Raw genomic sequence first — 288,358 nt, forward strand, 5'->3', positions numbered from 1 at the left:
ACTTTTCTCCAAAAAGAAATGTAGAAAAACATGTTTACACTTCAGATACGTTATTTGTTATACTGATTCCTGAATTTTAGTCAGTTTGACATTGCATTATGATTTAACAGACTTGGTAGCTGTTAGTATGTTAATGTTTTAGTAAACTGAGAGTAGTTTAATTTTATAGTGTTGGATCTCTAATCATGTTAATGATTAATGTGCATGTAAAAGCATTGTGTGGGCAAGGCCATGATATATTAGTAGCAAAAATACCTGGACTACCATTGGCTGCCTTTTTTATACTACTCTAGTTTTTTGGTTACTTATGTGTATGGCTCACTGAGGTTCTGGGTTTGCTGTGAACTGTGACTAAAACCAGCCTATCCCTTTCTTTGTACTAGGTATAACTCATCATCTATAATGATATAAAACTGTAAAACCCATAAAATAACTGATGAAAGTCAAAGTCTTCTTTCAATTATTCCTGTACAACCCAAATGAAATCAGATTGGTCCAAAACATTTTAATTTTCTTAAATGCTCTATGGTGTGGGTTCATTTAACTCTGTGCTGTTTTAAAATTCAAATAAGATACAGGTTGTTCGACTTGGTGATGCAAAACTGCATTTTTATTTGGAGTATATTCTGACAGTTCAAACCATAGGGCAGATCCTCAGCTGCTGTAAATCAACATTGTTCCCTTGACTTCACTGGAACTATGACTGTTGACACCAGCTGAGAATCTGCACCATATGGATAATATTTGAGTGACCAAGCTATTCCATTAGAATATAATATTAGAATGCCAAGCTATTTGTTTTCTATTTTCTCTTTCATAATATTTAGCTTCTCGCAAAACAAAACCAAAAAAACTCTCAGACACTTAATTTGGGGCTAAATGTTTCCTACAAATCACTGTGGGGCAGCCAACATCTGAGAAAAAGTTCCCAGCAGGAGATGTAGCAAGTAGTGATGCAGCATGCCCTGTCTGCATCACTCACAGCCTCAGACAGTATAATGGGCAAACCATGCACTGAACCTGTGCAACTCGGTAAATTATCTGTCAGGAATAGGGGCCAACTGTCTAACCACAGAAACCCAACATCCTTGCCCCGCCCCTTCTCCAAGGCCCCGCCCCACTTACTCCATCCCCGCCTCCCTCCGTCACTCGCTCTCCCCTACCCTCACTCACTTTCAACGGGCTGGGGCATGACGGTTGGGTGCGGGATCTGGGCTGGGGCCAATGGCTTCAGCGTGTGTATGTGGGGGGCCTCTGGGCTGAATCTGGGGTAGGGGGTTGGGATGCAGGAGGGGGTGTGGGGTGCAAGCTTTGGGAGGGAGTTTGGATGCTGGAGGGGGCTCAGGGCTGGGGCAGGGGGTTGGGCTGAGGGAGGGGGTGCGGGCTCTGGGAGGGGGCTCAGGGATGGGGCAGGGGATTGGGGTACTGGAGGGGGTGAGGGGTGCAGGCTTTGGGAAGGAGTTTGGATGCAGGAGGGGCGGCAGGCTCTGGGAGGGAGTTTGGGTGCAGGAGGTGACTCAGGGCAGGGGCAGGGGTGCAGGAGAGGTTGCAGGGTGCAGGCTTTGGGAGGGAATTGGGTGAAGGAGGGGGCTCAGGGCTGGGGCAGGAGGTTAGAGTTCAGGAGGATGTTTGGGGTGCTGGCTCCAGGAGGGGGCTCAGGACTGGGGTAGGGGGTTGGGGTGCAGGATGGGGTGAGGGCTCTGGCCGGGCGGTGCTTACCTAGGACGGCTCCCAGCCTGCCCTGGCCTCGCACCGCCCCCAGAAGCAGCTGGCATGTCCCTGCGGCCCCTGGGCAGGGTCAGGGGGACTCCGTGCACTGCCCCTGCCTGCAGGCACCACCCCCACAACTCCCACTGGCAGTAGTTTTTTCAGTACAAGAAAACCATTTCCTGACCAGCTCTAGTCAAATCGATAATTTCTCCACTGTTGTAACTGAGACCAGATTCTGAGCCAAACACTTACATATTATTTGCTCAAGAAATTATTGTGATTGCATATACAATAGTGGTAACTGCATGCAATTTAAACTGGGATCTTTAAGATTGTTAGAGGTGGTGGGGAAATGAGAGGAGACTAATGTGGCTACAGCTCTGGAAGTTGAGCCTTTTAGACATGTTTTCAAAGAGAGAGTTCTCCAAATTGACAAAGGCCCAAATGACAATATCATAAGTAAAGTATTCTCGCTAGGCAAAAGGTTCTGAATGGAGGGCAGGTATCTAAAATATATATATAACAGAGAAGTTCAGTTTTAAACCAGTATTCCTTTTATCTGTAGATCTAAATTTCTCTGCTCTGAGACACAATAAGGTACTGCTCCAAATTAAATGGCCTGCTCTTGGGCTACACTAATGTAAATCTGATGTAACTCCACTGATATCAATAGAGTTACTCCAGATATACACAAATGTAACTGAGAGCAGGTTTTGGCTCAATATCTTTTTTTCTAGCCATCTGTCTTAATTCTGCCACTTGACCACATCCATCGCTTACTCCTTTGAATCCCCACTGCTAGAAGCATAACTATATGGATGATTAGCATATGTATTGGCTCTCATCCACTTCATCCTCAAAATAGCCAATAGCCACAGAGCCAGTTTTCATTGTCCTGTCTCTAGAAATGCACGCTGGACTGCTCTAATCACCTGTGCAATGGGAAGAGAGAGCCGTTTCTAAAGACCCCCAAGTTATTTTTAATGGAATATTATTCATTTATAAAAATGGAACTCTGCTCACTTTGCTTCAGGGCTTTTAAGTGGCCATGCTGAGATGAGGCTGGTCATCATTATTGACAGTGTTTGCCAGTTTGGGCTTAATCCTACAAGGTACTGAACATTCTGGCCATGATCCAGCAAAGCATTTTAGCACATGCTTTACTTTAAGCATGTGATTAATTGCCATGGCTTTGCTGGATCGCTCTTAGAATGTTCAGGCCCTTGCAGGGTCAAACACTTCTTTAGCATGCCAGTGCGCTCAGTCCTGGGGGGAAGATATGCTTCACAAGTTACAGAGGAAGCCCTACGTTGCTTACATTCTAAATCAGACAAATGGGTTTCATAAAAGAACTGCCCTTATTGCTAAATTATGATACTTTACAATGGAAAATTTCCAAGTTAGTAAAAATAAATAAATAAAATACTAATAATGCATGGCATTTTCATGCATAGATCACAAAGCACTTTACTAAGGAAGGTAAGTATCATTCTCATCTTATAGATGGGGAAACTGAGGAACAGAATGGTAAAATGACTTGCCTAACATCCCACAGCAGGTCAATGGCAGAGCCAGAAACAGAACACAGATCTCTTGAATTTTAGTCCAGTGCCCCATCCACTGTTTCTGAATTGTTTCTGTTTCTAAATTAGCATGGAAAATTTTCTTAGTATTAATCTGATGGAAAATCCTTGTGTTCACACAAGCTGTATGTGCTTTTCTGAGATATTTCTTCCCAGCTGCTATGTTTTAAAGATGCCATTATTTTATGTCCACCATTTAGAAAAGTGGGCATTTTTAATAACTGCGGCACTGAATTAGTTCTGGTCTTTGATGACAATTATTCACTTTTCCTTTCTGTGTGCTTTAAAGGGACACATAGTTATTGTAGCTAGTGAGAGATACAAGGTTTTGGGCCAGATCTTGAGCTGGTGTAAATCAGCATAGTTATAGCTCCACTGAAACCAATGGAACTCTGCTGATTTACACCAACTCAAGAGCTGGTCCCTTTGTATTAATATCTTGCAAATGTTTCTTTTAGTGTTTTTCATCACCTCCCTCAATGGATACCCGAATCATAATTTCAATTTTTCTCCTGGTCTTACTGCATTAAATTATTTTCCCCATCAAATCAAAATTAGTGTGAACCCTATTGTACAATAATGCTTTATCTTTTCTTAAAGCCATGTGAATAAAATATCAGATTTATTGGCTTCTGAAAACTTAAGTTCTATTTAGTAACTCCAGGATTAGAGATTTATATTCTGGAGCACTTGGTTTTTAAATCCCTATAATGGAAACCCATCTTGTGTCTTCTCTGTAATTCAAGAAATTGCCCTTGTTGGAGCACAGGAATCAGAAAGTACTTGTTGAAACTTATATTTGCTTTGGGCCCAGATTCCCTCAAGGTGCTGAGAACTGACATTGTGATGCAATTTTTTTTCTCTATATACTTTACCTTTGTTGTAACATAATTTATTGGCGTTAAATATTCTGATCCACATTCATCCCCAGTGTGGCTGCACTGAAACTGTACTAGGGATTAAACTGACCCCATGAGCATAATAGCTTTGGAAGCCAATATATACTCTTCACCAAAAGGACCTTATAGCAGACAGATTTGCAATGCAGGTTGAAGATACCATGAGTTAAGATCAGGTTTTCTCAAATTGTGAGTTTTGCAGGTGCAGTTTGTTAGTATCCATATGCATTGCATCTGAAGTAAATGGGGTAACAAACATAAAACTACGAAGTGTAGATAGGAAGCGCAGGGTGTCTCTTTGAAAGTCTCTTAGTTAATCATATGAATTAGAAACCCTGGAGATTTCTTTTGCAATACCTATTGAAAATCAAAACTCAGACGTGCAAAACATTTAATTCTGATTGTTAGTTGTTGCTTTTTGTTTGCTTAGGAAAAGAAATAAGGGAAGATAAACTCAAGTTTAATAGGAACTGGACCAGTCAGAAGATGACATTTCTTTGTGCTAAAAATAAACAAAACTCAGCCCACTTGTTGTTGATAACCAAGGTACAGATTCCTAAATGTTTTATACTTGAAGTAGAAAAGGATTTTTTAAATCCCGTAACAACTCCATGGTCTAGTTATATAAGACAGGCCCATGCTCTAGAAAATACAAAATCACTGTATGAATTAAAATCGAATAGGCTTGCCTTTAGAAAGTCACACATGCAATGTCAACTATAGAAGGATTACAGAGGACTTATTCTGTAGTAATCTTCAATTTATAATCACTTAGTTTCTTTTGGATTAGATCCAGTCCATTTCATTAACCTGTAGTAAGGTTTTTCCTTTCTTGCTTTTTAATCCACTCTATCCCGATTTATAAAGATTAACTTTAGATTGAAGTTCTTGAGAATATCCCCAATCCACAATATTCAACTTGGAAATGCATATATCATAAAAGATGTCTCAAACAATGCTCCACTTCAATTTTACTAATTAAAAAAAGATCAATTTGAAAATGATTGAATGCATGACAAGTTTCTTAGGGACACTGTAATTCCAAAAGCTGACATTTGGAGCTAAAACAAACGCCACATTTAAATATGCCTTACAGTAACCTTGAGGATAAAATGTTTCAATCTGATCTACAATAAATAAGAATGTAGTATATAAGTCAAGCAGAAACAGACAAAGAAAGAGACCCTATATGATAATAAAGCTCGAACAAACTGACATCAATTTGATTTGATAGCCATTCATAAGTTTGTGGAATGTATAATTGCAGGACCTAATTCTACCCCCAGTTTTCCTGGTGTAAATTTACAGTAATTCTCCAAAGCCAAGAGAGTTACATTGGATTTACAGTAGTATAAGTGATATAAGAATCAGGCCCAGTACATTCAAAATGTAAAAATAAATTGCACCTAGAAACAGAAGACTGGCAGGTATTCACTGGAAAATGTATGATGTATCTAAATATTTAACTAGAAAGAGAATTTTAGTATGAATAGATATTAGACCAATATACAATAAATGAACTTTGTGACACTGTTCCAGGATGTCCCATTAATTTAAGTTGTGATACCAAGCAAGCAACTAATTTGCGAAATAAGAAAATCAAAAGTTCAGGATGCTGTTGAGTTCAGATACAGTCTGAATATATTATCCTGTGCTGTATAAAATATAGTCGTGATATTTCAGCTTTTCTATTTTAAGTTTTAATGACAGACACTTCCTTCTAAAGCATTTCTATTTCATGGTAGTATTTGGATTTCTAAGTATTTTCATATAAAACAATAAAGAAAACCATAAGCCTTTAAGCCGTCCCCAAGTATGATTGACGTTTTTTTCAATCCAACCTGCACTTTTACACTGGAAGTCCTGTATTACAATTTAAATAGATTACTATTTTGCTTGGAATGTTTTTGTTAACTGAAATCACCTTTCATTGGAATTGCACAAGATCTGAACTCATGTATTTATCCTTACCTGTCTTATTTTTCAGTGCTGCCAATCACCTCACACATTAGCAGCCTCAAGTATATTTTGAACCAAAATAGTCAAATCCTCACCTGAAAAGGATGTTGAATGTGAAGAATAATTTAATCTTCACCTTAATAATAAACTCTGGTATAGGAAGAATTTAAGCTCCACATATTAGCTTAAAATTTTAACTACTGTATTGTGTTTATTAGACACAGGAAAATTAATTGAGAGAACAATTTGGCTTAATGTGTCTGGGTTTATATTTGCATAAAAATAGATCTCAGTTAGCTGTAGGCTTTGTACAGGATATTCCCAAATACAAAAATAAAAGTGTTAATGCTCACAGGTTAAGTTTTTCACATACATAATAAGGCTTTTCATAATGCAGAAGTTTTGCAGTGATCAAGACTTACGAGGGCAACTGCTCCCAGTTTCTTCTCATCCAGTTGTGGCTTCTTCCACCCACCTTTGGGGCAGTTGTGCAGTAGCAAAGTGCCAAGAGTACTGACTACACTGCACGCACACAGCAAGGGGCCTCTCCCAATTCAGTAAAACACAGGTGTTACATAAGGAGTCTATGACAGGATGGAGGCCTGGTGCTTACCTATCAAGTCACCGATGTGGTGATGAGGAAGAAGGAAATAGTTCTGACCATCGGGGTTCCCACTCAGGCCTGCCGACAGCAATTCCAAGCCCCAGGGAAGAACTGTCAACGGGCCCCCACAAGTCACGCCCGCACAGACGTGGTCTGCCTGACATTTGGGCAGTGATGCGCCTGCGCTGGCTGGTGCCCAGCAAGCTGCTGGCTGTGCTGCTGGGCGCACTCTTCTGGCATGGCCAGGGCTTTCACATGCCCGCCCGGTAGGGTTGCCACTGTCTAATTGCTTAAACCCAAAGATCCTTGCCCAGCCTCCTACCCCACCCCTTCTCCGAGGCCCTGCCTCCTGCTCGTTCCATCCCCCCTCCCTCCATCACTCACTCTCCCCCACACTCATTCACTTTCACCAGGCTGGGGCAGGGAGTTGGGGTGCGGGAGGGGGTGCAGGGTCTGAGAGGGAGTTTGGATGCAAGAGAGGGTGCAGGCTCTGCGAGGGAGTTTGGATGTGAGAGGGGGTGCAGGCTCTGGGAGCGAGTTCGGGTGCAGGAGGAGGTGTGGGTGCAGGCTCTGGCAAGGAGTTTGGGTGTGGGAGGGGGTGCAGAGTAGGGCTGTGGGAGGGAGTTTGGGTGCAGGCTGTAGGCTGGGGCAGGGGTACAGGAGGGGGTCAGGGAGCCGGCGCTTACCTTGGGCAGCTCCCGAAAGTGACTGGCACACCCCTCTGGCAGCAGCTCCTAGGAGGGGTCCCAGGGGTCTCCACACGCCACTGCCAGCAGGCACCACCCCTGCAGCTCCCATTGGCTGCAGTTCCTGGCCAATGGGAGCTGCAGAGTTGGTGCTGGGGGTGGGAGCAGCATGCAGAGACCCCCGCCTGCCCTCCCCCCACAGGGCTGTTCTGGCCGCTTCTGTGAGTGGCCCAGAGTGAGGGTGGGCAGGAAGCCTGCCTCAGCTGTGCTGTGGCCAGGGGCCCCTGGACCCTTTTAAATCACTGAGGCCCCTGGGCAATTGTCCTCTTTGTCCCCCCCGTCAGCAGGCCTGTTCCCATCAGTCTATTAGTAAGACAATCAAGCTGGCCAGCAATGGACTGGGCATCACATAACCCTAGTGGCTGGACACATAGCTTATGTCTTCACTGCAATTAGACACCCACAGCTGGCCTGCGCCTGCTGACTAGGGCTGGCATGGCTCGGGCTAAGGGGCTGTTTATTGCAGGGTAGACATTCAGGCTCAGGCTGCAGCCTGAAGTCTGGGATTCTTCTGCTTCGCAGAGTCCAAGAGCCTGGGCTCCAGCCCGAATGTTTACACCACAATTAAACAGCCCCTTAGCCTGAGCCCCACAAGCTTGAGTAAGCTGGCATAGACACCCACAGGGAAATTCCGCAGGCTTTTTTCTGCCCTCTCTGCTAGAGTGGAGCACCTTATTTTCCTACCTCTCCCTTCCCATGTCCTTACAACTAGTGAATTATCTTTATTCCATGACCACCATTGGGGAGGAGTGTTGTCATCCTGGGCAAAGGTGCTTTTCTGTGTGTCTTTTTAAATCTACTGGCATTCATAGCGTCAGGCCTCACCATTTATAACTGATCATGTTTGTGCTGGGAGGGGAGGTATGTCTACATCTCGACATGCTGTATAGGGCTGTTACTGAGGCATGAATTCCCAGCTTCTGATTGGTGTTTGTAACCAGCCACTCTAGTTATAGTGGTGCTGTGACCCCATGTACCAGGTCAGAGTGCCACTCATGCAAATTTGGCCCAGTCATCCTCCCAGGGGTTGCTGGGCCAAAGCGGAGTGACTTTGCGACTCTGCATGCCAGGTCACAATGCCACTCGCTCCAGTTTGGCTGGGTGAAAAAGTGATTGGGCCATAGTCCAGGTGGTGCCCCGGCTCTGTGGCCTATGGTAATGTGTGCAGTATAAAAACCTATAAAAAACTAATCCAAATCAGGCTGTCTTTGCCAAATGTGAACTGGGCCAATGTGCTTTGGAATCCCATGCCACAGTGGAGCCAGCTGCATGATCTACTGGTTACAAAGGCCAATCAGAAGCTGGGAATTCATGCCTCAGTAACAGCCCTATACAGCATGTCGACATGCAGAGATTCCTCCCCTCCCAGCACAAACATGATCTGTTATAAATGGTGAGGCCTGACCCTATGAATGCCAGTAGATTTAAAAAGACACCCAGAAAAGCACCTTTACCCAGGATGACAACACTCCTCCCCAATGGTGGTCATGGAATAAAGATAATTCACTAGTTGTAGGGACATGGGGAAGATTAACTAGAATGGCCCTTGCCTGCAGCATGCCTAGCGCCAGGCCCTCGCTTGCCAGCTGCCAAAACTGTGGTGGTTCTTCTCTGCGTTGGGGCTTGCCAGGAAGCGGAACAGACCCATAACCCAAGGGCGAGGCTCGCTAGCAGGGAGAGGTAAGATAAGGAGCAGGGTGGGGAAGGAAGGGGCTACTGGCAGGAGATGGTAGGGGGAGCTCTCTTGAGGTCTGAGTCTCCTGGGTGGGGTGTTATGGACTCATGGGCCAGTGGCTTCAGGCTGCTGGGAAGGGTACACCTGAAAGGGCAAAAGGAGGGTCTGGCAGGGGGTGGCGGCAGCAATATAGCCGTGGGGAGCGGCTCTATAGACCCCCCACTTTAAATGGTGCTCCACAGACCCCGCACATTACCCATTTACTGCAATGGGCTTTGGATCAGGCCTCAAGCAACAGCCACGGTAAGTGGTATTCGTGGGTTTGACTTCAGCTTCACATAGCACAACACCTCTGCCATTCAGGTTGAAATCCTGGCCCCACTGAAGTCAGTGGCAAGGCTCCCATTGACTTCAATGCGGCCAGGATTTCATCCTCAGTATTCAGGTACATCACATCCATGTATATCTAATAAAGGCTGTATCTATAAGAAATAAAAGCAACCCCCTCCTTCACTTCTACTTTTCAAAGCCTAATTATAGTGATTTATGCTAATACTCCGAATAAATACTGTGAAATGGGACTACTATGGCAGCGATCTTGCTGTGGATTGTATGAAAGACGGATGGAGGGGAGGGGTGTCTGATCACATTATCAGTACCTAGGCACAAAAACTGTGGGACTGGCCAGCATCAAATGGTTAATCAAATGCCAACCTCTGCATTAGTTGTAGTAGGGGTGACACACATGACCACTGGTAAAGTAGACTGCTCAGTAACAATGAGGCCTTTGTGTAAGTTGGCCGCAGTGCGACAGTCTCTTTTTGAGAGTGGTTCAAACCATTCCGCCTTGTTTTAGAGCTGACCCTTGACACTAGGTCAGATATGTCCAGATTGTGCCATTTAAATTCATCCTACACGGGGAATGTTACATGAAAAATTCACTGTGGAATACTGAATCTTTTTTCTGAATAATACAATTGATGGCACATTTCCGAGTCTCCTTTATACCGTGAAGCACTTATAACAAACAAATGATGCATATGTTATTAAATACTTCTCTAGCACTACCAATGAAAAAAAGGAAGTCAAATTCATACCTAATACATTCCAGTGACTTTGGCAGAGTATTATCAGGGTTGAATTTAGGCCAAAATACCACTAGCAGGAACTTTCATTTATTTTGGTGTTCATAAAACCAGACTAACTGTTGACTTGATCAAAGCCCTGGGTTTTGGGATCAGGCCCTGCATGGGCAAATCTCTGATGAATCACTGCTACAGCACTCACTGGATGACTGCAATAACCAGACATGGTTTTAAAAACTTATTGGACTAAACTCTACTAATCTAACCCAAGTAGTCCCGTTTAAATCACTGGGACTCTTCTAAAAAGTAAAGCGAGCAGGATTTGACCACAGCATGGCTCACAATTGGGCCATACTAAAATCCTGGATTTCCCTAGCTTCAGTTATACAGAACATTGCTTGGAAATAATACAGACTACAGTACTTCTTTTTTCTCATCTATAACTTTTGGAACAGAATTTTCTCTAGAGGAATTTTACCCATTCCTTAAAATGTAAGTTATAGGAGAGGGGGGATTGCCTGTCCACATGTTCCATCTGGTTTTACTTTTCTGTTAATTCTGTGTTTTCTAATAAGCATTATCCACGAAAAGCTGAACAACAATAAAAAAATCAAGGGAAAAAAGTATGGATCTAAACTATTACCACGTTTCAGTATTAAAAAGTGTAACTGTGGGTTACCTCTAAGTAGGCCACTGTCTAACCGAAAAGAGGAAAATTCTGTTTTTCAGTTCTATGATGAAGGACAAAAAGAGGCCTATTCAGATCATTCTCCTCTGAATACCCCTAAGGCAGAAAAGGAAAGAAACTTCTTGTCATAAAGATCAGCTGGAGACTAAGCTGGGAGACTAAGAACCAGATTGTGCCTGGGTCCTTGCAGAAGTGTACAAGGGAAGGAGACGGCACAAGGAAACCCTCTTCACCCAGGCAACCCCACTGCAGGGGTCAGGCACAATGGCAGTCCTTATGTTCAGGGAATGAAAGAACACAACGGGGCTAGTGCCTTGGTGTGGACAAAGAGGGGCCATGCTCTCTTACCCATATTGCTCAGCAGGCGGCTGGATGTGGAAAGGAAAATGCATTGGCTCCCTGAGCTCCTGCTGGGGTATTGCCTGTATTGAGGATACTCAGCTTAGCATTGTAAGGGTTGACTAGGTGCATTGTTGAAAGTGTCCCTAAACTGTACCTGGTGCACTCTTCAAAGTAGTTCGGCTTCTTCTCTGAAGTCCCCTGCTGGGAATGGGCACAGCGCACTATGCATTCTGAAGCCGCTTCAGCTGGAAGGGAAAACCTGCTACCTAACAGACTGCAGCTCAAGGAACATTAATTTTATTCTGATTTTATTTTCCATCTTCTTGGAGTGGGGCGGAACCCCAATTGCAGAACCCCTTCTGGTTACGGATCACCCATCTTCCCGGCCAGGCACTGGAATCCATTCTGTTTAGCTCATTCCTGCCATAGCATGGACAGTAATTTTTGAATATTGCACCAGCTGTACTTGTGAAACAGTGGAGTGACCAAAAATAACATTTTTATACCATCACAGAATATATAAAATATACAGAGTAAAGGATACATTACATGATGTGAGAAATAAACTTAAAACAAATGAATTGTGGTGAGGTTTCCTCTAAAATAGCATGGTGATTTTATTCAAAATTATATATATTTATAAAGTAATGCCCACTACATTTCCAAGTATGTGAGGTTGGTAACACAAGCAAGGCTGCCAAATGGACCATTATTTCCCAAAATTATGTGTCCCAAGACAACAGCAAACTTGTTTGCCAACCCATAGGCATCATATTATGTGCTATCCTGTGTGTCCCCCTTTTTTTTTTTTAATTTGTCCAGAATATGTTTGTCCAAGATGGCCTTTGAATCAGCGTGAACACTGAAACCACGATTTATGCTGTTATTTAACAACATTTTCATCAGTTAATTGTCACAGTACAAGTGTGAGGGGGGAACAGGAAAGTTGCAAGAAATGAAAAATGTGAAATTAAACACCATCTATTATAGTGTTTTCGGGTAAATCTAAGAAAATCAGTATATTAATCAGCAATAACATTTAACTGCGGCGTATATGTCATTGTCATTTTTTTCCACTATGGCTAGTACACGCACACATTTTTTTAACAGGCTTCGTATTTTTAAATAAATTATACTTGTGAGCATGTCAATGGGCTTATGCCTTCCTGACTCAGCTAAGCACTTACAATATGTGCATATTGCCTTAACAAACACATAGGGTAAATCGGGGCTTTTTCTGTTTAGTCCACTTTAAATAGTATTTTACCAGTGCCCCAGTCCCAGTGAGAGTTTTGGGTGCATGAGAAATCTAAGATCAGACCTTCAAACTTCTCCACCACCATCAGAATGAAATCGGGGTTTTCGGAGAGAAGAGCCAGCAGATGAAGTGATATGCTGGTCTTGGTACAATGAGATCTCCCTCCACACCCTGGGTAGCATCATGTGACTGACTCCTCATTCCCCTTTCCAAAGGCTTGACTGCTTTAGAAGGAAAGGAAAATAAGTTTGATATTTATACAAAAACAAGGTTGTAGTCTAAGGAGGGAGGCCATCGGTTCTACCCTTACCAGCGGAGCTGATAATAATCAGTCACTTATGTGCTATTTCACAGCTGATACCTCTTCCAAAAAAAAATTAATTGCAAAAGTTTCACAGATGTCTGCAGCAGTTGACCAGAGCTCTTGGGTTATTGCTTGTCAGACTATTAATGGGTTTGGCTAACCATGACAGTCATTACTTTCCCCCTCCTGTGAGCTACTTTCTGTGTAATTTATGCATAGGTTTTGCCAAGATTTGACAACTTTCAGGATATTAACATAAAATTAGACTGCAGAACTGAACAATGGGTGGCATTAAAATTAGCAGCAATGGAGACCAATCTAAGAGAATTGATTTATTTTGCTTTGCTCCTAAGTGTATGGTTTTGTTTTATTTTACTTCTTTTCTATGAATTCTGCAGGGAAAGGTGTAATGGGCAAATGCTAAAAATAATTTTGTTTTCTCCTGGTACCTCAGGAATCTTTGGAATGACAGGGAAATCTCAATCAGATAAAATGCTTGACAGCATCTTAACCAAACCTAAACAACAGCCATCCCTAAAAATCAATCACAGAAAAAGAAAAGTTGGAAGGGCTTTTTAGAGAGGTACTTTAAGCATACCAGAGTCTGCTCTACACAGATTGCTCAGTGAATGCCATTACAGAATGCAATGTGTGTGTTAATAAGCCAGGACATCTGGTAACCAGCTTTTTTCTGATTCATTAACTGACTCTGCTTCTGTGGCCAGAGGGTACAACAGGAAAAGCTTGGAGGCTTTTGCTTCTAGAAAATGGGACCTTGATGTATGCCTCACTTCCGTGACCCAACCTTAGCCTTTAAATTTCCTCTAATGTCTACATTATTAGTATTTAAATGTGAAACCTAGCTGCAAACACTCTGTCAGCCACAAAAGCTGAAAATAATAGGTATTAATATTTAATTCTTCATAGCAAGAAGCTACATATTAAAGGTTTCATCATTATTTTTAAACAGATAGCAAAAAACTGCCTGGTGTAATGTGTTCTATCCCTGTTAGAATTCACTGCGGCTGCATGTAACTGGAAAGTGGCTCTCTCCCTTTTTTAATTATGTTTATGCTGTTTTGATCATGATTCATGACAATGGACTGAATACTCAAAAAAAAAAAAAAAAGAGGAGTATTTAAACTTGATCTTTGCTTGGGTAATTATACGAGTTAATTTGAACCAAAACCAGTAAGTTTTTATTTTAAAATGCTCCATGAAATTAATGAGCTTGGATAGTGAAAATAAAAGCCTCATTCAGCTCATATCAAGTATTTTTTTTCATCACATAATACAACAGAAAAAGCTCCAAATGCTCCAGAGAGAATGATTGAGCAAAAGAAATGTGACTTGATAGTACATGTTGAGGGATGAAATGGACAATGAAGTTTCCATATGTTGTTTTTACGCAGTAATTAGAAACTGTCACACACCGTTTCATTTTTTAGTTTCCTTGGGCTTATTTGCATGTAGGAGGCTTTCCTTGGAGCAGAACTGCAAGCATCACACTGGCATCCAGTTGAAATCTGAAGCAGTGACACGTGGGCTTCTTCCACCTCATGGACAAGAAGCCAGCGGCAGGTACTGTAATGGCCCAGAGCACTGCGCAGCAGCAGCCAGCTGCAGCCACACTTAATCCTATTTGCATGGCCTAGTATTCTTGTCCAGGTTAAAGCAGTAGCCAGTCCTGGTGATATAAATCTATATTTCCTGTATACAAAGGCAAGGTTTCATTTTCAAAGGGAACTAGGTGAGTAGAACACCTATCTCCCATTGACTTTCAATAGGTCTTCGGCAAGTAGATCGATCTCTTAAGCGCTTTTGAAAATCCCAGCACAATTTATCAGAAGCAGGCCGACCTAGAAGTGCCATGGTTCCAGTTCATTATCCAGCTTTCCACTGAGTGATGGCCACACATTTGTTCTCATGATTTTCACACATTTTCCAACTTTATTTGGCCCTGTTTGCATTCTACATAGTGGTCTATGAATTGTCCATCCAGTTCATATACACTGGCTCTGCAAAATTCTCCTTGCCAAATCACCCTGGGTGAGTACATTGTTTTCTGATGAGTGAGTAAATAAACCATCATGATTATTATTATGGTAAGGATGGGTGAGTAGCTTTTATACTGACTGGTTAATTTTGAAAAAAAGTTAAGGCAAATATATATAATTTTGAATGTAAGATATCAAATTATCTTAATTCAGTTCATTTTGAGTGTTGTGTAAGTGGGTTTGTGTCTTTGTTCTTTGAACTGGTTTCCAGGCCCTGTGTAAGCTACCAAAAAGCTGAACCCTTAAATCTCTTGTCTACGCATGATAGATTATATGTCTGGATGGCTGTTCAATTAGAACGCTTAAGTGACCTGTAACCTCAACAAGAAGGCCTCTGAAAAACATCAAAGGACACTGATTACATTCCTGATTACATCTCAGAAGGTGGAGTTCAAAGATTTACCATTATACTACTTTACTGTTTGGTTTTTGTTCATTTTTTAAACATACAAAGAAAATCATTGGGTCAGATCCTTGCCAGTCTTCAGTTTTTACTCAGTATTTGCTCAGCCAAAATTCAGCTTCGCCTAAGTAAGGATTGAGTAAATATTGTTATTAATAATAATTACATTACAGTAGTGCCTAGAGGTTCCAACTGAGATCAATGTCCCATTGTGCTAGGCACTGTACATACATATAGTAAGAGATTATTACTTTGGGTTTTTGGCAATACAGAGGTTTCTTGCACAGTCCTAATTCATACTTGAAATTGAACCCCTCAAAAGAAAATATCAACTTGCCTTCTATTTACTATGCGTCCATTACAAAAGAAGAAAAAGAATTCAAATGTTCTCTCCTGTGTTTTTTACTGAATATTATTAGTTCTTATAAGTTTATTTTTATCCTTATTTTTAAAATGCACAGGGCCAATCTATTCCCTAATTGCAGACTATATTTAGAGCTTCATCCTAAATATGGGGCCAGATCCTCAGCTGGTATATATGGGCATAGCTCCACTGAAGTAAACATAGCTATGCTGCTAATTCACAGCAGCTGAGGATCTGGCCCATGATTTGTACATATAACCATTACAGAAACTTTTACATTAAGTGTGGTGACATCTCCGTTCATTTTTTGTGGATTGGGGAAATACTAATTAAAAGATGGAGGAAAATGACCCCTATGGAGAATGACGCCAAGTTAGCGGGGTGTTGGAGAGGTAGCGATGTTATGGGTCAGCACAGTGGAAGGCATGTCACTGGCTATGGCACAGCTGCTGGAGGTGACTGTGTTGGTATCTGTAGCATGCTGATGTATGAAGTACAAAAATGAATCTTATTCCTCAGGAGAGTCCTGCATATGTCAAGTATATTGTCTCATTAAGCCAATCCATTTATCAACCCACTGAATGCCAATTAAATTGCACAGGATGGTGCAGGTATATGGTGGGCTGTTGGTGCCAAACTTTATTACAGCTGAGCTTTTCTGGCTCAGTACATTCTTACATAGCAAAATGGCAGACATATCAAAACCAAAATTAAATGTTCTTGAAATAATGCCTTTAAAAAGGAGAAAATGCCACAGTCTGGCAGAATAGAGTATGAAATGTAATGTCACTTCTTAGAGTACTTTTAGTTCCAATGAAGACGTCAAGGCTTGGATCCTGCTAGTGCCAAATGTCTTCACAGCGTGCAAATTAGATCAGTGTAATTTCATCAGGATGATGATCAGACTCTATTGTAGTTATATGGCTGGATTCACGGCTTCTGCTGAATGCTACAGATGGAGTGGCACAGCTGAGCTAATGCTGCCATCCTCAGAAAGAGACAGAAGTGGATTTTATATTGTTCTCTTAATGCCAAAGTCCAAAGGACATTGCCAGTCCCAGCTAATATGAACACCACTGTATTAATGCCTTTAAAAACCACTGCTCTAGAGAATGCCCTCCCGCCCACCCCGCAACAGAAATAACATACATCCTTGCACTGGATATATTCTTGTCACACATTATCTGATTGTGCTAAATAGTCTTCTGAACTGGTAAAATGTGTTATTCATTACAAGTGTAGTAATTGTTAAAGTATACTAGAGAAATAAAAGGAAATTCAAACGAATCTAAATAAATAAAAATAACTCAGTTACAAAACTGTTGCCAAAGCCAAGAAGTCTTACTTTGATAACCAGATGATTTCATAATTATTCTACTACCGGCATATATAGCAAAGTCACTAGCCCGTTGAATGTCCACTAACCTTACCATATTCAGAAGTGAACAAAACCCCACCCTTTCACCAAATCTCTCCTTCAAAGCTCTTACGGTATGTCTACACAGCAAAACCGGGGCACCAGCTAGCCTACTTGAGCTGCCGTGAATCCAGCTAGTGCAGGCAGCAGGAGTAGTGGAGACGGCGCAACGTGATCTTCAGAGCAAGCTAATGAGCCGCGTACAACACACAGGGTCCATGCCAGGCTTGTACTGCCCTGTCTTAATTGTTATTGTTACCTGCGCTAGCTAATTCAAGCTAGCTCGAGTAGGCTAGCTCAGATTTTGCTGTATAGAGACATACCCTTACACACTCCCACACTTCCCATACATAAGATGGGCTTGATTAGATATACTGGTATAAATCAGAATTAACTCCAGTCAACTCAGTGGAGTTAAACTGCTGTAAGCAATATCAGAACCAGGACCACTGCATTTGTAACTAAGCCCCTCTGATTTTAATAATGTCTCAGGTCTCTCACCTACTGTTTCATATTATTTAAGGCTGTACATCTAGGGTTACAGTTTGCATAAAAGTGTTTTATAAAAACAAAAAAAATATTCTCTAGGGGTTTAGACAAGATAATGATAAACAAAACTGTAACTGTTGCTTTGCAGGCCCTGCTACAAAGTATCTTTAAGTTTGTTTTTGATAATATTTCTGAAAGGCCGTAGGATGGGGGAGATAATACCTCATAAGGTGGGAAAGTACTTCCGAATGACCAACTCTTGCCCATGCTAAACCATAACAACAAATGCAGAATGGCTGCCTACAAAACTATTTCACTAAAAGAGTTATCAACATTCCCCCTAAAACTCAGGACAGCTTTCTTACCCCCCTTGGCCTGATCTCTGTGACTGTGGCTTTTTTAAAAATGTGTTTGTCCTTGGTTTAGATTTTAAAAAATATTAGAAAAGAAGGAAGGGGGTGGGGGGAAGTAGGAAGAGGAGGGGAAAGGTGTGAGGGGGGGGCTGACTCCTTATCTCTGGGAAAAAAATAGCAAAGTGTTTTTACATACGCTAATTTTTTCTTGTGTTTTTTGTATAAATCCAAACTTTAAAAAACAGTCTTGTAAATTGTTGTTGTTGTTGTTGTTAATTGCCAGTTTTCATATTCTTACCCAATTGCTGTTCTGGTACTTTAAAAACACTATTTTTAAAAGGATAGGCTAGTATCTTAAGCCTTTTTAGTTCACTACATTTCTACAAAATATCCCTAAGAGTGGCCTTGCTTTGTTACAGCTCAGTCAATACTGCTTTTTCATGTAAAACTTTAAAAAAAATCGAACATAATGCTTCAAATAGGCCTCAGTGCATACAGAATATCCTTAAAAAAAGGTCATGTTATGTTACATCTCAGTCAATGCTGTATTTTCATGTTAAATGTTAAAAAAAACCTTTATATAATGAAACACTGCATATTTAGCAAGTGTTAAAAGTATGGGGGGAAAGTCCAGGGGTAAGGGTGTTCTTCAGATAGCCTATCTCTGAGCTTCATGCAGTCACAAAGCCATGGTTTTTGTCTTTTACAATCAGTAAATGAAATAAAATACTTGTTATAACTTTCACAAAGTCTCTTTCAATCACCATTTGTTAAAACTTTAACAGCGTTTAAAAAGTTAGGAAAGACGTCTCTGTGAAGGGTCTCTGTGAAAGACGTCTCTGAAGGGTTGACCCCCAGAGCATTGCTAAGGCAGATTATAGTGCATGGATCACTGGCTAGCCTAATTAGTCTTATCTGTTTTTAAAACGTAGAGAAAGTCACAGCTCCAGTCTGTGATGTATTATTTTAATAAAATCTATGGGCCCAAAACAAACACAGGAGCTTGTACCTCTGTCTCAGCACATGGTTTGCAAACATTTGAAAACAAAGACATTCTGATAATGCAACAGAAAAATTCATAGTTAAATCTAAAAGGCCTAAGAAAATGAAAGCTTAATATAACTTTTGGATGGATTTGTTAAAAAATGGGGAGGAAAATAAACTTCTCTCTGATCCACTGGATTACAGAATAAGGGGAATATAAACTAGCTGTTACTAAGGGGTTCTGTGGTTTTCACTCTAGGGTGTTTCTGCATGCTCTTTTTTTTTTAATTGAAACACACAAGTAAAAATGTTAAATAAAGAGCTTTGGTCTTCATATAGGCTTGTCTTTTGAAGTGTTTATTCCTTTACAAGACTTATAACTTTCACCTCTATTTGTGAAAAAGTGGGGGAAGAAACTAACTTCTTCTCTCGGATCCACTGGTTTACAGAATAAGGGGAATATAAACTGGCTGTTACTAAGGACCTGTGGTTTTAAACCTGGGGTGTTTCTGCATGCTCTACTTTATTGAAACACACCTGTAAATAAAGGGGTGGGTCTTCATATAGGTTTGTCTTTTAAAGTGTTTATTCCTTTACAAAACTTAATATAACTTTCACCTCTATTTGTTAAAAAGTAGGGAAAGAAGCAGCCTTCTTATCTCTGATCGACTGACTCACAGACGCGGTTTTTGCTAACAGGGGCTTTGCTGCAGCTTTAAATTGTCCTCACTAAAAAACAACCAACGTTAGTCTAAAACATAGGGGAAAACTTTTAAAATGGTTTGTTACTAAGGGCTTATGGTTTTATCCTTTATTAAAGCACCTATGTAAAAGGGCTACATGGCAAGAAAGATGCTTGGGGTCTGGTTTTTTTAGATAAGAATAAGGCAGTTAAATGGGAGGAAGGGAGATGGCTCTTGGTTAAAAATCTTGGGACTATAGGATTGGTTCAGGAAAATGTACTCTATGTAGAACAGCATCTGATTGGTTCAATCCAAACGTGGAGATAACTAGCCTGAGGGGCTGTGAACCTGGGAAGTTGACTCTTTCCCCAGGAACAGTTGGAAGGATAAGATCTCTCTCTTTCTGACTCAACTACGTGCTATCTATCTTTGCCCTTTGCAAAGAAGCTTTCTTTTCCCTTTCCTTGCCCTGTTCTCTCTTTTAACCTATCTTTATAGGTTTCTCTTTTTTTTTAAACTTTTTAAATGCTCTTTTCTTAACCTACCCTTGTATTTAATAGTTTAAATGCTCTTCTATTAACCTCCCTTTATACTTTTTACCATGTGCTTACTAAACAGTCTCTACTTTAGTAAATGCCCTTTTTTGCCATGTGTGTTCTTTTTTAACCTATTTTTCATTATTATTTAATGTTTTAAAATGCTCTTTTCTTAACCTACCCTTATATTTAATAGTTTAAATAATTCTTTCTTAACCAACCTTTATATTTTGACCATGTGTTTACTAAACAGTTTCTTTTATATGTTTCTCTCTCTTATTTAACTCTTTAAGTACTCTTTTATTAACATATCCTTATATTTAATACACCTTTTACATTAATCTCAGAAATGTTTGTTCTTTAATAACATACTAAACTAGTCCTTTAAGAACACCTCTTCTTACTCAACCTCACCAAAAAACTCTCTTTTCTTTAATAACTTGCCTCTATTCTTTCAAACTAACCCTTTACAAACAAAAATCTTTATTTTTCTTTAAGTTCTCTTTCTATTCTTTAATAACATGCCAAACTAGGCCTTTAAAATTCTCTCCTTACTAAACCTAATCAAACAACCTCTCTCTACTTTTTTCCTATAAACCTAACCAAAGCTTTCTTTTTTTAATCTTTAAGCTCTCTCTCTCTATTCTTTCAACCTCTCTCTCTGTTCTTTCAACCTTTTTCTCTAAACAATTAACCAAATGTATCAAAGCACAAGCACACAACATTTCCCCTATTCAAACATAAAAAATAATCAATTTTTTTTCAAAATGGCTGACGGCGCCAAACTTTTGACACCAATGGAAACGGGAGGCAGGACATAAGCCCTCAATGGGGTGTAGAAACCTGTCAAAAATACATGGTGATGAATACTATCAAGCAATATACTACTTCTGTGACAATTTTCTGTGGTGTCTAGAACCGTAGGTTACTATGTTACTCCCCTTACCCAGTGAGAGAGAGATTTGCTGGTGCCATAGCCCGGACAAACTTCTCAGGGCTCTGCCCGACTTTACTTTGCCTTGCAGATTAACACTTGGTGTACCCCAGTTCCCGAACTTCCTAGACACATCCCCCTGTGATGTCACGTCCTTGTCACTGGACACTTGTAATTACCAAGCCTGTGGCCTCCAAAGAGACAGTGTATGCACAGCTTACTTGAAGCCATTGAGAAGGCATACTCTATTATCTCAGCACTGAGACTAACAAAGAGAATCTTATTAACAAAGACAGAGTTTAAAGTGATACTGACTAAGGGTAGTGGAAACAGAACTGATTACAAATAAAACAAAAGTATAACGTGGGGACTAAGGCACTAAACATAACTTTAGCAAACTACAATCCTTTGGCTAAAGCAGTTTTCTTAAACTCAAAGTTTTTTCTGGAGAGCTTACTGATTTTCAATCAAATCAGGCTCCAGATTTTTTATGACTCCCTCATGTCCTACCAGTGGAGAACAAAATATCATTTTGCTTTTCATTAGCTCTCCCCTTAACTCATTGTTTTGATGCCAGAGACAAGAAAATTTCAAGTGCCGTCCCATGCTAATTTCATGTCTCTGCACCCCATCAATCTGGCTTTTCCTGTTGACTTAAACAAAAATGCATCTTCCTGTGTGCTAGTTTCCCAATGCTTAATTTACACTAGAGGCAGGAAAATAACTTCCTTCCCTCCTGTCTGGAGGAAGAAAACCTGTTTCTCCCTGTATTTGGTAATAGACTTAAAGTAGAATATCAGTTACTATCCATAATTCCTCATATAGTGTTAATACATACATTTCACAATTATATTAGTGACCAGTGTTTCACTGGCTTTCATTTGATACCTTACAAGACACTTGTTGGATAAACAGTATGACAGCAATGTGTTAGGTGTGAAAAGTCTGTCAGGCCTGACAAGAGTTGCTGACACAGAGTAGTGAACCAGCAATGGGCCTCTGTGTCATAGTCTCCCTAGTGTGTGGGTGAAATCCTGGCCCTGTTGAAGTTAAAGGTAAAACTCCCCTTGACTTTAATGGAGTTAGGATTTCCCCCTATATCTCAAGTGCAAAGACAGTTTTATTGAGACTAATGTCATGAGACTCAGTCAGGAAACTTCACAAATGTTCAAAACACATAAAAGTCACTTTTGTTACCAAAAGTTCAGCAAAAAGCAGGCACTGTTTGGTCTATACTTTACTACACCCATACTAGAATCTTGGAACAAGAATGTCTCCATTAACCTGAAAGGGAAACTATATTTAAAAATACATTTATGATAACAATGCACATTTGTCAAGAAATATTTACATTGAAGCACATCTGTTTTCCTAAAATATTTAACATTTATAGTTAAAAAATCAAAATTTGATTCATGCAGGTTGTATGTTACAGCTAGTCCAAGAATCTACTCAGTCTTCTGCCTCTGCCCTTTCCTTGTGCATCTATTCCAACAATGGGGCTGACACCCAGGGCCACTCTTGGGTCATGCCAGGACCCAGATGCCAAGTTTTTGAAGATTCCAGAAACAACATCTGGCTGCTTGGTGAGTTCTAAAGGCAGTTGTTCTAGCAGATATCAAATAGCCTCTGGGTCTGTCACATGGTCAAACTGTTCTTAGAGTATCTATGCTCTCTTGATATCCTAGGAAAAGATTTTCTTCTGCTTGCCTTGGATTTATCAAATGTGTATATTTTTTACCAATTAAATATTAAAACATGCAGAAAACCTTTATTTGTGGTACACAAGGATGCTTCCTTATATAATAACCAATAACTTTTTCCTATAACCCATGCAGCATTAATTACAACATACAAAAGTGCCATTTTAATCATGTCCGTTTCATTTTTAGCATAAAACTCTTTGTAAGAGTTGATCACTGAATTGACAAGTTTCAATTCAACACTCATTTTTGTTAAAAAAAATTAGTCTGATCAATAAAACTGAAAAAATATTAGACAAAACTGGAAGTTCCCATCTTTTAAATGCATTTTTGTACCTTTGTATTTTAGAAGTGGAATTAAGCAAGACTGTTAATCCAAAATTTGCTCTAATTGCTTCTGGTAATATAAAAATACAAAGTGGTGGGGATATTAAACTTTGAAAGTGGCTATTGTATTTGAGTAGTAAACCCTGATCCTAGCATTCTTATTTCAGTAGGATTTTTACTATGTGTATGCAGTAAATTCACTTGCCAAAATATGTACTTGCCTCACAAAAGTGGTAATGGAAAAGTTAAGGGCTTTTGAATTAATGGTAAACTTGGTCCTTTAAAGTGTTTGAAACATATTCACGATAGGCTGTAAAGATTTGTTCAAAGACAATGAATCTGTCATGTCATTGCTGCTGCATTCTATACTCACTCCAAGTGCAAGGCACACTGCTTGAGCTTGCTTTCCCTAATTTAAAAAAAACATAGTGTATCATACTTACAATAAAAAATTAATTAGTAAATATATATGGCCAGATGCAATTTTTCCCCTGGTCAGAGGAAGAGAGAAAGAAAGGAAGGACAAGATTTGACATATGCTAGTCATATTACTTAGTGTATCACTTAAAGGTGCTCAGCAAACATGGATGACAATAGACACTTTTCTCTTATAATTCTAAATCTCAATGGGTCAAATCCAAAAAAGCTATGGCAGGGGGAAAAGTATTCTAAGCACTCCATAGGCTTGAATGTGGAGAGCTGTGCTATATAGTTACCCCTGGCTTCCTGAGGATGAAGTAATGGTCAACAGTAATAATGTTGTGGAACCAAGCCAAAGCCAGTTGTTCACAAGGGTAAGAATAATACTTCTAAAAAAGGGCATATCCAGAAAATGTATTCAAAGAGAAATATAAAACATATGCTGACAATTACAGAAAGAAAAACGTAATCAGAAACCCAAAATGGTTATGAAAGCACGAACTGAATAAACCACAATAGATCATTTTATGTTATTATATTGGTTGGGGGCCTATTTGTGGGGCATGATCAGGATTGGGTATGGCACAAGTTCATGGATTCAGGAGAGGGTTCATTCTGGCACAGAGCCAGTATTGGGGCAGGCTTACGAGCCCAAGCTAGTTCATGCACAAGGATGAGGAAGACCAGGCTGGATATAACGTTAAGGTTGGATTGTGGATTTGGGACCAGCTTGTAGGCCTCGGCTAAGGTTGACATATTGCAAGTCATGGGCCTGAGCTAAGACTGAGTTTGAAACTGGTTTATGGGCCCCTCTTAAGGTCAGGATTTACATTATATCATTTACTCTGGTTAGCATTTAAGACTGTCCATGGGCCAGTGTTAGGGTTAATACTGAAGCTAACTCATACACTTGGAAAGCATAAAAAGAAGTTGTTGACAGTTTGTGAGCTAGGCTAAGATAGAGCTGGGTCCTGTTCATGGACAAGGTCAAGTCTGTGGAGCAGGGTTTGGGTTAGGAGGCATAGACTTGGGCTCTGGTTGAGTTTATAGCCAGTTCATAAGGCTATTTAAGGCCCATGCTGTAAAAAGAAGTGTAACATGTAACCCCCCTCTTCAAAGAGGACTATGTAGATCATGCACAAGGGAGGCACATGCCTAGACATAGCCTCAGCCTGGTTTGGACACATTCCCACTAGGGTTTGGAGCATCTCCAGAAGCCCTCCCAAGCGCTCGTGTGTAAACAGCTGCTTTATGGCAGCCTTCTATATAAGAATACAGGGGGAAGGGGCAGTCTGTGGCGTGGCTGATAGGGATATTCTGCTCCACAAAGAAGCTAGCAAGTGCAGTGAAAGGACTGGTGGCTTATCATACCCACTACCTGGTAGAGCATGCTCCTGTAAGGCTATAGAGCACCAGCAGCCATAACAGAGTGCCCCCCCTCACAGCAACCTCTTGAGCACTGGGTTGGAATCAACTTGTGCTGCTGCATAAGTGCACAAGTGTTTTGTGGGAAGAAGCTCACTAAACACTCTCTTCCCAGCCAGTGCAGGCCCAGATCACAGGGCAGGATATGGCCTGCAGTAAGAGGCTTTGAATACATCGGAGTTGTTGTTCTCTGTTTGTGTATTAGAAGCCATTTCTTCTAAATTAGTTCAAAATGACTGAGGTTAGCTTCCTAGACGAATAGACTGGGAAGAATTCTGGCACCAGAAGAATGGTTATATAAAATTGAAGACGTTTTTCTTTAATGTCAAAACAGAGCTGAAACTCTAATAGGATGAGCAATTCATTGTGATTAACAAGTGATGTCATTAATTTTCTTAGTATATAAGCAAAAATAGTACTCAAAGTAACTGGCTTCGTAAATAACTAAATGCAAGAGCCCATCTTGTCCCTCTTGTAGATAAGCCATTGGGATAGAACTCCTGGAATCTCGGACACGATCATACTCAAGGCTGCTAGCCCATCCCACCCCCACACCTACATTCTATTGTCGGTGGTCTGGCAGAATCAGAGGTAGCGCAAGTATGTCCCCTCAAACTGAGAGTAACACCCCCGGCTCGAAGTGTAGACCTATTCTAGGGACATCAATAATACGCTGCCCCTTCCTTGGGGCTCACAACAAAGCCACAGTTCTGGCTTTTGTTAAACTTCACCTTGTCAAAAGCAACAAGTACAGTAATTTATGATGGGGATTCCACACACCCCTCAGTAACCTATGCCAGAGCTTAACTAATTTTATAGTTAGTATTTTTTTCTTAATATCTAACCTAAATCTCCTTTGCTACAGACTAAGCTGATTACCTCTTGTCCTACCCTCAGTGGACATGGAAAAACAATTGATGACCACCATCTTTCTGAGAACCTGTTACATATTTAAAAACTGTTGTGTCTCCCCTCAGCCTTTGCTTTTCTATACTAAAACATATCCAATTCTTTCAACTTTTCCTCATAGGTCATATTTTCTAAACCTCTTTTAATTTTTGTTGCTCTCCTCTGGACTGTCTCCAATTTGTTCAGATCCTTGTTAAAACAGCCAGACATGGTACTCCAGCTGAGGCCTCACATGCACAGATCCAAAGTTGGTGGCTCAAGCACTTCCCAAATTGTACGGCTGATCTCTTGAAGGGCACAATAGGTAAACTTGCAATGCTGCTTCCCTTGTTATACTTGGTCTTTAGTTAACTAGGTCTTCAGTCTTTAAAATTAACATATTATCTGTCTAAATCTCATAGGCTGCTTCAAAATTCTCACAGTATATTATCTCTTTCTTGGCAATATTGTTTGAAATCTTGCTCTGGAATAAGGCAAAGCTTTGAAAAACAAGATGTTCACGTTAGCTAAAAGGTTGCTACACCTTCAAAAATTAGGCTTGTTTTCTTGAAAGAGAATATTATGAAGCTAAGTCCTCACATTCTGGTGCTTACTCAGGCAGGGTTTCTTCTCAACGCAGAGCCAACCTGTGAAATTTATTGCCAGGGGATGTTTTGAAGGCCAAAACTATAATGGAGTTCAAAAAAGAATTTAGATAAGTTCATGGAGGATAAGTCCATCAATGGTTATTAGCCAAGATGGTCAGGGATGCAACCACATGCTCTGGGTGTCCTAGCCTCTGACTACCAGAAGCTGGGAATGGGCAACAGGGGATGGATCACTTGATGACTGCCTGTTCTGTTCATTCCCTCAGAGGCACCTGGCATTGGCCACTGTCAGAAGACAGGATAGAAAAAATCCTTGTTGCAACAGAGATAAATCTTTCCAATCAATGTATATTATGAATTAAAAATGATAATAGTGTTTACAGTTAATATTTGAGATATGCAAACTTTAGACAGTGTTTAAGAAGTTTTACAAGACTGTGAGCTCTTTACTCACATTTGGTGAGCAGTTACTCACAAGAGTAGTCCCATTGACCCATTTATCCCTTGGTTATTTTATCTCGTATTTGTTAGCCAACTTGCAATTTACCAGTAGAAATAATGTAATTTTCCTCCTTTAGGCATTAACATGCTTTAAGGTGGCTCTGCAGTTAGTGAAAGGGATGTACAAAAAATACAATATTTTCCATTGTGTAGTATGAGCCAAATGCACTGTAATGAAGTGTTGGTCAAGATTTGGACTGGCAAATGTATGAAAATTCTTTGAAAAGTACTGTAGGTCTATATAAGTCATTTTCAGCGTTCTCTTGAATTCAACTTGACCTCTCTTGGAATTTTCTGCTTTTTAGAACTGGGTCATGATGACCTATTTCAAAATTATTTGATTAGTTCATATGGTGGTTTTCCTTCTGCATAGAGAAAACTCTTATTGTCTGTACACATATGAAATGTAGCATATTTCACAAAGGCCAGATAAAATTCTGTAGTATCACCAAATGACTGTAAATAACAGTATTAGATGTGATATTCATTAAGTATTTTAGATTTGTATTTTATAATAAAACACATAGTATGAACAGAGACATTTGAAAAAGAATTTCTTTGACAATGTGCATTATAACACACAACACAAATATGACTTAGCAGATTTTTTTTATATCTCTCTAAACCAAAATGTTTAAATTCAATGCGAAGTTTGAAGCTAACAGGAATTTTGCCTTAGTAAAAACTACAGGACAAGGCCATATTTTTCATCTAAGAAAATCACACCCACAAGAGACATTCTTGGTGTGGTCATTGGGTTCATTTGTATAGAGACAAAGGCTTTAAACTGCCTTTGCTTTCTCCTGATCCTGGGACTGATTTACAGGGTCTGACCCCCAGCATAAATTAGAATAGCTTGAAACCTGCTCTAGTTTATTCTGGCTGTCATAGGCTCCAGGGCTGTTCTGGTGAATCACAGGGATGCCATGCCCCTTTGATAGTGATCAGGAAGGAGAAGGGCCACTTCAATGGCCCTGTGTCACACAATGATTCTCTTAAGGCAGGGAGAATCTTCAGGTGGTCAATTAAGCTGGCTTTAGAGTTGTTTTACATTATCAACCAGAACACTCTGGGGTACTTTCAGAGGGGGCCCAGTGTTTATCCCACTTATGAAATATGATCGGCAACCTAAACAGGCATTGAATTATAATAATCTGAAATATCACTCCATGGCTCCAACTGGCTCTGATACAGGACACAGCCCTTTTACTGTATTATTCAGAGTAATCAAGTTTTCAACTGTTGTTTACAGAGACGCTGTCACATTAGATGATTCTAAATTTTCAGAGCAATATACAGGGTTTTACAATTGCTGCTCTCACTAGAGTTAACAAGAGTCTGCATAGTTAAATCCCAGTCATTGTTTTGACAGTGTATAATACCTTTAATTCTTCACACACAAATCAAATGCTGGTAGGGGAAAACACCTGCTTCTGCTCATATATTATGGAAAAAAAAGATTAGAAATGGGTCTGAGTTTCAGAATTCGGATGCAGACTTCGAACAACCCGAAGATCAGGGGCCTCTTACACACACACACACACACACCCTGGCATTGACGTGTTGTTTGATTCAGCTCGTTAAAAAGATCACGAGATCTTGCAAAATTGTAGATTTTGTTCAGATTCAACTTCTGGCACCAACCACATCAACGTGTAGCATAAAGATGGTTACTCACCTTTGTAACTGTTGTTCTTTGAGATATATTGCTCATATCCATTCCAATTAGGTATGCGTGCACGTCCATCGGAGAATTTTTACCCTAGCAACCCCTGGTGGGTCGGCTGTGGAGCCCCCTGGAGTGGCGCCTTCATGGTGCTGGATATATACCCCAGCCGACACAGAGCCCCCTCAGTTCGTTATTGCCGGCTACTCTGACAGAGGGGAAGGAGTGTGGGTTTAGAATGGATATGAGCAACACATCTCGAAGAACAACAGTTACAAAGGTGAGTAACCGTCTTTCCTTCTTCAAGTGCTTGCTCATATCGATTCCAGTTAGGTGACTCCCAAGCCTTACCTAGGCAGTGGGGTTGGAGTGAAGTACCATGGATTGTAGGACCGCTCTACCAAACACCACATTGTCTCTGGCTTGTTGGACAATGGCATAGTGCGAGGTAAAAGTATGTACTGAAGACCAAGTAGTGGCTCTGCAGTTCTCCTGGACTGGGACTTGGGCCAGGAAAGCTGACGACAATGCCTGGGCCCTTCTAGAGTGAGCGGTGAGGGGTGGGGTCGGAACACTGGCCAGATCATAGCAAACATGGATACAGGAAGTGATCCAAGAGGAGATCCGCTGGGAGGAGACCAGGAGGCCCTTCATCCGTTCTGCCACTGCATTGAAGAGCTGGGTCGTTTTCCTGAACGGCTTTGTACACTCAATGTAGAAGGCCAGGCCCCTACGAAAATCTAGGGAGTGTAGCCGTTGTTCCTGATGAGTAGCGTGCGGTTTTGGGTAAAAACCTAGGAGGAAAATGTCCTGCTTGAAATGAAAGGTCGATACCACATTGGGAAGAAAGGCTGGGTGAGGTCGTAGCTGCACCTTGTCCTTATGGAAGATCGTGTACGGCAGTTCTGAGGTAAGAGCCCCGAGCTCAGATACACACCTTGCCAACGTGATAGCAATGACGAAAGCCATTTTCCAAGAGAGGTATAGGAGGGAACGGGTGGCCAACGGCTTGAACGGGGCCCCCGCAAGCTTGGAGAGGATCAGGTTCAGGTCCCACGCAGGGAACGGTACCGAGGCTCAACCGACAGTGCCGGCAGGTGAATAAGAGTTGGCTTGCCCCTGGATGGTGCCACACGGATAGGTGGCGGTGCCTTGGTCTGTTGATGGGATGCTGATACGGTCAAGGCAATCAGATCCCTCGCTGCCGCAAAGGTATCTGGGGTAGATGGCAACTGGACCTCAACCATGCTGTGAGTTGCGGAGTCCAGTCGCACCGGACTCAATAGCTCCGTTCTTGGTGCTGGAGTCAACAGTGCCGAGGCAGTCACCTGTGTGCTTGGGTGCTCTGCTGCGGAACGAGGTTCTGCAGGCGCATCTGGAAAGGGTGGTGTCTGCTGAGGTGGGCCAGCCTTTTCCGGCTTCCGGTGCCGCTTCTGACCAGGCGAGTGCGAGCGGTGCCGGACTGAAGATGTTGGTTGCGGTGCCGGGGAACCTCGGTGCCACAGGTCTCTATTAGAGTCTGACCGCAGTACTGTTCCTGTAGCTGAAGCCGGGGCGCTGCGTACCGAAGCACTCGGCCCCGGGTCTTGCCGCGCCGCTGGAGGCTGAGGACTAAGAGCTGCCTCCATAAGGAGCTGTCTCAAACGACAGTCCCCCTCCTTCTTAGTCTGGGGACGAATGCTCTTGCAAATCCTGCATTTCTCTGGCTGGTGAGATTCCCTCATACACACTTCAGGCAAGAGTCGTGGGGGGTCGCTCATTGGCATAAGCTTGGAGCAGGATCCGCAGGGCTTAAAGCCTGGAGCTTTGGGCATGAGCCCATCAAGTACGGGGAGGAGGGGAAACCCCTTTCTCCCCCACTACTACAAATTACTATACTATAACTAGAACTACAACTATTAATCTATAACAACAACACTATAACAACAAACTATGAACAAACGGTAGGGTGAACGCTAGGGAGTGGAGAGTAGCAAAGCCAAGCTCCACAGTTCCAACGACCATCATGGGCGGTAAGAAGGAACTGAGGGGGCACTGGGTTGGCTGGGGTATATATCCAGCGCCATGAAGGGGCCACTCCAAGGGGCTCCATAGCCAAACCACTGGGTGTTGCTAGGGTAATAATGATCCGACAGTCGTGCAGGTGGAATGCGCACACCTAATTGGAATCGATCTGAGCAAGCACTCGAAGAAGAATATTTGTATCTGGGACCTGGTCCACACTACAAAGTTTGGTTGACATAAGTCAACTCATGATAACCTAGCTGTGCATGTGTCTACACCAAAACTTGTCTGCCATTGACGTAAGCACCCTGCTACAGCAACGCTATGACCCCAGCTCCCCAAGAAACGTAGAGCCATGGTTGACCTACTTAAGTCAAACACTACAAGTGTAGACACTGCAGTATGCGTGTCAACCCTAACAGTCCTCCAGCTGCTGTCCCACAATGCCCCTGTTCTCATGATAGTAACTACTCCAGTCACAGTTTTGAACTTCACTGCCCAGAGGTTCACAGAGACCAGAAGCACCCCTTCTCCTTTAAGCCCTTCTGCTTGTTTTTGAAATGCCTTTTCCTGATTGCGCAAAAACTGGGGATTGGTCCTGCTTTGACCAGGGGTTGGACTAGATGACCTCCTGAGGTCCCTTCCAACCCTGATATTATATGATTCTATGATTGCCCAGCTTGGTGAGCACCTTTGTTGTGTGCAGCTGATCATGTCAGTTCCCTGCACACAAAGCGCTACTTGATATGATCTGGGGCCTATGGGGAGAGTAGAAACATCAATATCTACGAGCAGATTGCACAGGGGATGGTGAAATGAGCGCATGACAGGGATGAGCTGTAGTGTTGAGAGTCAGCAAAGGAACTTCACCAGGGATACCTGAAGACAAGGGAGTGCACAGGAAATCTGGTGCTGCCCCATAGACCTGCCCCTTTTATAATGAACTGTATGCCATGCATGTCTGTGATGCAACCAGCACCCTGTGTACACCTGTGGACACTTCTCAGGGGCCAGAGGTTGAGACCCCTTCTGTAAACAGTGAGGAAGAGGAGGGGGGAGACATAACAGGGAACTCAAACCTTGCCATGAGCCAAGAGTCAAGCCAGTACCATCAGGCGAGTGCAGATGAGCCTGCTGCTGAAGGGGAAAGGAGCTTGGATAAGTATGTACATGCATTACTCCTTATAATATTTTTTCCCCTTTTTGTTGCCTAAAACCTCATTTCCCTCCCTGGGTTCCTCCACCCTCCAGCCTTTCTTCCCCATTTAAAAGTGGTGGCCATCTCATCTGAAAGTTTAGAAAACACAGGCATTGAGTTTTCATTGCTTACTTTACTCATATAATTAGAACCTAATAGAAAATAATTAAGGAAAATGTTAGGGAATAAATTAAAAAATAGCAGTCTGGCAGTCTGATTACACAATCCACATCAGATCAGTGACCTGTTGTAAAGAGGAAATTTCGTTAACCCAGTAACATGCCTAAACCACTGCCCGCAACTGGAATGCCAGTTGTTATGCTTATTGCTGGAAGCAGCTGTGAGGCCTTTGTAGCAGCCTTAGCACAACTAACAGACCAAGAGGGGAGAGGGAAGTGAGTGACCACAAGGAGTAAACAACGATCCTGTGCCCTCCTGACTTGAGTTTTTTCTGAAGCATGCGGTTTTGCAAGATAGCAATAATTAAATATCGCCAGACTTTCTATGTGAAATACAACTGATGGAAAACTATAAACTGGAAAACTCCACACGTCTGCTTAGCAGGTTGTTGGGTTTTGTTTCGTTTTTTTTGGATGAACAAGCTATGTAATACTAACAAATTGGGTATAAAAGAGGAAGAAATCTGAGCTTAGTGGACACTTGAACACCTCTCAGATTCCCCTGCAGATAGAAAGCTGGCCACTGGACATCTACAGTTATCCACTCAAGACCTCCAAGACCCTGGGTAAATATGAATCTGGGCATAATTTGGGGTGCTCTACTGACCAGTTGCGGATGTACGTAAGTGCTGGAGACTAAATAAAGTAGAAGCTTTGAGTGAAAGCACTTGTTTGCCTGCTTGCATCAACTATCTATTGACCGATGGCCATGTCCCCATTGATTTATTTCCTGCCACCACCTCACAGAGAGTAAGGTTACCAAGAGCTTTGGGTTCAGCAAAACCCTTGGTAACACTGTGCTCAGGTAGAGGTAGAACAAACAGAGGGCGAGTGTGTGTCCCAATTTCCATTCTTTGGTTTGTTGGGCTTGGTCGGGGGGATATGTGGAGTACTTTGTTTATTTCAGTAGGGATGTCCCTTTTAGTATCTTGACAGATCTCCATGAAGCTTTCATGGAGATACTCTGCAATCCCCCCCTGAAGATTTCTATGGACGGCAACCTTGTTTCTCCCACAGCTAAATGAGACTTTCCCATATTGCTCAGCGATAAAATTCGTCTGCCACCACTACAGTAAATGGCTAGAAGTAAATGGGCCCAGGTGGCTTCAGGACACCAGTAGCAGCTGGGTTCTCTGTGCCTCATTCCTGAGGGTGACACCCAAAATCACCACTGCCTGTGAAAATATTGCCAATATTCACTGCACTTTTCCTATACTCATATCTGGGGGGGGGCACCCAGCATTTAAAGCCACTCAGCAGATCACCCCCACTCCTCTCCTCCAGGCTAGGTTGGACTCACCATAGTTTAACCTGCAGAGCCGTGCTGTAATGAGGTGACCATTAGCATTTCTTATTCAAAGTATTTATGGGAACAATATAAGGGAGTTTTAACACTTATCTTTCACTTTCCGTTGTGACTATAAAGCTAATGGTGTATCTGTCTGTTTTAATCAGCAGCCTCTGGAAGGGCGGCTTTGAGAGATGACCCCTCCATGCCTGCTGAATGTCTCACTCTGAGCAGGAGGAGAAAGAAAAGGACTAGGGATAATATGTTCTTTGAGATCCTCCAATCCTCTATGCCTCAGGCTCCGAGCACAGGGCTTGGAGGGTCCATATGAACATGACCATGAAGAAAGACCAAGAATGGAGACAGCAGTTGCTGCAGGACTGAGAGGGACACTGGGAAATGCACTAGGACATCAGGGGTTTGCTCCAGCAAAAAACAAACAAAAAAAAAATCAGGTGTTGCAGAGCATTATTGACCCACATGCCCAAAGTCCCTGGACTCAGCAGCTTTTCCAGTCCTTGGAGAACTCCATGGTCAGGGCTCCCTACACCCTCAACATACCAGGTGGCAGCATGAGGTTCATCCTTACCCCTGCCACTCTATGCTGGGGGACAACAAGGAGAAACATAGCTACACATACACCAACCTGTGAAAACCAAACTGTGGTATATGTGTAGCCACAGCCTATTACGCTGTACTAGGTTTTAGATACATGAATATAAATGTTCACTGTTTACTTCCACTTTTACTTGGGGTTTTAAAGTCTGGTTCACCCTGTTACCATGCTGGTGAGAGGTTTTTAACCTTGTGTGTTTGTTTGCACTTTAATTTTGTTGCCTGTTTCTTTGCACACAATAAAATTCTATTTTGAAACTCAGAGTGTCTTTATTAGTTTACAACACCAAGCATTACAAAATTCATAGCAGGAGGCAAAGATCCACTCATATTTAATGTTTGTACACACAGGAGACGCTTTCATAAAAGCATTAGACAATACTACCGTGGCTGACTGGTAAAATGGTCTTTTAAAGCCTTCCTCAGCTTTATAGCTCTATGGCTGGTTCTTCTAACAGCCCTCGTGCCTGGCTATTCATGTTCAGCAGCCAGTCCACCTCACCCCTCTGCCTTGGAGTTTCCCCCTCTTTGCCTCACAGATATTATGTAATACACAACATGCAACTATAACCAGGGGAATGTTTGGATCTTAGCAAGGCAGTTTAGTGAGTAAACAGCACCAGCATCTCTTCAGTCTACCAAAAGCACATTCAACAGTCATTCTGCACCTGCTGAACCAGTAGCTGAATCTTTCTTTGGTGCTGTTTAGGAGGCCAGCAGAGCAAATGGTAGGCTGTGTCCCACAGAATCACTACTGGTGACTGACTAGGTTATAACGCTCCGGGTCCTCTTTGTTCCCCTTTTTAAAGATAGGTACTATATTTGCCTTTCTCCTGTCTTCTGGAACCTTATTCATCCTCCAGAACATCTCAAAGATAATTGCTAATAGTTTCGAGATTGCTTCAGCTAGTTCTTTAAGTACCCTAGGACAGTGGTTCTCAAACTTTTTTTTTCCATGGACCACTTGAAAATTGCTGAGGGTCTCGGCGGACCACTTAATGATTTTTCCAAATGTTGTTTGTACCGTTAGCTAACTATTGTAAAGCGCTTTGGATAAAAGTGCTACATAAAAAATACCTTAATAATAATTGGTTTTTTTTGTTCTACAAATAAAAGCACACAACTCATATTTTAATATCAGTAGTCTTACCTTTCTAATGCAATGGATGTGCCCTCTCTCCCCCGCCATGGTATCCTCCGAGCTGGGGCTGGGAAGGAAGGGGGGGTCTCTCCCGCTCTCCCCCACTGCAGCAGCCCCTGAGCTGGGGCTGGGAAGGAGGGGGGGTCTCTCCCCCGCCACAGCAGCCACAGAGCTGAGGCTGGGAAGGAGGGCCGTCTCTCCCTGGCAGCCACAGCCCTGGAGCTGGGGAAAGTCATCTCTTTCTCCGGCCGCTGCAGCCCTGCACATCCCAAATTCTCCCCGCCCCCTTTTCTCACCCCACTGCCCCCTCCCACCTACCCCTTATTTCCCCCGAGGCCACCACCTCACCGTGCGTCTTCTCCAGGTCCAGGCATCTAATTAGTGGAGCCAAGCCTGGGCAGCTCCACTAATTAGGTGGGTGGCCCTTCATTCTCTTGTGTTTGGCCGCCCAGGTGCACACCTTAGAGGGAACTATCCGCAGACCACCTGAATGGAGCTCACGGACCACTGGTGGTCCGCAGACCACAGTTTGAGAACCCCTGCCCTAGGATAAATTTAATCAGGCTCTGCTGATTTGACTCCATCTAACTTATCTAAATACTATTTAATTTGTTCTTCTACTATTTTGGCTTCATTCCTTCTTGTTGTTAATACTGTGTTGAGTACCTGCTCAGAACCAACAGTTTTAATGAGAACTGAAGCAAAGTGTTAAAAACTTCAGCTTTCTTGAAGTCATCAGTTATTAGCTCTCCTTCCCAATTTCTTCCCAACTAAGAAGAGGCCCTACACTTTCCTTCGTTTTTCTCTTGCTCCACGTGTATTTAAAGAACCTCTTCTTATTGCCTTTATGTCCCTTGCTAAGTTTTGTGCTTTACCCTCTCTGATTTTGTTCCTACATGCTTGCACGGTTCTTTTGTACTCCTCCTAAGAAATGTGTCCATGTTTCCACTTTTTGTAGGATTCCTTTTTGATTTTCAGGTCATTAAGGAGCTCCTGATGCATTCATCTTGTCCTCTTACTATTCCTCTTACCTTTTCTTTGTATTGTGATAATATTAAAGGCACAGCTGCAAATTGTTTCCTTAAGAAACTGCCAGGTCTCCTGAACAACTTTTTGCTCTCTCATCCCTTCCTTTTCTTAAAATCATAAAATCTATCACTATTCATGATTTCTTTCACCCAGATTGCCTTCCACCTTACGATTTCTTCCTGTTTGTCAGAATCAAGCTTAAAATGGCTATTCCCCTAGTTACTTCCTCCACTTTCTGTAACTAAGAGTTGTCCCCAATATATTCTAATAACCTATTGGAAATTGAGTGTTTTGCCATATTACTTTTCCAACAGATGTCTGGGTAGTTTTAAGTCCCGCATTACCACCATGTCTTGTGTTTTGGATATTTCTATTATTTGTTCTAGAAATGCATTCTTGAAGTCTAATGCAACACCTCCTCCCTTTTTACCCTACCTGTCCTTCCTGAACAAGATATACCCTGTCAAGGTTCCTTCCCCACTCTGAACTCTAGGGTACAGATGTGGGAACCTGCATAAAAGACCCCCTAAGCTTATTCTTACCAGCTTAGGTTAAAAACTTCCTCAAGGTACAAACTTTGCCTTATCCTTGAACAGTATGCTGCCACCACCAAGCGTTTTAAATAGAGAACAGGGAAGGAGACCACTTGGAGACATCTTCCCACAAAATATCCCCCCAAGCCCTACACCCCTTTTCCGGGGGAAGGCTTGATAATAATCCTCACCAATTGGTACAGGTGAACACAGACCTAAATCCTTGGATCTTAAGAAAAATGAAAAATCAATCAGGTTCTTAAAAGAAGAATTTTAATTAAAAAAAAAGTAAAAGAATCACCTCTGTAAAATCAGGATGGTAAATACCTTACAGGGTAATCAGATTCAAAAACATAAAGAATCCCACTAGGCAAAACCTTAAGTTACAAAAAGACAGAAAAACAGAAATATACATTCCATCCAGCACAGTTTATTTTAACAGCCATTAAACAAAAGAAAATCTAACACATTTTCTAGCTAGATTACTTACTAACTTAACAGGAGTTGGAAGGCTTGCATTCCTGATCTGTTCCCGGCAAAAGCATCCCACAGACAGCCAAAACCCTTTGTTCCCTCCCCCTGCCCTCCAGATTTGAAAGAATCTCGTCCCCTCATTGGTCATTTTGGGTCAGGTGCCAGTGAGGTTATCTTAGCTTCTTAACCTTTTACAGGTGAAAGGGTTTTGCCTCTGGCCAGGAGGGATTTTATAGCACTATATACAGAAAGGTGGTTTCCCTTTATATTTATGACAACCCCTCTATACCCATGTTCCAGTCTGGAGACTTATCCCACTTAGTCTCTGTAATGCCAATTAAGTCATAACTTAGCTTATGAACTAATACTTCCAGTTCTTTCTGTTTATTTCCCATACTCCTTGCATTTGTGTATAGACATCTAAGATGTTGAGCAGATGCACCTACTTATTTTCCTTGTTTTTGCTATGACTATTGCAATTTTCCATGTCTCCTCTGCCCCCCAATATCTAACCCTCTGTTAAGGTCATCTTTTTTAATACTTACTGTGGGCTTTTGTCACCTGCCTCTTTGAATCTAATTTAAACCCTCCTCACTGGGTTGGTGAGTCTGTGTGTGAAGATGCTCTTCCCCTTCTTGATCAGATGGACCCCATCTCTTCCTCAAAGACCTTCTTTCTGGAACAGCATCCCATGGTTGAGGAATCTGAAGCCCTCCCGTTGACATCTGCACAGCTATGCATTCATCTCTAGGGTGGGCATGTCCCTGCCTGGGCCCTTACCCTCAACCAGGAGGATGGACAACTGCACTGCTGATCCCTTCACCCTACCTCCTAGAGCCCTCTAGTCACTCAAGGGTCAGATCTAGCAGTATCATTAGTGCCCACATGGATGAGCATATAATGATCAGAGGGACAGATGAGTCTCGGCAACCTTTCTACAATTGTTCCGACTTGGGCTCCAGACAGACAGCACACCTTCTGGGACATCAAGCCAGGTCAGCAGATGGATGCCTCTGTTCCCCTAACAAGGGATTCCCTGACCACTAGCACTCTACGTCTCCTCCTCTCAGGTGTGGTGGCCATCAGCTTACCAGCCTTGGGGGGCAAATGGCTTCTCCTCCTCCTCCACCATTGGGATCTGCTCCTCACCTTCTGCTGCTAGCACAACATAGCAGTTCTTGTTCTCGATGGACGGGAGCCCTAAGCGGGTACATGCGGGGCCGACCAAGCACCTCAGAGTCCATGCACCTGAGCACTACACAAAAGTCAGCGGCTACACACCCAGGCAACTTGTGTCGACTGAACGTTGTAATGTAGACATAGCTTGGTTTGGATTTTGGGCCATCTCTCCTGATACTTCAGGCCTGTCCACACTAGACCTTTTTACATCAAGTTAACTGATTGCTAATTAACTCAAGGCAATGAACACATTTGTAAAGGTTAACGCGGACACTCCCCAAGCCTTTGTTCCAGGATAGCAGTATGTGTGGTTTATCAGGGTAAACTACCACACGCTATATGGCAATCAGTTAGCTCAAAATCAAAAAGACGTGTGGACAAACCCTTCACTTTGGGGAGATGTACGTATCTTTTCGTGGGTCACCATGGTAGAGGATTCCCAGCAAGGAGAGGGATAGATAGCGTGAGGCAGATCACTGGGAGGTCAGATGCTAGTGCCCAAACCTAGAATGAATCGAGAAGTCTTCCAATAATTCTTCTATAATGTCACCAATATTCAGACACAAACAAATGGATTTCACAAACTACAGTGTGGGATTACAGGGATCCCACCATCTAATCTGTGAATGGGGGTAATCCCTCTTCAGACTAACCTCTAGGACTCAACATATTTCTCAACCCTCTCTCCCTTCCCATAAACTTACATGGGGGTTAGAGGATACCAAGTCTCAAGAGACATCAGGTCTCCCCTTCTCCTTAACGGACAAAGGTCTCTCAGCCATATCCAGGGTCTCATTTACCTCTGGGAGCTGGCCCTTTTAGCCTTTATCCATATTGGATACTGGCTGCAAGCTGCAATTAAACTACACATTCCTATATTACCTCCTAGCATTAAGTTCCTATTCTTACTCCTTTTAGCCTAAAGCGTGTCTCCACTATATGGTGATGTCAAGGTTCCTCCCCCACTCTGAACTCTAGGGTACAGATGTGGGGACCTGCATGAAAATCTCCTAAGCTTACTTTTACCAGCTTAGGTTAAAACTTCCCCAAGGTACAAATTAATTTTATCCTTTGTCCTTGGAATATCTACTGCCACCACCAAACTCTAACTGGGTTTACTGGGAAACGTAGTTTGGACACGTCTTTCCCCCCAAAATCCTCCCAACCCTTGCACCCCACTTCCTGGGAAAGGTTTGGTAAAAATCCTCACCAATTTGCATAGGTGACCACAGACCCAAACCCTTGGATCTGAGAACAATGAAAAAGCATTCAGTTTTCTTACAAGAAGACTTTTAATAGAAATAGAAGTAGATAGAAGTAAAGGAATCACCTCTGTAAAATCAGGATGGTAGATACCTTACAGCGTAATTAGATGCAAAACATAGAGAATCCCTCTAGGCAAAACCTTAAGTTATAAAAAAGACACACAGACAGAAATAGTCATTCTATTCAGCACAGTTCTTTTCTCAGCCATTTAAAGAAATCATAATCTAACACATATCTAGCTAGATTACTTACTAAAAGTTCTAAGACTCCATTCCTGTTCTATCCCCGGCAAAAGCAGCGTACCGACAGCCACAGACCCTTTGTTTCTCTCCCTCCTCCCAGCTTTTGAAAGTATCTTGTCTCCTCATTGGTCATTTTGGTCAAGTGCCAGCGAGGTTACCTTTAGCTTCTTAACCCTTTACAGGTGAGAGGATTTTTCCTCTGGCCAGGAGGGATTTCAAAGGGGTTTACCCTTCCCTTTATATTTATGACAGGTGAGAAAGGTGAAAAACCCTCTGGGCTCCTACCAATATGGTCCAACGGGAAACAAATCCTTCCTGATACCAAAACTCCCATTGACTTCCATAGGATCAGAATTTCACCCTTGGTCTGGATTGTTTAAACACTTAAAGAACATATTTACCAAAAATATCGTACTTCCAAGAATTGGAAGTATGTCATTTAAAACTGCAACTATCCAGTTTATATGTCCAGTTTTCATATCAAAATCACCAAAAGTAACTTTAAATACTTAGGCATGCAATTTGTTTCCATGAATGTTTTGTCATTAGAAAACCGCTGATTAACATAAAACCATTGTTATAGCAAGCAAGAAAAGATACATATTACAAATGTTTTATATGATTAAATTATGCATTGTAGCCTATTGGTTTTTGGGATAATTTGCAAGTGAAGAACACTCTTAGTGTGTCCTTTGGTTATAACCTAATGCTACTACATCATAATAATAGAAACAGAAAATTAAGTTACAGATAATAGAGAAAGAGGGTCAGCATTCATGGAACAAAAATCCATAAGGAAAGGAGAAATTGTCCCTAATTCTGTAGTGTGTTTTTCAGAGATCAGCACACACCCTCAGGTCTTCTTGTACAGATGCAAAATGGTCTCGGCCATTCATTGATTGCATCTAAAATTACTTCCTACTAGTTACGGTCTAAAGGTCCCTTCACTTTTGCACACAGCAAGAATTTCTCTGAGAATTTTCTTACAAAATCATCTCACAGTCTTACTTCATGACCCAAGACCAATAAACAGCGTGTCAGATGCATGTCATCTTTTCCTTGCTCAATATAGTAAAGATAGAGACATAGCCCTTCAGAAATGCCCAGGCAGAACTTCCTTTAAAGCAACCTTTGTACACTATAATAAATACAGCTTTACTGACAAGGTTAATTTACACCAGAGAAAGTGCAAAAGAGTGTATTATTTAAGGGGAGGATTTTCAAAAGCACCCAAGGGCATGCATCTGCCATATAAAGTTAATAGGAGTAAAGGATCTACTCCTTTAGATGCTTTGGAAATTCCACTCTAAATATTTAGCCACCACACAAGGTACTTTGCTGAGTAGATGTAAGACAGAAGAATTCTGTCATTCATAAATAAGAAAATGGTGGTTTATTATTATTCGTGTGCATTACCCTGCTGAAATTCTCTGACCCTTTTAAGAGTCTCTCTTTGCCTATCATGCCCCATCCATGCATCTACAAATGGAGACCCTCCAAAGCCCTTTTTCATTTGTAGCTTGTTTACGTAAAGTTTCCTGTTATTAGAATTCTTGTGGGAAGCTCTTGCTATGCACTTTGTTGTTGGATTATGTGAGAAAACTCTGCCACTGAATTACAGTGATGTTGCAAACAAGTTGCATCTTGAACCGATTATCACGGATATGTCCCTATAATGAAAGTTTGCTCATGACTCCACTGACTTCCTGAGGAAACTTCAATCCATCGGTGATCTTCCTGATAACACCATCCTGGCCACTATGGATGTAGAAGCCCTCTACACCAACATTCCACACAAAGATGGACTACAAGCCGTCAGGAACACTATCCCCGATAATGTCACGGCTAACCTGGTGGCTGAACTTTGTGACTTTGTCCTTACCCATAACTATTTCACATTTGGGGACAATGTATACCTTCAGATCAGCGGCACTGCTATGGGTACCCGCATGGCCCCACAGTATGCCAACATTTTTATGGCTGATTTAGAACAACGCTTCCTCAGCTCTCGTCCCCTAAAGCCCCTACTCTACTTGCGCTATATTGATGACATCTTCATCATCTGGACCCATGGAAAAGAAGCCCTTGAGGAATTCCACCATGATTTCAACAATTTCCATCCCACCATCAACCTCAGCCTGGTCCAGTCCACACAAGAGATCCACTTCCTGGACACTACAGTGCTAATAAACAATGGTCACATAAACACCACCCTATACCGGAAACCTACTGACCGCTATTCCTACCTGCATGCCTCCAGCTTTCACCCTGACCACACCACACGATCCATCGTCTACAGCCAAGCTCTGCGATACAACCGCATTTGCTCCAACCCCTCAGACAGAGACAAACATCTACAAGATCTCTGTCAAGCTTTCTTACAACTACAATACCCACCTGCGGAAGTAAAGAAACAGATTGATAGAGCTAGAAGAGTTCCCAGAAGTTACCTACTACAGGACAGGCCTAACAAAGAAAATAACAGAACGCCACTAGCCGTCACCTTCAGCCCCCAACTAAAACCCCTCCAACGCATTATTAAGGATCTACAACCTATCCTAAAGGATGACCCAACACTCTCAGAAATCTTGGGAGACAGGCCAGTCCTTGCCTACAGACAGCCCCGCAACCTGAAGCAAATACTCACCAACAACCACATACCACACAACAGAACCACTAACCCAGGAACTTATCCTTGCAACAAAGCCCGTTGCCAATTGTGCCCACATATCTATTCAGGGGACACCATCACAGGGCCTAATAACATCAGCCACACTATCAGAGGCTCGTTCACCTGCACATCCACCAATGTGATTTATGCCATCATGTGCCAGCAATGCCCCTCTGCCATGTACATTGGTCAAACTGGACAGTCTCTACGTAAAAGAATAAATGGACACAAATCAGATGTCAAGAATTATAACATTCATAAACCAGTCGGAGAACACTTCAATCTCTCTGGTCACGCAATCACAGACATGAAGGTTGCTATCTTAAAACAAAAAAACTTCAAATCCAGACTCCAGCGAGAAACTGCTGAATTGGAATTCATTTGCAAATTGGATACTATTAATTTAGGCTTAAATAGAGACTGGGAGTGGCTAAGTCATTATGCAAGGTACCCTATTTCCTCTTGTTTTTTCCTCCCCCCCCCCCCCCCCCCCAGATGTTCTGGTTTAACTTGGATTTAAACTTGGAGAGTGGTCAGTTTGGACGAGCTATTACCAGCAGGAGAGTGAGTCTGTGTGTGTATGGGGGTGGGTTTTTGGAGGGGGGTGAGGGAGTGAGAGAACCTGGATTTGTGCAGGAAATGGCCTAACTTCATTATCATGCACATTGTGTAAAGAGTTGTCACCTTGGATGGGCTATCACCAGCAGGAGAGTGAATTTGTGTGGGGGGGTGGAGGGTGAGAAAACCTGGATTTGTGCTGGAAATGGCCTAACCTGACGATTACTTTAGATAAGCTATTACCAGCAGGACAGTGGGGTGGGAGGAGGTATTGTTTCATATTCTCTGTGTATATATAAAGTCTGCTGCAGTTTCCACGGTATGTATCTGATGAAGTGAGCTGTAGCTCACGAAAGCTCATGCTCAAATAAATTGGTTAGTCTCTAAGGTGCCACAAGTACTCCTTTTCTTTTTGCGAATACAGACTAACACGGCTGTTACTCTGACTCCAATAAAGGAATCTATTTTAAATACTGATGTATAACTGGAGTTTCTGGAATTTCAAGTTCATAAGAACTCAAAAACAAAGTAAAAGCTGGTGAAACCTGTTTCCTAGCAAATCATCTAGTTTTATCACAGTTTCCTTTTGCCAGCAAGCCCTGGGAGTCCGTTAGGTGCCTTCTGGGGGGGAACCCATGGCCTTTGACCTCATTGCTGAAATACTGGGGAAGTGGCTGCTATCACCCCCTCACTCTACCTCTCCTGACTCTCGTTTGTTCTGTCACATTGCATCTTCGAGGAGTACACCAAGTAGGAATGTTATCTATAAGTCAGCTCAGTCTGGGGTCTCTCAGGTCACAGTCTGAGTTAAGTCGAAGTGAAGGATTCATTCTGTGAGGTTGGGAAGTACTATTAGCCTCATTTTACAAGAGGAGAACTGAGCCACGGAGTGACTAAGGCTCAGATCCATGAAGGAACTTAGGTATGGCAATTCAGGGCACTCATCTGAGAGGTGGCAGATCCCTGCTCAAATCCCTTCTCCCCCTCAGGAGGAGGGGACATGTGAACCAGTGGTCTCTTTACACCCTGGGTGAGTACCCAGCCACTAGGCTAAGGGTTGTAAGGGAGAGCAGCCTCCTCCTCCCCGCAGCTGTTTTGTGTGAACTCACCTAAAAGGCTCAACCTGGTAGGCAGCCTTTGAGCACAGCCAGGCCCCTCTACACCACTTAAGGGGATGAATGCCTATCTTCCCCAGTTTCTGAATCGCTCTGAGGCTAAGGCAGGAGATAAGCATCTGGCTGCCTAGAGTGAGGCATCAGTGTATATGCTCAGAGGCAGAAACACAGGTCCCTACAGGGTTAGGTGGCAGCTAAGTGGTAACGTTGTGCATTGCAGTGGTGCCTAAAAACAGGACTTAGGTCCTCCTTGTTAGTTCATGGAATCACACCCTAAGGTCACACAGGAAGTCTCTAGCAGAGTTGGGAATTGAACCTACATTCCCACTTCCAAAGATAGCACCTTAGCCACTAGACCAGTGGTCCCCAAACTTTTTACCTTGCACTCCCTCTCACCCCTGTGCATTCCCGCCCCTCCCTGGAGCTGGGAGCAGGGGACGTGGACAGGGGTAAGGGAGCCAAGGCTGGGGCCACAGCTGGGGGCAAGGGCAAGAGTGGACTGTTGTCTGAGGCCTGCAGCCACAGCTGGGCACAGAGCCCTTGGTGCAGGGTAGCCAAACAGGACTCCGGGGCCGGCAGCCCTGGCTGGGAGCAGATCCCCTGGCATGGGGCTGGCAGCCAGGGCCAGGAGTGGAGCTCAGCCATGCCCCCCCCCAATGTTACTCCGCACCCCTTTTGGGGGGCACACCCCAGAGATTGAAGACCTCTGCACGAGACCATCCTTTCTCTCTTCCTTTTGAAGAGCCCACAAAATAAAATAGCTGTTTCTCTTAAACCTTTTCAGTGATACTAAAAAACCCCCAACAACCTATGAATGCTTTTGGATTATGTGCTCCGGATGGCTCTTGTTTTGTTGAAGTTAACAAATCAAAGTCAATTCAATAAATGTAAGATATTAGCTCTTTGGTTTTAAATACATTCTCTATAAAAATGGAGGAACTTTACACAGAAAATTATTGCCAGGAACTGAATACAAGATAAGTTTATCTTTACTTTTTCTGGCCCACCACACTGCAGCAGACCATAAGAAGATAGTAAATTCTTTCATATCCTCTGTATGCTTAAGAATTATTTACAGTTAATAAAAAGCTAGAATGTCTTACCCTCCTGCTGCTGATGTATTATATTATGTAGTGGGTGCATGAGTATAAAAGGAAAAGAGCATTAATCTGTGGCAAAACAAAATGCATGCATCACAAAATCTAGCCCACAGGAATAAGTTTTATTTGCTCTATCTAAACGTACTTTCAAATCAAGATTTTCCTTTTGAGGGTTGAAATCAGATGATAGGAAACTGAGGAACATTACAGTAGAGATCACTTACTTTGGGAAACCCATTAGTTTTTGCTTTTTAAAAAGTTCTCCAAGTTCACCATACTCAAAACTCATGATATTAAAGTGTAGTGAAGTCAGTGCAAAAGGAAATAAGCAGAGCTGTGTGAATAACTGATCTTTTGGTTTCGGGCAGATTCAAAACAAAAAAAATTGTCTTGGGTCAACCAAACCAGAACTACACGATTTCAAACGTCTGCCCAGTGACCGGACTGAATATCTGATCTCCATTTTACATTGCACTGTCATGCACAGTGTGGTTGATGAAGGATGCATTCATGTATCCTTGCTCATTGTTTTGTACTAAATATGTTAGTGCCAGTCTCTGGCTAGTTTTTCAGGGAACTCTTATTGCTGTATTAAGGGTATCATGCTACATACAACCACTTTCCTATCCTCTTCATCTTTCCTAACATTTCTACTCCCAAATATGCAAAGCCAGTACAGTACAATGAGGACACACAAACACCTTTTCACCTAACTTGTGAGTAGGAAATGATCTATAATAAAGATGAGATCATTAATGTCTAGAAAGGAGCTTTCCTATTTGCATGATATCAATGATCATATAATTGAAAAAGACAGTTTTAATCCCAAAGTAGGTTATCGGATTTCAACATCAACAAACTAATACCTCAAAACATGATTTGCTAATGAACATTTGAAGTATTTTTAATACCAAAACATATTTTCTTAAGGGCATTGTTTTAGTTCCTCACTGTGAAACACTGAAGATAAGAATTAGCAGAGACTAGGCCTGTCGAAACGAAAAAAAAATTATATATGTATTTTTTTCATTTTGAATTATAGATACTGTTACATGTATACAAAAAGGGATTTAAAATAATCACACTAGTGGTTATTCCCTACTATTTGGGGATGTTATGTTTATTATATTGGAATTAGAAGCAGCCCGGCACTTCATCCTACTCTACTTAACTTTAATCTATTCAGCACAAACTCCGATGGCAATTAATGGGAGTTTTGTGGAAGAACTGCAAGTTTGAGCCACAGAAATAGTTTGTTGACCAAAGACTTTCTTCCCCTATTTTACAACGGTGTATTTATACTGCAGCACATGGAAAGACACTTGTATCTCTTCTTAATATGATCAAATAGAAACAGACGTGTAATATTTCTTGAGGGACTTAAATGGAAAATAGCTAAGGTTGAATCTTAGTACAGCCCATTTAAATGAATGACTTGTCATTTACTTCACTTGTACTATTATTTGGTTTTAATCTCAAAACAATTTCAGCATGATCTAATTGGAGAGTACTCTGGGCACAAACAATTTCAGTAAACTTCTCCATATGCTTGGGACCTCTCTGTCTTTATTTCTATTCTAAATTAATATTCTTTTCCTTTACTTCCCAAAAAGCAGCATTAGTGACTGCACTACATGTATATTTAATCTCACTTGATAGTCAATGCTACTTCTAATGCTATATAATGGGTTTGTACAGCACCTAGCACATGGGGTTTCTGATACTCACTGGGGCCACAGGGCACAAGTGGAATACAAATAAATAACAAATTCTCCTATTCTTCAGACTTTCAGAGGAATCTGCATACTTCCTGGTTTGCTTCTTTTCTTTTATGTGCTACTACTAAGGTTGGGCCCAGCTGTCCCTGGTGACAGCAGTTTTGGTGTGCAAGGGCTACAAGTCACATAGAGCTTGTGTGTGCAAGAACTGGAGGACTGAGGATGAAATGTACTATATAAAAGCTACATATTATTAGTCATATGTCCAGAGGGAAAGACTGAATCCTCCTCTTGCTAATGTAAAGTTACTGGGTTCACAAAGGTTTATGGGTCAGCACCAAAACCCTAGGAAGTCAATGGATCAGGCCCTAAGCAGGAGTAGAATTGGCCCAAAGTACTCATTTGAAAAAAGGTAAAACATCTTTTGCTAAATTAGGGTGTGATAGTAACTCACTGAGCCAGATTCTCAGCTGGTGTAAATCAGTGTAAATACATTGATTTAAATGGAGCTATGCTGATTTACACCTGCTGATAATCTTGCCCTACACACGTATTCTTTATATGTTTTTCAGTTGCTTCAGCATTTATCCTAAGTGCACACTTATTATACTTAGCAGCTAGAAACTTTGTTCAAACTGCTATTGGAGCAATCTAATGCACTGCAAAAGCAAAAAAAAAAAAAAAAAAAAGATTGCTTTTCAAAAGTATTTTATAATACCCAGTGGATAATCATCTTCAGCAGGGATGATTTAGTAATTATCAGAAGAGAGGGAGAATCCAGCAGCAGAGATTCATATAAATCTTGCATCAATTTGGTGGTGGAATTTTTAACAAGGGTCTCCTGGGTACATTATCACTCATGTCCAAAACTGAAGCATAGCACAGAGGCCTACAGTTTACCTAAAAGACCTTATCACATTTTAGAAGTTTTGCAGACTGTATCTGAATAAGAGGTTGCTCCTGCTTACCAGTCTGAAAGGTTATTATAAGCTCTGCTAACTATTACAGGCCAGTACCTGCAAGAAGCTACTTACTCCCCAACATCAGTCTATTGAAATCAGATTCTAAGCTTCCTTCAAATTCAGAACTGATCAGATCCAGGGCTGCAATTTTGGATCTGTTTATCCTAACTATATGCTGCCCTTTTTCTTAACTCTTTTGAGTCTATACTTATATTTTTTCCTGTGGTTGAACTGACCCCTCTCCATTATTATATCATGCCACATTTTTGTTCATTTCATTTCATTTCAGGAAGTACAGCTATTGCTGAAGTATACATCTTTTCATATTGTTAAGGATTTTCACAGATAGAGGCATTTGTTTAATTCCCTCTTAAGACACTGTTCCCCTCAAAGAGATTGAGGGGTCATTCCTATACATATGTTCTCCTATATTTAGCCTGTACGTTAAAGCAACAAAGCCAAACACACTTTAATTAATGATTTAACAAAAAAAAAAAAAAACAAACACACCCCAACACATGTACAATTCATGTAAATAACCTCTCCTGTTCTATACTATGCAAACAATTACACCATATTTCTTCCCTGCCGTACGCAGCTGAATTCTGAGGGAGAAATCCTGAAGCCTCCCTCACTGAATGGTAAAACTATTTTTTCCCCTCTTCCCCTCCATCGAGATAGAAATTTACCCGTTTCTTTGAACAACCATGGATTGAATCTAAGGAGAGGTACTAAATAGTTTATCCATATTACAAAAGAGGAGGAGGTCATTGCCTCTTCCTACGTTTTCTTCTGCATATTATGCTGTCTGTTGACATCTCTCTCTCTCCAGTAAAATATTTGTTTATTGCTTTAATTTTTGTGAAGCCTGCAGATCTCACCCAGCTAGAACAGATATAGCAGAATTCTATTTCTCCTTGGGCAGCATCTACAGGCTTGTTAACTACAGTCAGTTACACTGTGCAAACTTACTGAAGACAATGTGTTTGCTGAGGTGTCACTGGGGGCATAAAATGGTTTGCAGAACCTTTATTACAAGTAACGTGTGAGAAAGAAAGAAACCGATCTGATTCCCACAGGACAAACTAAGGTTCCGAAAAATAATAAACATTTCACTTGTAGACTGGGCACATTTATTTACTGAACTCCGGGATGTCATTTTTAGAATCACTTTTCAGAGCAGATCTGTGTTGTCAGTTTGCCATGAGCAGCTCCCTTGCCTTCAACACACCAAGAAACAGGCAGATGCCTCCAGGCAACACATAAAATCACAGCCATTTGATTTCACACTCTTTGTTAATAGCACCTACCAAACTTTTCAAATGCTAAAAGCTAGAAGTGAAAGATGTGCAAGAAAACTAATAAAAGAGGTCTTCAAAGAGGTTCTGTGCAGGAGGTCATGGCAGATTTGGGTCCTATATAAATTATTTCTGATTTCAAAATGAGTGGTTGCCATTTCCATTTGACAAACTGAATATATGAGGGCCTTTCACACAGCTACCAGTGAGAAAAAAAGCATTAAATAAAATTGAAAATGTGATTGTAAAGCAGAGTCATCAGAAGCAGATTTAATTCCTGAAGCTACTTTAAGTTGTTATGTTTAGCTAGATTTCAAGTTGACGTGTATCCCTTTAGCTCCACATTTCCACGTTTTATGGCTTTAAAATGTTTAATCTTAGCTTTGAATTTTTTTTTATAAATATTGTTCTTTTCAATCTCGAGTAACTGCTACAGTACTTATAATTAAGAAGAAATAAGACGTTGAAGAATGTAACCAAAAGCTCTGTTTAAGCCCTAAAGAGCTGAAAAGGTCAACATAGAAAAATAGAGCCATTATGATATACTGTGCACTTTGTATTAGTAAAGTTTGAAAGGAATCTATTTAAAACAATCATCATCATCATCATTTTTTGAAACAAAGTGTATTTTAAGTTAATGACGACTTTCCATGCAGGTTTTTAATACAAGGTCAATTTTTATCAGGTACAAATCTAAAGACAAATATACGTTGCTAAACATATTAGCATTAGGTTGGTTGCATCTCTACACATTACCCCCTAAAAGTAATAATGCTGGATCATGTCCCGAGTCCATTGCAGTCAGTGATAAAGCTCCTTTTACCCCTTTCTCACCCTGAGCAGCTAGCCAAAAATTCTGGGCCTTACAGGTTGTTCCAGTTGGGAGAAGAAATTGATGGAGCCAGGTAGCTCTTGTACAATCTTGTACATTTACAAGAATGTAACAAGTCCTGTTTCCCTGAACACAGGAGGAGCCAATCAGGAGATGTCTTCCTTGCTCACATCCCCAAATCTCTTTTATCCAGTGCCAGATCCAAAAGCTTTTTCTCAAAGCCACACCCTGTGCTTGTCTAGGCTGTCTCTGAAGCTGTCTTCTCTTTATGTGCTTCTCTGATACTGGTAAACAATGAGATGGCAGTTTAAAGGGTCAGTTTTTTTAGTGTCAATCTTGTGCAGTACAACTCATAGCTTGCTGGACTGGTAGATCTGAACCCTGCACAACACTTTCAAAAAATGACTCAGGGAATGTAAATTCATAACTCTGCTGGACACTAAAAATCATGCACTGAACAGAGACACTGGATTTATGGCTTATTACAACAATCTATAACCCACTAACAACCTTCCTCCCAGCTGCTTTCCCCTCTGAAGAAGAGCTCTGTGTAGCTTGAAAGCTTGTCTCTCACCAACACAAGCTGGTCCAATAAAAGATGTTACCTCACCCACTTTCTCTCTCTGGTATTCAATGGCATTCTGGGCCCTGTGACAACTTTTTCTTTTTACAGGTTTCAGAGTAGCAGCCGTGTCAGTCTGTATTCGCAAAAAGAAAAGGAGCTGTAGCTCACGAAAGCTTATGCTCAAATAAATTTGTTAGTCTCTAAGGTGCCACAAGTACTCCTTTTCTTTCTTTTTAGTTTTTTAAACTTTCCAGACCCTCTCCACTGTCTTCTTCTAGAAGCTTGAGATAAAGGCTATCTACGCACCTACCCAGCCATCTTGATAGATTCTTTAAAATTTAGGATGGGAATATACACATTTATATAAAAGTACACATTGTAATATCTCACATCAAAGAGCAAACCTCTGTGGGAGGGGCTAAGTCAGGAAGGGAATTTTTGCTTCACTTTGTAATTTGCAAACTCAGTATTTTCCACACCCCTTCACCCCTCGAGTCCCATAAGGACTATGGGAGGTATTTCCCTCCAGATCACAGTATGAAACTTTTCTTTGGGAAAATAAAAATCCACTTTTTCATCTTCAAGGAATTTCAATCTGTCTAGTTCCCACAGGAAAAATTACTAAACAAAAGAAAAAAAAAGTTAATGTCCAGAACTCCATCGATTGATTTTTACCTGGGTGTACCAACTCTTACTATTTTCTTAGATCACTGGAGACTTTTATGTCCTGTCCTGTAACAAAACAGGCACAAATGCTGCATGGAATTTAAAATTATTAACAGGAATACTGTGTACATGCTTTTTTATTTCACAGCATATGTTCAACCTTTATTTTTATTTATTACAAACCTTTTTATTTATTACTGGTCTAGCTGAAAGTCATGCAAAGATGTTTCCTGTGAAAGGTGGAGATGGAGCAGAAAGAAATGCACTTGAGAACATGAACCCTTTCAGAAAGAATCTCTGTCAAGATATGCTCGTTCATATTTTTGTTCTTGCATAAATTAAGCTCCCACTCAGCAAGGTATTTAATTGCATGCCTAACTTTAAGCATATGATTATCCCACCAATGGGTGTCAAAGAAGAATCAGATCCTAAATGTATTGTTGTGCTAAAAGGTGTTAATGGCTGCCATTAATCACGGACCTTCTTTGTTTAAGATGATGGTTGTGCTCAGGAAATCTCTTTCAGGCTACATGGAAGTTACAATTCAGATTCTTTATATAATGATAGCTGGGAAAAACAGGAGGCTTCAGACTAAGCAACCGGGCCACATGGCAAAGCCTGAGGAGAGAGAACTTGTGTGGTCTGAAGGGCTTTGCCTGGAGCAGATTGCAAATGCAGGCGATTGACTAGGGATGCCAATTTTGGTTGGACATATTCCTGGAGGTTTCTTTGTATAGTCTTTAATTAAAGACTTATCTTTAATTCCTGGAGACTCCAGGCCAATCCTGGAGGGTTGGCAACCCTAGGATTGACTGTAGCAGTATGAGAAGCAGGAAGCCAGTGGACAGCATGGCCCTTTGAGGGAACAGAGACTGAACTCCTTGGGGCCACAGAAAGCACTGGAAGGGTAGACTTGGAAATGGTGAGAAAGGAAACTGACTGCTGTTGTTTGCTTCTACTGTATTCAAAGAAACAGGACTTGGTACAAAAAACAAGATTGCACCAAAGAAATACGCAACTCTAATCAACAGCTTTTCCCCCTAATAGAAACAACTCTGCGAGGCCCCAAACATTAGCTAACCCAGCAGTCCCCAAACTGTACAGTGTGCCCCTGAAGAGGTTGCGGAAGAATGGGGCATGGCAAGGTCCGAGCTAGCCTCCATAGGGGCGGGAAGGGAGTGCCACCCAACCCCGCTCTGCCCTCAGCTCTGCTCCAGCCCCAGCTTTGGCTCCCGGCCCTGCTCCAGGCCACGGTTCCCAGGCCCAGCTCTGACTCCCGCTCCTGACCCCACTCCCGGGGTGGGGGGGGGGAGGGGGAGGGAGGGTGTGTGTGTGTGTGTGTAGTGCAAAATCAGATTACATTACAAATAAGGGGTGGGCATGACATAAAAAGTTTGTGGAGCACTGAGCTAACCCTTCAGGCCAAAGAGGAAAAATTAGTAGTATTTCCTCCTAACGTTTAAGCGAGAGCTTGGGATAGCAACTTTGACCCACATTTATATTGCTAATAGTGTTCTCAGGAAGCTCTCCAAACAATGAAGAAATCTTCCTGGCTCATGAATGTCCAGTGGAGCTATGACAATTTACAGTAGCTGAGAATCTGCTTAAGTAGTTTTCCTATCCTTGGAACATTCACTATGAAATATTGCATATGAGCCAACAGTATTACCTTAAGATGTCACTGGGCAGTACTCTAGCTGCTATATAGATAATTATTTATGGTATAAAATATTACTGATAGACAAATAAGGGCCTGATCTTGCAAGGTGCTGAACAACAACTCCTGGAAGTGCTGAGTGTCTTCAACTCCCATTGGACTGAAGTCAATTGAAGGCACTCAGTACTTCCAGAATTCAGCACCTTGCAAAATGGGACACCAAGATGATGCACAAATACAGTACAACCCATGTTATGCCACTTTTCCATTACCTTCAGCTGTGTTGATTGTCTATACATGTGAAATAGCGAAAGCCTCCAGTAGTCAGAAGAGTGAGGAAAATGGATTACCAAGTGTAAACCGTAAAATCTTGTCACTAAGGAGGACAGAGTAATGACACCCAGCAATGTCAGACTCTCTCTGAAACCCAATGCTTTCATAGTATCTGTACAATAGCCCCATCCCCTTAAGTGTTTTTCTGCTTTTATGCAACTTAGCCATATAAATATAAGTGCTTTATTTCTTTGAATTCTATAATTGCTACAGCTGATGCACAGTCAGAGGCCATGAGATTTACTGCAATTCTAGTCTCCTAATCAAAACTTCCATGGAACATGTCAACATAATTGTGTGTCCATGCAGTACTACAATCAACCTTTCCTGGACATGTTTCAAACAACCAAAGCACTATAATGGTTGAAAAAATTGCTGTTTGCAAATTATAAAACAACATTTCAAACATTTCTGCAAAATGAAACAACTGTTCCAGAAAACACTCGAGAACAAAGCTAACACATAGAAAATAAGACCAACTGGCTCATCCCATAGGTATCACACACTTTTTTTTCAGTGCTGATTTTTACGCAACGGATAACATGGAGGACTGCAAGCTTCTGTCCATTAATGCACTGATATCATGCACAGGGTATGTGTGTAAAGCAAAACTAGCAGCTCTGGGACATGCTCCCTTCCTCCCTTTATAGCCCCTACCCAGTCAAGCCTCTGTGAATTGGGGGACGAAGATATATTGGGGCAGAAGGGTCCTGGTCTGGAGAGCAGTTACCCAGCATGATATTCCTCTTCCAAACCAGAATACTTGTAGCAGAAATTAATACAGTATTAACTTTGGCTGTGTGCTGTCCTATCTCTATAGTATGTTGCAAGCACTCAGGGAGGGAAGGGAACCTACCTTTCAACCAGCCAAAGTCCAAATGTGGGAAACATTTATTAATCAAAAAAACTTCAAATGCTATGCTATTCATTCCTTTAGAGTAAACATGTCTTTCTATAACCTCCCTTTGATTATTCGGTATTTCTGATACAAATAATTTTCAACAAGAGAAGTGAGGGGGGACATCAAACTTGCATAAAACAAGGATAATTTGGTACTAAACAGTGAACTTACCAAGCAGAGTTTTCTAGGTCCTCTTTCTCCTTTGTGTGTGGGGTTTTACCATGGGAGTGTAGGGAAAGGCCTACATGCACACACTCTGAACTCTAGTGACAGCCAGCTGAGTCTACTGGAATGAGGGAGATTGCAAGCATTTGTGGGTGTAATTAGCTCATTGAAACACAATAAGCAAGACTCTTCATAACAAGTTGTGGATACTTGGAGTGGTCTGCCAAGCGTCACATCTCTTGCATGACACTGCCGCATTTTACTTTAATGCCATACTGTCCTACATAGCAACTATGATTTCATGCACAGTTGTGGGGAGAACTTGGCAGCAAAAGGAATAGGGTTGGCTTTTTAAGGGGATAAGTTGGGAGGCCAGAGGAAAATAAGTGGCTGCTTCTCCCCACCTTCAGTGTCTCCTACTTGCTCCCCTTTCTTCTTGAAGTAGGGAGCAACAGTTTGTTTGGGGGTGAGGGAGGGTTGTTTGATAATTTGTTTCCAAAAAATCACTGGAGAACAAAAAAGACAAAAATAAAGGAATGGAAAGGGAGGAAAAGGAAAGGAAGGAATGGATCAGGGAGGGGAAAGGAGAGCAACATCTCAGTTTCCATCTGCTAGAAATCAAAGATTTCTAAAAAGTCAGACCAAATCTTTTCAAATTTGTCAGAGGTCCCTCTTCTCTGAAATGTTACCCAATTTTTAGGTGCCAGGTCAGCCAAGTAGCTGTGCCAAGCATTGTTGTTAATGTGGAGAGAGCACCGTATGTTCACCCAACTAGCTATAGCTTGTTACAACTTCCTGGCTCATAAGATCCTCCCTAATTTAGATTTTCTGCAGGCCTAGAACAATGATTTGTGTATACCCTGGAACCCTAGCAAATGGGGAGTGTCTTGCAAAACATTAAAAACTCTGCTATTGATCTATGATTAAAGCTGCTTCACCAGAAAGCTGATTTCATTCACACTGGCATGAACCTTGCCAAAACTGACTGCTACTGGAGATGTGGGTTCCCTAAAGTCACCTCAGCTCACGTGTTTTGGGATTGTTCCAGGATACAATCCTTTTTGGCTGAAGTAGGCAGGAGAATTAATATGATAATGGATAGCTCCTTAAAAATTACACCTGTTAAATATTACAACAGCCTGTCCTCCCCACATCAGCTGCTGAGACCCAAGCTATTCAAAGAAGAACCAGAACCCAACCCAGGAGAGAGCTGCTACCCAGGGCTGCCTCAGAACACACTGCAACCATTCCTGACCCAATCACCTCCAAGTGCCTCTGCTCCCTATCATCCCTCAGTGCCATTTTCCCCTTCTACTCCTGACCACACTCCCTGATCCCCCGATGCTCCTGCTGGCTGAAACCTCTGACGCTGTTGTCCTCTCTGGTGCTTGTGACCTCTTTTTTTCTCTTCTGCTACTCCTTCTCCCAATATCCTGAGCTTTGGACCATGCATCTTATAGTCACGTCTTGGAAGCTGTGCAACAAGTAGGGTCGGATTGGTTCTGGGGGAAAAGGCCAAGAATTTGCAGGGAAAACTTCTTCTAACTAGGGAAGGAGCAGTTCCTCTTGCTATGGAATTACTTCAGTAAATGAAGAACCCACGGTCCTGGTCCCAGAGCTTCCCCAAGGACCTGCTTATAGAAGGCAGGGCCCAGACCCCAACTACTTCTCCCACCTATCCTTCCTTGGATGGGAGGGTCTGTGCCCCACCTCTCCATATTGGTCTGAGCCACTCTGCCCCAGGTATCTCTCCCCACTGCTGGGAGAGTCAGCCTCTTGCCCCCATTTCTCCCTGTCAAGGCTGATTCCCCACTCTGGCACTTCGAGTGCAGAAGGTGGGGGCCCGCAAAGATTCTAAAAATTAATACTGACCACTCCAGGCTTGTATTAAATTCCCAAGGTTACAGTTTTTCTCTGATCTTGGATTGGTAGATGCTGCCACCACACAAGTGCAGAACCCCTTTGAGAATTCTGGAAGGCACACTTGGGAATTCCTTCCTGTGGGGTACCCTCAAGCCCTTCACCCCAGCCCCTCCGGGGAAGAGCTGAGAAATTTAAAAAAAAAAAAAAAGAAATCAGCGGTTGCCACCAGCTAATTAAACAACATGTGCACAAACTTCTTAAGACACAAAAATCCTATTCTACTTTTTAAAAAGGTAAATTTTATTAACCAAAAAATAAACAAACAATCCCTGCACATCTGGGAACTCAAGCTATTGCTAGATTTTTTTTCTAAAGCCAACTACAAGGATTAAGCATCAAGAATAGCTTTCTTGAGGTCTCCATCTTTAAGGTTACAAGCAAAACAAAAGCACCTGGGGTTAGCATAGAGGAATCCACAAGCCATAAAGAAATAAACCTAACCGTGTCTTCCTAGACATTTCCTGATCTACTTACATATCTGGGGTTTTAAATTAGTAGTTTCTAGGTATGATACTGATGATTTTTCATACCAGGCCCAAACTTCTTATAGAATAGCTCTGCCCTGTCTACCTCTCCCTGGGAGAACAACAGCGGACACAAAAGGGAAGTCTTGTTTCAATTTTAAAAAGCTCTAGCCTTCCCATTGGCTCTTTTGGCCAGGTGCCCGCTCACTTCCTTTTACCTATGCATAGCAGTGAGACTTTTTAACCCTTTACAGGTAGAGTAATTAGAGAACAGCTGCAAAGAGGGATTTTATAGCTACTAGCTGGCTGGGTGTCCATAAAAAGGAGCTACCCTCCCCCCTTAATTTATCACACGCCCCAATTCCTGTTGCTCACTTTGATTCTCTCTGGTCCCTGGCTCTTTTCACTGCTTGAGGTCCTGAGCCCCTCTCTCACCTTTCCTACCTGTCCAGGTCCATTGCTTCCATGAAGGGAGGGATTAGAATGTGGGGCCTACCAACAGCCATCCCCACCCCCACTTCTTGCAGCCTTCCCTTCTGTCTGTAATTCTCCTCCATCTTCCATGGGTGCTGCTGGGCCCCGGGGGGAAGAAGTGTCCCTGGCAGTGCCTGTCTGACAGGCACCCCTGGGGTCAGAGGCTAGCAAGGAGAGAACGGGGCAACTGGCATTTTGTGGGGAGGGACAATAATTTCTGTTTAAACGGGGGGGGGGAGTTAAAAACTCTTTGGGGAGCCCCCCTGTATATCCCCTACTGAAATATTTCACTGCCCCCCCCATCTCCTCATTGCTCCCCAGCTCCCCTTGTGTCCTGATGGTTACCTTCGTGCTGCGGGGCAAGGCAGTTGTGTGCAGCTCCGGGGTAACATTTGTCACAGGTCATTTGTCATTTGCCAGCATCTCCCCAGCAATGGGAGCACGTGGAGGGTGGCTGAGCCTGTGCAGGGTGGTAGTGGGGGCATGGGAGCATATGGACTGGGGGGGGGCGGTCTGGGGCCTGGGAGCACGTGGAGAAGGGGGGGGCTGTCTGGGGCCTGGGAGCATGTGCAGGGTGGTAGTGGGGGGCTGGGGCGTGGGAGCACGTGGAGGAGGAGGACGGGGGGCTGTCTGGGGCCTGGGAGCATGTGCAGGGTGGTAGTGGGGGGCTGGGGCGTGGGAGCTCGTGGAGGAGGAGGATGGGGGGCTGTCTGGGGCCTGGGAGCATGTGCAGGGTGGTAGTGGGGGGCTGGGGCGTGGGAGCACGTGGAGGAGGAGGACGGGGGGCTGCCCGGGGTCTGGGAGCATGTGCAGGGTGGTAGTGGGGGGCTGGGGCGTGGGAGCACGTGGAGGAGGAGGAGGATGGGGGGCTGTCTGGGGCCTGGGAGCATGTGCAGGGTGGTAGTGGGGGGCTGGGGCGTGGGAGCACATGGAGGAGGAGGGTGGCCTGTCTGGGGCCTGGGAGCATGTGCAGGGTGGTAGTGGGGGGCTGGGGCGTGGGAGCTCGTGGAGGAGGAGGACGGGGGGCTGTCTGGGGCCTGGGAGCATGTGCAGGGTGTTAGTGGGGGGCTGGGGCGTGGGAGCACATGGAGGGGGAAGACGGGGGGCTGCCCGGGGCCTCGGAGCATGTGCAGAGTAGTAGTGGGGGGCTGGGATGTGGGAGCACCTGGAGGAGGAGGACGGGGGGCTGTCTGGGGCCTCGGAGCATGTGCAGGGTGGTAGTGGGGGGCTGGGGCGTGGGAGCACGTGAAGGAGGAGGACGGGGGGCTGCCCGGGGCCTCGGAGCATGTGCAGGGTGCTAGTGGGGGGCTGGGGCGTGGGAGCACGTGGAGGAGGAGGACGGGGGGCTGTCTGGGGCCTGGGAGCATGTGCAGGGTGGTAGTGGGGGGCTGGGGCGTGGGAGCACGTGGAGGAGGAGGAGGACGGGGGGCTGCCCGGGGCCTCGGAGCATGTGCAGGGTGTTAGTGCGGGGCTGGGGCGTGGGAGCACGTGGAGGAGGAGGACGGGGGGCTGCCCGGGGCCTCGGAGCATGTGCAGGGTGTTAGTGGGGGGCTGGGGCGTGGGAGCACGTGGAGGAGGAGGACGGGGGCTGCCCGGGGCCTCGGAGCATGTGCAGGGTGTTAGTGGGGGGCTGGGGCGTGGGAGCACGTGGAGGAGGAGGCCGGGGGCTGTCTGGGGCCTGGGAGCATGTGCAGGGTGTTAGTGGGGGGCTGGGGCGTGGGAGCACGTGGAGGAGGAGGACGGGGGGCTGCCCGGGGCCTCGGAGCATGTGCAGGGTGGTAGTGGGGGGCTGGGATGTGGGAGCACCTGGAGGAGGAGGACGGGGGGCTGTCTGGGGCCTGGGAGCATGTGCAGGGTGGTAGTGGGGGGCTGGGGCGTGGGAGCACGTGGAGGAGGAGGCCGGGGGCTGTCTGGGGCCTGGGAGCATGTGCAGGGTGTTAGTGGGGGGCTGGGGCGTGGGAGCACGTGGAGGAGGAGGCCGGGGGCTGTCTGGGACCTGGGAGCATGTGCAGGGTGTTAGTGGGGGGCTGGGGCGTGGGAGCACGTGGAGGAGGAGGACGGGGGGCTGCCCGGGGCCTCGGAGCATGTGCAGGGTGGTAGTGGGGGGCTGGGATGTGGGAGCACCTGGAGGAGGAGGACGGGGGCTGTCTGGGGCCTGGGAGCATGTGCAGGGTGGTAGTGGGGGGCTGGGGCATGGGAGCACGTGGAGGAGGAGGAGGACGGGGGGCTGTCTGGGGCCTGGGAGCATGTGCAGGGTGGTAGTGGGGGGCTGGGGCATGGGAGCACGTGGAGGAGGAGGAGGACGGGGGGCGGTCTGGGGCCTGGGAGCATGTGCAGGGTGGTAGTGGGGGGCTGGGGCGTGGGAGCACGTGGAGGAGGAGGACGGGGGCTGTCTGGGGCCTGGGAGCACGTGCAGGGTGGCTCTGACCGGGGAGCACGTGCAGGAGGGCGCAGGGGCCTTGACGTGGGCTCGGTGGGTAATGCTGCCCGCGCTCCCGAGCCCCGGGAGAAATGCTGCTTCCCCCGGGCAAGAGGGGAGCACCTCTCCGCGGCTAGCAGCGACGGGCCGGGGGCTGGGCTCCGCCCTGCTCTACCCCTTGCATGGGGTTGGGCTCCCCTCGGTGAGAAATATCGCTCGGAGCCTGCCCCCAACTTGCCCGCTGTGCTTTAAACGCTGCCTGAGGGGGAAGCTGAGTGAGGGGCTTGCGCCCGCCCACCGCCCAGGCTTTCCAATAAGGCCACGGCCAGGCGGCTCCGTCTGCCCCTTCCCCAGCCCCTCACTGAGCCGCCGCTGTGCACCGGGGGCTGCTGGGCTGCACATCTGGCGAGCTGCGGCGCCGGACCCCCTGCCTCCAGCTTCTCGGGCCGCCCGCAAGCCTGCCCGCCCGCCGGCGCCGCAGAGAAGAGGGCGGGGAGGGAAACAGCGTGGGACCTACAAGTGAGCTGGCTCGGCCCCCAAGTGCAGGGGCTGGCGACTGTGAACCTCGCCGCGCTCTGCGAGGAGCCATGCGGAGCTGGGAGAGGCGGAGAGGGGCGCCCGCCTCAGGAGGGGCGCCCGTGTGGGCTGCGCTGCTCCTTCTCCTGGGCCGTTACCTGAGGACTGCCCACGCCTACAACCTGGACACACAGCACCCCGTGGTCTTCCAGGGACTCAGCGGGACATTGTTTGGCTATTCGGTTGTGCTGTACAGTCATGGCACTAGTAGATGGTAAGTAACGCTCGCTCGCCAGGCGACTTCTCAGCTCTCTTGTCTGCTGGGAAGCCTGTGGGAACTTTCCTAACCAGCTATCACCATTCTGGGCATCGCAGTTTTTGCTGGTCTGACTTGCCAATGATTGCCGGGGCCCCGCTGCTTACTTTCTAATCTAAGGCTTTGTCAGTGTCTGTGGGTCACACTGTGAGATCTTCCCCAGAACTTCTTCCAGGGACGGCTTCAGATCTGAACCTCATTCAAGTTGTCCCAGCTCGTGCAAGCCTGCATTCGATTAAAGTTACAGTAACTTTTTGGCTGCTCCATTACATGGGCATCCGCTTACAGCATTCCAGCTGCAAAGAAACGAGGAAGTTGGGAAGCAATTTCTTTTCGTTTGCCATGACACAGTTGCCTATTGCAAACGTTTGCATCCTGGGTGCAGAAGAGCATGAAGCTGGTCTCTAATTCTCCTAGGTTCTGGGGGGGGGGGGGGTGCCTTTTAGTGTTTGCATCCCTGTTGGCAGGGTTTAAGTTTCTTTTCTTCTGACTTTCAGGTTGGTTGTGGGAGCCCCTAAAGCCAAATGGTTGGCAAATAGCTCTGTGGTCAATCCAGGTGCAATTTTCAGATGCAGGATCGGAAGCAACCCCAGTGGGACTTGTGAACAGCTCCAGCTGGGTGAGTTGAATCGTGTTTGCACCTGAAGATGATGTTACAACTTCAGCGAAGAACTCCAAGCTTGCTTGCCACTTATAGTTGAATACAGAAGCTAGCCAGCCACTATAGCCTTCTTATTTAGAAGAAGCAAAGTGCACATTTATGTTCCCTTGATTCTTCAACATTTATAACTGACAAAATAAACAACTAATAGAATTTTCCCCGAAGCATGGAGAAATATTGGATTGTCTCAATAAATGTTCCTCCCTCCACTATTTTGCAAATACTTTCGAACCATCTTAATGGCTATTTATCATTGCAAAACTGTACAACATAGCCCAATTTTGATCTGACTAAACAAGCCTCCTTCAACTTATACCACTACTTGCAATAATACAAGAACCTAGAGATGTCCTCTATATGCTCATTTCACATTTTTATGTATCACTTTGATATTTCATAAATTAGCATTTATATTTACCATTCACTAATATAAAAGATCAATGCTTTTATAAATTTAGATTAAATTATTTAAGATAGAAATCCTAAAAAAATCTAGATTTTTAAAAAGCCGTCTTTCTTACCAAAAGAAAGGAATACAATAAAATTAGATTTAAAAAAAAGAATTAAGCCTAAATTGAAATGACAGTTCCCATCTTCATATTTATTTTTCTTTCCATATTTTGCTTTCAGCATCTATGATTCCAAAGGCTTGTAAGAATTTACATTAAACCTCTGTTATTCCCCTCTCCACCCTGCACCCCCCCCCCCCCCCAAGAAAGTAGTTCAATCTTCTGAACTGAGGGCAACTAATTAAAGTCAGTGAGGAAAAGAAAAAAAGTTTCTAAAGTATGCTCTGGAGTTTCTCTCTAAAACATTTCAGTTCCCAACCCATGATGAAGTAACTGGAATGTTTTTTCAGATGGATTGCTAGTGGCATACATGCAACTATATGTATCCTGCTCCAAGTATATGATTTTTGTGCAAAATGCAGCAGTCTGTCTGTTAAAGAACACAGGTTGCTATGAACACATCACCCCTCTGCTCTGCCCTTCTCCTCCTTGACTACAGAGTCCAGGTCCATGTCTGTATCCTGTAATCAGAGCCGTGCATGAGACTGAGCTACCTGAAATATTTTCTCTCCCATGTCCATTGTGATCCACTGACACCATGAAACTCAGCCAATACAGAAGGTTTGGGAGCACAGGAGACAACTTTCAAAGGCGCTGGACTATGGAACTCGCTCCCACAACACATTACCTACTGTCAAAAAATAAATGCTCTTTGCTTTAACTTAGCTTTCCCTTTATTATTCCTACACATAAACCAATATCATCCCACTATCCCCAAAACAATAGATTAATTAACCAAACCTATTTCCATACATGCAGAGAAAAACAGTTTTTTAAATAGGGGGCGGTGGGGTGCTCCATTACTGTGTTGATAGGCCTATCTAGCTAAATAGGTAGATATTTGAGAGGGTGAGAGGAAAGAGAATGAGTTTTTATTTGGACAACAAAACCTACTCCACAATGATCCAATGGATAGAAGTTGAGCCAAGACAAATTCAGACAGGAAATAAGGCGTACATTTTGAATGGGGTGGGTAATTAGCATTGGAACAATTTACCAAGGTTTGTGGTGTGTTCTCCATCACTAACTATTTTTAAATCAAAATTGGATGTTTTCCTGAAAGCTATGCTCTAGTAATTGTTTTGGAGAAGTTCTGTGGCCTGTGTTATATAGACTAGATGATCACAATGGTTCCTTCTGGTCTTGGAATCTGTGAATATATCTGTCTACAAGCGATTCTCTTTGTGGGAAGTTTGGCAGTGAAACTGGATGGAGTAAAAATACAATAAGTAATCAAGAATATGCCTCTCTAAATTAACATAGATTAAGGTTTCAGAACCTGAGTAAACTTAGGAAGTCAGAGTCTTAGTTTTGGCTGTGGTTGTTACATTTCTCTTTTTGGATCAGTCCTCTTCATTTATGTGTCAATCCTGATTTGACTTTGTGACTCTATGCAGTAGACTGAAGGGACACATGAAGCCAAGTCAGGTAGACAAAGAAATATGTAAAGAATTTCTATGATCTGGTGGTAGTAACAGCAAAATGAAATCCCTGCTTCAGGTGCTCTTTCTAGATAAAGTGAGCAGGCACCTACATTATGCCACATTGATAGTTAGCTAGGAAAGCCTACTACTACTACTGATGAAGTGAGCTGTAGCTCACGAAAGCTCATGCTCAAATAAATTGGTTAGTCTCTAAGGTGCCACAAGTACTCCTTTTCTTTTTGCGAATACAGACTAACACGGCTGTTACTCTGAAACCTACTACTACCTATGTAGCTGCCCTAATGCACTCCTGTAATTCACTGAAAGAATGGAAAATGCTCAGAGCCACTGGCAGCGTGGCTTAAATGGGTATTACCTTCTACATGCTGTTTAGTGTTTGTTGCCTCTGCAGGATTTCTTGATTTTGCTTTTACTAGTTTTGTCAATGAAGAAGAAGCAAGGAAGAATGAGTCCTTGATTGTGTTAAACACAATTGCTACTGATTTTCTTGACAGTTAACAAGTTTCTGAATTGAACCTGGGGTGTAGCTGAGCAATTACAGGTTTAAACTTGCAAAGGCTATTCTTAAATGGATTTGGGGGACTTCTGCCAGCAGATGTAGAGGCTGCAGGAGATACACACTGATGTTTTCTGTCTTGTACTGCACTTCATTGAATGCTTATGTCACAATATAAACAGGACTCTCCACATGCCACTTTGCTATTGATGACAATGGTAAATATAAATGTTCATGGGCATGTCTACACTAAAAACTTAAGTCGACCTATATTAGGTCAACTTACAGCCACTGTAGTCATTAGTGTGGTGGTTTATGTCCACGCTACCCTCCTAAAGTCGGTGGTGGTTGGTGCGTGTCCTCAGCAGGAGCTCTTTCACTGACTTAAGAGGGGCAATGTGGGGAGCTGAGAGCCCGGTCTCTCAGCTCCGCCCGCAGCTCCTGCTGGAAGACTGGCTTGCACCTCTTCCCCCCTCTCCGCACCCACTGTTTGGTCCCTGCAGGAGCCGCTCTTGGTTGTATGCTCCAGTGGGAGCCAGGAGCCTTGATGCAGTCCAGCTCCAGGCATGGAGGCAGTTGGGAGTGGGGAGCTGGGACCTCGGTGGGAGGACTTTCTTGTCAATTTGGAGCCATGATAGCCAAGAGCCCATGTAGGTAACACAGTATCTACCTGGACTCTGCATCACCCTAACTACACCAACATAAGCCTATGCCTCTCGTGGAGGTAGATATTATGTAGGTGTAGTAGGGTACTTACATGGGCAGGAGCAAGGCTGTAGTGTATACACTGACATAATTAAGTAGATATAAGCTGCTTTATGTCAACCTGACTGTGTAGTGTAGACCAGGGCTAACTTAGCACTCATAGTGTGCTGTTTGTTTGTTTGTTTGTTTTTTAAACTGGACCATTTCCCCTTAACATTAAACTGGTTCTAAAACAATTCTCATGTTAAAAAAATCCAAGTTATATAAAAAAGAACAGTTCTGCCATAAAATAAACAAGTTATAAACAGCCATGTTGGAGGGGAATGGGGGAAGGAAGTTAAATAAGACACAGCTCGGGCTAGACTGATTACCCTCCTCAATTCCATCTTCCCTTTTATATATCTGTGACCATTATTCAGGGGGACAAAGGTAGACAAAGGACAATTAAGTCTAACTTATTTAGGTAGCTATTTTCTAGCATGGACATTTTTGTAGATACAGTATCTTTCTATGACTGAACTTGTTTTTCCTAGTTAGTATTTTTCATATGACATGTTCTGGTTCTGACCTTTTAGCACTGGTGGTGGTTTGCTTTAAAAATTAGTTATTTCAACAGGAGGAGGAATGGCCATTTTAATGAGTGTAACCTTAGTAAGATTTGAAGTCCCTACTCATGCAATGAAAAAAACACTTTTTCAGAGAACCCATGTCTTCTAATTTATGAATCACAGATATTGCGGATACGCTGAAAAAGTTACAGGAGGATTCTTACTGCTCTTCTTTGTCTAAAACAAAGGTACTGAGTATTACAAGCTTTTGGGATAGATCCTTGGCCCTATTAAGCATTCTCGTAAACAATCTGATGTGGCAAAGCAGCTTTACGAGTGGTTTAACCAGCTAGCTGCTGAGTCTCCCTCTATTAGGAAATTTTTGGTTGGTCAGAGCTATGAGATCCCAAAGGCTTCCAGTGTAGGAAACTTATCCAGAGCAGTCTTGTGCTTCTGTGACCTCAGCTGCCAGATCTGCCCCTTGGGCTCATGGGCAGCCAGGCATACCTTAGAAAAGCCTAAAGCTGCTCTAAATTATGCTGGACTTGTTTCCACTGGCCCCATGACGGATGGGCCATGAAGGTACTTCCCCTCAGCTGCACTCAGCGTATTTTACCCATAGCTGAGCATCTAGTCCATTGAATACAAAGGGCAGTGGAGTTCAGTGAATCTCTTCTCTAGTTTATGTTAAATTCTGAATTTCATGAAATGCTGCATTCATACTTAATTTACTGTGTTTTTGGTTTGTCAATAAAATCAAGTATTCTACTCTATAAATTTATACACAAACTGGGCTTTTATAATAGTGATTGCACATGAGAGGTTTTTTAGTGCTTAGATGTGTGCAAAAATACAAAGAGTAAAGATTCAGGGTATATTGTTTTAGAGTAATGTCCTAGAAGACCTATCAGGGCCTTAATCCTGTGACATGCTACATACTTTTAACTTCCACTGAGTCCGGCTCCCTCCCCCACCAAGTTAGGATGATTGTATATTGTAGAGGGATTCAAAATATAATATTCAAGTTTTTAGTCAATGATATCTTGTATATTCAATTTCTCTCAAAGTAAGAATTGAGTATGATCAATATGCCAATAACACTGAGAGGAATCAAGTCAGAGTTCACAAAAGCAGTGAGCCATTCATGCTGTTTAGCGTTAAACAAAAGAAAAGCTATTATAAGCTTATTATAAGCAGTTATAAGCTTACACAGGAGTCTCTTACAGCTTCTTGAGGCAGGGACCAGAGCTGCCACCCACAATTTCTCCCCTTAGGCCCTTACCATAATCAGGCTAGAAACAAGTTGCCCTGTAGCTCCCCCACGTGAAGGATTACAGTTGAAGACAAGGGAATATTTCAACAACTTTCTGCAAATATTTCCTTGGGGGGAGTAAAGAATTTTTATCACCTGCGTTCACTCCCCTCTTCTTTCCTCATTCTCTGAATATTTTAGTTAATGAGATTACCTGGGGCAGGCAAGGGAGAGGGAAGTGTTCACAGAAATATTAAAGGACATTTGTGGAAAGCAAACTTCAAACTCAAATGCAAGTATTTGCACTAACAGTCTGATTCTAAGACTTACACTCATCCAGTTGGGAGAATGGAAACAATCCCATGTGACTTATCTCCAGTCAACATTATCCATGCCACCTCACTTTTCAGATGTTGAACAGATGAAGTGAATTGCTACTGTACAATTTTAAGACCAGGAATTATTTACTGTGAATAATAACAAATCACTGAATAGTTTGAAATAAGTATATAAAACAATTCAAAGAGGCTCAGTTATTTGAGTGACTTGTTTACTCCTAATTATAGTACACAACTGTATATCTTTTCCCTCCATGTGCATTAATATTTTGGGGTCTCCTGCTTTGATCCTCAGCATATAATGTTGACTGGATGTATTGGAATAGATGTATCAATCCAAGGCTTGATGATTTGTAGGGGCTGCAAAAGGCAGGGGTCTGTATGACTTATATTTGACTATGTCGTTTCCATGGAGTGTCATGTAGTGGGGCTGACACAGAGATATTTCTTTCATCTCTGCCATTTACACAGGCTGCACTTTTATTTATTTCACAGTGACTTTACAAGAGCAAAGCATGCCCCTTTCCCCTGAGGCAGTTAAGCTGCAATTTCCTCTCTGGTGCTTTCAGCAATGTTGCTCTTTGTTGTTTGTAAACTGATGCAGACTGTGCAGACTATCTTCTCACTGGATTAAACATGGATAATATCATGCCCGCGCTCATCATTATATCCATGGTATTAAGCCCACACTCCCTTAACCCATCCTTATGCCCACAAGAGCTTCATACTATTCCTTCCTTAAAACAATGCTAGAAACCCTACTATTAGATAAAGGGGAACAACAATGAATCTTGAGAAAGAGTGGAGAGCAGGAGAAGAGTAGAAAACAAGAGAAAAGCTTCAGCGGAAACAGGAGATGGTGGAAGAGCAGAAGGCCAAAGTTTAGAGTCAAGGAGAAGGGAAAATAACCAAGTGGGTAAGGGAGAATACAATGGATGGGAGAAGAGGAAAGTGCTCTTTCTCACTGCTTCTGAAGTTCTTAGGGACACCTAAAAATGGGAGGGAGCACTGAGATAGGAGAAGATACAAGTGAAACCTCCCCATCTCAGACCACATAACAATCTAGTCTTATTTGCTGTTCAAGAAAAACCTCCAAGAACATGAGATAATCTGAGAGGCTAGCCTTCCCCCACTCCTTTCATTTGTAATAAAAATATACATTGATTATTCTGAGACAATTCTTGTTTCCTCTGTATTACATGAAGAGGCTATACGTTGAATAAGAGGAGGCAGTACATCAAGTCAATATAGGGAGACTTTCTTTTCAAGAAATTTAGCAGACACTTAGAACTCAGTATGCATTTGTTCGAATTTAATAGCCCTTACACCAATATGTTACAAATAAATGTTGGCTCCGATGCAAGCCCATTTGCCACTCCATTAATGTCAATATACAGTATGTTTCTGTTGTATTCTCTGATCAGTATAGGAGCCCTCTGCTGGCTAATTTATATGTGACAGAAAGATTCTGTGTTGTGTTGGTGGATTTTAGTAGTTCTGGTAAGTTGAGCAGCAAAATGCTGTCTGAAGATATTGGACTAAAACACTGAGTACTGTATTCTGTCGTGCTCTTGCAAGTAAATACGTAAGAGAGACCTTTATAAAAATGTGTTTCCAAATGTAACTGAGCCTTTCAAGCAGAATATAATTTTTTTTAAATTGTAGTCCTGTCTACATAAAATTATTCTTTCCACACACACTATCTTGTTGAGAGGAAACAAGAATTTACCAAATATTTATTTGCAGAATTTCTCAAAGTCCTTCCATGTGTAAAAAGTGATCTCTGACATTTAAAGAGAAGCAAACTAGCAACCACCTTTAAATAATTGTTTTCATTCTGTATAAAGAGTACTCAGAACACAGAAGTTTGATCCATAATGGTTTTACCTTCAAAATAAAGATTGTAGTTATAGACATTTTATTTTACCAGAACAGGAATACCTAGTAGAGCTGATTTCTAAGCGCTGCATCAAATAGAGCAGGGATCGGCAATCTTTGGCATGCAGCCTGTCAGGGAAATCCACTGGCAGGCCGGGACGGTTTGTTTACCTGCAGCATCCGCAGGTCGGCCGATGGCAGCCCCCCCGGCCACGGTTCCCTGTTCCAGGCCAATGGGAGCTGTTGGAAGTGGTGACCAGCATATCCCTTGGCCCACGCCGCTTCCTGCAGCCCCCATTGGCCTGGAGCGGCGAACCGCAGCCAGTGGAAGCTGCAATCGGCTGAACCTGCGGACGCTGCAGGTAAACAAACCGGCCCAGCACGCCAGCGGATTTCCCTGATGGACCATGTGCCAAACGTTGCCGATCCCTGAAATAGAGGTATGAGTAAAGAAGGGGCAAGAACAGAAGATATTTGGATGTATTGGCTCTAATTTAGAATTCAGATCCAAATGCATCAGGAATTACAAAAGGCTCTTCTGAGGTTTCAGATTAGGGGGACCGGGCAAAATCAACTGTAAGGTTAGGTTTGGATCTGGGAGTCTGAATCCAGTATGGTAGAGGATTAAGACCTGAGGTTTGGGTTTACTGCTTCATATGAAAAATTCTCCCATTTTGGATTCACTGAATACCCAATATTAAGTCTTAAATTTCCTTGTATACCAATGATGAATCTTTATAGTAAGAGATCATACTTTTTGTGATAAATTAGCTCAGTGAATAACAATGCCACTTTATTAGTACTTTCATTGAGATCACACCACGAGGCGAAGTCCTCGGCTATAAAACAAGCAATGCATTTTTTAACAGGAGTGCTACATCATGTTGGATTTGTGCTTAGCTTCCTGACTTTCTCAGTTTCAACAGAGATGATCACACAATCAGAGCTCAATGACTAATAAGTTCTGTTCACACCTAATATGCTGTGTTTGGATCTGGACATATTATATGTATGGCACAATACCTTTCTTTCTGAAAAATATGAACCATGCTAAATATCTGTACATGGAACTTCCTATACAAAACACATCTGTATAAATTCTGCTGAACTTACACTGTTTAATATAATCATCTAGTAACCAAGTTGTATAATAAGGAAGTCCATAGAACTTTAGTATATTTCCTGTGTTCAAGCTGATTGTCATAGCGTTTTGTTTTGGTTTCTTTGCTCCAGGCAATCCAGCAGGAGACTATTGTGGAAAGACCTGTTTTGAAGAGAGAGATAATCAGTGGCTGGGTGTCAGCTTGTCAAGGCAGCCAAGGGAAAATGGAACCATTGTTGTATGTGTTGCGTTAAGTACTGTATGCCTTTTGTCATACTACTGTCACAACTTCTACATTTTCCTATCACATCTCATGTTTTTTTTTTTCTTTATAAATACAGGCATGTGGACATAGGTGGAAAAATATATATTACATAAAAAATGAACACAAACTCCCTAATGGTGTTTGTTATGAAATTCCTCCTGATTTTCGAACACAGCTAAGTAAAAGAATAAGTCCATGCTATAAAGGTAAGCAGAGAGTTTGGTGATTTCTAGGGCTTGATAAGATAACATCCTACTTGATTTGAGGAAATAAAAGAACAGATATGCCCCTGGAAAAAAAAAATGAGCTGGGGGTTGTGGACACCTTAAACTGTTTTGTTTCTTGTCTGCCCCTTCCTCCCACCTGCCCTGGGTAGGCTTTCTGCTATTCAGGGCCTGCAGCATGGGTTCTGAAGACAGAAATCTGGCCTACAGACCAAACTTTCTGGTGAAATTTTGGTCACTTTGAAGTAATGTTGATTCAACAGCTGAAAAGGGCAACCACTATTTTACTCAATGGGTTGGTTCCCTGCAGGGCATATTTTCTTTATAAATAGGCCAGTGCAGGCTCAGTTCATCTCTTTGCTCCATCCACCTGCTAGGCATATGCCGACGATGTCTGAGTTGACTAGAAACAGCATCCTCAACTGGCTGCTGTTCCCTCTTCCTGAGCATCAGACACACTGTTCCCAGTAGCAGCCAGTGCTGCCTACTGCCCCATTCCTGAGACTAACGCCTGCCAGGCCTAATCTCTCACCCAACTTGTAGCCTGCAGGAAGATGCCTCTGACAGTGCCTCTGTGCAATCTACAGGGGAACGAGTGAGAGCAGGATGGGGACCCAAGATGGAAATCGTGGCCTCAGTGCCCCCAGCAACCTACCAGGGAATCCCCAGCTCCTGTGGTACTTTCCCCAAACCGGAGGGAACAATATGTCAAAATATTTAGTGATCCTATCCCAGTTGAGGGAGGGAGAGCAGATAATCTGGCCTTCCCACAGAGAATGATGAAGAAACTCCTTCCAGCATCCCTCTCCTGGCTCCAAAGACAGCCACCGGCTGGATCATCCTTCCACCTCCCATGGTTACTGGGTGAAGGGAGTAGGAGGCGGGTAAATGACGGGTGAGTGTACATGGGAGTGAAATGAAGGAGAGACTGAAGGGAAAGGGTTAGTAAAGAAAAGTAAGAAATTGGCGTTGGAAGAGCGTGGATATAAGGAGCCTTGCAGAGGAAAGACAGACAGACGTAGGGGACTGAGATTAAAAACATGGGAAAGGAAGGCTCAGAAATGAGAGATGGAAAGTGGGAACAAGATCCAGTGGAGCTCTTCCAAAAATCTAATGGAGCAGCAGGAGAAGGGAAAAGAAGCCATGCATGACCATAGATACGAGCAATAGTGTGGTTATTACAGCTCTAAATTGTACATGTAGAGGATTCCTAGCAGAGACGCATGGCATAGGCATCATGAGAACTCCAATTAAAGTAGTTATTTCCATCAAAAGTATAGCTGGAGTTGTAAATGGGGTGGGAAGAGGAGTGTTAAACTTACTAGCATTTGTTATTCAAGCAATGTGTATAGTGACTTTTCACTTTGACATGCTGTTTTCATGGACTGATCTATTTTACAGGAGTTTGTCACCTTTTTAGAATAGCTAAAACCGTGCTACAAAACCTAGCTCCAATCAAGTGATGCATTTTGAATGGGACTGTTTTCTCAATTCCTTATTATTCTGGTATTATGAAGTTGAAGTCCATGTACGCTTTCCAATAGTAGAAACCAGTTCTTTTTATTTATCCCTACTTTCATTTCAGAGAGCTGCAGAGGAATTCTGAAACTCTCTATTTTTCAAGATGATTGAAGACTTTAAATCATTTTTGCTTTTATATTCAGATCATGTGCGAAAGTTTGGAGAAAACCATGGGTCATGTCAGGCTGGGATGTCTAGTTTTTACTTTAAGGTGTGTATTAAAAAAATCAGTTTTCTATTTAATTATTTCCTGGAGAACATCATACATTTGTGCATAGTCATGATATTTCATCTTTTTTAAATGAAATTTATTAAAGATAAGAGTTTTAGGTATATAATAATTTTCAAAATGCCAAAACGTAATTTATCATGACACTCTATTTTAAATCCAAAATTCCTTTTTATTTTGGAAGGAAGTGAAGAATATAATAGAGCATATTTTTTATTATTCCATTCAGAATAACCTATTGAAAGCAATATTAAACACTAATAAAGCTTACATTCTGTATCTAAAGAGCAATGCACTACAGTGTACATTTTTATGTTCTACCTGAAAATATGATTTCTAAAATATTCTGCTGAGGGGGAAAGATACCTTGTTTGTGGTTTTCTTTAAATTGCTCACCGCTCAAAGCTTTTAGTAGGGAAATAATAACCATATTTTAAAAATGTAAAACATTTTATATGTGTTCTGATTTTAATGCGCTGATATTGAGCCAAAAACATCTCCAGTGTAATTCCATTGACTTCAGGGGAGTTATACCAGGAATGAATTTGACTCATCGTGCTTATCTTTAAGAGTTTAATACATAAACAACACTTTTTTTCCTCCAGGATTTAATTATAATGGGATCCCCGGGATCATATTATTGGACTGGTTCTGTCTTTGTGTACAATACCACTGCAAATACCTTTCAAGCTTATACAGATGTGAGGAATCAAGTAAAATTTGGAAGTTACTTAGGTATTTAAAATATTTTTTATTCATCTGTTTAGCTGATTCCCTGGTCTATGCAACTGGGTTGAAATGTCTTCTTTGTTACACCCCAAAATGGCAATATTGCAGACCTGTCTTGTAATTCTGAGCGTGGTGTTAATCTTTTTAAAATCTCACTTTTATTCTGTGTTCCTCTACATTCGTCTCATCTGAATTACCTCAAACATTTATTTCTGAATTGCTTTATCTTCATTTACAATAATTTCTAGTCTTGTTTGATTTAAAAGAGAGACCGTTCACACTGTACACTTGAGACTGCTCTGTTTGTAAGGACTTTGATAGTAAATGGTGTGTAGACTTCACTCAGCACTACTGTAAGCAGATTTCATGCAATATTTAAAGATATTTAATAACAGGCTCAATCATGGCTTTGCCATGAACCTAGAATAAAGGGTTGTGTGTTATTGGCCTTCCCCATGGACAGCTGGGAGGGTTATTGTGACTCAAACAGTTACAGGCTTCCTCCTGCTGCTCCAGGGAAGGAGTAAACTGCAGTAGGTCTCTGTACTGCACAGCACACCCATTTCCCAATGCACTGGTGCAGCTGTCCTGGCCGGCCAGTTGGGGCAGCAGAGAAGGTCTGCCCACTCCCCACCCCAATACATCCTATCCCGCCCACTGTCTGAGAGTCTCCCGCTGCACTGCTTCTCCAGTTGTGTCCCTTCATGCCATGCTAGCTGAGTCACAATTTATTCCTTGCCCTGGGCTTCCCAGTGTGTCTGATCGCCTCTATTTCTGTCTTTTAGGTTTCAGTTTCTTCAGGACTGATTCTGAAGTCATTTTGTATATTTTTACAGTGCTAAGCACATCGTCAGCACATAAATAATAATAGTATTACCAACTGAGGAAAGTATATTTTGTGACCAGCATACAATTCAAAGCAGACTATTGTAATTAATCTCTATGCTTTCACTGTCTTTTCTTCTGGCAGTGATCAATGATTGGTCTCTGCTTTATAGAGTTATTGTTTTCTTAATAGCCGATGTGGAGATTATGGCAGTCTGGAGTTTTACAGGAGAAGAACATGAGAAATGGGTGTTGTAGGGTTTGATTTCAAGCTGGAGGGAAGAGAGGGGTTTCAGTAGCCGCCCCCTGAGAAAGAGAATACATTGGGAAAGAGAAGTCAGTGAATAAATAACTTTTGCTAGAATTTCCTTAGTGTACTTGGGTAGCGCTAAATACAATAATAAAAACAGGATGTGGTCTCAACATTTTTGGTGGTTTTAAGTTATTTTCAATGATTACCATTTTGAAAGAAGTTGGTACAGTATAAATGATCTGAACTTAGGTATGTATATGAATACATTCTAGACATGCATCTTAATGAGTTAATTTATAAAGTCCCGTATGAATTTGTAATTGCACTTGGTCTTTCTATTTCCATACTTCTTGTAGGGTAAGCCTAATGGGGAGGTGTTTTCAGAATGAGAAACAGAGTTCTTACAGAAGATGGATGATGAGAGGGATGGCAGAAATGCCCCTTTGCAGTAATATATGTAGTCTTGAGAACTCATAATTAAGGTGATCCAGCAAAGCACTTGCATGTATGCTTCAGTGGGTTGACTCGTGTTTAAATGTAAGATGTGACTTAGGTAGGAAAAACCTGTGAAGATAATGGGAGTGCTCATGTGTTTAAAGTTATGTCCATGCTTAGGTGGCTTGATGAACTGAGGCCTGACGGGAAATCTAACTGATAAGCACTGACATCATACACTCTTGCAAGAAGGGTACATTTACATGGGACATTGCTCCTCCAGGCAAGGTTAAGGGTTTGTAGGCCTCCAGTTGGATAGGGGACATTCTGGAGATCTTAGAACATCGGTTTGGAGGCTCTGCCCCTTTGCATTGCTCTCCAGTTCCCCCAGCAGCATAACTCCTCAGGAAGTTGTGCTGTTGCTTCCCCCTCCTATAGCCGTAGCCCCATCTGTCTGGAGAAAAATGGCACAAGGGAGTATTTACTTCCAAGGGAAATTTCTGACAGAACTGCTGAGGGATGAAGCCATGTCTAGTACCTGTCCCCAAACCACATTCCTTCATGGGTTTAACCATTTGGGAGTCCCTGATACATACTGTTCTGGTGAAGGAGCTTCTGAGAAGTGACGGATGTTTCCGTGTTGGCTCCTATTCCCTCTTCAGTTTCAGGGCTATTGAATTCATGACTGCCACTTCTTTCATTCCCTGTGTGCTTTAGGTCTGGAGATAGAAATCCGTCACCCATCCATTACTAAGAACCCAATGCGTCTCCCGTTAAATATCAGTAAACTCCCACTGACTTAAATGGAAATTAGACCAGGAGCTAGGTTAGGGAAATCTTGGAATAAAACTGCCTTGGCTCCTCTAAAATGTACACCTTTTGATTCAGCTTATTTCCAGTTTCCATTTGACTGCTTCCCTCTTGTCAATGTGAATGAATGAGGAAGTTGTTAATCAACTTATTTGTGACTTGCAACATTTTGTCAGGGTTTTCTCCTGAGATTTTCAGAAGTGTTCTAGCAGTAGAAAGAGCAAAACCCAGATGAACTGTGTCCCAGCCTCAAATGGTTTGCTTAGGTGCAGAGCCTTGAATAATAAAGGCATAAACTTCACATTATTTTTCATATGTTGTATGAAAACAATCTTCAGAACAGGGCAGAAACCTGGGACCTGTAGTTACCAAAAAAAATTAAAAATGAATGTTTTTGCACTTGGACAAAAACAAAATAACTTGAAAGTAAAGGTCAGAGCATGAAAATTAAGGTTCATCTACTTAAGCTTAATTTTTTGCTGAATAAGTAGAAACTGGGGGTTGACCTTTAAATGATAAATGGTCTTGTTCACCCCTTATAGCTTAAAACATGAAAAGAAAATGCTGGCATAATGGGAACCTGAGTTCCACACAGTCATCTTGGCAGGTTAAAGATTTAAGGCACAATTCTCCTCTATGATATTGTACTCCCTACTTTCATGGAAAGCTGATGAGAGTTCTGTAATTACAAGGGGAGCAGAATATGAATAAACTAAATGACCTCTCTGTTTGAGCTCAGCCAGTTGTGTCCCATATTGCACTTTGAGAGGAATACAAATGACCAGTTATGCATAGCTAAAAAAATAAGGCCCCAATCTTCAAATAGGTTGTCTGTGGGTGGACTTTTATATCCCTGTATAGCCCCATTAGTCAGGAGGGCCCTGCAGAGATGTAAAAGTCTGCCCCTCTGGATCCAGCTTCCTGATTGTTGCCAACAATATTTTCTTGTCAGCTAGCCAAATCTAATATCCAAGTTGTTTAAAAAAGGTGCTCGTCCCAAAAAACAAACAAACAAAAGAATAATCAGTATTAGTAACAGTATTGTGCTTTTTTTTTATTGCAATACAATAGAAACCAACCACATTTGAAATAACAAATCTGGTGATTGGTTTGAATGATGTAGTTTCCTCTTTGAATTTTCTTATGTGAGTGTTTGCATTAATTTGTTGTTACAACGGAGACCTATTTGAAAATGACTCATGAATCTGTGTTGTTAAATAAGATGGATTTCCATTTTAAAACTAATTTTTAAATGGCAAGTAGTTGAAAAATGGAGGTGTGTTTGGCATCTTTAATGTGATATGTGTTTCTGACATTTTTAATGCGAATTCTAGCAATTGGGAGTAAACCTTATTTTTATTGACCATCTTGTTTATCTTATGAAAACTTACCTTTCTAAACATTTTATTATTTACCTGCATGAAATTGCACTTTATTCTTTCAGAGCTCATCTGAGTGAGGCATATGTTGTATGAAAAGTAACAGACCATAGTTTACTGGATTGTTGACAGTATGCCATAGAGAGCACCTCTAAAATTATATTCATGGTTCCTGTAATCATATTTACTGTATTCAGTTATGACTCTATTTCATTTACAGGATATGCTGTTGGAGCTGGCCACTTTCTGACACCAGCTAGTACAGAAGTGATTGGAGGAGCTCCCCAACAGGAGCAGACTGGTAAAGTAAGAGGTGCTTTGTTGTTGTTGTAACTTTTCCTCTTTGGATTGTTGCAATGGAAAGCTAAGAGAGTGGATTTCTGTGGTCCAGGGAGCACAGAGTATTGGAGCTTCTCTGAGTTTGTGAGAAGGAATGAAAGGAAATGCAGTGTGAAAGAGGGTCTTGCTTGTTCAGTGGTGCTAAGAAAGGATAGGGCAGGAGATGATGCATGACTGTATTTTATTTTGAATTGTGTGTTGTCTTGGTGCCTTTTGGGATTTGTCTTTCCTCTACAGCATATTTAGTATTTCATTTTTCTTACTGACAAACCGTAAATGCAAAGAGTTGAATTTCTCCTATGTTCTCTTCTTATTTTAGGCATACATTTTTAGCATTGGGACAAGGGGATTAAATATTCTGTCTGAACTAAAGGGTAAAAAGGTAACCTTTCATGTTATTTGGTACATATTATAACTTCTTGTGTGTTGACTTAAAGATTTGATGACTGTTCACTTTTTGTGTCTATGTGTGCACAGCTTGGTTCTTATTTTGGAGCTGCTGTTTGCGCAGTGGATCTGAATACCGATGGCCTCTCAGACTTACTGGTTGGCGCTCCAATGCAAAGTAAAGTCAGAGAAGAAGGAAGGGTTTATGTTTACATCAACTCAGGTTCTGTAAGTGTGTTTTCTTTTTTAAAATTAATAGTAATTCTGACTATTTAAAGTAATTCTGGTCCTACAAACCGAATAGCAGTGTTTTCTGCTTTGTTACAGGAACTCTGAGATGATGCATTTGAACTGCATGATTTACAGTAGAACTATGTATTCTGCTAAAATACCACCATGCAAACCTGGGATCTTAACTGAAACCTACTTTATGCTAGTATCAGGGAATATGGTAGAACAGGAGTATGATTTTGCATATGAATGTATCAAGTGCTAGCCACATCTACTGTAAATCTGGTGTTCATAAGAGAAAGTGTTAAAGTAGAAGAAAGTTCAGCATGATTTCATAACTTGATATGTTAGTTAGTATGTTAGTCTATTTGCATGCATTCTGCAATCATATTGCTTGTAATTTGAAAAACAGATATTTTAGTTCGTTGAAAGCCATTCTTTTAACCACCAAAAAAAGGGAACAGTTTGTGAACAGAATAGGTGATGCTTCAAACTCAAACAACTTGCAGCTGAGTGAAAGATGTGTAGTCACTAGTAGCATTCAGGAAGGAGAATGGTAGACCTCTTTATTCCCCATATTTTGGTAAATGAAATAACTGGAGTTATCATATATTGGTATTTGTTTTTTCTATGCTTTTTAATCAGAGGTTAAAATGTAATCACTTTTTCCATTTTCATCTGCTTAATTTTAATTCGTTAATTTTATTTTTAGAATTTTTATTTTCTCTCTCACATATGCATCTGCCATTATTCTTTTCTTACCACAATTATTGTCTTCATGAAGGGCTTGGTTATACCTTGATTCTTCCAAAGGTGCTTCCTGCTGTCCAAAGATGATATTAAGTCTATGAAATAGGGAGTGAACCAAGATGGAATGGGAGATGGGAAGATGGCACTCCCTTTTATCATGATGTTCTTTGTGGCATTGCAGTGATCTGTGTGCTGTTTTGATGTAGGCTTGTTATCGCACGCAGATGTTCACCAAATCGTTTTGTTACAACAAATCGTTTCCCCCTTTTTAAGGAACAACTCCAGTATGAAAAGCGACTCTATTAACATTACAGGGTCCTGTATATATTATTTTTAGTGATTTTCATAACCAATGTGGTCAATTTGGGGAGTGAGATTTTTTTTTTCTGGCTACCTGCCTTGCATTATGAAAATTGCCCTGGTATATTAAAGTGAAACTGGGCTCAAGAGCCAGTTGTTTGTAGTAAACAATTCTGTTGATGATTCACAAGAAGAGAATCCAGTTCCCTCTCTCTGAGTTGTGGTGACTGTTCAGGGCTACCAAGAGTAAAAAGTAGTTAAAAACTTTTTTATTGAAATGTGCAAACGTGATTTTGAAAACATCCAAGGATCAGGCCAATTTTACATGTTAATTTTTCAGCACAGAGCCACACTTTAAGCTCCCTTTACCTGTGCAATTCATATAACATGTCAGCCTTATGATTCAGAAAGGTGTATTCTGAGATAGCATATTTACTTTCTTTGATAGATTATGCACTGAAAAGGTCAACAACACATGTCACTGGAAATCCCTTTTTTAAGATACATTTGTTTTTATTTTCCTTTAGGGAGCGGAGATGCTAGAATTGGAGATAGAACTAGCTGGGAGTGACTTCTATGCAGCGAGGTTTGGAGAATCCATAGCTAATCTAGGAGACATTGATAATGATGGTTTTGAAGGTATTAATGAGTATATTTGTAATTCATGACAGTAATGTAATATAAATATGAGGAGTGAATGGTTCAGGAGATTGTTAATGGATGAAAGGGCCTTTCATTCTACACCTGTGTTCTGATTTACTCCAGGTCCATAGTCATTACCATCTGATAACTCTTCTCCTGTGTGAAATAATAATGTTAGACCAGGTTGTAGTGGGTATGTGTCCAAATTGTGTCAACCTGTCTCAGCAGAGAGGCCAAGGACTGAATGGATATGGGAGTTGAATTACCCTCTCACCTTTAGATGAAGTCCCTCCCTCATGTTGGTGAGACAAGGTTGCAAAGTTTACCCTGCTGTTGCCTGTACTAGACCTGCTCGGAGGATAGAGAAATTCAGTCTCTAGGGTTGTCATGCCAACTCCTCTAAAGAGCACTGTGTTCACATTAAAAAGAAACACCAACATGCAAGCTCTTCTGAAAATTGCAATTAAAGGGTCTACCACAGACAGTCTATGAGCTACAATAGTTATCATGGCCCTCTCTTACTTCTCTTCTGTCTAAAATATCACCGTTAAAGAAATCTTTCTCCCCTTCTTCAGCCCATGAACTAGCTTAAGAAGTGGCTTTCAAACATTTGGTTTGGGTGGGAGGAGCTGCAGTTAGCTAAACAAAACGGGATGGGAACCCCAGAGGAAAGTGAGGAGAGTGGGCCAAGTGACAGCACTCATGGCTTTTTATGGAACAGGAGCACTCAGTGTTTCCACTCTAGCAAGTAGAGTGTAGACCGCTGCTCTCTATCAGCAGAGAAGGCAGGCAAGCCGACACCGTACGTGTGAGGGCAGAGGAAGTACCTCTCAGGAGTTCTCTGCTGGTTTCTTGGATCCCCTTTATCAGCTCAGCCACAGGGTTTGCTTTCTTGCTCAAAGGTTAATCTATGTAGAAGAAGCTAATCATGCCCAGGCCCAAGAACAGGCAACCTTTAATGTACTAGGTATCCTTTTACCACATCAGATTCACCCTGCACCTGCAACTTTGAATTTATCTCCTTTTATTCACCCTTCACTCCCTACACTCATCTTGGTGCACTCTTCTTACTGTTCCTGTTATCCCACATTCTTGGCTGTACACGCTCTGTCACGCAGCCCCCTAGTCTTGGAACAGTCACCTTCTTCTCATCTCCTGAGCACCCTCTCTCTTGTTTCAAGAATCTTTCCTCCTGTGCTTTCTTCCTCCTTTACCAACAATCTTCATAGCTGCATTTCGTCCGGTCTTATCTTTGTTTTATATGCAAGCTGTCAGGACAGAGAAAACTTCTTACTCTGTTTAGAAACTGACTTCTATCTTTATGTGATTAAATGATGATGATAATTGGTAAAATATGGTATGTCAAATTGACATAATTTAAAGATAGGCCAGAAGTGTGTGGTGTATGTAGAGATCATCATCGTGCAAATAGTTATAATTTGTAATTCCAGTCGTGCCCACAATGTGCTAAGTGGAAAGAGTTGTACAATCAAAAGGTGTAATAGGTAATATAGCATAGAACAGATAACATAATAGGGAATATGACATAGAAGGGATATGATAAGAGAGTTAGGGGAGATGAGACAGTGGAGGCGGAGGCAAGGCAACTTAAAACTGAGGAGGGAGAAAGTGGAGGAGATATTTCCTGTAAAAGAAAAACAGATATGGCAGAAAAATATAAAAAGAAATCTTGAATGATGAAAGAGTCCATTTGTCTATAGGGAGTGCAAGGAAAAAGTATATGAAAGAGCTGGTTTTTTTTTTTTCAGCAGTTTTAAACCCTATGAATCAATTAGTGAAGTCAGTTGGAGGTACATTAGTGAATGAGTTTACCCCAAAGAATGTATGTTTAGTCTTAATTAGATAGCACAAGCGTCTGTCATATTTTCATCTAATCAGTAGAGAGCTGTAACATTTTAACCACTGAAGTATGGTACCGGATTAAATCAGAGAACTATTCGACTGAACCTAGTCAGCAGAGACTTTCCTTTCTTGAGTTTTTTTTGGTTTGGTTCCACTTATATTATTACACTTCGCAAAGAATCAATATGTTTATGAGTGAAGCCAAAAATCTGTTAATTTCCCTTGGTGCATTTTGAACTAATGTACTCTGTATCTTTCTTTTGGGATCATTTGCTCTGGCTATTTGACCAACTATGTTTGTGATTTAGGAACTAGTCTATTGCTATTCTTTTGCATTTGCACTCCCCACTGGAATTAAATCATGTAGGCATTCAACATATTACTTTGTTTAAAGCCAGTTACCTTAATTTCCCTGTTATATGCCCAAACACGTATGTTAGTGAGATGTTAAGAACGTTTAGAAATAAGGAAAATTTACTTGTTTTAGACAAAGTAATAGTGTATGGCATGTGCCTTACAGCTTTAATCGTTGTGGGAACAACAGAGGGCAGCAAAATTATCATAGTTTTAGCAGTGGGAGGAGATCTTTTCTTTTTAAGGGAAGGGCCATTGATCATTTTGGCTATCACCCCTTATTACAGTTTAAAAATCAAATTTAACCTCTCTGTAATTTGGCGCAGTTGCATTGACTTTGATGAAAGCACTGTTTGAAACTGGACAACATGAATGTGGAACTTTTAGTGTGCACTAGCAAGCTCCACGTGGCCAACTAGTGAACACCAGAATTTACCCCTCTTTAACATGAACTAATGCACTGTGCAGACAAACCCCTCACAGCTGAAGGGCTGTTCCCTTCACACTTAGACTGAGTCCCCGTTCCATCTGTTGTCACCAAAGTTACTGTGCCTCCAAATAACCATGTCTAGACAGGCATTCAGGCTGAACTGTTAGCGTAAAACAGGGCAGAAACCACACACAAGCGGTACTATTGATGCAGCTCTTTATTTACACCCCGAAGCCCCTTTTCAAACGTCAGATATTTCCGTGAGCCCCTCTATTTCCTCTTGGAAAAATGGTGTATACTAAAAAAAAGACAAGAGCGAGCCTTCATTCTGAAGCATTACAAAAAAATGGGGCCCTGAAATCAAACTTACTAGCGTGAACCATGTACTTGTGCACAGCCCATTGAGCCTCCATGCAGGCGTCTATTACAGCTTCTCTGATTACAGCATTTGTAAATATTTTACACATAAATGGATCTTCATGTGTTATAGGACCAATCCAGTCTGCTTCCTGTGCTCTTGCTGAATAGGTTATAAAATTTGGAACATTCATACTTCACATCTGCTGGTCTGCAAGGCATTTTATAAACTTGTAAAAGCAATATTTGACTCCTTAAATATAAACTTATCAACCTATACTATCTCCCAGACATGAAATATAAACACATTCAAAATGAGAAAACTGTATAAAAACATTTTTCTTGTTTACTGATTACATATCATTTCCCTGTATTAAAATAAAATCTTTCTACAGATGTTGCCATTGGGGCTCCCCAGGAAAATAATCTTGAAGGAGCAATTTATATATATAATGGCAGGAAGGATGGGATATCTTCATCCTTCTCGCAGGTATGGCTTTCTTGATACTCTCTTTTTAAAAAAAAAAATTGCCCAGTAAAGTCTTTAAAATGATTACATTTAAATTTCATTGGAGCAGATTGTCAGCGTCACACAGGTCTACACTTAAAATGCTGCTTGAGCACAGCTGCGCTGCTGTAGCACTTACGTGAAGACGCTCCTATGCCGATGGGAGAACTTCTCCCGTCGGCGTAGCTAATCGCCCTCCACGGGACACGGTAGTTATGACAACGGGAGAAGCTCTCCCGTTGACATATCGCTGTCTACACCAGGAGTTAGGTCAGTGTAACTACGTCGCTTGGGGGTGTAGATTTTTCACACCCCTGCATGAGGTAGTTATGCGACAATAGGCTGTAGTGTCAAGCTGGCCAGAGTGTGTTTCTCTTGTCTTGCCTAAGGGACAACTGAATATATTTGAGTTTTTGAATTTCTGACCTTTCACTTAGTATGTGGTTTTTATTTTGATCTCAATCTTGGCCATTTTTGCACATACATATTCCCAGAGTTCTATGTTCAGCAGAGGTTGGTTTTATTAGCACTTCCACTTCAATCATATATGACAGTTCTGGGTTCATGCTCATCATGCATATTTGGATGACACGTCCGGGTTCATGCTCACCATGCATATTTGGATGACCCATCCTATTTATCTACTGTATGTGTCTGGGAGTTGCAAAATGTTTGCTCAGGTCTATTCAGTGAACAGAGATGGGAAATCCTGCCTCTTTGCTGCCCTCTATTTGGCGATTCCTCTCAAGAAGGTGGGATTTAGGTCCCTCATTTGAAGGGCCATAGCCTTCTTATAACAACTATATAGATCCAGTAGAGAAATCTGCTTTTTCTCAATGTAACAGAAATAGCTGAATACACTGTAGTTCTCAGGCATGGATTATGGGATATAATATTTGCAACAAAGGAGCCAATATTGGATTCAAACTTAATTAAATCAAAATCAAGAAATGATTAGGATAAGGGGTAGGGTGGTTGTGCTACAGTTTCCCATTGGTTACCACCTAAAATGAATATTACTTAGAATGTTTGGAAAAGCTCATTTTCATTTTGGTCAGTCCTTTATTTTTCAGAGAATACAAGGACACAGAATCAGCAACACTTTAAGCATGTTTGGACAATCCATATCAAGTGGCATTGATGCAGATAACAATGGTTATCCAGGTGAATTAAACAGTCATTTCTATTCTTCCTGTTTAAAATAGTATAAATGAAATTAAATGTAAGTTGGTGGGAAACAAACCAACCATGCTACTCAGCATTTCTAACATAAATGAAGGAGCAAAAACTGTGAGGGACAGGCCATCATCATAACAGTTTTGGAAGATAAAAACAGCAGTAAAGCTGAGGGCAAGAGGCAGTTTTTCTGTGGCAGATTAATTTCCTATTAGTTAAGAATCTCAGGCTTAAAACTAAGTTTGTGGTACAGTAGAAGAGAAAATAACCATAATATCTGTTTGTAGTACTGACTGTAGTACTTCATCCAGTGATGTCACAATCTGACATTTATTACATCACCATTTTCAATATGCAGGTGACCGATGTCAGTCATTGAATTATGGAATTACAAAATAAATTAGGAAAGAGGATTTAATGTTTGTACTGGCAAAGTCTTGATAATCAACAAAGGTAGTAAAGGAAATGACCAGGAGTAAAAGGTGCAGCACAGAACTTGTGGCCCAGGGGACTGGAGCAGCTCCCTGGAGGCTTAAGTTATGGCAGCGTCCGCAAGGTGACATATGGGTGGCCCCAGTGCTGACATGCCCCTGTTGGCTCAGCCATGGCCCCTGTGCTTGGGCTTGAGAAAGTCTCTTTGGAGGAAAAGCTCCTCAATTGTTTGAGTCCCTTTATGCCAGAGAGTCCTTAGGGAAAGTTTTACTGCATAGAAGCAGAAACTCCATGGCTAGAGAGAGACATAGCAGTATCTAGATCAGTGTTTCTCAAACTTTTGTATTGGTGACCCCTTTCACACAGCAAACTTATGAGTGCGACCCCCCCCCTTATAAATTAAAACACTTTTTTTGTATTTAACACTATTATAAATGCTGGAGGCAAAGTGTGGTTTGGGGGAGGAGGTTGACAGCTCACGACCCCCCATGTGATAACCTTGTGCCCCCCAGTTTGAGAACCCCATATATAGATAAATGGTTCAGATGAATACATCTATCATAGACGTAAGTTCTACTGCTTTGGTGCCCTCTACTTTGTTCATTCACTACCTTCAAATAAAAGACCTTTCTTGAGAGCCAGGATTAAATTTTCATAAGCGCCCAAGTTCCATTTTGAAAAGAGACTTATGCATTTAGGAGCCTAACTCTCATTGCAAGTCAATGGGACTTAGGCTCCTATGTCATTTAGCCACATTTGAAAATTTTACCCTTAGACTAAGGCTCACAGAATGACTTCACATTGTACCTTTACTCTGTCATGTGAACACTTTACATTTAATTTTAACAAGAATAATAATTCTAATAATAATTCTGGGTTAGAGAAAAAGATGTAAATGCCTCTTATTTTAGCTGAATTGTTCTTCAGCTTCAGGAAAATATACTTGTAGTGGACTTTGAGTTGCAGCCTTAGCATTAGCAATGGCAGGAACATTAACGTGAAGCTTTAACAGAAAGTAAACAGATACTTAGTGAAGAATCTGCATTGGAAATATCAATGATAAAGTATCTTGCTGTATATATATTAGCATATCCCCTCTAATTACTAATGAGCAAGTCGTGTTTTAATACAGTCCACAAGGTAAATGTGCAGTAAGGTATTTATGCCTGAGAAGTAATTCTTTTTGACTAATGATGCGCATCGATCTTTGGTTTTTTGTACAGATGTAGCAGTTGGTGCCTTTCTCAGTGATTCTGCCGTGCTGCTGAGGTGAGGCTGATACATTTCAGTGCTTACAGACAGTTGGACTTAATTGTAAATTATGAGATTCAATTAAAAAATGTGCAATGTGCTCATGACCTCTTAATGCTCTTTATGGTGTTTTGAACTTCAGTCATTAAGCACTAGAATTTTATTCTACACTGATGTATTTAAGTAAACACCTCTGAGCAAAAGGAAAATGACATCCAGAAACTTCTTGGAGCAATAAAACCCTCAAATTCAACATGTAAAACTCTATTTTTATTCTTACAGTGTATAGGATAAGACTTATCTACTACCATAAACATTATATTTGAAAATAACAAGTGTGTGCAGAGGTAATTATAAATTAATGCTGAAGCATTTTGTGACCATAAACTGTTTTGTATTCTTAGAACAAGACCAGTGGTGGTTGTTGAAGCGTCTTTAAAACACCCTAATGCTGTAAATCGAACTAATTTGGAATGTGTGGAAAATGGCCAACCTGCTGTGTGTGTGAATTTAATGCTTTGCTTTACCTATAAAGGACAAGATGTCCCCGGTTATGTTGGTAAGCTCCTAGATAAATATTTTGTATTGAGTACATGGATCAGTTTCCATGCTGTAGAATATTTTACCATTTGGAATATAAACAAATACAGTGTTTATAAAGTAATCCATCAATTACTAGGGGCAATCCATCAAATCCATCAAAAATCCATAGGTATCACTATGAAAAATCACTAAAAAGCTATGGCACTAGGATTAAGGAGAATAAACAATAATGCTTTAAATATATATGGAACAAAAGAAATCCAAACAATGGTATAGGTCCAGTACTAGACAAGAATGGTAAATTAGTAAACGTGATGCAGAAAAAGCAGAATTTCAATAAATATTTCTGTTCTGTATTTGGAAAGAATGAGCATGTATTCATGTCTTACAGTGATAATGAAATACTTTTTGTTCCACCATCAACTGGGAAGGATATAAAACAGCAAGTATTAAAATTAAACATTTGTAAATCAGTAGGACCAGATAATTTGCACCCAAAGAGTATAAAAAGAATTGGCCAGGGAGCTCTCTGAACCATTAATGTTGATGTTTAACAGATTTCGGAACAATGGGGAAGTTCCAGTGGACTTGAACTAACAAAAGTAACACCAGTCAGGACAGTTTTATCAAAAATAGTTAGACTTCTATTTTTATAAGAGTATAAGGATGGTTGATAAGGATAATTGTGTTGAAACAACATACTTAGACTTCTTTAAGACATTTGACTTAGTGCTTCATGACATTCTGATAAAATATAGCACTCTACAAAATCAATGCATCCCATATTAATGAATTAAAAATTGGTTTACTGATAGATCACAAAAAGCAATTGTAAATTGGAAATAGTCATTACATGGAGGGTTTTCTAGTGAAGTTCCACAAGGTTCTATTCTCAGATAAATATATTTATCAATGATACGGATGAAAATACAAAATTATCGCTCATACAATTTTCTCATAACAAAAAAGTTGGTGGAGCAATAAATAACGATGGGGACAGATTGGTTATACAGACTGACGTAGATCACTTGGTTAGGATGCCAAATGCAAGTTCATACATGTAAGAAGAAAGAATATAGGTCATACTTATAAGATGGAGGATCCTGTCCTGGAAAGCAATAACTCTGAAAAGGACTTGAGAGTTATGGCAGAGAACCAGTTGAACATGAGCTTCCTCATTCAATACTGTAGCAAAAAGGGTGAATGTGATCTTTGGATGTATAATCAGGAGAATACCAAGTAGGATTAGGAAGATACTACATCTGAATACACTATTTATGAGATCATAATTGGAATACTGTGTCCAAGTCTGGCCTATCATTTCAAAAAGGATGTTCACAAATTGGAAAGCTTCAGATAAGAAAAAGCCTTAGAGTGAAAGACTAAAGGACAGGGGTGGGCAAACTTTTTGGCCCGAGGGCCACATCTGGATATGGAAATTGTGTGGTGGGTCATGAATGCTCACAAAATTGGGGTTGGGGTTCAGGAGGGGGTGAGGGCTCTGGCTGGGGGTGTGGGCTCTGCGGTGGGGCCAGAAAAGAGGGGCTCTGGTCTGGGGCAGAGGGTTGAGGGTGGTGGGGTGAGGGCTTTGGCTGGGTGTGCGGGTTCTGGGGTGGAGCTGGAGATGGGGGGATTGGGATGCAGGAGGATGCTCTGGGCTGGGACTGAGGAGTTCGGAGGGCAGGAGGGGGATCGGGCTGGGGCAGGGATTTGGGGCATGGGAGAGGCTCAGGGGTGTAGGCTCCAGGTGGCACTTACCTCAAGCAGCTCCTGAAAGCAGCGGCATGTCCCCCCTCCGGCTCCTACACGGGGGCAGCGCCTGCAGACAGGGCAGTGTGCAGAGTCCCCTGGCTGCCCTTAAATGTAGGAGCCAGAGGGGGGACATGCCACTGCTTCCAGAAGCCACAGCTCGCGCTCACAGAGTGGCCCCCAACCCCACTCCCCAGCGGGAGCTCAAGTGCTGGCTTAAATCAGCTGGTGGGCCGGATGTGGCCCGCGGGCAATAGTTTTCTCACCTCTGCTAAAGAAGCTCAATCAGTTTAGGATATCTAAGTGGTGGCTTAATCTGGTTTACTAGTCCTGGCATGGGGAATAGATTTCTGATAGTAAATGGCTTTTTAATCTGCAGAAAAAGATCCAGTGGTTGGAAGCTGAAGCTAGACAAATTCAGACAAGAAATAAGGCCCTGTTTTGCAATAGCAAGGATAGTTAACTATTGAAACAACTTACTCAGTGATGTGGTAAATTCTCTATTGCTTGAAGTCTTAAAATCAGGGCTGGATGTTTTTCTAAAAGATATGCTATACCTCAAGCAGAGGCTATAGGCTTGAAGCAGAAATTATTGGATGAGGTTCTTTGACCTGTTTTATGCAGGAGATCAGATTAGATCATTATAATGGTCCCTTCTGGCTTCAAAATCTATGAATATTTTATTAGCTACATTACTACTGAAAGAAGTTGCACACATGATATTGGAGGGTCAAACCTGTAGTTAAGGTTGTAACTAGTTTCCTATTAATGTGCCTGAATTTTTACCCTTAACATGATATGGGAGGTTAAAAAACCTATAAAGTTTCCAAAAAAATCAAAATTTTTAATTTTGGGGGCGGGCGGGGAGAAAATGACTTATCTGCATAACAGGATGGTCTAGAGACTCTACATTTGTTTTATTTTTCTATTCTCAATGAGAATTTGAGTGTTCAGGGAAAGTTACATTATTTATTTGAATTGATTTATTATGGTATTTTGAAATGAACTCCAAACTTTCTATGCCCCACCTCTGAGCCATCATACTCCTCCTGAGTTTAAGCAACTTTGTAAATCCTTAGTAGGGCCAGCTAGGTTAAAGGACACAGCAGAATTGTCTGTGTTTAAAGTTCAGAAAGAAGTACAAAGGCAAAGCAGTGTAATGGGGGTGAGGGTAGAACTTTGAATTGCTAAACTTTGCACCTGTCACTGCTTCATAATGACAAGGGCTCCAATCCAAAGTCCTTCCCATCTGCCAAAACATGCTTCGTGGTCTAGCATGAAAAAGTGCTACATTTACTTTCCTAGCCTTCCTTCATTCACATAGTGCATCTGCGACCCTGTGTCTCACCTTGTATAGGGACCCACAAAACCTACCACCAGATTTGTGTGCAAATTGCCATGCCCAAGGCCAGTTTGATTTAATCCTGGATTGTCACATTGCAGGCAGGTAGGAAATTAGTGAAGGACAAATATCAATACTCAGTGAAGACCTATACTGGCTGACCAGCAGTAACACTCTTGGTCCTCTGGAAGCAGCCTCAACCAAGGCATTCCTGGTCAGGATCGTACAGAAATGTTGCCTATTAAAACCTTCCATATGGCTATGGAGAAAATGCAGTATGAGATGCTGCCACCTTTGAGGACTGATTGCATTGCTCTGCTCGTTAGGCAGAGAGAGAGAGAAAGAAGCTGCTTTCAGAAGCGCAGAACAGGGAATCGCTCTTATGGAGTTTGAGTTGGGTACACTTTTAGTTTTACTACACAAATCCTTTCGTTATATGATTAAACCATTTAAGTGTGTTGTAACATGTAAAATGGTAGAAAAAAATAAGAAAGGAGCTACATAAATAATGCTGATTCTTTAAATATGTATAATTGTTTTGAAAAGTCTCCAGGGGATCAAGAATTCACATGATGACCCTATCTGAAACAGCTTTTTTCCTTTTCAGATTTGATTAGATAGCATGCATATTTCTTTTTTTATTGGAAAGAGTTGTTTGACAAGAATACAGTTACTATATTAAGTGAACTGAAATGCTTTAAAAATTAAAACAGTTTGTGTCTCGACTAGTAGACTATATAAGTATTGTAAGCATAACTACTACTAACTTCAAGAGTGAATTGAAAGGTTTGGAGTTCAGATTCCCGGAGGTTTGTGTTTGTCTGCAGCAGTCCCCGATTCAGCATGCTTAAAAGTTAAGCACTGGCTTACGTACCCTTGTTGAATTCAGGCCTTAGGTAATAGTAATGGCAACAGGAGGAGGAGGAGGTACACAAAACCCAGAATACATAAACTCAAGTCACGACAGAAGTGAAACTGTGAAATATTAAAACAATGGTGTTCTAAAATTTGCTTGTGATTTGATTATCCACAGTGTTCTGTTTGTGATTTAGGATCTTCCAGATTTTTGTATTTATTTTAAATTAAATTTCAGTCACTGAATCTATTCTTGTTGACTGTTTGCTGAAATTTTAACGCCAGTTCTGTGATTAACTGACACTGGGTTTTCTCAGTCAGATTCTAGCTATATTTATCTAAATATAAAAACAATGCACCAAAATCAGCCGTGGTGTAAATGCATGCAACTCCATTGATTTCAGTGGAGCCATGCGCTCATATCAGGGACAGGTTTGGCTCTGTGAGTCAGAAGGGAAATAATAAATTTAAGAGAACACGTTATGTATCTGCATGCATAAGTTTTCTTTTAAAATTGTGAAGTTATTTTTTCCTTTTAAATTACAGCTTTGTGTATATTCCCAAGGGTTCAAAAATACATTTAACTTGATGCTTTCTAGAGCATTTTGAGACAGACATTATGTATCCAGCAGACTCCATTTGTAAGTGATGAGGTATAACTCCTATCATAAATTAGTGAAAATAAACATGTTTCAAAGATATTTTGTAAAAAGCTTTTACTTACTTGCTTTTTAATCTTGCAGTGCTGCTTTATGACCTAAGTGTAGATGTAAGCAGAAAAACAAACATTCCTGCAAGATTTTACTTTTCTTCTAATGGAACATCAGATATGGTCTCAGGAAGTATGCAGATTTACAACAGCAATGTTACCTGCAAAAGTCATCCAGCATTTTTGAAGGTAATGTAATCTTTAGTATCTACTGTGTTTCATACAGTAATATTGTCATATGTGTAAGGGGTATCTACCTACTTTAAAAAAAGGTTTTACATAGTCTCCTATTTATGTTACCCTCACAGAAATTAAAAAATAAAATGTCTGTCCTAGCAGATCATAATCTTGTCCATTAAGTAAATGTTGAATTTCCCCCCACACACCCTTCCTCTCCACCCTTTGCTGCTTAAGAGATAAGTCAACATGACTCTCTTGACTTTTCTAAATGTGTGCCAGTATTATTAATCTCGGCAGGAATGTGTACCTATTAACATTATGCAGATGTCTCCACTAGGAGAATATAGGCATTCCTATATTTGGGATGCTAGTAGGATTTAAAAAATCTTGGTAATTTATTTTTTGCCATTTTGACCCTATTGTAGGGAAGAGAGAGTGAGAGACAGATGGCAAACTTTGTGGCTACTGAGAAGATATTGCATAGATTCACTATAGGTGCAAGAGAATCATATATGTCCACGTCTTATCAGTAGTGCTGAGCTGACTCAACAAGTTACTGAAATAGTGTATTAAGGCAGACTGGGATTTAGGGGTGTTCTGGTAAAATTTTGTGGGCCACTCTCCAGTTTGATTTTGGCCTAATATTTTTGTGTACACATTTTTAATTTTTTTGGTAACGTTTTCAAATTGAACTTTAATTATTAACTAACTTGGCCAAACTCATCCGTGGTGATACCAGCGGAGTTACACACAGGATAAATTTGACCCACTAATGTCTACATTGATTTTGTTTTTTCCTTTTAATATACATATGTTGGTGTATCCTGACTCAGCTTTCAATATCTACCTAATGTTTGCCTAAATTTAAATAATTTGTATGATTTACATATGTAAATAATTTTGCATGGATGGCAATAGGAGTAGCTGCTTCCTAGCTGCTGCAGCATACAGCACTCCTACTACTCTTAGTAAGGGGGAAAGAAAGGGAGCACTAGGCTGTGCATCAACACTTGCAGAATCTAATTGGCTGATCTCTCCCATTCTTCCACCTTCTGGGAAAGAGCAGCCTATCAAAGGAGAATTCTCCATAGGTGAGGGTTCTCCTGACAGAACCATAGCAGCGTCAGGGAATAACTGTACAGTCAACGGGTCCATACGCCTCCATAGGAAGTGGGAGCCACATCACCAGGAGATCAGAGGTTGCCTGTATAGATCCATGTGGTAGCTTATAAGGCTTCTGGACCCAGGTCTTTAGGCTGGAGTGAGCAGAAGCACAGATTAGTGCTCAGGTGGTGATACATAAATCAAGACTAGGCCAAGCTTAGTGAGACTAGTGGTAATCATCATCAGCTGATCATCTGGCTGATCCCAAAGCCCAGAGAAAGGGCTGTGCCCACCAGCCAAAAGCCTGGTTGCCCAGTGGTGTATTGCAGATCTGCATTTAGAATAGTTTATTTGCTATATATAATTGCGTGAAGATAAAAGTTTCTTTAGGCAAGATCTACATGGGAATTTTGTGGGTGGTGCAACATTGATAACTATATTTTAATGTTTAGTCCTACCTTTGCATTGGTCCAGATTCTGCCAACCTTACTAACACTGAATAGTACTTTATTTCTCAAGTAGATCTGTTGAATTCAGTGGATCTGGTCCTATTCAGTGTACATAAGAGTGGCGTGCTCTAGTCCATTGGTAATAGCACACATGTGACATGACGTCACAGGACTCTTAGTCTATGGAATACAATATGCTCTGGATACGTATGCATTGTCTGGTTTTGTGAAGTGCTGTGATGTTGTTTTATCCTCAGGTTAACATAGAGAAGCCTAAAGGTGATTTAAGATTTATATTAAAACTTTTCACAGTTGCCACATTTCAGTTAAAACAAGTAATGGAAATTCTGCTGATAAACTATACATGGTATAGTACCATGCACGCTTATTTTGTCATTTAATTTGTGATTATATATAATTGAGCTCATGTAAACTTTTCCCATATAACTCCATTTTCTTTTAAATTTAGTAGTAATATTAAGACTGCCCCGCATCACCTGAGGGCTTGTCTATACTACCCGCTGGTTCGGTGGGCAGCGATCAATCCAGCGGTGGTTAATTTATCGTGTCTAGTCTAGACGCGATAAATCTACCGCCGAGAGCTCTCCCATCGAATCCGGTACTCCACTGGAACCAGAGGTGTAGGCGGAGTCGATGGGGGAGCGTCAGCAGTCGACTCACCACAGTGAGTAGATCTGAGTACGTCGACTTCAGCTATGTTGTTCACATAGCTGAAGTTGCATAACTTAGATTGATTCCCCCCCTGCCCCCAGCGTAGACCAGGCCTTAGTCTTCTATACCCGTAAGAAGCTGTTAAAGTTAACTAAGTGTGAATGTCTCTCAAGTACAGTCCTTACGGGAAAGCATGTACATTTTATATATTTTGAGTAAAGAATAATTAACAGCTAATTAATATAATGAAAGTAATATACACCAGATGCAGAGAAGACCTTGTAGAAAATTATTGTGAATTAGATAACATGTGATTTGGTCAAAGCAAGCTTGTAGATAAGAATTAAAGCAGTGGACATGTGGAGGGACAATCAGTGGCTGTCTATCTCATATACCTAGGGAATAATTTAATCAAGTTTGCTATTGTAAAACTCAGTGTTTCAAGCTGTTCAGTTTTCACAAGTGCATAACTTGGGATTTGGGCTTTGATTTGTAGCATTCCTACACGGTCAGAGTTTAATGTTGAAATTATGATTTATTGAGCAGTTTAATCATCTTAATGCAGAGTACAAAATATAAACCCCTCTCTCCGTCCCAGCTCCATATACTATTTATGTGTACTAGCAGAGCCTTTTTAGACTTCACAGAAATACCTGATCCACTGTGCCTGTCTGGGTTTGTCCCATTTGTCCATTGCCCTTCTGTCTCACCTACCCTTACTTGTAAGATGCAAAATTACTAAACTGTGAACATAAATATTTTAAAATAAAACAATCAACCTGGTGACAAAGAAACTTCTGTTGGGTCTTCAACCAAATAAAGTTTCAATTAACAATTGTTGTTTAATCATAAAATACACTCTTCAGTTAGGAATTGACTGCTCTCATCATTGTTACTGAAAATTAGCACAGAAGTCATGGAGAAATAGGGAAGAAAAAAGTCTATTGAAGGAAGAAGATTTCATTTCTGTGGTTTGGGAAGTGATTATATATGTGAAAATAGAGCTAAACTTGCAGTGTTTTCTTTATATACATGTCTGTTTTATATGATTAACTCATTAGGTTTCCAATTTTAATAGAAAGATGTAAGGGATATCCTGACTCCTATACACCTTGAAGCAACTTATCGTCTTGGGCATCATGTTCTAAGGAAAAGAAGTGTGGAAGAATTCCCACCACTTGAACCAGTTCTTCAGCAGAGGAAAGAAAAAGACACTATAAAAAACAAGGTTAAGATATGGATATTTTTGTCTCAACTTCAACAAAATGAATACACATTGTAAATCATTATTTAAAGCAAATTTCACACAGTGAAGTATAACTAAGGAATGCATTTTCTGAATTGGTGTCTAGATCTCATGGTGACGGGGACATTAAAAATGCCTTGAGTTCGTTAAATAAACCAGTAGGCTAAAACTAGAATGCTAAGTTTTGTCTAAAGGATGTTTTGCTTACAGAACATACGTCTAGTTTGTATTTTATATTTTTTACTCTAATGGTACATATGAAGTAGCACAGGATTATACTGAAGTATGTAATTATCTCTTACTAATTATATTCTATTATTGTTTTCGGTATTAGTACTAGACATTTTCTTAACAGTCTTCTAGTTTCACATGATCTGCTGAGTCAAATCCCAGTATGAACTGCATGTTAGATACCCAGTACGCTGCTTATATTTATACTCCATTATTTCAACAACGTTGATGAAGTATTTATTATCTGGAGCTACTCCCAAGTTTTCAAGCACAGTGATTGGAAAAACCATACATTACAGTACCATAACAAAGCTATTTCCTACCCCTTCTCCCTCCCCCAGGAGCAAAGGTCAAAGTGTTCTTATGATTTGTAATTGGTATAATTAAATAACATTATTCTGACTCCTCACCAGTCATAAGTTTCACAAATTCAAAATAAATTTGACAGGCAGAATTTTGAGACGCCTACAGGTTTCTTCTAACTCAATCAACGCACATCACTACTGTCAGAGAAACCTAATATCACATAGGCAATCTGTATTGAGATAAACCATGTAGCCTGGCTAGCTGCTGCCCTATGCTAGGAGACTGCAGAACGATCCCAGGAACTTCAGTCCCCTAAAATGCTTTGTCCTTGCATGTAGGAAAGTGATCAGGAACAGTCAGCATGAATTCACCAAGGGCAAGTCATGCCTGATTAATCTAATTGCCTTTTATAACGAGATAACTGGTTCTGTGGATGAAAGGAAAGCAGTGGACGTGTTAACAGTTCCTTGACTTTAGCAAAGCTTTTGACACTGTCTCCCACGGTATTCTTGCCAGCAAGTTAAAGAAGTATGGGCTGGATGAATGGACTATAAGGTGGATAGAAAGCTGGCTAGATTGTTGGGCTCAACGGGTAGTGATTAATGGCTCCATGTCTAGTTGGTATCAAGTGGAGTGCCCCAAGGGTAAGTCCTGGGGCTGGTTTTGTTCAATATCTTCATAAATGATCTGGAGGATGGTGTGGATTGCACCCTCAGCAAATTTGCAGACGACACTAAACTGGGAGGAGAGGTAGATACGCTGGAGGGTAGGGATACAGAGGGACCTAGACAAATTAGAGGATTGGGTCAAAAGAAATCTGATGAGGTTCAACAAGGACAAGTGCAGAGTCCTGCACTTAGGACGGAAGAATCCCATGCACCGCTACAGACTAGGGACCGAATGGCTCGGAAGCAGTTCTGAGAAAAGGACCTAGGGGTTACAGTGGACGAGAAGCTGGATATGATTCAACAGTGTGCCCTTGTTGCCAAGAAGGCCAATGGCATTTTGGGATGTATAAGTAGGGGCATTGCCAGCAGATCGAGGGACGTGATCGTTCCCCTCTATTCGACATTGGTGAGGCCTCGTCTGGAGTACTGTGTCCAGTTTTGGGCCCCACACTACAAGAAGGATGTGGAAAAATTGGAAAGAGTCCAGCGGAGGGCAACAAAAATGATTAGGGGGCTGGAACACATGAGTTATTAGGAGAGGCTGAGGGAACTGGGGATGTTTAGTCTACAGAAGAGAAGAATGAGGGGGGATTTGATAGCTGCTTTCAACTACCTGAAAGGGGGTTCCAAAGAGGATGGCTCTAGACTGTTCTCAGTGGTAGAAGATGACAGAACAAGGAGTAATGGTCTCAAGTTGCAGTGGGGGAGATTTAGGTTGGATATTAGGAAAAACTTTTTCACTATGAGGGTGGTGAAACACTGGAATGCGTTACCTAGGGAGGTGGTAGAATCTCCTTCCTTAGAAGTTTTTAAGGTTAGGTTTGACAAAGCCCTGGCTGGGATGATTTAATTGGTCCTGCTTCGAGCAGGGGGTTGGACTAGATGACCTCCTGACGTCTCTTCCAACCCTGATATTCTATGATTCTACCTTTTAGAATTGGCTGATCGTATCTCTGTTGGCCCAAGAATGAGACACTTAGGATGAGACAGAATGCTTTGTCTGTTAACCTATGTACACTGCATGTGGCCAGAGAAATGGCAAGTCACCACCTGATTTAGCTCCTCCTTCAGTAGCAAGGGCTATTGGGCACTCATGGTGCTTAGAGAATAACATGGTGATACATGCCTTAGAATTATGTTGTACCTGTTACTGTGTTCATACTGTTTTGAAATATTTCCACTTTTATCGTCTCTTTACAGATGGTTTTTGCAAGATTTTGTTCCAGAGAAAACTGTTCTGCTGACTTGAAAGTTTCTGGAAAACTTGCATTTTCAAAGTAAGTACAATATGACTTCTGTCTGCTGAATGAGATTGAGTAGGGCTTTATTTATCTAATTTAGTTTTCCTTGCTATCTCGGTAAAATTAATTTGCAAAAGTAGGCTGAGTTCGCTAAGCAAACATTACATGAATAGAAGAAATTGGTTTCCAATTAAAGATAATTAAACAAACAACCTTTCAGGAAGTATAACAGTAATGTATTTTATACATAAGAACAGTTCTTTTTCAATTATACTCATAAGATATTATTCCCAAAAAAGGATTTTGTTCATAAAAGAAAAATTTCTGAATTTCTAATTCAGATGTACTGAGATACATGTAACTCGCCGCACATCCAAAAGTTAGACCCCTTTTAACTGACAAGAATTAAACTGTTTCCATTGCTGTTATGACAGTACCATACTTGCAGTGTACAAAAGGAAATACTTCATTTTTGTGCTAGCAGATTGCTGTATTTACTATTTCGATTATGAAATAAGGAAAAAGAACTACTTACGAATATTCGCTGTGCAGTTTAACACTAATGATCGAGGCACCAGATGGTTGGGCATTATGTGTGGTTTGGATTCTTTTCCCCTAGATATACTAGCTTGCATTTTCCAAGATGAATTTCATTTTATAACTTTTTACCCATGTTCCTAATCTCTTTAGGTACTCTGTATTATTTCTTGGTCCACACAGGTGTTTGCAGCTCCTTCCAATTTGCTATCATCCTTAAATTTCATTATCATGCTAGATTATTAATTTTATTTAAATGTCATGACAGTTCATTAAGACTGGATCTCTGCAGAACTTAACACTCGTCCTCTGTGAGATACTATCATTACCCTTTATAGTCCTTCAGCTAGTTTTCAATTCACGTGACAGCATTCCTACTCAATGTGATTTAAATTCTTTTTTGGGTAAGATTTTAAAAGATCTGTTCATGCCATCTCCCTTCTCCTTTCCCCAAGTATAAGAACATAAAAATGACCATACTGGGTCAGACCAATAGTTCACCTAACCCAGTATCCTGTCTTCACACAGTGACCAATGCCAGAAACTTCAGAGGAAATGAACAGAACAGGGCAATTATTGCGTGATCCATCCCTGTTGTCCAGTCCCAGCATCAGGCAATCACACACTTAGGGGGACACGCAGCATGGGACTGAATCCATGACCATCTCTCTCACCAACAGTATTTGGTCCAATAAAAGATATTACCTCACCCATTTTGTCTCTCTAATATCCTGGGACTGACATGACTATACCAACACTGCATACATCTTGGATAATAGCCATCGATGGACCTATCCTCCATCAACTTATCTAATTCTTTTTTGAACGCAGTAATACTTTTGGCCTTCACAACATCCCTTGGCAATGAGTTCCACAGATTGACTGTGTGTGTTGTGAAGAAGTACTTCCTTTTGTTTGTTTTTGTTTTAAACCTGCTGCCTATCAGTTTCATTGTGTTTCATGATTAGAACCTGGCTTCAGTGTCTACTTGCAAACCCTGAGGGCTGAGAAATTTTATCTTCTGCATATCCCTGATACAACGTGAAACTAGCTGCCTGATTAAACGTAGTTTTGTTTTATGAATAGTCAGATTTTTAGAGGTCCTAATGAATTGAGCTGCTAGTTTCATCTTGTAAAACATCTTAGAATGGTACATAAATAATACTATAATCATGTTATTTTGATTAATGACTCTTACGTGATTCTGGGCACAAGTTTTTGAGCCTTCATGGATTTCAGAGCAAGATTCTTCTCCTTCCCTCAACCATTTTCTTAGGCTTTAAGATAGTACTGCTTGAAAAATTTTGCATTTTTCTAATGTAAAGGATTTGGAGTATTTTCACTAGCATTAATAGAAGTTAAGCAGGTTTATAAATACTATTAAATTTTAGAGGAAGGAAATAGAGCACAAGAATTTGTACCATCTTTTTCAACCAAAATAAATAGGCTACATATCTTGATAAAGTGTGAAATATCACCTTAAATTACTTTTTGCCTTAGTATCTTGATTAAAAACTGGTTAACTGTGAAGCATTAATTTATTCTGTCTAGACAGAGTACATTCATTATCCAGGAACAGCAAAGCAAATGCCCTTTTTTTTAAAAAAAAAAAAAAAAAAAAGACAAGTATCTCCTCAATGAATGGAAATGTACAGGGGTGGTCACTGAAATACTTCACTTGAGTCTTATCCTTTACTTCTTGGGTTATGGTTCAGCATGTATGCACGACCTTGTTCTGTTTCTATTGCTTAGATTCTGGTCTGCTCTATACATTTCAGATATGCATTATACATGGTTTTAATGAAGAATGAAATATGATTACCAGGGAAAAGCTCTAGTTCAGCTTTGTCACACTCCCAGATGTGCACCTGGTGCTTTATGGTACTTATGAACTAAGCTGGCGGGCACCTTGTTAATGAATCAAGTTGCAGTAAAATGTATACCAGAAAAGAGTAGAATAGCAATTATGTAAATGTGGTAAAATAACTTAAAAAGGTAAAGTGAAGTAGAAATCCAGCGACTGAAATGTTAACACTGTGTTTCTCTTTAATTTGATGTTGTCTTGGAACCTAGCTGCTTATGCAGTGCTTTCACCTTCTGTTGCTTGTCTAAGTGCCAACTTCTTTCCCAAAGGTGTTCAGTGACTAATGTTTGGTTTCAAGCCAGAATATTTGATAAATGCCTATTTCTAGGCAGCTCTTCTACAAGTCTTAATTAAACTTTAATGTCAAACTGAAGTTTACTTTTAGAACCTCTTAGGTACCTTCACTTATAAAATGATTATAGAACACTGGGTAGAACATAAAATAGCATGTTCACTCACCTTCCTGTCATCCTGTTTCACATGAACTCAGTCCCATACCTCAATTGAAAGCTGAAGACTGCAGCCTTATGTGGCACATAGGGATATAAATGCAAGGCTTTAATCATAAACATTTCCCTGTGTTTAAAAATTAATAGTGCAGATCTCAATAGCAGGCAGAGGAAAAACCCAAACTAGTGAGACCAGAAACTCTCAACCATACATAAACATTACAATTGATGTACATATTTATTGCCCTGTTGGAATGTTCCTTAATAAATTCAGTCAATATATCCACCCTCATTCTAATGTTCTCCGTTCTGGGTGACATTCTCCTCTGTGCAGAGGGCCTGCCAAGCCTTAACTTGAGGGCTTAAGTGGTTGCGTAAGCCTCATGTGGCTCCTCTGCACAGGAGTAACTTCCCCTCAGAGATGCTGAAGCAGGAGGACACTCTTCTACATCTCTGTCTGGGACAAGACCTAGCAGAAGAGTAAGCACCATTCCTTACTTAGTCATGCATCTCTGAACTAGCACTCCAATGACTCAGACCCTAAAAAGTGCAATGCAAATGAAACATTATGGTGGATTGACTACTGTTGAAATAGTGGAAGATTGAGTTGCCTTCAGCTAGAAGAATGAGCCAAATACCTATTTCACCAACAACCTCCAGTTGGGCTTTTGCAAATACCTTACTACACTGAAATCAAAGAAAGGGTTTCGCTTTTTTTTTTTTTCTTTCCTTTCTCCAGACGCTCTCCTTTTTACTGAGGTCACTTGTCTCTGTACATGCCATACATATCACTGGTTTTCTCATACAGTATAACATTTTAAATATATTCCTTATTTTTATAGACTTCATGAAAAGAAAACATATCTTTCAGTTGGAAGTATGAAGACTTTACTCTTGAATATATCACTAAGCAATGCTGGAGATGATGCATATGAAACTGCCCTCCACATCCAACTCCCTAAAGGTCTTTATTTTGTCAGAGTTCTAGAACAGGTAAGAATTGAAATTCTAGGTCGTCATAATCCCTTGACCGTTCTCACATTACTTGGACAGACTGTACAGCTATGTCTACACTACAGCTTAGAGCAAGCTTCTCAGCCGCGGTAGACAGACTCATGCTAGTGGGGTTAACACAAGCACGCTAAATATAGGTGTGTGGATGCTGTGGCACAAGTGGAGGCTCAAGTTACCCACTTGAGCTCAGACCCATGGGGTAGAGTTGACAGAAAACCTCTATGTAGAGAAAGCTGACAACACTCCAGATTTTCTGCTTAAAACTTTAGTTAATCCATCCACAGAGTGGGCACAATTCAATCAAGTTGGCCGCATTTTTTATTTAATAGTAAAGTATTGCAGTAAATGAACAACAGTAATGACTTCTAAATGTATTTGGAAATACTAGTATTTAATCTCCCTCATAGATTAAAACCCTACTAAATTCATGGCTGTGAAAAATCTGGTCTCCTCCATGAAATCTGCTAGGGAGGGACAGGGCTGGGGGCGCCCTACCACAGGGGAGGGACCCCTACTACAGGGGAGGGCAAACGATGGCCCGCGGGCTGGATCTGGCCCATCAGGGCTTTCAGTCCGGCCCGCAGGATTGCCAGCCCCGTGGCGCAGCGGGGCTAATGCAGGCTCCCTGCCTGCCCTGGCCCCACGCCACTCCCAGAAGTGGCCGGCACCACATCCTGCAGCCCCTGGGGGAGAGGTGGGGGGCGGGAGAGGGCTCTGTGCGCTGCCCTCACCTGCAGGCACCACCCCCTGCAGCTCCCATTGGCCGGGAACAGGGAACCATGGCCAATGGGAACTTCGGGGGTGGTACCCACAGGCAAGGGAAGCACACGGCAGAGCCGCTTGCCCCGCCCCATCCCCAGGAGCCACTGCCGGACATGCTGGCCACTTCTGGGAGCAGCGTAAGCCAAGGGCAGGCAGGGAGCCTGCCTTAGCCCCGCTGCACGCCGCTGCCACCCAGGAGCCACTCGAAGTAAGTGGTTCTGGGCCAGAGCCCGCACCCTGAACCCCTCCTGTGCCCTGCACCCTAACCTCCTGCTGCACCCCCCCAGCACCCGAACCCCCTGCCCTGAGCCCCTTCATGCACTCGCACACTCCCGCCCGCACCCCAATCCCCTGCCCCAGCTCTACATTCATGGCCCTGCATACAATTTCCCCACCCAGATGTGGCCCTCAGGTCAAAAAGTTTGCCCACCCCTGCCCTACCATGTGCTGGGCTCCTGGCTCCTAGCCCTGGCGGGGTTGGGGAGGGAAGGGACTTCCTCTTCACCTGCGACGGCCACTCCCAGGGCTGGGTCAGACCCACCTTTAGGAACATCCCCCAACTGCAGAAAGTTCCACAGCCTTGGCCCACTTCCCGCCCCCATTGCTCTCCAGCCATGGGGGGAGGGATCATTGCACAGTGAGCAGCCACAGAGATTCTTGCTGCTGGAGAAGGGTCCTAGAGGTGGGTTTGACCCGGCCACGGGAGTGGCCCCTGCAAGAGAAGAAGTCCTATCCCTCCCCAGCCCCGCCAGGACTAGCACCTTGACCCTGCTGTACAGTTGGAGCCCCCAGCTGGAGCACCCCAGCCAGCAGCCCTGGAACCAGGAGGGCCAGGGGACTTTTTAACATGAACGAAGTCTGTAGGGCAGGAGACGGTATTGCCCCCCCCAAAACTGCACTCCTTGGGCAGGCGCAGAGCCCCTGGTGGCGCCATTCCATGTCTGCCCAAGGCTTCCAGTTTGGAGGGCAGTGCTGCACCAACCCCAAAACTATGCCTATGTTAAAAAGTGGGGGGCATGCCCCCCCCCCCCCCGTTCCAGCACTGGTGACACTTCTACAAAGGTTCCAAGAACCCTTGCCCCCAGCCCTGCTCCCTCTGGCTCTAGGCTCAGCACGTGGGAGTTGAAGGGGCCTTGGACCGGCTGTGTGTGTTTGTGGGGGACCAGAGCTCCCCTTGACCACACAGCCCTGGATGGTCACCCACCCGTAAGGCCAGCCCTGCCTCCCCAAAAAATGATGACAGCCCCCCATACCATGTGACCCTCACATCTGTGCTGCTTGCTGCCCAGCTCTGAAGGCAGTGCCTCCCATCAGCAGCAGTGCAGAAGTAAGGGTGGCAATACTGCAACCCCCTTACAATAGCCTTGCGATCCTCCCACAGCCTTCTTTTGGGTCGGAACCAACACCATGAAATTTCAGATTTAAATATCTGAAATGGTGGTTGTTGGTGAGTATTTGCTTCAGGTTGCGGGGCTGTCTGTAGGCAAGGACTGGCCTGTCTCCCTGTCAAGCTTTCTTACAACTACAATACCCACCTGCGGAAGTAAAGAAACAGATTGATAGAGCCAGAAGAGTTCCCAGAAGTTACCTACTACAGGACAGGCCTAACAAAGAAAATAACAGAACGCCACTAGCCGTCACCTTCAGCCCCCAACTAAAACCCCTCCAACGCATTATTAAGGATCTACAACCTATCCTAAAGGATGACCCAACACTCTCAGAAATCTTGGGAGACAGGCCAGTCCTTGCCTACAGACAGCCCCGCAACCTGAAGCAAATACTCACCAACAACCACATACCACACAACAGAACCACTAACCCAGGAACTTATCCTTGCAACAAAGCCCGTTGCCAATTGTGCCCACATATCTATTCAGGGGACACCATCACAGGGCCTAATAACATCAGCCACACTATCAGAGGCTCGTTCACCTGCACATCCACCAATGTGATTTATGCCATCATGTGCCAGCAATGCCCCTCTGCCATGTACATTGGTCAAACTGGACAGTCTCTACGTAAAAGAATAAATGGACACAAATCAGATGTCAAGAATTATAACATTCATAAACCAGTCGGAGAACACTTCAATCTCTCTGGTCACGCAATCACAGACATGAAGGTCGCTATCTTAAAACAAAGAAACTTCAAATCCAGACTCCAGCGAGAAACTGCTGAATTGGAATTCATTTGCAAATTGGATACTATTAATTTAGGCTTAAATAGAGACTGGGAGTGGCTAAGTCATTATGCAAGGTAGCCTATTTCCTCTTGTTTTTTCCTACCCCCCCCCCCCAGATGTTCTGGTTTAACTTGGTTTTAAACTTGGAGAGTGGTCAGTCTGGATGAGCTATTACCAGCAGGAGAGTGAGTCTGTGTGTGTATGGGGGTGGGTTTTTGGAGGGGGGTGAGGGAGTGAGAGAACCTGGATTTGTGCAGGAAATGGCCTAACTTCATTATCATGCACATTGTGTAAAGAGTTGTCACTTTGGATGGGCTATCACCAGCAGGAGAGTGAATTTGTGTGGGGGGTGGAGGGTGAGAAAACCTGGATTTGTGCTGGAAATGGCCTAACCTGTTGCTCACTTTAGATAAGCTATTACCAGCAGGACAGTGGGGTGGGAGGAGGTATTGTTTCATATTCTCTGTGTATATATAAAGTCTGCTGCAGTTTCCACGGTATGCATCTGATGAAGTGAGCTGTAGCTCACGAAAGCTCATGCTCAAATAAATTGGTTAGTCTCTAAGGTGCCACAAGGACTCCTTTTCTTTTTGCGAATACAGACTAACACGGCTGTTACTCTGAAACCTATCAGCGAAAGGTTATCATTATCACAGAACAGTAGCTTTCAACCTGCGGTCCACCACCCCCTGGGGTCAGCAGATGATGTCTAAGATTTCCAAAGGAGTCCACACCACCAGTCAAAATTCTCAGGGGTCTGCAAATGAAAAAGGGTTGAAAACCACTGGGCTAGTGCATCCCTCCACATCGAGGCAGGATTAAGTATACATAAACCATCCCTGATAGATATTTGTCTATCCTGTTCTCCTGTTTTTAAAAGCCTGCGGGGACTGATCCTGTGAGCTGTTCTCAGGAGGTACAGCGCACCTATTGGATCAGGAGCTGCTGCTTTTTTTTTTTTTTTTTTTTTTTTAAAGAAAGCTGGAGGCTAATTATAATCTTGCGAAGGAGACAAATTCTTTCCCTCTAAATTTTTTTTTATTAAAGAATTTACTTCTAAGATGTTTATACTGGACTTCTTATCTTTGAGAGGATAATTTTAGACTTAAATAGGTTGACAGTCTACTTGCAAAGTCAACTCATTAACAAACAGAATATGAAGAGGTAATTTGATTGGGTGCAAGGAATTGAGCAATATGGACTCATTGGACTAGTCAACTAGTAGCAGCAGAAATATTTTGTAAATTCCCACTGATGTTCGCTGAAGTAGTAAATACTCCAAGTGAAATTTTATGGCATATACGTAGCTTGAAATTTCTGAAATAACTTTGCTAAATGGTCATTAGATTCATCACTTAAGTGTTACTGTTTTTTCATTCTTTAATTTTAGGAAGAAACACAGATACATTGTAAAATAGCCGATAATGAAGCTCATGCAATGAGACTTTACTGCAGTGTTGGATATTTATATGTAGATCATCTGTCAAAGGTAAAATAAATCTGAAATTGTTAATCTTTAAAACTACATCTTGTTTCATGAGTAAATGCTTAAAATGTATGACTTGGAAGGGGAAACTTTATATTACACACTCTACATAATGTCTGCTAAAGCTAGAATGACAATGTTCAACAAATAAATTATTGCTCACCTTCTTCCTCTCTATACCATATTCACCATCATGATAATTGAGAACCTGAGCTTCTCATAATCATAGTTTTGAATGGGCACAGGTCTAGGAATAGTTTATTAAGAGTTAACATTTTGTCAGATTTCGCATGGCATCCCATTTCATTTTGCTTTACTTCATTGAGGACACTATCCGCATTATTGCATTTATGGGAGGGTCTGAGTTTCTGTTAACAAGTCAAAGCTAAATATCACACTGAGTCTCCAAGGACAAGATATACACAACAGAATGTGTGTATTGCACCTAAATCGACACTTTGTAGGTATGCCAGTGGTTTTCTTTAAAATCATTATAATAAAAATCCTTCATTCCGTTATAAGAAATTAGCCTTCTATAGTTTATTGGAAACAATGCATTCAAATCAAATTGTAATAAGTAATGTGTCAAGAACAGGCATACCATACATACTGTAATCTTGCTCCCTTTATGGTGAACTGTACCAAGGAAGTCATTGAAATGTTACTTTTCTAGTTTTATTCTTTTAACTGATATTGATGTGACGTTACCATGTGTTTAAAAAAAGGATTTTAACAGTCAGAAAACGATTTATTTAATCCAAAGATTCAAGAGCATCTCCGTTTTCAGTTACAAAGAGCATGAGGGGTATTTGTGTTTAGAAGCTTAGAGACAAAGTAGTTTATTTAGTCAGTATGCCTCTTGTGCTGAATTCACTACGCCTTCTGTGCTTCTACCAACATAGCTGGCACCACGTTTTTCTTTCTGAGTAACTCCTTGCCTGCTAACTAGGGTTTAGTTGACTTGTTTCTGGCTGTAAGGGTTGGAATCTTCATCTGCACACACATGTTAGAGCCTTTCTGTAAATAGGCCTGTAAGGGCTATTCTGTGGGGGAAAAGTGGTCACTACCTTATTTTTTATTTAGCATCAGCAGCATGCCAGGTATTTGAGACAGACAACACAGTCCCTGCCCTGAAGAGCTTAGAGTTTTTTAGGTACAAATCATTTCAAGATTAAGTCTGTTCTGCTCAGGGGCAGCTTTAGGCATATTCTACATGAGGGAGTACCGGGGGCCACTATGACAACTCTCTCACTTCTTTACTAATCTTCAAACCTAAAGGTTCCAAAAGGGTGTTTGTTTCCTTTAACATGTGTTCTCTCATTAGCACAAATGTTGGATTTCATATGTCCCAGAATCTTCATTCATTTCAGTTCATTTAAAGCACTGTTCATTTAAGTCTGGGGTACTTTTAAAGACTGAGGCTGTGCTGTGCCTCTTGCACAGAGCCTGCAGCCCAGGATGAGCAGGGACTAAAGGTGGCTATAACTCCTTTAACTCTGTTTTTGCATAGTCTTGGTTTTGGGCTGCTCCAAGAACTGGTGTGGCCCCCAGTATAATTTAGTTATGGCCGTCACCAGCTGCCTCTGGGCGTAGAATCTCTGCAGTACTGTGTTCTGGGAGCAAGGCAACAGAACGGTCTCTCCTACACTAGGGCTTACAAGGGGTCTGGAGGTGTCTTACTCAGTCCTTGTACCAGGGACCTCGCTGGATTGTGGCATTTTAGAATCCTTTAACCTGCTGTACAGAGGATAAAGGAAAGGACAGAATCTCATCCTTAGGTTGGGATTTTCAAAAGAGCTCAGCATTGGCCTACCTCTGCACCCACTGAAGCATCTGGGAGTTGTCCTGGGAACTTAAATGGGAGCAGAGTTAGATTAATGCTGAGTGCTTCTCAAAATTGCAGCCTGAAAGTTCTGCTGCAATTGGCCAAGCAGGACAGAGTATCCTTCAGGAAGCAGATCATATAGGGCAAGGGTTCTCAAACTTTTGCTTTCCAAGGCCCACCTGTGTGTCAGCTGTTTTTCTGCATATACAAGCCAAGGCTGGCAGCAAGCAGGGCAGTTGCCTGAGCTCAGTTGCTCAGGCTTTTACATGCAGAAAAACAGTTGTTTTCTGCGGCTTTAGTGTTCTTCAGCCCCAAGCAGCAGGGCTCCAGGGCAGTGGGGCTCGGCAGACCCCCTGAAACCTATTTGCAGACCTCCAGCAGGCCGCAGACCTCCAGCAGGCCACAGACCCCTGGTTGAGAACTGCTGCTATAGGGGAGTGCATGTTAGAGGAAATAAAGGAAGCACCAAATCCTCTATGCCCCTTTGGGTGGAAGTGTGTTTAGGGTATACTGTGACCATGCATTCAATCCAGAGCTGGAACGACTTCGATAGCACAATACATTTTCTGTACCTTAACCTTTCCTACAAAAGTTTTGTAGGAAAGTGATTGGGTTGACTGAGATTAAAACAAAAGCATTATGCCCTAATGAACTGGGGGCTGAACTTGTGCAAAATATAATTCAGTGCACTCTAGAATTTTTCACAAAAGTTAAACGTTTAAGAAAGAGGGAAATTTCAAATTAGTTTAATGATGTAACATTTCATCTTAAACATTTGTTAAGACACACCCAATCATTTAGCACAAACAATGTTTCATTTGTTCTACAGATGGATTTTAGTTTTCTCTTGGATGTAAGCTCACTTACCAGGGCAGAAGATGACCTCAGCATCACAGTTAATGCTACCTGGTAAATCTTGCTTGATAAAAATTGCTGCGTTTGATGAAAAATATCCCTAGCTTTGGAAAACAGAATAGGGAGCACAGCAAAGGCTTAATGAAGCACAACTGCAAGAAAGCTCATTTATTACATAAAATATAGAGAAACTGAAACCACAAAAAAGTAGATAATTGCTATTTAAATAATGAGAATTCTGCTAATATTGTCATAAAAATGATTTCGTACTGGCACATGGACAGTTACAAAAAAGTTATTTAAATAAGCTACTAGGTGTATGTTTTATGTAATTAGTTATTTCTAGAGATAACACATTGTGTATGATGCATTCTAACACAGCTTCCTCCACCCCTCCCGCCCCCATTTACTTCTACAGTGAAAATGAAGAGGATAAAGACCTGCTGTTGGATAACTCCATAACTTTAGTCATACCTCTGAAACATGAGGTCGAGCTAAATGTCCATGGGTAAGTAAGTTAATGGTTGCTCTGCATATCCATGTGCATAGGATTGTTTATCCATTATTAAGGAACACATACCTCAGCTGAACTCCCATGATCTTCAGAGAGGAAGCATGGCCTAGTGAAAAATTGCAGTACTGGGAGTGAGAAGATCTAGATTTTATCCAGGTTCTGCTGCAGACTTTGTGCTTCAGTTTGTCCCTCTAAAATGGGGGGAAAATCCCAAGAGGTCAGGGATTTAATACCCGAGGACTGATTCTTTGCTCTTCTATAACACAGTAGTATTATTTGTTCCTGCTTTTCTCTCATTTAATCCTGTTTTCTGCAAAGGTGAACAAAACCTATATTTTAATCCTTTAGCCTATCAAATTCCCTTTTGGTGGTTGCTCCGCCTTATGCTTTTGTGTGTAATTGTCCACTGCCTGAGTCAAACACATGGTCTTTTATACTCAACTATATTGACTGTTTGCTGTTCAGCTTGTCCCAGCTGGTGATACTGCCTGTCATAAATTTGCCTATGAATAGATCTACCTTGTTCTGGGCAGACAGGCCCCTCTAAACCGGGCCTTGGTTTGCCCAGCCCCACTGTAATGTAATCACTGGATTGCAGTCATGTAGAAGGAATGCCCAGGGATACTTTTTAAGGATCCTTTCCTTTGACTGTCACAGTCATCAGGTGATGGCAAATGTAAAGGACACTTGGTATAAGTAAGGGCTTATAGAGAGACTGCTTCAGAGTGGCAGGCTCAGCATATTTGAACTCTACTTCGTATAGCAGGATACTTCTTTCAAACTAACGATGGGAAGGGGCAGCAACTGCTTCCACTATCTTCACTCCACTCTCCCACCGCTTCCCTTGCCACCATATCAATCATTGCAGCCAGTACAGGAATATTAACATTTTAGCTCCAGCATTTTTTGTTTGAAGATCTCCTAAGTCTTTGGGGAAACTGAAGCCCAAGGTTGATGTTACTTGTCGATCTCTCAGAATCAGTGGCAAAGTTGGAAATAAATCCTTAATTCCTCATAACCTAATCACTGAACCATACTTGTGACAAGTCTTTGTCTGAAGGTGGAGGGGACTGAAATCCCACTGATAATGGGGGTGGAGGTAAATGAGTCAGAGATGTAAGAGATGAGTAGCCCCTTTGTCCTAATTTCTCCCCTCCTTTATAAAAGCCCCTCTCTGAGTTGGGGATCAGTGGGTAGGGTTGGAGGATGATGAGTCATCACTACCACATTGTGCCCACTCAATCCATGGAGATGTCTGCCTAAATTAAAGCAGGCTTTATCCTGGACCTTCGCTACTGCAGGGCTAAGGTAAGTGCTAATTCAGACTTTCCAGTTCTCTGTAGTGACCTGCATAGAGGACAGTCTGGCCTAGACAGGATAATGCTCATATTAACATTGCATACTAAATAGTGCTGATTTTGTCCTATTGTAATTATTTTTTTAATTACTGTAGATTTGTATTACCAGCTTCATTTGTTTACGGACCCAGTGAGAAAAATTCATCAATTAATTGCATGGAGGAGAAGATCAACTTCATTTTCCATGTAAGAGCTATTCTTTATAGAAACCATTCCTCTTTTTTTAAAAGTTAATTCTTAGCAACTGATAAGACAAAAGGCACTTCCACCTCACCTTGTAACTTACTGGGAAAGCATTGATCTTGTAAAGTGCTTAATATAGAAACAAATACATAAATCCTGGGATTGGTGAGAACTTCTGTGTGTAGCCATTAACAGAAGCAGCTCCCTTGATTCTTGGCATCCAATTCCCAGCCTATATTTGTGGATGTACCAATCAGTATATGCTTCCCGCCAGTGCTTTCAAAATTTTGAGCAAAATACACGTGTAGCACTAAATTTCCATCAACAATAATAGCTATTAACATCTATAGGGAGTGTGCTTAGCTCACCAGATGGTGCCCTTACAAATTTTAAGCTTGGGTTCTCTCTGTCCATGAAGCCACCATGGATCTAGTAAAGTGTGCTTGAAAAGCATGATCTATGCCCCTTACAGATCACTAGAAACACTGCTATTGACTTTAATAGCAGCTGGATCAGTCACTAATTGAAGTTGGAGTTCCCTTAAAGGGTGCAAGCCATGTTAAAAAGAACCTATCTCACTTAATTCCCTTTGAACACTTTCATAGCCTCCTATAGTCTTTGCTTCTCTATTCCTGTCACTTCTTTATGGCAAGCGCATTCATTCCATGCCCCTGCTAACCACAGCCAGCATCTGTTAAGCACCTTTGACTGTCACCTTTATGGAGTGCTGAAGGTGAGGAAACTTTTGCTGCTCATTTGTTTCGCATCAGAGGTCAGAATTTGACCCAGACATGCATGGGAGTTTCACTGATTTGCAATAGACCTGGATGATGGGGGCGGGAGGGAGGAATTTTAAAAGACACAAAGGGGAGCTAGGTGCCCAACTTCCATTCAAAGTCAATGGGAGCTGGGTACCTAACTCTCATTTGGGCCTTGGATAATATCCTCCTTCACCCTGGCTTACAGTTTTCAATTTTGTTTTTCTTAGACAGTGCATATTTACTGAACAGGGGAGTCAGCTGTAAAAATATTTGTGATTTGTACTACATAGCTGTTCACAGAACACAAGTGCTGCACAAGGAGCTGGTATACAGCAAGTACTGCATGAAGAGCATGAGGGGACTAGCTGGCTCTGGGGATTAGTAACAGGGTCTCTCTAGGTTCATATCCAGCATAGATTGGTGGATTAAAAGTCAATGAAAGTTGGGCATTTAGCTCCCTTAGACCCCTTTGAATAGTGAAGTAGTGAAATATGACCTCAGTTCAGGTCATAACAGACTAGTGTCATACCGCAAAGCTACCATTACCCCAATGGCACTTTATGAGCAGAGTTAAGAGAGAGATCAAAGAGTCAATAGGGCTAGAAAATGAACTGCACTCTCATCTCTTGAGGTGCGTCCCTCTAGCTCGGTCAGGTTTTATTGTCAAGCCAGCACTGGGAAGCCTCCATTGCTGCCATTGATGCTGTAAATGTGTGAATTGTGTGTATTCATTTCCTGATTAGTGTATGCAAATGGAAGTTTCAATTACTGTAGCACGGTTTCTCCCAAGGTTATCAGTGCTGGACCGAGCATGGCTCCTGCTATAGATTTGGAGATAATGGTTCCTAATTCTTTTGCACCAAGAGATGAAAAGCTGTTTAACATTCTGGATATCCAGGTATGTTTGTTTTGTTTTACTATGGTTTTACATTCTCCTCTGTATGTAGTACATGAAAGCACAGAATCAGATGGAGTACAACAGTGCTTGAAAAGGCACATCTAAATTTTTCTTATTCAGCTATATTGTATGTGAAACTTGACTGTAACAATTAGTGTGAAACGTATTAATTTTGCCTAAATATTTTAATTCCTCTCATTTTAGTGTATCGACCAATTATAAATGAATGTAAATCAACCAACCATGCACTCATTTCAGAAATTTTCATGGCTATTGATGCTGAATTAGCAGAGAAGTAGAAATGCTGAATTAAAATAATCTGAGGTATTCTACAAAGGGAGTCAAATAGCCTGGGGATCCTTCCTTATACTGTGCCCACTTACAGTGAAATTGTGAATACTTGTTACATTTAGATTTAGTACATATTCAGTATTTAATTTACTGAAATATACTAGCTAGTATATTAGACTCTGATTGGAGCCTCATTGAAGTTAGAGTTTCCACCTGCATGGAGCTCAGTATTGGGCCAGTTTCTAAATTTTAAGGAGTGTTTCAATCTATTTTCCCTATTTCTGGATTCAGTGTTACAGCACTGAAAATTTCTTGTAAGGAGTAAAATGCAGTATTTCTTTTTTTTTAAAGAGGGGAGTGTGAATTCCTGCGTTCCATAATCCTGTCCAATAAACCATGTCAGTTTTGGTTTTAGATTCTACTCACCATCAGTCCTGCTAATTATTTGATACCAGACAGCATGTTTGCTGCTGTACAGAACCCACAATACACAGTCTCCGCTCTACAGATTTTTGCTGTTCTTTTGACTCTGTTAGAATGCATTGTAGCCTGCAGTTCTGTTGACCTATTTATTAATGTAATTACATTTTCCCCCACAAGGGAATGGGTGGGGTCTTAATAATTTCCCCTATTTATTTTTCCATCACACCTCTCTCTGGCTGAGTGTGGCTCACTCCAGAAACTTTCAGTACAATTCTGAGGACATGTAAGAGGTAAGCAGGTAGTTCTGGTTAAATAAACTGGGCTAGAATTGTGCTCACTATACCAACAGTGCATTTCTGTCATACTCTAGAGAAATCCTTTTCAAATACAGACATTTTCTTTGCGTTTCTGCATGTACAGAAATGTCTTCTAAGCAGTATCTGGAAATGTTTAAAACCCAGGAATGATTGTGCTGTTGTTATTTCCAGACAACTGATGGAGAATGTTTTTATGATAATTATACAAGAGACTGTGCTTTACCAGAAAAAAACGGACACATGAACATATTAAAGGATCTCATCATTTTCTTTTCAAAGCCTACTCAGAGGCGACTGGTAAGGGTCTTTTTTTGTTTGTTTTGGTTTGTTCAGTCCCAATTTACTTAACCCTCGAAATAAACTGCGTACTTCATATTATGCGTTACACATACTTTTCAGGATTGATTTTAGAAGTCAGTGGGAAATTATACTTTTTAAAAGACTGTACCTTATTATACAAATGTTTTTGGTCATAAGCAAAAGGGATTAAATATTTTCAGTTTAACTCCCACTCATACAAATGACAGAACCACCTCATATTGCTCAAGAGAAAGCTGGAGTATCAGAATTATTGCAGGTCAGAACTGAGATGTAGTGGCCGGCTTATGTGAGGAAGTTTGTATAGGGCTTGTTTGTACTAGTCCTGAATGAGGCTAGTGCTACTAGTTCATTTTTGAATACTAACTCTTAAAGCAAATACTTAAAGCAAAATCAAAAATCTACAGTATGATTGATGTACAAGTTTGAAAGTGCCTTTATGATTCTTAATAACTGGATCAATGGAAAACAAAACCTGCTGTAGCAACAATTTACTTATAGCCACGTTTTCAGAATTGCTCAACTCTCATTTAGATGCTTATATAGGAAATTAGCTCTCTGGAAAATTCCCCACTTCCCCCAGTTGTGGCCACATGGTGTTTTGAAAACCTGACATAGTCAGGTGATTATGAGGCCATGCGTGTAGCTCTTCTGCCACCCAGTTTCTGGAACATTCATTGACAGTAATTTATTGTAGGTAGCCGTGCATCTTGACCTATTCACGCAAAAAAATAAAACACCTTTTTCACTAGATGCCAGGGGCCTTGATATTAACAAGAAAAAATAAACCATGCTACTAAAGTTCAGTGTTGTGTTTTTGCTTTTTTTCCTTCCAAGTACTGCATGAAAGAAGATCATTTGTGTTTACGAATACTGTGTAAATTTGGAAACATGGAAAGTGGAAAAGAAGCAATTGTCCAGATGCAACTGGAAGCTACTCCTTCAGTTTTAGAAATGGTAAATTGTATATAAATCTTTAACCAGATAATTTTAAAAGGTTATTTGCTTTTTAATGGCATCACATGGATTTGCAGCACCCTCTTGTGAACACTGCGCTATATTTCTAGTTGACAGAAATAAATTGCACAATATTCATTTAATATATAAATCAAGTATTGTTAAATCCAAGTTAATATTATTGAGTATAAATGCGCGTTTTAGTTCAAATACTGAAGAACACTACAAAGAGAGGTATTTAAATGTAAGAGGGTTGCTGTACTCTAACACGTGGTGCAAACCTCTCAAAGTGACAGATGCTGTGGCTTAGTTGGCATATCACAACCAAAAAGCAAGCTCCAAGATATACCTTTCACTTCAAGCTTATAATACTATAAAACGGTGATAATTTTTGGTTTAATATTCCTGCACTGTTGATAATTTGATTACAACACTCACTAGCAGGATATGATAAACCAGACAGCTATTGGCATATAACTGCAGGTAGGCACATCATAGTTTTTTTTTTGTCATAAACAAGCAGAGGAAAGATACTGAAGTGAATGGATCATTGGTCTCTTCTAGCATGACATTTCTTGGTTATACATACTGTAAATTGGTTAAAGGGCGAATGACTGTTGTCTCGTTATTCTAAACACAATTAGTATCTGAATTTGTCTGTCTGTGCTATGAACACTTTAGGTGATTTACAGAATGGTTTAATGCTGTTTAGATAATAACTAAGAGCCATTTTAACGCCTAGACAATTCTTGATAATGAATGGGACTTATAGAAAATACAGCTGAATTGCCATATTTGCATAATAATAAATCAGATACTGCCTTTGATAAAAAGTAACTTAGGGTGTGGACAAAAACCCTCTATCTTTAAGGAATACCCTATACAGCAGGTCAGCCATTAATGCCTGGATCTCAGAAACTCTCTTGGTTGAAGTGATCACCACTAGGAATACAGCCTTCAATGGAGTGTTGCAGGGAACATTCTGATTATGGCACAAACAGTGGTTTCATTAATTTGGTGGGTATTAGATGTAAGTTCCAGGAATGGGGCAGCTCTTGGACAAATGGAAATGAGAAGAAAGCCTTTAAAATAGAAATCTGAACTCTGTTTGTCCCCCAAAAATGTATCTACAACTTTGTCAGTGACTCAGTCCTTTAAAATATTTAGCTTTGATTAGCAGTAGTGCCATAGTTCCAAGTTAACTTGTCTAAATTTATAAATACATAGTCCTTTTGAGTTACTGGAGTACAGTTCTGTTCCTGGCTCTGTCACTCAGTTCTTTTGTAGACTAGGGCACCTACACATCAACGTTTAACTCACTGTTTATAGTATTATATCATCTTTTATCTGATGACCTCAAAGTATTACTATATTTATGCAACTTGGCTTATATTTTTTTTAAAACAGGATGAGGCATCATCACTTGAGTTTGAAATAAGTGCTACAGCATCACCAGAAAAAAATCCAAAAGTCATTGAACTACACAAGGAAAAGCAAGTGGCACATGTAAGAATTCTTTAAGTACACAAGTTGGTTAGCCCTCCCCCCTAAAAAAAATATATTCAAGAAAAATAGAACCTGAAATGATAGAATTATGCACAATTAGATATGTACCTAATTGGAATTAAATTGCAGTTAGTTAGGCAAATAGATTTTTTTTTGTCTTCATCTGAAGCGGAGACAAGATACCATTTATGGGAATATATATCATATGTAGATATTTAATGAATGCAATAATAATAATTACTTCATTAAGTTATATTTTAATTGAATACATTGTCTATTCTAAACATATTAATATTCATACTTTAATGTTCCCCTACTTCATATAGGTCTTTTTGGAAGGACTACATAACCAAAAGCCAAAACATCATGTTACCATGCTGATTATTGGGATAGGTTCAGTATTTGGCATTTTATTGTTTTTGCTTATAGTGCTGTTACTCTGGAAGGTAGGATTTTTTTTTTCCTTTATCAATATTTCTCTGCTATTTTCATTGAATCCTTTAAAAACAGGAATAATATGCTTTATTATGATCTGTACTAAAGAATAACAAATCCTGGTATGATTAATTCCCTTTTTCCAAAAACCTCTTTTAAAGTTTTTTCTTCATTTGTCCTTTTTACCCCATGTTTTCCCTATCTCAGTAAAAGTACTTATTGACATTAACTTACCTCTTTGCGATCTTTAATTCTGTACTCCAAGTTTTCCCCCATATTTATGGGCCAGATTTGCATAATTTCCCTGCAGAAGTCAAACAATTTTTTTAGGCTGCTGCTTCATGTTTTTGCTATTCTGATGGACACACAACAGAATGGTCTACAATATTCCTAACAGAAAAGGTGAAAATGGTCTTGTTGCTTGCCAGCATTAACTGTTTTAAATTCTAAGTTCTTGTATATGAACACTAGGGCCAAATCTTGCTCCCCACTGTTAGTAGCCATACAAGGTCCAGAAAAGTTCTGATGGGGTAAGGTATTGTTCACTTGGTGTACCCCTTGCTTGCCAAAGGCATTTCTTTTGTGCCATAGTAAGGGAAGCTGGGGATTAGACATCTGTGAATGTGACTCCACTAGTCATTCTTCCCGCAGAAGAGTTCAGAAGTGTAACAAATGCTGGGATTTCATCATCGTTCCATATCCTGGGTGGGAAGATTTTGATCTCTGGACTTCCACAGTTCACAGCTCATTTGCTGATATTGTGAATGAAGGGAAAGGATTAGCCCCATAGATGTAAAGTAATTTTTAGTAATGCTGTCTTTTGCTATATTATGTACCAATTAGAAAAAAGTCTACATTTTTAAAAATTAGTTCATATCAATAGGGCAGTCATTTTAATAGTAACATCACTGTTACTCCCAAAACAGAGTAACAAGCTGATACTTAATCGCATATGCCAGCACGTCATCTTAATCTTTTATACTGTTCAAAGTAAGTGGATTTTATTAAATCTGACGAATTAAGAATTTGCTGACACACACCAATTGATTTTGAAATTTTTTTTCAGTCTGGCTTCTTTAAAAGACGTTATCAACCTATCCCACAAGAGCAGCCCAAACAGGAAGTTGGAACTTTGTAAACGGCAATAAGGAGGACCAAGATGACAAAGGCTTCTTTCAAATGATGAATTTCAGGCTCAGTGACTTACATGATGAACGCTGATGAGAGAAAACTGATAACGAGTCTGTTGTTTACTCTTCGTGTTAGAATATACGTTTGATTTTGCTGATCTGTGGAGGATTACACCTAAATGTAGCATCATCTTACTAAAATGCAAATGACAATCGGATCCTCAAATAAAGAAACTGTAATAGTAATATCTGAAATACCAGAAGTATCCATCTCTTCAAATGCATACAAGAACACTAAGCAGATAAAATGAGGAATTACTTACCCGAAGAAGAGTTCTTGGAACGTAGTACAGGATTATCAACCATTTTTGGGTAATAAGATCTCAATGGTTGGCCTTGGAGTGAATCATCACTCACTTAGCTTTCAACTTTCATTTCATTTTTAACTAGAGACTAAGATGAGATCCTCATCCCACTGTGGCACCTTTACACTGGGTAAAAGGCCTGAAGTGGTCAAGGGATGAGGCCTCCAGTGCATGCATTGTAGAAGACAGCCACAAGGTCTTTTGAACACTCCTGCAGGTTCTGGACTAAGGCACATAACTACAGCGCTATGGAGGTCTTGGGTAGTGTAGTCCATAGGACAGCCTGGGAGGCTGCTGTAATTTAGACAAAAAGAAAAGGAGTACTTGTGGCACCTTAGAGACTAACAAATTTATTTTGAGCATAAGCTTTTGTGAGCTACAGCTCTGATGAAGTGAGCTGTAGCTCACGAAAGCTTAAGCTCAAAATAAATTTGTTAGTCTCTAAGGTGCCACAAGTACTCCTTTTCTAGATACAGACTAACATGGCTGCTATTCTGAAACCTGTAATTTAGACAGACCTCCTGGGCTGTCTAAATTATGCCAGGGGCTACTCCAGTTCCAGAGCAGTCGAGGACTGGGAGGATGCAAAGGTGGCTTTAAAACCACACTACCTTCCCCTTCCCTGGGCTGGGAGTTCTGTGCTGAGCCTCTAAGAGGGGCAGCATAAAATCTTACCATTAATTGAGGTGCGTGGAAAGGTTTTTTGTGCTGATAAGCACTGAAAACTCAATGTCCTGTCAAGGATGCATCACATTGAGGGTTACCTTGAGAACGAGTCAAACATTTGAGGCCATCAGTATCAACCATCCTTAACATAGTACTAGCTGATAAGGACAGGAGCATACAGTTAATATTGTTTCTCCCTCTTTCTCCTCAAACAAACACCAAGAGCATGAGGTTTTGGAGTGAAAGACATTCATGTGTTTTCCTGAACAATTATTATTTGCAAGCGTTGCTATAATGCTCAGCACTTCCAGTAGCAGACAGAAGAGGCTCTGATGAAAAGTTTAAAAAAAACCCTAACTCCATAGGGCTAAATTCCATCCTTAGATGTGCAACTCCAGCCCAAAAGTGGCTACCCTCTGAAACCTGTATAATAAAATAGTTGGGATATCTAAGTTCAGTTCTTAGTGGATATGTTTTCAGCTTCATGCCACCATTGCAACTGGCACTCAAGTGTCAGTAGAAAGGAAAGAACTGAATTTATGTGGGGCTTGAATTGCTGCTAAAGGTGATCCCTTCAGGTTCTTAGAGAGATACTAGCAATGCCACCTACTTTTAGTACACTGATACCTGTTCTAGGTGGGAAAGGATTTCATTCTCTGGTCTATGCACCATCTCATCCAAGTGCTAAACTCATCTTAAACTTAATATGTCAACACATACTATGGCTTAGGGCTTTTTGTCCTTTCTCTGCTGTCTTTCTGGACTGCTACTAGAAAATTTAGTTCCAGCATCTTTTTTTTATGTAGTAAGTGTGGACATCACACAAACTGATTATGCAACATCACTTGGTAATAAAGCTCGAGTTAATAGCAACAAAGATTGCCTTTAACCAGTTACTTTGCTAATCGAGTTATATACGTTTTTCCAAAGTGGCGTTTTGTCCTAGGCTAAAGAATCCAAAGGTAACAGAGCATGATTTTCCATAGAGGGCCAAGCACCTGTAGTTTTCATTTACTTCAGTTGGTGTCATGGGGGCTTCCACGCTTCTGAAAAACAGATCTCATCTCAAGGCATTGGCTTTCTGTTCTAAAATATTCAGCATTATATTAAGAACAAATGTGTACATATAGAAAGATGATTTTTAGAACAAAATGTGCTATGAGTGAAATATTTAATCCTGAAAAACTAAACTATTTGCAAAATTTATATGCTAAAAAGGAATTGAAGAGTCTAGAGCCAAGTGAATTATTGCACTTTAATCAAAACGTATTCAAACAGATAATCTAATATAGTGTGTTGTGAGAACTGTACCTCAAATACTGAAAGCAGCATTAAAATTGCTTTAATACAAACAATGCAAGGAAATGAGATTACAAAGGATTTTTTTGGAATTGCTTTAGTGAGTAACTAAATGCACAAGTGTTACTTGGAAATTGCACATTGCTATTCAAACTATGCTATTAGTATGTAAACAGTGATAAGGTATTTCTCTGAGATATACAAGCAAAATTCAATTAATTTAACAAACAAACGTTGAGGTTTAATCTAAATAAGTAAATGAAAAATGTGAATGTAGGATTTCCTGATGATAGCATGTTTATTAATAAATGGTCATTCAATTGAATTTTATAACAACAACTATGTACACTAGTTTTTTTCAAATTTAATTATTTTGTTGATAATTTGCAGAGGTAATAAAATACTGTAAAATATATAATAATGATTTATAAAGATGGGATATCTTTAAAGAATCAAAGAAGAAATTCAGTTTTCACCACTCAAACACAGTACTTTAATGCTTCTGGATTAAGTATATAGCATCAAATTGCTCAGTTATAGTGGCACAAATCTGGAGTAGTGCCATTCAAATAACTAGTGACTTTCGTTTTACACCATTGTAATGGAGAGCAGAATTTGGTCCATGGGATTTACTTTGTAATCCACTATACTGCAGATTATTTGGCCGGTTACTGCAGGCCAAATTATGCCCACAGGTGCCTTCCCTGCAGTTCCATTGACGTTAAATGTGAGTATGAAGACAGAATTTGGTTCTATGGTGTTTTTTTTTGAAGATGAATAACCATTTGCTAGTGCTACTTGTGAAGGGAGTGGAGGAAGAAAGAAAATATCCATACTAATTGTTTGATTTAAGGTTGAGGTGTAATGCTTATTAAAAATATGAACCAAACTTCTGGTGTGTTCCTGTAGTCCTCACTAATCCCATTTAAATACTTGGGCCCCAGTTCAGCAAAGATTTAAGCATATAGTGAAATCCCCGTGACTTAAATGCTTAATGAATTGAGGCCTTAAAGACCAGTGGGCAACAACGTCTGTGGTTTAGTCACAGGGAAAAGCAGTGTTCCTCCCTCAGCCCTGGTTGGGATGCCTCATATCTTTAACCTAATGAACAAGAGCGCGCACACACATCTAAGCTCCTTCTCGTCCTGCAGGTCAAGCAGGCTGACAAATCTGTCAAGATGTTAGTTCCCACCAATCGCAATGCAGGGGATAACCATGGTTCCATGAAAAATTCAATTCCCATGAAGGTTGGAATCCTAATCTGTACCAGTGTCATGCATAATTATTGCATTTACCATGTAATTTATAAAATTAATCTGTTTACATACCTACTTTCTACTTAAAATATGTGCACTATGAAAGTATCACTCAATCTAAAATTAGAAATCTTACTCAGCATTTCTGCCTTATTCTAGCAAAAATTAATGCTTTTTACTGATAAAGTAAACTTTAAATATTTTCTATAAGATTAAAGTTTAAACAAATGTTACATTCTAAGTGAATACTGTTTGTAAAAGGAAAAGTAGTTTAAGACCTAACTCGTAGCATGCTGAAAGCAAGCAAATTTTTACATCATCTCATTTAAAGGTCAGAGATTATCTGGAAATTGAAGGACCTGACAGAAGCCAAATTATGCTCACCCCAACTCACCGTAAAGTAGTACTTTATGACTAGTTCTAGCGATATGAATTAGGGTTACCAGTGAAGTAAAATATGACTAGATACAATTAAGGGTAACCAAATCAGACCCCAAATTGAACTCAGCCCCTGTTTAAAAAAAACTTTACATTTTCCTGCTGAAATTCTAGTAATCACTTTTTTACCAAATATATAAAACCTACAAATAAGTATATTTGTTAATGTATTTATTTTCAGGGGTTTTTTAAGGTTAAAAACTATAAACATTTTGTTTGATAATTACAATTATTTTACTTGATAAAAATCTTTGTAATATTGTTAGTTCTATATAAACATCCTAATTTCAGTCTTGGTCCTTGGACTTCAGTGGGTGAAGGAATGGGCCTTAAATAGCTGTTTAAAGATGAAAATGAGTCTTATGTAGAACCTGCACCATGAAACACATTTCTTCATAAATTTCTTCTACAGACAAGTGCACATTGCTTTGGAATCATCCAGTTCATCAATGCTCACTCCATAAAGATTAATAAGTTGTGGGTGCACCCTACGAAGTGAAAAAATAAAAATAAAGTAACTTATTAACTCTATCGTAGTTTTCATGTAACATTTTCTTTGAGGACAAATTTATATAATACATTATATGGAATAAAATTAAGCTGAAGTATGCTTACTTCCAGTCTCTTCTTTGGATTACTAAAAACTTCGGAGAGAGAATCTTTTTAATTTGGAGGTTTGGGTTGGAAAGGGATATCATGGTACCTCTTTCATTCCCTCCACATCTGCACCCTGTGTTACAGTGAGCCTCCCACCATCAGCTCCATGTTTCTGGCTGGCCACAGTGTTATTATTGGAGAATAAGCCAACTCCCTTTTCCACTCCAGGGATTGTTCAACTGTGTGTGTTCATGTATTTCCATTCCTTAACCATCCTCAAATAGCACTAACTCTTCACAATCAAACAAGTTCTGTTGTATGGCACTACATATTTGGTTAACTCTGCAAATACACAAAAGGCAGGGTGGGTACTTCCAAGCAGCAAACTTAAGTCTGATCTCAGAATTCAGAGCCTGGCTGGTAGGGAGTTCATCTTGAACCTTCAAAAAAGGCCCTCTTTTCAACCTGAAATAAGGCCCACTGCATTATGAACTTAGTGTAATGACAACCTTCTTCTCTCCAGGCTAAACATAGCTCACTTTGAGCAACATCAGCACCCTGTTTTGAACATTTGCAACATTCCCTATACAGTACTTATATGGGAATAATGTGGCAAATTTGTGATAATCTCTTAAACACCCAACTCACACTGGTCCCAGTTTTTTAGATTTTGTAAAATACAAACTTTTATAAAACGTTTGAGTTCAATAAAACAATTCCATCCAAAAATTCTATTATTTACAGCCTTGAGATTGATAGAAATTCTATTCTACCCAGAAACTATTTTTTTTCTTGGACAATATACTAAGCTGTAGTTGAAAAATGAAATTGCAGAAGCACATTTTCTAAGATATGCACTGATGTATTATACTATTACATTCTTTTTTAGAACCATTTTAAATAATGGCAGAATATAGACCTGTCTGACAATTTTAGCAACAAATTTTCCTAAAGTCAGCTTTTTGGGGGAACATTATCTCTTGTACACAAGAAAGAGATAACAGTACAATTGGCCAAGTCTAGCAGGTGTTTTGCCTGACTACGCCTGCAGGCTGGATATCACATGTGATGGGCCAATAGTCTAGTTCATCAAATCCAATGTTACTATGCTTAGCCTTACCGAACGTGAACCTCTGATGCTCCTTCCATTAAATCTCCATCTATATTCCAAGGATAATTCCCTTCTGCAGAAGTAGCATGCAAATACACATTTTCTTCAGTGTCATACCCAATTTCAGTTCTTGGTTGGACTTTTACTTCCTGAACTGCATAGGTCTCAACAAAGGGAAAATTAAACTAAAACAAACACAAATGTGTATTAGTTAAAGAGGTAACTCAAAATAGGTTAAAACTGTGAAATTAAAAGCTTACTTTTTCTCCTTAAATACACTAGAACCTTAGACTTAAACTGAATGAAGAATATTTCCTACAATAAATCTTCCCAGGTACAAGAATTTCAAAACAGCTATTTATGTGGAGTACGTAGAGCACAGTTTTATTTCCCATCTTAATATTTAGACTATTTAAACATAAAGATCATTAGGTGAAGTACTGTGGCTTCCTCTGTGTTATGAAGTACCTACCATATTGTTGGCCCTCAATTTCTATTATTCCCATGGTTTTAGATTAATATGAAAAGTATGTAAAAACAAGTTAAATTTAGTTAATCCTAAACCATCAGACATACATCTTCTGAACATTTCATGGTAATTTAGATCAAGAGACTATCATCTGAGCAATTTTTTTTTTTTATTTTGGTACAGAATGGCAATGTCTGAGGCAGAGAAGCATCTGGAGTTGCCTAGAAGTGGATCTTTCTTGGGAAAGTACTCACTAAGAAATTACAAAAAACAGAGAAGAAGGATAAGGGAGACTGAGATATCTCCCACAGAGAAGCCAGAATTTGCTGAAGAGTGCTGATTTCAGTAGGAGACTTTTAGGCTACAATTAATTGTTCTTCCCCAACTGAGTAGCATAAAGCCAGTGCACTCTGATCGAACAATGCCTCAGACAAAGACAAGCATTGTTCAGAGTTTTAAGCTTCAATGGATTACTATATTACTAAAATTCACATATAAACTTGCTTTCTTTAACATTTTTACTTCCTGAACCATACACACACACACACACACACACAGAGAGACAGACTTCATAGACAGAAAAACTAACTGATCTAAGTAGGATAAGTTTTAGAGAACAGGAGCAGCAAACAAGGTGTCTTGCTGATTTTCAGGTATGAGGCAGCATGAAACTGGGAAACTTGGGAAAGGAAAAAGAACAAGGAGTACTTGTGGCACCTTAGAGACTAACAAATGTATTTGAGCATAAGCTTTTGTGGGCTAAAGCCCACTTTATCAGATGCATGCAGTGGAAAATACAGTAGGAAGATATAGATATATCTGTATATATATATATACACACACACACACACCATGAAAAAAATGCGGGTTGCTATACCTACTCTAACGAGACTAATTGATTAAGGTGGGCTATTATCAGCAGGAGAAAAAAAACTTTTGTAGTGATAATCAGGATGGCCCATTTCAAACAGTTGACAAGAAGGTGTGAGTAACAGTAGGGGGAAAATTAGCATGGGGAAATAGTTTTTAGTTAGTGTAATGACTCATCCACTCCCAGTCTTTATTCAAGCCTAATTTAATGTTTTCCAGTTTGGAAATTAATCCCAGTAAAGTACAATATCCGATTCACAGATGAAAAGCATTATATGAGCGCTAAGTAATGCATTAGAGCATTACCAAAAAAGGTTCCAGTTTAATGGTGTTCATGTTGGTGCACTATGGATACAGAAAACACACTAGTAAATATCAATGTAGATAAAGCAAGAGACATTAACTACCCATTTGTCATGCAATTTTTTCAGTCATGTACATTTTATGGGCAACTTGTTTCCTGGACAGAACAAACTAAAACCTTGACTTTGGCTTTGATCCCATGAAATGTATTGTTTATATTCAAGCCAGTGTTCATAATTTAATGTGCTATTTTACTTTGAATAGTGACTCAACAGAAACGGTATCACAGGATTCCATTTTTATTGTCATGCAATTATTTCCAGATACATTTGCTCACTTTACAAGCAAAGTGGTGTATTTTTCAACTCTGCAGACTTACTCAAGGATTTGAAAGTTATGCTGTGTTTTTCCAGCTTGTCCATCATAACCAGTAACCCTGACCCAAATGAGGTGAGTTATAGGCATAGTAAAGGTTCATGTAGATTATAAAGTGGGTCCACGTTTTCTTTCACAAGTGCTAGCTGACAGAATGAGAAAGGCTAAAGCCTTTTCTGAGGCATATTGGTGCTGCCACCACAATATGGAACTAGGCATCTCCCAGGGATGACATCCAGCACAAAGGAAGGACACCTCTTCAAAAGGTCCTAAATTCTGAATGATTATTTGAACCAAACCTAAACTTGCCTATCACTAATTTTACATAATGATATGACTCATTTGGAAGATGATCAGTATAACATGAAAGTATACATTTACTTCGGTTTGCACTAAGTATTTTGAAGCAACAGTGAGGCACTCTGATAGAAGAAACAAAAGCACCACTTAACTCTAATTTCTGTGATGCAGCTAAAGAAAAAGTGGAATATTGACCATGTGTTTTTAAAGGGCAGATCTGGAAACCTCTCCTACAGTCCATTCATATCCAGGAACTGGGGTCTATGAAAATCAAAGGGCATAATCTGCTAAAACTACTGCTGCCATCATAGCATGCAGTGATTTGCCAAAATTGTGGACTTAAGTATTTGTTTCTTCTGAAGAGTAGCATCTGGTCCCCAGTATGTGCCCTTAATCTCAGTACACTAAATTTAAACACAAAATTTCTCTGCCCTTATTTTAGTTTAGGAGCTTTACACTTTTGTGCAACTGCTGGTGTAAACCACATATAAACTAAACCATAACAGATGGGCTGAAACAGGCTAATCGGTAGTAGTCTGATTAGAGATTTTCAAAAATCAGATAAAAGGGGGCTAATGCATTCTGACAGGGAAACTAAGTCTCCTTATGAGGACACTAATGTTAACTCCTGTAGCATGTCTACCTTCATGATTAGTAGCTCTTTTATAATCACACAAAAAAAAAATAGGATTAACTGTACCTGATTTTTTACACTGGCATATCTTTTCAGATGTTTTATAAACTCTGCCCGAGAAGTGTTTCGAACAACAATAAGAGCCATGCTACCATTATTCAACCTGAAAAGTACGTTTTGATTAAACTAATGTTACATTCAAAGGTCTTAAGTCCTTAAACTAAATTCACAATCATTTTAAATTGGTTTAAAAATCAATATAAAACAAGATTAACTTTACTAAATTTATTCAGAACTTTTCAATATACTTCAGTGATTTTTATTTAGTTATGAATCAAATACTTTCCCAACAATTATACATAAGAATCAGCTTACTCTTGAGAGCTTCTTATTCTGATGCTTACTTCACATGAAATTAGAGATACAGTCTAATAAACTATCATGAGAGAATTACAGATTAAGTTTAATTGTTCTACTGCTTTATATATACAAATGTTTAAATTTAATTCAAATCACTTTAGTTAACTGTGGCAAAAGGGGAAATCTATAGATTAAATGAAATAAATGGTAAATATAATCCTAAACCAAGGAATAACAGCAATACAGTGAACATTAAAAAGCTTTGAAATTTTTCAGTTAATTTGTTGATTACAGTCAGCTTCAGGAAAAAAACAATGTAGATAGGAATCCATTATACTTAAATTATGAAATTAACATTAATTAACATTAATCTAACATTATTAACATTAATCTAAAGTCATTTCACATAAAACACTGATGAATTTCATATAAAAATCAATTAAAAGTAAATCTAGTTGTAGAATACTGCCATCAAATTAATATTTGTACATGTTTGCTTACTTAAAAGATGATATAAAGACTGTCCTTTCACAAAACAACATCATGCATAAATCGATGTATTTCTATTAATGGAATTATCTTGATTTACACCATCTGGGCATTTGGCCCTTAATACTTGCATTAGATTGTAAACTCCTCGGGACAGGGATTTTATGGTACACACAAGTTTTGGTGCCAAAGACATCCTTCAGTAGAGGAGTCTGTTATGTACAGCAGTCCACAAAATGAAACATCAACAGGAACAATGAATAAAAACTGTTTAACACAGAAAACTATGATAACAATCTGCGATATGAAAGTAAGGAACCTTGACTGATAAATTCACCTCTTAGAGCAATTGACAGATGTTAATGAGACTATTCTAATCTCATACACAAGACACCAACATTCTGACAGTACTACTGGAGTTTACAATCAAGAGTTAAATGAAAGGAAGGAAAAACTTGGAGGAGAACAGCAAAGACTTGAGATCCTATCAGCTTGAGGACATGATGGACAGAGGCAGCATCTATGAGGATGATAATTTCATTGTATAGTGTCTGCTAAGAAGTGGATGCCAATGTTCAATCTGAAAGTTACAATTTAAGATACTGTCTTCCTAAAATGCTGCCATAAATCTTTCTGAATGGGCTTTATCCCCTGCTGGGGACTTTGCCTTTGCACACACTGAATTCTGCATTGCTACATCCCTGTGGACCTCAACATTCTGCAGAGTATCCTCTACAGTGGCAACTCTTAGTTTGGGACAATCTTTTTTTTGTTGTGGAGTCATCTGATGTTGCAGAGGTTTTCTGAGATGGGATGCAAGGTAAAGGAGGTGTTTGAAAAGTTCTCTCTAGCTCACTATTTTATGATCAAGAAACCCACATATTCTGCCAGGCAGGCATATAATTTTGTGCAACAATATCTTATTTAGTCATTATGGCCCACATTTTCAGAAGTGACTAGTGATTTTGAATGCTTCCATTTTTGTGTGCCAGTGAGATACTTTCAAGGGGGATGATTTTTAGAAAGTGCCCAGCACCTACACTCTAAAAACCAACCCCTTTAGGGTGTCTCAAGCAGGGCACCCAAATACCGAGGGATCCAAAATCATAGTCACTTTTGAGGCTTTAGACTAGTAGCTGTAAAACTGGATTAACACAAACAGTGGTCAGTCAGACCCAATGTATTCAGTCTGATCAAAATGTCTTGTAAGATGCAAATGAACAGGCTCTCGGGGGGAAACATGACAGTTGGAGTGAAGACAGTAGGCGAGGTTGCAGTGGTGGCCAAGTGCTTCACAAACGGCTCACATTCCTGCTGCAATTGGTGCAGCATTTGATCTTCCACCCTGTGCAGCGCTGCTGCTGTTCACTGTGCTGCAAGAGGCACCTGCAGGGAAAGCACCCCTCTCTTTATCTAGCTGAGTGCTACTCCTTGGCCATCTTGTTAGAAGAACAGTGCTGACAGCTGGAATTCAGGCTGTGTCGAAGACACAGTAGTACACTGTTATCTGAGATGCTGGGGGGGAGGGGGGCGGAGGGGAACAAACAAATTCATCTGCACTTGGGCTCTAAACAGTGCCTGGGAGGTGTCATTAGATCTGCAACCATTGAAAGACAGGGGATAGATTAGAGAGGACGAGAGAGGAAAGTTGAAAGACCTTCTTCCTAAAATCTACACAGAACCTTTTCTATTGCCTGGAAAACTGCACTGAGAGTGAACATGCTGACAGAATAGATTTCTAAACAGTATAGAACATCAACATACTATCTTCAAGTACATACTTTTTCTCTTAATAAACAAATAAATACTACTACTAATAATAATCCAGGCTATGATGCCTTACATTTCACTCTCTAAGGAAGACTGTTCTGGTATGAAAACTTTTCAGTAAAACTATCTCCCACAGAGGAGCCATATCCCAAGAGTACATATGGATTGGTGAATTTGCTTTTCTGAAGAATATCTATTTAAATTGCTTACAAGGCAGGCAAGAGGGGCTGAAGCGAACAAAGCAAGTTATTATACCTAGTGGTGAGTAGCCTTTTGCCAAAAGCCAATGAAAGTTGCATGAGATCTGGTGTGGTATGTGAAACCAAAACATCCCATACAGTTGGGAAACTGCAGAAAAAACAACAGGCACAAGGTAAAGGCAAACTGACTGCATGACTGACGAATGCAATGGCTATTTGTCCAGTTCTTCTGACTAAAATGGGCTAATGGCTGGGGCACAGTTGATTATGAACTCACTATTCACAGTTACCATTTTTCATACTTTGCTAGCTATCAGATGATAAATATTTTCAACATTTCAATCTGGGATTATATTCAGATTAGTTAGCTAAAGGTGAAAAGATCTAACTTTCGTAACCAATCGCCAACACTACGCAGTTCCCCTGAAACTATGAGAGATGCCTTTTTAATTTAGAGGGATTAGTAAAAATTGTGTTTCCTGAATTTGTCAAAATGACAAAATAAGCATTTAAAATTCTTTATGGTAGGGGAAAAAAAAAATCAACATGACTTTCCCAACTGAAGAATTCCAGTTCAAGAGGAATTTTTACGAGAAATCCATGACCCACTTTTCCTCCTATCAAGAAACCTGAGACAGATGATTACTTGATGACTACTACTTAAGTCAGTCTTGTCAACTAATTTAATCACAGTAATTATCCAATGATTATTCTAGTTAGATGACTTGATCCAAAAACTGATTACAATTCTTGAGATTATGGAGTCAAGTGCAGTCCATCCTCCCCCCACTACAAGAGGGTCTAGACTGCCCGAGACACAGGCAGGCATTCCAGGAAAAGCCAAGGTTTTAGAATAAGATGTCAGAATTTATAGACATTACTCTAATTCTTTAAACCCGTACTGACCTGGTATTAGGTGCCAAGCCTCTTGGTGCCATTGAACATAGACATGGGATTGCCATAATGCTCACATTCAGGAAGTAATCTTGGATTGTGTGCCACTGAACCTTGCTGTCTAAATAAAACAGAGTAATTTGGTATTACATTAGTTTAACCAAACACAGTTCACTTTTCAGGACAATTTAATTTGAAACTCACCAGATTTTTTAAGTCTCTCTTTCTTCGTTCTAAAAATAAAAATGTGTCACATAAAACAATTAAAAATAATACAGAATGTAAAGAAATAAAATTTTTAAAGTAATTGAACAATGTTTAATGTTACAGTTTAAGAATAAATTAGATCTCTGACACTGGAAAAAAGTGAACAAAAATGGAGTAGCGCTTGTCTGACAGGTCCTCTGTACTGCTAACATCAAAAGTAAAACAACAGAGCAAGGTTAATGAATACTTTATATAAGGGAAAAATTAATAGTTAACTAAATCAATCTTAAAAGAAAAAGTTCCATTTTGCCTTGTTATAATATTGCATCAAAACAATATTTCATTTTGTTCTAATTTTATCTTCAAAGATACATACTTGTATAGATACAGGATTGTTTAAGTCAGGTTTACTTACGTAACATTCTCCTGGGAGCCCTGCAGTGAATTTTTCAGAGGTAGAAATGATAACTCACATTCCTCTGGCCTAGAAAAATATTGACATTCATTCCACATAAACCAATATTCTGACTGCTAAATCTGCTTTTATCAAGGTTAAAATAATTTTAAGATGATGATGCTGAATATACAGAAGCTTCTCCTAATTAAATGGTGACATTGCAAGGAAGTCAATGGCAAAACCTGAAAAGTGTCTGCCTGCAGTCTCATTTTTATAAACATTAAGAAATATATTAATATATATTTAACATCTGGTAAAACTGAGGGTAATAACATTACATTTTAATGAGGAAAATAAAAATATTGAAAATAAACCAGCATACTTTAGACTTGCCAGTGTTTTAATTACAGCAAAATCTCTCCGCTGGTTGGAGGGCATCCAGCGATGCTTTTCTGCCAAAGCCAGAGTTCTTGCACCAAAACCAAACATAGCTGAGAACCCAAAACGAAGAAGCTTGCTTGGACTACTGAAAGTGCAGATGTCCACTGGTTGTATATGTCCTGAAATATTACAGCAGACATCAAAGCTGCAAATATTCCATTAGTTTGCAACCTAAACTTACCTACACAAAGTCCCTTACATAACAGATGCATGATTTGATGGTCAGGTGAAAACTGGGTTTTCATTGGCCAAGTTATAAGGACTTTAAAACATACTTCAAACATACATGCTGGTTTCTATCTGATAAAACTAGCTGCCTACGTTCGAGACATGGGAACCTATAAAAACTGAATGAAAATCATCATTAATAAACTCTCTCTCTCTCAGGTTTCCATTGGATTTGTGCATATGTGAAAAAGAAAGTGAAGTGAAATTTCCAATCTAATGTACCGGGGCATGTTCAATATTAATATTTGAAATGGAACAAGTGCTCTTGCATCGATTGACATATTAACCAATAAAGCATTCAGCTAAGGTCTAGCAAGCAGTTACACTTGATGGAACAGGGGTTTTTTCCCCCATTTTTCTTTTCAAGAAAGTCGATACAGTTCCATACAAAAATCTGCCTTGAAAAGGAACATTAATGATGCAAAGTGAAATATTCAAAATTCAGGAAAAGTCAAAGTTAAGATTCCACTGGCAACCTTAACTCTGTCCCTTTTGAATACACATAATATTGAATAGCATAATCACATATTATTTTTCATATACTTAGAAATTCTGCCCCATTTATTGTGCACGTTGGATGGTGAATGATGCCATGTTGTGGAGTAAACAACTACTTCCATCCAGAAATTGTTGGTATGCCTTGAACCCACACCGAAAGATGAGGATAAAAATTGCTTCAATCACTGAGTACCACCCATTTTTCCTACTATTATTAGGCAGGCATCCTGAATTTTAAAAAAGTATGATCAGGCCAGCGAATTGTGTATCATAATGCACATACATAAGGGACAGAGTTAAAGGTTGCCTGTTCAACTCTGGCTTTTCCTAACTTACTAAATTAAAAGAAAAGCAGTATAAACCAGTTAATCAATGACACCATCTGCCATGGAATGTGGTGAACTCTCATCGAAGCAGCTACTAATAGTCATACTAGATACCCAAGAATAGTTTATCAAGAACAGTTTAGAGAATCAACTTTGTTACAATACACAGTGGATTAGATCTCATAGGAGAGGTCCCTTTCAAACCAAACTATTTTATGATATAAACTTCACCCTGACACAACAAAGTATCATTGATTTGTTAGGCAAGCACTCTTCCTTTATGAACATGTATTCAATTTTTTAAGTAATATGTCTTTTAATTATCTGAAAGCTTCTGATAACACATTTATGAATTACCCATTATAATATGTAATGTTGCAGTTACTGCATGGTTGATTCCATGAAGAGTATGAGCCAAAACATTAGTGGAACCTGTAAAAATTAATACAAACAATTGTTATAAGAATGGTACTGAATGATAGACTGGAGAATACAAAACAAAATAAATAAAACGATGTTTCACTCAATATAGACTTTTGAGGAAGAAGAATTTGGTTGAATTTGTAACTGGATTCCTTTGAATAAACTTTCTACTCTACAGGGCAAGACTCTTTAGCCTGGTCTACTATATAAAGTAACTTGTAAATAGAAGTTATGTTGCAATTGTAAACTATGCATCATCCTCTGCCTATTGATTACCGCCTTCCTATGTATGCAAAAAATAACAATCCTCACTTCAAGTCCATTAGCAATAAACACAATTTGGGCCTACAAAAAAAAAAAAAAAGCTAGGCAAAGGAGTGTGGATCTTTGAAAAGGGTATTTAAAAGTAGGTAACACTTTGTGGCAGCAATGAAAAATTTTGGAAACCTGAGGCCACCTTAAATTTCACAGCACTTAACTTGGCTATCAGAAAATCACATGCGAACACAAGAAAATCTACTAACAAAAAAACTACACACCCTAATACTAAGGAAGTAAACAACTTAAAAGCAATATTTCGCACTAAAATGAAAGGTACATGTTTGCAACAAAGAAACATCGATATCTCCGATGTCCAACTGAAGGGAGGAATTACAAAACTTGGGAGGCGCTATGCATCCAAATATATAGCTAAAACCAAATCCTGAGGTTCTTATTCAGTGAAACTCATACTGCTTTTTGTAATAGTTTTCTTGAGTAAGGATTGATTAAGAACTGGGAGGTCAGTCCCACAAAATGCTTAGTATTTCCAGTGAACTCATCTCACATGAAGTTCAACAGGAGTTGAGAGTACTCAGCCAGTCATGGGAAGCCCTCAGTACCTGGGAGGATGAGGCTCTGAGTAATGACCCCAGGATTTACACCACAGGAAGGAAAGAATTGAATGCATCTAACAAGATGCTGCGTGTAGAACCACCTTTGAAATTTACATCTTCAGTTTTGCAATGCACCTCATGGAAACAATCAGGGTGTGTGAATGCAATAGAAATTCTATGGAGAATATTGTCCAAACTTTAAGAATTCTAAAGAAGCTGCATTTTTTTCTAAAGAATTAAAAATTTAATCTGACTCATTCATCTCTTCTTTGCTAAAGAAATTGTTATACAATTAACCTTTATATTCAATTGCATTCTCTCTTCTAAAACCAAAAAAAATGTTAAATTAGCGTTATGAAGTACTTTGAGGTGAAAATGGAAACGGACAGGTTCAAAAGAAATACTATCAACTTGCTATGCAGCACACTAATAGGACATTACAACTAGACACAGAAAACAATTTCATAAATTCCATCTACAATTTATAAATCCATCATTCAGTTGACAGAACAAGTATTTTCTCCATGTTATTTGATTTTCCCTTCCTTTAGTGGTTGTACAAGAGATGTCAAAATACAAAGCAAAATTATCATTTCTAAAAAAAATTTCCCTATAAGATACAATTCTGTGGGCTTTTTAATTCAGTGTCTGTAATACTATAATGTACAGCACTTGAAACATTTTTGGTTAGAAAATTAACTAATCAGCATTGACCTCAAAATTTATCTTTGGCAAAGAATCTCAAATGCATGTTCAATACCATTTTATGTTTTAAAGGCCATTATAACATGTAATCTCTGGAGTTTGAAGCACAGGGTCTGAACCATTGCATGACATTTCATAAATGAAGCTGTTCAAAATGGTTTGGTTAGAATCATTTTCCAATCTTAAAACAAAACTGTTTTTGCAAGCCTAATACCTGTTATGTAAGTGCTTGTGTGAATCCCAACTCCATCAGTACTTAAAAGATGGGAAAGTTTGCGTACTGATACTAATGACTTACTAGGGGTTTTAAATGCAAAATTCCCTCTCCAGAATTACAGTAGGAGAAAAAACAGGTATGCGTACAAAAATCCCCAAAACCACACAAATTGGATTATTAGAAACTGTTCAAAAATAATTTTGCTTTCTATTGACTGCAATAGGGGTGCTATGTTTTTGAAAAATTTCCACTTGCTGTCTTTAGGGATCAAGCCAATAAAGACATTGCATAGGGTGAAATACAGTTGATAGATCAGGACCAGTCTGTTTTGCACTGTTGGGGTTGCCTGATTTAAGCAGAAGCAACTTGCTACTGCAGCCTGAAGCGAATTTATGAACAGCTAGGACCTGACTGACGTCAACACCAATCTTCCCATTGACTTCAGTGAGAGTTTGAACAGGTCCTTACTAAACAAATAGGCCCCAAGCACTGGACCCTCCTCTTAAATCTATATACTATGTACTAGACTAGAAGCCGTGAACATGCACATTTTCACTTGAAGACAAGACAACAATCCACCTTTCTTTCGTCTCATGTAAGGAGGCAAAATACTTGTGGACATTTAAAAAAAAAAGGAACATAATCTGGGACTTGTGCTCAGAAAAGATCCTGTCCACCAGTACCATTAAGAACAGATCTAGAACACATCCACTTATATGCTACAACATTTTTCTCCCAACCAAATTTGTATTATTTAACATATATATGATGGTAATGCCCAGCAACCCCAATAAAGCATCAGGATCCCATCATACCAGGATTACACAGACATACAATGTACTGCAAAAAGCCTACAGATAACACAGGTAAATAGTAAACAGGCAGACAATATATAGGCAAAATATTAAAAGTATACTTGCTTGCCTTTTTAAGCTATTTATTAATTTCCCAAATTATGTCCTCCTTCCTTTCTGGTGTGAGATGTTATTTACCCTACATTTACCAGAGACTGTGTGGTGCCTCTGCACCTTGTCACTTTAGGGAGAGGGAGAAAATGAATGCCATGAACCCATAAGCTACACAGTGCAATCATTATTTAGCCTTCAATATTTAGGTACCACTCATAATAAACTATTTGTTTTTAAAAAGATTCAACTTTTGGCACTATTCTACAGAACTATCACAAAATATATTTTAAAAAATTACAACAGATTTTTTTATCCAGAAAAATAAAATTCTAGTTAGAATTTTCCCTTCTTTCCCTGACAATAAGCTACTTCTCACTATCCCCTCTTCAAAGCATCAGAGTTATGACAAAAGTGTAATAGTTCATCTCAAGCATGATGGAGTACCAGGCAGAAATTGTAAAAAAAATAAAAAACAACAACCCTGTTCTTGGAAGTACATGCACTTCTGCAAAACAATTAATGTAATTAACCAGACAACATGAATATTCATAAAGCTGTTAATGTCTCCCACATCCAAACAGATAAATGTGATGTAATGACTTCCTAGTCAAGCATATCTAAAATTCTCATGAAAACTGCACTAACACTTTCATTCTTTGCCTGAAATATCATAGAAATTAACAGTCCCTCGGTAATATTTTAATTGTCCAATTAATTGGAAAGCACAAATTTATTTAAGTTAACTATTTAGGATGATAAGGATCAGAATCATCAGTGTATAGATTGTCTCTTATTTTATAACAACTGGATTGCTTTTTTATTTTTATGTTCTTCCAGTTTTCCCCCCTCTATCTGAATCCCTTTGTACAGTGCCTTAGCAGTAGTTCCCATAGCAACAAACACTATTGCTAATGACCAGCAGTACAACTGCAGGCTTCCCTACATCTGATCCATTTGATTTTGACCACAATACAGCAGCTTGGTCTACTGACTTGAAGTATTTTAGTAAAAACACACTCCCTCTGGGTCTCTCTCTCCAGGAGGCTAACTGCTCCAAAAGCAGTCCTCTCTCATCAAGTATGCTGAAACTTGAAAACTGCTGCTTAGCACTCTAAATCTTATACCAACTCTAAGGGGCAGAAAATGAACTCTAATCCGTGTAAATAATATACTCTCTAAAATACCTTCTATTCTTAGTCATCTCAACCAGAAAAGCATGGTATTTTGTGCAGTGAATTTATTTATAAAATTACTTAATGATCTATAGCTATATCTTTTAAATACACACAAATATACTACTTTATCCAAAACCGGTAATTTATGAAGTACATATAATCAGCATGACATAATACTTAACCAAAATATGATTAAGAAAAATATAAAACTCTCTCTTAAAAGGCATGTGTTATATTCTCATTATTTATATTAGTTTAATCATCCTACAGTTCAACTTACTCCCAAACATATTCTAAATGCACATTCCTTTGGGTGCACCTATCTTTCTTGGTTGTGATGTACAACTCCTTATTAATAAACTCAAGAGAATAAGTACTAATGAAGAGGAACAGTAACCTAAGCACATCCAAATTGCATGAAGTAAAAAGTTGAAGAGATTCCATCTCATAACACCACCACCACATTCGCAGCAACTCAAATGACAAGTGAAGGACAGAATGCTGGCCTAACATTATTTTGCTTCATGTAGCTGAGATCATTGTGTGGTCTCTCACTAAACCATTCCCTTGTTTTTGTGTACTTTAAATCATATCTAATATAATCCATCATATTTTTCTACTAATTATTGCTTATTTTAAATACTGCATTTTGAAAATGTTTTTGCTGTTATTTACAGTTTGTAAAAGCAAAAGCAAGTTGAAGTTCTTTAATACTGCTTGCAAAGGACTACCATAATTTATTTAAAAAGGAGAGGAATATGGATAGCTGAAATCATTCCAAAGGCAACCCATGCACTTACTTCAATATTTCTTATGGGAAATGATTAAAAAAGTACGGTATGAATGGCCATTAGCTTTACAGAAAAGACATATCTCCATTTTTTTCCTTACTGGTCATAAAGGATACATGAAAAATGCAGTTACAAATATGAAGTCCAATCAGCCTGCCCCCTCCAGCCCCCTAAATCCACAAACAGAAGGGACTCTCCATGCATAGATATCCCTCTTTCCCCTGGGGATTTCTCAATCACCTCTGCAGTATCATCCCTTTCTCTGGACTCTGTGGAAATCTCTCTGCCTAGTCCAGAGTACAGTAGAATCTCAGAGTTACAAACACCAGAATTATGAACTGACCAGTCAATGACACACCTCATTAGGAACCAGAAATATGCAATCAGGCGGCAGCAGAGACACGACACACACACCCCCAAAAAAGGCAAATGCAGTTCAGTACTGTGTTAAACATAAATTACTTTAAAAAAAAAAAAAAAGATGTGAGGGTCTTAAAAAAAGATTTGACGAAGAAAATTTAAAATGAAACAAGCACAGATAGTTAAAAGCAGCATTTTTCTTCTGTAAAGTTTCAATGCTGTATTTCGTCAATGTTCGGTTGTAAACTTTTGAAAGAACAACTTTAACATTTTGTTCAGATTTACAAACATTTCAGAGTTACGAACAACCTCCATTCTGAGGTGTTCATAACTCTGAGATTCTACTGTAGATACTGAAGGAGCTGGAAAGTGCAGACAAGCTGAGGTGGTAGTGGTAAAGAAAAACAGGTGGGACAGAGTCAGGTCAATGGAAGGCTCAGCTGGGATAGGGACAGGGACTGGACAAGTCAACGGGATGCACACTCTGCCCCTAAAGCCCTGCAGAGATAAGGCAAGAGAGTTAATATAGCTTGAGACTGTATGATCTTTTTTGCATAATTTACCACAGGGTTGTTGGAGCAGCTGCAACAAAGGGGAGCTCCTGGAAGCCTGCTCCAATGGAGATGCTGCCAAAGAAACTGGTGGAAGGAAGTAGGAGGACACCAGGGACATCCACAAGGATGGCACCATTTCCATGAAGGCATGGAGATGAAACTTGCCCTTCCCATGGAACTCGAGAATGGGGAGGTGGAGCAGGCGGAGAACTAAAATTTCCTCTCACGGGGGATCCTCCCACAGGTAAGGAACTGATTGTGCCATTACTGTGAATTAATCTAAATAAGATTTATTTATTATTTATACTAGTAGCTGAAACAGTATAATTCAGACTGAAAATGATAGGCAAATTTTGAACAGTGAGCGTAATTAACCACTGGAACAATTTATTAAAGGATGTGGTGGATCCTCCATCACTGGAAATTTTAAAATCAAGATAGTTTTTCCAGAAGATATGCTCTCGTTCTAACAGGAATTAATTCAAGGAAGTCCTATAGCCCATGTTATACAGAAGATCAGATTAGATGAGCACAGTGGTCCCTTCTGGCCTTAGAGTCTATAATATATCAGAGAGACTTAAGAAAGGTACTTAAATGAATCTGTATCTTCTGTTCTCACCTGCTGGTATAATGCCAAGAGGAAGTGGTGCTTTGACAGGTGAAAGAATGTAATCTGTATCTCTCCCAGCATCCATCTGAGCTCTAAGTAGTAGACCATGAGCTATCTCACTGGTAGACCCATCGCCACCAACACAAACCACCCTGTAAAAAAAAAATCAACTATGAGGCTCAGCATTACAAGATAAATACTTTTGTTTCATATATCATAGTTGATCCATAAATGAAAGACAATTGTAACACAATAAATATCTACACAAGGACAATTCAAATACTTATATTCTAAATAGGTTTTAAAAACAAAATAATTTCTAGGTATTTGAATTGTAGTTACATATAGAGAAATACATACATACATACACACACACACACACACACACACACAGAGTGTGCAGATCATAAAGACTAAGAGAAACATCACTTCCCAAGTTCAGTAACTAGACAGCTCTAAATCTGAAGTAGGACAGGTAGGTTAATAAACATGGGAAATCTGAATGTGTTAGTACTCTATCTCACCTGCACTCTTTTTATTTCTTTCAGTGGCAAGAAGCATATCATTCTTGTTTTGTTCATGCAAGCATACGTAACATACTAATTAAATTAAATAAATTTGTTAGTCTAAGGTGCCACAAGCACTCCTTTTCTTTTTGATAACATACTAATGTAACCCAAAATTATAAAATACTGCTTATTTTCAATAATTTATTGAAAACTCAGAAGGCATTAAAATAATTTATAAGGTATCTTAATTTACAGTGGTGCTAATAATAATAATAATTGATGTGTAAATACTATTTTGAAGGAGAAGGTAGTTAAGGACATTGAAGTCAATGGTAAATGGGACAAAATACAACATGGTTTTACAAAAGGTAGATCGTGCCAAACCAACCTGATCTCCTTCTTTGAGAAAGTAACAGATTTTTTAGACAAAGGAAACGCAGTGGATCTAATTTACCTAGATTTCAGTAAGGCGTTTGATACTGTGCCACATGGGGAATTATTAGTTAAATTGGATAAGATGGGGGATCAATAAGAAAATTGAAAGGTGGATAAGGAATTGGTTAAAGGGGAGACTACAACGGGTCCTTCTGAAAGGTGAACTGTCAGGCTGGAGGGAGGTTACCAGTGGAGTTCCTGAAGGATCGGTTTTGGGACCAATCTTATTTAATCTTTTTATTACTGACCTTGGCACAAATGTGGGAGCGTGCTAATAAAGTTTGTGGATGATACAAAGCTGGGAGGTACCGCCAATTTAGAGAAGGACAGAAATATTCTACAGGATCTGGATGACCTTGTAAACTGGAGTAATAGTAACAGGATGAAATTTAATAGTGAGAAGTGTAAGGTTATGCATTTAGGGATTAACAACAAGAATTTTAGTTATAAGCTGGGGACACATCAATTAGAAGTAACGGAGGAGGAAAAGGACCTTGAATATTGGTTGATCATCGGATGACTATGAGCTGCCAATGTGATATGGCCGTGAAAAAAGCTAACGCGCTCTTGGGATGCATCAGGAGAGGTATTTCCAGTAGGGATAAGGAGGTTTTAGTACCGTTATACAAGGCACTGGTGAGACCTCACCTGGAATACCGTGTGCAGTTCTGGTCTCCCATGTTTAAGAAGGATGAATGAATTCAAACTGGAACAGGTACAGAGAAGGGCTATTAGGATGATCCGAGGAATGGAAAACTTCTCTTATGAAAGGAGACTCAAAGAGCTTGGCTTGTTTAGCCTAACTAAAAGAAGGTTGAGGGGAAATATGATTGCTCTCTATAAATATATCAGAGGGAGAAATACTGGAGAGGGAGAGGAATTATTTAAGCTCAGTATCAATGTGGACACAAGAACAAATGGATATAAACTGGCCACCAGGAAATTTAGACTAGAAATTAGACGAAGGTTTCTAACCATCAGAGGAGTGAAGTTTTGGAATAGCCTTCCAAGGGAAGCAGTGGGGGCAAAAGATCTATCTGGCTTTAAGATTAAACTCAATAAGTTTATGGAGGAGATGGTATGATGGGATAACATGGTTTTGGTAATTAAATATTCATGGTAAATAGGCCCAATGGCCTGTGATGGGATATTAGATGGGGTGGGATCCGAGTTACCCAGGAAAGAATTTTCTGTAGTATCTGGCTGATGAATCTTGCCCATATGCTCAGGGTTTAGCTGATCGCCATATTTGGGGTCGGGAAGGAATTTTCCTCCAGGGCAGATTGGAAGAGGCCCTGGAGATTTTTCGCCTTACTCTGTAGCATGGGGCACGGATCACTTGCTGGAGGATTCTCTGCTCCTTGAAGTCTTTAAACTATGATTTGAGGACTTCAATAGCACAGATATAGGTGTGAGGTTTTTTGCAGGAGTGGTGGGTGAAATTCTGTGGCCTGCGTTGTGCAGGAGGTCAGACTAGATGATCATAATGGTCCCTTCTGACCTAAATATCTATGAATCTATAAATGTTACGAGGCATTGGTTTCTTCTTTTCAACATGACTGTCACAGTTATAGAGCTAACTGCACTCTGATCTTTTTCTTGATCTCTCTGAGTGCACCTCTTTCTGTGTATGTGCAGCCCTTTAAAATAACCCCTCGTACACACATAGGAAACAACACAAGAGCAATCAGACAAACAGAATATATAATATTCATGAATTATTACAGGCAGTCCCCATATTCTTCACAATGACATGATTTCTATGCGTTATTCTTTATTATTAAGGCTATCCTGTGACAAGTCAGTATTACCTATTTTAAGAAAGACTCCACTGTTAGTACTGTGCCAGATTCTGCCACCCTTACTCACATGCTGTAGTACCTTGGCTCCTGCAGGCAATCCCATATAGTCTCAATGGGATTGTTTGAGAAGCAAGATACTAATCAACATGAAAAGGATCACCAAATCTGGTCATTGCTAAACACATTAACACTCACTTAAAGTTACACATAAGAACTAGAAAATAAAATTGACCAGACAGACTACAAATGAAAGCATAACTGTTAAATCTATGTTTATAATCCAAACTGGGCACAATTCAAAAAAGAAATAAATAGTATAAATAATGAAAAATAAATTCGATTTTTAAATACTCTCAAAACTTGCTGGGCAAACAGGTGCTGGAATATAAGGGGCAAGCTTCTGCTTTGGGCCAGATGGCACAAAGACATTTAGCAGTTCATCTTATTTAGTTCAGGAAAGAATTTTTCTCATAATGCATTTGCCACATTCTGTTTCACACTACTTTGGTATATCTTGTGGTATCATAGGCCTAAATATTCTTCAGGTCACTGATTTGAGTGTTATTCGATGTACCTGCATATGGATGCGGCAGGTAAGTAGAGGAGGCATTCTACTGCTTCAAGTAAAGTGGTAAATAATTTGAGTGTCAAAAACTGGTGGGCAAGGGTCTCGTGAGATGAACTGAAACATCTTTGCCTCTCAAAGAAGCTGGCTGCAGCTTTAGAATGGAGGGCTAAAACATTCAGGGACTGGAAAGGGATGGGGCCTGGAAAAGAGCTTTATGCCATGACATTGAAGGTGGTCCACGTGCTCGTAACAGAAGGTTTGCCATGGGGACTCTAGCCGATAAAGCTAGGATATCAGTTATTTGGTCACTGGCTCCAGGTCTGTGTGAACCTTTGGAAGCCTTACTGTGATTTAGTAGTGAGTGCAGGGACTAAATGGCAGTAACTTTGAGTTATGTTTAGTAAGGCTTGCCTTAAAGCCAAAACACTGAGTTAAATTCTGCTTTCATATATATTGATGTAAATCCTAAATAACTTCATTGAAGACTATGTACGCTAGACGTACGTCAGGACAGCTGAGCTCAAAATTTTGCTCTATGCATTTTTATGGATACCACAAGTGGCAGATATAAGATATAACTGAAAATACAAAAAAGAGTGTGGCTTCAGAAGCATAACAGAACTATAACTGTATAGTCTCTGGAAAGAGATCAAAACTTCACTGCTTCATTGGCTATTCTAAAATCTAAATACAACAGTAATACCCTTTATTTCTGCTCTCTCCAATGTATATTCCTTTGTACTTCAGAGGAAAATTAAATATTATATGTGAATAACTATCTAACAACTCTTATGTATAAATCAGCTATGCAAGATAGTTTAAATAAGGTGCTGAATATTCTCGCCATTGGATTACTCATATGGATAAAATTAAACTCTTGCTTAAGTTCTTTGCTGGATGAGGGACAGAACAGGACGTTACAGGATCAAGCCATAAATGTGTGTCAGTGTTTATTAATTGCCAGAAATATAATAAAACAAGGCTAAAACCCATTTCAAGAGAGCTAATCCTGACTCTGTGAAAACATTTGAGGGATATACCAAGGCGTAAAACCCTACTACCAGCAATCCTTTGCATGAAGGTACTTAATCATTGTTTCTGTAGTAGGTAATTAAACTCCCACCTGCTGTGGATATAGAGGAGAATGCTTTTGTCTGTAAAAGTACTGCTGTGGCTAGTGTCTTTTTTCTGTTTCTTAAACAGCTATTAAGCAGTTTTACAAAGCAATGTATGTGAATGTTAATAGAAGTTTCCCCAGATAAACATAATTTAATAATAAAACTATGGGCGTTAGCAAGCTCCAAACAATGTTAGGAAAATTTTTAAGAATAAAATTGATGTAAAAGTTTGTTCAGAGGACGTTAAACGTCTGCATGCATGTATGTATCTTCTGTTGTATTCTTGCAACTATATCCAAAAATTCAGCCAGTTTTATAATGGTAAACTCTTTGGAAAACAAAATATATCCTACTATAAATACTGAAGTTGTATTCTCTGAACGTTGACACTTTTCCTCATCTCCTATATTTTTTTCTTACTTATTTATTGTTAAAACAGGAGCCACCTCAGCCCCATCAAACAAGAAAGGAAGTTCTGGCTAAAAATTGCCCACATAAAAACCATTAAATCTCCATGACACAAAAGGTTGGCGCATAGTTCTTTTCTAAGTGCTAATGGCAGTCCTTGGTTGTTTGTCTGATCTTACTTTTTGTTGTTGTTAGATATCAAGTTTTGAAGGCTTATGTTGCATTCATTACTGCCTTAATCTTCCATAGGATGATATAAAGCCAGAACTCCTACAAGCACTTTAATGTGAACCCTGTAAGTGGGTTCTCACCCCCACATTAGATTCAGCAAATTCATGTCTGTATTTTTTGTTTGTTTATAGTAAAAGCCCCTGGTTGCTGGGCACTTTCTGGACATTCAGGAAGGTCAGCCTGCTGGGAGGAACTCACAGCCTAAGGACAAGGTGAGGGAGGTCATATCCTGGAATCCACATGGCTACAACTACACTGCATAGCCTAAGGAGACAGACAAGGAAAACAAATTTTTGTTATTTTAATAGAAATCATCAAGAACCACTTTGTTTAGACTAGAATTAGATTCTATTGAGCTACTCTATGGGACTATGTGAAGGCCTCCAATGGGAACAAACAAACAATCATCAAGTGCAATATTCTTACCAGTTTCCATTGACACCTGTCTAACCTGAACATTTTCTCTCAAAAATGACATTTTAAGCTCTGGATTAGGGAGAAAAGACTTGCATGCATTTTCCATGTTTCTATCATAGTTCAGACTGGATATAAGAAAACAAATGTACAGCAGGCTAGGACTAGCAGCATCACCAGGGGCATGATCACCGTATCAGTACTAAGGTTTGGCATTAGTGTGAGAAATTGAGCACTCTACCAAGCCCTAGGGTGGGGTGGAGATGTCCTGGTTAAAGCTGATTTAAATGTAAGCCGAAATCCAAGTACCAAAAGGGAAAGAATCACTCATCTTGCAAGGCTGAAAACAAACGTAACTCTAGCTGTCCAAAAGCTAAATCCAGCTGCTGGGACTTATATCTATCTGCCCTGTCTTGCTCAGGAAGATAATTCTGGAGAGTAGATTCCTCAAGACAATATTCCTTTTGGCTCAAGGTCCAGAATCCTCTCCCTAGTTTCCCAGGGTTATTAGCTACAGTTTCTTCAGTTCCCTGCTCTCACTAGGAACATTGCCTCTCCTTTGCTTTAGGTATTGGGAATAGGTTTTGTTGGGGAATTGCTGGGGACTGCCCCTGGTGAAGCAAGGGCTGTTGCTTTCTTTCTTAATGATGGAAGGTGCAGCCATTCTGAGTGAGCAAAAAGATGATCCTTAGACACAGTGCACAAAGAACTCTGGCAAGAAACACAACATAGTGCCTTTTCCCTATCTTGATTTAGATTTTGCATTGCTATCACCATAGCTGAAGTGGATGCAAGGTGGTAGTTGCTAGCCAGCCACCAGAACTGCCTGTCTGCACATCTCACTTACCTACAAAAGGGAAAAAAATGTAACCGAAGAGAATATAATTGCTGAGCTACAGATCCATGGGAAGAGAGTGAAATTCTTATGATTCCATAGGCTGCCATTCTGCCTGTCTCTGCCTCCCTCCCACCAAGCCACAGAAGTTACCTTTTCTAATCCAATTGTTGGTTAAAGAGATTACAAATGTAAAAATAGACCTTTGAAGTAATTTTCAGATACACTTTTTTTAAAATTTAGAGGGTTTAGTAATTCATATGTTTTTAGTTTTTGTCTTCCCATACATTTTAAAATCCTTCCATTAATTAAGAAAAACAAAATCTCATGAAGGGGCAAAATTTGACAGAAAGCGGAAGTCTTGTATAGGTAGAACAAGCTGCGTCACACCAACATGCCTCAGCCACAAATTAGAAGAGACTTCCTTTGTGGGTTAGGAAGCAAATGTACCAGAAGGTGAAAATATAAATACTATCTTTGCAAGTGACTGTCTAATATTACGTAAGAGAGGTAGAATTGTTCTGGAAGTACTCTTGAGGTTTACAAGGCATAATTTAAACCTTCTTGTATGGATCACTGGAAAAAGTAAAAGAAAATACAAATTCAAAATAAGGCTGTAAAAATAGCCGTTAGACTTCCATGCTATATAGCACTACAGTATTTACACAGGGCCTGATCCTGTTCCCACTCATGTCAAAAACAGTACTGCTGACTTCAAAGTTGACAGGATTGGGTCATATAATTTCTATTAATATTGTAAGAAAACATATTTCCATTCTTTGATTAAACTTAATTTGAGTCACTTTTTAGGAGTTTTAAGGAAAAAATGTTCAAGTTTAACATTTTTTAAAGAGAAAAGTATCACATTACGAACCATTTGTATGAAAAAAATCTATGAGTTTAAAGCACAGCAGTTCTGTCATTCTTGCAAATACAGAAGGTTGACATTTAAGAGAAAATGATCTGAGAAGCCTTTAATGTTTATTTTGGGCGGCCGGAGGGGGGGTGGGGGGGGAGTTAGGCTTGCATAGGAGAGTTATGGATTACTATCTATTCAATTATCAATAAAGAATATGAAATTTAAAATTACTAAAAGTAATTTTTGAAAACAAAAGAAATAATCACACTACAGGCGCCAAGTTTTAGAACAGAACTAATCTGTTTGGTCCAAATATGTACCTGAAAACAGGATAATAAATTTAATACAACCTAAAATTTTACCAGCAGGCATTCTATAAATTAACTAAAATTGTACCTACGGGAGCTTTCAAAGGGGGTAGTTCAAAGCACTCTAGGGAACTTTTAGTGCATGGCAGCAGGGTCCATGGGACAATAGGCTAGTACAGGGTAGATTTACATCCCAGCTTGTTGTGAACTAAGTGCTTGTTTAGACAAGCCCTACGTGATTATTATTAGATACCTCATAGTATAAAGCAAAACTAATACCAAACTTACCCATCAAATGCGTGGAGTTCACATTCCTTTAGCAATGAGAGAGCATGTCCTTCATATTCAGTTACTATGAAAGATATTTTAATAATTAAAATACTGAAAGTTTTAAGAACTAACTTCAAACAACTTTTTTTTATCACTCTATGAAAATAAAGTAATAAGTCAGAATTTATTTTTGCTTATATTTTGATCATTAAATGCATTAAAAGTATTAAATGGCTTGAAAGTTTAACAACTTTATAAACAAAAAGGTCAAAATCATACTCTATTACATAAATTATTTGGTGGTGTCTAATACATAGCCAGTTTCTAATTTAAAGCTGGTGTTTTCAGATTCATAGGATGAGCAATATTTGTTCACAGGTCAAAAATACAAGTTTCTTTAATGGCACATTTGGCATATTATCGGAAAAGTTCAAGTCTATCATCAGATAGAAGTAAATTATCTAAATACTAACCACATTCAATTGACCATGTTAGAATATGCAAGCTGCTTAACTAAGAATCTGAGTTAAACATAGGAATATGAAATAAAATCAAATACCAGTGACGACAGAATATAACACAAAGAGCAAGGTGGCACAAGTATACACCAGAGTCTGGTAGCCTCTGGAGGAAATGAATCTGTCACTCTATATTGCTGTCTCTGTGATTGTTGATGCCCTGTGTAGTACTGAAAATGCCAATGAAGACAGGATAAACTAGTATACTACAGATGGCACAAAGAATCATAACCACATTTAGCATTTTCCAGGGCAGCTTTGCCAGAAGAGACAGCCCAGCTGCATCCACCCATCAAAGATTTCTGCTGACTGACATGACACTTGCAGATGGATTTTTTGTGTAAGAATGTGCATCATGATATGCAAGATTACATTAATCTTTCATGCTTGTCTGTCCCTGGTGCTAGTACAGTTCAAGCTTTTTCTTCAGTGTTTCTGGATATTGCTAAAATTATTAGTTTTGGTGTCTAAAATAATGATTCCATATCCACAGTATTATCTACCCCAACATTATAATATTTCTATTGACCACTCAGATGCTGCTGACACGAATGGAAAGCTTCGAACTAATAAGTATATTTAATATTTGTACTCGTCAATATTTATTTAATTTGAAAGAGATATAGAAAGCGATGTAATTTGCAGTCATTAATTACATATTACAATACATTTTTCATAATAGTTACGACAACAGAATGAACATCTTCAGAGAACTATCATTCAGCATTGCTAATGAATTTCCACAGTAATAAGTTCCTGTAACTATAAACTAGGTTAGCATACCAGGGGAGAATTTGAAGCAGTATGCTATCTTGAAATCAAAGTTAGTGAATTACAATTTTGCTGCTGAAGCATATATATTGTTGCATGACCACAAACAGTTTTCTAGCATTGTTTACAATATTAGCTTCACAAGAAGTATTCTTAGGTGGATGAAAAGCTTAATATTAAGGCACTGGTGCATTCAGCTTCTTTGTTCTTCCAGGTGGGAATTTAAATCCCGTCAACAACAGCTATAGTACATAAAAAATAAAAGTGACTAACATAACACAGTTTGCAAATACATTGCTTTTGATGTGAGGATGTAAAAAAGGCTAAAACATTATATCATTAGTATTTCATGGTGATAAAAAAAATCCTCCTCTGCAACCATATGGTTGATAATGGGCTACACTAGAATTTTTTAAATGAACATTGCAACTTTTAAACAACTTATTATGACAGTACTGGGAAAAAATAAAAATGGTATGCTTGCTATGCTAAATTAGATTTTTTTCTTTTTTTTTCTTTTGATTTGTTAAAATGTACTCAGAGGCTTCTTAGTGTAATATACATCCATTCACAAGGAAATCAACTCACAAAGAGCTTACACAAAACACACACAGCACACACGACTCAATACATTCAAGCCACCTCTTTCAGTCAAACATATGGATGAATAAAAAGACCATGAAGCACACGCTGAAGAATGAGAAATTTTGTTTATTGTTGAACCAGTGAGGGAAGTGAATTTCAGCGCTAGTGTCCCTTTCTAAGAACACAGTTCTCTTTTCCCCCTCTAGGGTTCAAATCAGGGAACAATATGCAAACCCTGCCGGTCTCAACTCTCGTGATGATGCATAAAGAGGAGAATTTCCAAGATACCTAAAAGCTTAATCAAACCACTTATGGAAGTGGTTTAAGATTTAAAGATGCAGTGTACCAAGAAAAGAATACCTAATCACTATCAAGAACCAAAAGCTGTGGAACACTGTTCATAAGGAAACTACACATGCCTCTGAACTCATTAGCTGTCATGTGATATTGCTCTTCTTCGGTGAACTTTACTAAGAGTGCATCTGAGCAAACTAATCACTGGATCATGCAGCAAAACCTAGATTTGATGCCTGACGGCTCCCCAACATTCAGCTCCTATTTTAAAGCACATATTCATAGTTAGCAGAGCCCCATAACTCAAGTAGCCCACAAGAAACTAAGGGTTCAAGAACAACCCCTACAACTAAGATAAAAGCAAAAAAAGACAGTGAGCAAATCGTTTTGGCCTTTCAATATGTGGGACAGTTCAGCATGACATGTATAAATACTGGGTCCTTAGCCACAGACTAAACCCAATAGGATTACAACTGCTAATGTAGAGCAACAGATTAACTGGTGCTAATACTTGGAGAAAAAAAGCTAAAGTCCTTGGACAAACTTTATTTACTTTACAATCAATAACAAGTGCAAGTTTTCAGTTGTATTGGACTCTCAACTACCCTCTGGGGGCCCTAAGTAGGAATATTTTTTCCCCCGCCCCCAACACATACTTGTCATTGCAAGTAAAAGGGGCTTGAGCTGCTTGAGGCCCTAAGCAATTGCTTAGTCTGCTTATGCCTAGCGCTGGCTCTGACTCTCAGTACATAGGTTTCTTACTATGTAATTTTATACAAGTCCTACCAATGTGTTATTTTACAGTTTGCTCTGCACCTAAACGTTATAACAATGTATCAATTTTAAATGATTTGACACTATAATACTAACCTTTCCCAGAAAAGGCTGATAAAGAAAAGAGTAAGATAATGAGCAGTGGTATATGTTACATTGCAATTTACTCATTTACCTATATCACATTCTCAAGCATGTGTGTGATATAGTAGCAAAGAGGTTAGTATCTCTCTCTCTCTCACACACACACACACAGATTCCTAAAAATACATTACTATATAACATACAGTAGTATTACTATATAAAATATATTACTACAGAAATTAGAATTAAAGGTAATCTCTGGTGTGCTATAATATATGGAAGAAAAACACTAATTTAATATTAGTATTATAAATAGCAAGGCATAAAATATCCAAATTTTTGAGGAAAGTTTTGTATTATCATTTTCCAATAGCAAAAATGTTGAATACCTACAGTTATAGGTATTGCCAGCTACTTTCCTGTATTCTGTTCTATACATCAGAACTCTCTACAACCATTCTGAAAAGATTATTAAAATATTTTGTATTGTTTGGGGGTGGGAGAGAAAACAAAAGATATATAAAAATATTATAATTTTTACTGTACTAACTAGCCACATTCTTATGTCACTTCAGAAGTTCATGTTCAGTGTATGACACTTTTGAACAATGCATTTTAAGTTTTAAAGATGAATGTATGTAGCTGTTAATTTACAATGAATTCAAACTGAATTCTTAGCATAGAGGATTCTTTGAAGATTTCAGAAAAAAATGTTTATTCTAAGTACCCAATATTACAGTATGTTTGTGAACTGTGGCATATAACCTTACTGCCTGACAAAATCCAAAGTCATTATTTGAAAGGACATTAACATTGCTATTAGTGAGGTACCTAAACTTCTGAAAAAGAGTACAAGTGAACACTACCAAAGCTTTTATTCATTCCCAATTAAAACTGTTTTAAATGTACAAATAAATGTGTATTTCTATACTAACATTTATAGAATTGTCATGTAATTTTCCCAGTTTACCTGTAGGAGGAGTGTTAGGCAACTAATAAACCTTGCAATGCCCTGGATATTGCCAAAGTAGAACTGCCTTCAGAATAATATGTTGAATGTTGTATCTGATGAAGTGAGCTGTAGCTCACGAAAGCTCATGCTCAAATAAACTGGTTAGTCTCTAAGGTGCCACAAGTACTCCTTTTCTTTTTGCGAATACAGACTAACACGGCTGTTACTCTGAAATATGTTGAATATGTTTTTAGTTAGTTCAGACAGCATTTTATATAATAAAAAAAATCAGAAAATAATTTAAAACTATTTTTTGTTAGTAAGAGAAACAGGTGGTTAATGTCATTACAACGATGCTTAGTTTAATTTCCTATTAACTATCTACAAAAGTTTTTATATAAACTTAGCTATTGGCAGGTTATTTGGTTTATAGAAAGAACTCCATTAGCTACTGCACAAACAGTGTTAACAGACAAATGATAATATTATCCTTTTAAAAAGTTAAAACATACCCTCCATTTATTTGCATTTTTTAAAAAAGCAACTGAGGCAACCAGCTAAATGAAAGACGGTTAGTCTTACTCGTGCACATTAAATGATTAAAAATATTCACAGTGACTCTTTATTATTGTCATACCTTGGTATTTCAGTATATCTGTTATAGATTATACAAATGTTAAATGATAAAACTTATATAAAGCTGGAGATTTTTTCCTTAAAATTTGAAACAAAGAAAAGTCAAAATGCTATTGTTAACTGACTCATTACCAGTATACAAGAAAATTAGTTTCTATTCATCTATGTGTGTTTCCATGTCTCACCTCCTATTTCTTTAGTTGAACTTATATTACAAACATTATTTTTAAAACATATACAAATATTGGCACTAACATCATACACAAACAGAACCACATTATTCTTCTATTATATTCTTTTGCCTAACTTTTCAGCCTGCTCCTATCAGTCTTGCATGTGCAATCTCAGTGAAATCATGGGACTACTCACATGAGTAACCACTGCCTGATAAGGCCATCTGTCTGTATTTTGTCTAATCTGGGGAGTGATCCTGTTTTCATTAACTTTAATAGGAGCAGGTTTGGGCCCTTAAATTGTAAGCTCTTTGGTGCAGTAACCTGTCCTTTTACATGTGCATAAGGTATGAAACATATTAATAGTGACATATTAAAAAGAATTAACATCTGAAAATGTAAAATTGTTTGGAGTATGAAACTTTTTAATCCCACCTGCCTGTAAATTTGCTCTCTTCTGACTGACAGCACAGATTCTGGGTTTCTCTCTCTCCCTTCTAGAACAAATAGGCAGAAAAAATGGCCGATCAGATTGATGGATTTTTACTCCCTGTAGCAGTGACTTCTCTACACTATCCATATGATTCCTTCTGAAATGAAATAAATCCAGTTAAGTTTCTGTATCTCCCTACTGTGGAAGAAATAAAACATCTCCTTTCCTTTCAGGAATCAAATCCCTTTATAGCACTATTTGTGCTGAATCAAATTTACAAGTAAATAGGATTAGAATTGTCCTTCCATGCCTGGACTTTCAACACCATACATATTGGGCTCTTAATAGTAATATCTTAGAAGACATCTGAGGAGGGAACAAACAGGAAACATGACTGACAACTATTTTGGGGGAATAACAGGAATTTGTCTACTGTTGTAGTTCCTCTGAAGCTATGCTTACCAGCCTATAATTGCCTGGATCACCTCTGGAGCTTTTTTAAAAATTGGCATCCAGTCATCTACTACAGAAGCTGATTTAAGTGATAGGTTTCAGAGTAGCAGCCGTGTTAGTCTGTATTCGCAAAAAGAAAAGGAGGACTTGTGGCACCTTAGAGACTAACAAATTTATTTAAGCATAAGCTTCCGTGAGCTACAGCTCACTTCATCGGAGCATCTGATTAAGTGAGCTGTAGCTCACGAAAGCTTATGCTTAAATATATTTGTTAGTCTCTAAGGTGCCACAAGTCCTCCTTTTCTTTTTGCATATACCACAGATAGTGGTTCTGCAATTTTATATTTGAGTTCCTTCAGAACTCTTAGATAAATATCATCTGGTCCTGATGACTTATTACTGTTTAATTTATCAATTTGTTCCAAAATCTCCTTTATTAACACCTCCATCTGGGACAGTTTCTCAGATCTGTCACCTAAAAAGAATGGTTCAGTTGTGGGAATCTCCCTCACATCCTCTGCAATTCGCCCTGGTCTACACTAGGACTTTAGGTCGAATTTAGCAGCGTTAAATCGATGTAAACCTGCATCCGTCCACACGATGAAGCCCTTTATTTCGACTTAAAGGGCTCTTAAAATCATTTTCCACCCCTGACAAGTGGATTAGCACTTAAATCAGCCTTGCCGGGTCGAATTTGGGGTACTGTGGACACAATTCGACGGTATTGGCCTCCGGGAGCTATCCCAGAGTGCTCCATTGTGACCACTCTGGACAGCGCTCTCAACTCAGATGCACTGGCCAGGTAGACAGGAAAAGAACTGCGAACTTTTGAATCTCATTTCCTGTTTGGCCAGCGTGGCAAGCTGCAGGTGACCATGCAGAGCTCATCAGCAGAGGTGACCATGATGGAGTCCCAGAATCGCAAAAGAGCTCCAGCATGGACTGAACGGGAGGTACGGGATCTGATCGCTGTATGGGGAGAGGAATCTGTGCTATCAGAACTCCGTTCCAGTTTTTGAAATGCCAAAACCTTTGTCAAAATCTCCCAGGGCATGAAGGACAGAGGCCATAACAGGGACCCAAAGCAGTGCCGCGTGAAACTTAAGGAGCTGAGGCAAGCCTACCAGAAAACCAGAGAGGCAAACAGCCGCTCCGGGTCAGAGCCCCAAACATGCCACTTCTATGATGAGCTGCATGCCATTTTAGGGGGTTCAGCCACCACTACCCCAGCCGTGTTGTTTGACTCCTTCAATGGAGATGGAGGTAACACGGAAGCAGGTTTTGGGGACGAAGAAGATGATGATGATGAGGTTGTAGATAGCTCACAGCAAGCAAGCGGAGAAACCGCTTTTCCCGACAGCCAGGAACTGTTTCTCACCCTGGACCTGGAGCCAGTACCCCCCGAACCCACCCAAGGCTGCCTCCTGGACCCGGCAGGCGGAGAAGGGACCTCCGGTGAGTGTACCTTTTAAAATACTATACTTGGTTTAACAGCAAGCATGTGAAAGGATTAATTTGCCCTGGCATTCGTGGCTCTCCTGGATGTACTCCCAAAGCCTTTGCAAAAGGTTTCTGGGGAGGGCAGCCTTATTGCGTCCTTCATGGTAGGACACTTTACCACTCCAGGCCAGTAACACGTACTCAGGAATCATTGTACAACAAAGCATTGCAGTGTATGTTTGCTGGCATTCAAACAACATCCGTTCTTTATCTCTCTGTGTTATCCTCAGGAGAGTGAGATATCATTCATGGTCACCTGGTTGAAATAGGATGCTTTTCTTCAGGGGACACTCAGAGGAGCCCGTTCCTGCTGGGCTGTTTGCCTGTGGCTAAACAGAAATGTTCCCCGCTGTTAGCCACAGGGAGGGGGGAGGATTGAGGGGGTAGCCACGCGGTGGGGGGAGGCAAAATGCGACCTTGTAACGAAAGCAAATGTGCTATGTATGTAATGTTAACAGCAAAGTTTACCCTGAAAGAGTGTAGCCACTGTTTTATAAAATGTGTCTTTTTAAATACCGCTGTCCCTTTTTTTTTCCTCCACCAGCTGCATGTGTTTCAATGATCACAGATCTTCTCCTTCCCAGAGGCTAGTGAAGATTAGAAAGAAAAAAAAAACGCACTCGTGATGAAATGTTCTCTGAGCTCATGCTGTCCTCCCACACTGACAGAACACAGAAGAATGCGTGGAGGCAAATAATGTCAGAGTGCAGGAAAGCACAAAATGACTGGGAGGAGAGGTGGCGGGCTGAAGAGAGCAAGTGGCTGGCTGAAGACAGGGCTGAAGCTCAAATGTGGCGGCAGCGTGATGAGAGGAGGCAGGATTCAATGCTGAGGCTGCTGGAGGATCAAACCAGTATGCTCCAGTGTATGGCTGAGCTGCAGCAAAGGCAGCTGGAGCACAGACTGCCACTACAGCCCCTGTGTAACCAACCGCCCTCCTCCCCAAGTTCCATAGCCTCCACACCCAGATGCCCAAGAACGCGGTGGGGGGGCCTCCAGCCAACCAGCCACTCCGCCACAGAGGATTGCCCAAAAAAAAGAAGGCTGGCATCCAATAAATTTTAAAGTTGTAAACTTTTAAAGTGTTGTGTGGCATTTTCCTTTCCTCCTCCACCACCCCTCCTGGGCTACCTTGGTAGTCATCCCCCTATTTGTGTGATGAATGAATAAAGAATGCATGAATGTGAAGCAACAATGACTTTATTGCCTCTGCAAGCGGTGATCGAAGGGAGGAGGGGAGGGTGGTTAGCTTACAGGGAAGTAGAGAGAACCAAGGGGCGGCAGGTTTCATCAAGGAGAAACAAACAGAACTTTCACACCGTAGCCTGGACAGTCATGAAACTGGTTTTCAAAGCTTCTCTGGTGCGTACCGCGCCCTCCTGTGCTCTTCTAACCGCCCTGGTGTGAGGCAATTTGCCTCAACCTCCCACCCCGCCATAAACGTCTCCCCCTTACTCTCACAGATATTGTGGAGCACACAGCAAGCAGTAATAACAATGGGAATATTGGTTTCGCTGAGGTCTAAGCAAGTCAGTAAACTGTGCCAGCGTGCCAAATGCACATTCTACCACCATTCTGCACTTGCTCAGCCTGTAGTTGAACAGCTCCTGACTACTGTCCAGGCTGCTTCATGAGCCATGGCATTAAGGGGTAGGCTGGGTCCCCAAGGATACATATAGGCATTTCAACATCCCCAACAGTTATTTTCTGGTCTGGGAATAAAGTCCCTTCCTGCAGCTTTTGAAACAGACCAGAGTTCCTGAAGATGCGAGCGTCATGTACCTCTCCTGGCTATCCCACGTTGATGTTGGTGAAATGTCCCTTGTGATCCACCAGAGCTTGCAGCACTATTGAAAAGTACCCCTTGCGGTTTATGTACTCGCAGGCTTGGTGCTCCGGTGCCAAGATAGGGATATGGGTTCCGTCTATGGCCCCACCCAGTTAGGGAATCCCATTGCAGCAAAGCCATCTACTATGACCTGCACATTTCCCAGGGTCACTACCCTTGATATCAGCAGATCTTTTATTGCGTGGGCTACTTGCATCACAGCAGCCCCCACAGTAGATTTGCCCACTCCAAATTGATTCCCAACTGACCGGTAGCTGTCTGGCGTTGCAAGCTTCCACAGGGCTATCGCCACTCGCTTCTCAACTGTGAGGGCTGCTCTCATCTTGGTATTCATGCGCTTCAGGGCAGGGGAAAGCAAGTCACAAAGTTCCATGAAAGTGCCCTTACGCATGCGAAAGTTTTGCAGCCACTGGGAATCATCCCAGACCTGCAACACTATGTGGTCCCACCAGTCTGTGCTTGTTTCCTGAGCCCAGAATCGGCGTTCCACAGTATGAACCTGCCCCATTAGCACCATGATGCATACATTGGCAGGGCCCATGCTTTCAGAGAAATCTGTGTCCATGTCCTGATCACTCACGCGACTGCGCTGACGTCACCTACTCGCCCGGTATCGCTCTGCCAGGTTCTGGTGCTGCATATACTGCTGGATAATGCGTGTGGTATTTAATGTGCTCCTAACTGCCAAAGTGAGCTGAGTGGCCTCCATGCTTGCCTTGGTATGGTGTCCGCACAGAAAAAAGGCGCAGAACGATTGCCTGCCATGGCTCTGATGGAGGGAGGAGCGACTGATGACACGGCTTACAGGGTTGGCTTCAGGGAGCTAAAATCAACAAAGGGGATGGCTTTACATCAAGGAGTATTTCAGGCAGGACTTCACGGAGGGTTCCAATAAGAAATGGTGCACCTAAGTTATTGTTCTTATTGGAACAAGGAGGTTAGTCTGGCCTCTGATTGATACATGGCTAGATTTACCTCGCTGCACCTTCTCTGTGAGTGACTGCAGTGTGACCTAGAGGAATGAGTCCCCTAGATGGGGGGTGTGGGGGGGGAAGCAATGAGTACAAAACAAATCTGGTCTATTTCTTGTTTTGATCCACTCCATCTATCTTTTACATCTTTGGCTGGCAGCAGACGGTGCAGAAGGACTGCATGCCATCCACATCTCAGGGCTGCTCGGCAGAAGATGGTACAATACGACTGCTAGCCATCCTCATCTCTTGCCTGCCTGGCAGAAGATGGTACAATACGACTGCTAGCAATCCATATCGCCTGCCTGCTCACCATAAGATGGTTCAATAGGACTGACTGCAGGACTAAAGAGAATGACTTGATCAAGTCACTCCAAATTTAGTCCCTGCACCCATGTCTGCCCAGGGGCTCCTGGCCGACGTGGCCAGGAGCACCTCGGACATGACGAGGACGGCTACCAGTCCTATTGCACCGTCTGCTGCCACAAGGCAAGGGGTTGCTGCTACTGTGTAGCAATGCAGTACCGCGTCTGCCAGCACCCAGAAGACATATGGTGACGGTTACCTGAGTGGGCTCCATGCTTGCCGTGGTATGTCGTCTGCACAGGTAACTCAGGAAAAAAGGCGCGAAACGATTGTCTGCCCTTGCTTTCACGGAAGGAGGGAGGGAACGGGGGCCTGACGATATGTACCCAGAACCACCCGCGACAATGTTTTAGCCCCATCAGGCATTGGGATCTCAACCCAGAATTCCAATGGGCAGCGGAGACTGCGGGAACTGTGGGATAGCTACCCTCAGTGCAACACTCCGGAAGTCGACTCTAGCCTCGGTACTGTGAAAGCACTCCGCCGAGTTAATGCACTTAATGCACTTACAGCATTTTCTGTGGGGACACACACACTCGAATATATAAAACCGATTTCTAAAAAAACGACTTCTATAAATTCAACCTAATTTCGTAGTGTAGACATACCCAAAGACTGATGCACAGAATTCATTTAGCTTCTTTGCAATGGCTTTGTCTTCCCTGAGTGCTTCTTTAGCACCTCAATTATGCAGTGGCCTCACTGATTGTTTGGCAGACTTCCTGCTTCTGCTGTACTTTAAAAAAAACTGCAGTTAGTTTTTGAGTCTTTTGCTAGTTGCTCTTCAAATTCTTTTTTTGGCCTGCCTAATTATACTTTTACAATTCACTTGCCAGAGTTTATGCTCCTTTATATCTTCCTTGGTAGGACCTGACTTCAAATTTTTAAAGGATGCCTTTTTTCCCCTAACCACCTTTTTACTCTGTTCTTTAGCCATTGTGGCATTCTTTGATCCTCTTACTAATTTTTAAATTTGGGATAAACATTTAATTTGAGCCTCTGTTGTGGTTTCCATGCAGCTTGCAGGCATTTCACCTTTGTGACTGTTCCTTTTAATTTCTGTTTAACTAGCTTCCTCATTTTTCTTTAGTTACCCTTTCTGAAGTTAAATGCTACTTTGGTGGGCTTCTTTGGTATTTCCCCCCTCCCTGCCCCACAAGATATTAAATTTAATTATATTATGGTTACTATTACCTAGTGGTTCATCTATACCCACCTCTTGGACCAGATCCTGTGCTCCACTTAGGACTAAATCTAGAATTCCAGGACTAGCCACTGCAAGAAGCAGTCATTAATGGTGTCTAGAAACTTTATTTCTGCATCCCTAGCACGTGTCTCAGGACAGAAGTTAGATATAGTCAAAGGTTGTCTGAAAAGGAACTACAACAGGTATGACAACCTGTTTTTATGGAAAAGTAGGTAAAGAGACAAGTGAGAAAGCTATGTTTTCCCTAGCCCTCCAGACATATGTGACAGTCAGTAGAAAAAGGAAAAAACTAAACTAATTCAGGTGAAATCCTGGTCTTAATGAAGTCAAGGGCAAAACTTCCCAAATATATTGTTTCCACACAGCCATGCTACAGAAATCAAGTACATAGTCAAAAAGTAAACTTATTGAGCAATAACTGGCAATTAGGGAGCAGGTGCAATTCTCTCAAGACTTACATTCCATAGCTCAAGGGTGTAACCTAGATTGAACTCTTTGGGGCAAAGACCATTTTTTTAATAAGTGCACAGAACCTCTACAATGGGGCCGAGATGCTGACTGGAACCTTGGATGCTATACAAATAATAAATACTTCTCTCACTAACAATTCTTAGTTCCTCTCTACTTTATAGAAAACATATTTGTAGATGGATTTAGAAGTACTGGTATCCTGAAAAAATATTCAAATAATTTTTCAGAGACTTAGTATAAAGAATCAAACTTCCTAGATCCAGTACAACAGGGGTCGGCAACCGGCGGCACACGAGCCAATTTTTACTGGCACACTGCTGCCAGCTGGGGTCCTGGCCGCCGGACCTGCTCAGCCTGCTGCCGGCCTGAGTGAACATAACCCCTGGTCAGCAGCAGGCTGAGCGCGGCCGGTGGCTGGGACCCTGGCTGGCAGGAGCCAGTGGCCAGAAACCCAGACCGGCGGCAGTTCTGTCTGCCAGCCCCACTCAGCCCGCTGACGGGCGAAGTGAATGGAACCCCCTGGCTGGCAGGAGCCGGGTGAACCACTGCCAGTCTGGGGTTCTGTCCGCTACCCAGCTGAACCCACTGACAGTCTGGGGTTCCAGCCACCAGCCCCTTGCCAGCCTGCTGCTGGCCTGGGATACCAGCGGCCAGCCCAGCTCACCTCGCTGCTGGTCTGGGCTTCCAGCCGCCCGGCCTGGGGTTCCAGCCACCCAGCCCTTTGCCAGCCTCCGGCCCTGCTCAGCCCTCCTGCCAGCTTGAGGTACCGGCAGCCAGCCCAGGGCTGTGCTCCTGGCCTGGGCCCAGCGCTCTGCAGCCCTTATCAAAAATTACACTACAATTAGCTTAAAAACTTGAAAACTTTGTATATTACAGTAATCGTTAAAAATGTATAATGTTAATAAACACATAGGTTTGATGAAACAAAGTAGTTGCACTTATGTGCCTGTGCTTAATTTGTGTTTTTCATGATTTACCTTCTAAAAACATCTTGCATGTCTCGCACCCCCAGAAAGGGCATCTTGCACCCTAGATTAAGAACCACTGCACTAAACTGATAATATCTGCATTTTAATTTAATTTTAAATGAAGCTTCTTAAACATTTTGAAAACCTTGTTTACTTTACATACAACAATAGATTAGTTCTATAATATAGATTTATAAAGAGAGACCTTCTAAAAATGTTAAAATGTATTACCGGCACGTGAAACCGTAAATTAGAGTGAATAAATGAAGACTCAGCACACCACTTCTGAAAGGTTGCCGACCCCTGCAATACAGGGTGGTTACAAATTAATTTAACCAGTTTCAGCAAACCTTCATTGATTTGGAGTGCTACTTTCTCTTGTAGCTCCAAGACATCAGATAATTTATGCATCTAACTGGGTAAAGCTACAAGCTACTCCATCCACTCTGTCCTGGAAGTCTTTGTGTCAGCTGGAAAAGAAGAGAAAGCTTCAAGACAACTACCGCAAGGGATGAAGCAGAGGGGTCACTATGACTGGTTTCTCCTCTTCCTGAGAGTGCATCCGATTCTAAATCAGGTAGTACCTCCTATCTAGAGGACTCAGGTGGAGGAGGCTAAAGAATCTCCACAGGATCCTTCATCTTCTTTGAGGAGACTTCCCGGGAGGACACCTGTGCCTCTTTTCACTACCTTTCACTAAGAGACCACCGATGCAGAAGGCAGAGGATCATAGGGCCTCAATCTACAATACTTACACAAAAATATATTATGGATCTGTACAAGGAGATACCTGAAGCACCAGATTTTTTCCTATATTATGAATCAGGCTCGCCGGGATGTGGAATTGCAGCAGTGTGGGATGAAATCAGCTTATCAGAGCTAAGAAGTCCACCACATTAAATTTGGATCCAGCAGCAACTGTATACATCCTAGATCCTTTGAGAAAGAGAGCTTGAGCCAGACCCTGGGTTCCTAATAGTATCAACACACTTATCCACACTCTGCTGAGGGGAAGATAATTCATAGAACATATTTGAAGGAACTAGTCTGACAAGTCCCCTGGCAGAAATAATTGAGGCTCTGCACAGATGACTGTTTCACATCATCCAACAGGGCTTCTACCAAGTCTCTGGAGAATGCTGGGTCAGGCGATTTGACTAGACAAGTCCAGCAAGCACCCCAGTGCAGACAAGTGATCTGACTACATCCAAGAAACCCTATAATTCTGAAAACTCCTAGGATTTGGAGATGCTTACCCCTCTGGGATACAGCCAGATCTAATGGCAATATCTTGCCAAATAACGGCTTTTTCTCCCCTGTGGCCTCTTGGAACTAATGGCTGAAACTATAAATCATTCTTTCCTTGACTTCATCTAAAGAACACTGATACCCTGAATGGAGTAATTTTCCTCAAGGCAGAAAAGGCACTCTTCATGCCTATCTGATGTAGGATATAATGCAGGGCAAGAGAAAAAACGTCATAAAATCTTTTTATTTGTTTAGACTTATGTGCAATATCTTGCACAACACCAAAAATGACCTAAATTTACCCCCAAATATTTGAGGAAACATTTGAAAAGTAAAAATAATAAAACAAACTTTTTGGCCTTCAAGCAAATACAACCTGCTCATCAGTGGGTGTCTATCCACTGGGCAGGACTGGCAGGAATATGGAAATGTAATAATGCAGCTTTTGCAGCATTAGTGTATGCTTGAAAACAATTTTGGAAAAAGTTACTACAGTACAGAAATTAAATTTGTGCTGGAAAAGTAATCAACACTTTAGCTAAGATTAAGATCCCAGGGTGCAGCCAGTTCAACCAGGCTAGAGACTGGAGAGAAATTCAGGGGACTGGGGAAGGAATCCTCTTCCCCACACAATGAAGTGCTTGCAGGAACACTCAGCAGAAGCTATTTTACCTCAATGCATCTAAAATCCCTTATGGGGGAGGAAGAATGGGAAGATCCACAGAGCAGCATGCCTCCCACCCCATGTACAGTACTTTATTGCAGAGGTGACTCATACATAAACAGTGTTCCATGCTATGTGGAATCTCTTTCTCCCCTAACCTCCCACACTTGTGAGGCTACAGAGAAGGGAACTGGATTTGCTCCATTGACTACAAAAAGGGGTTAGTACCTTCCGCATGGGAATAAAAACAGCCAAAAGGAGGAATGGATTATTATTATTATTATTTTTTTACATTTACATCCATGAATAAAAAACACAACCATCACAACTTGGGAAAGCCAGACCATAAACTCCTACATTATTTTGTGGTTTCAGATAATATCATGGTTCACACAATCTCTAATGTAGTAGTTTAAATCATCATCAGAAACTTCAATGGCATGAAGTTTAAATCATCATCAGAAACCTTACATAGCTTTGTAAATTCCCAGCAAATTTACATCTGTTCTGCTGATCAGGTTTGATCCAAATAGCAAGGATTTGAGTTAAAGCAAGAACAGCCTTGTGAAAGGAAAAGATTATACAGGAAGTTTAATAACTCAAGAAGAGTCCACAAATAAGAAACATACATCAGACCTATGTGAGATTCAAGCTTTCCTTTTTTAATAATCAAACTGCGATGTAAAAAAAACCCACACAAAGTGTAAAAATATTCCTAAAGTAGAAAAACTATACAAAATAAAATATAATCAATAAATAATGGAATTGCTAAAACTAAAGCCGTGAAATGAAATAAAACCAAATGAGTAATATTACATTTAATTCAATTCTCAATGCACTACTTGTACTTAAAGCCAATAAGGATTATCAGTAAATTCAGGTTGTCTTGGTTGCTTAAGTATCCGTTTTAAAAAAAGGATTAAATCATGTTCTAAAAGCAACTTACCTGTGACGTCAGTTTTGATGTCAGCAAGCTTAAAGAGAGGTGCAACTTGTTCGTAATAAACATGAGTAGCTTCTCTTTTATGACTGTTTGGGTTAACAAATACTTTTAGGGACTTTGGTCTATTTGGAAAGCCTAAAAAAAAAAAGCACAAAAGGTTTCAAGACAAATACCATTTGGATATTTTTACAGGTGAATCAAACTTTTTAAGCAAACATCCTTGAGATTACTGGGAAAGCTTTATGTTTTTTAAAAAACTAAACATATTAATAAAGTGTTTTTGACTTGGTTTGAGGGTAGTAGTTATAATAAACCTAGAGGCCCTTACTGTCTTCTTGAATGAGTGTGCTCATTATTTTAATCTGACCCTTAATCCTGGGGCCACTGAAGCTCTGACCTGCTTATTAGTCTACAGCTAAGAATAACCAGTCGGAACAAGTTAGTCACCACCACCTACATCATTATGTGCCAGTAACAGTGAGTCTGATTTTGAGCTGTAAAAACCGAGGACTGCTCCGTAGAGTAACTGTTTCTTTGGTAATTCTCTACAATGTATGATTTGAACAAATTCATAATGAATACTAAAGTAAATTAATATCTGTACATGCGTGCTCTCTAATAGAAATACCTACATACATATATGTGCTCTGTGCAGTACTGCCTTCAAGTGTAAATTCAGAAAACATGTAGTACAGTTTGTTATTCATCTGTAAGCTTGCATAAGGGTTCAAGAAGGTTGTGAGGGAACAGCATTAATACTAGCAGAGCTGCTGAACATAACGCTTTCAATATGAAAATGCCTTATGCTCAGTTGTGCTAAGTGAAAAAATTATCTCCAAAGCCAGAAAGAGACATAACTAAAATTTTACTTCTCACCCTAAATGGGACATAGTTCAATCCCTAAAGCCAGATACATCTTGCAATTGCTGATTAGGATCCCTGCCCGTTCTTCACTCACCTTACTTTGAAGATTGAAAAGGAATAACACAAAACATCTGAACACCCATCTGAACATTTGAATTTTAAAAGGTGCCTATACCATACTCTAAGAGATTCAACAAATACTAATAATAAAGCTATTTCAATATCAAGGAAAAAAAAGATATTTTTGCGTTGAAGACAATTAACTTTTCCAAGTATCAAAACCTTGGAAAACTCTAGGAATAAAAATAGCACGACTAACCCATTTGTCTTGAAGAATGTAAATTAAAGGACTAAAAGTATTAAAGAATGTTTACTGTATATTTTCATATTCACTGAAAACTGAAAGAAAGTATAGAAAATCTAGCCCAGTTCTTCAAATGTTGATATACAATCTTGTCAAGATTAGCTAGGAGCATCAAAATTAAGGACACAACAAAATAACCTGATGCTGGAGGAAGCAAATGTTAATCACAAATCCCTTCTTCCATAAAAGCCTACAGTAACTTTAAAACTAGTTAATCCACAATGAGAACCCATACAAAACTAAAGAGACTACTATGACAGAGACTCAGCATGTTTACTGTACAAATTTACAATAAATGATCTGATCTGCTCTTCATTCATCATTGCAACAGTCTGGCAGAGTGAATCACTTTTGATAATTATCCCTTAACATACTGAGGACCGCCAGGATGATATGCAACTAGAATAGGCACAATAGGAACACGAAGCAAAAATACTTGAGAGAACTGAATCTTCTTTGAGTGTTATACTTGTTTTAGAAATTTTGGTCATATGTACATTTGAGAATTGGCTTCAGAGATTCTTGAGAAATTATGCTTTAACTTAAAGACTAATTAGAGTTCCCCCACCCCAGAAGATCTGTATATTTTTGGCATTTAGTTTCCTTGTTTTTCAGATTCCTCACATTATGGTGATAGCTCGTCAAGCAGAAGGCGGCTGGACAGAGTTACTTCTAGAGCCTTTCTACTCCTTCCTTGAATAGGCCAGGATGTGTCTTTTGGTCCCAACTGCTGGTTAGAGAGGTCTCTTGAACTAGAAATTTACTGCCTTCATGCCTGAATGGACACTGCTACCAACTATCTCTGATTAAAGGCACAAGGGCAGATGTGAACCTGAAGTGGGCATCCTTAGAGACACTACTCGAAACAGAACCATCAGGTATGGCTCATCCTGGGTATTTAGATCATGTATATCTTTACATCCTGGAAGAACAATCCTTAGTTTTATGGTATTATCTAAGAGAGCATCAGACAAAAAACAAATGTGTTGGAAAAAACTTCCGAACAATTCAATTATAAATTTGCATGACTCATCCAGATACATTTCCATAGAATTCTCAAGGGAACCTGATGCTGGGCTCTCTTCCTCTTCCAATATCACGGATCCTCAAAGAATAGCTAGCACTCTTGCAGTAGATGAATCCTCAAGAGATATCAGTTGAAGGCATGATTCTCCTACAGAAACAAATATCTTCACAGAGAGGATACTAATGGCATGCTCCCTTCTTCCAGGTATATGTCCTTCCTTCCCTGAATATCTGTACTTCAAACAGAATACTTAAAAAACTCCTGGTAAAATCCACTCAAAAGACAAGCCATATTTCATCCAGAAGACAGTCTGTGTCATTTTGGGTTCAGCTGCTGAAACTGACATTTATAGCATTTGCTATAACCAAGGTATATGCTTTTATGATGTTTCAATATTGAGTAATATGTGTACTCAATAATGTTAATGATTACTAATTATTTTTATTTTATATTAACTAATTTTTTAGACTATGAGAAAGCAAAACAAGGAAAGCAATGTAAAAATATATTGCTGAACCACCATAATAATGTCATTATCATAGTGATATAAATAAGCAAAACAGCGGAAAACAAAAGGTTATCAGGCTGTTACACTTCATAGTTGCTACTATAAGACTGTTAACTCAAGTAGTTTACTGTAGAATTACAGTGACCTCCGATACTATCTTAATATTTTACAAGTAGATAGACTATAAAGAAGTAATCAGACTTAAAAATGTAAAAATATAATATAATTAATTAGAACAAAAGTGGGACAAAAATTCATTTTCATGAATTATTACTTTGTCTAAAGTATAAAGAGAGAAATCATGCAAGCCTGTAACAGAGGTAGGATTCCTATGTTTCCAGTATTTTTACCTGTGGTGAAGTAAGCTGGCTTCAACCAACTTGGGGGGGAAAATAACTGTTTAAACTTTACACCATATCACCATTTTAATTGTATGTTGTCTAATTTGTTTGTAAAATATATATTTAAACTACATGAACAAACAAATTTTACTATGAACAAACTGGGGAGAGAAGAGTCAGGGGTTGTGAAGGTTTGTACAGAATATGTGAAAAGGTGGAGAACTTTGAGGTGTTGGAGAACTGTACGGATAAGACATACACAAAGAATGGAGTTATAATTTCACTACCTGCCCAGGATCAGGAGAAAGGGTGAGAGAGAGAGGCATAAGAGAGATAGAATATTGCTACCCCACTTAAACTTTAACATAAAAAAATTAAAGTTTTAAGTTTTCCAAGATGCCTGTGCCCAAAAAGGACTATGCAAAGTATTAAAGGAATCTGGGCATTCAGATAAGGATAGGTATACGGCACATTTTAAAATCTTAAAATGGTAAATTTTAGGAGACTTACATCTAAAAGTTTCATCATTTTACCACAAATTCATGAGTGCAATTTTTTCGCCCTATAAGGAATCTAAATTGCAATTCTAAAAATTAACAAATTGGTCTATCATTTAAATCTGGATTATTCTTTTCTTTAAAAAGTGAACTATTATTGATAAAAAAATTGGAGATATTATACGGATCCTAATGTGATTCATTGACAGGAGAGAGCTGTTAATAAAAAGAATAAATCACAATAATGTTGTGTTGTATACAAAATTTCTGCTTTTTAAATATTAACAACTTAGCTGGTTTAGGAAAAACAAAAAGAGCTAAGAAAACAAAACTTTATTTATAAAAAAGCAAGCATCATTGACTTAAATTGACCAGTCACATGCAATTGATTGTTCAATATTTCAGCATGAAAAAATATACTACGCTGATTATATGATTTTGCGTGTACTAAATGGTTACCAATAAACATGACGGGTGATCATGACAATAAACACTGGTTCAGGGGAACAGTGGGGAAAAAAAAGTTTCCCATCCCATAGCAAGTGTTAAAATGCAGCCAACGGGCCTGGACTTCTGAATTACGTATTCGTCAAAAAACAATTTCACCTTTAATGAAAAATTTTGTACAAAAACAAATTATGAATTGAAATCTGCAGAAAATCTCTTGAAATTAATAAATAATTATTGGTAACTCTTATTCCCAACATATATAATAAATAAGATTTACTACTAATTTGAAGCTGACTTCAGTCCTTCAGCCCTCGGGTATCCTCACAAACTGATATTCTGTTATATTGTTTACCGTAGCTCCTCCATCTGAAGTGGACTAGCAATCTAAAACAGAATGGCCAACTGTTCCTCTGGTACTAACACATGTGCTAATATGCACTAGTTTAAACTTGATCTATCAGTGAATCAATGAACCATGAAGGGTGGGGGTTAATCAGGGTGTTTGGAAAACAAAGGCTCATAGGGCAGGAGAGACGCTACACTCAGGCACACATCTGTGCTGTTTTCAGTACTTAGCTTTATGGCAGTAGGTTTATGTTACAAAAGTTAAGAGCTTGGAATCATGTCAGTGTCATGTACATTTATAACTATTTTATACAAGAAGCAACGTCAAGTATGTTACGCATAAGAAAAACTAATAATGTGAAACAAAGATTTGTTAGCGTAACTATGGATACGCCACAGTTAATGTTACACTAACCAAAGTTAATGTTTAACATTAATAGTATAATTAAAACTTCATGCATGAAGCTGCAGACATTAACATTAAATCTTAGTGTGCGAGGTGTGCTGCAAAGCAGTACATAATATAAGAATGTATTATATTTTAAAAGCTACTATATCTTTTAGTTTCAAGCTAAATTTTAGATTACTACCCACTGAAGAAAAATAAATAAATAAAATAAAATAAAATAAAATAAAATAAAATAAAATAAATAAATGCATTTAAATGCTCAGGGCCAAAAAGTTAAAGGCTTTCTAATATACTTTTATTGAATGTCTACAAATGTCTATTTAGAGTCATATCAAATCTAAATTATTGCAGATAAAAACATTGCTGAGTATTGTTACATCTCTCTTCTGGGTCTTTTGGTTGTTTCCTACTAACAAACATACACTAATTTGTACTAAAGACCGTATTCTCTTAAATAACACTTTATTGAAAGAAAGGCTTATTTCTTTGTATGTACCCATATGAATAAAAGCAAAAGTCATCTTTCTGAAAATGTTGAGTCTAATTCAGAAGACATAAAATAAGTTATGTACTTATTCTTCATTTGGGGCACTACAGAAAAAATGAAAATATGTTATAAAACAGAGGTCTAAATAACTACATATAGGTGTTCAGCTATGAAAAGGCTGAGCATTGTAACATAGACAAGATAGAGTTGGAACTGAAGTTCTCAGAAAGCTGCACTCTCTACAGAGTAGATACTCTTGGAACATATGTGATTACACACAAATTGGAAGCTATAGAGCAGTGTTTCTCAATCTTTTTGATACCAGGGACTGGCTTGCTGGGTTCCTAAACTGTGTCAGGGACAGCTTGTGGATCGGTGCCGGGCCATGGACTGACTGTTGAGAAATTCCGCTATAGAGAATACTACCCAGAAAGAGGATAAAGGGGCTGGTGAGGTGGAGAATACCACATACCAGGAACATTAATATAGAAAACAACCCACAAAAAAGCAAAATGAAAATAATGTTTATTTTGCATTTCAGCAAAGGTTTTCCCGAGGTCTTCATCAGAACTGCCTTCAAAATAGAATTCATGTCAATTCACCCATACTAAAAACTTTTTGTAGTTTAATTAAACAAAAACAACAAAATCTTGACTTTTTCCATATAAGATACATAAATCAGAAATTACTTCTATTTTAGATTATTAGGAACGCATCCTTAATTAATATTTAGCTACTTTGCCCAATAAAAATACATGTTTACGATAGCTGCTCACATGTACACATGCAGTCACTTTGGTAACCCACCTGCTTTTCATCTGCTCCAGCCTAGGTATAATAAAAAATCACCCATGTAAATAATGCAATAATTCACCTGAAACATCATCTATGTTTTAGATGCAATGCAATGAGAGATGCACATATAATCTGTAATATTTTTTTTAAAAAGCACAAAACTTTGCAGATTTTTCTGTCACTGTAAAAAGTGAAAACAAAACTTTTGAGAAATTTCCAATGAGTTGCTTTTGTAAAGATGTCTTTCATAATGTTGCTTTGAAAACAAGCTGTGGGTCAAGGCCATGAACACTCATGGCTGATCAGGGTAAAATTTTCCAAAGTACCTACTATGACTTAAGAGCCTGAATGTTATTGAAAGTGAATGGGACTTAGGCAATTCTGAAAATTTTACCCCTAAACAATTTTTAAAAAAAAGTTTCTATCCTATTCCCAGCAGAAGGTGGAAGAAATTTCTAAGGAACCCTCTTAATTACTAAAAAGTATAAAAACTAGAAAATCCATATTCCATTGAAAATTCTTCCCTCCTATGTTTGACATACTGATAACTTTTTTTTTTAATCTCAAATTATGCTCTTTGCCTTATTCTACAAATTCTGCTGCTGAAGTACCTGCATTTCTTCCATATATGTGTATCATGTCACTTTAATAATACTGAATTGTCACTGATTTTGTGATTGTCAATCAATTGTGATTGATTTTCTAGATATAGTTATGGGGAGGGGTTGTCTTTTATTTCTTTGATTTGCCTTCAAAAGTGAATTTGTACTTGCAAAATTGAAACAAGAAAATTTGTGGTATGGGTATTTTTGTTTTGTTTTATTTGTTTTTAAAATGACATATGAACTACACAGACTTTCTTTGGTACTCTGGGGGCTGCAGATTCCCCATACCCAGAGGGTTAGAGAGATAATGTGTATTCTCCCCTGACACCTAAACATTACACAGTTGCAGGTCTGCAGAGGGAATGGGACTGACAAAAGAGCTGGAAATAGCCACATTGCACATAATACTTTTCTAAGATCCGGGGGGTTCCAACTGAAAAGCCACAAGGGGGTTACGTCTAGCTGAACCCAAAGCAACCTGAGTAGGGATAGTGCAGCTGCCACGGGGGAACATATGGCATCACAGCTCCTGATGAATGCAGGGAACTCAAAGAGGAAAGCACAGGCACTTGCTGCTCTCCATAAAGTAGCCTGCGCTTATGAGTATTCGGAGATCTGCAGGAATCTTGGCACTTTTGCATATATAGATGTTTAGGGGTAAAGCCCCTGCCTGACCTTTGAGGAAGAGGGAAGATGAGAAACACCTCAAATACTCCTATTTAGAAAATTTAGAGGAGAATGCAAGCAGAAATAGTAATAGATTCATTATTTTGCCTTCACTGGTATCTGCTTTTGATAACAGCTGGGTGGGAAACAGCATTCCTGTCCTGCAAAGACTGATATTTTAGACATTTTTTCCAGTTCTGCATCAGGAACAAACTAAGATGTTTCAATATTTCCAAAGAGAAACCACCCAAAGCAGCCAGTTGCCTAGTGGTTAGGGCATTCATCTGATGTGACAGTCCCAAATTCTAATTTCTGCTCTTCTTGATTCAGAGCAAGGACTGGAAGCTGGATCATCCACATCGCAGGTGAATGTTGTAACCACCAGGCTATTGGCTTTTCTGGGATGGGTCTCTCTCAATCTCTCCTGTTGGAGCTGTCCTGCTGGGTATAAATTAAATACTCATCTGACAAGAAAGGGAGAGAGACTTTTTAGCCTGGTAGTTTAGGCACGGACTTGAACCTGTCTCCCCCATGTGTCAGGTGAGTGCCCTAACCACTAGATCGCTTTGCTATTGGCTATTCTGGGGGGGGGGCAGGTCTCTCTCTCTCTCTACCCAACACACCTTTTAGATTAAAATCAATATGCTCCTGCAAAAAGTTTGGTTTTGACAAACCGGCATTTTCCAGTGAAAAATTGTTTGGTTAAAAATTTCCTCGCCATCTCTATTCTTGACAGAGTGAGGGACTTGTCTCCTGTCTTAGTGTCTTTAACATAATTGAAACAGGAGAAGGCCATGAATTACCATTTATTAAAAGAATGGTCACATTAAAATATGGAAAGCTTTGGATTCAGAATTCCAGCTTCTGAGACTATGGTTCAGCAGCAGTTTGATAGAAAGAAAAACAGTCTTCATTGTTATAGACTAAGTAAAACTCATTTACTATTAATAGGCTGTGACCACAGAGATATAATTTTGGAGATCAGTCAGATATATGCTTCTTTGCCACAAACTCATTATATTCTGCATTTTTCAAAAAAAGAGATGGAGAAAAACTATCACAGAGTGGAGTTTTTCTTGTTTTCACTAGTAATATAGTTTTCCTACATTTGATATAATTATCTATCATAGAAAGAAAATAAAAGGATTAAGTCTCACTATATAATAATTTGTTCTTGTTAACCTAGCAGAAGTGCATGGAATTGACAATTCTTTAAATTACACACTGTATATCATCAGTGAAAGCCACTATAATGCTCTTTTCATTATTGAATTAAACCTATTTCTTTTCCAGTGCTTCTCTCTCACTGGAAAAACATTAGTTTAGTTACTAAAATATATATATATATTGCTTTTTACTCTGAAAATATTTAGCTATTCTTTTCCAAACACACATACCACCTATAAAACATTAGGATAAATTCTACACCATCACACAAGAGCAGAAGTATGGTGAGAAAACATGAAGCTTAAGAATCAAAAAATAAATAGCAAGAAGAAGAAAGACCATAATAAAAATGGCATAAGAGATTCTCTCTCTTTCTGTTGGTAGGCGCTTTCATTTTGCACTTTAGATGATGCTTAAAATGCATTTATATTTAATACTTATTTGCTTGTTATATCTGTTTTTTTCAGCATGTAGTCATCACAAAAAATCAATGACCTGCTTTGAACACCTACAAAGAGGTTCATATTAAATTGCAGTCAAATTCCCGTAAAGTTAAATACTGCAAAGTTTATTATTATTGTTACTCTACTGAAGTCTAATGAGGTTAATAAGGATTTTCTACAAAGTAGTCTTTTTTTTTTTACTCCCTCCCCAAAATACTGAGAAATATTGCCTTTCCCCCAATTTAGCATTCTTTTTATAGAACTTGTAAAAAATTATTGGATCAAATTCTCTGTTGGTGAAAACTGACACAGATCCATTGTCTTCAATGTAGTTTTCCAATTTACACCTGCACAGATTTTGGCCGAAAGTTTAAAAGCAGCATGTAAAGAAAAAAACTGGTGATAAAAAGAATAAAATCTTTGACCTTCCTGGTATGGAGAAACATGTTTAAATTATCTGAAACAGTGGCATAGACTAAACCAGGTCTACTTTCTGGGATCCCCACTACCAAAGTATGTTCTCATGGTTGCTGGAGAATAGCCTGCCAAGTTGATCTGCCAAGGTGTTTTAAAGTGAAGTGCAGCTCATTGGTGTGATTTAATTCAGAATGCACCAATCCCTTGTGGCTTCCTGACAGAGTGGAGATGATCATTATGTGAACAGGCATGGGGAAGCAAGGATAGTTGTGGTACTCTCTCTCAACAGTTGCATATTGGATCTTGAAAGCGGCAGGAATGCTTTCATGTCAGATCAGTGGCACTAAGCTCTAGGACATATATATGCAGGTGAGCTTCTTGAGAGGATCACAGGCCCCAAATCCGAAAGTGATTTACATAAATCCCCCATCCTTGAATGGAAGCATCTGTCACCACAATCTTGGTAGGTAAAGGTGAAAAAAAAAACGGTGTATGTGTTGGGGGGAGGTTCATTGCACATCTGAAGAGGATCTTCCCATCATTTAAACTAGGAGAGTACTTCTTATGGGCCTGCAACCATCATATGTACATATGGTGTCTGATGGGTAATCTTTTAGCTGGTTGGGGAGACCTATTATTGTTTGGACTCTCTCTTGTGGAAAGTAAAATCTCATTGACCTGGAGTCTAAGGTCACTCCCTACCCCATTGCCAAGTTTCAGAGCCCGAGCTCCAACCTGAAGCCAGAAGGGGCATTCTCAGGCTTATAGCCCTGGGACAAGTTAGCTCGAGACAACTTATAAATCTGATGACTCTTTTGTTTCTGTTTGCCACGTGCCAGGTACAGACTGGGAGGCTCGCTTTCAGTTGCAATATAGACATACCCTAAGTCTCATTGAAAGTCAATGGGAATTTAAGTCCTATTTTCAAGAGTAATGTAGGAGCTAAGCATTTTAGAACATTTTACCCAGGATTCATCTCATCTAGCTCTCTCCTGAGTCCCCTATCATCTTGCTTCTGTCTCCTCCACTCCACTGGAAATACTCCTGCTGATCAAATAAAAATGTGAAGACCTGAGCAGAAAACATTCTTTATTAGGGCTGTCAATTAATAGCAGTTAATTCACATATTAGCTCAAAAAAATTAATCATGATTAATCGCCTTTTTAATAGCACTGTGAAACAATAATAGAACACCAACTGAAATGTATTAAATATTTTCTACATTTTCAAATAACTGATTTCAGTTACAACACAGAATACAAGTGTACAGTGTTCACTTTATATTATTTTTATTACAAATATTTGCATTGTAAAATGATAAACAAAAGAAATAGTATTTTTCAATTCACCTCATAGAAGTACTGTAGTGCAATCTCTTTATCGTGAAAGTGCAATTTACAAATGTGGTTATTTTTTGTTACATACCTGCACTCAAAAACAAAACAATGTAAAACTTTAGCTCCTACAAGTCCACTCAGTCCTACTTCTTGTTCAGCCAATTGCTCAGATAAACAAGTTATTTTACATTTACGGGAGATAATGCTGTCCACTTCTTATTTACAATGTCACCTGAAAGTGAGAACAGGCGTTCGCATGGCACTTTTGTAGCTGGTATTGCAAGGTATTTACTTGACAGATAAGCTAAACATCCATATGCCCCTTCATGCTTCAGCCACCATTCCAGAGGACATACTTCCATGATAATGACACACGTTAAAAAAAATGCATTAATTACGTTTGTGACTGAACACCTTGTGGGAGAATTGTATGTCTCCTACTCTGTTTTACCCACATTCTAACATATATTTTGTGTTATAGCTGTCACAGATGATTGACACAGCACATGTTGTTCGTTTTAAGAACACTTTCACTGCAGATATGACAAAAAACAAAGAAGGTACCAACATGAGATTTCTAAAAATAGCTACAGTACTCGACCAATGGTTTAAGAATCTGAAGTGCCTTCCAAAATCTTAGAGGGACAAGGTGTGGAGCATTCTTTCAGAAGTCTTAAAAGAGCAAAACTCCCATGCGGAAACTACAGAATCCAAACCACCAAAAAAGATAATCAACCTTTTGCTGGTGGCATCTGACTCAGATAATTAAAATGAACATGTGTCGGTTCACACTGCTTTGGATCGTTATCAAGCAGAAACTGTCAACAGCATGGACGCATGTCCTCTGGAATGGCAGTTGAAGCATGAAGGGACATATGAATCTTTAGTGTATCTGGCACAAATATCCTGCTACTGGCTACAACAATGCCATGCGGACAACTGTTCTCACTTTCAGGTGACATTGTAAACAAGAAGCAGGCAGCATGGTTTCCCGCAAATGTAAACCAACTTATTTGTCCGAGCGATTGGCTGAAAAAGAAGTAGGACTGACTTGTAGGCTCTAAAGTTTTACATTGTTTTATTTTTGGTACATAATTCTACATTTGTAAGTTCAACTATCATGATACAAGTACTTTAGTGCTATCTCTTTATTAGGTGAATTGAAAAATACTTTTTTTTTTTTTAAACAGAGCAAATATTTGTAGTCAAGAATAAATGTAAAGTAAGCACTGTACACTTTGTATTCTCTATTGTAACTGAAATTAATGTATTTGAAAATGTAGAAAACATCCAAAAATATTTAAAGAAATGGTATTTTATTATTGTTAAACAGCATGATTAATCGTGTGATTAATTGCAATTAATTCTTTTTAAACACCTGACAGCCCTATTCTTTATTAATTCATCAAATTGCTCTCATACTTTACCATAAACTGCTGTAGAAATATTATGACTAAAGCACATTTCCACAATTAATCTGTTTACTTTTTAAATGTAGATATTTTACTATTATTCTTCCTCTTAAATTTTACATTAAATTGCAATAAGCAAGTTTTATAAATTTCCTTACTGAGCAAAAGGTTTCAACAACTGTAATCTTTGTGTCCTTTATACTGAAATATTTACCTTTTACTTTCCAAACAATAAGCTGTTCTAAGACTACAGTAACCCACATTCAACATTACATATAGAATACATACATATTACAAAACTAGTCCCGTAATAAAACTGTGATGAAGTTAGAAATGAGTTATCTTTGAAAAAGTGCTTACCGTTCAAAATTTCCTTCAAACATCTAAACCAGGAATGGCAGTGGTCTTCACTTAAATTATTAAAACTGACGGCAGAGTCCTTTAGTTTATTTTCTTTTTTCAGACATACAAAAACTGTGATACCTAACAACACACCGCCTTTCTTCTGTCCTGCAAAACGACGACGTTTCAATTTTACAGAAAATATATCTTTCATTTCAACAGATTCCTCTTCACAGGGTACGTTCATATTGGAATGACCTGTTAAAAGAAAGAAAACTATTTTAACAGTATGAATTAACCCATATCTCACACTGATAGAAACCTTATATTTTATATATGCTATGTTTTATATTTTAATTGTTTGGTCGACATCTTAAAATGTTGACTTCTTGTGCATCAGTTTCATAAATCACTGGTTGTGTTCTTTTCCCAATATTCTAGAATTCAAGTTTAATATCCTGCTGTAAGAAATTAGCATTGTTTTATAGGTCTTGAGCCTCCTTTTTTACATTTAGAAATTAGAGAAAGTTGTATATACAAAAATTGTACATCCCTCCATTCTGTAAATCTCTTTATCCCTTAATTCAATCTCATAAAACAAGCTCTCTGTGTCCATTAAATCACTGCATGGTCTTAGTAGCAGCCATCAGTATGCCAGCTTTATTTTCTCATTTGGTATAACTGCATGATCTTCAGAAATGAGAACGGTACTAGATGAGAATACTAGAAAATATTAGATCAGAGAAAGCAAACATCCCCCCACCACACACACACAGAAACACACCAAATAAACTAAACTAGAACTGGGTCACTGGTATTATTAACTTCTATTTAAATTTTCAGTTAAGTTTGGCGTGGAACAAAACAGCCTCAAATTCTAGTGGCAATTCAAACCCACAGTCCCTGGAGACTGGCAATGGATTGGGAGCACTATATCAAGGTTACAGAGAAGTTTCTTATGTATCTTTGGATGCCAGACCAGTCTCTGGGATGCATGTTTATGAAAACTGATCTTGAGGATGCCACCTTGAAATACCTCTTTGAGAAGTACCATTGACCCATTTAAAGCATATGCAGGCCAATCCCCTCCTGCTCTCATATCAGAAAGTAGAGAGAGTAGATTCCTCAAAGCCAAACTTAGATTCCTCAAAGTTTGGGTTGCGATGACATGCGAGAGATTATCCTATACCCTAGGGAAAGAGTTTCTGTATCCTCTGTTTAGTCACAACTCCAATGTTCCCCCCTTCCTGGGGGGTGGAGGGGAGAGGGAAAGCCCTTACTTCAGAAAGCTCTTTAAATCCCCAAGAAATACTTTGTGCCTTCCTCTTTAGCAAACCCCATAAAAGATTCCGTTGAATGAATAGTTAGTTGCCACTAGCAATCTTGAAGCACAGGGGGAGAAATTGCAAAAGGATTTTTTTTTTTCTGGAGGTGGTTTCAAATCTTACTTTCCTAGGATTGCAGAAGAAAAAACCTTTTTTTTTTTATATAACCCTTAAGGTTTGAGCAAGGACTTCAGAAGAGATACCCCACTTTGAAAAGGAAAGTAACTTGTCTCAATTGTTCTCACAGTTTAACGGGATGGCACCAGAAAGTTCATCAATCCACTGAATTGCAAGCCTTATTTTTAGAAGATAATCTAAAAACAATTTGGGAAGAATTTATGTTATGAGGAAACATTTGTCTCAGATTCTCTGACTCTGCTTGGCTCTGGATCACCTAATGGAATGGTGAACATTAGCAATACATCTAAGTTCATCTCTGGCTGACTACAAGGACTGTATTGATAAAGAAAACCACAACGAGGAATAATCAAGTATCTGTTTCACAACGGAGACAACCTTTCTATCCAAACAAGCTAGAGTTAGTCCTACAGTTAATGCCAGAAGGGACCATCATATCATCTAATCTGATTGCCTACATATCACAGGCCATTAATTTTCACCTAGTTATCATATTGAGCCCAATAACTTATGTCTGACTGATGCATAGCTTGTTTGGCTGAAGCATATTTTCCAGTCTTGATTTGAAGACATCAATAGATGGCGAATCCACTCCTTCCCTTGGTCATTTGATCCAGTAGTTAATCAACCTCACTGTTAAACATTTGTACCTAACTTCTAATTTAAGTTTGTCTGGCTTCAGCTTCGAGCCACTGATTGTGGTTATGCCTTTCTTCATTGCATTACAAAGCCCTTTAGAACCCAGTATTTTCACCCCATGAAGGAACTTTTACACTGTAATCTCGTCTCTTCTCAATCTTTTCAATAAGCTAAACAGATAGAACTCTTCAAGTCTCACTGCAAGGCATTTTCTTCAGCCTTCGAATAATTTTTGTAGCTCTTTTCTGCACCTCTCCAATTTATCAACATCCTTTTCAAAATGTGAATACCAGAACGGTACATAATATTCCAACACTGATCTCACCAAGACCATATTCAGAGATAAGTCACCTCCCTACTTCTACTAACCTGTTTATATATCCAAGGATCACATTAGCCCTTTTGCTACAACACTGCACTGAGAGCTCACGTTCAGTTGTTTTTCAACTATCCTAGAGTACATCTTATAGAAAAAACATCTCACATCGATTTTAAAATTGTCAGTGACAGAGAATCCAGCATGACCCTTGATAAATTGTTCTGTTGGCTAATTACTCTCACTGTTAAAAATTTACACCTTATTTCCAGTCTGAATTTGTTTACCAGAGGTATGCAAGTTAAGGTAGGTCACCGGAAGGTGACAAGCATGCTTCTCATGAATGGAAGATCACAGCCAAGCCTGGCTGTAATATGTTGGAGGATTTGGGGTTAACTTTGCCCTATAAGACATAACAGTAACTAGTTAAGAAAGTCCGGGTTCTAGAATATGTATGTTTTTATTTTATATGTAACCATGTTTCCAATACTTCTACTTGCTATCGTTTCAATTTTTCCTCTTCATTAAATAAACTTTTGCTTGTTTTCATTATAAACATTATGATGGGTTTTCCCAGGGTGCAGCCTGGAACTGGGGTACCACTGAGCCCTCTGGATTACCAACCAGGGTTCCCTCTTACACTATGCTGTTGTGACAAGTTGCAAACCTCTGGTAGGTACTGCATGCATACAGACATCCACAGGCAGGGACACACCCAGCTGAGTTACATGAATGCTTCTCCCAGCCATTCATGAACTAATAATAGTGAGGCTCCAGCCAATTCCCCCCAGCTCTGCTCTCCAGTGCTATACCATCCTGTCCTGGTCAGAAGCCTGAGCAGTATATGTTTATAACCCAGTTCGCCCTTCCCTCAATGTGGAGAGGACATGCACCAGTTTTTGTTTCTGAGCAGATTTCCCAAGCATTTCAACCAAAACACACTGTTTTAGGTAAAACATAAAACAAGTTTATGAACTACAAAAAGATAGACTTTAAGTGATTATAAGTGGTAGGCATAAAGGATAGAAATGGTTACTAAAGAAAAAAATAAATGCACAATCTAAGTTCTATAAATTTAACAGGATTTGAATCAAGCAGTGTCTCACCCGGATAGATAGCACAGGCAGCTAATAGATCTTCAGTACCAAGGCTAGAATTCTCCTCTTGCCTGGGGACCACCTTCCCCCTTCCAGACGTGTTTTCAGGTGTTTAATGGGGGGGGGGGGGAAGTGAGGCCAAAACATGCAGCCACTGTTCTCTCTTTTACATCCTTAGTCCCTGTGCCTAGAAGTCACTTGTCTCGACATGTCCTGACAGGCTTCCCTGATTCTCTAGGTTAAGTAGGCCCCCTGGTGTGGTCTTGTGCAATGGGGTCAAGCAGTCCCCATTGTGTGGTGCTTGCACAACTGTCCTGAAATTATAAATCCCTTGATTACAACTCCCCTGCTTGTTAAAGGCCATTGAGTACATTCTGTCATACCCTCCTGTGAGTGGTTTGCTTTCTTTGAATGCCATTAGCAAACTTACAACATACTTCAGTAACAACCATACGGCAAAATTTCAACTTGATACACACTAACGCTATACACATTTGGACAGAACAATAGGTTTCAGCAGATCATGGCTTTTCATATATCTTACATGGCATGCTTTGTATGAAACATATCAATTATATGACAGTGGTGAATATGGGTTTCCAGGGTTGCTTACGGGTAGAGTGCCACAAACATATCTAAGTGTTGTGTGATGATCTGAGGTGTAACTGACAAACTGGTATGCACTGTTCCTTTGGGAGCAGGGAATTTGTGAATTATCTAAGTGTCCAGTGGAACAGGTTTGGACACTTTGAAGATTCGGGAGTTGGAGCGTGCCTATTGCTAATCTGCAGAAAGACCAGAGCCTGAGTAGGCTGAGAGGGGAATGCTTGTGTTGTCCATGGCTGATGGAACTGACCCACAGCAGGCACAGAAAAGGCGGCTTCTCTCTAATGACAGATGGTAGCAAGGTGCCTCACAACCCTGGGTACTCGCAGGAAGCAGCACAGTGGCATAGTTGGCAGGCTCTCCACTTGCTGGTTAACTAAGGGTCATACTCTAGAGATGATACAGACCCAGATGCAAAAGTGAGAAGATAGAAAATAACTGTTTCCAATTTGTTTATTTTGGGTAAGGGAAATAAAAACAAAAGAAAAGCAGGAGACATATGCTAAACATATTAGAAAGCAGCTGGGAAAACTGTGCACAGAACGTGGCTTGAATGCTACAGAGAAAGATGTGGAAGGAATGAAATCTCTACTCATGGAATGTGATAAGTTCCAAGGAGATCTGACTGATCCAGCAAAAGAACCTGAGACTGAGGGAGGCGTAGGTTTAGAAAACCAGCCTAACACAGCATCCCCAGCAAGGCAGCCCTGGACCTTGACTTGACCAAGATAGAGGTCCAAAAGCTGGAAATAGCAGAGAAGACCAGAAAGCTGGAAATAGTAGAGAGAGTCTTATAAAGAAGGGAAGAAAAGAACAGCACGAGGAGGCCAACCAGAGAACACTAGAGTTGGAAGACCAAAAGCATGAAGGTCAAGAGAAGAAGCTAGAAGCAGAAAAGCAACAGCCCAAGAAAGGGAAGTGGAAAGGGAATATAACCTTAAAAGGATGGAAATGCAAGAGGAATATGTTCCTGGGTTCCCAGAGGTAAACTGTGAGGAGGAAGAGACAGCTGAGAGAAGAGAGGAACCCTCTGCACCTTTGTCAGAAGAAAGTAGCCATGTGTCTCCAGAAGAGGGGATTGAGCACTCACACACACACAAACCCCAACACACCTTACATGACTATGCAGGAGTGTGGATGAGCAGGAGATTAATGTTATCTCATAAGTTTCCAAGCAATATACTAGTACATCATTGTGCATACTATACATAGAAAGGGCTCTGCTGAATTTTAAGAATATTGGTAGGAATAGTGGACTGATGCCTGCAAAACCACCAGATTTCAGAAGGGAGTTAAAAACATTCTGAGATCAAAATCTCTCACACCCCCAAGTTCTGTATTCTGCTGGTATCGAATAGATGCACAAGAACCTTGCAAGACTTATGAATCTGATGGGGAGGTGACACTAGCAGAAAAAGGCAAGGGCAAGACCTGTCCACAGCTCTTACATCATAGAAGTTGGTGAGTGTCCTTGCCTGCTGATTACCAATATCCATGCAGATTTTATTATAGGCAGAGCAGGTACCACCGCCTATACTTACGGTTGTCCTATCCTTCCCATTATAAAGATCAGTTTGGAGTGTTTAAAACTTTGTTAAATTTAAATTAAGACTGAAATTTTCCACATTAAATGCCTGCCTCAAACTGGTTTTTGTTTGTTTGTTTTGTAGGTTCCAGTTAAAACAGTTCATACATTTCTGAGAATGAGATTAAGGGGAAATATGTTGTTTTGTCCAGGTTAAAAACAAATTCATACAACTGTCCCACTGAGAAGCTCTACTATCTCCACTCTTGGATACAGGGACTTGATATTTGCCAGGGAGTTTGCCTCTGTGTCAGCTGAGCCTGTTCTTGTTCAAAAACACGCAGATTTAGCCAAGTTTTAAGCCTTTGGAAAAAAAAACAGTTCACAGAGGCTCAGTAGAGATTTGTTAAAAGTTTGGCAGCTAAATTAATCTGAAGAGTCCATCTGCACTGAGAACACTCTAGCCCAGGACTGCGCAGGACTTTCCCTGCAATTGCTCCTCTACACTCCTGCACACTGCAAAATTGAGAGTAACATCACTGTTTTTCCTATGCTCCCCATGCCTACAGGGTGAAGGACACCACCTGGTCTGAATGCGGAACAGACCGTAGCTGGAGTAGACTGGGAGGATGAATGAGTTGAATAATACTTTCTGTGATACCCTTGTCTCATTTGTTACAGCAGTTGGAAGACACGTAGTGAATAAGGCAGAGGACTGCAGGAACAGAATTATTAATTTTATGCGTAAGGTAGCTGAATACTGCCCTGGAGAACTGGATTGTATTCCTACCTCTGCTATACCGTTCCTTTGTGATGCTAGACAAATCACTAAACCAAACTCTTCCTCATTTTCTGGGTCCCCAACTTGAGATCCTGGAGTCTGATTTGCACAAGTGCTGACCACTCACAGCTGCAACTGAAGTCAATAGGAACTATGATCTGAACATGTTACATAATGCTAAGTCCTTTGTAGTATAAGGTCCTAGCTGTCTCAAATCAGGCACCTAAAGTTAATGGATATTTTCTGTCACACCCCGAGGTAAGTGCCCCTTCCAAAATCCTTTTCTAGTCCCCAAAGCACACACCCCTATCAAGTGGCAGGACGTTGCCGCCACTGCTCTCTGGGGTGGGACCTCACTATCCAACCACATCTCCAGGTTACATCCCTCTGGTTGCCAACTGTGATACTTAGCAAGCCCAATAGGCTTGGCACCTGCAAGTTTCCCTTTAGGAACCTCTGGATTGTCATAGAATATCAGGGTTGGAAGGGACCCCAGAAGGTCATCTAGTCCAACCCCCGGCTCGAAGCAGGACCAATCCCCAGTTAAATCATCCCAGCCAGGGCTTTGTCAAGCCTGACCTTAAAAACCTCTAAGGAAGGAGATTCTACCACCTCCCTAGGTAACGCATTCCAGTGTTTCACCACCCTCCTAGTGAAAAAGTTTTTCCTAATATCCAATCTAAACCTCCCCCACTGCAACTTGAGACCATTACTCCTCGTTCTGTCATCTGCTACCATTGAGAACAGTCTAGAGCCATCCTCTTTGGAACCCCCTTTCAGGTAGTTGACAGCAGCTATCAAATCCCCCCTCATTCTTCTCTTCTGCAGACTAAACAATCCCAGCTCCCTCAGCCTCTCCTCATAAGTCATGTGTTCTAGACCCCTAATCATTTTTGTTGCCCTTCACTGGACTCTCTCCAATTTATCCACATCCTTCTTGTAGTGTGGGGCCCAAAACTGGACACAGTACTCCAGATGAGGCCTCACCAATGTCGAGTAGAGGGGAACGATCACGTTCCTCAATCTGCTCGCTATGCCCCTACTTATACATCTCAAAATGCCATTGGCCTTCTTGGCAACAAGGGCACACTGCTGACTCATATCCAGCTTCTCGTCCACTGTCACCCCTAGGTCCTTTTCCGCAGAACTGCTGCCTAGCCATTCGGCCCCTAGTCTGTAGCGGTGCATTGGATTCTTCCGTCCTAAGTGCAGGACCCTGCACTTATCCTTATTGAACCTCATCAGATTTCTTTTGGCCCAATCCTCCAATTTGTCTAGGTCCTTCTGTATCCTATCCCTCCCCTCCAGCGTATCTACCACTCCTCCCAGTTTAGTATCATCCGCAAATTTGCTGAGAGTGCAATCTACACCGTCCTCCAGATCATTTATGAAGATATTGAACAAAACCGGCCCCAGGATCGACCCCTGGGGCACTCCACTTGACACCGGCTGCCAACTAGACATGGAGCCATTGATCACTACCCGTTGAGCCCGACAATCTAGCCAGCTTTCTACCCACCTTATAGTGCATTCATCCAGCCCATACTTCCTTAACTTGCTGACACGAATACTGTGGGAGACCCTGTGAAAAGCTTTGCTAAAGTCAAGAAACAATACATCCACTGCTTTCCCTTCATCCACAGAACCAGTAATCTCATCATAAAAGGCGATTAGATTAGTCAGGCATGACCTTCCCTTGGTGAATCCATGTTGGCTGTTCCTGATCACTTTCCTCTCATGCAAGTGCTTCAGGATTGATTCTTTGAGGACCTGCTCCATGATTTTTCCAGGGACTGAAGTGAGGCTGACTGGCCTGTAGTTCCCAGGATCCTCCTTCTTCCCTTTTTTAAAGATTGGCACTACATTAGCCTTTTTCCAGTCATCCGGGACTTCCCCCGTTCGCCACGAGTTTTCAAAGATAATGGCCAATGGCTCTGCAATCACAGCCGCCAATTCCTTCAGCACTCTCGGATGCAACTCGTCCGGCCCCATGTGACCTTGCAGTGTCACAGAAGCAGCATCTTCCACAACAAAATGTGATTTATTTGCCAAAAGGTACACAGTTATCAGAAAAATGGATTTAAAGTAAGAAGACGACCTATAAGCATATTGTCTTACCTACACTTGACATTCCCCTCAATCACCGAGATAGAAATGGCTTAACTTTGGTGTCTCCTGTTTCCTTCAGGACCAAGGTACAGTCTGCTTGCTGCAGACTAACTCTGCCAGTTTGTGTCAGTCTGCAACAAACAGACAACTTCCCCCTTCCTTTCTGCAGGCTAGTATCTGTGGGTATGTCTACACATGCAGCTGGTAGCAAGCCTCACAGCACAGGTAGACAGACTCAGGTAGCAGAGCTTGAGTTAGCACACTAAAAATAGAAGCATGGACACGGTGACTTGGGCTGCAGCTTGGACTCTCAAAGGATCTGGGCCTGAGAGCCCATGCTACAGCCCACGCTGCAATGTTCACACTGCTATGTCCAGTGCACTAGTTTGTGTGTCTATCCAGGCTCGGAGGCTCACTTCCAGCTGCAGTGTAGACACATACCCTATAAGGTTTTAGTATTAATTTTGATCTCAGGTTCTACCTCAGAAAAGTAAACTTTGCCAGTCAGGAAGGAGCCAAGCAGAAACAATCCCCAATTAATAGTTTCCCACAACGTTCCCTTATGGAGCCTTGGGATTCTCATGATAGTACCTTATCTTTACCATTGTTTTGCTTTTTCTGCTTCGTTCCTTTAACATCTCCTTAGGATCTACCCCAGAGCAAGTAATCCATGACACACACAGGTATGAATAATATTTATTAAAAAAATACATTTCCCAGATTGTCAAACTTTTTACCTTAATCTCCATGTGCCTCAGTTACCCATTTGTAAAATAGGAATAAAAATATGCCCTCATCTCACAGAGGTGTTGTGAAAATAAATTCATTAATATTTATGAAACACTCAGATACTATTATGATGCACGCTATAGAAAAGTCCAAGAAGAAAGTAGTAATCCTGTCCTCAGGGCAGGGTTTGAATAGTACGCACTAAATAAGGCCTGGGCCCACCCACTGAAGGAGGAGAAAACAAAATACTGAATAGCTGATCACTAATTGAGCACCGTCCATTCTTTGAACAGAATGATGCAGGAAAAAATAGTATGTGATGGTGTAATTAAAGACTGTTAACAGTAATATAAAGTAAACTGTTCTGCAGCCTTAACAATAATTGGTGTGTATTGACTAAAAGGTGAAGCCAATTCTTTAAAATGTTCAAGAGACCAAATAACCAAACTTGGCCAAATTTATTCTCTAACGACAAAGCAATATAGTATGAAAGAGAGACATAAATACCCTCCTTCTGGAAGCTAATTCTTGCAGCTTGCTCCCTGTATAGAAGGAGTGCTTCAAAGATATGCATTTCAGCAAGCAGTATTTATCATATGATTTTACAAGTTACAAAACTCTTAAGTTTAGCTCACTATTTTGTACCACCTTTGTTCTTGGTTCTTTCCCTGTACTTTCCCATAACTTGTTTTGAAAATTACATTCTAAGGTACTGATGAGCAATGAAAATACTTGCTAACTGTACTTGGTACAAAGTAAACATGCATCTTCGCTTTGACAAGTTTCCTAATTTTCGAATGCCAAAGTTGAATTCAGCTTTGCAAAGTGTCGTAGAATGCTTGCCATGGGCGAACAGAACTGTGGGAAGTCCATAATACTTTCAGTTAACATAACTTACCAACATCCAAATATATTAATATCATCCATATATATATCATACAGCTAATACTTATTAATATGTTATATACTATGTCTACCACATATGTATTTGCTAACAATGTGTTTAACACCCAGTGGAATAGGAATGTGTTCATTATTTATTCTCTTTAAAGAAATAATTTCTAATGCAAATGGTTTGTTTAAATTAAACTATTCCCCTATGCTGCAAGTAACACAAATATTGCTACACTGTAACAGCACAGGGATGGCCAAACTTACTGACCCTCCGAGCCGTATGCGACAATCTTTACAAGTTTGAGAGCCGGGACATACTTGCCGGGGCTAGGGGCTTCATCCCTGTCAGAAGTGCCTGCCAGGGCTCCTGCTGAAGTTCTGAGCCCCAGCAGGCATGCCCTGTGGAACTGAAGCCCTGAGACCTCTCTTCCACTGGGCAGAAGCCAGAAGCAACACCTGTGGGGGAGGCACATGAGGTCACATGCCCCACCAAATTTTTGCCAGGGTGTGCTGGCCCTGCCATAGGTGCTGACTTCCCCCTCTTTCCCATGGGTGCTTGACCGCATGTCTGCCCCCAGCCCCTTCCACTCCACCCCTTCCATGAGGCCCCGCCTCTGCCCACCCTCTTCCCCAAAGTCCCCGTCCCAACTCTGCCCCCTCCCTGCCCCTATTCCAACTCCTTCCCCAAATCCCCGCCCGGGCCCCACTTCTTCCCCGCCTCCTCCCCCAAGTGTACCATGCTCCTGCTCCTCCCCCTCCCTCCTGGAGCATGCTAACACTGCCAAACAGCTGTTTGGTGGCAGCCAGGTGGGAAGCGCTGGGAGGTAGGCAGAAGAGCAGGGACGCAGTGCTCTCAGGGGAGGAGGAGGAGGTGGGGCGAGGGTGAGGGGAGCTTGGCTGCTGGTGGGTGCAGAGCACCCACTCATTTTTCTCCGTGGGTGCTCCGGAGCACGCATAGAGTCTGCACCTATGGGCCCTGCTCAGTCACATGGTGTCACTGGGCCCCATCCTTGCAAGGCAGCTGCTGGAGTCGGCAAGCTGGGATCTGTGGCCATGGGGAGAGGCAGCAGAAAACAGGTGGGAGCTGCAGCAAGAGCTGCTGCTTTTGCTGCTGCCTCTTCCTGTGGAGCTGAAGCAGCGTCCCCTCCCTGCTGCTCCCAGCTGTTTGTCGATGCATCTCCAGGAAGAGCTAACACCTGGGAGCTGCAGGGAGGGGCTGCTGAGGGTAAAGGGAGCGTGTCTGGGGGGCATGACTCAAGCTGTTGGTGGGCCGAACCTTTAAATTGTTGCCCCCACTCCCAGCAGGCACCAGTCATCTCTAACAGAAGCCCCTAGCCCCACCACCCCACTGCAGGGCAAATGCTCTGAGCTCTCCCCCCAGTCTGGTAGGCAGAGAATGGAGGGGCTGTGGGGGGCTCTGTAAGCTGCTGTTTGGCCACCCCGTAATAGTGCATGAGAATCTGAAATTCAGACTGCAAACAAAAGTGAAAATGAATATTTCCATTGCATAAGAAGAGTAAATTGCAAAAAGGTAAAAAAAAACCCAAAAAATAATGAAATGCAAATTTGATTTTAAAAATCCTTAATTTTCAAAATGCAAGAAATTTATAATGTAGGTAAGAACATTTATTTAACAGTAATATTTTAAACCTGACATTGTCAGTTTTAAATTAGTCCTATTTACCCTCCACTTACTCTAGATCAGTGTCTACCAAACTTGGGACACCACTTGTTCAGGGAAAGCCCCTGGCGGGCCCGGACAGTTTGTTTACCTGCTGCGTCCGCAGGGTCGGCTGATCATGCCTCCCACTGGCCGAGCACAGCGAACCGCAGGCAGTGGGAGCCACAATTGGCTGAACCTGCGGATACAGCAGGTAAACAAACAGGCCGGCCCCGCCAGGGGCTTTCCCTGAATAAGTGGCGTCCCAAGTTTGGGAAACACTGCCCTAGATGTGTCAAATTCCTCGGCTGCTCATATGAACACTAACCTTCTCTTTTTCATAAAGAAAATATAGTACTCTCTAATAAGCCAAATACATGCATTTTATATGCAGATTAGAGCCCCCAAAAAGATTTTCTTGGGAGAGTCAAAATTTAAACTTCAGAAACATTGGAAAGGACATACTCTAGGCCACACTTTAAAAATCTACTTGATATATATTTAGGCTGAGATTTTCAAAGATACCTAACAGATTTGGATACCCATTTCCCACTAAAATTAATAGGAATTAAGCATACAAATCTTCTAGGTGGGTTGAATAGCCTCACATTTGCAGTTGTTTGGTAAGAAGAATGATGTTTTTCATAGAATGAAAAAATAGAGATATATAAGATACAACTATGATCATGGAACTTATAAAACTTCATTTGCATTATCGATCAAACAAAAACATTTCAGATGTGATCTAGAAACCAAATTCACGTTAAACAGACTTATAATCTTGGTTTAGACCTGCAGTTTTTCTTTCCATTTAAGAACTATTGGTTCATTAGTATCATGTTCGTTATTGCTAGCTGTTTCAGAACATTAACTGTCCTCTCACATTACTTAGAAAGATACTGGGTACCATCTGCTCTTGCAAGGGATTTAAGTATACATCTATTAGATATCATGCTATTTATTTAATTCAGCACCCACTTCCTATTGTTGTATCTTCTGAAAAAAAAAAGTCAATTTAATTACAAGGAATAAAGATAATCTCTCCAGCCAAGTTGTCATGTCACCATGATAGCAGAAAAGAGACCAGCATAAAGTAGGTTACAGTATTTAGTAGCAAAACTAACAACACTTAACATTTAGCAAAGGTCTAACAAAAATAGAATAACGTATGGAGCTTTTAAAAATATATATATATATATTACTATAAGCCAAGGGCTTGTCTAAATCAATCTTGGCACATCTGTCTGATGTAGAGCGTAAACAGGATTAGAGCTGGATTTAGCTGCTTGACGCTAATTGTACTCGCAGTTTCTGCACATGTCCACTTTTTCAAATACAGCATGAAAAATAAGCCAGCCTGATATATGAATTTTTAACAATGCATTTTATACACCTACTTAAACTGTACTAGATTTTCAAGCAATGGGGTTATCCTACAATTTTTTGCTATTTAGGATGATCTAATCTCCTAATACAAAATTCTGTTTGAATACACCACACACAGAGATAAAACTGTGGGGTAAGGGACTAATAAATTTGAATACAATTTAATTGTAAATAGAAACCCAAAATTTAATTATTTGTTAATAAGGTTATACTTGGTTTTTCAAAAAAACAAACTATGTTTTTAGAGCCAAAAAGATCAAAACATATACAAAAAATAAAATAATCCTGTCGAAAATTAAGAATATTTGTGACAAAGAATTTAGCAGGCTGTTGCTATGTATATTTTAACAGTAATATTAAAATAAAGCATTTACTGAACAGTTCTTAAACCATATGTGCATTATCTCCTGACATGGTATAAAAAGTGCAATGCTACATTGTTACAGAATTTCTTTCTGTAATTCAATTTACAAATATCAAGCACAAAAGAAGGGAAAATATAGAGGAAAAATAATCTTATAGTTAAAGCATAGGATTTGGGAGTCCTGAGATGTGGGTTCTATTCCGTCCTCTGCTATAAATTCCTTGTGTGATTTTAGGCAAGTTACTTAACCACTCTCTGCCTCAGTTTCTCTATGTAAAATTGAGTTAATTTTTTGTTTACCTCACAAAGATGCTGTGGAGTTTAATTCATTAATGAATGCGAGGCACTCAGACACAGTGATGAGCTCTACAGAAATTATGAACATAATACAATTAGAACTAGCAAAGAAAATATAGTTCTAAATTAAAATATTCATTTCTCCCCTAACATTATTTCTATGGCTTACAATATGTTGCCAAATTTTGTACATGCAGTACAATAGGTGTATATTTAAAATATAAACTGGCACATAAAGCAGCAGAATTGGGTATTAAATGAATAATTTACAACAATGCAAGTATAGTTCTGGGCCTGTTAAATGTTCTGCTTCAGAACAGATTTTAAAATATTTACCATTTTTAAAATGTGGTTTCTATTAATAATATCTGCCATCCAGGTCATTAGATATTAAATTTGTTGCACTGCACATAAAATTCCATAACAAACTTATCTTGGCAATTTCTGAATTCTCACTTTTTCCCAGCACAGAACTCACAGCCCTGGGGGAGGGGATCTAAGACATCTTTGTGCCCTCCTGATCTTGGTCTGCTTTGGCGCTCCTGACATAACGTAGGCAGCCCAACAGCCTAAGTTATGGCAGCCTCCCCTGGGCTGCTCTACAAGTTCTAGCACTGCCTGGAATCTCCACAGTGCTGTGTGTTGCAGCCCTACCAGCACATTTCTCTCCCCTCATCCCAGCCTCATTTCGAGTACACCCCCTACTGCAGGACTTACAAAGGGGTCCTCGGAAAGCAGCCTTATGTCCATCTTCCACAGTTCCTGGGAATCCTCCCATGTCTGGATCCAAGGTTTTTAGGGCCCCTTTACATCACTTCAGCCCTTTTACGCAACATGAAAGGGCCAGAGCAGGAGCAAGGAATTCACTACGACTATTATTAGCACTTTACTCACGTTTATGAAAATCCTTTTTATTTTCTTTTAAGAAAATTAAATCAAATAGGACTTAAGTTGCACTATAAGTAACAATGTACAATATTCTGAGCAGACAGATGTGAAATCTTCCAAGGTAGAAAAAAAAGTCTATGTTTCCCTTTAAGCCCTTTAAAATAACTTAAATGAAAAATTACCAAAGTCACAGAAAGAAAACTCTGGCATGGTAACATCCCACCACAAGAAGTCTTTTTGCTTAGTTGTTAAAACTGATTATAATTAATACATAAAAGAATATTAAATGAAAAATAAAATAATGCTGAATAATTCAAAAAGGATACAATCTTCAATGACAGGACAATGTACATAACACATGATTTTATTGTTAGTTTGATTGTTTGGTCTAACATTCAAAACAGAAGACTGGCACTGAAGATTCTGAGCTCTTCACAGCTCTGCCACTGTTTTACTGAGTGGCATCAGGCAATTCACTTATGTCCCAATGCAAGAAAGCATCCCTAATCATGAAAGCATTTAAGAACATGTTTGAAGTTCAGTATGTGCTTATGTCCCATTGGGAGATTTAACATATTATACACATACGTATTTCCGCATCTGCTAAATAATGACATATTTACTTTAATAATCTGAGACATTAGTGAAACATCAAAACATCTTTAGACATTCATATATCAAATCAGATTAACTGCAAGTGATGTACCAGCTTTGATGTGGGATCCTGCCAGCTGTAAATCTGCCTGGAGCAGGGGCAGAGAGGCACAAGCCATCCATAACCACACTCTAGCAGAGGCTAGCATCAGTCAGCACAAACCCCAAAGTGGGTAGGACTGATCAAGTTGATGATGGATTCAGGCTGTCTGGAAGATGTGCTGATTCAGCACCTCGCTGAGGGCAACCTCCACCAGCACCACTCAGATGCAACTCCAGACAAATTTTAAAGCATCGCTCCCCAACAGAACACCTGGGGTAGGCAATAGTGCCTTTAGCATTCTCTCACAGGAGTAAATCTCCTTCCCTTTCTCTACTCCAGCACAGCTACACCAATGGGAACAGGCAGAAAATAAATCACACCCCTATGCCTACAGGAAATTAGTCTAGCCCCATACTACTTTGTCTTACAATGCATTTCCAAGAAAGGGTGGGGAAAAGAAAAATTAAGCCTATTTTATGGTAAAACTGGATTAATCCATGTAACATACACTGCTATATATTGTTATAATTTTTATTCTTAATCTTAGAAATGTCCGCATTATGTATATAACACTTGAGGAGAAAAGACATGATACAAAGTATATGGGAATACTAGAAATAACCTGAGGTGGAACAATATTGCAGTATATGTGCCATTTACTTGACCCTAAAACGCAAGGCAACCATTTGTCTTTCACATAAAGATGACAATTTACAAAATATGAGTATTTTACTAGTTTTGTAACATTTTTATTGTATTCTTTACTATTTTACAATGATGTTTATGCCACAAGTAATAAAAGGAAAATGCAATCTTTGGAGTTTCATTTCATTATTTTAAAATGTCTTCAGTAGCTCAATACCTTTGTCAAAGCTTTTTCAAACAAATTTGACATCAATATGATGTGACACAACTGAAGCAAACCCTAATTTCACTCACAGTAAGAAATCACAGGATTAAGTAACAAAGTGCAGTCTCTTAGAAAAGTTTATTGCTTCCAGATGGATGCAAGTTTCCTTTCAGCACTGATTGTAAACTACTGTATACAGGAAACCAATTATGAAAATAGACAAAATGTTGTTATACAAAGATAAATTATTAAAATATTGATACAGAAGAGGCTTACATAATAAAGTATGTATCTTGACTAAGATAAGACAACTCCTTTAGAGTAGCTTATGCTACTATAAACTTTCAATATAAAACTACATGGAACACAAAAAATGGACATGCACAAATCGGCAAGGTATCCATAAAATGAATTCTAGCTCAAACTGTGTGCTCTTTGCCTCATGTTGTGTTGTGCCATGTGTTTCACTGCATGATGCTCAACACCATGATGTCCACCTGTGCATCAGGCTAAGCATCTATGTTTATCTTGTTCAGCAGCAGAACTGTTCAATATACTTGCAATCCATTTACGATAAAATAAATTGTGTAAATATCGCATTTTTCTTTTATAATTCCAATTACAATAGCTACATATAGAATATCGGTAAAATTTATTGACAACTCTAAACAATGGTTTAACAAACAACAAGAAAAAACATTTTTAGTCATGTTCAGATAAGGATGGAAGAAGTAAGCAGATGTTGAATGAATGAAAATTGGTGGTAATAAATACCATATGTCCCAATGGGTTACAATATAAAATATAAAAAAGTTGACCCTGTAATATACTAAGGACTTCCCACAGGAAAGCCAAACATATCTGACGATGCCCAACACGCACATGAATATATGTCAGCTGGTTAAAAACAAAATAACTAAACCAAAAAGTAGTTCTCATAACTATTGACATACATCCTTGCACATGGTAATACCTCAGTAATCAACACTACCATTCCTATTAAGCAATCTGCTTCTCTCTCTTTTGTTTATTTACAATCTTAGTCCCTAATCCTGTAATTGCATCTACATGGGCAGACCCATGCACCTGTTCAGAATTCCACTGACATGGGGGGTGGGGGGAGAGAAGAGGAGAGAAATGGCAGAAACAGTATCATACTGCGTGAGAAAGACAGACAAGAAAAAACTATTATCCCATGGATCAGGAATAGGCATGCTGACTGAATCCCTCAGGAAGTCAGTCATCAATTCAGGGAGTCACAAACCCATCTTGGGATGTTTCCACTCATTTACTTATCAGCCCACTGGAAGGAAGACAGGGAGACTAGCAAAGGCCATATCAAGGATAAGGTAGATGCAGTAGAGAGAGAAATCTCTCAGAACCAGCTCCTTCACCTTGGTTTTCGCTCTAAATCTTGTGATGTTGAACAAGCCTCCATCTTGTCTGGTTCGAAGATAAATGCCATCACTGCTGCCCTTAAATGCAGGAAGAAGCAGGAATGAAAAGTAGATGTTAAAGAGCACAGGGGCTAAGACACCCCCTTCTCCCCACGCCCCGTTTCACCCCATTCTTAATGCCAAAGGCATTTGATTCTATGTTTTCATACACTACACTTTGGAGGGTTCATCAGCTAGTCCATGGAGAAATGCACTCATGCAAGTATGCAAATCAGCGTGCCCAGTATGTCTGGTATATGTAGTGAAGCCAGGCCTTCAAACACCTGATGTGAAGTCTGGCTTGCTGAGTCATGTATGTGCACTAGGCCATATGCTCTGGAAGCTGGAGGCAAGCACATGCTGTTCCTCTTGGCCTGGACTTGAGGATTTTGAAAGGGTGAGTACTGACAGAAACCTGTCCTTCAGAAAGTAAGTGAGGGGTATCGAGGCATCAAGATCTGTACCAATAAAATGTATTTGCTGGGATGGATGTCTCCACATTCAGTTTCAGCCCCAGATGAGAGAATAGTTGTAAGATCTGACCAATGGAGTTCTGAACGTGCTCCTTTGATTTTCATCAGGGCAACCAGTCATTCAGGCAAGGATACATTTAAATGCCAGAGATGGGCCATGACCACTGTAATACATTTGGTGAAGAACCTCAAGGCAGAGGATAGACCAAAACACAGCACTATGTACTGGTAGTGTGTGTTCTCATATAAACTACAGATGTTTTCTGTGGCCAGGATATATAGTTATATGACAGTAAACATCCTGCTAATAAAAGGGAAGAGAACCTATCTCTAGGGATGAAATAACAGACAAAAAGGTGACCATCCTGAATTTGAGTTTCTTGATAAATCTGTTCAGTTTTCTCAAATCCAGACTGGGTCTTAACACACCTCTTTTAGGGGAATCAGAAAGTAACAAGAATAAAAGCCTTTCCCTGAGTGTTATGGAACTTCCGCTACAGCTCCGAATTCTAGAGGAGAATATACTTCCTGAAGTAATAAAATCTTGTGAGATGGGACTCTAAACAGGGAGGGGGATGGTGGTTGGGTAAGAAAGGGAAGTAAATTGGATGACATTTGCTTCCTTCACATTGCTGAGGAACCCCTTGTCTGATGTCATCTCACTCCATGCACTGTAAAAGAGAGAGAGACAGGTGGTTTCTAAAAGGAGATCTGCCCTGACTGGTACACTGTCCTCAATGGTAACATCAAAATGATTCCCTTGTTGTAGTGGAAGTCTGGTGAGAGGACCCAGCAGCCAATGCAGCTGAAGGCTGACATATGGGAGGCTTGGATCTCTTCTTGGAAGAATCCTGGAAATCTGGGCTGATAAAAAGAAGTGCATCTGAGATTTGAATTGCCTCCTCTTTGTCATGAGAGTATAGATTCCCAGTGAGTGCAGAGTCACATGAGAATTTTAACATATGCATCATATCATTGGTCTTTTCTGAGAACAATTTAGATCCTTCAAAAACCTTCAACTGTGTTTTGCAGTTCTTTTGGGAATGCCAGAGGCCTGCATTCAGGAAGAATGCCTCATTGAAGTCACTATGGCAATGGAGCATCAGGCACTACAGGATGAATCAATAGCTATTTTAGGAGATGTACAAGCTGTAAGACGTCCCTCAGCCACTGTTGCCAATGGTCCCTACAGTCCTCTGTCTACTTGTCAGCAAATTTTGCTATGACAGTCCAATTAACAAACATTTGAACAGCAGAGTTTGGTAATTGACAATCCTCATTTGTAGGCTTGCGGTGGTAAATTTTCCTGCCATAATGGTCTAGTCTTTTATGGTCCTTATCCTGTGAGGTAGCCTTGAATTGAGATTGACTCAAGCGTTCACTAGCTGCAATGACTACAGAAGAGTCTGGAACAGAGTGAATGAAAAAATAATCAAATTCCTGCTGAGGAACTATATAATGCCTATCATCCACGGGTTTGACAGCAGGTGATTGGAAGCTGGAGTCTGCCAAAGAGTTTTGGCCAGATCTAAGAAGGATCATTAATTGAAAAGGTACTCTTCCAGAGGGCTGGAGTCTGTAAAATACCTTGCACCTTGTACAGATTATCCTGCACAACTTCTGCTTGTATTCCTAAAGATGTGGCAACCTGCTTTATAAGATCTTGCATGTCCTTAGGGGAGGCGAGGAAGATTCAGGAGTAATGGTTTCATCAGAGAAGAATAAGGATATGTGTGGGGGCTGATTCAAGATTTCCTCCCTCTTCTTCAGCAACCCCCAAAGTTGGGGATGGCTCACAATTGCACAGGTATAGGGTCTTTCCTTGCTGGGAAGGAGATTGAGACTTCCTTTTAAATTGCATTGCAGATAGAGATCTGGAAGGACCAATAGCAGTCCAAAGCGTCCAGTATGGCCAAAGCGGGTAGTCAAGTCTCTGCTTTGCCCAAGGTGGCGGACAAAATAAGGGAATGTCCTTAGGTGGTTAATACTCTTGCCCCAACCCATGAGTTCATGCAATATGCCTAGACATGTAGAGTGAAACAGGCTGTCTTGCTCAGAATGAGAAGAAGAGATATAGCTCTCTTCAGGAAAGCAAGGAGCTGTTCCAGCCAGCGTCAGTGGTGGTCTCGATTACTGCAGCGATGCATGTTCCTGCACTGGTGGTACCGACTGCATCGAGGTTGGCTCTAACAGTACCAGTGTAGACACAGATAGCCCTTGTTGGGGAGGACAAAATGCCATCTGCTGTAACAACTGCACCAGTGGCTCTGATGGTGCCAGTGTAGTGCTAAAACCCATCACTGATACCTGAAATGATGATCAGTGAATTTGGGAAAGAAAGGTATACAAGTCGTTTGCTGCAAAATATGCTTGTGGCGTCGATGGTACTGAGATTGGAGGTAAGTTCTTGGTAGATAGTACCCGTTGCACTGGTCCCAATGATACCAGAGTGGATTACGACAAAGGTGTCTGCTTCACTGAAAATATTGTAGATGATTTTAAAGTTGAAGGCACTGACCTCGATGGACCTGCTGGGGCCAGAGTTGATGGTGCCACCTCACATGGTACTGGTGAATGCTGACACTTATGCCTAGATTTTGACTCAGTACCAGAGGACTTATGTCTTTTACTCTATTTGCCCTGTTTGTGGATCACAGTGTCAGACTTCATCAACCTCTCTGTGTCACAAGGAAACTTCTTCAGCTTCAAAGTCGCTGCAAGAGAAGAAAAAGAGCATCTTCTTTTTCCAGTCATTGGTTTAGAGCCTGAAGGTGTTGGAGAAGCACTTTTAGTAGACGAGCTCTCCATTCTCTCACGACTGGGGTCTTGCTCTGAAGAGGGCACATCATCTTTAAAAGCAATGCTCCCTAAGGCAGAATTCCCATGATTGTTTTGTTCTTGCTGGGAAAGAGGTACATATGGGACGTTTATCCCTGACATGTTCCTCTCCCAAGCAAAATAAATTAAAGTATTTATTACTTACAGGCATTACAGCCTGCAAGTCGAACACTGCTTAAACCCCTGGGGACCTCTGCATTTTCACAGACAGCCAGGGTTAGCTATACTATAACAATGAAAATTTGTACACTATAGAACTAGGTACTAAATAGTTAGAAAAATGCTGGTTGTATAATAAAACTGATACCCAACTCTTGCTACAGATGGTAAGAAGGAACTGAAAGGGAGGTGGCACACATGCCCCATTACCCCTCAGCTCTGTGCACAAGGACAGCAGGGCACATGCACCACCTTCCGATACTGCTGGCAGAAGTCTCTGACTCCACTGCATTGGGTGCATACACACCTACAATGGAATATATACGTGCACAATCGCTCAAAGGAGAACTGCTGATTATTTGTATAGGGTGAGGTTCTCACCCTGCTCAGGCCACTTAATGCCAAGTAAAAGGGCCAGAGTGGCAACAAGTGGCTCTGAAAGGTCCAGATCCAGCTGGAAAAATTCCCTTGGCACAATTATTGAGAACATATGCTGTTCTTTGAGGACCCCCTAAAAATCCCTGGCATAAAAAGTAGGCTTGGGGGCAGAAGGTGTGAAAGGTCACAGCACACAGAGAATGAGCAACAAGCAGGAGAGTTTCAGAGGTAGTTTGGAAAGCCAGTATGGAAGGCTTTTCTTCTAGGAACAGTTTTACGCTCAGTAATGTAACGGCTAGCAAAGTAACTGTGTCTGTGACCTGTGACAGATGTGCCATGTACTCTTTCCTGTCTGAAGCCAGAAGGGACTTTTTAATACATAGAGTGTAAGTTGGTGGCTGTGCTTGAAGAAAAGATTCTTGGATTGGAAGGGCAAGTGCAGACAACACAGAGCATCAGAGAAGCTGATGAGTTCCTGAACAACCAAAATTCAGGAAGCAACACTACCCCAGACTTAAGAGAAAAAGGAAGGGACCACAAAGGAATCAGAGAGAGGGGAAATGAGAGAGGAGGCCTGGTAGTTTGTAGCCATGAGAGACAAGACGACAAGCCAGGCCGAGGGACGTACTGGCTGCCGCTTCCCACAGCCCCCATTGGCCGGGTACAGCGAACCACAGCCAGTGGGAGCCTCAATCGGCTGAACCTGCGGATGTGGCAGGTAAACAAACTGGCCTGGCTCGCCTTGGGCTTTCCCTGAACAAGCAGCGTCCCAAGTTTGGGAAACACTGCTCTATGGGGATGGAAGCTGTTTACAGATGGGATAGCCTCCATCTTAACAGAAGAGGAACTAATCATCCTGGGCACAGGCTGGCTACAATAGTCTGGAGAACATTAAACTAATAAGAGGGGAGGGTGAAAAGAAGGAAAAAACGAGCATTCATTTAGCACAAAATCATGATGTTGAGAATAAAATTAAATCGAGAAACCAAAGGATATGAAGAGAAGAAATTCTTTAATTGCCTAAACACAAATGCTAGGAACCTAGGTAACAGAGAGCATTGGAATTGCTGATTTAGGAGCATAAATCTGATGTAGTTGGGATTGCTGAAACCTGGTTGAATATGCATGACAGGAATGTTAAAATCAACGGTTATAACCTATTTAGGAAAGATCAAGTGGCACTCTAAGCCAAAAATGCCATAACCTGTTTGAATCACGGACTGCTCAGAAAAAAATTATCTTGAATGCTAATGGATCAAGGTCCTAACAGATAAAGCACAAAGTGAGGTACTAGCTGGTGTCTTCTTCCCCAAATCACACCAAGGAACAGGGTGACTAACTCCTCAAGTACCTATCTATAAATGTGTAGGAAAAAGGCTGAGAGATTATGGTGAACTTCAATCTGAGTGACATATGCAGGATGTCTCATGCTGCCTGTACAAAAACATACTCTGAATTCTTTAATATTATAAATTACAACTCCCTAAATCAAAAGTGATGCACCTCCTAGACAAAGACTTCAGTGTTCCAGAAATAAAGGCTAATGTTGTTGAAATCGCAAAATACTTAGAATCATAGAAGATTAGGATTGGAAGAGACCTCAGGAGGACATCTAGTCCAACCCCCTCCTCAAAGTAGGACCAACACCAACTAAATCATCCCAGCCAGGGCTTTGTCAAGCCGGGCCTTAAAAACCTCTAAGAATGGAGATTCCACCACCTCCCTAGGTAACCCATTCCAGTGCTTCACACCCTCCTAGTAAAATAGTTTTTCCTAATAACCAACCTAAACCTCCCCCACTGCAACTTGAGACCATTGCTCCTTGTTCTGTTATCTGCCACCACTGAGAACAGCCAAGCTCCATCCTCTTTGGAACCCCCTTTCCGGTAGTTGAAGGCTGCTATCAAATCCTCCCCTCACTCTTCTCCTTCTGCAAACTAAACAAGCCCAGTTCCCTCAGCCGCTCCTTGTAAGTCATGTGCCCCAGCCGCCTCATCATTTTTGTTGCCCTCCGCTGGACTCTCTCCAATTTGTCCACATCCTTTCTGTGGGTGGGGAGGGAGGGGGCAAAACTGGACACAGTACTCCAGGTGTGGCCTCACCAGCGCCTAATAGAGGGGAATAATCACTTCCTTTGATCTGCTGGCAATGCTCCTACTAATGCAACTCAATATAAACGTTCACCTTCTTGGCAACAAGGGCACACTGCTGACTCATATTCAGCTTCTCATCCACTGTAATCCCCAGGTCCTTTTCTGAAGAACTGCTGCTTAGCCAGTCAGCCCCCAGCCTGTAGCAGTGCATGGGATTCTTCCGTCCTAAGTGCAGGACTCCGCACTTTGTCCTTGTTGAGCCTCATCAGATTTCTTTTGGCCCAATCCTCCAATTTGTCTAAGTCACTCTGGACCCTATCCCTGCCCTCCAGCTCTCTCCTCTCTCCCCAGCTTAGTGTCATCTGCGAACTTGCTGAGGGTGCAATCCATCCCATCGTCCAGATCATTAATAAAGTGTTGAACAAAACCACTGGGACACTCTGCTTTAGTGCCAACTAAACATCGAGCTATTGATCACTACCCATTGAGCCCGACAATCTAGCCAGCTGTCTATCAACCTTCTAGTCCATTCATCCAATCCATACTTTTTAAACTTGCTTGCAAGAATACTATGGGAGACAATATCAAAAGCTTTGCTAAAGATAAGATATATCATGTCCACTGCTTTCCCCATATCCACAGAGCCAGTTATCTCATCATAGAAGGCAATCAGGTTGGTCAGGCATGACTTGCCCTTGGTGAATCCATGTTGACTGTTCCCGATCACCTTCCTCTCCTCGAAGTATTTCTGTAAGAACCACTTTGCAGCAGCTGCTCTGAAAAAAGTGGGAGGAACCAAGCTAACTCTCCTACAAGATGTGCAATGGTTGACTGTTTAGGTCAGTTCTTGGTATAGTGATCAAATCAGATGCAAATTTAGTTTGCAAACAAAATCATGAAAAAATAGATTGCACCATCACAGCCAAAGTTCTCAACGTTGCGCTTAAGAGAAATGTTGAATACATGCTGAGTACCCTACAGCCTGTTTCTGTAGCCTTGAACAACATGCAGGGAAATAGCTGTTTTATTGCTGATGCTGCTGAAATTTGAAAGGAACTGAGAGAGATCTTCAAAAGAGGAATATGCAATGACAGAGTTAAATTACAAGCATTAAAAAAAAACCAGATGGGACAAGCACTATTTCCAGCTCATTTTCTTGAAAATATTCTCGAAAATATTCTCAATACTCAGTACGAAGGTTTGAACCGGACTGCTGAAGAAGAGGAGTTGGCTATGACATGGACATCCAGCAACCATCCCTCCCTAATGCCAACTATAACAAACTTCAGAGCTAAGGGTGAACCATTCAAGAAATACATGTTTGCTTAAGAGGTTTTAAAGAAAGCCACACCAGTGAACTGGTGGAAGTCATTTAAGCACTTGGATTCAGAGACTTTTGAAGTGATAATCTCACTTTTAACAGCAGTAGCTTCTTCTGCCAGTGTAGGAAGAATATTTTCTTCCTTTGGACTAACTCATTCCAAATTGAGAAATTGTTTGGGACCTGAAAAAGCAAGAAAGCTTGTTTTTCTTTTCCAGATTATGAACAAACAGGAAAATGAAGGTAAAGACGACTGAGTTAGCTGCAGAAGTCAATATTTTAAGTTTCTCACGTTGACCTGGCTGACACAGTCAATTTAATTTTTTTTTTAATATTTCATTTAACTATTTTAGTTCAAAACAAATTTAACTAAAATAAACCTGATTTTAAAAAACTTGAACGTTTAACTCAATTCAAAAATTCATATGCTTGTTTTGTTAAAATATTATATGTTTGCTGTTGAAGAAAAAAATCCAGAATACATAACATTGTTGTCTGAGGTAAATAAAATAATTTAAATGTCTGTCCGGTGATGTTCTCCTCCTAATACAGCATGGCAAGAAAATCCTCCAAATATTAATGATTAACCTGTTGAATTAGAGATATTTATGAAGTCAATGGGAGGTGAACTATCTGTTTGGTAAATGAAATAACCAAACAATCATTCATTTTCTGATATAGCTGTAAAACTAATCTGAAAAGTTTTCAAAACAAATCACTTAAAAAAGGTATAGGGTGTACCTTCTAAAAATGAATCCTACATCTATCTCTGAGTTGTGAAGAATATGTATTAAGGTTATAACAACCAACAAGAATGCACCTTTACGTAGAAATCCATGATTATATTGAGTCTTCCTGACTAATGATTTAAATCAAATCCACCCTGCCACAACTAGAAATCTATTGCCAGCAGAGTCAAGGACAATAAGGAGCTTTTATACTATATTAAGATAAAAAATATCCTAACAATGTTATTGGTCTATTACTAGATGGAAAATGTAGAATTGTCAATAATAATGCAGAAAAGGCAGACGTGCTCAACAAATACTGCTGTTCTGTATGGGGGAAAACAGATGATGTCATATCATGATGATGATGAAATACTCTCCATTCCAATAGTAACACAGGAGGATATTAAACAGCAGCTACTGATGTTGGACATTTTTAAATCAGCAGGTCCAGCTAACTGCATCTAAAAGTTTTAAAAAAGAGCTGGCAGAGAAGCTTGCTAGACCATTAATGTTTATTTTCCGTAACTCTTGGAACAGTGGGGAAGTTCCAAAAGAAAGCTATAGTTGTGTCAATTCTTTAAAAGGGTAAATGGGATGACCCAGGTAGTTATAGGCCTTTAACCCTGACATCAACTCTGGGCAAAGTAATGAAACAGCCATTACAGTAAAGAATAGTAAAGAATTCTTCATTAGTAAAGAATAAAAGGAGGGTAACTTAAATAATGCCAGTAAACATAAAACCTGTTAGCCTAACTTGATATCTTTTTGCGATGAGATCACAAGTTTGATAAAAGCAATAGTATTAATGAAATACAGTTGGACTTTTGTAAATCAGTTGACTTGCTACCAGACAAAATTTTGATTAAAAAAAAATTAGAATTTAAAATTAACATGGCATACACTAAATGTATTTAAAAAGTTTCTGACAAGTCTCAAAATAGGGACTGTAAACAGGGAATCATCATCCAGCAGGCATGTTTCTAGTGGGATCTTACAGGTATTGGTTTTTGGCTCTTCATAGGGCTGCAACTGTATTAACTCATCTGGGAACTAGCCAGAAACAATTCACAGAGTGCAGGTCATGATTCCTTCCTGAATCACTTCCACCTAGTGGAGGGCTGCTGTCAGCCCCAAAGCCCTCCACATCTGGTCCCCAGCCCATTGCTGGGACCCCACCACCCTTTCCTCATATGCGGGCTAAGGGGCTGGGGAAAGGGATTCAGCTCCTTGCTGTAACAGACATTAGGGGAGGCTGTATCAGCTTCTTCAGGGGATGCCTTAATTCCCCCACCCCATCAACTCTCTTCCAAGGGAGGGGGAATTCTTAAAGAAGACACTACAATTTTTTCTGACAGCCCAGACAAAGACCCCCAGCTTGAGGTTGAGGATGTTGCCCTTTGTCTCCTCTAGAGGAAGGGCTGGGCAAATGCTGTTTTTCTGGAAATGGAATAGAGAAAGACTTCACTCTGAAGTATACAACAAAAGACCACTACATTTTTCATTTATTCTGTTATTGAAGAGTTGACTTAAATTTCTAGCTATTACAAGCACAAGTCACTTTAAAAAGATGGAAAAGTAGAATGGTAATCTGGTTCTGTCATGCAGTTTCCTCAATATGTTCAAAGGGGCAGGATGTGTTTTTTACCTAAGTTTTTAAAAGCAACATCATCCAGAGACATCATATCTACTCATGCAAATAATTTTCTACAAAGTTGCAATAATATAGTAAATAAAACCTATACACAAGCTCATTTCCCCACAAGTTCATTTAAAAAAAAAGAATTTTCATTATGTATATTTTTTCCATTTCTGCTACATCACAACAATTAACATAAATGGAAAAAAAAACTACAATAACCCTATCTTAAATACAATAAAGTCTTTTTTTCCATAGAACTCTACGCATTCCTTTTAATGTTTTTATAACTATATGTTTATGTTTTTAAAAGTTCGCATTCAGGTACAATATTGCAAAACAGCATTATATTCAGTCATAAGTTTTTACTGACGATACCTTTAACTTTGTCATTTGTATGGCAAATTTTTGTTTTTCTAAGAATCAGTCTGTACTCTATAAAGATTTGTTTCCAGGATACTTGCAATTGTGCTGAGCATAACATCTGTTGCTTTGCATTTCCAGAGCTTTACAAAACCTAGCTAAGCACGCTTTCCTACACTCACTTGAGTATATGAACTGACAGAAAAGATATATGGTCACAGTTCAAATAAACTAACAGTGACAACTAATTTCATACTGAAAGCCATTTAAGTAACTAGCTATTTATGTAGCCTAAATAGACAAAAGCCAGGAAAATCAGTCAGGGATCAAATTCTGTTTATAAACTTCCTTATTTGTTTAGGAATTGCAACACACACACATGATTTCCATGTGATAAACAGCAGAACCATGTGGCAAGTATATTTATATGCACCTTTTTCTCCCTCACCCAAGAACATATTCTTACATTCTAAACTCAAACAGCTTCAAAAAGTGGGACTGAATAATTAAAAAGAAAACAATATTAAAAAAAAAATACTGCCATAGAATTGGTCCCTGCTTCTCTCCTCCAAAACTTTCCACATTTCTCCCAAAGTTATCCCCAACCCAAGTCCACTGATCAGCAAGATTCAGTCCTACACCAGTTCTGAGGCCTTCTACATATACACACTTTCTCAATTTATAGTGTTACTTCGTGATCTTGCAGGGCTAGAAACAGGACCTTTGTACTACTGGAAAGAGATTATTCTCAATTTTCCAAAGGGACCTGGCACTCACTCCTAGTTTAGGAAGTCCCAGGAGAGCCTTTGAAATTGTGACCTGTTCTGAGTGTATAAAAGGTATTTTAGGATGGCTTTAATGGTTTTTATGGCTCACTCTGAGCACTGTAACAATATGGTTCATAGACTCAATCCTGCAAGGTATTGAACATTCTGGACTTGATCCAAAGCATTAAAATTAGCAAAGCTCTGGAGCATATGTGGCTCAAGTGTTCTGCACTATACAGTATCAAACCCAAAGTAACTAAGACACCAGGCTTCATAAGCAACTGTATATAAAAAAGTCCAAATAAAAAAGAAAAAAAATCTTTAAAGTTAAACACAGGTCTTTAAAGTTTTATAAAACACTGTTAAATAGGTGGCATATGCAGAACAGATCATGTTGCAGGGTTGCAAAAAGGTTATGAATACTCACTCAATTGGAAAGATATATGTAACTCATATCTTTGCCACTCGTGAATAATGCGTCCCTCCCAAAAATCGTATTGAAAAAACTGTCACCCTACCACATTGTGTTCTCCTTATATATATACATACACACACACACACACACCTTACATTACAGACAGATGTCTGTGAGATCACAGATGCTAAACTAGAACTGCCTGCATTCCACATTTGAATGTAATTATATCAAGGTCAGTGTCACATGACCAGGATGTGGGCAGTCATATCTAATGGTTGGAGGAGGAGTCAGACATATTGGTCAGAGCAGGAGTTAGTAGCCAGAAACTGAAGACCGGAGTAAGAGCTAGAGTGAGGAGTCAGAGCCCAGGGTCAGAACTAGAGTCAGGGTATGTCTACACAGCAAAGAAAAAGTCACCTGGCCCGTACCAACCAACTTGGGCTCTCTGGGCTCAGGCTATGGGATTGTTCCATTGTTGTGTAGACTTCTGGGCTCAGGCTGAAGCCCAAGCTCTGGGACCCTCCCAACTTGGATGGTTCTAGAGCCCAGGCTTCAGCCCAAGCCCAGAGGCCTACATAGCAATAAAACAGCCCGAGCCTCGAGAACCTGAGTTGGTTGGCACCAGCCAGCCAAGGATTTTTCTTTGCCATGTAGACTACCCTCAGAGGCCAGAGCCAAGGGTCAGAGCTGAAGTCAGAGGTCAGGAATCTGAGCCAAGGGTCAGAAACGGGTTACCTGGAATGAGGCAAGACAGGCACAGGAGCTATCACAGTTGTGGGTGACAATCTGAGCAGCCACTGAACTGCTGCTGCTGGACTTAAGAGCTGTTCTGCTGACTCCTCCAACCAATCAGACAGTGTAGCAGATCAGGCAGACTACCATAAGCCACCTGTGCTTGTTATGTTGCCCAGAGACTAGCTCTGCTGCAGGCCCTGCATCCAGAAAACTCAAGAATGGAGTTAAAATGGGATTGGTATAATACTATCCGTTTTCACCAGGCTCTCTACTTTAGCTATTACAGAATTTCACTCTGTGGTGGCATTGGAGTCAGCGAGTCTGCTTGTTCCTGGGGATGTCAATATTCTCTTAGAGGAATGCTCTTGTGAGACTATTGTAGTTGGGGATTTATACAAGCCCAAGGGCACTGATGAGACTCACATGGCTGCAATACATACATCTTTCAGTCTGAAAGATGGATTATTTTATGAGAAAGTCAGTGGTAAGTTGTTCCAGTGGTGGTTCAGAAAGAAATGCAGAAATATGATGACAAATATATGATTTAACATCATTTGATTCAAAACCATGTAGTTGCGTTCTGACGTTCTGGCTGTCAATAATATGTCTACGAAGTTCCAACTTCATGACTTGAAGACTTTGGAGGAAAAAAAGTCAGGACTTGTCTACTCAAATTGGCAATAGCAACACAAACACGCATAAAGCATTGCACTGTATCTGGTATCTTGTCAAATCATAGAATAGTGTAAAGTTCATATCAATGCAGAAAATCTTATTCTTCCATGAGAAACAAGCAAAGTATAGGACCTAAATACTACTGTTTCATACCATACCAGAGCCATAGCTGATGTCAGTGAGTAACTCCTTTCAATACTCAGGAAGACAGACTATTTACTAATTTAGCCTCATGAGTTAACTGATATATTGACTGCTGTACAACTTCCAGTTTTATGAGGTATGTTTCTCATGGTTGACTGAAGATTTACTATTTTATAACACTGTGCCAGGAAACACAGAGTTATTATTTTGAGTCACTGCAGGGAACAGTCAAAGTTTTCCATATTCACTGGAAGCAGTGCATTTCAATCTGCTATTTTGAATTAGCAGAATACAATATAAAGATTAGCAAAGACATTTCAAAATGTTTGAAATTTGAAAGTCATAACAGCATTTTGGATGTTACATAAAAACATGCTCTACTAATGTGACATCACTACTGAAAAGTATTAAACTGGGAGAGAAAAAAATTAGTAGTTTCCTTTTAACTTGATAAACAACTACATAATGCAAGACACTTCTAAATTTAAAATAACTACATGCTAGTTCATAACATTTACTACTGAATAAAGCTATAGAAACACCAGCAGATACAACAGATAGGCTAAATATCTTTTCAATGCATTAAACAGGGCTGTATTAGACCCTGGTCCTGCAAAGACTTCTGTGCATTTAACTACATGCTGAGGGTAGCCCTATTGAAAACTAAGGGACTACAGGCTGTGTCTTAAAAAAAAAAAAAAAAAAAAAACACCACATGCTCAAGTCTTTGCAGGATGGAGATCTTATTCATTTCAACTGAAACTTTAAATGGTTTTCAGATCAAACACCATGTTATCAACAAATCCACGTTTTCTCTCTTTCAGTTGTATGTAGTAAAAGTTCCTTGTTCTTTGGGAAAAACTCAACCTTGTGAAGAGGGCCTGAAAAAGTCCCTTTGCACTGCTGAAAGACCAAGTTTGGCTGAACATTTTCTGTGTGTCAGAGAGCGAGCCCCACTTCAGTTTTACATATTGAGAAACATTTAGAGCAGACAAGAGAAGAGGCCTCAGGATCCACAACATAAAGCTAAAGGCCCTGTAACCAGTCAGAAAGTTGGGAGTATGGATATTGCTGCCTCCAGCTCTCCTACACATTATCCATGTAAATCCCAATTATTCAGGCAGTATGTGGATGAAAGGAATACCACTCTAAGAGAAATATTAGTGCATAAGTTCTCATCCTGAAGGGTCTCAACAATCCTCTCATTTTTTATGGTTAAATGGGAGAGGGTCCCAAAACCATTAAGAAAGGGGTTCCAAAACTTTCTTCTCTTGTAACATAATGTCACAGTATGAAAAAGGCTGAGAACCACTGTATTAGGGGATGTAAATACACTACCTGACTAGTAAACATATAGAGATACCAGTTAAAAAACAATGTTTTATTCACTTATTTTAAATAACAGAGCTGCACTGCAAAATACAGCAATCCTGAGAGGATTTTTTAAAGTTTCATTTATAATCTTCTTCACACTTACACTCACTGTCATGATATGCCAGAACACAATTAACTCGGAACTTTGACAGTTAATATCTGTAGAACAGAAATCAATTTAGAAAGGACCTCATAATGAAATTCTGTAAGAGTCCCACTGACAACTGACAAAAAGGTCAAATTCTAAAAGGAAACAGCAGATACCACTACAAAACTAACAGATGTTCTTTGGGGTCATCTGCACAAAAACATAGGCATATGTGAAAGAAATCTGACACACTCATGAAATCAGTTGGTGTCTAAAATAATAGCAGCTCCTTATGGTAATATATGTATCAAATACTCAACGTGTTATGTTGCAACAGTATGTGCAGACAAAAAAAAAAAAGCACATAAGTAGTAGAAATGGGGGCCAGCAGGTTAAGAGAGAAAAATATACGTTGTATGACCCATCAAGGTTAAAATACAGCTTAATAAGAACACAAGAATGCATATTATTCAGAGTTCACAGAATTTTCAGATATTTATTTTTGTTTGTAAATACTTATGGTGTGGATAAAAATATTTTTAAAGGACTGTGGTTAATAAAAATAAAGTCTGTCTTCCAAAAGACAACTTCAAAAGTTGCAACCACTACAATTTACGTCAATGAAACAGCAAACAAGATTTCTTCTATGTCTATAGATTACTTCTCTTGTTTTCTAGCGCAAACATACTTCGTTATTATTTCCTGTTTTGTAATGCACATTGTTAACAAATAAAACATGCCTATATTGACAGGAAGATTATCTTAAGGGTGAACACAATGAACCCAACAAAAACAGATGCACAGTTTCCCAGTCATTCTTGTTACTGTTGTTTCATACAGTACACTCAAACTACTCAATCTGAATATTTATAATGGGAATTTACCAAATGAAAAATTGCAGATTGGTCAGCACAGAAGTTTTTTGGAGGTATTTGGAGGGGAAAAAATAGAGTTAAAAAGAAAATATACAAAAACACATACTCAGCAATTTTTCATTTTACATGTGAAGAACAGACTTATCACTATAGAAGTAAGTCTGAAAAATATCACAGCTCAAATCAGTAACCTGGTCAGAATGAAAGTGACAGAAAGCGTAACTGACAGTAAAAGTTAAGGTGTAGGCACACAGAAGGTCCAGGCCTTCAATAATCCTAAAAACGAAAATCCCCAGCACAGAATGATATGGCCATTCAGAAATATTTGGAAATAGCTAAGAAACAAATCCATTCATGTGAATCTAACTGACTTCATCATTAGAGTTACCAATGACCTTAATTTACAGCTTCTGTGATGGAGTCAGGATTAGAACCTATTTGTTAGCTATAAGACTTCAGGCAAGACACTGTTGAACTCAATGGAGATGTAATTAATATAATGGAAGGTAAATTTTGGCCCACAGGTTCTTTTAAATAATGAAAATAATGAAAGATTGATTAGCATTTGTCAGAAGGATTCTCCTCCAAAATTAATAGACAAAACCATTAGTTTGCAGCAATTGAAGTGAAACTAACTCCTCCACCCCAACCAACCTCTTTTTTCCCCCCTCAATTTACCTACCTGTAAAAATAATCTAATACTTATTCATCTCAAGGGGATGCAATGGAGTTTAACTAATTGACTGTAAGTCTGTTTCAGACCCTCTGATGTAAGGCACAAAGTAACATTTTTAAAAATGCTTTATGATACTTACTATGTAACACATGCTGGCCACAATCTGAGCTCCCCCCATTTCAGTGAAAAGAGCAAGCAAAAGCACACCTGGCAGGGTGAAGGTAGGACCATGGATAGCTGCATTGTTCCCCCTTTCCCTCAGGTAAATCAGGATTCCAGTTATAAGCTATTTGCTGACCCCATCAGCATTAACTTACATCATAACAACATCATACAGTGAAACACTCTTCTCTCATGCACGCATACAGAGATGATGGTTCAGTGGTAATGGAAGGTAGAAAGGTACTGCTATACTGTATTAGTGAGCAAGGGGCTGGGAAGCTATGTGGAAGCACAGACCCTCCATGAAGATGGCCCTGGCTTCCAGTGCATCTCCCAAGATCAGGAGATTCCATGGGACTGAACTCCATTACCTGTTCCACCAATGAAAGCAACTTCTCCACTCCTAGGAAATAATGAGTTGGAAACTCTGATGAGTCCCAGAAACAATTAGTGCACAGGACGATCTGACCACAGTGCAGAGCACCTCCGTTCTGATTCTTGGCATGGCAGAGTGGAAAAATCAGAATGAGAGGACTAAGCTCCAACTATTTGAAGTTGTCGGCTTTGGTAGCACAATAAAGGAAAAAAATATTTGGAAAAAAAAGAGCAAAGCTTTCTCACTTACAAGTAAAATAGCAACTTCTACTGCAACATTTGAGTTTATCTATGCAGACTGGTATTGCCTATGTCCTTGATCCTATGCCATTCCAGTAAGGGCCACAGTTCAACCAAGAGAGCATCAGAGGGTGGGTGGATGGTTGAGTGAGTATGTGCGTGAATGCATGCATGCATACAGGATAGCTCAGTGATTTGAACAATGGCCTGCTAAACCCAGGGTTGTGAATTCAATCCTTGAGGGGGCCATTTAGGGATCTGGGGCAAAAATTGGGGATTGGTCCTGCTTTGAGCAGGGGTTTGGATTAGATGACTTCCTGAGGTCCCTTCCAACCCTGATATTCTATGATTCTAAGTCACAATTTTGCCATTAACTTCAGTACAGTCAGGATTTCACGCAGGATTTCTTCAAACAGTTTTGAAATGCTGATAAACATATTTTGACAAACACTGAAGTGCCAAAACACACTCTGTACAAAGCAGGTTTCAGAGTAACAGCCGTGTTAGTCTGTATTTGCAAAAAGAAAAGGAGTACTTGTGGCACCTTAGAGACTAACCAATTTATTTGAGCATAAGCTTTCGTGAGCTACAGCTCACTTCATCGGATGCATACTGTGGAAAGTGTAGAAGATCTTATTATATACACACAAAGCATGAAAAAATACCTCCTCCCACCCCACTCTCCTGCTGGTAATAGCTTATCTAAAGTGATCACTCTCCTTACAATGTATATGATGATCAAGTTGGGCCATTTCCAACACAAATCCAGGTTTTCTCACCCATCCCCCCCCACACACACACACAAACTCACTCTCCTGCTGGTAATAGCTTATCCAAAGTGACCACTCTTGTCATAAATATAAAGGGAAGGGTAAACCCTTTGAAATCCCTCCTGGCCAGGGGAAAGCTCCTCTCACCTGTAAAGGGTTAAGAAGCTAAAGATAACCTCGCTGGCATCTGACCAAAATGACCAATGAGGAAACAAGATACTTTCAAAAGCTGGGAGGAGGGAGAGAAACAAAGGGTCTGTGTCTGTCTGTATGCTGGTCTTTGCCAGGGATAGACCAGGAATGGAGTCTTAGAACTTTTAGTAAGGAATCTAGCTAGGTATGTGTTAGATTATGATTTCTTTAAATGGCTGAGAAAAGAATTGTGCTGAATAGAATAACTATTTCTGTCTGTGTATCTTTTTTGTAACTTAAGGTTTTGCCTAGAGGGGTTCTCTATGTTTTTGAATCTAATTACCCTGTAAGATATCTACCATCCTGATTTTACAGGGGGGATTTCTTTATTTCTATTTACTTCTATTTTTATTAAAAGTCTTCTTGTAAGAAAACTGAATGCTTTTTCATTGTTCTCAGATCCAAGGGTTTGGGTCTGTGGTCACCTATGCAAATTGGTGAGGCTTTTTATCCAACATTTCCCAGGAAAGGGGGGGTGCAAGTGTTGGGAGGATTGTTCATTGTTCTTAAGATCCAAGGGTCTGGGTCTGTAGTCACCTAGGCAAATTGGTGAGGCTTTTTACCAAACCTTGTCCAGGAAGTGGGGTGCAGGGTTTTGGGAAGTATTTTGGGGGGAAAGACGCGTCCAAACAGCTCTTCCCCAGTAACCAGTATTAGTTTGGTGGTGGTAGCGGCCAGTCCAAGGACAACGGGGGGGAATATTTTGTACCTTGGGGAAGTTTTGACCTAAGCTGGTAAAGATAAGCTTAGGAGGTTTTTCATGCAGGTCCCCACATCTGTACCCTAGAGTTCAGAGTGGGGGAGGAACCTTGACAACTCTCCTTACATTGTGTATGATAATCAAGGTGGGCCATTTCCAGCACAAATCCAGGGTTTAACAAGAACGTCTGGGGGGGGCGGGGTAGGAAAAAACAAGGTGAAATAGGCTACCTTGCATAATGACTAAGCCACTCCCAGGCTCTAGTCAAGCCTAAGTTAATTGTATCCAATTTGCAAATGAATTCCAATTCAGCAGTTTCTCGCTGGAGTCTGGATTTGAAGTTTTTTTGTTGTAAAATAGCGACTTTCATGTCTGTAATCACGTGACCAGAGAGACTGAAGTGTTCTCCGACTGGTTTATGAATGTTATAATTCTTGACATCTGATTTGTGTCCATTTACTCTTTCACGTAGAGACTGTTATCCAACATTGAACTCACATTCTGGCTCTCCACATACTCATGACCGATATTCTCCACCCTTATATGCACACACAAACACTCACAAAGGAAGTGCCAGTGGCAAGTCATGACTTCAATTACAGCGTTACAATGAGAGTATCTTTCCATTTACAAGGCTTACAGATATTTAAGTCTAATAATTCCTTAGTGCAGAAAAACACTCAATTTAATATTTGTCCAAGATTTAAATTTCATAAAAACAAAAAGGGAGGCATTTGGAGGTGGGGAGGAGGAGTTGTTTTAAACCTAAGTCCAATAGAACTATTTCTATGTTTTGAAAAAATTCCTACAAATTAGATTTCCCTTGCATTGTTTGAAATACAACTATTATGAGGACACTACTGTTTGAAACCCAAATAGCACTCGGACCCCAACCTTGCATGCCCTTATCACACGCTTAAATTTAAAACTTAAAGCACTTAAATTTAAAGCATGAATATTACCAACTCACTAACTTAAGCACATGTATGTTTGCAGGACCAGGGTCCAATACAGAAATTTGTATTTATATTTTTTTCACTTTTCTCTCTCGCGCCTGTATGCAGAAAAATTTAATGTATGCACAAACTAGACACAAGCACCAGCATGCACTCAAAGTTTATTAATTCTACTCAATTTCTGCTCCTACACTTAAGAAAATAAAAGAAGTAATGTCTGAAAGTGGCAAAAGATAACAAAAGATGAACATCTGTCTTATAATTTATCAGCACATCTTATAAAAATTTATAAAAAATTTATAAAAAAAATTTATAAAAATTCCATCTTATAAAAATAGTCTCACAAATTAATGTTCATGTGCAGAAAGAAGCAGATGAATATTTATACATTATTAAACAAAAAGGATATAGAGAAGACATACTAATATAAAATCCTGTTTTGTTTCTCTCAGGAAATAGCTGAGTCTTTAAAGTTTAGAATGTGTGAAACTGCTAAAGATATTCAGATAATTTTAAAAATGAAAATTAAACCATGTAATACAAAGCTGACTTTGTCAGATTTATCTAGTATTACTCATTTTTATGTCCACCACTTGAATATATTATCACATTTGTATTTGGACACCAGATAACCCACTAGTTCAAATATTAAAGAAAATGTTCTCTTTATATTAGCAGCCAAAATCAAAATAATAACTAATCAACTAATAACTTCAATAATTCACATTTTGTTATAGGCCATTTTTGGTGTTATTCCTATTTCCATTATTCTTGACTACCCAATAGACTGACAGATGTCTTACCTTAATATCCCGAACAGACTACTGGTATCTATTTCACCCACATCTGTTCCTAAATAGCTTTGGCAGCAGACTATTATGTACTTGGAATTAATTCTAAGTCATTTATTACTAAGGACTTACTCTTTTGTTGTTGTTTTGATATCTCTTTTTTTTTCTTATTATGCTTTTAAAAACATTCCTCTACAGTTTTTTAAAACTTTCTACAAAAACATATTGTTCAGTATTATAAAAAAGATTTGCTTTGAGCTCTCCAGGTACCTTAGTTACATGCTAATATAAATTATTTGATTCCACACATTTTAGAAGTGCCCAGAGGTCTTCAAGAATGAAGAAACATGCCAAAATTATCTTTAGTTATCAGAAGCCCCCACATCTACAGATACTGAAAGTTTTAGATCCATGGCCAATGTTGAATCAGTTGGCAATCTCTGTCCATTTCCTAGGTGACAAGCATCTGCATCATAAACCAATACCAAAATTGCCACAAATTGAAATTCTTGTTGGCAGTCTCAAGACAGGGGCCCAAGAATGAAAGTGACATCAAGAATAAAGTCCTTTCAACTACAAAGAGTCTTCCCAGGATAAGGAAAAGATATATTGGGAGAACAGCCCGGGAAAGCTTGCCATTCCTGGTGCTGTAGCTATTCTAATATGCAAGTGACTCCCATTTCCAGTGCTGTTAATCCAGTATTTTTCATAAGTATTAAATTTCACTTTAGCTGTTTGTTAGGTTTTGTTGGGAAAAAGTATTATAAATCTTCAAAGTTTTCAAATAGCCCCACACCGTGAATTTTTAAATCTATTCTTCAATTAGTTTTCTTTCTTTTCTATGATTTTGAAGTGCTGCTCAGGCGTGAGCAGCTATACTATCTCAGGTTATATATTGATCAGCATTGGAAAAAAAAAGTTTTTTCCCCTTTCTTCATCAATTATTTTCCCTGATGTGGTAACACCAGTATTGACACATAGGTGAGCCCTCCTTTTCTCTCTCAGTCAAGAAAGTAACAGCCAACCAGGGCAGGGTCTGGGCACCTCATTCTACCTCCTCCACCAACAGACAATTTCCAGAACTGGGGAAAAATTATGGTTAGACCACACTATCCTGATCAGTCACTTTGTCAGAGCCAATTTCCCACTGCAACATTCTGAGAGGGTGTCCATTCTGGTACTGTTATATCACTAAAAACAACTGACAAGGTAAGAAATCTGATTTTCTGTTATGCCTATCAGTATGGAAAAATGGGTCTGACTAGCAGTAACCAAGGACACAGAGTAACTATAGAGAAGCTAGGAAAGGCTAGGCTAAAGTGACAGGAGAGGAGAAGCCAAGCTGGCCAGAGACACAACCCCATCCTCCAGATATCCCTAAACCTCCAACTGCCAGAAGTTGAAACTGTACAAGGTAGGTCACGGATCACTTGAATTTGCCCTGAAGCATCTGGCACTGGCCAGTGTCAGAAGACAGGATAGTGGGCTTTCTGGTTAATTGGTCTGACCCAATATGGCCATTATTATGTTCTTAGAAACAGACCAATGGAAGCCCACTGAGGAGAGCTGACCACCTCCTGAGGACAGCAACCCCAGGGCTAACATGGAAAGCTCCCTTCACTTCAGGAAAGGAAGACTATGTTTTCAATGGATGTCCAGGAAATGCCACTGGGCCTCTTATCTGGTCTTCTGTTTATAACAGAAGTTGGTCAGTAAGATTTCCTAGCTAAGGCAGACGGCTGGGACCACACTGGGGAGAAAACTGGAACATACTTGGAGAACTACTTTACCATGTGGAACATGAGGTACAGAGTTATCATAAGTCAGAACTGTAAGTACTTTGACTCTCTGGGCTGAGGTGACTGATAGCAGAAAAACTGCTTTCCTCAAACAAACGTAGAGTGGCAGGATGAGTTCAAACACAAAGGATACTTAGCAGTAAATTTAGGCTCCAAAGGCAAATGGGTAACTTAATAGGTGGCCTAAAGTAAGATTACCATAAAGAGCCTGGTTATGAGGGGGTGAAACGCCACTGAAAAACCTTTTATGCTGCAGCAAAGGCCTGGATCCAAAGAGAGCTAGCAGAGCAGCCTCTCTCAAATCCACCTGGAAAGAACTCCATAACTGAAAATACTAGAGGATTTTCTGGCCATGTTCATGGAGATCTAAAACAAAAGGAAAAGATCAACCAACCCTAAAGTGAAATGAAGTGCACATCTGCTGGGAAAAAAAAAAGTCACTAACCTTTTCTAACTGTTATTTGTCAAGATGTGTTGCACATGTCCATTTGACTCTTTGTGTCCGTGTGCCCACATGCAGAATTGCTAGACATTTTCCCCTCAGTGGTACCCATCAAGGCAGCTCCAGAGCCCTCTGCTGATGCGTGCCACTGAGTGCCAATACAGAAGGCCCAGCTGCCCCCAAGTTCCCTCAGTCCCTTCTTGATAGACAGCTCTGGAGTAGGACAGCAAGTCATGGAATGGACATGTGCAACACATATTAAAGATCAGCAGTTACAAAAGGTTAGTAACCATTTTTTCTTCTTCGAGTGATTGCATGTGTGCATTCCACTCTTCGTGACTTACAAGCTGTAATGAAGGAGGAGGGACTGGAGTTCATTGAAGTACGCAGACTGGAGTAAAACTCATTCAAATTTAGCATTCTCTCTGGAGTACTCAACAGAAGCATAATGGGACGAGAAGGTATAAACTGAAGACCAGGTTGCCACTTTCCAAATGTCCTGGATAAGAACTTACACAAAAAACACCATTGAGGCTGCTTGTGATCCTGCGGAACATGGCGTCAGTTTGCCTAGTGGGGAAATGCCTGCCAGATCATAACAAACACATGCAGAAAGCTATACAAGACAAAATTATTTGTGAACAGATCATGAGACGTTTCATTCTGTTTGCTACGGCCACAAACAGCTGGGTTAACAAATGAAACTAGTTCTGTCTATGTAGAAAGCCAGCTCTCTTCTAATGCGTACAATTTGCAGATGTTACTCCTCTTTATTGGCATGTGGTTTGGGGTAAAACATAGGTAAATAAATTAATTCTTTAATATGACAGTCAGATACTACTTTAGAGAGAAATCTCAGATGAGGCCGCAAGTACGCCTTATCCTTAAAAAAAAAAATTGTACAAGGTGGTTCAGATGTCAGAGCACGCAATTCAGCCACTCTTCTGGCTGAAGTGCTACCTATTAGAAAAGCCACCTTTGGCAGTAGGTGAAGTAAGGAACTAGAGCCTCAAACAATGGCCCTTGAGCTTGGACAAAACTAGATTCAAGTGCCAGGGTTATAGGTTCCCTTATTTTAAAGTAAAATCTTTCCAGCCCTTCAAGTCATTAGAAAATATAGAACTGTTATCCACATGTGGCTGGAAAGCTGATACTGCTGCCAACTGGACCTTGACAGACCTGTTTTAGGTGCAAGAGATTATCCAGTATATCCTGGATAGAGAACTGCACTGGAGACCCCAAACTGACATGACCAAATAGGAAAGTGCCTCTATTTTGACATGTAAACAGCTCTGATAGTGGGCTTTCCACTATTTAATAATGCACGGAAAACTTGTTCTGACCAAGAGCTGCTAAATGAAGGGCCCGTAGGTTTGGATGGAGCAGTCAACCATGATCTTAGGAGATCAAGTCTGAGTGCAATGGGAGTGAAATTGGAGCTGCCAATGACAGATCCAATAAAGGGGAGGCCACGCTGGGGCTATTAATATAACTTAGGCCTGGTCCTGTTTGATCTTTAGCAGCACTCTGTGTAGGAGTGGGACTGGGGGAAAAGTGTAGTACAGCTTGTTTGTCCAGGGCAGCAGGAAAGTATCTGTGATGGAACCAGGACTGTGGCTTTGTAGGGAGCAGAACTGTTGGCATTTCCTGACAGCTTTCTTTGCAAACAGGCCTATCTGGGGAGTCCCCCACTGCTGGAAATTCATCTGGCTACATCCAGGTGGAGAGACCACTCATGGTAGCTTGGAAATTATCTATTTAGGTGGTCCACCGGCTCATTCTGCACCCTTGGACGGTAAGAGGCTTTGAGACTCACACTACAAGTTCAGTTAAAGTTCCATCGGTGAATTGCTTCCTGATAAAGCAGAAAAGAGTGAGCTCCCCACTGCCTGTTGAGGTAAAACACACATCACCACAGTGTTGTCTGTAAGAACAAACAGGCTTTTTCCCTGGACACGAAATAGGAAAGCCTGACAGATGAGTCAGACAGCCCTTAGCTCTCAGACATGGATATGAAGATAGGAGATCCTTGAGGACCACAAACCTTGAGTTCAGAGGGGACCCAGAGGAGCTCCCCATCACACAGCAGACGTGTTCATCACCAGCGTCAGCAAAGGCTGATAGCAGACAAAGGGAACTCCAATACAAACACAGAGGGGGTCTGTCCACCAATGTAGTGAAGTCAGTACTCACAAGGGCACCATGTTCAGGTGGTGATGATTTGGTGAATAAACAGAGGCCAGACAACTTTGAAGAGTCCTGAGATGCAGCCTGACATGTTGGACTACATATGTGCACAGTCATATGCCCCAGGAGTATCATACAGTTTTGCGCTGTTATGATTGGGGGAACCCTGAGAAACAGGATTGTTTGGTGGCATTACCATGTCTCAAAGTTCCTTTTTACAGCTGAACACAAAATTCCTTTGGTATAGCTTTTAGGTGCATGAGTTGGTTATGCCACAGCAATAATCTGATCATAGTAGTATGGATTTTGTGCCATTTCTCTCATACAATAAGCACCTCTCTGCATTTATTAAACATACCATTTGCCTTCTGCTGGAGACCCAGCTCTAAAAGATAAGTACAGTGGAGTCCCACTACGGACACCCTGGAGAAGACGTGAGCAGAGATTATGATTTAGCAATTGCTGAAAGAGGCAGGTTGCTGGAAAAACAAATACTTATCTGTAACTCTGAATTAAGAACATGCAGATATTTGAAAAAATTCCCTTTGTAAAATCTTTTGTAAAACAAATTTTGTTTTACTCAATCAACAGCTTTGCTCATTGAAGCTTTGCTCAGGACAACTTGCTGGAGCTTAATTTCTTTTGCTGTTGCCTTTCCAATTGCACCGTAATAAATATCAAGGAGTTTGACACAAAACCCTGAGATAAAGACATTGAGCTAAATCCTGTTTGCTTTACTCACATTCAAAATATGAAGAACTACTCAGCTGAGTAGGTGGAGCAGGATTTGATCCACAAACCTCACCCTAAAACTTAGACACATCTCACAAGAAATTACTATATAACATATATACAGCTGTCATTTAGATTAAAAGGCAAAAAAACAGGGCTTTGGAGCAGAGCCTGGAGCTGGAGCGCAGAGCAGCTCCAGAGCAGTGGAGCTGCAGGTTTTTGCCTGGAGCTGGAGCAGAGCCGGAGCACAGCTCGAAAGCCGTGCAAAAAACTGATGCTGCAGAATCAATAAAAATCTTTTTACTATTCTGCCTATGGCTAAAAGCTGTAAGACACACTATTTCATGTTTCCATAGTGTTTATATACTATAATAAAAATGAAAAACTGCCCAGAGATACTTGGTTTTAGGTTTGAGATCTTGATAACCTTATTTAATTAAATTCCCCTCTTTTATTGCTGGCACAGATTTAAGGTGGAGAGTGATGCCAGTAATTATCTCTTTTAACTCATTTACTGTAATCATGTTTTAAGTAAGCTTTCAATTTCCATAAACTGATTTGTAAGATGGAACCACAGCAAAAAGCCCTCTTCTACTCGTAATTCAGCAGTTTTGTTCTGAAAATTTCATCTGATGCAAATTGTCCTCCTTTCATAGGTAAAATTTGTGGTCTGGCAAAAAAGGAAATAGCCACAGAAGCATAAAGTGATACTGGTCCAAAAACTGAACACAAAGGTTTGGCACTCTCCAGAAGGGGCAAGTGGTACTTTAGTGATGACTTAGTTGTTATAGTAACTTAATATGTATGTAGCCAACATACTCTGGCAACTACCTCCTCCCGCTGCTGCTCTCTGCCCTGTGGCTGCTCAGCCCCTTGTAGGGCTTGCAGGCGTCCCTGATCCCTCCCTGCTTGAACTGTCCTCAATCAATTTAGCAAGTGTTCAAAACAAGACCAACTAAAGGAGCAAACCAGGGGCGATGCACAGTCCCCCATGCGCCATCAGGGTGGGATGGTGCTTGGGGCCGGATCATTTCCGGTAACAAGTTGGAGACTTATCCGTCAGTTTTGGTTGGAGAGGGGAATATGCCAGCCCCGAACCACCTTCTCCTTGACAGCACATTGAAGGCTGGTGGGGGTGCATTGAAGCAGCAGCAGGGTCCGCCCCCTCTTGCCCCCTCTCCCCCCAGCCTGCTCCCCTCACTCACCCCCGCGGCTCTCGGGCTGGATGGGGCTCCACCTGAGCTGCCTGGCGCTGAGCACCACGTCGCAGCTCCTCTTCCCGATCTGGAAGATGCCCCTAAGGAGCGGCTCCTCCTCGCCCCCGGCCGCCTCCCCACCGCGCGGGGGGTCTCTGTCCAGGGGGGGCGCCCCCCGCCTCTCCTCCCCCCACCGATGCGCCATCGAGGAGGAGGAGGAGGAGGAAGAGGTGGTGGCGGCAATCCCCTGCCCAGCCGAGTCTTCCGCCCCGCTCCCCGGCGGCGAAGGGTCCTCCACAAGCTCGGGCCAAGCTTCTCTCCTGGGGCGGGGGAAAGGGGTCTCGGCCCCCAGCATGGCGGCGCCACCCTCCAAGCCAAGTTGAGGCGAGAGACTCTCCGCGTCCCGGCTGCTGCCAAGGCAGCGGCTCCTCTCCCCCGCCCATCCTGTGAGAGGGCGCGAGCCGGCCGGCGGCGGAGAGAGGGAGGCGGGCGGGCGCGCGCGCGCGCGCCCTCCAGCCGTGCCCGTTAGCGGCCGTCCGTAGGGTCGCGCGCGGAATGCCGGGTGGAGCCTGCCGGAATCATTACTCCGCTGGGTGCCTGCTGCGCAGCCTTCGCTACAGGCCCGCCTCCTTGAAGGAGGAAAGGGCTGGATGCCGCCCCCACTGACCGCTGCTGGCGGCGTGGGGCGGGGGTCCCTTGGCCGCAGCACGTGCGAAGCCTGAGGTGCCTTTGCTAGGATCAGGCCCTTTGCTGTGAGCTTGCCCAGGTTGTTTGGAGAGGCACGCAGAAGTCAGTGGGAGCAGGATCATCCCCTGAGCCTCAGCCCCTCGCACCCCTGTTACAAGTGTTGCTGGTGCTCTCGCTCTTTTACCTCTGCGTGGAGATTTCACTCCACTTACTAAAATCACTAGGAACGACATGTTGTAATATGGTAACACCCGGTTGCACCGAAAGGTCTGATGATTATGGTCGTGTATAATGTCTCTCTAAACAAAAGTTTAGGGGTTGGAAGGTCTGTTTTGTTTCTGGTAGTTACATGGCAGGGAATTTGTAAGCTTGTTTTCCTAAATAAATAAATAGCAAACACCTCTCAGAACTTTTCCTCAAGCCTGGCAATATTTGTAGTTTGTATTAAAGACCTAGCTCCTGGGGTCATGTGATACATAAGAATGCTGGTTTTCATTTTTAAAAAAGTTTCTTGCCCTCATGGCTGCAGAGAAAAGCTTACACAGGTGATCAGCGTGCAGTGTAAAGATTCAAATCTGGGTGGATTTGGGTTCATTTTAAAATACCTTTCTGAGGGGAGAGACACACACACACAAATCATGGTTTGTTAAGACACTCTTAGGATTTGGGAGAGCTGACTCCTGATTTTTGAATGGCTGGACTTAGCAATGCTGTATGAAGAGGAGATAAGCAAATGTTTGCAGAGAGATTCTCACAAAAAGGGCCCTGTGCAATTGCAAAACATTATTACTATGTAATACCAATTATGCTGGCTGACCAGCTCACATGATGTTCAGAACAGTTCCTGATGACCCTTTTGTTACAACTTTTATTAACAAAAAGTTATACTCAAAACTAGTTTTCTCTAGGATCGACTGAGTGTCAGCCACCAAACATAGATCTGAAGGGCTGTGTTTTAGGCAAACATTTCCCACCATTTCTACACCAATTCAACACCACCATTGATAGCAATATGCTGGAGTAACGTAAACAAGGTGGTGGAGTCATTTGAAATGAGTGAAATTCTGGCCCTTGTGCAGTCAATACGGATTTTGCCATTGATTTCAATGGGGCCAGGATTTCATCCTTGTTCCCTAAAGCTGCTTGGAGCACACCAAAATTATGATGTGAAAACCCTGGCATCCACAGAAGCCTTATCAATGGTAGGGCTCCCATCACGGCATGCACCAGTGTTACCAAAAATAGGAAATTGTGGGACTGGGAAATTAGATTTCATTTGTCCCTTCATGGATAATTGGAAAACAATCACAATTGTCAGAACACAGTATGGTTATTATTATTATTTTTCTCAGGATTGCCATCATACATGACAATGTAATAATAGACCTGTCATATCAGCACTTTCTTAATAAAAGAGAAAATATGTCAATGCTTTTCTGTCTGAAGATTAATGTATAATTGTTTCAGATTGTGACTTGTGTGTGCATATCTGATGGCACAATTTGGCTTTAACATATTTTGTTTACATAAAAAGTACAGATAGAGATTTTAGCAAAAGAATTACAGGTCAAGAATGATAAACAGCAAGTTCTCCACCAGTGACCACTATTCTGCTGTTATAGGATCATCATGTCAACCTTTCTGTGAAAAATATTTTAAGTGCAGTACTTGTACATGAAATTTGAAAAAAATAAATATAATAAATATTATAATATAAAATTATATATATAATTATAATATAAAAAATAAATAAAAATAAAAATACAGTAGTATATTACCATATTTTATAACAAATAATTAAAAGTTTGTTTAAACAATGATTATTTTACAAGGGACAAATATCTAATCATATGAAACTTCTGCTTGCTTAAAACTCTTAGCAATAAGGGACCTATTCTGACTTCTTTTTTATTTGGTAAGTTGTACCAAATATTTTTTCCATGTGGATCTTCTCTGTTTGAATCTATATACTTTGTGAAATAACAAAATAAAATGCAAAAGGTTGACATTATGTAGAAAATTTGGAGATATCTGTCTTTTGTTTAAACAGAACTCATGCCAGAAGTTGGTATAGCAGGATAAAAAACTGCAGACCAAATATACTTTCCAGAGTATTATTCTGACAACTATAACAGTAGATGAACCAATAAAACCTGTATCAGTTATTTGACAGCAATGAGAGCTTTAATGTATTTTCACTGATGTCACTTAGAAGGAAAGTTAAATGATTAACTAGAAGGTAAAGTACAATATATGATAAAAATAAGAATAGGTACATCAACTTTCAGGCTCTATGCTCTATATTAACTGCTTCAGCAATCTTTATTTGTCTCTGGAACCACTTATTAGCCTACACAGTATATCTCAAATAATAAATGCCAGTTTATTTCTGATAACTCCTTTGTGTCCGTGGAATGGTATTACAGTTTTTACTGACATCAGTGAAAGAGTATTACAGTTCCCAAGAGACTTGTAATACCCTTCAACTGACATCAGTGAAAGTTGTAATAGCCTTGTATTAATTTTACTTTAAGGTGATAGTAAATCAATAACTTAATATTTTTAACTAAATAGATTAAAAACATAAAAGAATAAAATTAAATATATACGTAATGTATGTAGCAGAGGAAATCCTTAGAGGAAACATTAGATGTTATTGGCCTCTGCTGCCATTAATAAATACTCCATTATCAAAACCTTTGAGTAAATTCTAGGCTGGTATTTTCTCCCAAGACAACTGTTATTCTATGCATAATACATGGATTTCCAATATACTTAATTAATTTGGTGTATAAAAATATTTTTAAATTCAGATGTATAATATCAATTCATAGATTAGCTGTCACAACTGAAGAGTTTTTCTATACATACTGACTATAATCATTTCCACCTGGCACTGATATAGATCTGCCTTTCAGTAGATTTTAGCTATGGTCTGGATCGATCTTCTAAACCTCCCCATTTGGATCTCTCCTCTCCTTGGTAGAAGGGACCTCAGTTGCCTACATATTCCTGTTCCTGCTTCTCTGGATAGCACAAAAGTCTCTCTGCAGATTTGGGATCTGAGTTGAGAGAGGGGTCTGAGACTGAGCAGGACATGTCATCCCCATCTTGCTGGGGAGGAGAGGCATGCTGGAGAGTCCAGGGAAAAGGTAATACCAAATTACATCTTCCACCAAGACCTCCTCTCCTGGAGATCCAAGAGACAGCAACAGCTTGGTTACGTCCATAATGGAGGGAAGCCACCAGGCTCCAGACTGAATACAAAGGTACAAGGTCTCCACACTATAGTCTTGGCTTTCTGCAGATCTCCCAGGATGTCCTAGGTGTGGAGGTGAGGCCCATGGCTATTTCTGATTGTGGCATGGTCGGCAACATGTGGGAGACATGCTGCTCACTGCTACCAGAAATATGGATAAGGTAGTAAGAATACTGTTGCAAGTTGCTCAAAGATTCTGTAACTTGTCATGTGTGTCCTCCTATTGCAAATAGGCATGCTAGTATTGTGACAATAAACCAATGAGAGTAGGGAAGCCTAGAGCAATGCGGATAGATAAGGAGGTAAGTTGCAGAACATAACCACAGATGGATTTGGTGAAAAAATCTTCAGATGACTTTTTCCTGCTGCCTGGAAGGGCTTTAGAGGGGCTACACGGGAGCCTCATGTTAAAATGTTGGTTATTTTCTATGTTTAAAAAGACTGGCAGTCTTTAAATTAAGGAATGTTCATCACTTTAAAGATGATCTGTTATCAGTTATTGTATCTAATGTCCCACAATGCACTTCCATCAAGTAAATGGAGGACACACTTTGCCCCTTATTTCAGCAATAATTGTGCAAAAGATCATGCACTGTGATTCAAATGTATGATTTTGTACTGAGTATGATTTTGCACCATGAATAAAACATTGTTGAATGATGTCCTTTAAAAATAGATTTGTGCTATATTTTACATAAATTATCCGTTATGTTTGAAACTCAGTAGTCACCTATTATTGCTTCTCTGTTGTACTTGTAATACGTAGGACCATTGGAACTGAATCAGATTGGTTTCATTTCCCCTGCTACTCACACATGGAGCAAAGCAGCAGAAAAGGCAGAAGATGGTAGCAGCTGGTAATAGGAGAGGCAAAACCAGAGAAGACGCTAACAAGGAGAGAAGAGGAGTAGCAGGAAACAGGGAAAGCTGACAACCCTTCTTCCACCAGAGCTACCCCTCCCCTGCTGTAGGAAGCTCTGTCTCTTTTGCTGTACTCATGTGAGAGAGCAGGAAAAGGGTCAGAAACATTTTCCCTGAAGAACTTTGCCAAGTGAGGGAAGAAAAAAGTTGGGACAACTTCTTGGTAGGAGAAGAGGGGAAGAACATTAAGGGATAGCAGCAGTTTGGGGGAAAGAATGGAGGAGGAACAACCATCAAGAGATGGAGAAGTTCATATCACATGTCCTCTCCCAGCAAGAAGTTTGTAAGTAGAAAAGGGCCACAGAGATGATGGTCAGCTCTGAGGATAATCTGGATGACCAGTTTTTGACTGGTGAGGGATTGTCAGATGCTGGACTCAGGGAAGAAAAATCAGAACTAGGAGAGGATTGAAAGTGCTGTTAGGAATCAATAAGTGTTGATTACCAGGTTGTGACTGGAGAGTGAAATTGAAAACTGCTGGCTGCTGGACTGTATCAGAAGCTAAGAGAGATTAATTTCTGGAAGACCCTGGATTTAGACATTGGACGCACATCACTGGCTTGCACATTTTTCTGGCTATGACCACTCTTTGTTACAATAGTAGGCCCAGTGTGTAAAGTCCGTACTATGCTGTGGATTTTTAAACCTGGAGCATCACCTTTTTTTTTTAAGTATGTACCCTCAAGAATGTTTACTCTAGAGAAGAACCTGAAGTCTAAAGTAGTCCGTGTACCTACAGTTTTCAATATTGTTTCAACCCAGACACTTTAATTTTTTCTGTCTTGATTTTAAATCAGAAATATCAAACATCAGCTTCAGCTTTTTCTAAAATTCTAAGATTGATATAGCCGTGCGTGAAATACTATTGAGAACTCTAGCAGTAGAAACCTTTTCTGTGGGTGAGCTGTATTGGTGAGCTTTATTGGTGTCCTATCACAGGAAAGGTAGATCAAGGAAGAGGGAGGGGGGCAAGGAGAGAGAGAGAGAGAGTTTGAAGCTCTGAAGGACAAAGGAAACTTGAAAAAAGGCAAAGAATTAAAATGGCTGCAAAGAGAAAAACAAGAAGAAATGGGGAAGATTGAACAGTTACAAGAGGCAACTGGAAGGCAATACAAAGCAAAAGTAATTTTGAAAAGTGAGAGAGTTGGAAGATTGGTGAAAACAAGACAAACAAAAGAAGATATAATATGGATGAAGTAAGATGAAAAAAGGATGCATGGGCCAGAGTGGCATTTTATTTCTTCTTTGCATTAAGTTTGACATGTTATGTTAAAAATGTACAATAACACTATAATCAGAATTCTGGTTTTTGTCCTGCTCTCACCAGAATGTAGACCACAATGACTTATACTTTATTTTATCTTACATGCAATTAAGTCTGTGATGCAAACTGGTTCAGGCCAGGAAATTGCAAATCAGGACTGATATTCTATGCTTAACACACCCCATAGGCAACCTAAATACATAAAAGAAATGCTTAAAGAGCAACATCAGCCTTAATTTTCAATTGCCTTGCTTCTGACAGTTTGTTAAATATGTATTTTAATTATTTAAAAAACACTTATGTACACATTTATACAGAACAGTTCTTCAACCCATCATTTCAAGCCACATTAATATATCTTAAACTCTTTGTAATATGTCTGTTAGCTAAATAATGTATTTAGACCATTTTTAAATGTACATTTTAACCTTTTAAGACAACCCAGCTTGATAGCTAAAAACTAAACATATTTATACTTTTTTAAAATAAAAAACACAAGGACCAAATTCTGCAGTTCCTTTCCAGACTCTGTCGTGCAAAATTCCCACTATGGCAGATTTGTTTTCCGTGAGTTTTTCCTGAATAAGGAATGAGTAAGGACTGCATAAATAAGATAAGCAGCATTTGGCTCTATAATTATTTAAATTGTTTGGTAGGGTTCCTTATGGCAGTTATATACTATCCTAACAAAAGTCCCCCTCTTTTCAAAATTTAGTATCTGAGGCACTTCAAATCCTTTATTTTTAGAACAGTGAAAGCAATATATAGGCTAGGAGTTCACCAACTCTAACTTATTTTACATTAAACTTGTGTTGGGTGATTGAAAGTTGTTTTTCTTTTTAATTAAAAAAGCTTTGTTTTAATGGGTGGTATTTCTATGCCAAGATTGAGTTTAGAATATTTATTGCCCTGTTACTAGCCTCTGAGATCATACATTGTTATCATTTAGTGGTTTACTCAACTGTTTGAAGTCAATGAAGTAAGTATTGATTAAATCTGAGGTTCCCAATTATAATCCTTCACCCATCTATCACATCCTTCCCAAGCACAATGAGGGGGCTCAGCCACCTCTGCAGCAGTGATTCTACTTATCCCAGAGCCTATGGAGTGCTTTTGATGGGTTCATAGGTTCATGCAGGAAGAGAAAGCAAGAAGTGGATGGGGATGAGGAAAGAGTGGTCATGCCATGAATACCATCCACACACCAGCCCTAAGAAGATCATGGTGAAAAGACTATTCTACTAAGCCCCCTGAATGATGGTGACCTCCTTTTAAGTGTGGCTTCTTGGGCAGCTGCCAACTGCCAAACATTCTGTTCTAAGGGAGCTATGTTACTGAGATAGGGAAAGGGCCACCAGTGCACAGAGCTGGAATGAAAGCACAGGGCCCCTGTGCAGATGGTCCCAACCTCCTGCTGATTACCTGGGATCCATATGTGCTGGAGAATCATGCTTTCCTCTTACTCCACATAAGGATGGTGGGTAGCCCCACTAGCTTTGTGATATCTTTGAGGAGAACTGTGCAGGTACTTTTTTCTCTTTAAACACTCCTGATGGGGTACAACAATCAGACCCTGAATAAGGACTTCAGGATTTGGCCTATTATGATTTCCAGTGTGAAAAAAAAATATTATACCAACATAAGAAAAGGCACCATGAAAAGATAACTCAAAATATATTGGTCTTGCCTGAGGGTGGTGATGGTAGTGGGGAAACACTAATAGAAACAACAAAACTCACAAGAAAAAGTGTAAAATGGAGTATCTACCAAAATATATAATTTATTTTCTTTATTAGTTTGTTTGTTCTATTAATTATTATTTCTTTTGAAGTACCGTGGTAACAAATATTCAAAAGCATAGTCAGACCTTTAAAGTAAATTGCATTGGTTAGAGGAATTGAATTTTATTAATAACTGCAAAAAAGAGAAGGTAATTAAAAAGGTTTCTTGTGGTTTGAAAATCCCTTCCAAATATTCATTAAACATTTAAGCGACTAAATTTGCAGAATATGTTCCTGACATTGGCACTGGTTCTGTGGTATTTCTCTCATCGCATGGAAATACTGTGTGTTATGCAGAGTGCATTCATGCATAAACAATATAATTTTCATAAATTAAAATCTCCCCTGCAGAAGGAACATCTGTGCCTGCCTTTGAATAAAAGATGGTGGTAAGTGAGTTGCCCCTTGACTGACTAGAAGAATCCTTATGTTTAAGAAGAAGACTTATAACCAAGAGGCATGCAAACCTAGGTCAGATTTTTTTAAATTTTGTCTTAGAAATTGTCATTCAGTGTTTCTCGTTAGGTTATTCAGAAGTATATTTAGCTATCTTTTCTGTCTAGGAAAGAGCAATGGAGTACTTGAAAAGTTGTTCTCTAATGATTGTTTTTCTTTTTCACTCAGCAACAGTTTCTAGACTGCAGAGCAACACACTTTATCCAACTACAGCCAAATGAATTTGAGTTGCTGCAAAGTGAATCAGCTCGCCTGGCAATTAACTTTCAGTGTGTTTGTTTTTAGGCCAAAAGACTGGCAATAAACACATTGCAAATATAAATATTTGGTTCTTTGATTTTTGTTTTTACCATAAAGCACCTTTTGAAATAGGAGATAATAATATGATCAGACCTGCCAAGTTTCACTCATTCAGAAGAAAGCTCATTCATTTGGGATTCATTTTAAGGCACTTTATAAAGTATCTCCCACTTGTGATGAAGGACTTTTGTACAATGTGTTTCAAGGAGACATTTAAATGGTCACTCATTTCATTTGCACCAGTCTGTGATAAATCTGTTGATAATTTCATTTCTAGATTGTTTATGGTCATTGGATTATTCAGGTTTCTCCAGCAATTTATGTCTGTAGATTTCTACAGCCCCAGGAGGCCACTGAAGATTAAGAATTAAAGGACCATATGTTTCATGTCTCGAAAGAAGGAGAACAGTGCCTGGTGAACTGGTCGTGTCAGGATCATGGCCTTGGTTAGAGTAAAACAACAACTGTGCGGCTGCTAAGGAGAATAATGAAACACTGCTGAGGGTTGGGGCGAAGGGATGGTGCCAAAATAGTATTCTCCAGATACTTCATTCTTAGCCACCACCTCTCTGGCGGAGGTGAGAGCCAAGACTTTCCAGAGTGGAGCAAGCAATTAGTTCTAGAGACTTCTGAGCTGGGGCCAAACTCAGGAAGAGCCTGCCCAATGGCTCAAGAGAGGTATGGCCATAAGAGGCGGGGCCCATAGGAGCCAATCGTAGGCTAGTACCTGCTGCCGGGAAAAGACCCTGGTGGAGAAGCACATTCTAATGAACAAATAGTTGGACCATAAATGGTCAATTCTTCCCATATTGTGGGCAAACAACTTTGGATAACTCGCTTTTTATGTACCACTTAGGGAATCCTTAATGAGTCAGAATTAATCCTTTAATGACTGGTTCACTTTAACTACATTAGTGATTGCTGAATCACTTTCTATTTGAAAATAATGGCTAAGATGTATACTTTCCCTCAGGGCTCTCACTGAGCACCAGGAAAATCTGCAAGTATTAAAAACCAAGGGAAGATGGAGACATGAAGATGCTTCCTGAGGTTTAAAGAAATCTACTCCAACTCTCAACCCTGCTGTGTTGTGACAAGGATTAAAAAATGGAGAGTTGAGGCAAATTTTGCGAGTTCTTGGTAGCCCACAAATGTTAACACTTCTGTCTTTTTTTTTTAATGCGAAGGGTCACATCAGTCACAAAGAGTACACAAAAGTCAAAACCAGCAACCCGAAGTTAAAAACTCAAATTCAGACATCTTCATATTACCCAAAAAATTATACTACATTTCTATTTATGTCCTTTGAAATTAAACAATTAGACAAGCAATACAAAACAGTGTAGTTTTACAGTAAACAAAACAAAAAATAAAAACAAAGAAAGAATCCAGGACTTTGCTTTTGAGTCCATTTTATTCTACAAATAATAAATGTTGCACCTTTCATGAGCTATCCAAGTAAAACAATAATCCCATAGGAATTACTTACACTAAGAAAAAAATAACATATTAAGAGAAATGCAACATTCGATCAAATGTCCAATACTATGTTGTTGCAAATGGATGAACGTTTCTAAAATCCCAGTGTGCATTACAGTCATAATATACAGGATTACAAACAAAATTACAGTACAGATTGATTCCAGTTGAACCAGCATTACATTTCAGACAGCACTTATTCTGGACTGCATTGTACATGCAATAGCTATTGTTCTAATTACGGGTTAAATGGTTTGAATTTGTTTTAAGCTACTGTACTAATTGACTACAATAGGTATATATAGCCCAACGTTAACATCCGGATTAGTTTTAGGCTCCAATTCATAATATGAGTATGTGACAAACCACCGATTGTGTGAATATGTATAAAATCATGCATTTATATTGTCTGGAAACATTAATATTTTCAAATTCTCTTCAAAATTACGGAATGCAAAGGGGTTCAAAGACTTAAAAGAAACAGTGCAAATTGTATGTGATAGTCAAGCAGCTTTTGATTCTAGAAGGGTGTTGGCATTTGCTTATAATATTTATATACAAGTTTGTGCAAGTAATGTGTTGAATTGACATGATTTAATAGAAAATAAGTATCTCGTTCTTATATCCTCTCAAGAATTAGAGATCTGGTTCTAATTGTAAGGGGGGGGACATAAATTCATGGGAAAGAAATTGCCAGGACTGTGCATTTTGTTAGCGATTTGAAAAGAAAGAAGTGCTAAGGCAACATAACTTTTCTAAGCACTTTTCTGCTGGTTTAAATTAGTTAAATTATTTTGTATAAATTAGATATAATTCTACTTTTCCGATATGTATAAAAATTGATGAAGCTGCATGGTTTAAAATAGGAAATCCACGTTATAAAAAGTCATTAAAAATTCTATACAAAATCACAACAAAATAAATTCAGCATGGGAAAGGTAACAAGTAGTAAAATGTTGGTTGAAAAATATAGATTTATATATATTTTGTAATTGGCCCATTACTAGTTTAAAAATTGCATAGATCCTAATTATTGCTTGTGATTTTGTTATCCCGATCAGATAATTAAAACGATCTGAATACCCCCTACACCACATTTACAGTGTAGTTTTCAAGAGCTATTAGAAAATAATACAGAAGGTGAACAGGAACTTTGCATCCCGGTTTCACCTAAAGGCAGAAACGACAATAAATACATATATCACTTGAATCTTGGAGTATTTGCACTTCGCAGCAGTGGTACCCAAAGGGCTGCCCTTTGTAAACAAGTCAGTCACTGTACATACAGTCGATTTGTTTCCTTCTCTGTGGTGACGCTGATGCGCTTTGAAGGGTTAATCGTGAAAGATGGCATTGAGCTGGGCACTCATGACTCGTTCGTGATGGGAATGGCTCTCATAGGGCATAATGTTGTCCATGGGGATCTCACAGCGAGAGGCAGAGCCAGAGAAGATTGATCCGTGGCCTGAGGCTCCTGCCAGAGTAGCTGCGGGATAGTGCATGGTAAAGGCATAATTTTTATCGAACTCGTTGGAAGGTTCATGTTTGAAAGAGAAGTTCCCATTGATGCTGAGGGGCGGGCTGAGGGGTCCGTCAAAGGAAGGGCTGGTGCAATCAGTGAGGGTGCTTTCAAAAAATGGCTCCAGAGTAGCCCCAAACGAGTGCGGAGGCTTCACGTGGAAGATATGGGAGCTGTCCATGGTGCCATAGGGCGGACTGGGAAGACCCGGGGACTGGTAGGCGTAAGGATGCACTGGGAAGGAAGCACTGGCCGGCTGCATGTGGGGCGGCATGTCTTGGTTCTGCTCGGGAAGGAAAGTCCTGGGGTTGAGCTGGAGGCAGCCGGCTACTAAGTTGGTAGTGGGTTGGGACAAGCCCTTGCACAGGGTCTGTACAAATGAAACGAGGTCCGGGCTCTTGCCGGAGCGCAGGATCTCGGAGAGCGCCCAGATATAGTTCTTGGCCAAGCGCAGGGTCTCGATCTTGGAGAGCTTCTGCGTCTTGGAGTAACAGGGCACCACCTTGCGCAGGTTGTCCAGAGCCGCGTTCAGCCCATGCATGCGGTTCCGCTCCCGGGCATTAGCCTTCATGCGCCTCAGCTTGAACCTCTCCATGCGCGCCTTAGTCATCTTCTTCTTCTTGGGACCCCGTCTTTTGGGCTTTTGATCATCGTCTTCTTCCTCTTCCTCTTCTTCCTCCTCTTCCTCTAAGTCGTCGTCTTCATCCTCCTCCTCGCCATTTCTCAGCGAGTCCTCTTCGGTCTCGGCTTGCATGGCTTCGAGATCCTCCTCTTTCTTGTCCACCTCGTGTTCCTCGTCCTGAGAGCTGAGGCACTCATCGGTCCAGCTCGGGGGACCCTGGGGCTCCCCCATCAGCCCGCTCTCGCTGTACGATTTGGTCATTTTTGAAGTCCTGCATTTAAGAGGGGACGAAAAGAGAAGAAACACTTTAAACAGAAGAAACACAACCCTCCTCCCACAGCCGTCCCTCTCTCTTTCCATATATACAAAATGTGTGTGGGGGTGTACAAAGGCATTATGTTTCCCCCAAAATAAGAAATTAAACTTTTAATTGTGCCTGCGCTTCTCGCTTATAATTGATGTATTTATGTTCCAATGCCATTATGTAACTTGCTAATATTAGCGGGGAATATAAATGGATTATGCAGAAGAAAATGTGACTGACACAATCGGAGTACATGAAGCAGTTTTGTGAACGTTTGCAGATTCTACGGGAAAAAAGTTGTAAACAAAGGTCCAGTAACCACAGGTTTTATTCATTTTCTTGCTCTCCTTTTCCTCCCACCGCCTCCCTATAGTAGCTGCAATTCCCCCCCTGGTACTATAGCCAGAATGCAATCTCCAGAACTGTTCAGAGCCAAGCAAGGCTCAGCTCTCCAGATGGGGGATCAGGTGTGACACTCTCTCTAAAAAACTGTCCGCCTGAAAACTACTGGTTCCTTTCATTTCAGGATTCTCAAAGTTCTGCTGAGCCCCCCTTTCACAAAGAGATGAAACCGAGCATCATTCGCAGAAGGGCAGCGTTCCATGCTGGCAAAGTCTCTGCGGAGGTGAACGCAAGGGCGTCAGTGCAACAATTGAATGAGTGCAGTGCTGTGAGTGGCTTCTGAAGCCTTGGGTATCTCCGACACTGTAACAGGTAGCAGCTCTTGCAGTTCCTGCGCGCTTTTCTCTCTCTCCTCTCCAAACTCTTCACCACTTACCTAAACGAACCTCCAAGCCCGATTTACACTACAGCAGCTTTACCATAAACTGCAGCTGTATTTCTTCCAACGTCTTCTCCCAACAACCCTCTCTGCTTATGGGAAATAATACCCTTCTCATTCAAACCTTTTGACCATCAAGTCCATTCTGTAATTAACTCCCCGTATTACCTCTAGTCCCACTACCACTCAAAAATATAAGTGGTAAATTACAAAATAGACAGAAAACAATGATATTCAGACGAAATTTACACTGGGGCTTGAGGAAGAGGAGGAATACCTACTAAATATGTGAAAAAATTAATCGGGGTTGTTTTTTTTAAACCCCAGGTTCCCATAATCGCAATCTGGGGAAATAATGTTTTAGAATGAAACACACTGAGCTACTGGGGCATTACACTGTTTCCGTTGTAGGCAGATTGAAAAACTACATTAAACACCCACACATTGTAGCTCGATACAGCTGCAGGTATCTGTACTGCAATTCTGTTTCGGAGGAGAAAATCGGGGGTTATAATTACCTTCTTTTTTTTAGCGTGTCCTTTGCAGTGATGGTCTCATAACCCTGTTACTCCTGGAGAGCTCTCCTGCGTGAGGGTGTTTTCTCTTTTTTCTAGGGGCTGGGTGCAGGACGCGCAGGTTATATAGCGGGGCCAGCGACGCTAAAGGAGGGGGGGGGTAGAGGGGATCTAGGCGCTCGCTGTTAATAGCCTATAGCGCCTGCGCCCCTGGTGCTGCCTGGTAAACCCCTCCTCCCTCCTCTTTCCCCTCCTCTCTCTGCTTTCCCCGGCACGCGCCATATGGTAGTCCACGTCAGGCAAAGGGTCCGGGCTGCTCACGTGACCTGCCCATTTTGTATTCAGCGGAGCTCTCGATTCCAGCCCTTTGTGGCCAAAAGAAAGTGGCCATCTGTCGCCAGTGAGAGACTCTGCGGACCTGTTTGTACCCGCAGGAGAGATTAACCCTTTCGCCGCTGGGAAGGGGAGCACTTTCCTGGCGCTGCTGTTGTTGCTCTGGGATTTGTGTGTTTTTGGTTTTTTTTTTTGTTTGTTTGTTTTTTTGAAGAGAAGAAATTTCCAGTAGAGTTGGTTAGCAGGGACGGGGGACAGATCCACTGAGGTTTCAGCATGTACATATCCTCTTTTCACGGTAATTGTTACTATCTCCTAGTCTGGTGCCTTCAACCCCACTCCTCACCTCTGCCCCGAGAGTGGGCGTTTGCAGTTTCTCCACTTTCCCAGTGAAGGCACCTTTTAGCATTTTCCCTCCTTAGTATATTTGTTTTCCTCACTGGAAACACAGTTGAGCGACTTTTAAAGATCTTGTAGACATTAAATGTCAATTATTGCAATGTCACACTCACCTAAACAGCTCAAAACTTGATTTCCTGAAGACCAGAAATTCTTTTCAGGCACTTTTCATCCAGTCCTGTGCGCTTGTTCACACCCCCACACAGATTCACACAAACAAACGCACATTTTGATGATATATTTCACTATCGGAGTGTCATTGCCTTCGGTTATCATCCGAACATAATATATAAATGAATATATATATCATTTATATATTTTTATATATAAAAAAGCATATATCTTTTTATCTGTATAAAAGGCCACGTGCTAGGTCGGGTTGTACATTTCCTTGAAAGTATTACACAGTCTCCTTTGTATGTGTCATGAATCAAGCTTTGCACGTTTAAGTAGAATTTAACTTTGTCACCAGAAAATGAACATCTTTTAAAGATGTAGGTAAAGTAAATGTTATACTTAGGGACCAGTGAGCGTTTTTATTAATACTTTATCAGAATGGTTCTTGCTTTATTGGTTATTTGGGGAAGAATGATGAGCTGTTTAGTTCTAGTTTGAAAGCAATGTTAGGTGCCTTCTCACTGTTCAGTAGCTCAAGTGCAAATCTGTAATATGAAGTGAAAACAAGAGCTGCGTGCTGTGCTCTACTTTTCAGACCCCTTTATTAATGCATCCACTTCAACGGAGGGCTAAGAGTTAATATGTATAGATCTTTACATTTAAATTACGATTCAAGATGAAGAATTAAGGTGCTGTGCGTTGATGAAGATGTCGAGTCTTGATGGCTGGTAATCTTAACAGAATCGAACAGCTCTTTCTATGGGTTGGAGTTTGTGAGGCATACTTTCCTCCCATTTCTGCTCGAAATTAATCCCCTTCTTTAAAAATCAATTGTCAACACTGTATTTTAAAACACCATTTATAGGCAATTACTCTAAAAGTCTTTAAACAGATCTCTTGAGTTCGCAAACATTGCCAAGTTTCATAGGGATGCATTTTAACAAGGAAGTATCCTGACTTGCACGGTAACAAGTGGAGCTTTATGACTCGTACACATTATCCAAGGATTTAATCACGACAGGGAAAGAAAGAAAGAAAATCATTTGTTTTGGCTTCATGCGGCTTTAAATGTGAAACTAATAACTTTGCCTTTCAGGAACAGATTTGAAACATATTTGTTGTTATTATTTTCAGGTGGTGTTATTTTTAAAGTATTTTCCTCACATTGATGACCCTACGTATCCCTCAGGCTTAGAGGTAAACATAAAACACCAGACTGAGACTTTTTTATCTTGATCTTAGTTATCGATTAAGGATATCTGCCCATTATCTAGTTACTGTGTGTTGGTTTGTTTCAAGTTAAACTTTGGTAACGTGTAAAATGTATCTGGTATTTAATAACGGACAGTACTCGTTATTTTAACTACGATGAAGGGACCCAGTCTGGATCTGGACATGTTTCTATTTTAAATTTTTCTCATATTACATACCATTATGTTCGCTTCCTATGGAAAGGTGATGCGTCTCTTTGTACATCTGAATATAAAATCACAAATAGCTGTTCAGCTAACCTGTTCTGTGGGAAGCAAAGATGCAATAGAACTGTCTGCCTACTAATCTAAACCCTTTTACTTTGTGTTGTTTGTCTCCGGTTTCCATCTCTCTTACTCAGGCAGAAATACCCTCAGATCGACAGAATGTTGTCGGTTTTGGCTTGGAAGTTGTTGTTTTTGCCATTGTACTTTTAGGTCCACTTTAACGATCGGACGGGACAAATAGTCAAACTGGATGCATTCTCCTCTCAACCTACTAATATAATGCAAATTACACTTTTGCACTCTTTAAATGGACTGGTTTCAAGTGGCGGGGGCGAGGTTAGGAATAGTTAGATATAATTTTTATTTCAGCTTCTGAAATGTTTTAAATTGTATTTTGATTACATCTTATATTTCTTCAGCATTAAAATGTACAACTTTGAGATACACTAGGATGACAAAAGATCAAAACATGGATAAAGTGGCTACGTGAAAAACCCAATAATAAACAGTAGAAAACTGTAATCAGGTGAAGTCTGCAATAAGCAGCAAGCATATTTTTACGCACATATCTATTTGAATATTTTACACATTCCCGGTTTATATGGGAAAACTGAACTCACTGAACTCGCTAGTTCGCCAAAATTATCCAACGATAACTGGGTCTGATACGGAGGACTGGCAGTTTCTGATTTCTAAATTAGGGACAGGAGACAAGTTCGGTGAGGAGAAGAAGGTGGAGGTTGCAGGTACAGAATATGTTTCTTGGTGCAGTTGGAGAGAGATTGACGGCAAGGGCCAACAGGCAGGATGATCAGAGAATGAGGGAGCTTTCTCTGTAGACTGTTTCAAATTCACCCTGTCTGCTACTCACTCTCTGGTTAGGTCTTCCCCTCTGCTTCTCGGACTCTATTCGTATCTAGCCCTCGCTCCCATCCATTCTGCTTTATCTTCTTTCTCCCTAACTTGCTTCTGACTCTCACGCTTTGGCTCTGCATCTCTGGAATTCCGATCTCTCTCCTTTCCTCCTAACCTGTATGTTTGATCATGTTTAAGCATCTCCCTTTTTCCTGACTTTCAGCCTCCTCCTTCTCCATCTGGCTTCTGACTCAGCTTCCCCTTGCTTCCATTCAGGCTTTTCTTTCTTTCTTTCTTTCTTTCTTTCTTTCTTTCTTTCTTTCTTTCTTTCTTTCTTTCTTTCTTTCTTTCTTTCTTTCTTTCTTTCTCTCTCTCTCTCTCTCTCTCTCTCTCTCTCTCTCTCTCTCTCTCTCCCTCCCTCCCTCCCTCCCCCCGGGCTTGGGGGCTCCTGTTCGCAGAGCGGCACGCGAACCGCACGCGTTGTAAACAAAAGCCCCTTTCACGGCTCACTGCCCCCAAATCTGCTCCCCTCTGCTGCCCGCTTGCAGCTCATCTGCTGGCGCCTGCTCCTGGCCTAACGGTTACTTCGGCAGCAGGAGCAGAAGGAAGAATTACCGGCTGAGGGTCACGCAATGTGGGGGGGGGGGAGAGAAAACGGGGCTGGGGGGAGCGGCAGGGCAAAGGGTAAACGGGCTGGGAAAACAATGGGGCAGGACTGGACTTCTGAGCAATGCTCGTCTGCTTCTCTGCACTGCTGTGACTTTCCCCAAAGGAAGTGTCTTTCCTTCCTTAAAACAAAAACAATTCCTAACGTCCAGAAAGCTGCAGGTCTCTAACATTAGTTCCCTCTTTCCCCGCTCCCATTTCTGGACTCAGCTGAGCTGCTAAATTAACAGCTAACACAGAGCAGACAATCGGGGCGAAAGATTTACAGATTCGGTCATACTGGGGCTTTTTTTTTTTTTTTTTTTTAAGAAAGACAAATCAAATGTACCAGAGCAAATGCTATCGTAAACTACAGGGAAGTGTGTGTTGCTGATCTAGCAGAGGAGGCGAGGAAGGCGTGGAAATGCTATTAAAATGCCTTAGAGTTGTCCAGAGTGAAAAATCCGTCCCAAGTAAATCTCCTGGGTTTGCTGCATTATCTTAATTAAGATAATTGATTCATATTGCACCTGCGAGAACGAAGAAAAAAGGATTCCCACCCCCCACCCCAAATAGCTTTAAGCTACTGTAGAGAGGAAGCCTTGCTTGTAATTTAGTGAATGATTTACTGTATCAACAGCCCGGTTTGCCTGTCTCTCCTGTGTCTGTTATTTACATTTTCTGCTGTCTTCCCAAACAATGAACGGAATCAAACAAGGATAGAACACGAGTGTTTAAAATAAAAAGTCGCCGATATAGAATCCCGCCATCCCCAGTCTTTGGTGGATGTCGCCACTTACAGCTCATTAAAAAAGACTTAGGCGAGCTTTGTATGTGGGTTAGGCGTTTGGAAGCGTCCCCATATTTGCAGTGGTTTGATCAAAAGGTCTCACACCTGTTTACAGTAGGGTTCGGAAGCAGATTGCAGCCCGAATGGGAACCCAGAGCCAGGTAACAGACAAAGGCCGATCTCCCAGCAAAACCCGTTCGATAAACGGGTTGGGATTTTTAATCTTCCTAGGCTGGGAGCAAAATTGAAATAGTCCCTGTTAGTTTACATTCTGGACAGCTGTGTAGCCAGCCAATGAATTTGATAGCAAAAATCGCCGGGGGCAAACGGGGAGCGAATCAGCACCAAGGCCAGCTCCCAGTGTCCATTACCCGCTCTAGGCCACCGGACATCACCTCCACCCTCCTCCGCTGTTTACATATCTCAAATAGCTTTTCTTCTCCGCTGTTGCGCATTAACTTTTAAAGAGAGGAGCAATTTTAATTCCCCATTTCAGTTAAATCACCGGCCCCCATCTTATTTCCTTCAAACGACTGCAGATTACTACAAGGGAAAGTACGACACAAGCAATCGCAGTGCAAACTGTCCAAACCAAATGGGGTTGTCCTATTTCTGGTTCAGACACAGGCAGCTTTTCTTGCATATCATTTAAATAGACTTATGGATTTTACAAATATACATGTATTGCTCATACTGGAATCTGTTAATATCTTATAATATACTATTTTAGAATGTGTTCAGGGCTGTGCTAGAGATTAATACAAATTCTAAATTCTTTTCTGGTAGGTTTTTGCCCCCTCGGAGGGAGTGTTTTAATTTCAATGGCCTAAATGTGGTAGTTTCTTTTTAATTTTATAAATGTAAACTTCTATTTAGTTAATGGAAAATACATCACGACCAAGGTTTAATTATCAGCTTGCTAAGTGACTCCTCTGGTCAAGTACATACAATTATGAAATCACAATAGATTTAAAATATCATTCTACTTGATTAAAAAACTCCCAAACAAATCACAGAAGTGTGTGCCACTAAAACAAATATCTAGATGGTATTGTTAGGACAGCAACCGCCTGGGCTACAGTTTAAGGACTGTCAACAAATCTGTGCTATCGGTGTCAAACCACCTCTATTATTAGGAACTAGGATTCTTATCAGACGGGATTTAGACGCTGTTGTAACCGAAAAATCTAATTATTTTTGATCCCGGCATTTACCCCCAGAGTCTCACCTTGTTTAAATAAAGTCTTTTCTTTCCTCTTTAACAAACGCATTTCCATTTGAATTAAATATTGATAATTTGACCTTTTAGTTCCTTTAACTAATCAAAAGAGAAAAAAATCCAAATGTAGATCCCAGTGCCTTGCCCTGGTGGGTCTTTCCGCTTGAATAGGCACTGAGATTAAACGAGTCAAACTTCCTCTTTCATTGCACTCTCTTTGCACTAATTGCTTATGCAAAAATGCAGATTTGTATTAATTAGTAACTCCACTGATTAGTTCGGTGGTATTTTCACGTAATAAATCATGCTGCAGACACGATTTCTTGGCACATCCCCAGTAGTGGCTCAGGATGCAATAAGGTTTCCATATTAAATAAAATCTTAGGCTAAATCTACCTTTTCGTTGCAGGTACACTGTGTACCACCTGCTATATGCACCTGCTACGGGAAATTGCTTTCTGTCCGCTGCAAGCCTCTTTCCTTTCCTTAATGACGCACCATTCTTCCTAGGTGTACACTTTCAAAAGGGAATCATGCATTAAAGCATTAAAGAATTAGATAAATGTGACGTTATTTTAACCTTTTCAAAATTATGCGGCTCAGTTTTTAAGGAAGCAAACCTATATTATTAAAAGTGTAGGACATAAAGAATCTCTTTCCCTCTCACCATCTGCCTTTTTGTGCTCCTGTACAGTGCCCAGCATTGTGTCCACCAAATCTCGCCCCCCACCCATTACAAACTATACACAAAAAGTTATATTTTTTCTGTTTCTCTCCCCTTCCTCCAGACTTCATGGACTGGACTTGGGGTTATGCAATTATTATTACTTATTTGTATTTCAGTAGAGCCTAGAGGCCCCAACAGAGAAGGTGCTCCATCCTGCTAGGCCCCCTGTTTACCCATCATGATAGCTAGCCCCTACCCCAAAGAGTTTACAGCCTATAAAGCTATCTAGTAACCTAGATTATATAGTATATAGACACTATATAGAGAATGATGTGGAATACAATAGCCACTTCCTAGAGAAAGCTCTGGGATAATTCTTTAATAATCATGGGGGGAGGGATAGCTCAGTGGTTTGAGCATTGGCCTGCTAAGCCCAGCGTTGTGAGTTCAATCCTTGAGGGGGCCATTTAGGGATCTGGGGCAAAAATTTGGGATTGGTCCTGCTTTGAGCAGGGGGTTGGACTAGGTGATCACCTGAGGTATGATCCTAGCTAATACATATTCATCTGATTTATTAAGCCAGTTTTGGTCTTGTTTATGCAGGACCCATGTGTAACTATACTATACGTGCACTATATTGTCTACTGATACCACAGGCCCTACTTTCCTCTAGTAATCGCTGCCACATTTCCAAAGCAAATCACAGGAAACACTGTACAGAAAGTGGCACTCAAAAGAAGAGCAAAATGTCTCAGGGGAGATAAATTGACGGGGACACTGGGACCACTTCCTCATAGGTGACACTTTCAGGGCCAAATCCTGCTTGCCTTGCTCATGTCAAGAATCTTGCTGACTTCAATAGGGCCACTGCCATGGGTAAAGCCTGCAAGGTCAGACCTTTGGCCTTAAGTCTAAGGACTATAATGGGATGGAAGAGGAACAAACGCAGGTGCCAGCAGATTATCTAAAGCTTTGGTGAGATTAAAATGCAGTCTCAATATGAGTTATTACATATCCTCTAAATAGAAATCTCCTTAGTGTTGTCTTTAAAGGGACTGCTTTTGTTTTCCCTCCTTAGAAAATAATTAAAGTCTGAAAATACTTACAATACCCTTTCCATTCACTCACAAACTGAATGTTCTGCTGAATTCTGAGCAAAAATATTAGCTCTGTTTGAGTTCCCCCATCAAAATGATACTGAAACTGTTATCAGAACACTGTGATAGTACATACAAAATTATTCTAAATCACATTCAAAATGTGGCTGTTGTAGGTATCCATTGATAATAAAACAAAGACTGTTAAATCAATGATCCACTGGAATGAAAGAAGATATTCCAATCATAATTATATCTTATATAATGCAGCTTTGTTTCTACCTCTCTGACTCAGCTCAGTCTGTATTTCAAACATTCTGCAGTGAGCTGGACATCATGGAAAATTCTTTGTCTATCACAGTCCAATAAAGAAAACTCCTATCCTTGTAGAATCAGCCCACTTCAAGCTGTTTCTTTCTAAGCAAGGTAGGTATGTAATAGGGTGTTTGCATGAAGCCAACCTGATTATAGAAACAGATTTGAACACTTCCCCATAAAGAGCAGAAGGTGGTAGCAGTAATGGGAATAAGAACCATCTTTAAGTCGTGATAAAGCCTGGCAGGAAGCTAGGAAAGCTTTTCAGGCACTGAGGCCCAGGAGAGACCCTGATTAATCAGGGAAAAGATGGAGAGACTCAGAGGAGAACTTAAGAGGCTAGGTAAGAAGTAGCCTAGGGAAATTACAACACAGGTACAGGAGCAGACATACCTTTTTAGTAAAGGTATGAAATCCAGAAAAAAGAGTGGGACCCGGTTCTCCTACCAGCCCCAAGGAAGGGGGAGTACAGGCCTATCATAAGGGTTATTGAGCACAGCAAGAGGCCTGCAGGCTGATCTGAAGACAGGCTGAGGAAGAGCTCCACATCTTTGTGTTAAAGGTGTTTTTGAGACTATTAGTTTGGACTATTGTGACCCTAGAAGGCATGGACTTGAGACAGTGACCTGCTTTGAGAGTTCCTGTCAGAGATAGCACCACTGCTCTGGAGCAACTGTTGGTAAGGGATGGCTAGCGGTGAAAGAACTGCTATGCCATGACAGGATGCCTAGCGGTGAGTGAATTTGGCTACAAGGTGTAAATTTTGAAGGGGTACATCACACATTATGTTCAATACAATTGTTTTGAGTGATCTTCCCTTCCTTTTCTCTCCCAATCTCCACCACCTGCATTACCCAGTGGCATTTCACAGTCAATTTAGGAACCACTATGAGACGGTGTAGTGTAAAGCGTGTTTTGTTTTTAACAGCTCTTTAGAAGTGTTGGCACAAAAAGCAATCCACTTGCTGACAGCTATCAAAAATCATCCATCCCAGCTGTGAATCTTCTTTTAATCAGAACCCTGTACTGATGCATGCTGTACTCTTTCTCACCACACTGATGTTCTCTCCAAACATCTTCATCAAGGAACAAGTGTCCAAATGGGTATAAAATATTTGAAAGATGTGGTATTCTGGGTACACTTTAGATATCAAACAGCACCTCTTGTCACAAACAACAGTAAGGGTGGTTGCTGCTTAGAGAATCATTTCTCGAGTCCATGCATGGGTGAGGCTCTTCCTGGATCTGATCCAAAGACCACTGAAGTCAACAGAGACTCCCATAGCCTTTAATTAACTTCGAATCAGGCCCCATATCCTAGTTTTGTTCAGCCCATGTAGAAAGGAAGGTCAGTTACCTTTGTGGTATCATCAACTCGTGCCATTTTCCAGGACCCTACATATTGCTCCTGTAGGTTCTGTTATATGTGTGTGGCCTGGGTATTGTGCAAAGCAGTAGAGAACAAGGCCCATTATTTTTGCATTCTTATAGCTCTATTTTATCATTTAATTCTGTTGTTTTTTGCTAAATCTCTTTGACACGTTGCAAAAAAGCAACCAACAAATGGCAAGAGAAGTGAGAAACAGGCCCAGTATCTCTTAACATTGCACACTGGGGTACTCTGAAACCGATAATGCAGTCACAAAATATACCTTTTAAATTGTACAGTCCTAGTCCAAAGTGCACAATCCTAGTTCCTCTGTTTCCACCTCATATTTACTGATTGACATGATCCACAAATTTAGCAATGAAGGGAAAATGCAAATGTTTCCTTGGAAATTCATCTGGAGCCTTGCCAGGCAAAGCATCATCTTATTTTAAATTTCTTAGTTGCTTTTTAATATTTCAGAAGGACTTCTTCTAAACAAAGAATGAGTATAAACAAGATAAATAGAAAATTCTGTCTTGTAAGAACAAATGATCTTTCTCTCTGCACTGGCATAAGGAAAAAAAACAAGACAAATTGGGAGATATGTGTAATTAAAGCAGATTATACAATTTTCTGTTTATCCGTATTTTTAAGAGGGAGAAATCTCACTGATTCTAACTTCACTATTCCTGAGACCTCCTATAATTCAATATGTCTGTCAATTATTGTTTTGAATCTGCATTCCTAGTTTTGGGAAACTCAAAATGCTGAAGCCCCTCTTCACTGTGAAATTTGTAATTCTTCAAGAGGCTCAAGTTTATATCTCAAAATGTAATTTCTTTGATTATGATCCCTTGGCAATAATGATGTCAGTTAGAGCTGGACATATAATTAGTTAAAAAAGTAATTATATGCCTGTTTTTCTTTTGCAGTATGTCCACAGGCAGTGTACATTTTCCTTGAATTTATTTGTGATTTGAAATTATTTGAATAATTGAAGCAAGTAATCATAAGAACAGCCATAGTGAATCAGACAAAAGGTCCATCTAGCCCAGTATCCTGACTTCCGAATGTGGCCAATGCTAGGTGCGCCAGAGGGAATGAACAGAACAGGTAATCATCAAGTGATTCACTCCCTGTTGCTCATTCCCAGCTTCTGGCAAACAGAGGCTAGCGACACCATCCCTGCCCATCCTGGCTAATTGCCATTGATAGACCTATCCACCATGAACTTACCTAGTTCTTTTTTAAACCCTGTTATAGTCTTGGCCTTCATGACATCCTCCGGAAAAGAGTTCCACAGGTTGACTGTGCATTGATCTTATCCCATAGATCATGCATGAGCACTTTGTCACATGAACTATCGACTGCAAGAATTCAAAAAAGTTTGAGCTGTGTTAGTTAGTTCTGGTTGGACATGAGTCATGTGCTTTTAAAACACAGCTAGCTAGCTAACACAGTTGAACAAACACGTTTGAAAACTCTTTTGTAGACAGGGTAAATCGTATTTTGATACAAGTTAGCTGATCCAGGTATACACCAGGCGACGTAGTTGGGTTTAGGCCAGGCTAGATAGCTTGTGTTAACTAAATCCATCTTTAACTTGACTATTTTTCCTGATCTAGACAAAACTCTAGTATGGACAGGCCCTTAGCTATGGGATTTTCAGTGCCATTGAGAGCAATGTGCACCTCTTTTTCAAGTGTAATAGTTGTGCAAGAAACAGGACAACTGAGCCTATTAGCTCCTGTGTGTGTTATGTAGCTGGAGCAGCTATGTACTGTGATTCTGACTGTGCCACATGTAAATACACCAGTTTGAACAGAGGAAGCCTGGCATCTTGCCACAGTGATTGACCAATAGGTGATTATCTGTGTCTACGTTATAAGCAGAGGAAAGTGGCTACTCCCATCATCAGAAGACAGCTCCCTCCTCTGCCTGGTTGTGTTGCTGCTTACGTGACCTATCCTGTGATACTGAGTGGGAATAGCCTCCAATGGAATGGCAGAGTTGCACACAGTAATCAGTCCTTGTTCTCTTCAAAAGCAGAAAGATGAGCCCTATGTCAAGATCTGGCACCTGTAAAGCAGCAAGTAATACAGCAAAATGATACCTTTTCCTACTGAATTTTCATATATATAATTTTGTTTCAGATCTAGAACGGCCCTATCAAAATGCTGCTGTATTCATGTGTCATGAATGGGCTCCTGTCTTTGTCACTTAGCTCCCTGCCATCCCCCATGCAAGTGTAATCTACTTATGGGACTGTCATTTCTCACTCATGCCGTTTCCTTTTTCTTTCCTTGTGGATTTTGGCTTCACCCCTCTGAAATGGCAGAAGCTTTCCTCTCCAAAATTACTAGATCTCTTAGGATCTGTGTGGATCTTGGGCCATTTATGCAGAGATCCTGTACCTCTGCGCTTCCCTACAGTCCCCTCTGTCTCCAATCTGCCAGTGATCACTGTTCGCAGAATACCCATTTTGGGGTGTTTGACACCATACTGGGTAACAGTAGGAATGTTAACGGATAAGTTAATACTGCTCCTGTCAGAACCCAATGAGTTTGGAATAGGGATAATACAGAGAGCAGCTATCCCTTCATCACCATCCCAATACAGAACCCATTCCCTGCACAGACCCTATGGAGGAGCTTCTGTGAAGTCAGGATGGCACTCTCCTCATCCTCCTTCCCATCCCATAAACTCTGCTAGTTTCTGAGGAATGAGAAGGCCCTAAGTTATGCTCTAGAAAGAGTAAATATACAGCATGGAGGGGAAATAAAAACACTGAGGAAGAACAGAAAAAAAGACATACTCGGGAGTGAAATAATATCCATATCCATGGGTATGTTCATATGGTTTATGATGATGATTATATCATAACACCTTCGAGTCCTAGTCATGGACTAGGACCCCCTTGATCTAGGTGCTGTAGAAATCCAGAATCACAGATAGTCTCTGCCCCAAAGAGCTACTTGAACACTCAACTACTAATCCACAGATCATGTAAAGCATTTATAAGTGCTGAAAGGAATACACTGGGAAACTAACTAATAAATACCATAAATTAATGCATAATAAAGAGACAACTGTAATTAAATAATAATAGTAAAAAAACAGAGAAGCCATACAAATGTTTCCTTTGCAGTCTCTGACCAAAACATCTACTGATGTATGCATGGTCAGGCAAACAGTATGCAGGGTGAGCCAGAATTTGACAATTCCATGCAGGTGTATGGAGTGTCTACTGTCAATAAGGATTAGGAGCATGAATAACTGCCTGACTGATTCATACAAATGGTCTGAGTCCTGGACAGGCTCTCTTGAAACTCCTATTACTAGTCGTGCTTATATCTACATAGCTGGGTTCACCTCTGAGCTCCAGCTGCTGCCAAATATCAGACATGGAATAGGCCACCCTGCCATTTATTACCAAGAAACCCCTGAACAAGTCTAGAGTTTTCATCCTCCACCTCCAAAGTCCACCCCCATTGCATGTCTTCCAGATGACCATGCGTAATAGAAGATGGAATTGAATGGTTATCCTTAGGAACCATTGTTATCCTTAGGAACCAACCTCCTAATGTAGGCCTTAGGAACAGGAGAATTTGGATTCGAAAACAAGTTTTGAATGTATGAACTTGTTGGAAAATAGAAAAGAATTCAATAGGCCATGATGATGGATTACATTTATCTCCAGAGAATGTTTCATCTGCCATTTCAATGCCTAATATAATGCTGAATAATTTGTAAAGAATAACTTATCTAGTGAATTTTGCCTTCTTTTTGTTTCACTGATTATCTACATGCAAGCTGTGATTTTTCTCAAATGTTTTCCTTTATCAGAGTGATGCATTTGATAATTTCTGTGAACATTTATTGGCCTGTAACTCATTTTTGAACAGTTCTTTTTAGTATTAACATTCAAAATGTGAGCTGTTTGTTTGGACACACAGGTGACATGGTGTATTTCTGTCCCATGACTGAATAAATGCAGTTGTTCGGTATAACACTGATGCACATTTTTGAAATTTCAGTGGAAAATGGCAAGAATTTTTCAATGAACATTTTTAAGAAGAATTTTTGCTATTTTTACTAGCTCTATCAAATATTAAAAATAATAAAACATAAGCTTCTCTTGGCTTTACTCTCATTCTTAGCACAACAGGATCACTTCTGCAAGTTTCTGAATAGTATCAAATCAAATCCAATGACCATAAGAGGTGGACAGCAGAATTTTAAAACCTTTCAGGTTTTAGTGGCAGAGGATAACTAGCACATGTGATTTTTAAAGGTTATATGGGGAGGAAGAGATTGCTTTCTTCAAATACTGTAACTTTTCTTGAAATTAAATACATTTTCAAAGGGCTTGAATTTGATCCAAAGCTCACTGAAGCCAATGGGATTCTTGTCTTTGCTTTCAGCAGGTTTTTGATAAGGCCCATAAAGTCTGCATTTCTTGTTTTGGAATAAGTGATAGGTAAGGATTGTTAATCATCATCACTAAGTATCAAGGTTAATTACAGAAGCCATGTGTTCTCCAGTTGGTCCATCTGTTGTCCATTTCTTATATTTTATCTTGTCATTGGTTTAGATTGTCTCTCTACCACAAGTTTCAGAGTAGCAGCCATGTTAGTCTGTATCCTCAAAGAACAGGAGTATTTGTGGCCCCTTAGAGACTAACAAATTTATTTGAGCATAAGCTTTCGTGGGCTACAGCTCACTTCATCGGATGCATAGAATGGAACATAAAGTAAGAAGATACACACACATACAGAGAACATGAAAAGGTGGAGTAAGAGACCAATTAATTAAGATGAGCTATTATCAGCAGGAGAAAAAAAACTTTTGTAGTGATAATCAAGGTGGGACATTTCCAGCAGTTGACAAGAAGGTGTGAGGATACTTAATTTAAGGAAATAGATTCCATATGTGTAATGACCCAGCCACTCCCAGTCTCTATTCAAACCCAAGTTAATGGTATCTAGTTTGCATATTAATTCAAGCGCAGCAGTTTCTCGTTGGAGTCTGTTTTTGAAGCTTTTCTGTTGCAAAATTGCCACCTTTAAATCTGTTACTGAGTGGCCAGAGAGGTTGAAGTGTTCTCCTACTGGTTTTTGAATGTTATGATTCCTGATGGAAGTTTTGTGTCCATTTATTCTTTTGCGTAGAGACTGTCCGGTTTGGCCAATGTACATGGCAGAGGGGCATTGCTGGCACATGATGGCATATATCACATTGGTAGATGTGCAGGTGAACGAGTTTCTGATGGTGTGGTTAATGTGATTAGGTCCTATGATGGTGTCACTTGAATAAATATGTGGACAGATTTGGCATTGGGCTTTGTTGCAAGGATAGGTTGCTGGGTTAGTGTTTTTGTTGTGTGGTGCATGGTTGCTGGTTTGCTTCAGGTTGGGGGGCTGTCTGTAAGTGAGGACTGGCCTGTCTCCCAAGATCTGTGAGAGTGAGGGATCGTCCTTCAGGATAGGTTGTAGATCCTTGATGATGAGCTGGAGAGGTTTTAGTTGGGGGCTGAAGGTGACAGCTAGTGGCATTCTGTTACTTTCTTTGTTGGGCTTGTCCTGTAGTAGGTGATTTCTGGGAACTCTTCTGGCTCTGTCAATCTGTTTCTTCACTTCAGCAGGTGGGTATTGTAGTTGTAAGAACGCTTGATAGAGATCTTGTAGCGGTTTGTCTCTGTCTGAGGGGTTGGAGCAAATGCGGTTGTATCTTAGAGTTTGGCTGTAGACAATGTATCATGTGGTGTGTCCTGGATGGAAGCTAGAGGCATGTAGGTAAGTATAGCAGTCTGTAGGTTTCCGGTATAGGGTGGTGTTTATGTGACCATCGCTTATTAGCACAGTAGTGTCCAGGAAATGGACCGCTTGTGTGGATTGGTCCAGGCTGAGGTTGATGGTGGGATGGAAATTGTTGAAATCATGGTGGAATTCCTCAAGGGCTTCTTTTCCATGGGTCCAGATGATGAAGATGTCATCAATGTAGTGCAAATAGAGTAGGGGCGTTAGGGGACGAAAGCTAAGGAAGCGTTGTTTTCTAAGTCAGCCATAAAAATGTTGTCATACTGTGGGGCCATGCGGGTACCCATAGCAGTGCCGCTGACTTGAAGGTATATATTGTCCCCAAATGTGAAATAGTTGTGGGTGATGACAGAGTCACAAAGGTCAGCCACCAGGTTTGCTGTGACATTATCGGGGTTACTGTTCCTGATAGCTTGTAGTCCATCTTTGTGTGGAATGTTGGTGTAGAGGGCTTCTACATCCATAGTGGCCAGGATGGTGTTTTCTGGAAGATCACCAATGGATTGTAGTTTCCTCAGGAAGTCAGTGGTGTCTCAAAGATAGCTGGGAGACACCAACATTCCACACATTCCTTAGTTCTCATCCCCTAATGCCCCTACTCTACTTGCACTACATAGATGACATCTTTAGCCCCCAACTAAAACCTCTCCAGAGCATCATCAAAGATCCACAACCTATCCTGAAAAATGATCCCTCACTCTCACAGATCTTGGGAGACAGACCAGTCCTCGCTTACAGACAGCCCCCCAACCTGAAGCAAATACTCTCCAGCAACCACACACCACAGAACAAAAACACTAACCCAGCAACCTATCCTTGCAACAAAGCCCAATGCCAACTCTGTCCACATATTTATTCAAGTGACCCCATCATAGGACCTAATCACATTAGCCACGCCAACAGACTCCAACGAGAAACTGCTGCACTTGAATTAATATGCAAACTAGATACCATTAACTTGGGTTTGAATAGAGACTGGGAGTGGCTGGGTCATTACACATATGGAATCTATTTCCACATGTTAAGTATCCTCACACCTTCTTGTCAACTGTCTAAATGGGCCATCTTGATTATCACTACAAAAGTTTTTTTTCTCCTGCTGATAATAGCTCATCTTAATTAATTAGCCTTACTCCACCTTTTCATGATCTCTGTATGTATGTATATCTTCTTACTATGTGTTCCATTCTATGCATCGGATGAAGTGAGCTGTAGCCCACAAAAGCTTATGCTCAAATAAATTTGTTAGTTTCTAAGGGGTTACAAGAACTCCTGTTCTCTCTACCACAAGATTATTATTTCCTCTTTTCTTCTGGCTTTGTTTAAAAAGTGTTAATCCCTTCTTGTCCTGCTTTTCTTTGTTCTCTGTCTATTTTTAAATTTTTTTGCTGTGTTGTAGTCCTATTGGCCCCAAGATATGAGAGAGACAAGGTAGGTGTCTGTCCCGCCTTATATTTAGCTCTCACACTCTGGTTACCTTGTCCAGACCTGAGGAAGAACTCTATGAAGCTCAAAAGCTTGTCCCTTCCACCAACAGAAGTCAGTCCAATGAAAGATATTGCTTCATCTACCTTGTCTCCCTCATGTTTAAACTGATTTATCAAAGATGAAAGAAATGACTTTAGGAAATACCTCTTAACTAAAGCTAAGTGAACTATACAAAGCAAACAATTTACTTGACAAATTTAATCGCTTCTCCTGCTTGCAAATAAGGCCTGTGAAGTTGTTTGCAATTTTTATTACTTTTGTTTGCTATTGAAATGATTGAATATTTATGGAAATACATTTCAGCTTATTGATTGCTCATGAACTATTCAACATTTCTTTGTGATTTACTCTTTGTAGTTCATACTGTATGACAGGGCATCTATGCCACAATGGTATTTGTTCTGTTTCCTGATGGGATGGCTGAATATATCATAATTTGGAAAGAGCTTGCATAAGTCGCTAACAGGGTAAAAATATATTCATGTGAATATTCACAATACTTTCTCTTTCCACTAGTATTCTTTGCGAGCAACAGCAACAACAATAAAATCACTCAGATGAATGTACACAGAAAGATAATTAAGAAGGTTGTGAATACTGTTAAAATAAATTTGCAGTTTTTATTTGAATGTTGGATTTTTTTAGTGTTCACCCAGTCTTACGTTTAGTGCTATCCTGCATAGTTTGCATAGCTACTTTTCATAGATGACAATTTTAAGTCCATTCCTGTTTTCATTCCACAGTTTATACTTAAGTCATTAAATACTTTGCTGCCAGCTTAGTTTGTTTGTTAAAGCTTTATTTTACAAGAAAGCTCCTGAGATGCAATGTTTAATCATTTGTCTTGTCCTTGAATTTTAACTCAATGAATAACTTTAGCTGCATTGAGTAGTTCTTAATGCACCAAGCTAATCCATCTGAATTTATGAAAAATCAGTCTAAAATATCATGAATCCCTCTGTGGACTAACTTGGGATGTTTTTGTTCATGTTTGAATACCACATTTTGAGTTTTTCCTACCAGTGTTTTGAGAACTGCATTAAATAAGTTTATATCTTCCCTGGTGAACTTAGTTTCTCGTTTTCAAGGCCTTTGGTAATCAAAAATATTATAACAAATTGGACATGTGCTGCTTCACTTCTGCTTGACGTTCATATAAATACTAGTCCATATAAAATACTAGTGAAATTTGTAGCTTGTGTACTCCCACTTTGAGCACTAGAGCTAATAATTATAAATCTCTCCTGCCTCCGAAAAATCATCTGGCACTGAACAAACCAATTTCATTAGTATTTAGAATTTTCTCATTATTGCACTGAACTAATAGCTTTGATTCCTAGCTAATACTTCATGTACATTTTTACACAATTCTGAGGACCTGCTGGAAATCCTCCTGATTCCAGCCAGGCAGGTAAACAGTGGGGGTGGAGGTTACAAGTTAGCTAAGCAAGTAGCTCCACCTTCAGGACAGTTAAAAAATTACTGCTAGAAATCAGCCTGAGCTGCTGGGCCTGTACTCTTGTAGCTGCGCTTAATAGAAGGTCTCCCTGTAAGACTCAGAGGGGAGATGTATCTTTTTAGAAATAAAGGTTTCAGAAAGTTTGTCAGCTTTAGGATTTTACTGCATTTCTTTCTCTCTTTTCAAGGACTATCACAGAGCCAATGAATTTGAACCCAGAACTGCTATATCATTCTTTATCCTGTAAACCTGGGGCCAATCCTCAGCGGGTATAAACCAACAAGGCTCCAATGAGCTGAGTGAAGGTACATTGACTTATACCAGCTGAGGAGCTGGCTTATGATGTCCAGGAAGAAAAGTTGCTAAGAAATTGTTGATTTCAGTTCTATGGATAAGGCAGGAGAGAAGGAAAAGCCAGCCCTCAGACTTGCAAGCTTTTTTTTTTTTTTTTTTTGATGTCTCTATGCCTTCATCTCATCATATAGAAAAGGGCTATTTCTTCCCTTTCACTGGAACTAAAGAAATGCACATATGCCCCACAATGAGCTTGGCAGAGGCATCTGTGTCAGCTCTTCTGAGTAGGGGGACTGGAGACAAGGCATTTACAGTGAAGGGTTCTTGACTGTAAAACTCTTTTGGGGGGCAGTCAACAAAGCAAGCGCCTAACCTAAAATTCACAGTATAGGAACATAGGAATTGCCATACCATGCCAGACCAGTGATCCATCCTGGCAAGATTTCTGTCTCTGAGAGTGGCCAACACCAGGTGCTTCAGAGGAAGATGCAAGAAACCCTACAGTAGGCATTTTTCCCCTAAGCCCCATTATTCAGAGATTGACATACGCTTTGCAGCATGAGAGTTTATTTCTTTTCCCAGACTCTTTAGTTTTGTTATCCTTACGTTTGTAACTCTGGATGTTTTGGCCAAGTCTTTGCCAGATGAATCTAAACTAACTTCTTACTTCTCTGATTTTCCTTCCTGGTGGGTTTTAGCTAAATGGGGGGTGGGTTGGCATTGTTACCCAGTGTGAAAGGTACAAACTGGTGTTTATAATTGTGTGTGTGTATGGTGTCAAGATGTCGCAGTATTGAATACTCTATATGTAAAATAAATAAATCCATGGAGTTTTAGGTGCACATGTCAAGACTTCGTGTGTGGTGATTTTCTTATCATGTTCCTTGTTATTAACCTACCTGCCTACATTCCAATGCACAATCAATAATTAACGATCAACAGACATAGGGCTTGATCCTGCGGTCCTTAATCAGGTGGCTAAATCCATTGTCCTCAGTGGAACTAGTGATATGAGTAAGGGTTTCTGGATAGGGACCATAATGTGTACAATGACAAAGAGAAAACCAGGATGAACAAGTCTTTTTCTTATGCAAATCAGCAGCCAGTGGTAAGGAAAGCAAAGGCGAAGGCAAGAAAACTAACAGTAGAAAAACAACGATGATCCATGCAAATGCTTCGGAGCCCACCTGCAAAAATAATGCTATTGGGTGCTGTGTGATCTAGATCATGGGTGTCCACCAAAGGGCTTCATTTCAATGAAGTGGGCATGACTACTATGTGTATACAGATTACATCCAAGAAATAGTGAGTCCAAAATGGCTTAGCATGTTGTAATCTCATCTCTGTGGTAAAAGGCTGTGAACTCTAATTACATACGAATTAGGGTAAAATTTTCAAAATCACCCAAGTGACTTAGGAGCTTAAGTTCTATTTTCACAGTTAGGTACTTAGGTGCAAAAGTCTCATGAGAAGTCATCAGGACTCAGGCACCTAAGTGAAAAACTCACTTTTGAAAATAGGACCTAGGTGCTTTTGAAAATGTTACCTTTGTTCTGAAAGGCAAGGCTGTATCTGTATTGCACCCCAAAGGAGGGTTTGTGCTGGGAGACATTTTATTCTTTAGATGAGCCACTAAGCAGAGATTCATTCTCTCAATAGCTGTCAACTGTTCAGAGCTTTTTTCCCCCTGTAACTTGTGGGTTAAAAAAACCCTGGATCTTCTGAAGACTGGGAGTGAGAACCACTTTATCAGGCCTATTATAGTCTGACTCGGAGTGAATGACATTTTAATTTCTAAGGTTGTGTCTGAGCTATTGTTCTGCATATAATGCACTTGCCTGAACAATTAAGGTCTGATTTAAAGATAATTGAAATCAACGAAACCCTTACTGCAGGGCCAGATCCTCAGTTGGTGTAAATATAGCCATGGCTTACACCAGCCAAGTTTTGCTCCCTAATATCTAATAACTCACTGATTTGTAACGTGTTTTAGTATCAATATGAAAAATACTAAGTAAAAACACATTCTATAAACTACTAATGCACTGGCATTAGCAAAAATACCATAGAACAAGAAGCAAGCAGGTATGGGAACAACAGCACTTGATCATTACAGGAATGTGAAGCATGAGGCTGTTCGCTTTATCCTGAACTGGCTGTGACTCCTCATTTGCTCTACAGATTTTAATCTGTGCTCAAGAAGCACTTCTGGCACAGGCTGTGTTGGGGAGCAGGAAGTCCCTCTTTTGGTTTTACCCTGAGTGTGTGTGTGTGTGTACAATTTTTATACCCATCTCATCTTTCTTCTACCTGCACACACTAAACCTAATGGTGGGGAACTAAGACTCGCACATTGTTTGAAAATATAAAGGCTGTCAGTCATCACCTTTTTCTTCCTTCACCTGAGAAAAGATGGCAGAGTTATTAATGTGTAGTTCCTGACAGATGTTGACAAGGGAGAAGCATGTAACTAACTCCCTTGGAGCTGCTGTAGAGACCAATTAGCATGCCTGTCTTGTGTGATCCAGGGCCCCAAGGGAACCTCCAGATATGTCAACATCTGGCCAGAGACTGGAGTTTTCAAGACCCACATATAGGGCATATACATTGGAGACCTTTAATGAGTGATGGGAAAGGTGTATAATTTTGTAGTAAAACTCCATTGTAATAGACTATTGCCAGCAGAGGAAGATCTCCCAGAAAATAGCACCCTTTAGTTGTTGCCACTGCAGTACCAGCTGCTGCAATGTGAAGCAATCCAATGGTTTGAGCAAGAATATGTGAATTTTCCATTACCTCATCTCCCTGTTTTAACAGGATAGTTCTGTGTATTAGGGCTAGTCAGAAAAATCTCAGGTTTCTCTCCTTCATGACTATTATTTATTAGACAGTCAGGAAAGTAAAAAGACTAGGTCCCTGCTCTGGAAAGTTTTAAAGTAGTGCCCAGAATATCCTGTGATCTTGTGGCCACAGACTTTTCCACAGAATCAACCCATTGCTACCGAGCGGGTTCCAGAGTCATTTTTAAAAAATGTTGTTACCCTTTCTGATTGTGAAGTTAACCTTCCAAATGTAAAGTGAGTGCAAAGCACCACACGATTGTTTCCCAGAGTCTCCAGGCAGCCTGAAGCAATAGCTGTGAGAGGGATGAGCTACCTCCCTTAGTCTCACTGGGGTGCTGGCTCTAACCCTAGTGATGTCCGTTCAAACGGCATCTTGTTAATTAGTTCACTGAAGCCACTTTAGCAGAAACATTCAGCTACTGCGCATGTCCCCTGTTCTTTGAACAGTGCTGAAGACTTGAACCAGGGGCAGTTGGTTGCTCTCAAGAGTAGCTGAGGTAAGGAATTAGGAGTTCAAGCCCTCTCTCCAAATGTAATAACATCTCCTCCGCTCCTATGCAGGAGGCTGAGAGAGAAACATGAATTCCCTCCCTGTCAAGCACACTTGTACTCTCTCCTCCATACATGGAAGGAACTCTCCACAAAGCCACCGCCTTGTCCTCCCTTAAACTCTTCTCTATTGTGATGCCTACAAAATCCTTGACAAGAGCGAGGCAGCTGGTGTGCTGTTTGTCACCCTTTTCAGAGTAGCAGCCATGTTAGTCTGTATTCGCAAAAAGAAAAGGAGGACTAGTGGCGCCTTAGAGACTAACCAATTTATTTGAGCATAAGCTTTTGTGAGCTACAGCTCACTTCATTGGATGCATTCAGTGGAAATGCATCCAATGAAGTGAGCTGTAGCTCACAAAAGCTTATGCTCAAATAAATTGGTTAGTCTCTAAGGTGCCACTAGTCCTCCTTTTCTTTTTGCTTGTCACCCGCATCTCATTGGCACTTTGTGTCCCCCCCACTGTTTGTGGTATTCGCTGGTTGCCTCTCATCTTATACCTACAATGTGAGCTTTTTGAAGCAGGTACCATCTTTTTGTTCTGTTTTTGTACTAGCACTGTGGGTTCCTAATCTTTGACTGGGGCTCACACATGCTACCATAATACAAATCAGCAGTAATAATAATGATGAATGGATTTCTGGGTGACAATTTCATATCACCTCTCATGCCTTCCTGGATGCCAAGTACCACTGCCAGCTTCCCCCTCACATGCAAGTATTCATTTTCAGGACAAAATTCTGGCACACTCTGTAAACTGAAAATGTGAGGCAAAGTATAGTACACTGACTGTAATATGAGATTAAATAACGCAGAATACTGTCCTGATCACCCTCTTGATTTTAATAGTTCAATGACTCCCTTCTCTTTTAAATTTACATGAAGCTGACACAGGATTTGTAGTCTCCTGTATTATTGAATACAGGAGGCCTCATCTTACCAGCATCTAGGTCCAGGTTACTGTGGGGCGCACACGGACTTGATTATAACCAAAATGGTTGAACCAACCCTCCTTGAAATCAAGTAGGCCAACATTTTTGAAAATGGGTCCCTAAAATGGGTCTCCTGGGTTCATTTATCGACATTAAACTAAGGATTTGCAGTTGGGAATTTTAAAAGCTGTCAGCAGTGGCCTAACTTTGCTCCCATGAAAGTTAATGAGAGTTTTTTTACCACGGATGTTAGCAGGGGCAGAGATAGTCTAGCGCTGTGCACTTTTTAAAAGGCCACCCTGGGAGTTTAACTTGAGGCACCAATTTTTAAAATATTGACATTAATTATCATTGGATCATGCCCTAAATAGTGCTGTAGAGATGAAGAAAGGTGAATGGGATGTGCCAAAAGTAAAGTGATTGAGTGGAGAACTTTATCACACATCTTTAGTTCTGAACTTTTCATTATTCCTTGTCTTTTTCATGCTTCTTTCCTTATGTCAATACTGTTGGTGGCACCAATGCCCATTGGTGTCACTTAATGCATGTCGGAACTTGAGGTCATATTTAGAAAAGAACATTTTATCCCTATTCACACACATTAGCTCTTTCCTCTCCCAGATATCAGATTTTGGTTTCTAAATGTGGAAGTGTTTAGTTCTTTCATTCACTTTGTTGAGTGTGCATTCCTTGTCTTCCTGGACATGTCTGGATTAGATTTCCACTGTAGGATTGTGCTCACTGACAGGCAAATGAGGACTTCTTTCCATGCAGAGGAGGGGAGATGGTAGCAAGATTTAGAGAATTTGGTGAGAATTCCAGCTAGTAGTTGCAATTGTTCATGTTAATAGCAAATTTAAAAGGTGCTCCCAACAAATGATTAAAAAAAGGTATTGTTTATATCCACAGTTACCCATCCAGAGATGGAAGTACTAATGTTACCAATTCAAGATATGAACCAATACAAGTCCTTGTGGTTTTGCTAAAGTCTAAACAATCCCAAATTCTCCCAAACTGTATTCTCTTACATGTTGCTATTTATACTCTTCTTTAAAATATTTATATTGTCTTGGTTAGGCATAAAGGCCATGATTTTAAGACTTTGGCATCTACATCAAGCACCTCTGAAAAAAGGCATTTTTATTTAGATGCCTAAATATGGATGTAGGTGTCAAAAATTGAAAAATGTGCCCCAAAATATTGATCTTCCTAAGGAATTTAGATATGTGATATTTTTATTTTTGACACTTGGTGGCGCTGCAGTTAATGTTTATATTTCTCTAAGGTCTTTTTTCTCTTGTGATTTTATTTTTGGTTTGCTTTCTCCCTTTCTAGATGTTACACTGTATTTTGTGGTGCAAGTAACACATTTGCTGTCCCTGTTTGTTTTTTTTAAGACTCAAAGTGAATTGGAATTAGAAATTATTGAAGAGCCTGGAGATGTGTTTCAACACATTTAAAAAAATCCTAGTTATGTATTACAAAAGATGCAAGCACCACTGCAGTAAATCATTTCAAATGTAAGCTTGCCATCCAGTGATTAGGACTACAATGTGTCAATATATAACATACATATAAGATTACATCCAGTCCTTTTTCCTGTGGTAGAAATCAGCTACAGATATTCCCAACAGCCACTGAAGTTAATGGGAGATTTGTCTAAGTAAACATGGTAAGTATAACAATCTTGGGGTTAATTAAATAGCAAACCAGGGAATGAGAAAGGAATAAAACTTTAATAACAAAAACTGGAGTGTTTGTGGTGGTTCCAACCTCCACCTCCAGGGCATGTCTCCAAATTCTCACATTCAAATACAGTCCCTTATGAGGGAGCATCTCCAAATCACAATCTTTCATAAACATCTCTCTATAGTATACAGATCAGGTTCATATGGTGTAGAGTTCCATGCATAACATGTAATCAAATCGTGTCCCTATTGTTGCAGACTGAGACAAATGCTGCCCCCATTCTTCATCGTAGTTCCAAGCGGTTCATCCCCAGACCCACAGATCCCAGGGGAACTACAGCAGCCAAGGGGTTTCTATGTTGAGGCCTTGTACCTCTGCTCTGCTGTAAGGTCTTTCAGGTCTCCTGACCCCATGTCAAAATGGCTCAATTGAAGGTGTGCTGCTAGGCACTCCCTCAGTGGCTGTTGTCTCCCAGACCATCCAATAGAACTTTCATGGCCTGGAAGTGGACACACAAATGATAATGATGGCTCAGTGAGCATTAACTCTTCCCTGTTTGTATTGCAATTTTGGGGTGTGCTCTGCATCGGGGGAGAGAATGTCATGAATAGCAGCTGTCTCTTTGGCTCCACCATAACTGGCCTCACTTCCAACTCCCTGCAAACAATACATTTTTATTTCCTTCCTAAAAACAAAGTCATCTCTCCTAATAATTAATATTATTTGTTAAGTGCAAATCTCTAGTACTGGTACAGAAAAAAAATAAATAGTACATACATGCCTGCATAACGTTATATTTAAATTGAGTCCCCAAAGATTTCCATTTAAATCTACCTTATTATTTATTGATCTAGTTAATTCTATCTAGTTTTTAAAGTTAAAGAACAAAAGAATTAACAGTTTACATGCAGTAAACAGGAGCTAGAACAAGATTGCAGTTACAGGCTTCATGGAAAATGATCAGGGTCACAGCCTTAAAGCAAACAAGAAATTTGTATGATAGAAAATTTAATGAACATGTGCAAATTGAAAAAGGTAGATGAAGGAGCATAACAAATTGTGAGTGATGGTTATGTGCCACCAGCTGTTCATGGAGAAACGACGGAAGGGCTACAATGATATGGGAAAATTATCTCCTCCTCTGTACAGTGAAATACGTTCTTACTTGGTGGTGCCATGTGGTGAAAGCCTCAAACATATGGCAAGATCAATTTTGGTTTTAGATGTATGTTTTTAATGCCTTTTAACATTTGATCTTCACATTTCATTGGTCTCAGTGGATGAAAGTGAGCATCTTGTAACATCCTGCTGCTTTACAGAGGCTGATTTTACATTGGTGGTCTTTGGATTTTGAAAAGAAAGGAGGTACATTTAGCCTCTAACAAAGGGGGATCTAATAACCACAGAAGTGGGCATTCATAAACAAATTGCTAATGAGAGAAAATAGAGCATATTCCACTTATTCAGGCTTCAAAAAGACCAGTGGATGTGTCAAGTGCCTTTGCAGTCTCATCACTTTTTGAACAGTTACTGGCAATGTAGTCATTCTTCAAGAGTCAACACTGTTTGTTTTTCTTAATTTACTTTCATAACTTTCTTGCTGTAATTGCCTCCATCTATTAAACTCAGGAGACTGTATTCCTTTAATGTATGTTTGATTTTAACCCCCCAAAGCAAATAATTTGAGATCAGACTTCCACTTGACCCTGAATTCAGCCCTTTGAGCCAAAGGATTATAGCACCTGTGGTTTTTTTCCCTGGGCCTCTCAGAAGAAGAGTGATCTTTCAGGATGTTTAGCCGGGTGCAGAATCTGGGCACACTGAAAAGAGGTTTTCATTATTGGCCTTGTTTACTTGAGAAAATTGCCCCAGTTTAACTTAAATTGGTTTAAAAATTGATTTAGTTAAATCAGTGCAAAAAGCTGTGTGACAACTCTTATTTCAGTTTGAGTGGTTTTAAATAATAAATTTACAAATGAAAGCAAAATGGATACAAACAGTTTTAAATTGATATGAGACTCCAAACATAAAAATTACTTTAGTTTAACTAAACCAATTTAAATTAAAGCCATGGAACTTCTGTGTGTACACAAGCCCTAAGGCCCTGATCCTTCAGACATACATGCCTGCTTAACTTTAAGCATGAATAGTCTCATTCACTTCCATGAAACTACTCTTATGCTTAAAGTTAAACATTTGCATGAACCTTTGAAGGACTGGAGCCAAAGAGCTTATTGATTAAGAGCCAAGATTGGAGCCTATGATATATATCCAATTGTTCCTCTTAGCCTGCATATCCATGAGCCTGATCTTGAGCACTTGACAAATGATATATAAGTGAAACATGTCTTAGACCGTTACTTAAAGGACACACATAAATTATGTGTAGTGGAGGTCATACTTAAAGATAAAAATATATTGTACTGGGAACTTGGGGCTACTTGGGTTTACTAGCGACATGGGAGACAGCCTGTTGGAGACGGACCATTGGTCAAATTCCAAGATACAATTATATATCCAGATACCTTGAACTCTCACTTAAAGGCAGCCACCTCTGGAGTGGAATATGGCAACTGTTAACACTACACAGGTAATGTATGCAGCAGAAAATAACTGGAGGGGACTATGACTATCCTCAACACATAGAGCTTAAGTAAATAGGCTGAGCACTGGGGACATGGGTGGAGTCTGGAATCCCTCCACCCCCCACGCTTGAAAACCTATTGGGAAGCCTTCAGTGCAGTTAGGAATCTGGACTGTTGATCTGTATTATCCTGGATTCACTCAATAGGGCACACACAGCTCCTCTACAGCACTAGCACGTGGCACATAGTGTAGACCCACTACAGAGGCTCCCCGCATTAGCCCCACAATGCATAGCAGAACCTTAGGGGTTCCACTGTATCCAACACTTTCCACAGAGGAATGTGGCAGGATTTTCCTCTCATGAAAAGTCTCTAGCTTGAGGCGTTTCAGGTATGCAGAATGTGCCAGGAACTTTCCACACTGAATTTGAACATGGTGCCAGGGCCAACTGCCACACTTACAGGAAAAAGACCAAAGTTGTAAAGAGATTTCAACATAATCCCTCTGTGTGGCCACAATCACTTGTACAAAGAATTTGGAACATACTAGATTTTACACATGCGAGTAATAGAATTTTTGTTTTCACAGAACATTCCCTCTGCACATGCAAACGACCAAGTATGCAACATTAGAGGCTTCCTTTAGAAAAAGTGACCTTAACAACCACAAGTGGTCAGGAGTTCAGTTTTATCTTTCATCTTAAAGAAAGAGAGCAGCCCAGTGTCTCAGGCTAGCATTGGGTGGCACTGACTAGGGAGAATGCCACTTTCTGAGCACCAAAACTGCCTTCCAACTACTGACCAAATCCAACTCTACGTAGCTTGCAAGAGCTGATCACAACCTGAGGTGATACGGCTGTAGAGCAGGTTACTGCTACTGAGGCATAGCTTGGTCTTTTAAAGAGAGCTTTATGTCCCTCCCTTATCACTCCATCCTTGCTTGCAGACCCTTGGTAGCAGTCCTTACCTAAATGAGAAATTGTCTTTTTTAGGAAGACAGGGATTTTCACTAAGCAATTTCCTCCGTGACTATGGCTTTAAAAAATCATGAGACTTAGCTGCAGTTAGAAAAAAAATATGTTTAACTTAAAATCCAAATTTACTGAAGCAGGCGATTTCCACCCTCGCCCCCACATTGCAGCAGCCAGTGTCCCAGATACGTGGCTTTGAGCAGACACTATGAGAGCTGCAACTGTAGGGCACTAACACTTTTCATGGATTAAGATGTATTTAAAAATCAGTAAGCATGTGTGGCGGGGTATGCTGGCTATCCCAGAGGGGCCCTGCAGCCCCATCACACCTTCTTCCGTGCTGTCCTTAGGACAAGGCCTTGCAGAGCCTAACAGCAGTGTGAGTTGACTGCCAGCAGGGGTTTTAGAGTCCCTGCTGGGAGTTTCCCCCTTAGTTGAGACAATCAGGTGCAACTGAGCCTAGCCTGATCTTTGAAAAGGGACAGGGCTACTCTGATTAGATAACAAACAGCATTCTGCTGACCAGTAATCAAGGGATGTGATATACGAGTGGATTTTTTAAAAAGGCTGCTAAATTGCATAAGAGAATATGGTGAGATACCCTTCTGGTTGGTGTTCTTTAGGCTGAACCCTGTAAACAAGCCAAAAGCCCCAAAGTGGGTTTTGTTTTGCTTCTCCTGGGCCTCCTATGAATATTCTCTTCAGCTGCTCAGATCCAGCTGTTGCCACACCATGAAACATGAATATAATTCTTATAGATGTTTTCCCTGTGATTCCATGTTACAAGTCTGTCACAAGCCATTTTTTTTTTAGGATGGAAGAATATATGAGATTACTTGTAGTCTGAGGGTTTTTTTTTTAAACTACATCTATTTTTTAAAAATTGAAAAGAGTTTTCTAAATTTCCCTAAATCCACCAGGCTATGTATCAGCATGTAATAATACAACATAGTAGCTGATGGCCTAGCCTTTGAGTTAATCCACAGGCACTGTCTTTATTATGTAATAGTGTCAGATTTGTCATATTTTATTGGCTAATTGCACCTAGTTTGATACCCTTGTGAGATTTCACATTCAGAAAGATTTGTGTGACAAACAACAAGTTTTCCTTTGTGTGACATACGCTTTCTCCATTCACACTAAGCAAGACAAGAGTAAAATTCCACCAATTTATTTGAGGTAGATCTGTTCTGAGTGTAGGGTTATCTCCCTGATGTCCCATCCAGCATGAAGCATTCCTTTGTCACTGTTTTCTTTACATTTTTTTCAGATGTGGGAAAGGTCTGAAAAATTCCATTTCTGCGCTTTTTATTCTGCTGGTAAACTACTGTAAGTTAATCATTAAGAGATCGAGCATTACATTTATTCCACTACTGAAGCAAATGTAGTCCCTCAGTTAAAAGAGGACAGGTAACGGATTGTGGTTGATTTATTTTTCGTAGCAGAACTTGGATATAAAGAAACAGAACATGATCTGGCATTTTAGTTTCATGATGTTCTTTAGATTATGGATAAAATGTTCAAAACCTCCCAAGACCCATTTTCAAAAATCACTTAAACACTTAGGGCCCAGATCCTCAAAGGCCTAGGTGCCTAAGGTCTTGCCCCATAGTGAGACTAAGGCTATGTCCACGCTGCCCTGCAGTTTGGACTACCAGGGTGTGAGTAGCAGTGCGCACCCGTTTAACAAAGAGGATTGTGCTGCTTTAACTACATCTATTTCTGAAGAGAGCTAAAGCAGTACAAAAATGTGTGTAGGCATAGGTCATTTTTGAAAAGGGGTGCTTTTGAGAACTTGACACTGCGTCTTTCTGTGCACTGGTAATATGGATCAGGTGTGTATCTGTGTCACTACAGGGCAGGAAACTCTGAGGAACAGAGAGAAAGAGAGTGCCTGAGGACACAGCACATAGCACTTTCTTCATTGTATTGGTGTTGTATAAACTGACTACCCTCTGTGTGCCAGATTTGACTCCCATTAAAATTAAGAGCAAGACTCCCAGAGACCAGTCTCCAGGCAAGCATATGTGATGAGTGAAGCTCTTCAGGCACCATAATTATCCCTTACTATCAGAGCTGATTTCTTTGAGAGCATCCTCAGCGAACAGCTTTGTTTTCTTCTTTTGCATAAGTATGTGACCCTGCCTGATGCTCATGGCATTAACTTGCTGAGTTGCCAAACTCTACTGAGACAGCAGCAAGTTGCCAGGCCCCAGTGGATGGCAATCTAGTCTCACTAATGAATGGGAGGAAAAGGTGGAGTGTAGAGAACAATCTGTTTTGCAGGCCTTTGGTATCTACAGTATCTTGCCACCCCATGCTGTCTTCAGAAAATATTTTGTATAGCTCGGCTAGCTGTTGATCTTGTGTTGCCAGGCTGCTGTGAAATGATCACTGCAGTAGATTGCTATCATCTTCAGGTGCACCCAACGCTTGGTGATGAAGCGTAATGGCAGGTGCTTAATTTTTAGTGTTAGGCATCTCTACTGGGTTTAGGCTTAGCTATCTATATCCTACTTTCAGCTTTTCTCATTAACATGTGATCTTACAGGCATGACCTTTCCACTGCCTCATGCAGCTGTGAAAAACAGAAGCTTTTCCTCCTGAGAGCTGTGGTTTTCAAAGATCCAAAACCAGACATCTTGTTATGCATCATCCGTAACACTGTTCTCATCCAAGCCTTTCTGGAAAGTTTCTGACCACCTAGAGGTTGGTTCTGACCTTGGATATTATTAGCCAGAAGGATTGTTTTCAAAACAGTATATCTAATGTTAATATTTACAATGTTCTCTTGTGTAAAAGCAATGCCATGGAGAGCAGACAGTCCCATCCCACCGAAAGACCAGTCTTTCTACAGAACCTCAAGGGCCATCCCCAAGAAACGTGACCCAGAATTGCAGCTCTCCCCTTCTTTCCACACCCTGAAGGGAGGTTTTCTGGATCTAGGTCCACTGAGAACATACAGGTGGGGCTGATCTACTTCTTAGGTGAGTAGAGGGTTTAATAAAAGTTTCTGTCCTACTCCTCTGACAGCTGCATGTGGTCCCTCTTGTGTTTGCAAGACTGCATCTGGAAGGAAACAAAAGGTGAAACACTACCAGGCTTTGTCTGTTAACTGAAAAATATATTTTTCAGTCAAGCAGATGGTGAATAGAAACGTACCATAGAAACCAGATTATGCAAACATGTTCAAAACCAGTGCATCAAAAAATGCCCATTAAATACAAAACTCCAGCTAGAACTAGGGTAATAGAGCTAGACAAAGAGTGTGTACAATTGGGGGGGGGAAGTGAAATGCCTTAGGTAATTTCAAGTTAATTTACAGAGATATGTAGAAATACAAAGGCAGCAGTGTAATCTAAGCTTTGTTTCAAAATCATAAACTGTAAACATGTCAGCAATTTAATAAAAATCCATTGCACACATGAGTCAGCCAGAGATAAAGGCATCCCAGGGTTTCTTGAAGTCATGTTGACTTGGAGGTCACTCCAAACAAGCAGGCGCCTGGCTTTGCTGAGGGTTCAGGCAGAGGGAACAGCTGTGATGGGACAAGGAAAAAGAACAAATATCTGAAACAGGAATGCAGATCAGTACTAGTCAAATGCATTTAAATGCATTTAACTGTGTGCAAATGTTCACTCTCTGCTAGTTTTTTCACTAATGTTGGTGAGTTTCTTATTATTACTTATATAGGTCCAGAGATGTGCTTGGCATGTCACAGAACAGGAGGGGAAAATTAGATTCTAGAACATCTTTTAATCCAAAGCCCCTATCCTGCAGCTATCAGCACAGAACCCTGATCCCACATAGAGTTACTTTCATTTCATTTTGATTCCTCATGGGTACAGAGCGTAAGTAAAGACCAGAGCAACCAAAGAAGAGTTAACAAAGAGAAGAAAAGAGATAGGAAGATTGGGAGGCTAGCATATACATCTTTTCCATTAAAATATTTTAAACATTAATATTGTTTTGATTAGAGCTATAAGCTATAAGCTATAAGGAAATAGGTTTTTAAAAGGGACTTAAAGGAAAAGAACAAGTTATGGTGTAACCCTCTGGGAGTGTGTGATGCAAGTCTCCCTCTGTGTTGAGCCACAGAAGATATGAATTTTTACAGAACCTTGGCTTTTTATTTTAAATTGTAGCAGCTCATGATTTTAGCTGGGGAGGCTCCAATTTAAACCTTAAGAGGGGGCAGCTGTCATTAAGGGAGATAGGGTCAGGCAGAGAAGCACTGCATTTTATCTGAAACGTAAATCAGTGTGGCTGATTACCTGCAGGCATTAAAATCTACTCAGTGTATAAGCTTCCTTCAAGAAGCTACAGGATATTCTTCTTTGCTGGGCTAGTAGGACCTGATCTGGCAAAGACTGAATTTTATGCCCTGGGAGAAATCCCATTATTTCATAGCTGATTTCTTATTGCTGACTTTTTCCATATTAAAAATATATATTTTGAAAAGTAGTTGAGTCTTTAAGATGAGCTGGATGTGGTGACAAAAGCTCTCTTGCATTCGGGCATTTCCTTCAGAATCCTTGTTCATGGAAGACTCTCCCAGAGGACTTTGCTGAGCCATATGGGCCCTATCTTCGGACATGACAATTATCGCCTCATAATAATGCAACAGCAGCATGTTTTGGAATCAACAGTGAAATACTAATGAATGTTAATGCATTGTTTTAATTTAGTACATTTGTTTTGTTGATGTACTTATTAACCTTGTGGTCTGCGGCTAATAAGCCATTCTATGATAGGGTATTATTGTGTGGGATAAGAAGAATAAAACAACTGAAGGAGTTAGACAAATTCACTTTTTGCTTCACTCACTTTCTAGCAGTTTCTATACATTCATCCCAATAATGTATTCATATTACAGTGACATGATCATTACTGTAACAGCAGGGGGACAGAAAGCTATTTTTAAAGAGAGGAAATAATTCACTACACAGTTAATTGCAAATATATTAGTGGACATCAGTGTCCAGCAGACACCAGGCACTGCTCAGAGCAGCAAGAGGGGACATTACATGTTGGTAAGTAGAGGCATGCGAGACACAGTGACCCATGATGTTTGAAGAGCCTGCACATTTCACACCGTTAAGCTGTTATTTCTATCACTTTCTCTTACTTAAAACAAACCAACAACCAAATGAACAGGCTAAAATAGATTTACCCCATTCATTTGTCAGGGCTCTTCTTTCACATTTCCTTTTCTTCCCTCACAGTTAGCTGTTTGCTGTATATACCCTGATGGTATAATTAATAAGCATAACAAAAGTCCACCTGTCCTAAGTGACTAACTGAGAAACCCAGATAATTTCCAACAGCCACAATGGGGAAGAAGGAGCATCTATTGGTTCATTTTACTAGAATGGTGCTGTCAGTGGTTCACAAGAACAGAGGCTTGGCTCTGGTTTGGAAGGTTCCTCTAATTATATATATATATATATATATATATATATATATATATATATACTCTAACACGACTGCTACTCTGAAACCTGTTCTTGTTAGAAATGCCTCACTGGAGAAAAAGCAGCTTAGATCTGCTTTCATCATAATATGTCTCTGTAGTATTTATCAGGCAAGTGTTTTTCATCCATAAAGTAGTAGTGAGGCTGAGGTAGAGTGCCTTTGCTTTGAAAGGGTTCATCCTTTAAGGCTGTTGGGTAGGTATACTGTATTGCAGCACTTTATGGGTAACACAAAATGCTCTAGGTAGAATAATTAATCATTTGGCAGTAGAGTTATCAACTGATTTTGTCAGAAATGTAAATATGGTACATTTCCACTTTTTTCCAAAGTATAATTTGATTCTTTGGATGCTCTATTCATCCATTGGGCTGTGGAGTTGCGGATAGTTAGTTATAGTTCTGCATAGCTTTTCTATATCCTCTTTCTAGTTTCTCCACATAATTATCTAGTAATAGTCTCCTACAAGACAAGCATGTTATAGCACATCAAGGAACATCTGGTACAGCAATCTTTTATCAGTGTTCAAAGAATTCTGAAGGTCTTTGAAGATCTGACCTCATTTGATCAGCTGTGATTGAATGGCACCATTGATTTACTCTGCTGTATGCCAGGTTGGTCAGGGAAGCATTTTGAGAAGAGAGATCAAAGAGAGAGACCAAAATGCACTCTGACTTTTTGGAGAACAGTATATAAGAAAGAAGCTGAAGGTGCAATAATTGTGTCTACCATGAAGCTGAAACTCACCTCAAAACTCTTGGAGTGCGAGCCCATGGAAAACTAATCCAAAAGAGGTTTCGTCATGCCCAAATAAACTTGAACACTGAGTTTTGTAAAGTTGTGATCATAGTATCTGAGAATAAATAATGAAATATTTGTGAAGAGAGGAAACAAGATAAAAACATTTTTTTCCTAATCCCTTAAAGGTAAGGGAAGACTATATATGTCACAGTAAATTCCATCCTCCTATGCTCCTTGAAAACATGGAGGATGAGCTAGTAGCTTCTTGAGTGAAAAGAAAGCTGCCTTTCACCTTCCCTTTTTCAGAACTTCTTATCTCTCCAGTTTAAAACACTATGAGTTAATTTAGTTTTGTTCCGCTATGGCTTATTCTTTATACAATATGGTTTTTTTAAAATGTCTGTTTGATTTTTATCTTATGATAAATGAGAAAGGCCCATGGGGAAAATTCATCCTTGAAATAACTTTCTAAATTTGAATGGAATCATGCTGGGGATGAATTTGATGCATGAATTGCAGGTGAATTCATCACTATGGGAAGGCAGGGAAGGGGCTGTAGTCCCTCTCTTGGGGATCCAAACGATGTTCTTGATAAGTACAAAGCATGATAGCTGCCACAGGTTTGTCAGAATAGTGTTTTCTTTCAGAAATCAAGACTATAAATTTCAGGACAACCTCATGATGATGAATTTCCCTTCCATGTTGTACCAAAATCATGACACAAATCTAGCTACATTCCAGGGAGTGTCTATGGGTGTTTCTGGATGTATGACTAAGAAGTTAGTCAAACAGTGAATGTGTGGGCTCCAAATAGAACAGGAGTCTGTTTTCTTGTGTCCTCTTGCCTAGAACTTTTCTCTCCAATTTCCTCACACATTAAAATCAAGATTTCTTTTATTTACTTGAGTGTGTTGCAGTAGTTGGAAAAGAAGACTGATCATCAGGACTCATGAGTTCTGTTTCTTACTCTGCCTTGTTGAATGACCTTAGACAAGACATTTTTCTATAGTTCAGTCTACTTTCCTGAAAAAAAACATACACTGAGCTAAATTCAGTACAGATGTAATGCTACTGTTGTCTATGAAGTGAATTTTGCACAACCACATTGTCTTAAATGCAGTTGTGCCCACTTGCATAATGCATGAAATGAGCACAAGGGTAAATGTGTTATAAAAATGAAAAGTATATAATCCATGTATTATATGCTAGAGGGAATAAAAGGGAAAAAGTCTAGTCGAAATAGCTCCAGGAGTGTTACTGCAGGTTTAAGAGCAGACTGAAACTTTTCCCTTGAACAAGTAGAGTTATAACAGCATATAGATACATCTTGCACATTCAGAAAAAAATCTATTTCACCCCTTCTACAACTCATCATTCTTATATATTAAGAACAAACATCATCCCTTTCACTGAAACCCCTGGAAGAGCTAAATAAACTGGATGTATTTATAATCTGTATCAAAGAATATAAACAATGGTACTTAAAGAGCAAGAGGTTACTCATGGAAAATTTTGATAAACATTTAGTTTAAAAACAATGGTGCTCAGTGCTTGTATTATAGCCTCTATACTTGCCATTTCTTGTATCTTGCTACTTAGTCATACATCCTGATACACCCATAGACATTCCCTGTAATGCAGCTAAATTTGTGTCATGTATTTTATTCTGATGGTTTTGATTTATTGTTTTTAATGTTCTCTATCACTAAGTACTATTACCTGAAAACACTTTTGTTTCTTAAAAGTTCATTAGCTGTTGGTGATCTCTGTTGCTGTCCTAGAAGACAAATATTAGCATAAAAAAACTACTTTTATAATTAACACACCTTCTTGGCAGTTTTAGCAAAGCCCTAAAGTCTGAATACAAGTGGAGACCAAAATCATCTCTAACCCACGAGTCTCAAACTCAATTTACCATAGGGCTAGTGCCAGTCCTCAAATCCTCCCAGCGGGCCAATAATGTCACTCAAGCCCCCTAAAACTCTGCCCCCCCAAAACTCCATCCCCCACCCGCCCAAGGCTGGTCTGGGGTAGGGGATTAGGGTGCAGGCTCTGGGAGGGAGTTCGGGTGCAGAAGGGCTGGGAGGTTGGGCTCTGGGAGACGGTTTGGGTGGAGGACAGGGTCTGGGGTGCAGGCTCTGGGATGGAGTTTGGGTGCTGGGTGGAGACTCTGGGCTGGGGCAGGGCGTGGGGGTGCAGGAGGAGGGGGTGGGGTTGCAGGCTCTGGGCGGGAGGAGGAGTGCAGGCTCTGGGATGGAGTTTGGGTGCTGGGTGGAGACTGGGCTGGGGCAGGGTGTGAGGGTGCAGGCTTTGGGATGGAGTTTGGGGGTGGGAGGTGGTATGTGGGAAGGGGGAGGAGGTGCAGGCTCTGGGAGGGAGTTTGGGGGTGGGAGGGGAGGTGTGGGAAGGGGTGGGGGTGGGGGTACAGGCTCTGGGAGGAGGCCAGAAGGTGTGGCGCTTACCTGGGGCTCCAAGGCAGGGCGGGCCGGGGGGGCCTCTGCACGCTGCTGCCCCGAGGCACCGCCCCTGCAGCTTCCCATTGGCCACAGGGGTGCTTGAGACGAGGGGGGGGGGCAGCACGCGGAGGCACAGCCTCCCCCCCTGCCCCGGGGCCGGCAGACATGTGGAGTGAGCAGGCAGGCGCCACTCAGCTCTGCTGCACTGCCAGGGCACTGGGCCATTGTAAATCGCCTGGGGAGGAGCGAGCACCCAGGGGCAGCAGGTGGGGGCAAGGGACAGAGCTGGCCCCAAAACTGCTAGAGCCCCGCGGGCCACATTGGGGAGGCTCGTGGGCCGCAGATGGTCTGCAGGCTGTGAGTTTGTAGTAACCTGCTCTAACCATAATGTAGTATGTCAACATAAAGGTTGAGGTATGATGTGGGATAATGTAAGGAAGTTTGCATTGTCCTTCCTGTGCTGTATCCATTCAGTGAACAAACAGAGGACTTCAGACTCCAGGACAGACAAACCAGAATCTTTTTCGGGAGCATTAAATTAACTTCAGAGGGTGGTTTATTTTCACTTGAAAACATAAATCCCGTGCAGCATCATAACAACTTTCATTGCTAGCGATTGTGCTCCTCAGCTGGAGTAAATCTGCTATCCTAAATTAAAGCATCTGAGAATTTGGACAGATACTTTAAAATCGGGGAATTAGGAGCAGCTGATTCTCAACTAGAACAAAAGCTTACTCTGTAAGTTTTTAAAGCACTGTAAATATTTACTAAAGCTGTGATTCTTTTGGTTCACTAGTTTTTCAAAAGAAATAAAAAAAAACCCCAAACCTATTTTTTTATTTATATTTTGCAATTTTCAGTGAATTGAGAAGTTGGAAAAAATGTTTTGGGTGAAATATTTTGTTTATGTTGGTGGCATTTGTAACCATTTTAAAATAAAGTGAATAAAGTGAAAGCTAGATTCACAAAACTGAGGAGAAGGTGGTGGTACCCAATAGGTCTGTGGTTGAGGAGCTCACCTGGCATGTGGGAGAACAGGTTCAAATCCCTGCTCAGAAGCAGGGTCTTGAACCCTAGGTTCTTACACCCACCCTCCCCCAATGAGGTCCAAGCCACTGGGCTTTAGGCAGTGTTTCTCAAATGCGGCCACCAGAGGCTTTTCTTATGGCCACAGCCTTCTGGGTAGTGGTGGCAGGGAGGGGAGAAGTGGCCCTTTCCCTGGGGCTGCCAGCAGGGGTTGGGCCCTGCCCTCCTCTGCAGCCACAAATGCCAGAGGAGCAGGTAGCTCGTGTGAGTTCCTCACTTTCCCAGGGGTGGTGGGGCTTGAGCTTCCAGCTTCAGCCCTGGGGTGGCAGGTGCCAGGCTCTGGCTGCAGGGTGTCAGGCTCCATTCCCCAGCCCGGGGGCTTTGGGCTCCAGCCCGGGCTCACCCCTCCTCCCTCCATCACCCGTGGCCCCCACTGCCTCCCTCCCTACCTCTCCATCCATGGCTTAATTTGTCCCCTGGCTTGCCAGGGCTGTGTGAGTCTGCTGTGAAAAGCGATATTTGTTAATATCACTTTTCATTGCCTCCCAGCTAGCTAGTAAGTCTGCTGTGAAAAGTGATACATACAAATATACATATACCAGTTTTTACAGCAGCAGCCGCCTTACTGGCTAGCAAGTTTTTTTTTTAAAAAAAGCAGCCAAAAAAGCAAAAGAAACAACAACAAAATAGACAAGAATGTGCAAAGCGCCTTATTTTGTTTCTGTTCTATTTAGATCCAGTAAAGAATGGAGACAACTGTACATTGTTTTTATTACTGAGTCGGCAAAAATTCCCAACATAAATAAATTACAATGATTTGGACGTGTATATGTGCATATTTATTTGCTTTTCCTAAAGTTAATTAAGTATTTTAGGAAAAATTGTCAGAGCGACCACCAGCAAGAGTTGGTGGCCGCACTCTGAGGACACCAAAAAATTTCTTGTGAGAACCACTGGTCTAGGGTACAAGGGGGCTGGCACCACCTCCTCTTCTGTGTTGTGAAAAGAGCCTTTATCCTCCTGGGAATCGAACCTAGAGAACTGGAACATTTTGAAAATGTTGGAAAAGTTCACTTTTACATGTCTGAATTTTTCCCTTTTCTTGGGCCTAAACTATATGCTGAAATTGACACACATTCATTAAATGTTTCATTCAACACATCTGCATGTTTTTAGTGGAAAAAGGGTTTGCCCAGCTCTGCTAGTTACTAGTCTCAATGCCATGTGAAGGAGGTAGCATTATTACCCCGTTTACAGATGACTGAAGTAAATGGCAACTGTGGCTCAGCAACGTTATTATTCCTGTTGCAATAGAGCCTGATGATGCCACACGGGGATTAGGGCCATTTTTAAAAGCACTTAAGTGTTTTAGGAGCTGAAATCCTAGGACATTAGGACATAGACTCCTCAGTTACTTAAGCTCTTTTTGAAAATTTTACACTGTACAAACTAGTAACACATAAATAGCATCTCTGAAAATCGGGCCAATAGCTCCTAGGTTAATTTACTGTATTTATCCCTCTTTATTAATTATCCTTGAGAGAAGTTCTATTGACTTGTAACAGTGGGACAGGACGGCAGGGCTGTATCAAGTACTTATGTTGTTGGCTATTCTGAAGTCTGTACAGTGCAGGTGCTAGCCCATTGGGGGCCCTACACAGGAATATTTTGGGGGCCCCCACAACACATACTAATAATTAATAGAGAGCCCCCTTGAGCTGCTCGGGGCCCTAAGCAATTGCTTAGTCTGCTTATGCCTAGTGCTGGCTCTGACTCTATCTCAGAGAAAAAGCTGAAAATGCACCCCCCACCCATTGGAGCATATGGCCCCACAACCCCAGCTTGATGCATAGGCCCTAGGTTGTGCTTTTGGTGGAGCAGAGCAGGCTGTTGATACCAATCTTCTTTCTCCAGCCAGCCCCCCCCATACTACATGAGTGATTTAAGTTGGGTGGAGAGGGCAAAGAATGATCTTTCTGACCCCTTCCTAAAAACTGAATTGACAGTCCCATGTGTAGTGGTGTGATCCTGGTATACAGGAATGGGTGGTTAGTGTGAGTGCTGAGGAATGGGGGCTGAGCCGTTATTTCCTGGGCCCACTCTAAGCAGGAACTCTGGCTTTGATAAATATCTTTGACAATGTTAATGAAGTTAGAAATGTAGCAGTCCCCTGGCTGATGTGATGTCTTGATCAGACTGTTTGCAATGTTTGAAACATGCCCTTGTAGGGTTAACGGTTCTCCATACAGTGAGCCATTCCTGTTAATTCCAACATGCCTTCCCTCTTGTGCTGTTTCCTGCCTTTAGATGGGAAATGACAGCCACGTAATTGTTTAAGTGAAAGCTAATTACACTACTGTATATTCCCTGGTCAATAAAATGTACAGTTCATCATAGATAATAGGGTTGGAAGGGACTTCCTGGTCCATTAGACCAACCCGTTACATCAACTATAAGTAGTTATTTCATTTTTGTTGTGTTTTGCATATAATACAGTAAGATTATTTTTCCAGCTCCGGGGGTGAGGGGTGGGAGGGGAGTGGGAGTGAGTGAGAGAAAGGGGATAAGGGAGGATGGGGGAGTTGCTCAAATAGATTTCACTTCTTTTGGGAGTGTGGTACGGAAGTGTAGGTTATGATGGAATTGAAATTAATGGTGTTGTTTTCATGTGACCCTTTGTGATAAAAATATATCAAAAAGTCTTTTCCTTATAAACATCTCTATTGTTTGTTAACAATAGTATGTAACAAATGCACAATAAAGGGAAAGTAAGTTCTGAACAAATGGGAGTAGGTCTTTCATTTCTGTTCACATTTCTTTTTTTAAGAACATGAAACTCTTGAACAGTGCGGCTGAGGAATGCTTTTCTGTTGTAAGGATTGACCTTCACACAATGAATTAAGCATATAAGCTCAGTGGAGTATGTGGGCACAGCTCTATTGACTTCCAGCGAGCTGAGGATGTGGCCTTAAAAGTTGCATTCTGATTTTTGGCACGAAGAAGCAGATAACGCTAAGCATATCAGAAACACACCATAGGTACTTGATTACGTCAAACTTTCCTGGTTGGCACACTGGAAGCCTGTTGATAGAACCTCGGAAGTTGGGAAAATGTCCTAATTAGCAAGATGTGCCTGATTTAACTTTTGAATCCCGTGGATGGTATCCAAAGGAAAAGAGGAAGTTTCCAGTAAATAGTGTGACGGGGCAAGGCCAGATGGCTATAGAAAAGTAGTTGGAGACAGATATATTAGCCCCAGGCTAAACAAATCTCTGTTACCAGGATAAGTAAAAAGAAAAGGAGACTAACCTTAGAGACTAACCAATTTATTTGAGCATAAGCTTTCGTGAGCTACAGCTCACTTCATCGGATGCATACTGTGGAAAATACAGAAGATGTTTTTATACACACAAACCATGAAAAAATGGGTGTTTATCACTACAAAAGGTTTTCTCTCCCCCGCCCCCCACTCTCCTGCTGGTAATAGCTTATCTAAAGTGATCACTCTCCTTACAATGTGTATGATAATCAAGGTGGGCCATTTCCAGCACAAATCCAGGGTTTAACAAGAATGTCTGAGGAACAGTGGCGGGGGGGGGGAGAAGGAATAAGCAAGGGGAAATAGGTTACTTTTTATAATGACTCAACCATTCCCAGTCTCTATTCAAGCCTAAATTAATTGTATCCAATTTGCAAATTAATTCCAATTCAGCAGTCTCTCGTTGGAGTCTGTTTTTGAATTTTTTTTGTTGAAGGATAGTCACTTTGAGATCAGAAATCGAGTGGCCAGAGAGATTGAAGTGTTCTCCGACTGGTTTTTGAATGTTATAATTCTTGACATCTGATTTGAGTCCATTTATTCTTTTACGTAGAGACTGTCCAGTTTGCCCAATGTACATGGCAGAGGGGCATTGCTGGCACATGATGGCATATATCACATTGGTGGATGTGCAGGTGAATGAGCCTTTGATAGTGTGGCTGATGTTATTAGGCCCTGTGATGGTGTCCCCTGAATAGATAAGTGGGCATAGTTGGCAATGGGCTTTGTTGCAAGGATAGGTTCCTGGGTTAGTGGTTCTGTTGTGTGGTATGTGGTTGCTGGTGAGTATTCGCTTCAGGTTGGGGGGCTGTCTGTAGGCAAGGACTGGCCTGTCTCCCAAGATTTGTGAGAGTGTTGGGTCATCCTTCAGGATAGGTTGTAGATCCTTGATAATGCGTTGGAGGGGTTTTAGTTGGGGGCTGAAGGTGACGGCTAGTGGCGTTCTGTTATTTTCTTTGTTAGGCCTGTCCTGTAGTAGGTGACTTCTGGGAACTCTTCAGGCTCTATCAATCTGTTTCTTCACTTCCGCAGGTGGGTATTGTAGTTGTAAGAATGCTTGATAGAGATCTTGTAGGTGTTTGTCTCCGTCTGAGGGGTTGGAGCAAATGCGGTTGTATTGCAGAGCTTGGCTGTAGACAATGGATCGTGTGGTGTGGTCAGGGTGAAAGCTAGAAGCATGTAGGTAGGAATAGCGGTCAGTAGGTTTCCGGTATAGGGTGGTGTTTATGTGACCATTGTTTATTAGCACTGTAGTGTCCAGGAAGTGGATCTCTTGTGTGGACTGGACCAGGCTGAGGTTGATGGTGGGATGGAAATTGTTGAAATCATGGTGGAATTCCTCAAGGGCTTCTTTTCCAGGGTCCAGATGATGAAGATGTCATCAATATAGCGCAAGTAGAATAGGGGCATTAGGGGATGAGAGCTGAGGAAGCGTTGTTCTAAGGCAGCCATAAAAATGTTGTCATACTGTGGGGCCATGCGGGTACCCATAGCAGTGCCGCTGATTTGAAGGTATACATTGTCTCAAGGGATATTTCCAACACACCTCTGAACAACATACTAATCCACAGAGACCTCCCTACCAACACTACAAAAAGAAGGATTCTCGGTGGACTCCTCCTGAAGGTCGAGACAGCAGACTGGACTTCTGCATAGAGTGCTTCCGCTGATGTGCACGGGCTGAAATTGTGAAAAAGCAGCATCACTTGCCCCACAACCTCAGCCATGCAGAACATAATGCCATCCACAGCCTCAGAAACAACTCTGATGTCACAATCAAAAAGGCTGACAAAGGAGGTGCTGTTGTCATCATGAATACGTCGGAATATGAACAAGAGGCTGCTCGGCAGCTCTCCAACACTACGTTCTACAAGTCATTACCCTCTGATCCCACTGAGGGTTACCACAAGAAACTACACCGTCTGCTCAAGAAACTTCCTGAAAAAGCACAAGATCAAATCCGCACAGACACACCCCTGGAACCCCGACCTGGGATATTCTATCTACTACCCAAGATCCATAAACATGGAAATCCTGGGCGCCCCATCATCTCAGGCATTGGCACCCTGACAGCAGGATTGTCTGGCTATGTAGACTCCCTCCTCAGGCCTTACGCTACCAGCACTCCCAGTTACCTTTGAGACACCACTGACTTCCTGAGGAAACTACAATCCATCGGTGATCTTCCTGATGACACCATCCTGGCCACTATGGATGTAGAAGCCCTCTACACCAACATTCCACACAAAGTTGGACTACAAGCCGTCAAGAACACTATCCCCGATAATGTGATGGCAAACCCAGTGGTTGAACTTTGTGACTTTGTCCTTACCCATAACTATTTTACATTTGGGGACAATGTATACCTTCAAATCAGTGGCACTGCTATGGGTACCCGCATGGCCCCATAGTATGACAACATTTTTATGGCTGCCTTAGAACGACGCTTCCTCAGCTCTCGTCCCCTAACGCCCCTATTCTACTTGCGCTATATTGATGACATCTTCATCATCTGGACCCTGGAAAAGAAGCCCTTGAGGAATTCCACCATGATTTCAACAATTTCCATCCCACCATCAACCTCAGCCTGGTCCAGTCCACACAAGAGATCCACTTCCTGGACACTACAGTGCTAATAAACGATGGTCACATAAACACCACCCTATACCGGAAACCTACTGACCGCTATTCCTACCTACATGCCTCCAGCTTTCACCCTGACCACACCACACGATCCATTGTCTACAGCCAAGCTCTGCAATACAACCGCATTTGCTCCAACCCCTCAGACGGAGACAAACACCTACAAGATCTCTATCAAGCATTCTTACAACTACAATACCCACCTGCTGAAGTGAAGAAACAGATTGACAGAGCCAGAAGAGCACCCAGAAGTCACCTTCTACAGGACAGGCCCAACAAAGAAAATAACAGAACTCCACTAGCCATCACCTTCAGCCCCCAACTAAAACCCCTCCAACGCATTATCAAGGATCTACAACCTATCCTGAAGGATGACCCAACACTCTCACAAATCTTGGGAGACAGGCCAGTCGTTGCCGACAGACAGCCCCCAATCTGAAGCGAATACTCACCAGCAACCACATACCACACAACAGAACCACTAACCCAGGAACAGACTCCAACGAGAGACTGCTGAATTGGAATTAATTTGCAGATTGGATGCAATTAATTTAGGCTTGAATAGAGACTGGGAACGGTTGAGTCATTATAAAAAGTAACCTATTTCCCCTTGCTTATTCCTTCCCCCTCCACTGTTCCTCAGACGTTCTTGTTGAACCCTGGATTTGTGGTGGAAATGGCCCACCTTGATTATCATACACATTGTAAGGAGAGTGATCACTTTAGATAAGCTATTACCAGCAGGAGAGTAGGGTGTGGGGGGCGGGGAAGAGAAAACCTTTTGTAGTGATAAGCACCCATTTTTTCATGGTTTGTGTGTATAAAAACATCTTCTGTATTTTCTACAGTATGCATCTGTTGAAGTGAGCTGTAGCTCACGAAAGCTTATGCTCAAATAAATTGGTTAGTCTCTAAGCTGCCACAAGTACTCCTTTTCTTTTTGCGAATACAGACTAACACGGCTGTTACTCTGAAACCAGGATAAGTAAATGGCAGCTGCTCCAGGTTTATTAAGACACCTGGGGCCAATTTAGATTTTGCCAGAAGGTAGGGAAGATAGCTAGGTTGATTGGGACACCTGAAGCCAATTAGGGGCTTGCTGAAACTAGTTAAAAGCCTCCCAGTTAGTCAGTTAGGCACTTGTGTCAGGAGCTGTAGGAAGAAGCTGTGTTGTTGGAGGAACTAAGCAGTACAAACCATATCAGATGCAAGGAAGAAGGCCTTGAGGTAACAGTGAAGGGGGCTGCTGTGGGGAAGTGGCCCAGGGAATTGTACACATCCTATTTCCGAAAAGTCAGCTACCATAGCTGCTACTATTAGGATCCCTGGGCTGGAGCCCAGGGTAGAGGGCGGGCGCGGGCTCCCCGCTCCCATTCCCAATTAATCACTGAGTCTGGGAGACAACAGAGACTGTGCGAGGGAGGGTGGCTTCTCCTCACCTCCCTTGCTGGCTTATGATGGAAAATGGCTCAGTAGGCTGTGACCCTTGCCTCTAGAGAGAGAAGGGCTACATGGAGGGTCACAGTGAGCCTGTGAGGCTAGCGAAACCTGCCAGGAAACGCAGGACCCACTGAGACAAGGACAGAGCTTTGTCACAATATCCAAGTTATTCAGATCATTTTGTCACTGGTCTCCAGGATTATTCAGGGGATGTAAAAAGTATAAATCAAGGCATGTATTTAAGTAGGTATAGGGAAATGAAACTAGAGCTGGGCTAATACTGAGGAAAACATTGCCATTAATAAAAAGAAAAGGAGTACTTGTGGCACCTTAGAGACTAACAAATTTATTTGAGAATAAGCTTTCGTGAGCTACAGCTCACTCCATCGGATGCATTCAGTGGAAAATACAGTGGGGAGAGTTATATACACAGAGAACATGAAACAATGGGTGTTACCATACACACTGTAAGGAGAGTGATCACTTAAGGTGAGCTATTACCAGCAGGAGAGCAGGGGGGAAAAAACCTTTTGTAGTGATAATCAAGGTGGGCCATTTCCAGCAGTTGACAAGAACGTCTGAGGAACAGCGGGAGGGTGGGGGGGGAGGGAAATAAACATGGGGAAATAGTTTTACTTTGTTTAATGACACATCCACTCCCAGTCTTTATTCAAGCCTAAGTTAATTGTATCCAATTTGCAAATTAATTCCAATTCAGCAGTCTCTCATTGGAGTCTGTTTTTGAAGTTTTTTTGTTGAAGAATTGCTACTTTTAGGTCTGTAATCGAGTGACCAAAGAGATTGAAGTGTTCTCCGACTGGTTTTTGAATGTTATAATCCTTGACGTCTGATTTGTGTCCATTTATTCTTTTACGTAGAGACTGTCCAGTCTGACCAATGTACATGGCAGAGGGGCATTGCTGGCACATGATGGCATATATCATATTGGTAGATGTGCAGGTGAACGAGCCTCTGATAGTGTGGCTGATGTGATTAGGCCTGCATAGATATGTGGACACAGTTGGCAATGGGCTTTGTTGCAAGGATAGGTTCCTGGGTTAGTGGTTCTGTTGTGTGGTTGCTGGTGAGTATTTGCTTCAGGTTCAGGGGCTGTCTGTAAGCAAGAACTGGCCTGTGTCCCAAGATCTGTGAGAGTGATGGGTCGTCCTTCAGGATAGGATGTAGATCCTTGATGCGTTGGAGGGATACATGCACATGCTGAAAATGTGAGTGATCAAGGTTTAGTCGTACAAATGGTCCCAGAATTTCAAGACTCAAGGCAAATTTGTAATTCTGAGTATTTGCATCAAAATGCTTATCCAATAAGGGAACAGAAACCATACCAATCTGACCATTCACAACTTACCAATACAGCACAAATAGCGAAATCTGACTCCCACCCTAAGTGTTTCCAGTTAATCATCTGTTTAAGAAAGATCTATTAAAGTCAAATGATTTTGAATTACTGATAAATGCAAAGAAATTGCCACTTGCTCAGGAAAACTTTATGAGCTGATCGAGGCTAAATCTGTCACACAAGTGATTTCCTTCACTCTGCTCTATGTACAGCAATGCTAGCCACTACTGGGGTTGGTCCAGCTCAGAGGTAGCAAATTCATCTGTTGGAAGGGGCTGGATTCCATTTTTAATTAGGGCTGTGATGTAAGATTAGGGTGAAATACTTCCCTAAGTACATGAAACTCCTACCCATGGTGTGGGAGGTAGTCACAAAAATCAAGAGTAGAATCAGGTCTTTAAATGGTAGCTAAACATTTAGTTATTACTGTATATTTACCATGTTTATTTATCATTGTTTATTTACCATAACCCCATGTTTTCACATTCAGTGTCACTTAGGCCTTGTTTATACTGGCAAGTTTCTGCACAGTAAAGCAGCTTTCTGCCGTGTAACTCCCCAGGTGCACACACTGCCAAGCCACTGAGTGCGCAGAAACTGCACAATTGCAGCGCTGTAAAAAAACCTCCCCGACGAGAGGCTTTCTGTGCCGGGGGTACAGCACCACGGTGCCAGTGTAGATACCCTGCTCGATTACAGTGCTGCAATTGGCCTCCAGGAGGTGTCCCACAATGCCTGTTCTCGCCTCTCTGGTCATTGGTTTGAACTCTACTGCCCTGCCCTCAGCTGACCAACCGTGAGCCCCACCCCTTAAATTCCTTGGGAATTTTGAAAGTCCCCTTCTTGTTTGCTCGGTGATGCATGCAGTGGTCTCAGCCCATCTTTCCAGGTGACCAGGCCTCTTCCACACACCAGGCGATCCCCCGCTTGGAGCAATGCCGAGCTGCTGGACCTCATCAGCATTTGGGAAGAGGAGTCTGTCCAGTCCCAGCTGCGCTCCAGCCACAAGAATTATGATACCTATGGACAGATTTCACAATGCATGACAGAAAGGAGCCAGGACTGGGACACACTGCAGTACAGGGTCAAAGTTAAGGAGTTGCGGAACGCCTACCACAAGGTGTGGGAAGCAAACCACCGCTCCGGTGCTGCGCCCATGAGCTGCCAGTTCTACAAAGAGCTGGATACGATACTCGGCGGCGACCCCACCTCCACTGCGAAGGCCTCTGTGGATACTTCAGTGGCTTGCGTGCCCGTGGAAAGTGGACCGAGCCAGGAGGAGGAAATCTTGGACCAGGATGTGGCGGGGGAGGTGGAGGGGGACCCAGAGGCAGAGGACGACTTGGAGGTCAGAGATGCATGCAGCCAGGATCTCTTCTCTGCCCCGGAGGAAGCTAGCCAGTTACAGCTGTTGGATCTTGAAGAAGTGCAAACAGGAGAGGAGGCCCCTGATAAGTGGATTTGATTTTGGGAATTGCTGAAGCGAGTTGTTAGGGGCAGGAGGGTTTCAGAAAGCAGGCTTGTGTCTGTATGATGCGCGTACCACCACATGCCTAGTCTGAGCGGCTGAACAGGCTGCTGATTGACTCCCTCATGTCACGGGAATCTGCTTCAGATCTCCAGGAAACTCGCATGGACATACTGGGCAATCCACTGAAGCAGGTTCTTTAACAGAACTGCTTTGTTTCTTGCCCCATTAACGGTAACTTTCCCATGCCACTCTGCCGTCACTGGGTGGGGGGGACCATTGCTGCACACAGGCGAGCCGCATAAGGGCCAGGGCTGAAGCCGCAGTCCTGGAGAAGACCCTCCCTTGATTCCCTACTCACCCTCAGCAGTGAGATACCTTCCATAATGAACACAGCCAGTGGAAAATGTGGAAATAGGAATGATTATAAGGCCCCCCTCCCATAGCACCGGCACTCCCAAGAGTCACGTGCCCAGTGTACAGTATGGTCCTGGAACACTGATTTCCCCTGACCCTGCAGTTACTCACCATTTTGGGGGTCTTGGGGCTCATGTATGCTTGCCTGGGGTCAGCCAGTTAGTGACAAGTATCTGAATAGTGGCTGTGTTTTAAATCAGTGATATGGGTGTTGCAAACAATAGTGATTCTGTAAAATGTTGCATTTTGGCTTCAAAACCTCCCTTTTCGTTATTGCCATCTGAACGGCTGCACAGAATTAGAAAGCAGCCATGAAGAACTACAGAGGACTGTCTGCCTGAGGTCATGGTGCACTCTGTGGCTGAAAAACAAGAATTGGTGGAGCGGCTCTACTATCACAGCAAAACGAGCAGCTCGGCACCTGCCCCCCCTGCATTGCCGCTGCTGCAAAACTCTTTCCCATGCACACCGCCAGACACCGCCAGCACACTCTTATCAACTTTCTGGCTCCAGTCTGTACCAGCTGCATTCCACTCCTGCCCCATCACAGTCCAGCCCTGCGGACTTCCAGTACCCACTGCACTCAACACCCGTCCCGCTGCAGTTTAACCCAGTACCTGCTGCACTGTACTCCAGAGGACAAGGTTGCATACAATACTTGAACATACTCAAATCCTTAACCATCCAGGGACCTCACCTCTTCTTGGGACCTTCCCCACAGTGCCGATGTGTTTTTTTTTAATTTGTCTCTCTCCTCTGGTGGTTGTTTTTTAATAAACAAATTGTTTTGGTTTGAAAGCAATCTTATTTCATTAATTGAGAGCAAAGAGAGCAAAGCAACAGGCAATTTTCTTAAACCTTCATAGTGCGTCATCTGCACCAAACCCAATCACCTCCTAGGATTACAAACACTGCACTCCCGTGCATAGCAACAATTAGTGACTTTCAGCTTCAAATTGCTGCCTCAAGGCATCCCTGATCCTTATGGCCCCATGCTGTGCCCCTCTAATAGCCTGGTCTCTGGCTGTTCAAATTCAGCCTCCAGGCACCGAGCCTCAGCGGTCCAGCACTGAGTGAAGTTTTCACCCTTCCTATCACAAATATTATGGAGCGTACAGCACATGGCTATAAGCATAGGAATATTGTCATCGGCCAGGACCAGCCTCTCATATAGGCTGCACCAGCGGGCCTTTAAATGGCCAAAAGCACACTCAACAGTCATTCTGCACTCGCTCAGCCTGTTGTTGAACCACTCCTTGATGCTGTCAAGGTGCACTGTGTATGGCTTCATAAGCCATGGCATTAAGGGGTAGGCAGGGTCTCCTGGGATCACAATGGGCATTTTGACTTCCCCTACGGTGATCTTCTGGTCTGGGAAGAAAGTCCCTGCTTGCAGCTTCCTGAACAGGTCAGTGGTCTGAAAGATGCGTGTGTCATGCACCTTTCCGGACCAGCCTGCGTTAATGTCTGTGAAACGCCCACAGTAATCCACAAGCGCCTGGAAAACCACAGAGAAATACCCCTTTCGATTAATGTACTCGGCAGCTAGGTGGTCTGGTGCCAGAATTGGAATATGCCTGCCGTCTATCACCCCTCTGCAGTTAGGGAATCCCATTTTTGCAAAGCCATCCACAATGTCACGCACGTTGCCCAGAGTTATGGTCTTTTGGAGCAGGTTGCAATTAATGACCCTGCACACTTCCGTCAACATGAGTCCAACGGTTGACTTTCCCACTCAGAACTGGTTAGCGACTGATCGGTAGCAGTCTGGAGTAGCCAGCTTCCACCGTGCAATTGCCATGTGCTTCTCCAGTGACAGGGAAGCTCTCATTCTCGTGTCCTTGTGCCACAGGGCTGGGGCGAGCTCATCACACAGTCCCATGAATGTGGCTTTCCTCATCCAAAAGTTCTGCAGCCACTGCTTCTCATCCCAGATGTGCATGACGATGTGATCCCACTGCTCAGTGCTTGTTTCCCGAGCCCAAAAGCCCACATTCCACTGTGGTCAGCACCTCCACGAATGCCACAAGCAATCTCATGTTGTAGCTACTATGCATGGCGAGATCACTGTCACGCTCCTCTTGCCTTTGTAGTTTAAGGAATAACTCCACTGCTGCTCGTGACATGTTAGTGAGAGCGAGCAACATACTGGTCAACAGTTCGGGATCCATTTCTGCAGGCCGAAGAGGCAGAGCGCGCAGTAAACAAACTGTTGAAAGATGGCGCCAAATGCAGACGGAAGCACAGGGATTGTTGGGATGCGAAGCAATACATCACGGGGCATTGGGACAGGACTCAGGATGCCTCGTGACCCCCTCCACCTTCCCACAGCTCTTAGCAGCAGAAGAGGAAGAGATGCTCTGTGGGATGGCTGCCCAGAGTGCACTGCTCCGAATACCGCTGCAAATGTGAACACACTAGTGCGCAGGCAGCTGACAGTATAAATATACAACAGCGGTTTTCCTTTGGTGCTCTCTGAGTGGCGCTGTAGCTGCCGGCGATGTAACTCAACCAGTGTAGCAGGGCTGGATTACCCAATAGGCAGACTAAGCACGTGCTTAGGGCACCAGCAAAGCAAGGGGCACCAAAAAAAAAAAAGAGAGAGTTTTTTTTTTGAAAAAAATTGATTTGATATTTCAAAAAAAGCAGTTCTTAAAACATATTTGGGCAATGATCGTGTGTTGAAATCTCTTTCTAATACTTGCTGGGAGGCAATGCAGTGGCAAAAAGTGCAATTCTGGAGTCCTACTCAAAGATTGTGGATGCATTAGAAAGTATAGCTGAAGACCAATCACAAAAGGGAGAAACTATACGAGAGGCAGAAAACATTGCAAACAAGATGCAAGCACTAGAGTTTGTATTCATGTGGAATGAAATTTTACAACACTTTTACCACACAAGTCAAGCTTTCCAAGAAAAAGAATTGGATTTGAAAACATGTGCAGACCACTTACACACTTTGAGGAATGATTTCGAACGATTTGAAGACATATCAAAAGATAACTTGCCTGATACTAACTACAAAGAAGTCCAGTCCCACAAGCGAATCAGGAAAAAACAAGCAACTGATAGCAGTGCAACAGAAACAGCATCGAATCCTGGAGACAAATTTTGCATATCTACTTACTATGCTATAATTGATATACTTGAAGCTCATATGAAGAGGAGAGGTGAAGTGTACAAAGTAGTATCAAGTAGATTTTCTTTTCTAAACGACATGGACTTATCTGACTAACAATATTTACAAGATTCCCAAAAGCTAGTTAACTTGAACATGAGTCTCTGTGGAGAAGTAGGGCAGTTCCACTGTTATATGCACACAAAGTTTAATGGAACAGGGAAAATGAAATTCAGTTGCATTGATCTTCATGACACAATACTGAAAGAAGGAATACAATGTGTATTTACAAATGCAGAGATCGCACTACGTATTTTTCTAACATTGATGATTACTAACTGCTCCGCAGAAAACGCTCTTTTTCTCAGCTGAAAAGAATAAAAAACCCTCAGAGAACAACAATGTGTCAGGACAGACTTGATTCACTTTCCCTATTGTGTATGGAAGCGGACATGCTTCGTCGAGTCAGCTTCGATGAACTTATCCAGAATTTTGCAATCAGAAAATCTAGAAAGAAGCTATTTTAATTTCAGCATACATGTAAATTTTGTGTCATTTTGAAAAATAAAATTTTATTTTATGGTATAGTATTGTTTTTATTTTGAATTACATATGGAGGGCACCATAATCTTTTCAGTGCTTGAAGGTCTTAATCCGGCCCTGCAGTATAGACATACCCTTAGTTTGAAAATAAGTTCACATGCAGGACTACTACTTTCTGCTCAGTCTTCCATCCCAATCTTCCTTTCTCTGGTTTTGTTTCTGTTTCCTTTCCTTGCCCTTGAGTGTCTCCTCTTTTCCTCTGTCTGTATCTCCATTCCTGAAGCAATTCCCAATGTCCCCCTTCTCTTCTCGTCCCAACCATAAACTGACATTAAAAATGTCACCACTAGGCTTTATTCAGTGTTGTAGCTGTGTCAATCCCAGGCTATTAGAGAGAGAAGGTGGGTGAGGTAATATCTTTTATTGGACCAACTTCCGTTGGTGAGAGAAACAAGCTTTTGGGCTACACAGAGCTCCTCAGGTTTGGGAAAGTACTCAGAATGTCACAGCTAAATACAAGGTGAAACAAATTGCTTAGCATAAGTAGTTAACCCATATTTCAAGGGACCATTCAAGGTGAAGTCGCCTGTTAACATGCCTGCAATCATAGGGGGAAAAGGAAGTGGGGAGGGGGAAGGAGGAAAGGCAGCCAGTGCGGGTTGTTAGTGGGTTATAGGCTCTCACAGATGAATGAGATTAATTGACAGGTACAAACTCTGCCTCCCTAAGCCATTGTTTTAGATTGTGTGCAGAGTCTGTAAAGCAACACTGCATTACATTGTACCCAACTCACATTTGGCGGGTTATTTTTGTAAATAACAATTATAAACATACACTCTATATGTTAAACAAAAGAGAGATTCTGAACACGCTTTTCAGGTCACGGAACAATACCAAGCAGGTCAGATATTTGACCTGGGTTTTACAGGTCCTTGTGTGAAATAAAATACGTAGGGCCTCAGGTAGACTTAAATTGCATGGAATATTGGCCTGCTGTTCTACCCATCCCACCCTCCCCAAGCTAGGTGAGCTTGACAAGCACAGGGTTTTTCTTCGAGTCCTTTCTATTATTATGTCCTATTCCAGTCTTTAAACAGCCTTAGAATGGATCTAAAACCCATATAACAAAAATTACTATGGTATTTTCACATTCCCTGAGACAAATTTAAAGGGCTACAGCTCGTGTAAATCAGTGACTTAGGGCTGGTCTACACTGGGAACTTACATCTCTCAGGGCTTGTCTACACTTATAGCACTGCACAGCACAGCACAGCAGCACTTAGTGAAGACCCTATCTATGCCAAAGGGAGAGCTTCTCCCGTCGGCATAGGGACTCCACCTCCCCGGAGCTGATCGCTATGTCAACGGGAGACGTAGTTATACCAACATTAGTTCCTAGTGAGACCATATCTCAGGGCTATGAAAAATCCACACCTCCGAGAGATGCAGCTACGCCAACCTAACCCCTGGTGTAGACAGTGCTAGGTCAATAGAAGAATTCTTCCATCGACCTCGCTACTGCCTCTCGGGGAGGTGGATTACCTACACTGAAGGGAGAACTCCTCCTGTTGGCGTACGTAGTGTCTACGCTGAAGTGCTACAGCAGTTCAGCTGCAGCATTTTCAGTGTAGACATACCCCTTAATGGAGCTATGCTGACTTGCAGCAACTGGGTTAACTGGTCTGAAAGATCAGTATGTATGTATGTATTTTTCCTCTTCTGCCCTTTTCCTTTTCCAGTGGAAAAACTCCCCATGACACAAGAATGACACAGATTCTCATTAGGAGGTAAGTGTTTAAATTGCAATTAATATTGTTACCTCCATCAGAGAAATCCTCACTCGCAGCTGCCTGATAACAGCCAGGAGATGAGTCAGTCACAAGTTGTTGTTTACCTCCTCAGGGTCAATAATTCTGAGGTCTGGAACAATGTTAACCGAACAGATCACATATATAATAATCAGATCACCCATGCAGCGATTTATCTGAAAACCGCACACTTCCTGGGCAGGTAAACAGTTGAGTTGAGCAAGCCTTCAAAGATCAGTTCACAGCATGCTGGTGAATTATTTTCCCCCATTGGAATCTGTTTGCAGGCCCTGAAATTCAGTAAGGTCCAGCTTTAAATGGCTTCTGTATTCCATAGTCTGATCTCACTAAGAACTTACAGGTGAGCATGTGAGTTGCCAGTAGGACTGCTTCTCAGGAGGAGTTAATATAGCAGGCTGCTATTTACTGGGCAGACGCATGGGCTGGGCTGCTCTGATGTGCAGCACACATCGACCTTTTCCTTTCAATGCTGTTGGGAGTGACTGCAGTCACAGAACTGGTGATAGCAGCTCTCACACTGTATCTTGGGAGGGGAGGAGATATGCCAGCTGATTGCAGTGATTGCTAGTATAATGGGGATTAGGGAAGGTTGTGTGACACATGCATGCACAGGACTCTCCCGTGATGTCAGCAGTGATTGTAAGCATCATGGGACGCTAGGCACACTGTGAGCATATGGGAGCGAACAGCAAGCTAGCACAACTGCTGTTATCATGTGAAAATAGTAGATAAGCCTTTGTCTTCATTGACACAAAGGTGTGTGGGGGCAGGGAGGGGCTTACAGTGGGGTAACAAACGTGTAATAGTTATCTTGCAGTAAAATCCTGACTAGAAACTTGTAATTTTTACTACGAGGTAGCTAGGTGAGGTAGGCACTATACCCCCCACTTAGTTTACCTCACAGTAAAACTACAGGTGCATTGTTTCCTCTCTGATTTTACAGAGGAATACCTAACATGAATTAGTTACCTCATGGAAAAACCACACCTTTGTCAGTGAAGACATAGCCTAATACTGAGTGTTGCCATCATGGTGTGTATTCCTGCACCTCTGTATGAGCTTTTTAAGTTGAATGTACTACGAGTAGTCTTGAGTAAATTACACTATCCACAGTGCGCAATGTTAAGCATGTATGTACTTCTTTTCAGGATCAGGGCTTATGTTAGCTGTACTTGAAACAAGTGATACACTGGTAATAGTGATAAGGTCTTAGTGTTTCTGAACACTCACTCAGGTAAACCTTTTTTTAAAGCTTTTTAAGAATATTTTCATCTTTCAAGGTTTTGAGTTCTCATTTTTATTGGCATGTTTCAGGTTCTGGTTTTTCCTCCCTCCCCCTTTTACCTGGAAAATGTCAATAAAAAACAAAGACAATCTTTAAAAGATTTTTTTAAAGGTTTTTTAAAGAAAAGCTTTAGACAAACTTTAAGATACCATTTCCCCCTGTGGCAAATTGCCGGCACTACTTTGATGGGTCTCGTGCTTTCTCTTCTTGAGGAGGGTTCAGGGCACCGTTTCTTGCCCCTGAATTGGGGTATTAACTGCCCCACTAGTGTCCTAGAGGAGGGAAGTGGAGAGGGAGGGACCCAGGCCCACCCTCTACTCCAGGTCCCAGCCCAGGGGCCCTAGGGATGGCAGTAAACCGCTTGAACTAGCGGTTCCTTCCCCTGGACTACTTCCCTCTCCTGTCCTTCAGCTTGTAGGGCTTCCTGCCCTCCCTCTGCATAAACCAGGTGTCCCTTTACCAAGGGCCTTGGTCTTCTTAGCCCACCACAGCACTTCTCCAAACTCTCCTCTGCTTCCCTCCAAACTGCTCTGTGCTCCAACACCCATCCGCTCTGCTTCGACTCCTCCAAACTCTCTCTACTCCAACACCCACCCGCTCTGCTTCGACTCCTCCAAACTGCTCTCTACTCCAACACCCACCCACTCTGCTTCGACTCCTTCCCTTGTCTGATTGGAGCAGGGGGGTTTTATCAGGTGACTGGCTTCAGGAGCTCTAATTGGCTTCAGGTGCTTTAATTAATCTATATCAAACTTTCTTCCCTCTGCAGGGAATAAGGCTCCCTTCTAACATGCTCCTGCTGCTGCCCTCTGGCCATGCTGTATCACACCCCATATATTCTTATTCTATTCTAATGTACCTGTTCATAAAAAAAAAAGTGAGTTCAGAAAGGAAATCAGAGAGAAAAGTCCTAGAGGGAGAAATTAATTAAAATGCTAATGAACCTGGCTTGAGCAAAGGTGTTTATCCAAACACACATGGAGGGAGGGGATGTACTTGGAAAAACAATGAGGGTTCAAAAGAAGTCTGATGTATTCATAATTGCAGGTGGAAATTAAAAATCATATTAAGAGGTAATGAATTAAAGATGTTGTAATATGGATACGGTTGCAGAGATAGGTAACATGTATGAATGTTTGTTATGAGCAGCTGATGTAATGTTAAGCAAGCTAACAAAAACATTGATACCTTCTTCTGCCAAGAAAGAAGGAAATTCTTCTCTATAAAGATAGCAGTCCGACCTTGGGGGAAGAGAGGGCAAGCCAAGGAAAATACATGAACTCTGAAAGTTTGATACACCAGAGATTGCTTCATTAATGTCCTGACTAAGCAAACATGTGCCAACCTGTCAGCTATGGGCTAAAGACAACATTGTCAAATACGGATCCTTTGAGGTTAGGCTCCTAAATAAATATAAAGGCATATGTGGAAATGGCCTGATTTTTCAGAGGTGCTAAACAACTACATTTCCTCCTGCAACTGGAGGAGCGCTCACTTAGAATAGGATTGGATGTGATCCTGTTTGTTTAACTGTAACTATAATTTGGATTTGGCTGTTAATGTGGTGAAGCAGATTGAACAACCCAGGAGTCGGAAGTCTCTCTTCTCTCAAGATGTGGAAGGAGGGAGAACAGATGGGGTCAATTAGTACTGTAGGAACTGCGTCCGAGGTCATAAATAGCAGTCAGGAGAGGCACCGTTCTTTGCCATGGACATAGTACAGATGGAAAGGTGGGATATGTGCTGCCATATGAACCCTCAG

General features: G+C 40.7%; 3 protein-coding genes across 3 annotated transcripts; 1 reads left to right on the forward strand and 2 right to left on the reverse strand.

Moving 5' to 3' along the window:
* Positions 1 to 59,799: 59,799 nt before the first annotated feature.
* ITGA4 (integrin subunit alpha 4) lies at positions 59,800 to 117,175 on the forward strand. The gene is given in 29 exon segments (XM_077829778.1): positions 59,800 to 60,370; positions 60,910 to 61,031; positions 69,538 to 69,644; positions 69,748 to 69,877; positions 71,560 to 71,627; positions 72,251 to 72,380; positions 76,297 to 76,382; positions 76,735 to 76,797; positions 76,893 to 77,030; positions 78,611 to 78,722; positions 82,125 to 82,219; positions 83,311 to 83,401; positions 85,069 to 85,114; positions 85,501 to 85,655; positions 90,329 to 90,483; positions 93,778 to 93,927; positions 96,351 to 96,427; positions 100,084 to 100,234; positions 104,590 to 104,688; positions 107,340 to 107,419; positions 107,784 to 107,873; positions 109,333 to 109,423; positions 110,972 to 111,079; positions 112,282 to 112,407; positions 113,266 to 113,385; positions 114,793 to 114,891; positions 115,218 to 115,337; positions 116,393 to 116,444; positions 116,447 to 117,175. Coding segments are annotated over 29 exon segments (3,165 nt in total). The 5' UTR covers positions 59,800 to 60,167; the 3' UTR covers positions 116,548 to 117,175.
* A 3,711-nt stretch (positions 117,176 to 120,886) lies between these two features.
* On the reverse strand, positions 120,887 to 218,038 carry CERKL (CERK like autophagy regulator). Its single transcript, XM_077830284.1, has 13 exons — positions 217,693 to 218,038; positions 173,679 to 173,918; positions 161,188 to 161,319; positions 145,343 to 145,406; positions 137,577 to 137,719; positions 131,307 to 131,381; positions 129,839 to 130,016; positions 129,475 to 129,543; positions 129,057 to 129,085; positions 128,865 to 128,973; positions 125,206 to 125,302; positions 122,198 to 122,373; positions 120,887 to 120,968 (listed from the first exon to the last, which is right to left on the reverse strand). Exons 1-13 carry the CDS (start codon positions 218,036 to 218,038, stop codon positions 120,887 to 120,889), a joined length of 1,740 nt encoding a protein of 579 aa, XP_077686410.1.
* An 11,126-nt stretch (positions 218,039 to 229,164) lies between these two features.
* On the reverse strand, positions 229,165 to 230,232 carry NEUROD1 (neuronal differentiation 1). The gene has a single exon (XM_077830139.1). The coding sequence runs from the start codon at positions 230,230 to 230,232 to the stop codon at positions 229,165 to 229,167; it is 1,068 nt and encodes a 355-aa protein (XP_077686265.1).
* Between the last annotated feature and the right edge of the window lie 58,126 nt (positions 230,233 to 288,358).

Source organism: Eretmochelys imbricata, chromosome 11 (assembly GCF_965152235.1).
Source record: "Eretmochelys imbricata isolate rEreImb1 chromosome 11, rEreImb1.hap1, whole genome shotgun sequence".
Taxonomy (NCBI): domain Eukaryota; kingdom Metazoa; phylum Chordata; order Testudines; family Cheloniidae; genus Eretmochelys; species Eretmochelys imbricata.

What these genes read in the sequence shown, in the direction of transcription:
- NEUROD1 (XM_077830139.1), bottom strand. Translation starts at nt 230,232, where the DNA reads ATGACCAAATCGTACAGCGAGAGCGGGCTGATGGGGGAGCCCCAGGGT.
- CERKL (XM_077830284.1), bottom strand. Translation starts at nt 218,038, where the DNA reads ATGCTGGGGGCCGAGACCCCTTTCCCCCGCCCCAGGAGAGAAGCTTGG. An exon ending in AAAACACTGGCAAGTCTAAA is followed by an intron (nt 129,544 to 129,838) that starts GTATGCTGGTTT and finishes ATATTTTTCTAG; the next exon opens with GCCAGAGGAATGTGAGTTAT. An exon ending in AGAGAGACTTAAAAAATCTG is followed by an intron (nt 128,974 to 129,056) that starts GTGAGTTTCAAA and finishes TGTTTTATTTAG; the next exon opens with ACAGCAAGGTTCAGTGGCAC.